Source organism: Mastigoproctus giganteus, chromosome 4, assembly GCF_048544385.1.
Source record: "Mastigoproctus giganteus isolate SK-2022 chromosome 4, ASM4854438v1, whole genome shotgun sequence".
Taxonomy (NCBI): domain Eukaryota; kingdom Metazoa; phylum Arthropoda; class Arachnida; order Uropygi; family Thelyphonidae; genus Mastigoproctus; species Mastigoproctus giganteus.
Window position 1 is genome coordinate 162,478,425 of NC_143578.1, and position 247,593 is coordinate 162,726,017.

General features: G+C 37.7%; 1 protein-coding gene across 3 annotated transcripts; it reads left to right on the top strand.

The window, feature by feature from the left end:
* Positions 1-19,001: 19,001 nt before the first annotated feature.
* On the top strand, positions 19,002-225,451 carry LOC150087149 (neural cell adhesion molecule 2-like). Of its 3 annotated transcripts, none has more exons than XM_090372985.1 (16): positions 19,002-19,270; positions 157,812-157,931; positions 166,716-166,766; positions 167,618-167,953; positions 176,157-176,267; positions 184,434-184,637; positions 187,705-188,001; positions 189,821-190,114; positions 191,408-191,695; positions 198,827-199,126; positions 200,239-200,364; positions 201,747-201,774; positions 206,057-206,199; positions 207,495-207,613; positions 215,332-215,541; positions 224,855-225,451. In XM_090372985.1, the coding sequence occupies exons 2-16, from the start codon at positions 157,862-157,864 to the stop codon at positions 224,903-224,905; spliced, it is 2,628 nt and encodes an 875-aa protein (XP_090229111.1). In that variant the 5' UTR covers positions 19,002-19,270; positions 157,812-157,861; the 3' UTR covers positions 224,906-225,451. The 3 variants fall into 3 exon arrangements, with proteins under 3 accessions (XP_090229111.1, XP_090229112.1, XP_090229113.1); XM_090372986.1 differs by having other exon boundaries at positions 200,242-200,364; XM_090372987.1 differs by lacking the exon at positions 224,855-225,451 and adding an exon at positions 224,034-224,121.
* Positions 225,452-247,593: the final 22,142 nt, after the last annotated feature.

Below are 247,593 nucleotides of genomic sequence, written 5' to 3' on the forward strand. Positions count from 1 at the left end.
TAGTTACCTCTTTGAGTAAATCCCACTTCAGCACACTGTGATCACTGCCACCTAGTGGTTCATTTATCTGCAGATTCTTAATGCATGAAGAATCACTGCTGATAATCAAATCAAGAGTATTACTCCCTCTAGTTGCCTCCCGAACATGCTGATGTAGAAAACAATCATCCAATAAATCCACAAAAGTCCTGCTAGTGTGTGAGTAACCAGCCCCCAAATTCCAGTCAATATCTGGGAAATTAAAATCTCCCATTATAAGACACTCTGATTTACTGGCCCACTCTATTTCCCTATACAGTTCCTTATTATACTCATAAGAGTCATTAGGCCTATAGCACACTCCTACTCTCAATTTTGATCTCCCAAAGTTTATGTCACACCAAACTGACTCCACACTGCACTGTCCAGCGATGTCGACTGGCTTCACTTCCTTGGTTTTTATGTGTTTCTTAACTAATAGCATAACCCCTCCTCCCTTCCTATCATGTCTATCCTTTCTGTAGACGTTGTACTCCCCAAATTGCAGTTCTGCATCCCTTATATCTGTGTGACACCACGTCTCTGATATCCCAACAATATCTGCCTTCGATGTTTTGAGCAATACCTCAAATTCATCAAATTTATTTACTAAACTCCTAGCATTGGTGTACACGCAAGTATACCTGCACCTGTTTCTATTCTTAGCTACCCTAACACAACCCATGTGTTTACTTGTACCGCAATGGCTCCCAGCAGTCTCTGAAATACCATGCATCTTGTTTTTCAGGCTTCTGCTCATTCTAATAGAAGCAGTGCAAGAATCTCTTTCACCTCTGCCAGTGGCTACTGTCAATCTATTGGTCTTTGTCTCCCCCCAAGCTAACAGTTTTCCGACCCATCTAACACTGCCTCGATAGCATCAGCAAATATTCTTGCACCCTTTCTATTTAAGTGTATCCCATCCCTATAGAAGCAGTCTCTCCTGTTAACAAGTACAGTCCAGGCTGAAAAAAATTCTACCCCTTGAGCCTTGCACAATCTTTCCAGGGCCGAATTGATCGACAAGGCTCTCATCATATACTCCCTCCTATCGTGTCTGGGCAGAATTGCAGACACTTTCAAATTCAACCCTAATTCTCGGCTTTTGTTCAACAGTGACCTGTACTTGTTAAGTAATTCTGCCGGTCTCCTACTCTTAATATTATTAGTGCCAACGTGTACAACTATATCACCTTTTGTGCCCTTAAAACATGATATTCGCTCTACAACGTCATCAACCTTTGCCCCTGGCAGACATACCCTGGTCCTGTTCCACCTATCCTTTTTACAAAGCATGTTCCCCGTTTCCCTGACAATAGAGTCGCCAACAACTACTAGTTCCTTCGGGACCAGCGCATTCTGCCTTAGGGGTTGTCTCTGTGTCACGCGATGCCCAAGTGCAAGCTCTGGCATTGATGTGGGCAGCTGAGAGCTTGATGGGCCCCTCAATTTAGTTTCTTCGAGGGCATCCACCCTGTCCTTCAAGCTCTCATATAGGCCCACAAGAACGCCGAGTTGTTGCCTGATATCGATACACTCCTTGCATCGCGCACGCACAAAGACATCCCCCATGGCAGTATCATGTCCCGTACCCGATTGCTCTGCAAACATCAAGCAAACAGCGCATTTTATAAGGCTGTGAGTCAGAGGACAACTGTCCCCCTCAGTTCTGCTCTGAGCCACAGCACTTCCATTAGCTTGAGCCTTTTGGTTTGCTGCTCTGGTCTGAGTCATGATTCTATTAATTTATTAATTAATTATGTTATGTTATTAATTATATTACGTTTGTAATCTAAGTCGTTATATGTATTTATTTAAACGTACAATTTAACTGCTAACGAAGTTCAACTAACGCTATCTAGTACGGTATCACAATGGCGGGAAAGTTAATAACGGTAGCGGTAGTTACGAACACGTGGAAACCCTTACCGATACTTTTACAAGGCCGAGTAAAGAATAAATACACCAAATTAATCAAAAAATCACAAAATAATGTTATACTACTAAATTTAAATCAAAAGTTTTAGAAAAACAATAATTTCAAATCAATAAATAAGAAAAATCCACTTAGCGGCTTTGAACACGACCGTCACTAGTAGCCTCGTCAGCAGACTCCCAAATAGATGGGAAGTAACTGTCATGGAATTCAAGAAAGGGGATTTCCTTTGGTCTGTATGGATTTTCTTTACTGACTGGACATGCGAGTTTGAATACTAAACTCTATAAACTAGGATAGTCTCCCACTCCATTATGGGCTCGACGAAGATGTTGATCACATTCTTGTGGATTGCCACCTATATAGCGACTTTAGAAATGAACTGCAGTTAACCACAGGCGTCTTTTCTAGTGATAATAAGGCACTGTTGATTTGAACCTCACATGATTTTAAGGCACTCAACTTATTCGCTATGGGTACTTTCCAGAGAAGAATGGAACTTAGATCGTCTCTTACAGCTGATTAACTAGTGATTGACATGTTGGATTCTGTTACATAGAAATGATTGATAGCGAGACGAAAATTTACTTGGTTGTTATGTCGTGTTATCAGGAAAACTTATTTCTTGACGCTTTAAAATTTCGCCTACATTGAAAACTTGTTTGGATAAAATGTGTTGATTGACTTGTATATAACGTATTCATTTCTTGGGATATGAAGTTCAGAGCTGTTCCTCCTGGAATTTTATTGGTGGAGTAGCTCACTGGATTAAATCTGATTAACTGAATAACAGGTTTAATCGAAGTTTGTGCGACACATCTAAAATCCAGTGCTGTGTCATTGTTGGACCTGTGACTGATGGACTCAGCACTAAACTCTACTCCGTATCATTGTTGGTTTGTTTCTGTATTTCTTCAAAAGGATGGACCAGGAAGAGGAAATTACCTTGCTAATTCTGGTCTGATATGGTACATCAACCTCCTTCATTCCCTCAAGAGGATGGGACCATGGAGCTAACTTTAACTTGCTGATCCTGACTGAAAGTGGTTGTAGGATGATTTTTTCCATGATTGCGGCTTGCTGAAGAAGATCTTAGAATGCTGCTATTGCTATGTCGGAATGGGATTTCTCAAGGAAAATTTCTCCTGAAAGATGTATATTTTTCCACTTCCTCATATGTCTTTAATCTATGTTCTTCTATAACTTCCGTTTCGTTGGCGTATCCATCTGTTTGATCCTTCACTTTTTCTATACTTTCCTTCCCTTCCCATTCCATACTATTCCCACTGTACCAATTTTCCTTTCACTTACTAAATTTGATCTATGCTGGGGTTTTACCCTGGTATGAATCAGCAAGATGATAGTAGATTCTGGCCACCTCCATGTGGCAGGAATGGGGGGTGGGACGTGGTGACCGGGTGTTGCCGCTTCCCACCTGCTAAGAGCGAGGTTACCGGCCGACAACATAATAACAGAACACATCATAACATTTACACACCCCATACGCTACATAGAAATGGCCGGTTTTGGCGTAAGCTTCAACACAAAAAGTACAATAGCGGCTAATGGGAGCAACCCTGGGGTCCGCAACAACAACTCATAAATATCCCATGTGAAAGCTGGTAGAAAACGCTGCAGGCTGCAAATCACAAAGAAGAACCTTAATAATCAAAAGACAAAAAAATATTGATTGAACATTATTACAAGACTTGTCATTGCTTCTCTTCAACCACTGTCGTAATCTCGAATAAAAACAATCTGCAAGATTGATTTGGTTTGGATTTTATTGGCGCATTAGCAACTAAGTCTATAATGCGCCAAGACCATAATCTGCAAGAAACACCTGGGGGTAATTGTTCAGTCAGATATGAAGTTCTCTGAGCAGACAGGCTGCCAGGACGGCTCATGGGATTTTGTCAATGATATACAGGAATTTTTCAAGCAGGGATAAGGAGGTGATTATCCCATTGTACAAGGCAATGATCAGGCCACGCCTTGAGCATTGCATACAGGTCTGGAGGCCTCATTTTAGGAAGGATGTAAAGTTGTTATAACGAGTACAGAGAAGGGCAACAAGATTGGCGAGGGAAACGAAGGAGTCCTCTTATCTAAAAAGGCTTAAATTCTGCAAATTGCAGCGTCTGGAGACTAACCACCTGCGAGGTAATCTGATTGAGGTGTTTAACGTTTTGGATGGTCTGAGCAAGCTCAATTGCTCATGGAATTCTTTCTCTCGCTCAGATTAAGCACACGAGAGGCATAAATTCAAATTGAGGCAGGACGGTTGTAGAACAGATGTGCGGAAGTTTGCCTTTAGCCAGCGAGTGGTTGATTGCTGGAATAAACTTCCATCTATTGTTGTGGAAGTTGATAGCTTAAACAGATTTTAGGAAAACCTAGACAAACTATTGGAGGGAATGGATAAATGGAATGGGAAGGTTTTTATTTGTGGCTGATGCCGTATAAAGCTTGCTTTCTTTTATCATTGGCCACTGCTACAGAATCATCGCATAAATTAATGAAACACTTTATCAGCAGCCAGTTAGCTACTTAAAATGTCTTGTTGATCAATTCTTACCACTTGGATTACTTATAAGATAAAATCTTGCAAAATGGGGAGGTATTTGCCGACAGCGTCACGTAATTACAATCCAAATAAACATCAAATATGAAATGACATAACCCGCTGTAGGCAATTGTAAGCTAATGAGAGATGACAAAATAAAGCTGAATGATAATTGATGTAGAATTTAATGCCAACGTGGACTTTATATACGGGCATAAAGTTTTTCTGAAATCTGCAGTCTACAAGAAACGTTTCTTTGTTTTAACAAACCTTAACATATTTGTCTGTAAAATACTCTTTAGGTTCCATTTCTCTAAACGTTTATGTGGATAAATTCTTTAGACTCAATAAAGTCGAAATTTCAAAATCACCATGCTTCGGAAGAGGCATAATTTCCAAAGTGCTATTACTCTCACCGTTGGAATGGCTTTTAATCTGTGCGCGCTGTTCAAAAATCTTAAACGAAATGTTCATTTTAGCAAAGAAAAGTATTATGGGCTTTAAGAAAAAATTTATTTTCTGTACTGTATCCGAACTTAATTGCCAGACCATTCAGTGTATCATGTTATCTTTTAACAGTTTATGACTGCAGTCATGAACGCGTTTGAGAGAGATAATTATGAACTGTATAATTAATACAAGTTTTATATTTCTTTTCGCGATCCAATTTTGAATAAAGATTGATCATTCTACATAATGAAACCCTAAATAGGCAAAGAAATAGAGGTAGAAACTTATACCACGTGAATATTAAGATAGCTTATTTAGCTATTAACTAAATCACTATACATTAAGGTAACGTTTCAGGAACCATGCGAGAATCCATTCTCAGACCATACATAGGCTGTTGCCAGCCTCCTGCTTGAAGAATATCTCAATTTCATTTCTTTTGTCTAAGAACTATGCTTTTGTGTAAAGTAAAAAGGTACTAAGATGACAAGAAATAACAAAGATAAGATCTTTATACAATATTTTAAAAGTAGATAACTAGTTTCAGAAAAATTTATATTTCTGTTCTCAATGCGCAAAAAAAAAGGAAAAAATCACCAGACAATTACAAAATTTACAGCTTTATACACACAGTCTTAAAAGTAATTAAATTAATTTCAGAAAGAATGAACGAACATTCTGAAGAGCAAGAGGTTTAAAAATAGATGTAATACGCATTATTTATTTAGGGCATATCAAACAACAAAATCTTGAATTTAAGAAAATAAAAGCATATACTTTTTATATTTAAAGGAAGTGCTTGAAAGCGAAGATAGGAATTTATTAAAATATGGATATAACCAATGAATAATGCGATTAAAGAGGAACATTTCAACTGGAATTAGATATGAAATATCTGAATTATGGAAACTGCAGAAACATAATAATGCATGCAAAAATAATGTAAGATGCAGACAGCCTTAGATTATTTATAAGGATATAATAACGAAAAGGAACAGACCGATACTTAAACTAGAAAGAAAAACCTAAAAAAAAAAATGTTAAATAGAGAAAAGCTTTTTCGTTATATCGGTGCTTCTTCCTCTTAAGAGGAAGAACTGCTATTTCCTCCTCTTCCGCCTTAAACAGCACTCTTAACAAATGTTCAAGAATAACACTGTACAGTTATAATTGTGTAATTTACCCTTATATCCCTTAGAAATTTCAACTGCAAATAGATATCAAATATCTGATGTGCACTGGAATACTATGGAAACTGCAGTAAACATAATCCATGCAAAAGTAACGTGAAATGCAGCCAGCCTTATATTATTTTTATATAAGGATATAATAACGAAAAAGGAACAGATCAATACTTAAACCAGAAGGAAAAACCAAAAAACAAATGTTAAATAATCCTCATTTATCCCAAACACTATTTTCAATCACATGTTTCTTTTGTATTAAAGATTTGTATTTTTCTTCCCTCATAAAACCTAAAAATAAAATAGCTTTGTCAATCTCCAAAGAATTATTATCCTCAATACACAAGTGTTTAAAACAAATCTAGTTTCTGACTGCTACTAACATCCGAATATTTTCTTGAGCTCCCCGAATACCTAAAGAAAATATTCTCCACTCATCCCTTTCTCGAGAGAAACTTTGATAGGAGAAAAAGACCGGTTAAAACTTCAATAAATTTTCTGCGAGCTGAAATGTTTTTCTACTTTAACTCGAGCAATTTAGAGTGCTCATATCATCTGTTGACTTTCTGTTCACAGGAGAAGCGACAGACACGATTTTTGAAATAATGTCATTGTCAAGGAGCTTCCGGTATACTGAATCAGTTTATTTCCTTCGGCCAACAAACCTGCGAATTCCAATATAATAAATGACGAAGTTTCTGAATCTAAACATCTAACATAACAACATCCACATAAGCTGCGAAATTACAGATAAAATTTGCTGTCTTGACTTCGTGTTCCGCAGTAATATGTGACGTTTTCTCCAACTTATATATTAACTTCCCTCAATGTATGTTTAATGAAAGACGTTCTTTTGTACACCAAACAACAGATAGGATCGCAAAAGCATATCCTGCTACGTAAAATAAACACTGACAACATTATAATAGATGTAAAATAGCACGCAATATACATATTAAAAACAGAGCAGCTTATTATCATCAAGGTAATAAATATTACCAATAAGGAGTTGAAAGTTATTCCTGGTAGGCCATGGAACTTCACGCCTATCTAGAATACGGGGCCATATTTACTCAAGTTGTTCCCCTTTGGATTTGTTTTCTGCTTTACCGGATATCGTTTAGGTTGAATAGTTTACCGGATATCGTTTAGTTGGTGCAAGGTTGAATAGCTGGTCAACTGACCAGCACACATCAATTTCCTATAAATCGGAAGAAATAAAGAGCGGGTCAGGTTTTCTCACGACACGTCCAAAAGTGTCAAGCCCCTGTGTGCTACCCTTTCTATAATGAAGCTGAAAAACGAGAATATTTCTTCATGATCTCTCCGAACTATACCAAACACATCTACGAAACGTGCTGATATTATGATGAAGAACTGGCCATAGCACTAGATGTAGGCTCTTCCATTGCTTACCAGATCTGCAACATCGGCACTGGTTAGGGCCGTCTTGTGGGTAAAATCTTCCTTCCCCAGAATCGTCTTATAATCTAGTTCAAAAACAATCTTTTCAAGCACGAGAATATTGAGCGTAATTGGATGACCAGATGATGCATTTCATGCGAGCCACAAAACTGGGTTATCTGACAACCCACTGCACGAAATGTCTTTCTTTCGATTTCACTTCCTGCTACAGTTTCATGAACAGGGGTGATTCACCTTTTCTTCTAAAGCATTTCTTAAAACAGTTTTATGGGAATGACGGTCTTGTAATAAATTCCAAGGCTTATATTATGATAATCCCTATCTAAGACCACTGTTCTAAAAAAAAAACTTTATGAGGTAGAATGACAAATTCATTATCTTGTTTAAAAGTGCCAATTTGGGGCCTGTTTATACCAGCGTCGAGAGGTCTTGTGTGATTCAATAAATTGGTTTCGGTAAACCTAGCTGTTACTTCTTTATCTCCTTTAGGAAGGTTGGGTCTTTAAATATTTACAATCCCCACACACAACAGAAATCACGTGACTCCAGTCGTATTCGTGGCAGTAATAGATTGGTATTATAAAGAACACTATGCTGAGATATTTCACTTGACCAAGATTGCCTTTGAAAAACTACTTGTATATTATTTATTTATTATTGGTATATTACTGCATATTACATATATTATTATTTATTTCTCATCTATAGACGATAAAAGATTATCCATTATGTGTTTGAAATATTTAGTTCGCCATACAGCCACTTTAAATAATTTCGCTATTGATTTATTCTCTTTAAAAAAAATTGAATTAAATTAGCTTTTTATTTAATAAAATAATTTTGGTAAATGATAAGTCAAGTACCATCTCAATTAACTTAGACTGAAGTAAATAAATTTAATCAAAAATAACTTAAAGTTTATACACCTTTTATATTAAACCACCAAAATTTAAGTTTACCTTAAAAATTATAATAAATACACTGTTGACAAAAAATTAAATCGTTAGGTTCAGTGTGCTTAAATATCCCACTGAAAATTTATAAAATTAGGTAGTTCCTTCCCCTGCTAATACATCATTTGGAACCCATTATTGACAAATCAAGGAAGGAAGGAAGGAAGGAAAGAAAGAAGGAAGCTTATAACAGCAATAGCCTACTAAGAATAGGGGAAAAATCCATCCATCTGTCCATCCCTTCTAATAATTTGTCTAACCCTTCCTTAAATTTATTCAAAGTATTATCCACTTCCAAACAACATCCGATGGAAGTTTCTTTCGACAATCAATCAATCAATCTTTGGCTAGAGGCAAATTTTCGTGCATATATCCTGCACCATCCTTCTTGAATTAAAATGTATATCCCATTTTCATTTATTGAATTTATCTCATTTTAAATTACGGATTCTTTTAAAACAAAAAATAATTTAGACAGGTTAAGCGATGTGTACTATAATAACTATAACAACAGATTACAAGATACTGATGGATCAGTGATAGCAATGTTATATGAGGAGTAGTACAGCATTTATTAGTGCGGTCTATAACGTGGATTTTTCCCTAAAAGAACGAATGTTATTTTGGAACATTATCTTGAGTGCAAGTCACTTCATAATACCATACCAACACATATTTAATAATAACTAACCAAACAGGCCTGCACCAAATAAGACGCATTCCTCGTAGAGCATGGAAAGAATATAAAAGGACTGAATATACATGAGCGACATGTACACTACCAGCACCATTCTGTGTAATTTAATTATGAACATGGAAGGAAGTGGATTCTGCTACCAATTTAAATAGTTAACTATAAAACTGAACAGGTTTTGGCGTTAGCCCACACATCTGCGGTTTTCATGACTAGCGGTTGCATGTTTAACTGCTGGAAATTACGCTACAATAGATTAGAAAGATAAGTAATCTTTTCAAAAGCACCAACGAAGGAATCCTGTTTATCGGGAAGGTCCAATAATAATAAAAAGAGGGCCATCCTGAGCACTAATTCCCATTTTTCCACTCTATCTTAGATCATCTACTTCTTTTTTTCTTTTTCATTTTAGCGCATTAATAAGAAAACAACTTGAAGCTCATTTCATTTTATCTTAACTCGATTTCAAGCCAGTAGGAGTAAAAAAATGACATTCCTAGTATTTCAATTATAGGAAAATGCCTCGGCTATGATTTGGAGGCTAATGAAAAACAACAAATAACATTCCTGCTAAGTATATCACTAAATTCGAAATACTTGTCTTCGTTTCTAATAGAGGAGTTAATTATTAGGTTTTTAACAGAAGAAAAAGAAGAGAAACATGTGAACGGATTTCATTCCTTCCATCTATCCGGCTTTGCAAGAGTACGCGCACACATTCCATTATTTTGGGTTGTGTAGTTTTGCTTATTCTTAATGAGGGCCGTCAAGAAAATATACGACACTGTACTTGCTGAGAGGATATATACGAAGCAGTTAAACTTCCGTGACAAACGAGCCCCGTGTCCTCTGCTACGGAGAGACACGCCAACCAGCTGTAACGGTTGTCATGTTAGGATACAAGGTGCGGTTTTGATGACTAGCGGTTGCATGTTTAACTTCTAGAAATTTCGCTACCACAGATGAGAAAGATAAGTAGACGTTTTCAAACGCACACCTCGAAAGGCGGTCACGTGACGAAATACACACTCCGTTAATTCTAGAGGTTACGAATTATCAACATTTTCCACTCTTACAGCCGAATGTAAGGATTCCTTAAAAAAAAAAAAAAAATTAACCACGAATACGCTTCGATTTCACCCGTAAATTACTTCAAAATTCATACTACGTCATGCGTGAAAATCTAACTCCATCCAAGCAAACTATTTCCTTTTGTGGTTTTGTTCATAAATATAGGAATCCACAGACTTACTCTTGTATCTTTTATAAAAGTAAATACATTTTATGTTTATACTTCAGGACTTCCACATGGTTAGAGGAGTTCACAAGAAATAGCCCCGTATTTGCTTTAAAAAATTCTAATCATCTAGTTGATATTTAGGATATAAACTATAGCGCTAAACCATAACATCACCTCCTCCTCCGAACTTCACTGTTGAGGCAATGAACTCCGCCTGACGTTCCTCGGGCATCCTCCACACTCGCCCATTTAATAGTAATACGGTGTAGCTAGATTAATCTCTCCACAGAACCCTTCACTGCGCCTAAGGAACAATTACAGCGTTCGTTACACGATATGAAGCGGGAGCGCTGATTGCAGTTAGTGGTGTTTGGCTTATGCACCGCCGCTGCTCTACCATGGAATCCGAGTATGTAGCGCTTTGCAAGTACTGCGTTTGTACAAACAATCTCTGTTGACCCTTTGTCGTTATTGTAGGGTTTTAAGAGCATCAGCGACTAAATTGCGTGTTCTGAAGTACTGTAAATACTATATATATAAAAATAGTAAATAAGTGAAAAAAATAAAATCTTTGGGATGCTCGTTGAAAAGGATGTATCCTGTACCATGTTCGTACAGATTAGTGTTCCTGGGGAAATTTGAATGTTGAGGGCTGAAAAACGCGAAGTAACTGGTGGATGGAGAACCATACTGCTCCGTCTGAAATCGGTTGTTTTGTTTTATAAAACATTGTTTTGTATGTACATACAAAATACATGTAAAACGACAATAAAATTATTAATATATTAGTGGTCAAATTGAAATACTCAAGCAATCCACAATGAAATACAGTTTTCATTCTGCGTGGCAAACACACACAAGTAAATGAAAACTTGCACCCACAACTTTTTATTATCAATAAAGCACATAGAACGGAGAGGGTTTGGGCTGACAATAGGAAAATTCATATGAAACGAAAAAAATATATATTCCAAGATATATATTTCTAAGAAAGTGCATCACCCTAGGAATTCCACATTTCTAACCCTTTTTGCGATGGTATGTTACATTAATGACTAGCATCACAAATAGAAATATAAACAAAAGATATTTATTAATAGTTAAGGCAAAGTTAAGTAATATTTGACAGGTGCTCTCAAAATATAACAAAATGAGCATTTGAAACCTTTATACAACAGTTTTGGCGAACACGACAATTATGGCTGAACCTTCCACTGCGCCTACAAGATACTGATGGATCAGTGAGATATTTTTAAACGGGGAGTCTAAGGTAGGTCCATTGTGATAGCGTGTATTATCAGAAGCCCTCAAATTTTCTTTAGTTTATCATTTTAAATGGAAAACAAAATGAAAAGTTCGCCAGGTGCAAACTAATACACTGGTTTGCAACACTATTTCTAAAGGTTACAACCACAAAACCTTTACTTAAGATACTCTTCACTGATGAGAGTAGATTCAGTCTCAGCAGCGATTCTGGACGTCAGCTAATCTGGCGAGAGGTTGGCACACGGTATCACCTCGCAAACATCACTGAAGGGGATCGATATGGCGGTCGAGGAGTTCTCGTCTGGGGAGGCGTTACCTTGGATGGACGTACACAACTCCAGATACTGGAAGGCGATACTGTAACTGGTGCACGCTACTGTACTGAGGTAATCCTTCCACATGTGCGTCTGTTCCGAGATGTCATTGGCACCGAGATGGTGTTTATGGATGATAACGCCACATCCCATCGCACTGCAGCTCTTGATATGCTTTTGGAAAGTGAGGACATTGTTCGTATAGACTGGCCTTCCCATTTCTGGCGATCTAAATCCCATCGAACACATATCGGACGCTCTGGGGAGACGCTAGCGGCACGTCCACACCCACCAGAAAATGTTCACCAGCTGAAGATGGCGCTGACAGAGGAACAGATGATGTTACCGCAAGAACTTATCAACAACATAAGTATGGACACGCGGTGCAAAGCCTGCACAGATATTAGGGGATGGCCATGTCTCCTACTGAGGACGACCTCTTCCTTTTGTTCCATCTTTGGCAGTAATGCATCTGTATCATGGCAGCCAGTGCTATGTTGTCATTTTTGAATAAAGTCCCTCTGTACCGTTTTGTATTCGTTGTTATATCGGTGTTGTTGCCTTCATCATTTCTGTACCTCAAGAGGTTCCTTTGGCATGCTTTTCCCATATCCAGGACACTCCTATGAGAAGCTACAGGTTAAAACCTGACTGGTCCTTAAATTTTGCACACAAGTGTGTTTAGTTGACAGCAGCACACCGCCGAGGCATTGACAAGATCAATTTCTGAAGATAAGCAACTGATAGTTCGTGGTTCCAAACACGAATTATGAAGTTCACGAAGGGTCTTTGGTTTCTTTCTGGTAACTGCAGATTCCACACGATGCCAACAGTTCTCAGCTGTTTCCTGGCCATCTAAGAGTTGTAATGGACCGTTCTTCCAACCATTTTTTCACTTGTAACAAATGTAAACATATTACTGTCGAACCTGTAATGCAGAAATGAAACTAAAGTAACTACAGAAGTGCCTACTTACACTTTTCGACCGATGACAAGGAGCAGAGTCGTTCTGAAAGATGCAGTTACTTGCAGGCAGGTTGAAATGGTCTCTAATGGTTGGCACCAATTTGCCTTCCAATATAGCCAGGTATCCGTTGGCATTTACGGAACCTTTTATAAACTGCAGGTATTACGAAATGAACCCCCATATCATTTGGCTGGTAGGGTTTGTTTGTTATTTGGTTTTTAGGAGCATTAGCAACTAAGGCCATATTGCTCCGGGGATATGCGGTGGTCATTCCCTGACCTTTCCGCATCCTCCGTATTTGGTGGTCACGGGCCCGCGTGTGCTATCACTGCTGCTCCTGCCCACCTGGCTACGGAAGGGCCCGGCTGGTAGGGAATTTCACTGTGGACACCATACACTCTGGATGGTATTCTTCAACAGGTCTATGGCGAATCGTTTGTCTTCCATCAGAGCCATGCAGGTTGAATTTATTTTCATCCGAGAAAAAAAAAATGACTTCCACTGCTCGGGGGTACATTTCACATTCTCCTTACATCAAATTAATTTTTCATTTTTTGTGTGAAGAGGAGCTTCTTGTTAGGACGACAAGTCCATTTTTGGAGAGGCGTCTTCTGACTGTTACTGCACTTTCTACCACTCCTGTATATTTTTCCCATTCTCTTTTCACCTCAGACGAAGAAGCTTTACGGTTTTTAAGGCATAAGCGCTTCAAAACGCCGTCCTGTTTTGGCGTAGAGACTCGTTTGCGTCCGGTTCCTTTTTCTTATCAGCAGAACCAGTATTCTTGAGTTTGGAAAGAAATCTACTCACTGTAGACTGATTATATGACACTCTACAAGCACAATATGATGGGAAGAACATCCTTCCTCACGTAAAGGAACAATAGCACTCTTTCTTCGTGGCGTTAACTGCACGTAACTCGCCATACTGAGTCAAGCAAGGAATGACTGCAACCCTTGCAGAGCGTGCTTATATAGCTGAAAGTAACAGCTGATTCAATATTACGTCATTACCGACGCCTATCAATCTTATCTGATGCAATCTGTAAGAAATATTGCCATATACTTACGTTATTCGGACGACAATTACAATTTTAAGGGGTGATGCACTTTCTTTGAACACCAGTGCACATGGAAGATATCAAAGAGGAGTATGATCGAGTCTGAAAGCTATGTTGGCCTCATACTGCTCTGCATCTTCAATTGGACGACTTAGGTCCGGCAATCTTGATGTTCTCTCTTAATTCTCTCGATATATCCCACTTCAAGTCTCTTGCACCATCTGAGCTCTATGAGAACACGCGGTGTTGTCCCTAATTAGGAAATTAGTAGGGTGGGCCTCCTAAAATGTCGCATACAGGGGTCATGAATGTGTTTTCAAATAGGTTCTATGGCAGAAATAAAGAGGATTGCAACAATTCACAGTAGGGCTAATCCCAAACCATCAACCATGAAAACTTTTCATACCTTCCCACAGTTTAAATACAACACTAATCATTAAGCCGATGATCATCAATGAAAAGCATGTTGGCGACATGTATCGTAATGGATTCTTAAATGGAGGTAAACGGGAAGCAGATCTCTTGGCATCACTCCTTTAACCTTTGCGGCATCCTTTCAGAGGACACAGTTCAAAAGACAACCCACATGATATCATCTCTTGATTCCACTTTGTTAATCAGCAAGATCTTTGGTTGAGATAACTCCTGGACTGTCTTGTCCTTCCCTACTGATAATGATTCCCGTCTCTTCACGTTGTTTCCAAAACGTCGACACCATCTTCCTCAACAGATTCAACAGTCTTTCCACTTCAGATCAGTCGTTCGCTATCTGGAATATTCTAAACAACGAATTCGCCATTTGTCGGTGAAATCATATGGCTGGTGTCCATATAGAGCGATGCCCCACCCAATTTGATGTACGGTGGATTGGGTGGGGCTTTTACTGGCTCCACTAATTTTCACCCTAAAACCCACGTAGGTTAATTTCAATTGGCTACTCTGCATTTCAAAGTAAGAGCAACCAACAGCACATTTTCATCTATTGTACTGCGATAATACGAGAAAAACAGTTTTTTGCTTCACGTGCCTAATTATAAAAGAAGATTCGAAGATGGTTATTTAAAGTTTCCACAAAATATCAAAAACGGAAAGAGAAAATTAAAGGTCGCATCGTAAATTGCCGGTGACATAAGTGGAAAGCAGCAGGTAATTCCCAACTGTGAAATAAGTGATGACAAAACGTGTTTCCAGGTCATCTTAAATCTCCATCCCTCCCACTTTTTCTTCAGTACAATGTACCATGACTGCTAGTTTAATATCTCAATTAGAGAAAAGTTCAGCTTTGGAAGATGAGACGAATCCATCCATTTATCTTTATATATATTGATAAATCATGTATATGTTGCTTAATGACTAAGCAAGTTTTCGGACATTGCCCATATGCTCTTTGACGTTAACTGAAAATGATTTTCCCTCATATATATTATTCATACTAAGGATTCCTACATGCCAGAAGAAATATGTTTCTCACTTCACTACGGCTGATTGTAAAACATGTCAGCGAGTTTTCTCGGATTACCAATTTATCAAAATTATCTCCGAATTAACTAAGCTATCTATACATTCTCTTCTATACTATCTATCTATTCTGTTACCTAAGGTTATCTATCCTCTTCCATTCAACAAATTACTACACCGAATTAATCCGTGTAAATCACGTTGCGTTGCTTCATTTCTGCTGCAACTTACGGGAAAGAATGTGATGCAGAGTTCTTTTTATTTTTATAGCACAGTTGAACTTCAAGAAATGTGTATAAAGACAGTGGGCATAAACAGACAGGTTCCAAGGGTTAAAATGATAACATTAGTCGTCTTCCAACTGATTTTGGAATTATCCACTGTGTCTAACATACACAAATACTTGTTTCTAAGTTCAGGTTGGTTGTTGTATGGGTCTGGCGAATTAGCGACTAAGACCGTATTAATCTATGTATACTGTCTGTAAATTGCGTGTGTTCTGTGGTCAATTTTCTGTTTGCTGGACGCAAAACTCCAATTTCCGGGAGAAAAACCATGCCACTCTCGCCTGAGACCGACTAACTCAGCCACGCTTTGACAAAGCCCGTTAAAAATTCCTCGCGTCATTCGAACTCAGGTCTTTTCTACCCGATGTGTTGAGAAATGGCGATCACCTTGTTTTATGAAGGTAGAACCAAATAAAATCAGTATTATTATCTACGTCCAATCTTCATCAAGATTGGACGTAGTCAAGTGATTAAATGCTGGAATACAGTAGTACACCCATTTGCGTCCACAATTAAAGAAATTTGCATTGATAATTTAGCATTTTTTTATGGTTAACTCATTAAAATCAATATTCCAAATAAAAATCATTCGCTGATGAGCAAGAAATTTCAGAGAAAGGGCAGTAAAAGTGTAAACCAATTACGTCATTTCGCTGTCAATGGTGTCAATTAAAATTAATGTAAAAGGAAGAATATAAACATAGGATATAAGCATTTTCCTCAATAACACGTTATTATCTTTTTATTTATACGCAAATAAAACAAAGAAAGGTTTGAAAAATATCCCAAACATCATATTCGCAACGTATGGCTTTGACTGTAAAAACAAGAGTAAATCAGTGAAAAGGCAAATTCAGAAGGCATCGTTGAAAATTGCAACAAATGCCCTGTTGATTTTGGCTCTGTAATATTTGAAGGAATACAAGCGTATCTTTATTGGAATAAAAGCGGAACATTTTTATATAGCCCATTATTGGACAATGGCAATGTAAACTCACGGTAATATCTGTGGCAGGATAGTTTTGAAAGACATTCCGTGAAGAAACAGAGAGGGGGGGGGGGGGGTAAGGCACGTTTACTGGCCTTAGGGCAGCACTCCACGGTAACTGCATGATTTCTTCAACAGCCGAGTACTGACATACATCAAAGTGACCCGAAAGATGTTAATAAAGTCTTTAGTTTTATTTAACAGCTTTCAAGATCTGTTTTATGCTAATATTATTTGTATTATGACATTAAAAGGTGAACGTTCTATAAAAATTATAAAGAAAAAAAGATTAATTTCACCTTTTTGTTTTCAATTTGTTCTTCTCTGGAATATTTGCTTTTCTTTTGAACAGAGAAAGAGAGAACATCTTTATTGCAACCAGATTTGAGTGTAACTGGATAAATGGTTAAATAGTGTTGCGCTTTCTCTTCGCGGCCAAAATGCCATTTACAAATAAGAGATATTAAATAATATCAGACATTAAAAAACAAAACAAGATGGCATTAAATGATACAGGAGATTTACATAAGACATTAAGGTGACGAGAACTGGCATTAAACAAATTATATTACAAAGATGGCGTACCATGAGATTTAGACAATTAAACTTAAATAACCAAATGACAACTGATACGTATACTGTACTATTGTCCTCACAGTTCATGGGAGAGAACAGCAAGAGCAGTGCCAGGCTCATTTCCCCGTTGTTCATTCGTTAATTCACAAGGATCTCCAAGATGAAGGGATGTGAAGAAAGAAGGCAAACTGTCTGGACCAACTTTGGGTATTCCTTACTGGGAACAACCGCATCAGTTTCACTTCTTATATCTGTTACGCAACTATATAACTCTCTTTAAAATTCTCATTTTGTAATAATCAGTTATATGAAAATTAAGTTCCTTAAGTTATGAATAATAAAATTTGGTTAGTTTCCTTATAATTAATCTTAAATAAAGAAATTTATATAATTTTCTTATAATTAACTGTTAATAAACGCAGATCTAACCGAACACCTTTTCTTTTTAAAAATGGTGTTATTAGGATGTAACCAGATTCGTTGGCATTTCTGATTATATTCTAACGTAGTTGTTATGAAATATATGAATTACTGCATTTATTAATTGGTTATGAATAGAACATATGAAATAATGCATTTCACTCAACATGTTAAGCGGATTATACTTTAACTTCAGAGTTCTGAAGGTCGGTTTCGATGTTTCCCAAGATTAAAAAAAAGTAGTTCCTTAGTTTTAAAACTCCATTACCACCGCGTGAAATCTCACTGGGTCGAAAAACCATGGAAAGGGTTCTTCCATTCATTGAGGCAGCGGAATCTTGGACCTTTCCACTCGCATTCACAAGTCGGTAACGACTACTGTCGCCCAAGTGGAAAAATCCCTTTCAGTGCCACAGTCTAAGATCGTTAGCGAAGACAACGGTTAAAGAACGGCGGGGAGGGCTGCAATCGTTTCGCTAGATGAGTTATGTGGGCGCACGCGCTTCATTTCAGGGAGCGCATCTTCCTTGGAAAATCAAACCGTAAGGTTCATAAAAATTTAAGAAATTAAGCTTGCCGAAATAGACTTCCTCTCAGAACGTTATAAGAAACTATTCGCTACTGTCTTAGCGCAAATCTTCAATAAACAAAATAATAATGTACGATTGGGTAAGAAACATTTTAAAATTTATCGAGGCAGTTCATTATTAACCTATGACCTTCAAAGATCACTACGCGGTTCGTTGTAACGCAACAAAGCACGCATTTCGATATCACGTTGATGAAATAAAATCGTTCTGCCCTCTCTCGATTCCATACTGAAGAAGGTCTGTTACAATCCTACAAAACGTTGTTCCATCTGAGAAATATATTTAGCGCAACTTGAACAATTACTTATGGTTGCAAGGATCAGCTGTTCGCAGAAAATATGATCTGGCCAGCTAAGTTTTCATCACTCTGCGCTGTGTTAGCCACAGTTTCCTCTCTCTACCCCGATCTGTGTTGTTTTTGTTCCATTTATCTTCCCTCTTGTTAATTTGAAACACTTTTGCTATTGAGCAAATAATCGCCGCACTTTTCCTCTCCCACCGATGCCAAAACGGCGTCAAGTAGTGACGCCATTGACGCGACTGTTCCGTGCGCCGTGCAGCGGTCAATAACGCAAGTAGCAGCTATCAGTCGGCGACTGCTCTCAAACAGACTGGAAACATTGACTTGGGTGACACGCGTCCGAAATTCGTGAGAATTCTGCGGTCATGTAAGTGCAGTAATCAGCTGTCCCGGATGTGCATGACAAATGGGATTATACGAAACAATAAGTGAGGTTATACAGGATAATAAGGTGCGGATATCTGCTAATATAGACCTTGGAACTGTGGCTTCTTATGCGTGCTTCTCCAAGAACCGAACGGACGTATCAAAAGCTGTCTCCTCTTCGAAGGAAGAAACCGCTGGCGTCCTATACTAGGTGCGTATTTAATGCTAAATCGAGATAACTTACCACGCATAAGCTTACATAAATTTTGCATATTTAATTACAGACGTGGCTCGAGTTGAGCGTTCGGCACTCGCTGACACAGAGACGCGGATAAAGGTCACCGAATGTGAAAGTTGGTAGAGCGAAGAATTGTTGCGTTTGTTAGAACACGATCACACTTTGTAATAATAATTAACCGAGTTCTTGCTTATGGAGCATCATTTATCTATCAGCATGTACGCGAGTTGTGGTGTATGAACATAAATGCTCTCGCAGATTTTTGTGTTTTAATTTGAATATTTTTTTGTAAATAAATCTAATGGAACACAGGACATATACAAATTCGATTATTGGTACCAGAAATGTATCGCATACACGTGTGAATTTAAGTACTGTATTGGGAAGAACGATCTTTCTCAGTACTGTCCACTCTGACTGATAAAATGCATTTCAAATTATGCATCCCGTATTGATTGTACGCGTGTACAACTTGTCATTAGGATGCATTTCTATCCCTTCAGGCTGTAGATTACCAACAGTGAACAATAGGTAGATGCAAATTTGCCATCACCTATTAGCATACAAAATGGACACGGTGATGACAATTTTTGATTTTGTATCTAAAAACATGGGAAATGTTTTCGAAAATAGAATTTTGGGACTCATTAAATGTGATTTCGTTAACTGCAACTTAACATACTTGTATGTAGTTAAGCTTCATTAATGAGCAGGCTGCATGTACGAATCCTATTAGGATATACTATTTTTGATGAAAAAAAATAAAGAAAAATGGCTGAAATGGGCGTTATGCTTGCTCCAACAAAACGAGTTTGGCAAATACAAATTCTTAATTATGCTCAGTATTTTAAATTAGTTTTTAACTTTGTCAGCATTATCTGCTGTGTTGTGAAGCCTTTTATTAATGAAATAGTGATGAGAATGTTTTCGGTTCGGTTTAACTGACTTTGAATATTAAATACGCGCATTACCGTGTCTGTGTTTTTTAAATCTCTTTTAGGTGGGTGTGTTGTCTGGTTCCATTTATTTTGAGGAGGAATTCGTCTTACTTATTACATCTCTGGGAATTCACGAGTATATGATCTGCAAGGCGGTCCCCTATACAGAATTCTTCGGATACTATTTCTGTTGGGCTATTTTTGGGATTCTAAATGGCGCAATCAATTATAGCAATCGGAAGGCTTCGATCATATCACGTGCAATGTGTTAGTGGACGAGAAAGGAGTCATTTACGTAAAGAAAAAAAATGTTCCGAAGGGTATTGGCCTGTGGTCTTTGAACTGAAAACTGTTATTTCGATAAGGGGTTGGTCTAACGCCACTGAAATATTTATTACATACGGGGGGAGCTATAGAAATGTAGCTTTGTTTTCTGGCTGTCTCAATTCCCATTCATGCTATGAGACGAGCATTCATATTACAACATTTATATCATAACATTAAAATTTTCGAGTCTTAGTGCGTCACAGCAAGCAGTTGCCTAGCAACGTAACACAAGATTGCCTATAGTTGCCCGAGGTCAAACGAAACGAAACGTAATGTGTGATTGTTGCTGTTCGGGGTGTTATTTTCATTAGTCCGACCCTTAACTACAAAAGAAATTTAAAAAAAAGGTTGATTAATGTGATGATGGTGTGCCCGATTCAGACAGTAAAAATATAAATTCATGATGGTTCTTACTATCAGAGAATTTTACGAAATTCTACATTTATATTTCTTCATTTATTTTTTTTTCTACGTACAAGTGAATATTAACTATAAACACATTGCTTAAACAAGTTTTCCATCTCTATTGTGTTCATTATATTTTTTATTAAATTTTCATGGACTTGAAATTAGGAGGCGCTGTTTAATACACAGAAATATAACCACTACTAATACCACTACTCTTTGAGTAGTGGTATTAAAAGGGGCTAGATGATCCAAGAAAGCAAACTTATTCTCCTTCTACATAAAACCATGCTGAGACCAATTTAGGATACTATTCTTGTCGAGAAGCTCTTAACTGACACTTCTGCAGTCAAAGAGAGTAATTCACGTATCAAATAATGATCTAATTAACATTACTAATGGTCGGATATACTCACCTGCCACCTTTTTCACTATAACTGGATGTATAGCATCAGACCCTAGTGTTTTACCCTATCAACCTCAATAGCTTTTCAAATAGCGCTTCTTTGACCTCATTATATCACTTATTCTATCACGTATGTAGTTTTGGCTTGCGCAGTTTCAAAGGTTATCTTCAATATAGCAAGTCTTCTACGTGGAAGAGCGATGGCTAGTCCTGTGAATGGTGTGGATTTTGTGCGAGTGGTATTGGATTACATTTTTGTGTTAGAGACCGGCCACTCCTCTGTCAGCGATCACTTGTTAAATACCCATCACCTGGCACCCATACGTAAGGCGAAGAGGTGGACCACTATGTGCTACTTCGAGGGGCGATCCCGCGGTCTAATCGATGCGAAGACGGGAGGTGAGTCCTTGCGCAAGAATGAAGAAAGTGAGGCGACTGGAATGAGAAATGATTAAATGATGGGGTTGGAAGGAGGAAGCAAAGTAGTTGCATTCTCTGGGGCTAGAAGGGGTAGTAAAGCCTTCAGATCCTACCGTTGAAAATCTTATCTTGACAAAGCAAGGTCTGAGACTAGAGAATTCCTTGGAAACTGTCTCTGTCTTACATGTTATGGTTCGCATCAAAAGATTTCTTAGGTAAGTTGGAAAATATAAAGCAGGTGCAAAGTCTTAGCCTCAACCACAGTTGCAAGATGGTGGCAAGTGACAGCAGTGAATCAGCGAAGCAGAGCAGAACTGTGTTGAAAATTTGATTTTTAGGCACACAAGCTACTTATACCATAATGGGTCATTGTGTATTATGTACAAATGTGTTCAAGGCCGATTCGCTTGTTGTGAAGGCTGAAAACCCCGGAATTACCGGGAACCCCTTCTCCCTCTTCCTAAAATTCCTCCAGTATGCGAAACCAATATCTCTCCAAACTAGTGACAAGTGACGAACCCACTCTACTATCACAGAGTAAACTTTGAGACTGAGGAACCAATAAAGCGTTGGTTCTTCCCCAGCGAAGTGGAAGTCCTAGATGAAGTTATTTGTAACTGAGAAATGGTTCCACGTGTTACATGTGGTTTGCCAGATGTCGTTAATTTATTCTTTCTGGGGGTTAACATTCGCAATAGTGGAGACGCCGAGAATGGTGGTTGTCATATTATTCTTGATAAGGTAGGGGAATCCGACAACAGCGGCTTGGAAACAGAATAGAAGTTCACCGGTTATGATCTGTAGGGTAGAGACGTGATGATTACTGCAGGAGAATAGGTCGTTGAGACTTATTCTGCTTTTTCGTGAACCAAGATATAATAGCTATATATTTCTCCGTTTTTTCTTTGATATGCTTGATGTAAGGCAGGCCATCCAACAGAATCGCCAAGTATTTGATAGTAATAGTAATGATTCTTAATAAAATGGCCATCTAGTCTGAGAGTAGAGAGCCCATTCCTGTTAAAGGTACCCTTAAGAACCAGTGTGGTGTTCCTGTCAGCGTAGTTTGTGCGTCTTGGTCCAATTTGCTAGTTTGTTGCACGGTTTTCAATTTCGGCGCATGAATTTCCCACCATAAGGTGGAACAGGTTAAGAAGAACTCTTTATTGCATACACAAGGGACACACCGTAAACAACACCCTGTTTAGTATATTAAGCTACACAACACACCACTGCATTTGCCCCCAGGGTATGAGAAAGAAGATGGATGAATATTATATAAAAAAAGAAAAACTTTACAGAAAATGTAAGAAAAAAGCACAGCATCAGTATAAAACGTAAGAAGAAACTATAAAACTAGAATGAAGCAATGAGTGAAAAGGATTTGAGCGGAAGAATTGCCTGTAGCTATTTAGCCGGCGTGGTGTGGGACGCAGACACTGGTCAGTTGGAGTTAAACCCCTGACCAGTGTGGGAATGAGCAGCAAACAGGCGCTCCAGCATAGGTATCCCTATGAATCTTCACGTCTACCACCTGGGTTGGTTGCTCTCTCATTCCCCCTCTCCCCTTCCCCCCAACTTGGATGGGGCCCTCGCCCCTTTCGCCTGGTGGGTAACCCCACTGCCGTTTATCAACTCCCACCCTAGAGCAGGATGGGCGTTCTGATCTGGGGTCCTCTTCTGTCCCCCTTTCACTCAAGCGGGCACCTTCACGACTTCCTCCCACTTTTACACTCTACCACTTCCTATCACCCCACTACCACCTTCTTACTTTCCTTTTTTTTCCACTGGGCTCTCCCCGCCTGTAGCTTTGGCTACCAGAGGGTTCTCCCTGCCAGTGCTTCATACTCCCTACTGCCTGGCCCACCTTCTCGTGGCGCTGGACGGTAAACTAGAGGTTTCTGTGCGAAAACACAAGCCCCTAGGGTAAGAGGCTGGATGAACAACATAACCCAACTAACCTACATAAATCTGACCATTACAGAGTTTTGTATTCATCACATTGCTTGACGCTGAGTTGGGGGGAGGAACCCTTGGAGCCGCATTAGAAATAACATTATACGTACACAATATTCTTCAAGACTACAAAGCCAGGGGTTTACATGAAAGGAAAACGCAACATAATAAATAAGGATGGAAAAAAAAAACAGTATTATTACTAATTATACAAATGTATGACTTAAGATTAAAGCACAAAAAATGACAAATTTACACATGAAAATATATATACACCAGCGAGTGCAAGCAGAATTATTTTCCTTAGAGAAGTCCTTTTACAGAGCAGGGCAGTCATCTGAGTAGGCGCAGAAAGGTTTGAACACTGGATCAATGGCAGTGATGGAGAGGTCCTCGGGAGCAGGTTCTAATACCTCGAGACGTGGGTCTGAGAAGGGAGGCGATGGAGTAAGTTCTGTCTATATTTGTTATCAACTGCGAACTTGTAGAGGTCGCCGTCTAATCAGTGTATCCACTGCAGCATTTGGAACCGACCAGATAACTTTAACCAGTTAGGAGTGGCCTAAAGGACTGGGATGGCTTAGGCTTGGGACCCTCCATTCCGCAGTCAGTCCAGAAGTTTGATTCGGAAATAATGCCAACCATCATTTTGAAAGCAAACACGAGTCTTCTCTCGTGAATGATGGCAGGAAGACGTCTGATGATGACAGCTGCCGCCATCTGGGTGGCCCTTGGAGCAGGGGAAGCCGAAATTTTCATATGGCCCACTCCAGCAACCAGAATTGAATTCGCCTGCGAAAATCCGTCTAAGATGCGTTGTGGCAATTGAGATCCAGACTTCTGCGCCATAGACAATGACCGGATATACACAGGTCTTTATGTATCTGCATCCCACAGCTTTGTCGTGGACATATGAAAGTTGTTGCTTAAGCATCCACCGAAGTCGGCAGACTTTGCAGGTGGTCTATGTGCGGAAAGGAGAGCTTTTGGTCAAAAATAACGCCCAGATCGGTATTTTATTGGACAGAAGAAATCGCGGATCCTCTTAAAATGGTTTGCAACATTGATGGGTTCCATTTAAGCGAGAATGTTAACTGTTTGGGCTTCTCAGGATTAATTTGAAGACCAAAACCGGAGAGGAAGGCCTCGAGGTTCTGAATTTTCTATAGTCAGCAGTCTCTCCAGGATTGATAGGAGTGAAAAGTTTTATATCATCAGCAAACGTGTTAATATCAGTTCAGCCAGTAACGAACGGTACAAAAACAGCCCAGAACAAGATACCAGACAGGACCCCGCCTTGTGAGACTCTAGCTGTAATAGTCTTGGGGTAGTGCAGATTGCCATCGCGAACAATAATAGACGATATGGCATCAAATTCGGCCTGGACATCAATATACGTAACGGCGATTTCCGAACCGTGCTCAAATGCCTTGAGGATCTTGGTAGTAGTGGTGGATCTTGACCAGGTAACATAGTAGATCTGTGGTAGCTGTTGTGGCATTATCTGGGTGGTTACCGTGGTTATCCGTGAAGGCAATTTGATGGACGAAATATCTGGTGAAGGAAAGATCTTGTATAAACACTGATCAAGAATGATGCTCCACGTGTTGCAGGCCTAGAACATTTCAATGAGTGTAGCATCCAGTAATTTCTTGGTATCTGGTCTGCTTCATGTTTTTACGTCATTTCAAGTATATCCTGAAGCAATTATAAAGTTCGGCAGAATAATCAGCTTTCTGAAGCGCTTAATAACCTGTGCCATCACATCAAGTTGGAGACGTCCTTGATCTTGATGAAGAGGCCAACTGGACTCACTGAGGATTCCAAATGCTGTGGCCATAGTCGTGATGCATCCATTTAAAACCAAACTAATGGTTAGATGAGATTGTTATAGTCTTTGAAGCGGCCACAGAGAAGACGTCAGTAGAATTTCCCCAATAAGGAACAGGAAGGCAATTCGGACGTTGGTGTCTAAATGGGGCTTTTTAGGATGTCTGAGTAGCAGCCGGATACTGGTTAGTTACCAAAATGAGGGGAACTCTCCCTCACGAAGACAAATCGTGTATAAGCAGACAAGAACAACAGAAGCAGATTCCTGTTTTTTTACCGCTTCAACCTCGATGAAGTACTGAACATTTTCCACTCCTTGTGCGTTTGATGGCAGGAGAACCTCCTACTTGGTGGTAGTTAATTGGTATCGGCTATTGTCTTGTTTTATTTTTAGGTCTTCAGACCAGCCTAACAATCTGCTGTCAGAGTCAAATACGCCTTTTTGGAACCCTATAAAGATGCAACTGTACGTGTGGTGATCTAGAAACATGGGAAGATGTCGTTTAATTGTTTGGAATATGCTGATTTACACTTGGGTTTACTGAATAATGTTGATAATATAACTCGTCTGGTGGATGGGAATTACATTACTTATTAAAACAAGAGAAACTTTATGGCCTTTGAAAATTTTGCAAATTCAGTTTTCGTGAGAAAGAATATTCTTTTGCAATTGGAAGAGTTAAGACTGAATAATGGGTGGACTGTACCCTTTTATTTACATGGAATAGTATGTTATTTTTTATACAGGAACAGAGAAATTTCTTTTCAGAAGTGGACAGGCCGTTGGTACTCTATTTCCTTCATGGGTGAAGGAAACGCAGTTGGCAAGAAGCCGTAGTTGTTTTTCATGGGTTTGATCCTGCAATAACACCTTCCAGCTTGGTTTTTCTGGTTAATATGAGTAACTTCTGTTATCTAGCAACTTCTGTTGATCTCTCTGGCTGCTAGTGGATGACGTTCTTTGAACTGTCGGATCCTCTTAAAATGGAGATTACCGGCGATGGTCAGTATCTAGGACATTGTGGATAGTGTCTCTTCTAGCTCATCTGTGGCAGTCTCTCTTCATCGGTTTATGTTGCAGTCTGCTCGTTATGCTGTAGCCGAGGGGATGACTATTCCACAGTATAGTTGATTCGTAATATGATAATTGAATTGATTAATGATATACTGTACAATTTTTCATGTGTATAAGAATATTGTTAATATTTGTATACTGTACCATGTCTATATGATGCCGGATTTGCCAGATTTTTTTCATTTATTGAGTAAAGCGGCTAGGGGCCGCTTTACTCAATAAATGAATGAATTTAACAACGATTTAACTCGGCTTCACTTCCTCCTTGGCACTAACGTGGTTTCAAAAGTAAAGATAGTTGCAAACATCTTTAATGCAACGCTCTCTTTACTTTTCTTGTTCGACTCTGCCTCCAATTCAGCTGGATTGTCGATATCACCGCAACTTTCATCTTGCAACAAATCTATTGAATTTAGTTTCGGATTCTTAGCACTCACATTTAAATAAAACTCCTTTTCCCTGTTCTTAGTTCTCTTTGCCACGATTTCTCATGCTCAGCTCTTGCGAGTCTTACCCCGTCAATAGTTTCATTACATATCCGCTTCTAGTTATCGTATAAAGCAATTTCATGCTTATTCTTTTGCTCATTGAAAAATTTCAGCTCTGCTGCCATCCATCTTGCCATCCTTTTTTATGGTATTTCTGAGCGAAACGAATGTTTGTGTCTTCCAAAATAAATCCGTTAAACACTTCCCAATCATGTATTAATATCAAGTCCGGTTAACAGAGATCAAAAAATACCCGAGCCCACTGTAGTCCCCTCCCTTCCTCTAGTTAAAGGCCTTACCATGACCCCTAACCACGAAATTTCCTTGGACGCTACCCATTTTATGACCTCATGATTGCTTCTCCTTATCAGTTCTTGAACTTTCATATTTTTGGAACTACTTGGATCACTGATGAGAGCCAGGTGAAGGATTAACCAATTTACAAGAGAAAAATCAAATTTGCCCATAATAATGCATTAGCTATTGCTTGTCCACTTCAACTGCCTAAAAATATTTTATCGTACTCTTCGGAATAGCCATTATCATCTTTCCTTTACCAATACTCATCTCACACCATACGAATTTAACATCTGCTTGAACTTGATTAGGTTCGGTGAATCGCCTTGTTGCTTTCGACAAGCAGGGTAACTTCTTTGTTTGAACACACTGTACTCAACCGTGATGAAAACCTCTATCCTCTATGTCGGTATAGTTCTATTTTTCAGTTTTACTTACAATATCAGCGGTAGTTGATCTGACCAGGACAAGTCCGCTCATTTTATTCACTACACTCTTAGCATTATTATACAGACAGGTTCGGTTTTATATTTCTCTTACACTTATTCATCAGTCTTTCTCTGATCATTGGTCTTCTCACGTATATGGAATACGAAGTATTGTAGACTTACTTTCGAGGAGGGAGGATGTGTAACTTTGCTTTATACTCTTAATCAAGTCTTACCAGACACTTGCCGACTTCCTCCTCCAATTAGTAGTTCCATGGACCCTTAAGGCTTCCTCTACAGCATCAAAAGCCTGTGCACCTCTCGAATTCAAGCGAATCCATCTTTACAAAACAAATCCTTCCTATTAACTAGAGCAGGCCAAGCTGAGAAAAATGCTCCGCTTCAATGCTCGCAGTCTCGAGTTAATCTATGACTTGCATCATTCATTCCCTATCCTATCTGTACAGGATTGCAGACACAATAACATTTTGACCTATACTGCGACATTGTGGCGAGACGCTCGAAGCAATGATTTTTTAAGACTAATGGTAGCTTATTTTGTTGCCATAGTGACTAATCCTTTTATTTGGATTTTATTAATAAAAAAAAAAAAAACCGAAAAGCAGCGAATGAAATTAAGAGAAATGAGATATAAAAAAAAAAAAAAAAAAAAAAAAAAAATCAATGAATAGGAACCTCTCTTCTCTCAAAATCCTGTTTTATATTTATAAAGATGGATTTCCTTGTATATACCCATTCAGTCTCGAGGGATAATTTTGGTATATCAATGATCTATTCTGTACAACTCGACTTTTTCTTGTTTTCGTGGTTAAAACAAAATAAACAGCGTAGCCTAACACACTGGACCGTATACGAAAGGTTAAGTTAATTATTTCAATGAATGGATTCTATTTATTTTCCACTCATTTCCTATGCGTGGAACTACGTGTGTTAAACTCTGTTTAAAAGCAAAAGGATTGGATATATATTTATAAATTCAAAAGTAAGCATTTTTTGCATTTACTATGGGAGAAAATAATTATGATAAGGATCTTGCACTCAATTTTTTTCCTGTAATTCGATGATCTGATATAAAACCATCGCCATGATTTGCCACTGCATCTTAGATCCATGAAGATTACTACTGATCCAATAGCCATCTACACTAGTGGCTATCTGAATCAGCCGGTTCCAAATGATCTTTTAAAGATCAGTAAATTGGAAGCACATTTTCATCCGATGGCAGAAAAACTCGTGAAATTTCGCTTTTTATCAAGCAAGAATAAATGCAGAGAAACTGATATCTGTGCTGATCCCTAATACAAAGGACTGTCTTGTTCGTGACGCAGGACTTAGACCGAAGCACTGAAATCTTCCGAGATAACTGGTGTACATACTGCTTCATCTACAAAAAACTACTCTCGTTTCTTAAACACAACAAGAAAAAAAAATCTGTTTATTGTCCGATATAAAATATACTAAATCTTTGTAAAAATAAAGTGCAATTATGTTTTGACCGTTCAGAAGAGTTGATCTCGTGCTCAGAAAACCCATAAATAGAGAGACATGTGTACCTATTTTCCACCAGATAACCAATAAAATAATCATGAGTCTCAAAGAAAGGAGAAATATATCTCACTTGTTCAGTGGACATACTAGGAAAATTATTAAATTCCTTACTACAAGGAAAAGAATATCTTGCATTAAAAGGAAGACAGCCGTAAAGGGGGCTGTTTTCGAAGATTAAAAACTGCATTATTTAGAACCCAAGTGAAACTTGAATAACAAGTTGTTTTTCGATCACATAGGAAAAAAAATTATACACAACTCGCTTCAAAATATAAAAACAGATAGTTTTTCAAGGAGTTAAAAGTACCTAATGATACCATGCATGATCATGAAACATTGGAATACATTGCTGGGATTAAGTAATGCTAACGCTCTGAAGTCAGCTTCGAGCACTACAAGAAGTGAGAATCAGAATACACAGAAATGATAAAATCCATATTTCTAATTAAAAAAAAAAACTTGAAAATGAAAAAAGAATTAATTAAACATGTAGATGAAAATACACCATAAAAATCGTAATATAAGCTGTGTATGTAAAACTCAAATTTGCGAGGATTTTTAATATTTAATTAAATTAAATTTTCGTTTGAAAACGTGCTGGATTTTACTGTCCACTATCCTGCTTCGATAATGCGAATATCAATTTAAAAATAACAGAAAGTAATTACGGAATACACAAATGCACACGCGCGCCATTAACCCCGGTCTACCCCCTTCTTTTTAAATAGTGCAAGGAATTAGCCCGATGCGTCCTGACATCAGTTTATTGAAAGATATGACTCCATAAACACAGGCAAATTACTCGTTTCATCTTAGTAACGATGACGTTACTGTAACTATAACTATGCTAATAGAACCGGCAACGAACCGATAAACTTCATATGCATTGGCTTGCAATGAAATGTACGAAAGAGATGTTCCAAAAGAATAATATACACCGATGAGCCAAAACATTATGACCAGCGAGTCGTTATGCAAATCGAAACAACTGCAGGTGAACTACGGCGCGTGCGCGGGTCGGGACAAGGTATGAAAAACACCTGATGCTGAGCTCTGTTAATCAGTGTTACTCTTGTTCTTCAGATGGGGGAAAGGCAGAGGACTTAAGCGAGTTTGACAAAGGCCATGGCCAGACGACTGGGTCAGAGCATATCCGAAACGGCACGGCTGGTGGAATGCTCACGGTCAGCCGTGGTTAGTACCTACCGAAAGTGTTCCGAGGAGGGGAAATCCACGAACCACCGAAGAGGTGTTGGACGACCATTGCTCATCGATGCTCGAGGTGAGCGAAAGCTCTCCCGGATGGTACGTGGCAACAGAAGGGCGACTGTGGAGCAACTCACCGGTAATTGGAATGCTGCTAATGGGAGTAATGTGTCACAACACACAGTACACCTACCTAACCATCATTGCTGACCAGGTACACCCTTTCATGGCAACGGTCTTCCCCTCTGGCGGAGCCGTCTTTCAGCAGGATAATGCGCCATACCACACCGCCCGGATTGTTCGAGACTGGTTCGCCGAACATGAGGAAGACTTCCGCGTATTTCCCTGGCCTCTAATTTCCCCAGACATCAATCCCATCGAGCATCTGTGGTTTGTGTTGGAAGAGCAACTTCCGATCTGTGTCATCTCAACCACGGACCTTACAGGAGTTAAAGGATCTGCTGGTTACCAGATACCACAAGACACATTTACAAATCTTGTAGCGTCCATGCCTCGCCGGGTACGTGCTGTATTTGGCTGCACGTGGAGAACTAAAATCATATTAGGTAGGTAGTCATAATGTTTTGACTCATCGGTATATTTATGCGCCTAAAACGCACAGATGTTATTTAAGATCACATTTATCATTTTTAATAGATTATAGAAATGTTACTAAACAGAAAAAAAAGGTGGCTCAACCTTCTCAACTTCCTGTACGTCTTGCCCTCTCTCCACATAATTAGTGTTCTCGAGCTGCCAACTGTTTTTCTCCTTAGTATAAACATCTAGGGTAAGCTTTAAAAAAAGTCACCGGTTTAGTTTTACAAGAACGATTCTGCTTCATTTTTCTTAAAGAAAGAACTCATTTTCGGTTGTTTTATTTGCTTTTCTTTCTCTTTGTTACAGGAAAAAAGCGATCAAACCATCCACTCATATTAAAAGCTTATTCATTCGCACTTTCATTAAAGTCTTCCTTTGCACGCAAAAGTAAACTCTGTGCCTTGACAATAATTATCCACATGCCAATAGGTATGTGTTGTACTGATACGCTCAACCCAGAAAGTTAAAAGTTTCCATTCTTACCAAACATTGCTTCTTGTTATCTTGGTGGCACCTACGGAACTAAAATTTTATGTAGAATTCTAAAGACCGCTGCGGTTTTTTTTTTTGGTTTTTTTCAAGCAGATCTCACCGAAGTTGGTGGAATGGATAAATAATGTTCATCGGCTTCAATCCCCACGAGTAATTTCTACAACTGAGGTAAAAGGTCATAACAATGTATAGTTTTAACAGTTGCGTATAAACTTCAATAGAAAATTTATATTAAATTTATTAATAATAACAAGAAATATATTAAAACGTATGAAGATATTTTAGCTTTGTTAAATTATTCTTGAAAATATTTAAACAATTAAAGTAATATATTAAAGTACCATTAAGGTTCCAGTGAAATTTAAGAAATTCTCAATATATACACAAATCAAACTGACTTAACTACAAAATCACCAAATGTGAGTTACTGAACCATGGTATGCAAGTAATGCCAGTATTTACTAACAGAACGTACCCCATACCATGATCCAGCCGCTTCAGTGGTGGACCCGAGACAGACTAGATGCACGACTTCATGAGGTTCACGCACACTTTCACTCCACCATTGGCGCAAAAAAAAAAAGTGTTAATCCGGAATCGAACCACACGTCTTTTTCCACTGTAATTTGGCAGGAGCGTACAAACCACTATGATGACGGCTATTTTTGTTTATTTAATATAGAGATACACAATTAAAAGAGTAAGAAAGGCATTAAGAAGGGCATTGTGCATCCCAATATTCCATCTACCAATTAGACCAGTCCTACAAAGAGCTAACCTGCCGATTCTCATGCACTCCATTTATTGGAAAATGTGGAAGCAGAAAGTGCTTGAAAGTGAAGCATCTCAAGATGAAGTTTACACGTCTGGAGGCATTGAGTCCAACTCTCAACTATTTTCACAACATGAATTCAACGATCCGGTAAGAGATTTAAATTTAGCATTAGTAGAGGAATATAATGCATGAAAGCAAGCTTATGTAGAGTCAGCCAGAAAAAAAAAAAAAACCCTTCCTTTTTCATCCATCCATTCACTCCAAAAGTTTGTCTAATTCAGCCTTGAATTTGTCAACGTCCACAACGACAGATGGCAGTTTGTCAGTTTGTTCCAGCAATCAACCACCCCACCCGCTGACCAAAGACAAATTTCCACAACTGTCTTTCCTCATTTTGAATTTATGCCCCCTCCCTCCCCAGGTGCGTAATCTGAGCAAAAGGAAGAATCCATCAGCATTGAGCTTGCTAAAACTATTTAAAAGCCATATTCACCTCGCAGGTGCCTAGTCTCCAGACGCTGCAATTTTCAGAACTGAAGCCTTTCTTGGTAAGAGCAACCCTTTGTTCCATTCACCAATCTCGTTGCCCTTCTCTGTACTCGTTCCAGCAGCTCTAAATCTTTCCTAAAATGAGGCCTCCAGACCTGTATACAATACTCAAGGTGTGACCCGACTATTGCCTTATACAAAAGGGGGTAATCATCTCCCTATCCCTGCTAGCAAAATTCCTATATATCATTGACAAAATCCCATGAGCTACTCTTGCAACCTGTCTGCACTGCTCAGAAAACTTCATATCTGACTGCACAATTACCCCTGTCTTTTTCCAGAAGGAAAAAGACCTGGGGATTATTGTGACCCCAGGACCTGGTAAAAATTTAACAAAGGAATCTGAAGAACTCTTTGGTTGCAGACTTCAGTCAAAAAATCTTCTAGCACATGGGACAGACACAGAGAAATACTTTTCTGAGAAAAATTCTATGGTTTTTTGCAATAACATAACTGACTTAATGAACTATTTAGGAATTGGTTACAATCCTGCACAGTGGAGACTCTTTATTGACTCATCAAAAAGGAATTTCAAAGGTGTGTTGCTCCACAGTGGATAATTTCATTTAAAATGCACAGTAGCTCACTCTGTACACTTGAAAGAGACATATGAGAACTTGAAGATGTTGTTATGGGTGTTTGATGGCGCATAAGCTGCTTTGGCTACAATGCGCCTAGAATTTGAAGAAGTTGTTGACAGATATTAAGTATGAAGAACATGGTGGGTTGGTCTGTGCTGACTGTAAAGTGACAGGCACGGTACTTGGACAGCAATCTGGCAACACAAAAATGCCCTACTTTTTGGTATGGGGCAGTCGGGCAAGGAGTAAACAACTGGAATGTCAAGGTTTGGCCGAAGAGGGATAGTTTGTTGCCTGGATCAAAGAACATAGTTCGTAAACCCCTGGTAGACCCAAAATTTGTCCTCCTTCCACATCAAATTGAGTTTGATAAAACAGATAGTGAAAGCATTACCTTAAGAAGGTCCCTGCTTAAACTATTTTTGTACTAAATTCCGATCGATCACTCAAGAAAAGCTAAATTCGCAAACTGATGAGGAATCAAGATTTTGAGAAAACTGTGAAGAAAAGACAAAAAGAGGAACGGATAACCTGCATATGTCTGTTGTTGGGAGCTTATTAGGGAATCTGGGCTGCAACATGTGTCAAGGTACGTTGTTTACACTTCCACATCGACTAATTCCCACAAAATCGTGAAATGTCAACATGATGGCTGACTATTTCTGGATACTGAAGAGGAACTTTAAAATACACTGCTCGACAAAATTAACAGAAAGAAATGCTTTTCGTGAATATTTTATTGTGAACAGTGTTACCAAAGGCGAATATTTGATATAATAGGCATCCTGGCATGCAAATTCCGAGTATACAATAGAAATCCATCTACCACCTTACAGAGCCACACATTATGCAAATTATTCATGTCTATAAAAACACGGGCTGCAACCATATAACTTCTTTCCCATTTTTTGCCTTGCTTAGTGTGATAACCACATCTCCTGTACTCAGAATGGCAAATCATTTTCGTTTAGATGACTTTTTGAGATGGCAGGCCGTTGGTCGACTTGAAGCCGGCAGTCGCAGGCGGCAGGTGTTGGCTTAATGTTTTATGCAGTGTCGTCTCGACCCTATGGAAGCAGTTTCAGGAAACAGGTGCCATTGCAAGAAGAGCTGGCCAAGGTCGCCCGAGGGCTACGTCAACTAGAACAAAGCGCTGTCTCGCTCTACAAGACGGAACCCTCTCATCAACTCAAGACAGACCCTCTTATCAACTGTCTCTTGAGGTTGCTGCAGCCACAGGTGAAAAGATTTCCAACCGGACTCTGTTCACAAGATTCAATTCTAGTGGACTCTATGCAAGGAAGCCAGACTAGAGAACTAGATAAATATGCTGGCACCCACCGATTTAGCACTGACTTCAGTGGGTGCAGGATCTGCCCCTTTTTGGGAAATTAAGTTAATACAGGCCCACCTCATCGTGCTGAGGATGGGTACCGTTTTGCTGCAGCCCGGTTAAGGTGGCACATACAAACCACATGCGATTTACATTTGGCCAAACTACAGCATTCTGTAAACTATATAATGATAACTGGCGGAGTTGAACTCTGTTCCAGGTGCCGCCGCTACACTGAACAGTTGCATGCATACACGTTTTTTTCTTTAGTCTTCGAGTGTTTTATTGTTATTTATGAATTTTTATGAGATGGTCGTATTATCAGGAGTTTCCCTGCTGAACTGGATAATTGTATAAAAAAGTGTTTGTATATATATGTATATTTTTATATATATTTATAAAACAAAATCCCATTAACCCCGAAACCATCGAAACTGGTGCCATGAACATACGACTCGGAGCCTGACAAATGGAGAGTTCTGTTCTCTGATGAGCCCCATTTTAACTTACACATTATAGACGTTATTCATCTGAAGACAACGAGGAATGCGGTAAAATCCCACCAACATCAGAGAAAGGGACACTTACGGTGGAAGCGGTGTTCTCGTGTGGGGAAGAATAATGATCAACGGCCACACCCCCTCTTCATGCGTTTGATAAGGGTACCGTAACTGCGAAGAGTTACCGAGAACAGATCCTCGAACGTTGTGTGCGACTTTTTAGAGCTGCAGATGGCCCAGATTTTCTTTCCACGCACGACAGTGCCTCTCATACAGAACTCAAATGTTGGAGGAATATCTTGAAACTGAAGACGTCCAACGACTGCCGCGGCCAGCACGATTGCCAGACAAATTCGATCGAACATGTGGGGTGAGCGAAGGTCTGCGTTGATGGAAGAATGGGATTTGTTGCTACTGAATCTTACAAATACCCTCTCATGGTTCACCGCTATCAGGCCTGTTTAGCCGTTGGAGGGATTATACCGTTCAGATCTCATGTGACCATATTTTCGAGCATCTTGTATAGAGTTGCGTAGTGGTGACCATTTTCATATATATGTCCCTTATACCTGTCCGACGCTTCATCGCAAGCCGTACGAGTTAGACCACGTTTTCTACGAGTTCTGTTAATTTTGTAGAGTAGTGTAGAAGGACCAGAAGAAAATCAAAGAAACGAAAAGTTCGTAGATCAATTTTTGAAATTAGAGGAGAGTATCTGGTGGACTTCATAACAGTTTTCAACATGTATTTAAACATTTCAATACATGTTCAAAACTAAATCCTTCCGTTGTTAAAATTAATTATTTACGCCACAATTAGAATTGTGGCTTACTAGAAATTAGAACTGGATTACTATTACAATACTCGTGAACCTCACGGGAGGGATAAAAAAAAAAAGAAGCCAATGAAAGCATATTTCTTCTTTCAAACCTCTTATGGCATTTAAATCATAAAAAGATGGCACGCTTTAAAACAGCAGATATATTTATGCTCTAAATATTAGCAATACCGATCTTACATATTTATATCCCCGCACTAAATATCATTATGTTACCTTGTCCTGTGAACGATGCTATTCACTGGCACCTTCATTGCACTCGAAGGCATATGATGATTTAAACGAGCAAAGTCCCAATATTCTGATAAGATCTCTGCATCACACGTTAACTAGATTCAATTTTTCTCTTCTAGATAAATTTTCTATTTATTAGAGCATATATTTGATTACTCGCGTTTGTACATGACTAATTTTGATAATCAAATACAGCAGTCGAATATTTTCACTAATTCAACGCTCCTTTTGAATTCGGATAAATTCATTATAAATAAGAAGCAGCGTGCCTTTCTATGTGCTAATACAAGTCGTTCCTCCTCATATAATACGCATGAGTGAAATGATACGCATCCCTCTGATTTGATTTGAAGATAGTAAACGGTTGTAGAACCCAAGTCATAACTATAAAGCTAACTATTATTTATGCAGCGTGAAAAGTTGGATGGTAGTCTGGTTTATACACAGCTCAGCCTGATAAAACTAATGCAACCGGTATACTAGCAACTATTGCAGTCTTTCAATGCACGCATGCATGTGTTATAGTCAGCTCAGATGCGCGTGTTTACATTATGTAAAGATTCTTCCACCAAGTTTCTTAATTACTAGAGTGAAACGACCGATCATGCAAGTTTTGGTTCAATATGCATGCACTTACACGTATTAAATGGTAGTTGTATTGAATTACTTCACAACCATTCCCTACAGTTTTAAATAATTATTAAAATCAAAATGGCGGATTATATACAGTGAGGTTCGTGTTTCGCAATATCCAAAAATGTCCCGTTTTCGTACAGCGAATTTCGATTAAGCACTTAGCTTAATACGTGGATAAACACTACACAGAAATCGTTCACGTGACTGAAAATTTTTACAAAAGTTCCTTCCTTAATTTAAGTAATATTTAAAATTAATGCATTCTTTAAAAATTGCTGCATTTAATGATTACATGTTGAATGACTTCCCCCTGATTTGGTGACCGTTAGATCTAGGGTAAGGCAGATGAGGCACGTGCCCTGGGCACCAAATTTGGAGGGCGCCATCTTTTAATTCCAATTTTTGCATTTTCCAAGGAGCGCCAGCAAGCAGTATGACGATACTTCGGTCATTATCTACTTAATAGTCTGTCTAAATACTTATTAATTAAATATATATATAATGTTCTACTCTGTAGTACATTTGTTGCCTTCAAATAAACTCCTATTCGATGAAATTGAAAGATAATAAAAAGCAGGAATTATATTTTAACTTCTTAAATTATTTATTAAGAAAATAAAAACATCCGAAATACCTCAAATAATGGAAATTAAACCGAGCAGATATATATGTCTGCTCGGTTTAATTTCCTATATACATAGATGTCAGCACTAGTACTTAAAAGAAAATTTACAGGAAAAAAGTATATTTCGAAAACCTTAATAACTGTTAAAGTGCTCGGCAGTTTAATTAGCATACAACCTTCAATTCTCCTTTATATGCAATTCTGTAAAACTCGAATTTATACATTTGAACATATATATAAATATTTTCTGGAAACGCAAAAGTTTGGCAAACGAATACACCATGTTTTTAACGGACCTTTAATATACGAAATGTCTACTTCATAAAAAGTAGATCATTCCCGATATTGGAATAAGAATTTCTAATTGTTTTTCTAATTATTACTAATATTTTGGAAACATGGCTTAAATTAAGTAAAATATACGACAGCTCATTAGATAATGGTCTGATTTTACCTTATTTAAAAAAATTGTCTCCTTTTTCATTTTCATGTTATCACAACAACAAACAGTGCAGTTGGGGCTAAACAATAATAGCGTTTCTTCAGAGTTAACTCCTTAGAGAACAAATGGAAAGTAAGTGGCGTAAAATTCGAAAGAGAATGTTTGCGATCCCACCTGCATTGTATTCAAGTCCTTTAGATGAGGTATTGTCTATTTGTCGAAGGTAAACTTAATCCTCTTTCTGGGTCGGTCTTTATTCTGCCTAATATAATCTGTTCCTGATACAAATCCTATATCCAAGTGGTGCCTTTCTTCTTGTTGTCCCTCCTGCTTAAGGAATCTAGCAACAAATTAGCATCTCAGCACGCGTTTCCATAGATACTCCCACTAAATGTGGAGTTTTACATGCAGATATTGGATTTTTTCCGTCGTACCTCACTGCAGCTTGCTAACATGTCTGTGAACTAAGAAACATGCCGGGATCCATTTGAAACTCCGCTGTAATTAGAAATTTACTTGCACAATGGCCGGTAGAATGCGATAATATATTCGAGGAAGTTCACCAATTCGTGGTGGGTGTCTTCGCAGGAGCGTTGTATTACGAAACGCTAGCAAAACTTTGTTTTCTTAATAATTTTTTTGGTCATTCAGTTTGTTAAAAAGTGAAATCAAGAGTATTCAGAGTAGGAGATAGAAAAGAATGCACTGAAATGAGAGTGGGATCATGAAAGGAGATTTATTTCAAACGTACACAGAAATAAACAGCTGAAATAACATTTTGCAACTTGAATTATTTGATACTTCTGTTTATCACTACTGTGGCCATCACGTGACGAACATTCCCAGCTGGTAAAAAAAGAAGTCTTAAATAATTTGCCTACATTAGAAGATGTATGGTGTATGTACAGTGATTACGGCAGTTCAGCAATCCCGATTATGTACAGAATGGGGCATTGCATTTTACATAAAATGCTTTTCAAACATATCATTTCTCTATTAGAGGTGCTAACTGTTATTTTCATTCAATATATAAATTTGATTTTGGTATTCTTTTCAAAAAATTCGAGAAGTCGTTAGAAGTCTGTGACATAGTATTGTTATTAAAACAAAGTTGGAATCGTACGTCTACCATTTTTGTTTTTTGTTTTTTTTTTTCAATAATCTGAAATAGTAATTTTCTGTATTATCTAAGTAATCCAATATCCGTATTGTCAAAATTAACTTGAAAAGTCATTTATTGAAATACAATAACAATATTCATAGGTAACTTTGAAAGCCAAGACAGATTTCATCAGAATTTATTCCCATGAAACATATCGACAGTCCGTGCGTTTGAATAACAATTTGGAATAAAATCTTTGGAAAGGTTTTTTCTGGCCTTTTTTTTTCCCATAATCAACCTTAAAATATCAATGGAATGAGTAAATAGCAAACGGTGACAAAAGACAGATTGGGTTGAGTTATTTTAGAATATAAGCATTTCCAACTTAGGTCATGTAATGCCAATATATCTTGCCCATAAACTGCGTGAAACTTGCGGTCCATTTGTCAGGATGAAAGTTTGGGGAGGGGGGGGGAGTTAGAATGCTAGTGGGTCAAATTCATCGAACAGTAATTCTAGCAAATTATCAAAGAAACTAGACTGACTGCCTTAGATTCTAACTTTAAATTTTATATGCATTTTTAAGAACATTAATTACAAATGATACTGGAGTCAAAATGAACTGTTATAAAATGTTTTGTGTTTTCAAATAAATCGACGGAATTATTGTAATATATTTCTCTGAATTCCATCAGGAATTAATCTATCACATATAAACCATCTCACATCTGGAATCGAATCCATATTCATTACTGGCAACAAAGAAATGGCAGTTAAAAACAGTTCATTATATCAATGCACGTTTACGCTCTTAGCGAAAACGAAGAATCATCAGATCCCTTAATAGTTGAAGTGGGATCTATTAATGAATTTACTGAATGAAGGGAAACAATCTTCTCATTATAATGCCGATTAATACCAACTCTAAGGATAGTTTACAGTCCCCATACCAAAATATTCTAAAAACATGCAAAAACTAGCATTAGCAGAAGTATATGATGCAAGAAAGCAAGCATATACAAAAAAAACCTTTCCATTTCACTGATCCATTCATTCCAAATGTTTGTCTACTTCTGCCTTGAATTTATTTAAGCTATCAACTTCCACAACGACAGATGGAAGTTTGTTCCAGCAATCAACCACCCCCTGGCTAACTGTAAATTTTCGCACATCGTTTCGACAAACTGCCTTTCGTCAATTTCAGTTTATGCCACCCTCAAGTTTGTAATCTGAGCAACACGAAGAATCCCATCAGCATTGAGTCTGCTCAAACTATTTAAGGCCTTATATACTCCAATTAGATCACCTTGCAGGTGCCTAGTTTCCGGATGCTGAAAACTGCAGAACGTAAGGCTTTCTTCGTAAGAGCACCCCCTTTGTCGCCCTTCTCTGTACTCGATCAAACAACTCTACATCCTTCCTAAAATGAGGCATCCAGATCGGTACGCAGTACTCAAGGCGTGGCCTTGACCATTGTCTTATACAAGAAAATAATCACCTCCCTGCTATAAACATTCATGTATATCATTGACAACACCCCATGACCTACTCTGGCAGTTTGCCTGCACTGCTCAGAACATTTCATATCTGACTTCACAATTACCCCCAAGTCTCTTTCATTCTCAACTACCCTGAGTTTAACACCACAGTGTTGGTACATTTCTCTGGGGTTGCTGCTATCCATATGCAGTACATTGCATTTGTCAAGGTTAAACTTCAGTTGCCACTTTTCAGCCCATCTGCCCAACTTTTCTAGATCCTCTTGCAGTAGCATACTGTCATTAACAACCCTGTATCATCTGCAAACTTCGACATTAAGCCTGATACACCTTCATCAACATCATTATTAAATACAGAACAGAACAATGGACCCAACACCGCACCCTGAGGAGTGCGGTGTTGAGCAGTGTTCATTGATTACCACTCTGTCTGCTCCCACTCAACCATCCTTTTATCCATTGTAGCAACTTACCCTTTAATGCCATACTGCTCCAATTTGTACTGTAGTCTTCCTTGTACAACAGTATCAAAAGCCTTCCTGAAATCCAAATATATATCAAAATTATTTTTAGCATCCAGTTCCTTTGTGACCACATCATAGTATCCAATCAAATTGGTCAGGGATGACTTCCCCTTAACAAACCCATGCTGTGTCTGAATCGATACTACTGTCTTGTCTAGATGATCCTGCAATGCTTCTTTAACCGGTGACTCCATTATTTTCCCCTGAACAGAAGTTAAACTAACAGGTGTGCATTTACTCGTGTCACCCTTCGACCCCCTTTGTGAATTGGAGATACATTTGCACATCTCCAGCCAGTGGGAACCTTTCCTGAATCCAACGATACTCTCATTATTATGGCTAAGGGTTTGATTTCTTCGTTTACCGCCTCCTTTAATATAACTGGATATATCCCGTCCACCCCGAGTGACTTTCTTATATTTAACTTCAACTGTTTCTCCTCCACTTTGCTCTCAGTTATTACAAAATCATTTAACTCCCTGTTAGAGTTCGATAAACATCCAGCCCTCTCTTCATTGAATAACTCCCATGTGTGAATGTAGATGCAAAATACTCATTTAATTTGGCAGCTGTCTGAGAATGATCATCTACAGTCAAGCCATCGATATCAAGAGGACCAATCTTATTGATCCCTGATAATTAGATCAAGAGTATTACTCCCTCTTGTTGTCTCTGGAACATGCTGCTGCAGAAAACAATCATCCAATAAATCCACAAAAGTCTTGTTAGTGTGCGAATGATCAACCTACAAGATCCAGTTAATATCTGGAATGTTAAAATCCCCCATTATAAGACACTATGATTTACTGGCCTGCTCCATTTCTCTGTATAATTGTTCATTGTATTCATCAGAGTCATTATAACACACACCTACCCTCATTTTTGCTTTCCCAGTGCTTATGTCACACAAAACTGACTCGACATTGCACTGTCCATCTATGTCAACTGGATGCACTTCCTTAGATTTTGTGTATAGCTTTATGTGTAACTTCTTGCAAAATATGTAAAAAACTTTTTGCAATAACTTCTATTCTAGGAAGCACTTGCCTCACCTCATTGCGCAGTACACACCAATAGAAGTAGTGTAGCTGATAACTGTGAGAAAGTTAACCAAGGAATGAAATCTTGCTCCTGGTGTATTCAAACTTTTTAAAGCTTATTTGGAAATTTCGAACATCAGTACACAGAGTAAGCTTATATACTGCCATCTAGTGAGATGTAGTAAAATTAAATTAGCAATTTATAACGCTGTATGCTTTGTTAAAGATCAGTGAGTAGTCGAAGATGTGGTGATGAACTCACATCAGTAGAGAAATTAGCATTAGCATTAGCATTAGCATTAGTAGAGGCATTTGATGCAAGAAAGCAAGCTTATGCAGCATCAGCCAAAAAAAAAAAAAAAAAAAAAAAAAAAGTAACATAAATAAATAAAAATAACCACTTCCACTTCACCCCTCTGTTCGTTCGAAATACCTGTCCAGCTGAGCCTTAAACTTATTTAGGCTATCAACTTCCACGACAAGGGATGGAAGTCTGTTCCACCCACCAACCACCCGCTGGCTAAAGGCAAATTTCCGCACATCTATCCTACATCTGTCTTTCCTCAATTTGAATTTATGCCCTCTCAGGTGATTTTTCTGAGCTAGAGGAAGAATCCCATCAGCATTGAGCATGCTCAAACCATTCAAGGCTTTGTACACCTCTATCAGATCACCCCGCTGGTGCCTAGTTTCCAGACACTGTAATTTGCAAAACTTAAGCCTTTCTTCGTAAGAGAACCCCTTTGTCCCATTCACCAATCTAGTTGCCCTTCTCTGTACTCGTTCCAGCAGCTCTACATCCTTCCTGAAATGAGGCCTCCAGGCCTGTATACAGTACTCTAGGTGTGGCCTGACCATTGCCTTATACAAGGGAATAATCACCTCCTTATCCCTGCTAGAAAAATTTCTATATATCATTGACAATACACCATGAGCTACTCTTGCAGCTCGTCTGCACTGCTCAGAGAACTTCATATCTGCCTGCACCACCACCCCCAGGTCCCTTTCATTCTCTACCACTGTCAGTGTAGTACCACAGAGTTGATACGTTGCTCTGGGGTTGCTGTTTCCCATATGTAGTACTTTACATTTGTCAATGTTAAACTTCATTTGCCACCTCGAAGCCCATCTGCTCAACCTTTCCAAATCCTGTTGCAGCAGCATAGTGTCAGTAGTGTCCTTGACAACCCTGCCAACCTTTGTATCGTCTGCAAACTTGGACATTAAGCCTGATATACCATCATCAATATCATTTATAAATACAGAAAACAATAAAGGCCCCAATACTGAACCCTGAGGGACTCCACTAATAACATTAGTCCACGATGAGCAGTGTCCATTGATTACCACTCTCTGTCTTCTCCCCCTCAACCACCCCTTTATCCATAGCAGCAACTTGCCTCCAATGCCACACTGCTCCAATTTGTGCAGCAGTCTTCCATGTGCAACAGTATCAAAAGCCTTTCTAAGATCCAAGTATATAATATCAAAGTTATTCCCTGCATCCAGTTCTTTTGTGACTGCATCATAGTATCCAATCAAATTGGTCAGGCAAGACTTCCCCTTAACAAAACCATGCTGTGTCCTAGCTATAACTGAAGTCTTGTCTAGATGATCCTGCAGTGCTTCTTTCACCAGTGCCTCCATTAATTTTCCGGGAACAGAAGTTAAACTCACAGGTCTATAATTACTTGTGTCAGCCTTTGATCCCCCTTTGTGAATTGGGGTCACATTTGCACATCTCCAGTCAATGGGTACCTCCCCTGAGTCCAAGGAAGCTCTCATAATTATGGCTAAGGGTTTGCTTACCTCCTTTGCTGCCTCCTTTAATATAACTGGATAGATCCCATCCACCCCAGGTGCCTTTCTTGTGTTTATCTTCAACAATTTCTCCTCCACTTTGCTCTCAGTTATTACAAGATTCTCTAGCTTACTGCTAGAGTTGAATACACCTCTGGCATTCCCCTCGCTGAATAACTCCTCATGTGTGAATGTCGATGCAAAATATTCATTTAGTTTGTTAGCTACCCGAGCAGGGTCATCAACAGTTGACCCATCGATCTCAAGTGGACCAATCTGATTCATCCCCTTCCTTCTAGAGTTTACATAAGTAAAGAACTCTTTGCTGTTTTTCTTCGCATCCCTTGCCAAGGATCTCTCGTAATCTGCCTTCGCCTGCCTAACCTCCTTTGTAACTTGGTTACAGATCAACTTGTATCTATCATAGGCATCCGTGTCACGTGTTAATTTGTATGTATCCCATGCATTTTTCTTCTCTGCCATATGCCTCATTAGTTCATCTGACAACCATTTAGGCCTAAACCTTGAACAATATTTCTTAGTTGGTATGTAAAGCCTAGTAGCTTCCACGATAAGTTCTTTGAATGCTTCCCATTTTGAATTTGCTGTTGGCAATATCATCAGTTGATCCCACTGTATAGAATTTAAATACTGTCTCAGTCCATTGTAGTCGCCTTTACGAAAGCAATACCCCTTCCCTTTACCCCTAATGGTAGTTACCTCTTTGAGTAACTCCCACTTCAGCACACTGTGATCACTGCCACCAAGTGGTTCATTTATCTGCAGATTCTGAATGCATGAAGAATCACTACTGATAATCAAATCAAGAGTATTACTCCCTCTAGTTGCCTCCCGAACATGCTGATGTAGAAAACAAATTTAGGAATTTTAGGAAATTTAGGAATAAAATATCTTGTACAGTACTATCAGATACAATATTCATTCAACAACTATAAACCAATGTTTATAACCGCTAGTGGAAAGTTTTTGTTTTTTATCGTATTAAAAAAAAAAGTGAACTAATATTTATTTAAACGAAAAGTTTACAACTTTGTTTTAAAAGTGATATAACTTTTCCAAAACAACAACTCTTGAAACTGTTTCTCATTTGTAAATAAACTTCAATATTTTTATCTCTCAAATCCCGGTATCAATAAATAATAGCGCAGAAGGCTCGCAGTTTGGATTTTCTTTCCTCGATTTCATATAATTAAAGGAATTGCGCTCCATCGAAAAGAGAAACTAGCTTGGAGTAACAAGAAATAAAACGAACGCATTCTATTATAAACTTAGTTCAAGAAAGTTAATTGAATTCAGCTATTGAAAAGTTGATAAGACATTTCAGTCCAACTGAAGACCGTATACACAATAAGACATACAATCGGAGATAATTTCGCTTGCTGAGACTCCCAGATCTTTTTCTGACAAAATTTAATTTATGCTTGAACTATTTTATTGAAATCTAACGTTTTATTAAGTCTACGTAACGTTTGTTAAAGAAATAAAATTCCTAAAATCTATTTACCGCGATGAATTACTCATCTCACCCCCTATTCCCGTTCAGCTGTCTGCTGAATATTTTATTTTATAAACTCGAACGTACGAGATCTATTTTGCCACACTCCTCTACACTTTCTTTGCTGATCTCTCCTACAAAGGAACATGCAGCGTCAGTTGAGCAGCTAAACTTCTCTGGCCGCACTCGTACTGTGTACACTACTGCTAGATTAACTACTCCATCCAGGTGAATTGTGAAATCCGTACTAGAACTAGTACAGCGCCACGTGCACTGATGCGTACTCTCGGATTACATTTTGCATCGGCTGTCCAGGAAAACGTTGACGTTAGAGGAACTTTCTGAGAGACAGAGATCAGTGATTATAAAATCAAAAAGAAAAATAGTAGTGTAGAAAAAGAAAGACAAATTCAGAATGAAGAAAAGATTGAAGAAAAGGGAGGGAGTTATAAAAAGGATATATTAATTTCAGTTTTTTTTTGTTTTTTTTTAATTATAACCGAGCCCAATATGTCCATGTATGAATCAGTGGGAATTGAACACCAAGCAGTCGATCAACAACTTTAATATTCAGTGCAATGCGAATTTATTAAAATTGCTGAAGGATCCTTTTTTCCAAACGGTGTACAATTATAATTACTATTTTCCACTTATTTTTTAAAAAAAACACGTAAATACATTGTTTAAAATCATTTGAATTAAATTAAAAAGACTGAAGATAATTTAAATCGCTCAGTAGGAAAATACAGATTGTCAAATTAAAATTGGAGTAGAATTTGATTTTTTTTTTACAAATCGAAGATTGAAAACAGACCTACCAGATTCTTCCACCTGGCTTAATTATTTGCGAACTAAATTGCTTTTTCACATGTAAATAAAATATATTTTAATTACTTAATTCTTCGGATGACAATTTTTGAATGATTTTACTGAGCACGAAAACTGAAATTTAAATCTTCTCTATGGAATACATTTTAAAAAATATATGCTATTGACTTAGAACTTCAGCAGATACCTGTAGACGAAAATGATGATTCAAATATTTACGGATAAATTTTATTTAACTGAAAAATAAATTTAGTCGCATAATTTTTATGTTTATGCGTTCGCTGGGCTGTTTCTTATTTCACTGCTCCTGATTTATTCCTAAATTTCTGAGTTTATAAATAACATTAACTACCTAACACTTCCTTTTGCTACTTTCTTCCATCATCAAAAATGTTCAGCATCGTTGCAAAGCTTTCTTTTGGAATTAGACTAACTTAGCCACATTATGAAGAAGGCACATAAAAATTCTTTTGTGGGGAGGAGCAATTCTACAAACTATGCTACCCACGAGGGCTCAAGAAACAAAGAAAAAAATAATACTGGTCATTTCAACACATGCCTCCCTTCCCAAAGTTCAGAACACATATCTCTTGGAAAATACTTTTCCAGTATAATATTCATAGAACTTACACTGCATATATTAGGGGCAACCAAATGCTTGAGCTCATCTTTGCAAACATCGCAGGATATACTGGTACAACACAAATCTCTACTACCAAATTAAAATCAGATCACAACCAACCGTAAGTTCGTCATCTTAAGGAAGCCCTTCACATCAATAAACAGAAATTAATTGCATTATCAAAATTCCTTAATAATGAGAAATGGTAGAGCTCTTAAAATTCTATCCCTGGGGTTGTTATTGTTATTAATTAGTTGTCAGGAGCATTAGAAACTAAGGCCATATTGCTCCGGGGATATGCGGTGGTCATTCCCTGACCTTTCCGCATCTTCCGTATTTGGTGGTCACGGGCTTGAACCCCGGTCTAATCAAAAAGCGTGTGCTACGCACTGCTGCCCCTGCTCACGGAGGCGCCTCTATCCCTGGGATACTCTGTAATAAAATGGCATACACATTTAACAAAGAAAACAGCATACAAACAGGCTACTATAATAACCACACCTGAATTAAATTTGCATTTCAAAAGTAAACAGAAAAGTCATAAATCAGCTGGTTAATCAATCTGCTATTCGACAAAAAATAAACTTCCTGCACCAAGACAACATATCCATCGAAGACAGCATACAACCGTAATCATCAACGCCTCCAATACTTATAATCAACACTTCCCTGTTGCACGTTATTAAGTGATGCATGAACCAAAGATACCTGCCTAGAATTGGGACAACCAACAAAACCACTCTCAGTCCTAAAACTAGACTCACATTTCAGCTAGAGACAATTATCTTCGCAGCATCTACAGCCACTTATTCACTCCCAACCTCATATCATATGCAGACGATTTAAAAATCTTTATCACTTCCAAATCTAGATATAATATTAAAAAAAATCAAACCTTCACTCTAACCATTAAGTGTGCAAATTGCGTATGCTTTCCAGAAGATATTCTCAAGAAAGGCACTCCAGGATCAAAAATGAGTCTCATAAATATCTGGGCGAAACCTCTGACAAGAATCTCTTTTTCCTACCACTATGCAGATGTGGCCAAATAACAAAAAATAATAAATAATAATAATAATAAATAAATAAAAATAACTGTACGCAATGTTGCAATAATCGCAAAACCCCACAGTGATGCATCTAATCTATTCTCAAGTACAGATCAGAAAAATGGTAAGGAGTCCCACAGACTCCCCAAATAGAGAAAATTCCTCTATCTTAAATACCTAATCCCCAGAGGGCTAAACTGACTGCAAATGAGAATATATATATTCACAACACTCAGGCAGAAAATGTACCAGAAACTCCAGTTCAAGCCCTTATATCTACTGTAAAGTATGCGAATATATCTCTCTCCTGTGCAAAATATTCTCAGAAGTGTCTGTTTCTCCCAGCCGTACAATTAACTAAATCTCCATCCAGGCAGAACACAAAAACCAGGCAGCTACGCAATCTTAACCTAACTCTGCACCTAAACTAATCAATCGTCACAAATTTGTGAGCCATTGGCTTGGCCACCTGATCCGAAACAGCTGAAAGCATCACCACTGGAAGTCCTGTCAAAGAAACGTTACCTTAATCGCAACTGCCAGCGTCAACCAACAACTGCAAGCCTACAGATTAACTTTCGTTTTTTAAACTATCTCAAATGTTAGCTAGACATGCAACTAAATTCTGTGTATAAAATATTGCCTTCAAATACAAGTAAGGTCCAGGTACCAAAGATCGTCTATTTATACAAAGTAGAAATTTTGTTACCTACCTCAGCTACAAGGGTGTGATGGACTTCCCTATTTCTGACAATAAATACTCTATTTATTTGAAATGTATATAAAACAAAATCGTTGAGTCGGTTCTGACTTCAATTCTCGATGCTTAATATTACAATCTTCAAAGATCGTTATTTATTTATTATTTTCTTTACTGTTTATTTCGAATATTCAGAATAAATAAGCAGAAAGCGAGCGAAATATGAAAAAGGGAAAGAAAATAAGGTAGTAGTTCTATTTCTTAGAAAGGAGTTTAAATAAATTACACTCTTTCGAACTTCAATAAAAGCATGCCATTAATGATGCAAAGAAACAGTGAAAGGGTAAATCATTACAAAACCCTTATTATGGTGATACGCTGATTTATTTTTCTTATGATTTATTAGCTACTTAGAAATAAAAGTCAATAAACCAGAAATCATGAAAATCCATATTACTTGTGCTGCATGATTTATTCTAAAAATCGGTGTATAAATCTATAAGCGGCTTTGTCTATTTATCTTTTAATAATAAAATTTGTTATTGTACCTCAGATATTAGCTAATGTGATTAACACGTCTATATATTAATTTTTCAAGCTTTTAATTGAAGAAATTATTTCAGAATGAATTTATTGCCTATAAGTATCTAAAACAAATTTAGTAACAGCTGCAATATTTGTAACAAATGATCTTTAAACAATTATTCTAGCACTTTCATTTTGTTGGTCGCATAAAATATCTGATAATTATGATATTAGGGCAAAATTCTTCGTTAATAAGCAAAATTGTTGTCAATTAGCTAATCAGGAAGTACCTTGTGTGGGTAAAAGAAAAAAATAATGAATTTATTTTCAATAAAAGCGAAACAAAGCTAAAATATATTATATTACAATCAACAAACTAAAAGTGTTAAACCTGGATTCAGGAGCCGGAGCTGCATGTTTATGACTGATTGAATAAATAGCAGAATCGAGATATTGACTCCCAGAAATGAAACATTTAGAGAATCGCCATTTCATGATAAATGTTCGTCAGAAATGCATGGTAGACAGTATTTGACGTAGAGGATATATGAAACCCCACAATCACAAGCAACACGAGTACAGGACGCAAACGTTCCGTGACCCGTTCTGGCAACGTATTAATAAAGCTGGAAACTGTTGGCTTTAATTTACCTGTAGAGTGCCTCCGGCTTATTTCGTGGCTTTGGGCAATGAGTCAATACGACAGCAATCACTGGCACTAGTCCAATAAGGTTTAGTTCAAGTCGTTAGCATGCTAACAGGAACTGTGACACTGTCACTGACAGCTTGAAGCATAACGGAATCATCATCACCACCTCTGTAGTCTTTAAAACTTTTGGAAAAGGTTAATTGGATTGCCGAATGAATTTATAGCTGATAATCTTGTAATAATTTCAGTATGAACGCCCTTGTCTCCTCTCGTATATATAATAAATACAAGAATCGTTATTTTTTCGATTTAGTCAAATAGGACCTGTTATAGTCGCTTAGATTTTCATGGACTCTAGAGTCCATGGGAATTAAACTTGCAATAAAAAACCTTCTCGAGCATACAATATTAAAATCTGCCTATATAGAAATAACCCCGTTTATCCGAAGGGTCTGACTGATTTGTTTTACGCACTAAACGAATGCGTACTTTATTCTATATACAGAAATGCGTTCCTTGATACTCCAATCTGCAATAAAACAATATAAAAACTACCTAATTTGTTTTTATTTCCAGAAATTATAAAATATTTAGATTACTTTTTCACTCGCCTTAACTCTATAACTTGTGCTAGAGAGCTGTTTTTATAGAACACGTAAAAAACAGTATTTTTCACATTTCTTAAAATAATAAGTCACCAAGACAGACACCATAAAACAAAACAAAGCCACTGATTGGATAATACCGGGTCCTTAATTGCGGGTTTGATATAAACTTTATTGAACTTAAAATATGATATATCGTTTTTATGCATCTAATATTGCTCATTTGTATGGCAAAAGCAATTAAGATGTGCGCACGCAGCCCAAAACAAATGGCGAGTACTTTAAAGGTAACTAAACCCACTTGAAAGAATATAAAACAAAAGAGGATTCGTACTCGTTCTTCTCAATCTTGATGGATGACTCGTGAAAAAGTCACAAAGATTGGGAAGTATACAGCAATTCAGCTTTTGTGTGTATGTGTGTTGTTGTTCGAGGTGGTGGGTGGTTACGTGCATCAACGAGTTAGACTATATTGCGCATGTTCTGTGTTAGATTCGCCTATTTTCTAGTTGAAACCAACTGGCCTTCTCTAATCGGACTCAAAATAGGTTCTGGCCAGGAAACCTACTAGGCCATAAAAATAGGTAGTGATCGAGAAATTCTTTTAATCACGCGGCCTTTGCTTTTATCCAGGAAAGGTCAAAGTTTGGAACTAAAATTTTAGCCCCAGGGTATTTGATCCGGCCCCCTCTGAGCATCCCTTGAATACTGAAATACTAGTTAGTGATTCAGCAGTTCATTAGCAGCGTTCATTGCCCAAATGACGAGTTGGGAATTTCTCTAAAATCATGTGCTCGTGCTTCAGTATACACAGAATATTTTTTTTTATGAAAACTGTTCAACATCAATCAAAATCCAACATATATTTTTAAAATTTATAACCCTTAATAATTTTAAGATTTAAGGGTGTCTTATATTAAGCATTACACGCTGAATCCAAAAAAGATAACGATTTTTGATCATCATATAGGGTCCTTCGTCCTTTGAAAATAATAACGCAATTTTATATAAAGTTAATATACAGTATAAAACCCTATACAAGTCCTGACGTTTCATAACATCAATAAAAGGCACAGAGAAAAATGGGACAAGAAAAAGATGTAGATCCTGGCGCAAGATGCGTAACAATACGATATGTATTATTACACCTCATGCGCCAATCAACCTGTCGGAAATATAACGCGACCAATTATCCCCCAAGTCAAGCACACAGCTATAAATTGATCCCTAACCTTGTTCGATTGAAATGGATAAAGAGTGAGATACGAAATTGGCAAAATGGATAAAGAACTGACTAAAGAGGTAGTTGACAAAACTTTAAAGAAAACCTCCATTACTACGAGCAGTGCACTTCACGCTCTATTCTGGTACAGAGGATTGAAGCAGCAGATTTTACAGCAGTGGCAGAACGTAATATGGAGTGATGAATGCTACACAATCCAAGATGGTCCGGATAAATGGTTCTCCTTCACATGAACTCATCTGGATGTTGCATATACTCAATGCGACAGAAGTAATCGATTTAAGAAACCAGGATTAACTCGAAATAGATCTCATAGCAAACATCATATAGAAATATATGTAAAGAAGTGAAGTGAATACAAAAATTAAAAAAAAAAAAAAAAAAAAACACTAAAAGGAAGGGATGGAAATAAAATTCCAACCTAAGAAGATTCGTGGTATTTGGAATACTGGAAGGTTTGAGATTGCGCAGAATGAACATAAAGATGAGAAATGATGGTTTCCTGACATGTTAAAGAAGGCTAAAAGGCACTCCAGTATGTTTTATGTCCTTTACATCCATTTATCCGTTTTTATATGGAATGTAATGGTGGAAAGAAGTCGTTTGTTAGGTACACACACCTGCATTTCAAAAACTGAACATAATTTCCTTTTTATGAAAAGGAAACCAAGCTATAAACCATATAACATTATCCATAAATTCTGTAAATGCCGAGTCAGCGACAAAATCTTTGTTTGCAAACCTCATTTCGTAACAACCGTACAGACAACTAACTTTTAATGAGAAATCCATAACCCAGTCAAACACTTCGGATTGTTAATAACTGTCCTACATCATGTTGTAGTCAATTGTAAACACTCCCACTGTTTCTGCCTCGGTAAACGTTCTTTAAAAATATCCTAATTGTTAATCAATATCAAATGCACCTCTAGAATTTTCATTAAGATAACTTTGTGCCTTTGTCACGGCAGGGAAGGTTTTTAAATTTTCTCTCAGAGGGCGTGTTTACTCTAGTTTAGTTCCTAATGGACTGGGTGATACGACGCACTTAATCTTGGGCATATTCAATTGAATTCAGCAGTCGCTGGGAAATGTCTGTTCCTAAAAGAAGTAAACTTTGATAATGGCAAGGGACTGCCTCCAGGCATTCACGGTATGGGCAGTAAACACAGGTTGGGTTGCAAAAGCTTTCTATCCAAATGCACTTTAAAAGTTGATTTCAATGCTGCGGTATTGCGATAGCAAAAAAACAAAAAAGTCGGTTCTTTTAAGATAAAATTTCTTATACGTTTTAATATTTCTAAAGAATTCTATAATTGTCTCTGCGTGTAGAAATAGTAACTACTTTAGTTAATTGAATCCTGAAAATTGCTTAAATGTTTTAAGGTCCGACAGCAACGAAAGAAAAGAGTAATATCAGATGGATACAATTTAGAGTTGACTGTGGTAGTGAGACATTTACCAGAGTTATTCCAGAAGTAATGCACAAAAGCGGTTAATTTAAATAACTAATATGCATTAAAAGCCTTTCAGTGCAGTCTCCTTCACGTCCAACGTTCGGGTAAGCTTTTGAATATCATTTAACTGTCTGCTGAAGCTGAGCTGCCTGACGCGTTGGACCATGGCTGCACTCAATGTTTCTAAAGACAGAAATCTGTCCACGCAACGATTCCTCGAGCTTGGGGAATACATCGTAATCGCAAGGATTCATATAAGGCTTATAGGGGAGGTGGTGTGAAGTAGTGCTTCCCACTTGTAATCGGTGAAGACAAGTTGTATGAAGCATGAGGATACCAGCTTCCAACATCTCTGGCCGCTACTCACAAATTTTCAGGCTCAATTTCTGACGAAGAAATGCTGCATAGTAATCTACTGATCTTCCAAGTGGCACATGATTAGAGGCAATAATGCCCTCATGATCGTAGGCCACGATGACCATTTGTTTCACCTTGTTGCCAGCGACATTTAGAATGGCATGGAGAAGATGGATGCTGATTGGGACAAGTTCGGGTTCAAAGTCACATGGTCATGTCTCATCAATGGCAACAAAGCGCTTTAAAAACTCTTCATCTTCTTGTCAGCAACGTGCCTAACTGCTTTGAAATTTCTTTACGCTTTGCTCGTCCTTCATCTGACAGCAAATGTGGCACTCATCACGCGATATATTTTTGTAACACCTCAGTTAAAATTTGTTGTACAAATGATTTTGATGTTACAGATTCATTAACTATTCCTTCACAGGTCAAACGTGTCTTCCTCCAAAATGGTGGTAATGACTGGCGATGTGTTGTCCCTAGATGTTCTCAGTGTTGCTCGCCTTCGACGCTGCTCTGACCTTGACGAAACGTTTGAGACCAAAGGGAAATTGCGCTACGATCTACTGTTGACTCACCACACATTTCAATAATTCATAAATTTGTGTCGGCGTTCGACCACGTAAAGCTTCAATTTTGATAAACGATCGTTGATCTGAAACTTAAATCTGACCTGGAGCAATATCACCATCCATTTTTAATTGCCTCTACTCAAACATTCAATATAGACACTGTTTCAAACACACCAATCTTGACATTAAACTTCGAATTGTTATCCTGGAAAATATCAGGAATATGGAGCACCTGCGCAGTGGTGATCTCATTGTTATTGAAGACCAGACTACCAGTAACAGATTTTATTTGATTTGATTTCACTGCATTAATTACTAACAGCGGTGTTGTTTAATATACTTCTTTTTTAAGGGGCAAACCAACAAAGTTTGTGATGATATTTATATATTTAATAAGGAATACTTGCTACTTTTTGAATAAATTTCTAGATACATTCGTTATTCAGTCAGTTTTTCTTCCTTTAGGGCATGATAATGTTGATATCTATAGTGTGCCATTTTACATATTTTTACGCATAAATGATTGTTTCGCTGTTAATCGCCGCATTGGATTAACTTCTATCAAATCTTGCGTGATTATCAAGAATATCGAGAGCATGGTGTTATCGTGTAACAGGAACCAGCGGACAGGATTATAGACATCTCTAACATAACTGCGTGCAAATGACTTTCAATACGCAAATGACATTGTAGAGGGAAGCGTCACGTGGATTAACTGTATCCTGAACCTATGTGCTCTGGCATGCGTGCAATGGACAGAATACTGGAATGTAATTGTGTCAAATCTTGCATATTGAGGTGCAGAATGAAATCAGATGATGAAAATAACACTTTATGACCTGAGGTATAAACTGTAATAATGCGTTTGCAGTTTATTAAAAATGTTAACACAATTTTAACTAAACACTTTAAACATTTCGTTCTTTAAATTGATCCTACTGAAGCCCATAAATCATTCTCCACTCTCCAAATAAAAATTAGCAAACAAGTCGAATAAACGTGAGTCTGGTGAGCAAAGCTTCAGGGAAATTAAAAATGAGTGGACAAGGGGGGCTTCCAACCAGCAGTTCGTATGCCACCAGCAGCTAATTTTGCCCTGCTTTTTTAAAAATATAGGCTATTCCATAATTAGTTACCTATGGCTGTTACTTTTCCAATTATCCTAAAAAGAATAGTTTCTAATTATTCTTTTAGGAATAATTAAGAATTCCTAAGAAATTCTTGACTAAAGATTGTAGGAAAATTAATTTAACTAATTAGCTTCTCGTTATAATATATCTGCCTAGAGAGCGTTTTTAAAATCGCTTCTTTCAGGTTGCTTTAAAATATACGTCAGCAACAGCACCCTCTGCTTCAAAGAAACGAAGAATATTCTGCGTTCAGTGAGAGGCGCTTTTTTTTTTTTGAAAGGACAAAGCAATTTTCCCTTGTCAATGTTCTTTCATCGTAAATATAAAATTTTAGGGGAAAAAAAGTACATTTTTCGTTTATATTCATAAATGAGGTTTAATATTAAACCTCAGGAGTCATTCAAAAACCGAGTAATTTCTGTCTGATGATTTATATTCTTTAAAGCGATCTGCTACTTAATTTTCGACCGGATGTATAACTAAGAATATTCGCGTTTTCATTTTATTCTGTGGCCACATGCGCAAAAAGGTTGGCAACTTAAACGGCAATAAATTAATTTATTGCCAGTGAAATAACTGAAATTTAAGTGCTTTTAATATAAATTAACGGCATAATTTTAACAAAATCGAGTAGCTTAGCATATTTCTCGAATTTTATCTGAAAAGTGAGAAATTATTCTCTACCAACTTCATCCACTCAAGAGAAGGTTCGAGAGATTGTAACAGCATACCCGATTACATCCATCCATCCCTAGCAAGCTCTCTTAGATGATGACACATGCCATACATGATTGCATCGCCCTACCGGCAGTATAAATGTAGTGTACATGCCACGAGTCAAGTTTTCTGTACTACTGAAACTGTTTTCACAATTAACATCACATTGGAAAAGTGTTGCTGCTGCGTTGAATGCAGAGGAACATTCTACGCATGAAATAACTAAAAGGATTCACTGTAATCAGTCAATAATGGCACGTTAAGGAAATTTTCAGAAAATGACAGTATAAACAGAAAGAAAATGGACGTCTACAGCGCAGGACGTATTTCTGGTCCATCTGTGTCCGAAACAGAAGATCCTCCTCCGCAGATCTCAAAACAGCATGGAAGGAGGATACAAGAGTAAAGACAAGCTGCTACAGTACGTAGACGCCTTTTCTCATACAGCACGTCGCCAAAATGAAAAGCTATTTTTGATGCAAAATATGAAAGCCCAGTTTGCCCGTTTAAAGTGGGGAAAAGGGCAGCCTAGTTGGTCTGAGGATCAGAGAAAATTGTTATTTTCTCTGATGAATCAAAATTCAAATTACATGATACGGATGGCCAGCAGACAGACAAACGAGAGGAGAAGAATTACATCCTGACTATGCAGTCAAACATTCTACATTTCACATAGAGCCTTGAATACTGAGGTGTTCAAGGACATTCTTGACACGCAATTACCGCCCACAATTAAAGATCACTATGGGGAGGTTGTCAGTTCCATTTTTCAGGACGACTCTGCTCCATATCATAGAACGAAAACCGTAACTACTTTTCATAAAATTAGCAAACGCTTTAAACATCTCACTCTTGCTTAAATTAATGTAATTTTTTCACTGTCTTTACTGTGCACAGGCGCAAAAATGGTTGAAGGTTAAATCAATTCGCACAATAATATAGCCTGGGAGCAGTCCCAACTTCACTCAATCTAGTTGAGTGAGGTTTTTGGGTATAATAAATGGGGTATTTTCATTAATATGAAAATACATTTTTCTTTTTGGAGTCGAAGCAACATGGTGAGCATTATTTGGGTCAAAGGCAGTCTGAATATCAAGGCATGTTATGGCCAATTCTATATTCTCTTCGAAAGCAGCCAGAATGTTGACAGTAATCGCCAGTAGGTTTGTGGAGGTCGACCATTCTCCAACAGTGGATTTCTTCTGACTTATTAGGCCTGATTCCCTTGTGATGGCAGACAACATAATTTTGACTGGAATCTTTAGTAAGCAAGATGTCTTAGCTATCGACTTGTAGTGACTGACCTCAACTAAGACGGCATTTGGGAATCGCTGGGTCAAGGTTTTCGGAAATTTGACAGTACAGTTTGTAAACACGCAGGAGTGGATTGGATAAAACTAAAGTGACACCAATGATGAAACGTTAGACGATGATTCTTTATTAGATATCTTGGACAGCTGATCGCGAGAATTCAACTGAGGAAAGCCATCAGCCAATTAAGAATTCCACAGCTAATGGGGCAGCAGGTTTTGTCACTAAATGAAACCTGCAACGTGATTTCAAAGTGTTACATCATGTACCTTACCTGCAACGTCAACTAATGGTGAAATTTCCAACGTCATAAGCCGTGGGTTTTGGTTGACTGATGGCCGCAATCGGTTGTTCGCTTTTGAATTTTAAGGTAGAGTTTCCTGTGAATGACGTGAAAGACGCCCTGTTCACTTAGCCAATGCAAAAAGATGCACCGACTGTTATCTTACAAAGTAGAAACAGTAAGTAAAAGGTTTAAAATTTCATTTAAGATGTTCCATTTTAAAATTAACCTAAACCACAGACATCTGCCTGTGCTCTGTTACAACTTTCTTAACATACCTTATTGGAGTAATTGTGGGCTGGTTCCGGAATATATATACAGGCGAAACGGGTGTCACATGTTTTGCCAATAAAAAGGTATCACAAATTGCCACTCCCTTGTATAAAACAGTGGAAAAACCACATCTTGAGTATTGTATATAAGGAAACCATATTTTAGGAAAGATAGAACAGGAAGAGAGAACCACAAATAACTCAGTCATGGATGCAAATTACCAATCTTACAAAGAAAGAAAAACTGTAAATTACAATGTCTATAAAGTAGGCATCTCCGTGGTGATCTGAAGAATTTAAAATGATTAAGTAAACTAAACACAGAGGGATGTGTGTGTTGTTCGAGATAATAGAAAACATACTCATGAGGATATCTTTTCCCTTTCTCGTGCAACATGAGCAGAAGACAGATTTAAATTAATAAAAAAAAATTGCAGATTAGACGTAAGAAACTATATCTCAAGGAATACGGAGTAAAATTCTGTCTCATCTTGGTACAGGAAAGTTCGTATAAATTTAGGCATGGATGGAATAAATATTTAAATGAACTAGAGAAAAGGAAATGTTGGTGTTTTTGTTTTTCTCCGAGGAAACCAAGGCTTGGAAGAGATAACATGCAATTGCCTGTAAACTGCGAGTATTTGATGGTTGTTTTTTTCTTTTCCTGTTTTTGCAGGATTAAAAATCTGGGTGTGTTAGGGAAAAAAAAAATCAGGCAGACCTCAACTGAAACCAACTAACTCAGCTCCGGTTATCTATTAAACAGAATACTGAGCCGTTTAATCAAAACGATGCCAATTTAACTAATTTAACTACTTTGGTAGATGGCTACGATTAAAACTGATGCATTTGCACTAACCTATACGTTAGTCATTCTACCTCATAGCATGAGGTCTTTGCCCTTAAATATTTCATAGTCTATATCTCTGCACACCATCGGGCATCTCTTATATTGTGAAGTTATACTTCATAACTGGGTTATCACTATTGCAATACCGGGATACCTGCCCACCCACCGAGAAGAAGCCAACAAGCTTTGAAACGGTGCCATCTGGGTGGAAGAATAAGTAACAGTAATTCTCTTCACTGGTGAAGTGTTACTTATTCGAGATAGTACAATATCAAGGCAACTCGTTGTGAAGGCATTCACAATATGAGATATAATCAAAACGATGCCAATTTAACTAATGTAACTACTTTGGTAGATGGCTACGACTAAAACTGATGTCTTTGCGCTAACCTTTAATTATGAAAATTAATCGAACTGTACGTTGCTCTGTTTGTGGGATGAAAGCAAAATAAAAATTCTACATCATGGACAAAAATTGGCAAATCCATCCCTACTGAAAAGCCTCATTGAGTCGTCATAATTGTAGTAATTTACTCGATTCTTGAATTATTGGCATAAATCAAGAGCTGTAACTTTGTACAGTAAATTCATTGAATTGGCCGTACAAAGTTACAGCTATCAAAGTGGGACGCGTGAAGATTTGTATAGCTGTAAAGAACCAAACGTACACTCAGAGAAAAATGGCTGCTGATGAAATGGTGAATCCATTTTCGCTTACTGTTCTTTCGTATGCGGAAGAAAGTGAGTTAAGCTTAATTTTGGATTGTCTTTCTTGTGCTATAATTACTTCTTATGTACTGGAAACGAATCAAGCCTTTAGTAAGCCATATTCATCACGCTAATCAAGTAACTAACTATCTGATCAGAATAAATTGACACGAACTTATCGTCTTTGATAACTGTTGGATAAACACAGCAACCGTTTAATTTTTCATTATTAGCAGCGTGCAGTTTGAATTTCAACTGATTAAATCTATAATGTGAAGCAACTAACTTCTCTCTCTTAGTATGAGAAAACTGGGACGATATTTATGAAACTGTAAACAGGGATCACAGAGTTCATCAAAGTTGGAAACTAAGACGTAGATATATTATTCCTTTGAAGAGAAATTTCAGTTCTGAACTTCTAGACAGAGTAAACTGAAGTAGAATATTCATCTTTAACGTTATAAACAGCATTGGCTATTACAATGGTTTATTTTCATGCATATATATAATATGTCACGAATATATGGGGACCACCCTAGCTCTCTACGATACTAGTTACTCAAAAGTTATGGGGGGGGGGGGGTAGTGCAGTAGCAGAGAGATATAAATGAATCTGCACAGAGTTCATTTACAATCGATATTCTAAGTTGAAATGAGCTCAGAAAATTTGAACCTCTGGCTACGAAAATTAATCAATCTCTAACTGAAGACACTTAGTAAGTTTCTGGACATTGTAAACTCACTCTGGCCATTTATTATCCATATATCATTCATCTTATGCCAAATGATTTCCTCCTACGATGACTCAAATGTTGGCTATAAACTACTGTAGGTAGACGAAATCTACTCTACAAATTAACAGAATCGAAAACATGGTTTAACTTGTGCACCGTGCGACGAAGCGGGACAAAAGTTGCTATGGTGGTGTACCATAGAACAAATGAAATGAGGAGCCAACGAAAAACTTCAGACATAAGGGACATTTATAGGGGTTGTATAAGAATTACCAAAAAAGTTCACATTACAGAAGTCGATAGAAGATGCTCGAAAATACGTCACATAACTTCAGTACAGCGTATGATCCCCTCCAACTGCTAAACAGTCTTGACAGCTGTGAACCATGCTCTATATAAGGGTGTCTGTAAGATTCTATGGCAAAAAAAAACCATTCTTACACCAGCACAGACCTTAGCTCAGCAAGTAACCGAGGATTTGGCTGTCGGCGTGTAATGCGACGCCCAAGGGCGTCCCACACATGTTTGATCGGATTTAAGTGTGCTGATCGTGCTGGCCAAGGCACTCGTTAGATACCTTCAGTTTCAAGATATAACCCCACCACTCGAGCTCTGTATGCAATGGCTTTAAAAGTGTTTTCTTTTCATACTCTTCGTGCATTAAAAGAAAATCTGGGCCAACAGCAACTCCTAAAAGTCGCACGTAGGGTTTGAGGAGCACTTCTCGGTACCTCTGCGCAACTTACAGTACCCCTGACAAAAAAATTAGGATGCGTGTGGCCGTTGATCATTATTCCGTCCAACAGGAGAACACCGCTGAACCGTCAGTGTCCCTTTTTGCAGAGATGGTACCGCATTCATCGTTATCTCCAGATGATGTAACGTCTAGAATCTGTTTGTAGGCTAAAACGGGACCCAGAAAACAGAACTGTATCCCTTCATCAAGGCTCAACGTCACATGTTCATGGCATCAATTTCGACGAGCTCTGCAGTGGTTTGGGGTTAATGGGATTCAAGGTACTTGTGTTTGTATGGCGATGTCCAGGATTTCCCCTATAACCGCTGATATGTTAATGGGATAGAAACCACTGGCTTCCTTGCGTAGATTCCACTTGAATTGGGCCTTCTTAACACAATTCGGTTGGAAATGTTTTAACCTGTGGCCACAGCAACCTCAAGAGACAGTTGATGACAGGATATCGTAGGGTTCCGTTTTGCTGTTTTGAGCCCGATAGAGGTCTGTTCTAGTTGACGTAGCCCTTGGGTGATCCTGGCTCGCTCTTCCTGCAATTGTTAGTCTCCTGAAACTGCTTCCATAGTGCCGAGAGGACACTGCGTGACATGTTAAGCGAACTTGCCACCTCCGCCTGCCGGGCTTCAAGTCGTCCAATGGCCCGCTATCTCAAAGAATCATCTAAACAACGATGATGACTTGCTGTCCTGAGTACTAGAAATGTGGCAAAAAACTAGAATGAAGTGATGTGGTCGCAACCCGTGTCTCTAGAGGTATGAACAATTTGCGGTTCTGTAAGGCGGTAGATCGATTTCATGCTAGGATACCTATTATAATAAATATTCGTTTTCGGTGACACTGTTCACAATGAAATATTCATGAAAAACATGGTGGCTCAAGGATTTTTACCAGTATCATCGAGGATACTTTCAGGACTCGAGGAAAGTATCAGTTAGGGGAGAGAAGGGTAATATAGTTCCGCAGTTATCTCATGATATAGGTCAAAGTAAAGATGACCCATAAAGATGACATCTTTACTTTGTACCATTATATTCTGGAATGGACAAATTGTACGATGTGTATCTCCCCAGCTTAGGGGATGCAGTCTGAGTGATGGAAGACGTGAAGCGGATCCACGATTCCTTCCGAATCCGACGTCAGGCCTTTGGCGCGTGCACGTTTGAAGGCTATTAGATCATCCGTGGTGGGATAACGACGAAATTTCCCCCAGCCCTGTTTTGAGCCTTTCTCGCTGCTGTACATTCTGCATTCCACCACAGCTTTGGAAGTTTTGCAGGAAAATTGTAGATTGGAATATTGTAGGTGTTTTTATTTTAGCCAGCAAGTTGTTTATTGATGAAACAGGTAGTCTTTCACAGGTAGTTGAGGCTGACGGTTTGAATAAATGCAATGATCAAGTCGATAGTTACCTATGTGAGGAGGGAAGCAAATAATTTGTATTTTATTATCTACTTTTCCCCGGTCAGTGCAGCAAAAGCCTGTGGCTTATTTGCACTACATGGATATTACTATTACGACACTTCATGCTGCTGGTGGTCTAGGTTTCTGCTTTCTAGAGGTTCTTTCATTCATCGGTTGCAACAATAAAGTTGTATTTTTTTGCCACGATTTGCATATTATCATCCAGAATCCAGATCCTCGATGTTAACAGATTGCACGCAAGTTGTGAAAAACAAGAAAGATCCTGTTGTTGAGAATTCTTTTTTACTTAAAAAACTTCTTTATGATGGGAGAAAAGTTGCGCAATTTTTCATATTTAGAATATAAAATTTTTAAATTATAAATGACGTTATTCGAAATGATTTTAAACAGCGTTAATCTGAAGCCTTCTGCGCACTATATTGCCAGAAAAAAAAAAGGATTAGGAACCGGGGATTTAGGAAAAATGAAACATCCGCTTTCCACGAACAGATATAAAAACAATCAAGATATAAGTTGATCTGCTGACTTCTATTGTGAACGCAAAAAGTAAACAAATCGACGCGTGGACCAAGGCATTAAGCTGAACATCAAATGAGGAGTCATCGTAGGATTTTAACGCTATTTCTTAATGTTGTTTTTTGTTTTTAATTCAGATGTTTCTTTCTGGAAGATCGTTTGTTACCAACGCAGCCAAGCATGAAAGGAGATAAACATTTGCAAGAGTTATCGTGGCCCGGACGGTACAAAGGCTACTTGCTTCAGATCCTCTATAACTTTTCACTTAGCGTTGGAACCAGCCAGTAACCGAGTCAGTCTCGAGCACGGTTTTTATATCCCGGAAATTCGGTAAACAGGCAAACTGACAACGAATAGACACAGTTTACACACACACAATACACTGGGGTCTCGTGGCCTCGGCTGTCTGGACGCCATGAGGCCTTATATCCAACCAGCACGTATTATTTGAAAAGACAGACCAATGATAAACCAACGAATGGCTGTATAAAAGGGATTAAGTGAAAAGTTAGCCTAATTAAAGGCGAAGAACTTCAAGCAATACTACAGCAGAACTACACGACTAATCAGATTAAGCGTGAAATAAAGTAGCTAAAATGATAGCGCACCAAGATGTGCAGAAGCTAATTAGGGCTTCTCTTTAAAAGAATTAAAGGAATAAAACGTATCATTGTGTTAGAAATTATAAGGCATCAACCGCGGTCCACTTTTGGAAAATGGGTCAAGAGGTTGACTTACACAAAATACGAGGTCATCCGTGTACATTAGGGAAGGTTCAGAGATTTTAAGACGCAAAAATTTATAACTTAAACATAAAAAAAGCGATCTCCTGTTTATTCTTTTATGTCAAGTAAGCAGAACTGCTGAGACGGCGCGGAAAGTTTATAAAACATCTTCTATAAAAACGTTTTCAATTTCGCACGTGGAGATTTTACTTTAAATTTGGAAATGGGCTATTGTTGTGTACAGAAAAATGTCAAAAAGCTAGACCCTGGAGATTTTAAACATCAGATTGTCGGTGGTTTATAACAGTCAATATCTTTTCCATATTAAGTATAACTACAAAGGATATTGAAAGCCACGGAGTTAGTTATTTGGAGTAGTTGGGGATTATAAATTCATTTGACACAAACGCAAAATGGAATAAAAATGCTAGTACGAGACGAAAATGATGGACAACTGCAATTACGTTTGTTTAGAAACAACTGGCGTAAGTCACACGCTTCACAATGAACCACAATCCATCTTTGTTTATATTTAGCGATGGTAACCAGCAATAGCAGACCAGCAATTTAACCTCTGGGCGAACTCTGCTGTAGCAGCGCAGTTTGATGAGCGAAGCGCAACTTAAAATCTGAAGGTTTCCCACATCATTTGATGATGGATCCTCTCACAAGCGTTGACAGCCAGTAAGGATCGTGGGACAAAGAGCTTGGTCGGCCTGCATTTTCCCATACGGGATTGAATTCTAATTCCAAATCTCCCTCCACAATTTCAGAGCCCTGGGATGCAGCTGATCCACCTTACTCCCGCTCTCAACTCCTGTATCTGCCTTAACAAACATATCCACGTGAATCTGTTCCTATTTCTGTTGCGGAGACTGCAAGGAAGCGATTTTGCCATTAAATATTTGAATTTCTGAGAGATATAAAGTAAACTGGGATTATTAACGCGCAGTTATGAATTTTATATATTATTCAATGAGAAGCTCTTAATTATTCGGTTTCGGTAACCGTACTGAGATTCAAAGAAGCTTTTCTGTTTCAAGTTTCTTTTCTGTTTTAAATGGCCTAAGCCAACCCTAGTCACACGAGAAGTGTAAGTTCTTCCAGTATGAGAATAACATTGTGGATTTCAGGATTTCGGTCATGCGGTCATGATGTTTTGTGACGTCAGGTCATGTCATTGTCAGGTTTTCTCATGCAGTTTGTCTGTTGTGTTCAAAGAGACGTTGATCTGCGCCATCACGCGACCCACTTCAAATCCAAACTGGAGAAAAACGAGTCAGACATAGCCGATGGTCAGAAGCGTGAATGGAGTATCTCACACACCCTTTGAGTGGATCGTGGTTCAAGTCGCATAACTGCTAAATACTGTTAACAATTGTATTTATAATTTATTGTCAACTCCTCTGAACTGGTGGAGTATAAACAAGTTAGTAATTGGTACTGATAAACTAACAACATGCATCAAAAATCCAGAACGTCTTAAAGATCTGAGAAGTTTTCAATTATATTTTCATAGTCCTGTTCAGTCAGTAAGTGCTAAGATTTTAAGTGAGGTGTTCTCTTAAATTAACTCTTTCGTTGTAATTACACTTAAAAAAAGATTCAACTCGGCAAGAAATTGTTTTCTAACCGTGTTCATAAAAACTATTTTGTTACTACTGGTCCTCATAATAGAGAAAAACGCCCCCAAACGTTGACAGCTGAGTTCTATCTCATCATTTGCAAGGCGTAACTTATTATTGAACTCATCTTTCTTTATTTCTTCTATTATTCAAGTATTCGATAGAACAGTACGCTCCATTTAGAATTTCTTTTGCTAAAAGTTCATGTGCTTTGCAATGTTGTTGCTCTTATTTCAAGAGAGGAACTCATGCGCATTTTTTTTAATTTATGCAGAGTTGTTAATTGCTGTGTATATAGCAAATTATGTACACAAAAGAAAGTCTCCTTGTTTGCTCTTGTCGCTTAAAGTGATTTAAATTTAAGTGAGGGTGACAGACGGTTGAGGAAAAATAGATAAGACAGTTAACTTGGCAAATACCTAAGTTCCCCTTTCACTGTTTTACATGCCCTTTCGGTGATCCCCTGAGAAATTAGATGGAACAATATTCACGAGATCTGCAAAAACAGATTCAACTGATAAATTTGTTTATCACATTTATGGCAATTCCAACACGAATGATTTTTAGAAATAATACTAGTATCGTGGATTATTTTGAGAGTGGAAAACAAGAAAATTTACTGGGTATCTATTGAAACACTAAAATATTTAACTACCAGTGCATTAACCAACAGCGAGAAGACAATAAGAACATTCTAATACTCATTCAGAGTTCGTAGATGCTTTTTGTTTGAGGCACATACTTTGATTTGGAAGAAAGAGGCGAAATTTCAGATGTACATCAGAACGGAAATGTTTGTAGTAAAGATGTGGAGCAGAAACAAAATGTCTGCGATAGAGAGCAGAATGATTTATTGAGAGAGTGGTCATTGATTACAGCTAAGCTGCTACTTGCTTTTCAGTAAACGAATTCGGGATGCTTTTAGGGCTCCAAATATGTGAGGGAAAACTAAGACTGATCAGGTCATAGGCAGTTGTTCAGAAGAATAAAAGAAATGGCAGCAGAGCAGAAATGGGAACTGTAGTTTTCACTATAATTTATGTCCTAACAGAAAGTTATTAGAAGAATCTTCGATGAGAAAACATTATCCTTAATGAAGGTAAGAATAATTGTAATTCTTTTTGCAAGAGCTCAAACTGGAGCGAGTTTTACAAGGATTAAAGTTGAATAAGTTGATATACTTACATATCAAAAACATTTAACAATTCACCTATAGAAATTATAATTAAGAAAAAGATTGAGAGAGTTAGAATGAACAATTCAGGATGAAAGGTATTTCATCCTCAGATTCCAGCATGGCTGGGTTTCCAAGTACCTAGGAGAAATGTGCACCATAATGTCCCAAATGGTGCTTGTCACTAGATGTGTCAAAGACAGGTGGATTCATCTGCGCTGCTGTCTACGATAGTACGACCTTTGGTGGTTTAGCCGAACCTTGAGTTACCCACCTAGGATCCTAAATCAATAGATTTTATTCAGATCTCGGCGGAGAAGTAGTAGCTGCAGAAACACGCTGCTGAAGAATATAGAATGAAAGAGTACAGTTTGATATAGCTAATGAGAAGTAGATTGGCCTCAGCTGCTTTGCCCAGTTAATGAAATAACAGAAAATGGTTTGGAAACTTTTGGCGAGACTCATCTACCATCGTAGGCTGTGAGTTTCTGTTTACAAAGACTATATAGGGAGTTGTCAGCATTTTTTCTAGGGTAGTGAGCAGTTGGAGTTTCAGGATGTCTGGTGACAACGACAACTTTCTTTAATTGGGAGGAAACTTTCGTTTATGGAAAATATCTACAATTATTTTATCAAAATTGGCGCACACACAGGTTGAGACGGGGAAGGGGCATTAAAAGACACCAGCTTACTCCATTTTGAAATTAAATCGGAATTCAGACACCCTTGGAAACTTTTGTGATAGCAACTTGTTGGGGTGGTTAAATTAAATGGGCTGTAGTGCCGTTTGGGTTTCAGGCGTCACCTTTCGCATTCATGCCGTAGTTTTCCGATTCCTGGATTAAAAGGATGGACGGCATCTATAATCAAACCCAATCAGATGACTGAAATGTGGAGCAACTACTTGAGTTTCATACCTTCATATATCACGAAGTGATGAATCTCCCTCTCCTCTTAACTTTTATCTTAAGGGACCGCTTCAATTTCGAACTGAGAAAAAGTAGTAACACCAAGCTTATCTGCTACTGAACCTTTCTAAACATTATCAACAGAACGTACAGTCTATTAGCAGCCGTTTTCCGCGGATCAGTTTTCATCTCCGAAATGTAAGGGATGTCAGATCTCCCCATGGGATAATGATGAGCACAGCCTCGAAACATGTCACTTGATAGAAGGAAGGGATAATGAAGAGAAATAGCCAGAAAATTTCGCTGGAGGCGACGTTTAGACTCTGGCGAGGAGGTATTTGGACATAAGCAAAGCCTGCAGTGACCGGAAAAGTAAAACTTTCAGCCTTACTTGACTCAACACAGTCTTCCATTTGGGAAACGAGGATGTCACACTTCGTAATGAAAATCAGCTACGACTACCAAAGAAGCTCGCAGTTTCCTCTAGGCGTGTGGCAGTTTCGCCTATTAGTTCACTACTGGGTGAACGATTTTCTTTAACCGATCAGAGATTTATAATATATTACGTGTACTTTTAGTTGCCTTTTTTTTTGTCTCTTCCTCTATATATTTTTACTACCTTGAGCTCAAATATTAAAAATAAGCAAAAAAACGCAAATAAATAAAAAAAATTTCATTAAATTATTACGAAATCAGCAAAACATTCATTTTAATGAATAGTGATCGCGCAAAAAAGACTGAACAAATTTAAATCTGGAATTCCACTTATGCAAAATGAGTTCACGAGCAATTACTTCCTGCTCAGTGAATGTGAAGCATATAGCCTTGGATATAAGGTGCTAGCCCACAAGCAACCAACCTCTAAAGCCATAGCAGAAGAATAGTAGAACTATATCAGAAGAAGAATAGTATATAGAAGATCCAGTCATGATATATAAGCACAGGAACGAAAGGATCGCCTACAACCAAGATGGTATGAAAGAAAACTTCTTTGATTTATGCAGAATATCCGCAGCTTGAAAATAAGCCTGTTCCTAGCAGAGTTTGATATCATCTGTCTTGTAGAAACATGATTAACGGATAGGAGCTGGATCGTATTCTATAAACATTTTCCACAAACGCATTGGGAATTTTAGGGACAGCAGGCGGGGTGGAGGTATTGGAATCATCTTTAATGATCGCTTACATCCAACCAGGATACGAAGAAGCCAACCGAACAACTTTGAAGCAACCCGTATGATGCTAAGGAGCACCTTTCACCAAATACAATGCTGCCCTGTATACATATCCCAGATCATAACGAAGATCAACACCTTGTTAGCAGAAAATTCAATACCAAAAATTGTGAGCGTGGTTGCGGCCGACTTCAACTTGCCACTGCCTAAGCATGAGGATACTCTGGTGGACCTTGAGACCACACTTGCCTTCACTAAAATAACACCAGCAACTACAGGTGTACAGGCGCAAGATTAAATTTTCTATAACCTTACATCAAACTTCTACCTAACGCTTTCCAATTCAGATCGGAACACTTACTAATTGTATGTCAACTATCGCTACAGATCATTTCCCTTGCGCTATCTGATGATAACCAAAAGTTTCCTTCTCCATTAAATATCTGAAGCGAGACATTTTATAGTGCCTAAACTGCTTTGACCGGGGACGTCTTCATTCAAGGTCGATAGAAGCTGCCATCTTGACTTGTCGGACCAGTTGAAGTTTACTGCTGTCTGCGGTGTGGCCAAAGAAGAAGTCAAGGGGTTGTAACAGGTCGAATCCAAATTTTAATAAGGAGACTAAGCTGGTTTCCACCAGGAAGCAGAAGGCTTACCGAAAATGTCAGAAATATAAACTTCCTTCAGTCCTTAACATCTATAAGAAAGAAAGAAATAAAGTGCTCCTTGTAAGCCCCATAACCAAGTTGTTCTAGATAGGATGAAGAGATCTAGGATTCCTTTTTTTCTATTTTTTTGTCCTCCGCTCCAGCCTCCTATCTAAACAAATATCTCGGATCAGAATATCGGATACTACGTTGGAAAAACAGAATGATATACAATCCTCCAAGAAAATATGTGCACCTCTCCCTGGAGCCCTCTGATAGCTGCAAAAAATATCCCCACTTTAGCACGGCTCATAACGGGGCGAAGAGTTCCCATAACTGTATCATCTTTAATCTCTGGACCAAAGATGGCGAGAAAAGATCATCCCGACTCTTGCCTCGGATAACTCTTAATTCTCTGAGAGTTTTATTTCTCACAATACCCTAGGAATAATCTTCAGCAAATTAAGATCCATCCAGATAAATTCTGCAAAGATACGCTTACAGAAAGAAAACCCTGGAGAACTGTATTCAGATGATGAATCTGTGAAGGACGCTTTCACCTGATCAACGAATGCCTGTCTACAAATAATAGTAATACTAAGAACTCTTTATTGCATATACAAGGTACACAACGGCCTTCACGGCTACAAGCCAGCTGATAGATAGGAGTAATTTAGTCTAACTTCAACCTTTTGTATTTAAGTGAACCTTTGTGTAAATTTCTCGTTTCGGGCCCGCGTGTACTCTAGATGTAACCCGAGGTACAACATGTAGTACCTTGCACCTCAGGTTGTAAATAACGCACCCTCCTGGCTATAGCCGTCCTGGAGTGATCGGCATTTCGTGGATAAATAAACAGATGATAATAATACTGCGTCGAGTAACGGGCCTTTAAAATCCTGCAGTCATCTACGGGAATTGAACCTATCCAAACGTGGATCAGAAAGCCTTTTTTTGTTTTTTTACAAAGTAAAAACGGCAGTTAGCTCTCAGAGTAAACCTACAGCCCCATTATGTTGTTATAGACAATTACTGAACTATGATATTTTCATCACAAGTGAACAAATCACTCGCGTGGAAAAAGGTCCGAGGTTCGATTCTCGCTCAGATCGGATGAATTAGCTATAAAAGCTCCTTCGTCAGGGTTGTATTTAATGGACCTGGAGCGGTTAGTATAAGTTTATCCCATCCCATGTACACGCACGAAATACTTGCAATTTACAGAGACGATATGCTGATGTCGCGCAGCCTTAGTTGCTTTACGAAACTTAACCCCAAGCTAAATTTATCCACAAAAAAGAATTGATGTGACACCATAAAAAAGCAGGTAAACAATCAGTTTGCCATCACTGCACTAGACAATTGAGATAGCGTAGCCCTTTTCACACCATTCTGCTGATGGTCACATTTGGTACAAAGAGGATATCGTGAGCCCCTGTAGACAGTCGTTTTGATTTCCGTCCCAAGATGGACAGTTTTACAGCGGGAGAAGGCACTTTAGTGAAAAGGCAATTTACAGATTTTGCAGTATTAGAGAAATAAGCGTTACATGAGTTGAGTTTAGTCAATGAATCTGAAAATGAGAAACGTTTGGTATTCGGCCAGGCTGATATAAGTTAGAACATGTTCTACTGTTAAAGCAGAAGAGTATATCGAACTATTCCGTTATTTTTGATTACCCTAACCTTCAGAAACATTGAACGTTTTTTTCGGTATTTTTAAGGTTAGAAAAACACCGAAAAATTGACTACTTGTCAGAGAAACGTTAGCTTCTCTCAAAAGTAGTTAATATTTCATTATCGACGAGATGCCAGGTATTGGGCTGTTATTAAATAAACAGTGCTCCTTAAATATAAAAGAATTCAATGGACTTGATTCTATATGAACATGTTTTTTCACTTGCCTGTAGCTCACTTTGTATTTTCCTAATATCTGATGCATTCATTCAGTTGGGTGATGAACTGGTGAATTATTGCTAGAAACAAGACACGACAGGACATCTCCTTGGGGAACGCTAGCATGTTAACCGAAGATGTACAGTCTAATTTGTTTTCAGGTGGATGGCAGGAGAAGAGGGTGAGAATCTTAGAAATTTCAACATGACCGCTATGTGCTAATATTCTACGCAAAAGGTTGATGCTGGATGAACTTTCCTGCCCTCGTCTTTAATATAACTTAGTTAAGCAATACTCCGAATATTTTCCTTATAGATCTGAAAGAAATATGTCGATCTGTTGGAACAGGTGCAGAGATAAGGAAGAAAATTGGAGAGGGGAACCAAAGGGTGTTCTTACCAGGAAAGGCTTCATTTTGCAAATTTCAGCATCTGGAGATTATGCACCTGTGATAAGAAATGATCGAGGTGGTTAAGGCGTTGAATGGATTGAGTAATGTATGCTGATGGAATCCTTCCTCAGACTACATACAAGGGGAACATAAATTTAAACTGAGGAAGGGTGGTTGCAGTTTGGATGTTTGAAATTTTCTTTCAGTTAGAACAGGGGGTCCCCAAACGTTTTTGGAGTCGCAACCCCTTGATGAAATCCTTTATACTTCATTAAATAAACATACACGCCAAGGAAGAGTATCAGGTGTGAAACTATAATGAACAATTCTCTCACCTGTAAATGGAAAGAGAAGAACGAGCAGAATTCACCATTTTTATCTGTTCGTGGCAAAGAAATATAACAGTGAATTTCTAATAACTTGAAAATTTTGAAATAATTTAATAAAAATATTTTTATTACTGACATCCTATTCGTTATCACTTCATTCAATATTTCTGCCAAAAGAATCAAATAAAAAGTTAGGGAAAAAAAAGAGCGCTACGTCTGAATCTTGATCACGTATACCGGAACTAAAATGAGACATATGACATGCTTTTATCCATTACATAATGGATAAAAGTTACCGTTATTCTGTAATTCTACTGTTGTTTATTCTTGTATTATCCTGATTTATAATGTCAGTTAGCCATTTGAGCAAAAGCCTAAATAACTTAATTTCGTATTTAAAAATTAATTAGTTTAATTATAGTTAATATCCTAAAATGAATTCCTGCTTTTAGAATAATGTACGCTTCATCCTTGCGGGTGGAAATATGAGCGTTAAGTCTTCCCCCCCCCACTTCCAATATTTCATCAGCGATGAAAGTTTAAGCCTAGTAGAGAAGTCTATCCTACAAATCTAATTATCACGTCCCAGATTCCATCATTCATTCTCGGTTTCCTCCTCCCCCCCAAACCCTTTAGAGATAACCCCATTCAAATAAAGAACGTATCAAAAATGAATATATAATTCCGAATGTATCTTATTCCACAAAAGCGGTCACCAGTGACGAGTTAATTACGAGTAATTAATACAAAACTCCATCCTCCGAGTAAGCTAATAATGCCATATTATACACTGAAACAATAACATAAGATTAATGACGATTGTGCACATCCTTCTTGGCAGAACAAAGATAAGCATATCAATTTCATCATATCTTAACTAGTATTTCTTGTTTGTAAATAAATAACATTAGGGTTATCACGTGTGGAGAGCCTTAACCTAAATCAAGGAAACCTTTCCTTCAATAACAGTTCATTATGTTTATGTTCAGTTATATTCAATCGGTGTCTAAATATCCAAAGTAGAAAAGAGTGCTAAAATGTTTCTAAAAATGTATCTTTAAAAATTGCTTGATATAAAATACTTTTATGCCAAATTTAATTTAATTTGGAATAATTACATTTTCACTAGTAGTTTTGGAAGCGGCCAAATTACACCTAATCATGTTTTATATACCAATGTTTTCTTATAATTATAGAAAATCAGCACTAACAGTGCAAATGATGTCGCATATATCTTTCCAAATACATTCCTGTTATGGGAACTAATCTAATTCTATTCACTCGCTGCAGAGCAATCATTTTGGTTAAATAAATGATGTAAGTTATCTCTCTGCCAAAAGTTTGCCTAACTTTAGAGACCGTTTAAATCCAGTCTGATTGAATTCAGTTCAGCCAGTGCCAATATAACAGTTTTGTTATGTAGCACCAGCCACACTATAAATGAAAGACTTAGCTATTCTGTGTTCTTTTTATTTCGGAAGGCAATTCTAGAGGTTCTAACACGCACGCACGTTACAGCTTGCAAATGACTCCGCAAATACAGATTCCGTTGTTACAGAGAGCAGAATGTTTGCGAACTGTAAATCACTATAGTAGTAAATTATTCTATCCGTATATAACTGCCAGAGTACACACTGAAACTTAAATAAATAAATTTCTCTTCACTATCTAACTTTTAGCAATGAAAAACCTAGATAATAAATTAAAGAGCAGAAAGTTCTTCGACTACATTAAAAGAATAGTTCATTCTTCCCACTTTCAATGATTATTTTATCTCTATCTGCATTCCTGGAAGAGTAAGTTATAAAAGAAATTAGTTTAATATCTCCGATTCGTACCGTTATCACCTAAGAAGTTTTCTGATTGGATCGCGAATCTTTCTTCCTACATATGAGAAGAGGAAATCCAAAAGGTCAACCTTTTTAACATTTCACCCCTTCACCGTCTTCCGCTCGCAGCCTAGTGTGACCTGAGAACAACAATATGGCGTCACGTTTTCCCTCACGGTATTCGTAACATCGGTGGAGTTCTATTCTCTCACTGCTCTATGGTAAAATCAATAGTCCCTTGAGTAAGCAGAATAGATTCTGAGGCCCGCTGACGTAGTGGTGAAAAATGGCCTTTGATATCATACTTCCATCGATCATAAAAGTTTGGAATTTATCAAACCCACCACCACTTTCCCTGATTACTAAGAGCATAGTTTCCCCTACAGGGAAATCATATCATATTTCTTGGCTACCGCTGTGATAAATGCACTCAATTGTGTTTCGCTCTTCTATCTCCAAAACAGTGTGCCAGAAGTTTGAGAGAATGTTTCCAAATATTTTGCACTTCGTCAACACGGAAGAGAAAATATAAAATTAGTTAGTAATCGACCGTTGCTTGCATATTCGGGAAGAAGAGTTGTTTATAGTGTGCTGGTTTAACCATTTAGCTCATTTCATAAGTTATTGTTCAGGTAACTTCGACCATCATTCTGCATTACGTTCTCATAAATTTATAACGTAGAAAAATATCACTGTGAGCTTGTCAAAGCCGAACTCCATCACAATACAGGTATCATCATACAATTTTTCAAAGTGGCGCTTCACATCATTACCAAAGGCACGCTTAACTACATATCTTTCACTCGCATTAAAATATATTACCCTGCCAAAATATCAGAACATCTTTTGAAAGAACATCTTCAGAAAATAGAACTAAAATAGTCTGGCTAGTTATTAATATTAATTTAGAAAACATACTTTACACGTAACTTCCGCTGTACCAACAGCTACAGCGGAAGTGACGTATAAAGCGTAAATAATTGAGGCTACTAATTACAAAAACTGCAGCAGTGGAAAAACAATTCCAAAAGGATGCTGGTAGTCGTAATCATCAATGCAACAACCCGAAAAATAAGAACATACCCTAAGAGCAGACTAAGGTCACCCAGAATTCCTGCGTACACCTAGTAGTAATCAAAGGATTAGAGTTACAAAAGCCGGATCAAGTTGTAACTATATTTTCTAATATTTTGGCAAGGAGGAGTAGAGTAGATATTAGTATTTTTAATAGCAAGATTATGGTCCATCAGAAGCCTAATTATATCCATTTTAATATAAAGTACACATTCTCCCCCCAGTTAATAATAGCAATGAAATACAGTAAATCATCTATTACAAGATTATAACCAAGACTTACTGGAGAAGTCCCTTCGCTTCTTAGAAGGCTAACTTTAAGTTTTTACTAAAGTTTTAACAACAGCCTTGGCACTGGAAGAGCTAAATAGTCGAAGGCAATCAACACGGGAAAGGTTTATAAGCCTGGAGATTTGAACAAATTGGTTAAGCCACAGGGAGAATTCTCGAGTACGGTTGATGGCATATGGGCTTTAGTACCGAAGTTGATGTTGGAGAGCGAGGATAAAAAAAAAGTCGAATGGAAGTGAGTGCAATTGAAAGAACAAACGTATTTGGAGATCAACGAAAGAAAGGTTCAACGAGTGCATAGTTTAGCTCGTAGTAATTTTCTATTACGAGGTAGAAAAAGTATCAGCTGAAAGAGTTTCGTTAAATACAAATAGTCGGTGTAGATACGAATTATCTGACAATGAGAAAATGGAATAAAAATAGGAAAATTATGGAATAAAAAAAGAATACAAAAAGCAAAATGATTAGGAATTTTCAATAATATGGATTGTTATTGTGGAAATCACTAATGATAGCCGTGTACGCCTAATAGAAAGACAACTTTCTCACACTCAAACTTCGAGCGAGTTTCAGTTTTTCTTCTTGCAATACGAAAACAGCTTGCTCAGACGAAAAGTGCATTACGTCTACCTTTCTATGCCTCCACAAACTGACTGAGCACGCATCAAGAAGCGACTGTTCAGAAATTGCGATAAGTCTGTCAACTAAAACTCCTGAATTCGACTGTTTCCTCAGATCAAACACGTGTGCTAAAGTTCACTTTTTCTGAGAAAAATTTGTATATTTATCAATACATACATACAACATATGCATTGCTAATTTTGTTAATATCTTTCTTCTTTCAAATAAAATAATAACAGGGTACAAGAATGCTAATTTTATCAAGGGTAAACAGAATTTTCTCTGGTGTAGTTTGTAAGTTCTAAGTTATTTAATAACAAAATAAAGAATTATCATGAATTTTCTTTTTAAAAATCTAAGTAATATTGTACAATGCACTGTATAAAAGTTTCCTTGTAAGACTGCAAATTAAACGATCATATTTAATATCGAATGTCACGCACAATATGTGAACTTCGTCTATGGGAATTAAAAGCTAAGCTAGATTATTAAATATTTTATGACTGATCCAAGGATTCTGGCTAACGAATAAAAAAAGTCAATTAAAATCTGCTGAGACCTAATTACGAAGTGACAATAAAGATGTTCAAAAAAAGGTGGGAAACTTCAATAAAAGGATAGTTTTAAGCGCAACAAGCGGTCGAGCCAAGAAAATGTCAGTCGTTTTTAAAAATATACTGTCTCACTTAATTAGCTGTAAACATCTGCTATTAATGCGAAGTGAGTGAAAATGCGCAGTAAATTTAGTCATCATTTTTATATATGAGAGTTTTATATGTACATTAAAGATGTAATAAGAGCCCAGTGCTCAGTCAGTTAAAAATTAATTATTTACGAAGGTACCAGGCACCTTTACCGAATGGAAACGGAAGTTATTTTTCTTAGACGTTTACTTAAGTGTCTCCGATGGTAAAGACTAAGTATCTTAAACTTAAATGGTTCAAGCAGAAATTATTAAAGGAAAAATGTTTAATTAAATTTAAATAAAGCAAGAAAAAAGACGACTGTCGATCTTCAGCGTCCACAGCCTCCGGTGTATTTAGCTCAACCCAAAAGAGCAAATATTTGACAACAGACAGTTGCTACGATTAGTAATTCTAAAAAATTTGAGATTTTGTGCTGAGCAAAAGGGATTAATTGTGGGTCAATTATCGTTTTCTTCACTATGACAATGTCTCTGCTCAAAACGCGCTTTCTGTGAAATAGTTTCACACCATAAACGGCATTACCCAGACTTTTGGTTGTTTACAAAAGTCACATTCCTTGAAGGACAAAAATTTGTAAAATCATTGAAGATAATCAAAAGAATGTGAAAACTCTGAACCAATTCTATTGCGGAGCAAATCATTCTGCGTTAAATCGGTAAACTGCTTGGGTTCTGTGGTCGAGTTGCTGGTTGCTGGAAAAAAATCCGAATTTCCAGCAGAAAAAAACCATGCTACCTCGCCTGAGACCGACTAACTCAACCACGTGGTGATAAAGGCTCATAAAAATTCCTCACTTCATTGATAGGATTCGAACTCAGGTCTCTTCCACCCAGTTTGGGGAGGATGGTAATTATACTAACTGCGCTACCCACGAGGGCCACCCTGGATTCGTTGTGGCATGGCATTACCCATTTACTCAATGAAGTATCAAAAGCGTGCCACACCGTTCTGCTCCATGTTGATCTCTACTCCGAATAGCTCACTGCATCCCATGTCACTGGTGCTCGAATGGATTGATATCTATGACTGGGGGAGACCCCGCAATACGCCAAATTCACTCTTTATTTTGTAAGATTCTGGCCTTGCGACAACAGTGCATTTTCCTATTGGAAGAACCCATTCGCAGATGAATGGGTTCTTCCATTAGGAAAACAATTTCCAGATAACGAGTGCCATCAAAATGTTACCCTACTGGTATCAAAGGAGCCCAATGTGCGCCACGAAAACCTCCCCACACGAGTACACCACCGTTATCATCCTGTACTGTTGACATTTAGTTGGATGGATCCATAAATTCTTGCCTGTTTTCAGCATGAAACAGCAAGAATCGGAATCTGTCAGGCCAGACAACTTCTTTTGTGATCCTCACTACCTAGTGTTGGAGTTCCTGAGCCCACTGTAACCGTACCTTATAGTTTTTTTGTTTTTGTTTTTAAAAGTGGAACCAGATTTGGTTGACGGCTGTGATACGCCATCATGAGAAGGAACGACGAGTTTTACGTTCTTCGATGCGCTTTGGTTACAATTAGCTTGTTATTTAACTGATAGTGTTTCTGTTATAAGTCTTGTCAGCCTCTGTTGGTCTATTGCATCAACGAGCAGTTTCCGACCACAGGATCGATGTCGAGTGGATGTTATTTGGATATTGGACCAAATGGACCAGTAGTAGCAACATCGCGTTCGAATAAATAATACCAGAGGAGCACTCCATAAAGTGTTCCCTCAGTGTATATTCATCATATAAGCGAAAGCTATTCAAAAAATTCTGCTTAATATGATTACAAGAGGATACAGATACATTTTCTTATAAATTACTATTAAGGAACGGCTTAAACCTGCATGATTAGCAATTTAAAATAGAACGTAACGGTAGTGGCTCAAGCGACCCACTCTTTCAACCCTTATAATTTTCCGTTATAATGGAAAATCAGTGGAGTACGTGTAATTCAATCTTTACGTGTAATTTGTGTATTATAAAAAGGGATAAAAGACTCGAAGTAAAAGAAAGGAATAAAGAATTTAAGTAAAGCACACAAATAAAACAAAGCTGCAATCGAAGACATAAAAACAGTCCTCGTTAAAATGTTCCGTACATGGCGGAACCTTTAACTTTCCTTTACTGCATAATGACGAGAGATTTTCGGAAATTTGGAATTCCCAAGACGTCTGTAGTAACAGGAGTACTGAAAAGAAGTCTAATATCGTCTTTGTAAGCAGCTCTGGGTAGTATTCAAGCATATGGTAATATGCTTGAAGACCACCTTGCTGGCCAGAATAACAGTACTCTCAATGCTGCCGGTACAGTAGATGCCTGCGTCGCTGTCAATAAAATCAAGTAAACAGGATTCTTAGACTCCGAGTGCTCACTATCGACGCCTTAATCTCCTTAGATGATTTCTATGTTGGATTCTCAACTCTTTCCGTTCTTCTCTGGAGTTATGCCAGACCGTACATCAGGTGACCTAACAAGGGCCGGCTTACCTGACATCCACTCACTCACTTTCCCCGCTTAGACAAGAGAAAGAAACATAGAACGTGAAGCTTCAATAATTCGACATTCTTATACTACAAATGATCTCTGGAAAAGGTTTAGTGCAAATAACAAACAATATGTTTAAACTTTATAAAGTAATCCAGTTAAAATTTTCTCCCCAGCGTCAGCTATTTCTTTCCTGTTCTCCCTACTAACTTTATGGAAAATATAATTCAGGTGAATTTCTGTCTGCAGTTGTGCGACTGACTATTATATTTTTAATTCCTCCCAAATACGCCATTACTTAGCCTCTATATTGTTTTCCTCTGCTGCCAACTTTTCCCTACTCTAAGAATACCTTCGTAAAATCCCACTTTAATCGACCTCAACGGAACCTTCCCCTAAAATCAATAAAAGACGCTTCACTTCCGGGGACGTCCCAAAAGAATCCTCCATGCCTTTAGTTTGTTCTTCATTCTGCAACCAATAACAATAATCACGTGCTTTTCTCAGCGTGTCAATCACCACCTGTCGATCTGAGCTTCCTAACCAGTAAAAGGTTTTTACAACAAAGACCTTGTCTACACGCTTCCTCCTCCAATTCATCATTCCTCTCCCTACTTTACCTCCCCCAACACCAGTCTATCTCTGTATGCACATCCACATCGTGCTAGGCCTTGCCATTTCCTAGTACAGCCACTGTCTGTTCTCGTAACTCAAATGTTAGTTCATTTGAGGAAGAATTGTATTTATCGTAACTTACGTAGTGTCTAGCGTGCTGTCTAGATAGAGAGCTCGAATAATTCCAGATGATCGGAACTGCTGTTTAATTAGAGAAAAATAATAAAACTTAACTAATTCCATCAATTTGCAAGAAAAACTTAAAGTTAAGTTTGTATATGTATATACAAACTAATGATCTTTAATGATGAAGACTTTGTGAGTCTTAAGATCTTAAATTTTCGTTTGATTTCCATAATAGGATATACACACCTAGTCGATATTTTGTTAAAGTTGTGTAAATTAGCAATAAGTAATGTTTAAACAAAATTTTTCTGGGACAATATTCAAGCTTAGAGGAACTTAAAATCTGCTAAATACATTATGTGAGAGTGAGAAACTTATATTATGATTAAGGTGGTAAAATATGACAAATGTTCAGACGCGCAAAAGTTAGTCAATCGGTTTTATACCGAAGTTAATCAAAATTGGTGAAATATTAGTGTCTATTATAATGATTCGTCTGATTCAATGAAAATGTATCTGTGTAATCGGTTATTAGGTAAGGTTCCATTGTGATAAAATAATGGTGGAAGCTCTGCAGATTATGCTGGAAATCAAGAGGTTTTGATGCGCATCGATTATCTATTTTATTATTTGATAACCAGTAAGGTTATAAATCCAAAGAGCCGGGTAGAAGGCATCCATTGAGCAGTATATGCAGTTGACCAACCGAATTATATTTTAGACTTCGCCTTGTGGTCGGAATATTAGGACCACGAAGCATTATCATGTGCTGATCGTCTTAAAAGGTGGTGATGATAGCAGCAGTAACGTGAAACTTCTGAATGTTGTGAACTAAAGTAAACAAAGATGGATTTAAACAAGTGATATTTAATTGGAAGGGAAGATTTAAATAAAGACATACAAAGAAAAGGAGCAATATTGCCTTGTACACAAATGTTTTCCCTATAAAATAAAATCTTTTACGTCACTGATCTTATTTGCATATTATCGTGTCCTCTCGATAGGAACAACCTCGATACTACACCTAAAAGAAAGTGTGCAGACAGTAACATTTAATTTGCAGAAATGAGAGATTCTAAAAGGTGTAGTATGCTTAAACTAGATTATGGTAGTTTCATACCTCTTACGTAGTATTAATGTAGAGCAAACAGTGATGAATAATGAGTGCAAAATATAGCTTATTTCTACTTGTACAGAAACGTTAAGTACGTACCTTATATTTAGTGTTTTTAAAAGACCATAAATCTTCTGGTTTATGGTCTAAATTAATCGAGTTCAACGTTTTTTTTACGATTGCTATCTCTCATATTTGTAAGTTAAAATCATCACTGGTTGCCATATTAGGTGATGCAACGATGGGCGCCACCTACCGAGCCTCTGATGAGAGGCAAATAACCAACGGAATAGCCATATGGGTGGCGGTATCTGCAAATAAACAGTAAATATACTTCTCGTTTCGGAGGTGCTGTTTATTTTTAGAGCAACATCGAGCAATAGCTTCACAATATTAAACAAAACTGCCGTAGCGAAAAAGAAATTTTAGTATTTTCTACTGCAAACGTTTGTCTGCAGTAGCATGTAAAGGACATGTAAATACCATACAAGTTACAGCAGTTCTTAAGCGATAAAGTTGAAGATTTATGCTCTAAAATAATCGAGAAAGCAGTCATTTTAATATAACAGAAACCGAGTTCAAGAAGTGAAATGCAACGGGAAGAGAACTGTTGAGAATAGCGAGTCGTTATAAGGAGCACCCTTGAAGTAAATGACGTTTGGGAAATTTAAGTATCTTATGCGAATATTTTGTGAACAGGGAATGCAGTGGCAATTCAGATCACAATAAAAGTAATTCCAGTCTCGTGCATTTTCCCGATTTTCAAATGAGATATGGTGTCAAACCTACATACTGAGAAGACAGCGAAATTGGTTTCTGAGCGAAGGAGATTGCAAGGAACAAGTAAAGAATGGACGCTCTATAACTAAAGAAGCAGTCATACTTTAGTGACAATTTTTAAATGGCTGATTCAAAGCAGCACCCGAATTAAAAAAGCGACTTAACAAAAATATGAAGTATGGTGAATAATAACAGGTACGTGGAAGATATAAATTCATGAAAAAAGTATTTTAACATAGTTTTAGTTCTCTCGTAAGTGGCGAGACACTGCCACTTAATTGAAATACATATACTTTCAAATAAACAGCACTCGGGTATTAAAAGTAGCATTCCCTTTCGGGGGACAATGTTTATTTGAAAATATTTCAATACGTAGTAACTAATCTTTAATAGGAAATTGCCTACTGAAGTGAAAACCAAAACTATGGAAAAAAAATAGTAAAAATAAACAGGACAATTCTGCTATTATACTTAAAATATATCAGAAGCAAAGCTTTCTTTCAGAAAAAAAAAAAATCTCTCAATAAGCCAAATTACGTTCCAACCGGCCTGAGTGCCTTAACACAATAATTGACTCTTTTTTTAAAGACTCTTAATTTAATTGCAGTATTTAATCAAAAAAGTGGGTTCTGTTAATTGATGGATGGATTTTAACCTGTAGAAAAGTACTTACTTAGAAGAGATGTGCAAACAGCTATCTTTTCCGTTGTCGTAGTAAGGTATATTAAAGGTGAACATAAAGCGAATTCTAACATTGAACTTTTATTTCTTTAGATTGCTATTAGCAACCAATGTAAATTTTTCGAGACGTAATATTTTAAGGCCTACAAAAGAAAGAAAGAGAGATAGAGAAAGGCCCTGGTGTTCACGCTTCATTAAAGCTCATTCCCTTCTAGAGAAAAAAAAACGAAGTGTGTCTGATGCCGATAAAAGTTGTAGTCCAACAATTACTGATGAGAAAGTATTCCAAACTTCAAAAAATTGCTTCAACATCAAGTTTAAACATTTTCAGCAGTGCTCAGAAAGTCGCTCGATGTCTCGAAATACCACCGAGAGTGGCTTTAGAAGTCCAGAGGGAAACTTTAAGATTACATTCTTTCAAAATAGATTGGACATATTTTACTAAAGTTTGTTTATAAAGATTATGGAAAAAACCCAGACCGGATTATCAATATGTTTCAAAGACATTTCTCACTATCAGTGCCCACAACCGTGTCATTTTGGACAAAGGAAAATCGCCCATGACTTTCCATCGCGATTTTTGAATGATGATCCGTATTTGCCTTTTATGTAGTAGTATAAAATACCCCAAACTGCTGCAGTAATTAGTAATGATGGGATGTTGTCAGGTATAGCTGTGATCAATTGGTGAACAAGGTATATTTGACTACTGAAGACGTCTTTTCAAGAATGAATTCTGCAATAATCTCACTGGCGCAGTTAAATATCAACTGCGAAGCCTCGATTTCAATCCCTGAGACTTAAAAATAAATAACTGCATGCTTTGTGTATGGGGGGAGCGTTTTTGCGGGTTCAGAAACTTCGGGTAAGGAGTGGTTCAGCAGACAGATGAATCTCTCCCTTAGATAATAACCGAGTTATCGTCCAGCTTGCTGTGGTCTTAAACTTTTCCAATGATATGCATATCGTGAAGAATATATCGTTACTAGATGCAGCAGCCTTAACATAAACATCTATCAACTGGCGATGAATTTCACAGCCGGTTTTACATTATTTGGTGCATAGAAACGGAAAATAACATCTTCCAGTCTACGATGATAGCTTCATCGCTGTTTATAAACATCTGGCACCAGAATTGGTCGAAATGCCACAGTGATGGCATGCATACACATAATCGACGCGTTATACAAGCCGTTAGTTCATTGTCTTTTCTGTAATGAAATGAAATTTATGGTGATCCAAGGATATATTACAATTTACAGTACTTTAACTTTCACGTGGGGGTTGAGAAGACAAAGATACTTGTTGACGCTGGACTCCAATTTTCGCAAAGTGTAATTGTCGTAAAATACATACGAAGTAAGGTTTCACGGAAGCCAAACAGAACGGAGAAATGAGGAAACTTAAGTTCGCTGAGTTTAGAGTTGAATTATAATAGATATTGACTACTTAAGACATGTTCAGAGTGGCTTGGAAGAAAGACAGAAACGGGATTTCAGAAGAACAGTATCCATGAAAATATCTGTAGAAAAGGCATGAAGAAGAATCTGAACGTCTGCGTGATTTAGAGTGGAGTCAGTTTTTAATATAAGAGATGGTTATTTTGGAAAGTTTAGAAGACCAAGAGAGGATTGAGGTTCACAAGACCAAACGCAGGAATAATTTTCCATGATAGGGCAGATCTGTTATCTGAACTAGTCAATAAGTGTTTAGGAGAAAAGCAAGACGTTGTTTTCGATGTGGAAGAAGTAATATTTGTGTGATTCTTATGCCAAGTGAGATCAGGAGGGTTATCCCAATTAATGATATCTATTCTTGTCCAGTTAACTGAGCGTTGTCGAAGAAAGCGCTGGAGTGGCCAATCTTTTTCGCGAGAAATGATATAGGACTGAGTTTTAGAGCGACGTTGGATTTCTACCTTACTTTAAAATGAGTTCAGATAAGTGCAATGTGATCATAACCGGAAGGGAGCAATTTGACACTTTTTTTTTAGGAACTGCCTAGATAAAGTAAATTCCCAAGCAGAATGTGAAAAAGCAGCACAAAACAGGAATGAACTGTGGTACAAATTTTAATGATAAGTACAGAAATGCTATCAAGACCCGGACTCTTCTCAGTACAGGACTGTTCAGGATTCTCTTAATCTCTTTCGGCAGGAAACTCACTGAATGAAATACATTTGGTATTGTGAGAGTAGATTTAAATTCATGGACACAAGAGTCACAGATTAAGATCTTTACCAATAGATTGGGTCCGGTGGCCTGTCTTGGGCCCTTTTGAAGCTATACCTTCGTATTGTAAGAAATAATATAGCCACGATACATATCATAACGTCACAGAAGAGACGAGATATCAGACCTTGGCTCTGGAGGCCAAACATGGTTATCCCTACTTCATCAAACCACCATTAAGTAAAATGGCATCTGGTATCACAGAGATCAAACGTTCCTTTGTGTGATGTGGACCACACTGCAACTTCTGTTGACTTTTGTTCGCATCTGAGCGTCAATTCCATTGCAGTGGCTTGTTAATCTAAAATGCTGGAGGGCCAATAAGTCCTCCAGCATTTTAGATTAGCAAGCGGAAGTCTAAACTATCAACACTAGAACAAAAAACCAGACGAGGCTGAGGTTTGTCGTTTAGTAAAATACAGACACTACTAAATAATTCTTTAAAAAGTTGCTTTTAAAAGAATTATTTAAGTGTCTGTATATGTGTCTTTAAAAAAAATAAAATTTTAATATTACTTACGTTAAAATAGAGATTTTAAGGCAGACAGTGTGAGGGGTTGTTTACAATAAGTGCCGAGGCAGCTAAAGCCATGAGGCATCAGTAAATCGCGCCTGTAAACTGTGCCATAACAACAGGGGGGAGGGGTTGTGCGCTTTATTATTTTTATCATTAATATTACGAAGCAAACTGGTCCTCACATTTCAAGTCCGTATGCGCGTGCGTGCACGCACATGTGCTACTTTGTTTTTTTTCCCCTTTAACATTTGCGACAGGGCTCTGTAATGCATCACTCCAAGTACTGTCAGATTGAACAACACAAGTTTTTTCTTCTCTTTTTTCCTATTCGCAATCAACTGACCCAGTATTCTTTTCTTTCACAATCACACACTTAAGTGTACTCTGCTACTAATTCAGTCATTTTTATTATTTTTATTGACGCCGTAGATCAAAAGAACCTTACTCCAGCAGAAACTTATTTTTTAAGGCGCTTTATTTTTTGGCGACGCAAACTGGGCTTTCTTGGCGCCGTTTCCTGTTCTTAAAATTTGATTTCATTTTTCGCCACTCCAAGTTCCTTTTCTTTTTTCATTTCGCAAAAATAATCTTCTCAAGGAAATCCTTGAATGTCTTAGCGCTGCAGAATTTTTATAGCATTAGGGAGAGTAGGATTGCAGCAACTGAACTTCAGCAATTCCTGCAGAAACTCTGAACAAAAGAAAACACTGAAGCTGTAGAATTTTCGTTCCTTTTTTTTTTTTTTCTTTTTTTTTTCTAAGGGATTACAAAGTGTCATTTTCAACTCTTAACTATGGTCCATTTATGCGCATGATTAAAAACTACTGCTTTTCTTACTGCGTGGAATTTCGAAACATAATAAATGATAAGTCCAAAAATGCAGTCTTCATTCGCTGATATCAGAATTCTATTTTAGTCGAGCCTTTATATCAACCCCCAAATACGTACTTTATTTCAATGATTAGCTTTCCTTGCAGCCAAAACACTTCATCTGATCCATTCATACAAAGAAAATCCCTTTCAGTGTCTCGAATAAACGGATTAAGGATGTTCAAAGGCTTTTCCAAGTTCAAAGCATTAAACTTTAATTCAACCTTAAAATTCAGTGGTTTCTTCGCTTATTGATAAAATATCTTGCATAAAAGATCCTTGCCGAAATCAGTGCTGAAACTGCATAGATATGAAGTTTCATGCAGAGAAAATTCCCTTTTGTGCGATGTCATTTTCAAGAGGAATAGATATAGATGAAAATTCCATACATTGAAAGTTGATCTCAGTATCTATATATTGAAGTGGCGTGGTACTCCGAGTCCGGGCCTCCCTTTCTTCTCTGCGCATTCATATTTGAAACATTGCATGTTTTTTTACACTCGTAAAACTATCTGATGACACTGCAGTAATCGCCGCCCTTCCCACACCGAGTGGAAAGGCAAGGTCCGAATTCCATCAATGACGTGAGGAAGTTTCATAGGATTTTTTTCACTCAGCGGCTGAATTAGTGATGGCAAGTGCGCTCCCGCAGAAAATTATGAACATAATACACGTGAGTGAATGAGGTAATTCTCCGTTGGCACTAATATGACAGGGGGTTTTTGTTGTTGATGACGCTGCAGGGATTCTTTTATTATTGTATATATTTTAAGTCTACCGCTTAGAATGAAATTGTAGTTCCTCGCAAACCTAAACTACAATAGATGGAAAATAGCTTGTATTCTACGTTGAATAGATTAATATAAATCTTGAACTGTCTTAAGAAGAATACTGGATCATCATTCTTCATTGAGGAACGATTCAAGTTCCTTGAGTGAAAGTGGAAGAAATCTGCACCAACTCACCTCTCCAGATATGCCCACAGTGGCTCAATGTTTAAGTCTGGTTGTTGTGCAGGACATGGATGATGCTTAACCTGAGTTTTATGCTCCACAAGCTGGACACATCTGGCTATGTGCATTGGAACATTATCACCTTCAAATGGCTTCATTTTTGGAAACAATGTTTGCACCATGAACGAACCTGACTTGGTGGGGTCATGTGGTCTGAAAAATTGTAATGTAAAATGTACGGTTATGAATCCGGGTAATTGTAATTCTGGAGTCACGTATACGCTATGGGAGCTGAAGTGGTACAAGACAGAAAAGTCTTAGATATTACGATTGAATCTAACATAAAAGTTCATATGCAATATAAACTGACAGCTAAGAAGGTACATTATATCCGAATAATGACGAGTGCAAAGCGATGCACGTATGAAGAACGGTTTCGAAGATGTGAACTGCAAAGTGTGACAACTAGACATAAGGGAAGATTGGATGGTGTGTATAAGGCGCTGAAGGGGGTTGAGTAAAATGAATGAGGAAGGACTGTTCTACCTTGTTGCGAGACAAGAACTGTAGGGAATAAATATAATATAATGAAGTTCAGCGCGTTGTGTGGCCAGAGCTTTGAAGAACAGTAGAATAAATTTCCAGCGAAAGTGACCGAGGCAGTGAGTCTGGCTAAGTTTAAAGCGAAATTGGATGGTTACGTCGTGGGAATGATAATAGTACGAATGTTTTATTTTTAGCTGATACAGAAAAAGCCCGCTTCCTTGCATCAATTTGGCATTACCAATACTAAACTGTCTTCCATTTCGTTTCATTACGTTTAATATACAACTGGTTTTTAAGAAATTTGAAATATGTTTGCACAAACATCCAATACATAATTCTCTTATTGGAAAGATTTACGGTTTCAAATTCAGACCGTCCCACTTTATTCTTTAAATAGTCCGTGAGAAGCGAATTTATAGTGTTAACGTAAATTTTATGCTAATTACCGCAGTTTTAGATGCCCTACACTGATTTATAGAAAATCGTCCTTTTTCTAGCTGCGTACAATTCACGAGTACTAATCTGCCGGCTTGATGACAGAAAACCAACAAAGTAACTATTTGAGGAGCGCAGTGCGTATAAGAGATAAAGAGCGAGAATAAAGGGCGTTGGAAAGATCCAAGAAGGGAAATTGCAATAGCGGAGAAAGGAAAATAAATAAGAAGTACCGCGCGTAAAAGATACAGAGAGAGAGGTATTACTATTATGGTAATTATCCTGTATCCCAACATTCTTGAGTTTAAGAAAGCACTTAAATATTCCGAAAGCTATTATTAGGGACTCTAACTGTAGTGGGCGTCACAGAAGCATTCCAAATTATAAATGGTATATATCATTTTCGGATGTGCTGCCATCTGTTGAGAAGTTTGTAAGAAAAAATAAGTTTATTATGCAAGAAACTTAGGGTAAATGATTGAGCGCAAGACTAGGAACTCGTCTTCACGTAAAGTTAAGGAAATTCTTTCCAGTTAGACGAATATGTAATAAATGATGGAATGAAGGTTTAAATATCGTGTTTTTAACAAATATCTTTGCTTGATATTAACACAGACTTTGTATATTTACCATAAAACAAATCCCCTTAAATTTAGCCGTATTAATACAGTGCCTTGACATTAAATGGTAAAAATCAGCAAGATATGGAAATATTTCATATCCAGTAATGAATTCGTAAACATTTCGGGGCGTATTTCGTCCATCAGTGAAAACCTCTTCTGGATTTATTTTTATATTATGCTTTTACAAGATTCGGAATCCCAAAACTGGCTACACTCATATATCGTTTATCCGTCAATGAAAACCGATATACAATATTTAAAAGTAAACGTTCTTGCAGTAGCGCTGAAAGGTTCTAAACGAGTGCTAGTCTTACCCAAAAATTTCATTTCCAGAGATGGTGAAAGCGTCGGAATTACCTTAAGAAATTTAACCCGGAACACGATCTTTTAAACAAATTTTCTTCACAATCAACCCTGTTTGTAAAGCGAACTGTTAAAGGAAGTTAAGCGTGTATTTACATTAAGTATTAAATTTTCAGTTGCAAAAAACAGCCTCTTGAACACAAGCACGACTTAGAAGAACATTTTATAAGAATTACACCAAATTAAACCAGTAATTTGAAGTTATTGCCTAACCAGTGGGTTAATTTATCTCGGTACTCATCCTTATACATCTTCTGAATCGGTGTGCATTGTACTCTTGAGCGTTTTAAGTTTCTCAACATACACGGCATCTCGGTATTTCTTCAGCGTAGTTGTAATATCCTTTGTTCAACCGAGATTAAGGCTTGCTCCAGCAATCTCATCATACAGAACTGTGGAATGTTCTCTAACGACTTAATGATTCACCCGACTTATTGATCGTTGCCTCGCAGAAAGAGGCGCAGATGAACGCCAGCGTTTTGTACTTAAAGACGTCTAACACGCGTAGGTCACCTCTCCCTCTTTGACAACACGCTTAAGTGATAATTTTCACGTCTCAAGATTTTTCTCCGATTTTTTCCCTCCAGTTGTTAGTTGATATGGTCGATTTCGAGTGGCTGAGAAAAGTGTTGTTCTTTCTCGCTCTATCTCTCGGATATCATTAAGTAAAAGTTGACGCCAGAGGGCACCACACTGCAGAAAATTTGACACGTTCAAATACATATAAAAATGAAAGCTTATCTGGAAAAAGCCGCTTACTTGACTCTTATTCTAATCCCACAAGGAAAACGCAATCGGTCGCACATATCAATTAGGAATCAAACACACAACTCCATTAAGCCAATATGGCATTTGCAACCTGTTAACTAATTGATTTGTTATTTCAAATGTTGGCAGAAGTTCAAGGCGCATTTTTCTTTCATTAGAACAGACAAAAAACATCACCACGCACTGTTAGAAGCGTTTAACGGAAATTAAAATCGATTATCTTCATACTGCATATAGGTATACTCTAAGCTAACTGCTATGACATGCAGCATAATGGACAAAATACCTCAGAAAGGTAAATAGCATAAAATATTAGATACACCATACGATAAAGTTAATGAGCAGTTCTTATATTCTGTCATGTTCTTTTATTGGCGCATTTAGAGGTTATAACTAAAAGCTTAAATTATATAACTAATGGGGAAAGGGAGAGAAATACAGAAACGAATAGCAGATAAAATAATAGAACAGAATTAATGTCCGAAAGAAGAAAAATAAAACACGCGTTGAATTATTATAAAACAATTGCGTATTGTGGGAACCGCTTTAATATAAAAGAGAAGAATCTTTTACAAAGAAACAAAAGGATAATGTACTTAAAATGAAGTGAGGGATGCTTTAGTATTTTTTGAAACTATACATAGTATTAAATATTTTACAATGTGGTAAATAAAACAAACTTATTCATTATTTTAGAAAATCAATTAAGTCATATTATTAATTTAAAATAAGCGAAAATCAAAGTTGGTTCGATTCGATTCTTATTTTTGAGACTAAAATATTGGGAAATATAACACACTGACACTGCCTTGCTGTATATCACAATTTTTGGAACTTTTTTTCCCCTTTTATGTGATTGCTTCTATACCAAGCTCTTCATCTACGTCCTTCTAGTTTCCAATCTATTTATTTCGTTTATACGAGAGAGAGATCCATGTTTAGACTGTCTTTCTTCCTTAGTTAATGTGAATACTGGCCATTCACCTTTCCAGTAACGATCCAATACTTCAGCGCTACGCAAATGTGAGCGGAAGGAGTTCTACTCTTTACTCCAATACAAAAAGAAAGCTTTGATTTTCGATAAATGACAGCACACCACTCATTCATTATCTCCGAAACCTTCCTGCTGCTGGCGCTGATGGTTATATACGAAAATTTTCGCTGAGTCCGAAGAAAAATGCAAATATCGGAATGCGTCAATTTCAGAACTTTAATTCAATGCAACCCGTACTTCGGAAATACATTTATGAAACTTGTGCCTTAGACAGATGGGATTTTTTTTATCCCACTTCTCTTCCGAAGGCACACGTACAGGTCTATATGAGAAATTGTCAAGTTAATGCAAAAAAAAAAAAAACAAAAATCCTGCAGAAATTCAATTCAAGTGCCGAATAAATCCTAACAAATCCAAATAAAAACTGATTTCAAATAAATTAAATCTAAAATATAAATTTAATAAGACTATACTTTATTTAATTTTATTAGGAAATTCTTCACTTATAATTGCATTATTTGACCTCCAATTTAGCTTTTTTAGAGATATTTTTGCTTCACATCAGGAAAATAGGGTGTACTTTAATCGTCATGTTGATAAAACTTTTAAAATCGCAAAAAAATGATGAGCTATTTTATAAAGGTGTGCATGACATTTTTATCTAATATAAATATTATGGATACAGTTTCGCAGGCACTAGAAAAACTAAATAAAAACTTTGAAATACAATATATTAATTAGATATGAAACCAAAGTTACCACATTCTGCGACTCCTCCATAAAGTTTTTTATACATTTTGGCACGTACCCAAATAAAAATCCATTTATATGAGATATGCCAGAAAAACACACACAACCGGAAATTTCTGAAATTAAATAAGAAAAAAAATTACAAACGCTGTCTTACCAAAAGTCACAAGGCATCCCCTTCTGACTTGAGACAAGTGAGTGAATTTTGGCCTATACAGGTGGGCAGTTAGCCCGGAATTGTTTCAAATGTGTAGACCGAACGATGAGCATTTAGAAAGGCCGAATAGTTTTAGAAAGGAATGATATTTGGATGCTACTGGGGAGGGGGAGAGTCTACACGTGGCGCTGCTCAGAATTAAATGTCCTCAGAACACATTTGACAAGTGATGAAGAAATAGTGGTCCAGTGGTGAAACTAAGCCTACGAAAAGGAAAGGTAGGAGTAAACTGCTCACTGATAGGCGCCGATGCGCCTTGAGATACCAAAGAATGAGTTTGGGGCGCAAACAGCTACAGGGAAACCTACAAGTGTGTTCATGACACGAAGAGAACTGCATGCTATGAATTTTAACGAAAAACTCAGTCCACAAGCCTTCGATAAAAACAACAAAAAAAACACCACTGATTGTCGTGGAGGAAGGCATGTTAAACCTGGAATGTAAATCGATTCAGTAATGCAAAGGATCACTTTATACATTTTTCCAATCTGATGAATGTGTGAGCACGGATGATGCCTGAAGAACGCTCATCTCAATTCTGAAGCTGGAAGGGGAAAGTATGAAGGTGTTTCTCGTGATATGGACTAGGTTCGCTGGTCCACGAAGGTGTCAAAGAGTTGGTACCTATAACCACTCTTTGACACCTTCTCCTACAACTGATCTCAACTCAACTGAACACCTTTCTACTAATTAAAAATTAATATGAAGTCTTCAAAGAAGAATTGCAACAAAAATTGGCCAACACTTCATTAAAATAAATACTTGTTTCGTCCATAAAAACAAATGTCCCGCGACTTTTGATAGGATTGTATACAATTCATTAAATTATTTTATGCGATTATAATGTTACTCCAATTTAAAATGTTTATAAACCATTATAAGCTTTGCAGAATTATTCGTGAATATAAGGCCGACAGTCCGATGCGCAGCGACTTATTGGAACGCATAATCGATAACTCAATGGAGACATCCGTCTAATCAACCTTTATATAAATTTTATACATAAAATTTATTATCTCTCAGCGCAATCATCTTGAAATACGTTTTACGCTTTTCTGTTAGAATGTAGTAATATTTACATCTGTTTAATGTACTGCAAATAACAATTTATAAAACATAAACAAACACAGTTCATGTATTAAATAAGACTTTGCAACAACTGATGGTAAATCGACATTTAATAATTAACTCAGTGAGCTGCACATATCCAAAGAAATCCTAAATACCGTATTTATCATGCGAAACAGCCAAAGCATCCCCAGTTTGATTAATGACCCAGGAAACACTTTTAACTCCATATTTTAAATATTCATTTGAAAGCTTCCAGCCAAAATCGAGGAACTATCTCGGCTGACGCAGAAGGTTCATTCTGCTGCGAATTACTTCCTCAAAAGAGTATTGTGTGGTTTCGCAATAGGCTGAACACCTAAAATGAAACAATATCCTATTATTATATAATAATTCACAGTCGCAGAGCCTCAGCATTCTATACAGAGGAGAGATTCGTTAAATCTTACTTGCGTGGTACATTCTGTTAAACACGAGTGGCCACTCACTAAAATATGATTCCACGCCATTCAGTGTTATAACATATTCGTTCTAACGAGCATATGTTAAACCAATTATTTTACTTCACAAAAAAGTAGAGATAGGAGTATGTACCGGAGAATCACGAGGCTTGTTTTGTTGTTACTGCGTTATTGAAGCCATTAGCAAAACATCAATCTTTATTCATCGATATTTCAGAAAAAGCTGGGACCATCGTGAGCCATTAAAATATGCAGAAACTTTAGTTATTTGCAAACACCTTGCAATAGTGTAACGACCTCTGCAGATTGTGTCAGCAGTTAGGAATTTTGTCAAGGGAATTGCTAAAGAATCAAAATCTGCTGAATGTAGCATATAACGAATTGCTCTATCAGAAATTACTTTCACCTCCCTTCGATTCTGTTCGTGTAATCTGTAAACTGGTCTACACAGTTTTTACCACAAACAAGAATTCTCTGTGGAATTTCTAAGCTCCGTGAAAATGGATGATCATTTCTAAGCCAGCACTTTCCTGATAGGTTAGGCTCACTTGGGACCTATAAACGATTACAGCTCTGTAATTCAAAGAAATCATAACAAACACTCGATTGAAAATTCCTTTTTTCGCGATCTAGAAGCGACTGCATGGAGTTGTCTTAAAACCGGGACCATTTCTTTGAGGGCCTATTTAGAAAATGAAAGCGGTACCTTGCTTGTTGCTTGGTTCCCTCAATGTCCCTCTCGGGAGGGAAATGCATGCAGCCCAATTGGACAAATCCATGTTATCCATTTATTACCTACGACCGGAGGTTGCTACAGTAGGTGCACACGTAATGCAACTTCATCCATTCATTTAAAACATATTCTTGTTTGTTTGTTTTTTTCAAATATGAAAGGCTAATTAGTTATGAACTAATTTAGCTGCAACTGGGTTATTTAGATTAACAAGATTAAACTAGAACTCTCTAAAGACTGGTGTAATTAGATGAAGTAGACTATAATGAAATCTCTAAGATGCAGGGATAGTCAATTAATGGCCGGCGTGTTTTAAATATAGTCACAAAATAATTTTATACAATGAATTTAACATAATGACTTCTTACTTATACTCAGACATAAAGCACACGTTAACGTTTGTAGGTTGTGTCAAAAGGGTGAAGTAGTAAATCGAACTGCTAACAAAATTTCAGTGATAAACTATTTCTCATCGAAGGTACCTATAATTATCTGTGAATTAGAATCTAGCTGCAAAGACTGCTGTGACTACGGATCCCTACCTTATTAAGTTTACATATTATATGATTGTCTAGAAATAGCTGCACAAAATTCAACAGAAATTAAGTTATTCACTACACAATTTAATGCAAATTAACCAGTCATCTCATTTAGTTGAATTACTCGCGATATTTGACGTTAACTGATTGTGTGTAATAAATTTAATATACTACTTCTGTTTATTAAATTTATTGGAATGAAACAAATTAACATTTGAAAAGAAAAGGAATTCTTATTTAATAATTAAATATTACTGAACCAATGAAATTAATAACTAATGAAATTCAAAAGTGAGATTAAATAAAATAGATTCTCATGGAATGTATGATTAGGAAAGGGGGAGAGATCCGATATTCACTACCTCATCTAACGACAGCTTTATTTACTGCCCCGATGTATCTAAAATGTCTGTAAATTGCATACGTTCACGAGCTGGCTTTGGACACGAAAATGAAAAAAAATTCTACACCGTGATCCTGACTGACAAGGCCATTAAAAATTGCGACCATGGAGGGAAATCAAACCAAAATATTTGCAAATGGCTTTCAATTACATTCTAATTGGAATGGTATTAGTCATATGGTACAAGGAAACCCTCGGCTTTTATTGCGCCTGCCAAAAATAAAATAAATGAAAACATTACGTCAAAGGTCAGATGGACTCTCTATCCATCTGACCTTTGAATTTTTCAAAGCTCTCAGCTAAACCGCCCATGGAGGCAACCTATTCCAGTAGAGCTCGCTGGTTAAAAGAAAATTTCCAACAACAATCCAGTCTAAACGCCTTTTTCCCCCGTAGTTTGAATTTATGGTCCCTAGTTCTAGAATCAATTACAACAGTGAAAATTTCGCTCTCATTCATTTTACAATTCCCTTTCAGAGCCTTACACACCGCACATCTCACAAAAAGATTCTCTTTTGCCGATCTCACCATGTGCATTTCCGCCTTTAGACCCTTTGAAAAGTCTTGATATCTCTTTTTTTCCGGTTCATGAACACTATTCTAAATGCAGCTTTACAATTGCCTTATACAGGGGGGACTATCATTCCCTATCTCTACAAGCAACAAATGTTCGACAAATGCAAAGTACTCCATATGGGTAGAAGTAACCCCAGAGAAACATACCAACTGTGTGGTAGAGGATGAAAGAGAGACCTGGGGGTAATTGTGCAGTCAGATATGAAGTTTTCGGAGAAGTGCAGACAGGCTGCCAGAGCAGGTCATAGGGTCTTCTTGTCAATGATATACAGGAATTTTGCTAGCAGGGATACGGAGGTGATTATCGCTTTGTATAAGGCAATGGTCAGGTCACGCCTTGAATACTGCGTACAGATCTGGAGGCCTTATTTTAGGTAGGATGTAGAGCTGCTAGAACGAGTACAGAGAAGGGCAAGATTGGTGAGCGGAACGAAGGGGTGCTCTTACCAAGAAAGACTTAAATTCTGCAAATTGCAGTGTCTGGAGGCTAGGCACCTGCGCGGTGATCCGATTGAGTTGTATAAGGCATTGAATGGGTTGAGCGGGCTCAGTGCCAATGGGATTCTTCCTCTTTCTCAGATTACAAATCTCCATCTGTCGTTGTGGAAGTTGATAGCTTAAATAACTTCAAGAAAGAACTGGACAAACTATTAGAGTGAATGGATTTTTTTTTTGGCTGATGCTGTATAAGTTTGATTTCTTGCATCATATGTGTCTACAAATGCTAAATCCTCGATAGGACACCAGGGACCTACCTTGGCACCTGTCTGCACTACACAGCAAATTTTATGTCTGACCGTTTCGTAACTCTCGAATTTATTTCTTCCGCTACTGCTTTTAATTCAATCCAACCAAGTATACAAGTTATTTTATGGTTTATATTCCCCATTTGTCTGCATTAAAATATACGTGCCACTTCTCTACCTGCCCTTGAAATCTATCTGAATCATCCAGAAGCGATAAGGTACTTGGTGCCGATGATTAACTACCCTCCTCCCGATCTTGACATTACATCCAATATCCCTAAGTCCATATCATTTAAGAAAATAAACAACAGCAATCCCAAAACGAATCCTTGGAGGCGCCTTACATTAGACAAATCTGAAGATTAATCATCGATTGCAGTCGTCTGCCTTGCATCTAAGGATCTTTCCCGATGAACTCACATATCCCAGCTTATATAGTAAAGCAAAGTACTTGCTTCATCTCATGAGAAGATGAATCAATTACTTTGCTAAAATCCACATAAACAATGTCAAAATTATTTTCTACATCAAGATCATGAATAACTCTGTCGTAATAGCTAACCAGATTGATTAGATACTTGTATTTATTTATCTATGTTTAATATATCTACATTAAACATGATCTTCCCTTTACAAAACCGCATTTTATTTCCTCCAGAATTCTATTTCTATTTAAATTACCCAGGATCATCACCTTCATTTTTTCCCTACTACTGACGTCAAACTACCCGGACCATAGTTACTCACTTCGCCCTTAGAACCGACTTTATGTACTGCTGAATATTATTATTATCAACCATATGGTGCAAGGAAGCCTGAGGCTTATGCTGCACCAGCCAAAAAAAAAAAAAAAAAATTTCTCAATTACTCCGAGCGAGAGAGAGAGAGAAGTAGAAGGGAATCAACAGGAAAAAGAAGAATGATGATATCCAGCTCAGGACCCTGGGTGTGCCAAGCTCATCTGCCTTATTCCTCTTATAACTTAAAATACCGTAGAATGAAGTCATGTATACCCGTTCGAGATTAAAATTTCTAAGTAGAAAACATTCTCAAAAGTAATTTCTCCATATATTAAGGTTTCATCTTTTTTTTTTTTCGACAGAAAGTTTATAATCATTGAGAAAGTGCTAATATTTCAATTAATTCCCATATCAGCACTTTCTCAAGAGCAAAAACACTAATTCAGATATCAGAATTCCTTTGGTATCAATAAATCTACCATACTCCTGATGAGTGCTTCAATCTGTTAATAAAATATTATTTTTATTTCTACAAGTATTTTTCCTTATCTATAATTATTGTAGTACTTCTTTTAGGTTTTCTGTGAAACTTATTGAGGAAATATTACTTAATGATACGCATTTTAATTTAAAATCCGCTTTAGCAGATTATTTAATGCACGTGTACTTTTTATGTTCGTTGTAAAGTATGAAGTAGCCACGTTCTTTAAATGTATTTTGCCGCATATATCAGGGTTTGCATAAAACATCCCTTATGATAATAATTTAATTTTAAACATGTTTAAAGTAATATACTTATTTTAAATAATCAACTTTAAATATCGTCTTTAAAAATTTCCATCCTCCTTTCCTGAAAAGATGTTTGAAAGCCAGATTATTAAAATCTGGCCTTTATTATTCTTTTTCTCGACATAAACAGTCTTGTAGATTGGCTTCGACTAAGACTTTATCGTACAAGTCACGATGTTTACCAATTTATAATCAGCTTACAGAATTCGATGATTGATGGTTGGAACGATAATATTTACACGTCGAGTTATAAAAGAAATTAATCTAGCACTAAAAAGTTTGAGTTAATATATATGGACGAAAAAGATTTTGCTTCATGCTCAGAAAGGACCTGAAAGAGAGGAGATATTATAGAAAATTAAAATAGCATTGGGAATGTTTTTTTCTTAGTGTGAAGTAAAGGAAATAAGACATAAATAAAAAACACAAATTATTTCAATATTCTACGTTGTGTACTTCACTTATGTTTCAATTTAACTTTTGCTTTGAGAGGGAAATTTAAGGAAACCTAGCATACCTAGTTATTTTTATCAGTCCTGTGCTTTTAGAAGTTCAACGGGTCCTGCTAGGCTTTTATCGATCATGAAAGGGAATATTCTGATCCTGTTAGACATTGGTTCCGCTACGGTACAGGCATAGAAATACCCTGCTTCTGTCCCAGTAGCTCAATCTACTACAAGTTTATTCTGGCCTATATAACTTCTTTTAAAAGATCATATGGCAATGCTTCTTTTATCAGGTTAGATAAGAAAAGCAAGATATTTCATACGTGGCCACTTCGATGAGCAGTCCAGCTGAGTGCATGTGTTGCATCTTATGTAGGATTGATTTTGAACGCTATATCCTCTGCAAATCTAATGCAAGTAATACATAAGTATCTTTAAACGTAAAGTCAGTTTACCTTCATGATATCATAAATCGTACAGTAGTCTACAGGCTCATAAAGCAAATAATGCCTCACCTGAGTTCTGTCATATTTTAATACTTGGTAGTGCTTCGGCCATGTAGTTGGCATAAAAATAAAAAATAAAAACAAAACAAAAAATAAACTCATTTTCAGGAACTGCTTCTTAATTATGGACTCTATAATTTCTAGATAAAAATAGTTTATAAGTAGACACAAAATCTAGATTTTGCCTTATTTATAAGAATTAGAATTACTCCTAGCAAGAGGGTTTTAATAGTCTACTGAATGATAGAAAAATAGTTTTTACTAAATACACCTTACAATGATTTACATCAGTCAGGTTTATCCAATAGTATGTGGAGAAGGAAAAAGTTTTTTAAACGTTACATACCTATTCTCAAAACTACTGTGAACAGCGAGGAGGGTTAATTTAATCAGTTTATTATGGTACGACCAATCCACAGGATATTCTTTGAGACCCCGGGGGGGGGATTTCTGGCGTTGTTTTTTAAGCATTATCGATGTACAATCTTTACTCTAGCTTATATATCGTAAAACGGTTTAATACATCTGAGCAGCACTGCTCCTTGCTTCATTTTAAGACTCTGGCTACCAACGGATGCAGAAACTTTCGTTTCTCTACACCTTCAGAATTTAAGATTTTATTAATACGGATTTGTTCAATGAAGCAATACTCCTGGTATTAAAGTTTGATCTCTTGAACGGCACTTCACATGACGAACAAACAGGTTAAAGGTGACAGGTGAGGTGGATTCTTTGCATGTCACAGATTTCTTTCTTTACGAAAATCTCGTGAAGCTCTGCTTTCTTGTCTCGAGACAGATTTCCTAGTCCGTGGCTTCCTCTCACCTCACAAGCCAGGAATACTAGCGACAAATCAGACGCGTTACGAACCGTCAACCACGGACGTAAGTCAGCGAGTCAGCGCTATACAACTGCACATCACTTCTCTCTCGCAATGCATTCAGCCGGCAGCTGGAAGTAGTAACCTGGTCAATGGAAGTAAATCATGCTTATCTCCTCTTGTTTTGCATGAAAAGAAAGCCGTTAGGAAGAGAACTTAGTGCTGCAAGACGTCCGGAAGCAATATCGTGAGTTTTACAACTCTTCTTCTGCAAGTTTATAAAAAGTTGCCCTGAAATTCTTAAAATGGCGGCGCAAATAAGTTTGCAAAGAGAAACCTTAAAACGAGCATTTATTAATGAATGCGCTGAATTCTAACTTCTGTTAATAAAAGTACATAATACCATTTTAGAAAAAACATTAATAGTTGCTGTTCGTCTTCTGAACTGGGATTTTATTAACACAGCAAAATTGTTTTGTGAATAAAAGAATTTTTTTAGTGCCTTTTTGTATTTATTACTGATTCATATTTGCTTTGTAATTACAACCTATGTTAGAAATTATTAAATGTTATATAGTAGTACTCGTAAGTGAAGAACAAAATGACTTTCTGCTTTAAAACTGGCTTTCATTGTATTCAACAGCAAATAACCTACGCATGCGCAGAGGAAAGTTCGTTTTGAAGTCCTCTCTGACCAAAGTTAAACAGTAGACTGGCATGCTTTTGTTAGCGTTTATTCTGAATGAGTATAAATGATTTATTTATTTTTTTATTCATCGTATAATGAAAAACTTGAAATTAAAACATTAAGCAACCTCTACTTGGTTTAAATATTGCTGAAAAATGTTGTTATAACGGAACAAAAAACACAAAAATAATAATAATTTTGGCACTACCAGATTGTATCACCAGGTGGCGCTACTAGCGTAAATCAAAATAACGAATACTTTGCAATGGACTACGATGGAAAATCACGCTTTCTCATTTGTAACAGCACTTTACAATTATTTTAAAGACTAAAAGGACTATTATCTGAACAAAGATTATCAAACCAAAGATTAATTATCTGAATACCTTTGCAGAACTATGATTTTTATACAGTTTAAATGTCAAAACAGCAGTACTCGTCAGGAAATATGCTGCACTGGTAACATCGAGTCTAAACATATATACAAGGATGGCGCCACCAGACATAAAACAATCTACAGAGGCAATTAGAATAAACAAAGCTTTCAGTAACACCGAACTCATTCGTTCAGTGCATTTCCCATATACAAGGAAACAGTTTAATCGTACCATGGAAACTAAGGCCATGGGGAATCGTATATTATGCACATAAATTTGGGCCTTTTATTATCTATTTCCTTCTTATCTGATTTGAACTTTTTTTTTCGGAATTTACGAGAAAATTACATTTTTATTTATAACTAATCTCTGTTTGCTGATGATTTACATCAGACTGAAACATCGATTTTCTTTATGAAAACCTAAAACATATTTATTCACATCAGACTTAATTTCTGTGGGTTAATTTTCAATAAATTCCACTGAAAGAAGATTGTTCCAGAATACGAAATCGGGGATAAATTCGGAAGCAGAAAAGTTGATTCTGTGAGTTTGAATTGGGACAGTAACTGGATGCTGACTAGTTGTGACACGAGTATGGACAGGATTGGTAGAGAGAGAGAGGAAATTATCGAAGCCAATTCAGAAGAATATTACCCATTGAAGTATCTACAAAAACACATGCAGCAGGAACAGACCTGTCGATGAGACAGAGACTGGAGAGACTTTGTAAGAGATGGGTCTTTAATGAACTATTACATATTAATTAACTTAACTGCTTCTGTCGAATGGAGTCGATGCCTGAGGGAAGAGTAAAGGGGACACCGCCCCAGATAAGGTATAAGGTATGTTAGTGTCTAACGGCTCCTGGGATTTCTCCCATCTCCGCGGGTGTACATTGTATCGGGGCCAGAGATTTGAAGTGTGTGGGGGTCATGTGCTGTATATTGTGTTGTGCCCTTTGTTCCTCCGGTCTATTAGCCGCCGAGCCCCTAGTGGGACCCGACGTTACCCCACCATGCCACGGGGAGGCTGACCGGGTGTACCACTGTAGCTAGAGTACTCTGGCGGGTCCTGCCACCTACTTTCCTGGGATTTCAGTGGCTAGGACCAGATTTGAGAATGAGATGATCGCTGTTTCTTGAGCAACGGTTGTAATTTTAACAGAGCGTAGGGTTGTTCGCTGATAACTTGTTCTAGGGCCAAATAGGTCGGGCAGTAATTTTGATGTTTTTAGATTTAGACCTGTGGGGAATGAGTGTGTGTGTATATATAAATATATGTATATACACACACACACACACACACACATATATATATAAACTAAATAAAAAAAAAAAAAAAAAAAAAAACGTTGTGCAAGAGAAAAGTAAGGGAGGAAGGCAGAAGACTGGAGGGTAGGAAACAGAAGAAAGGGGCCAAAAGGGAAGATGGCCCCTGATGACAGTGTGGCATGCCCAGTGCCTCACCAGAGAGAGGAGTGGGGTGGCGGGTGGACGAAAACCACCACCCCACAAAAAAAAAAAAAAAATCATTCTGTAAGAGAAAAATAGGGGGGGGGGAGTAAAAGAACGGATGGCAGGAAACAGAAGAAAGAAGCCGAAAAAAAAAATAAATAAAAAAAAAATAATAAAATAAAAAATGAGAGAGAGATATACTCCGCAAGTTCAGGGTAGGTACAGCTAGCACGGCCAGTCAGTTGGAGCCGACAACTTGCTGGAAATCCAGCAGTGTGAGTGCTGCTATGGTGGATGGGTCATGTTCAGTAAGGTCTAGTTCAGGTGCCGTCATTGGGGCTCCATTTGGTGAGTCTGTGTCGCATCCAGACTGAAGGCTGGTCCAGTAGTCCATCAGAACGAACAGTGGGGGTGGTCAAAACCGGGAGTTCAAGATTGATGGTCAAGTCCAGGGATCGATGCTAGGCCTCTTCTTGATGAAATGTGTCACATCTGGTCGAGAGAAGTTTGTCCAGAAATCAATGATGAGGAATTTGTCAAGGTATGTGCGGACCCTGTCTTTTATTGCACTGCTGGTCAAGTCTTGTGCAAGTTGGTCCAAGGCGTTAGCATCCATGGCTCAATGATGCGTAGCAACAATTGGCAGTCATGGTTGTTATGACCTATTGATTCGGATACTAAGGTGGTGGTAGTGCTTTCTGCCTGGTAAATAAGTCCATTGCAAATTGAGTCAGAGCTCGGTAAGTTTCTTCATTCTGTAGGGTGAGGTGTTCTTGATTTTGGTAGTTGAAGCGTAGTTTTGTTATTAGGATCCTCCTGAAGTCCTCGTAGATTTCACAGCTGTGGGCAAGGTGCTCCCACGTCTGATCCTCTCCACAGTGGCAGCGGGGTGAGTCTGAAATTCTGAAGTCATGTAGTTTTTTCTGGAAGGAGCCATGTCCAGTGAGGAGGTAGGTAGCATAGAGTCCTGGTGAAAACCAGACAGGTGTGAGGGGGTAGGAGGCCCTGACATCAGGGAGGAATCTTTTGGTGACAGCGCCTTTAGTTGATGCCTGCCATCTTTCTTGCCAGGTGTCTGTTAGATGTTCATTAAGTCTCTTCTTTTCAGCGTTTCTATTATTTGCTGGGTCAGTGGTGAAACCTGCACAAGTAACTGCTCTTCCTTTGGCTATTTGGTAGAGCAACCCATGACGAACAATCTCCAGGTCCAGTGGAAGAGATCCAGTGAGGACCTGGAGCGCATGGGTGCTGACAGTGCGACAGGCACGCGAGGACAGAAGGAGAAGAGAGCGCTGGATAGTTCCTAGGCGCGATCTGTTTACTACGGTATTGGCCTACTTGTACCAGACTCCAGAAGCATAGGTGATAACCGGGATGAAAACTGCCTTATAGAAGAGTGACAGCGTTCTCTTCTTTAAGCCCCAGTCCTTCCGGGCAACTCTTGAGACTTGGGCAGCATACTTCCTGATCTTAATCCTGAGTTGGTCTAGATAAGGAGTGAAAGAAAGGTTTTTGTCTAAGATCAAACCTAGATATTTAAGCTCTGTTTTTAGTTTTACTGTAACACCATTGACCTTGATTTGGGGTGGTCTTCTCAAATCAAGGGTGCCTTTTAGTAGGATCGAATTGGTTTTCTCTGGGGAGATCTTTAGGTTGTTATGCTCTGCCCAAGCTTGAAGGGTAGAGATGGCCTGGTTGGCAGCTGCTTCTAGTTGGGTTCTGTTATTGGCAGCAAAGAGCATGACCAGGTCATCTGCATAGGCCTGGGTTTGTACATTGTTGAGTTTGGTGTTCAGGAAATCATCCAGCACCAGATTCCAGAGGAGAGGCCCCAGGACAGATCCCTGAGGGCATCCCCTGAAGACTGGTCTGGAGACACTGCAGTGGGGAGCAGACACGACAACTCGCCGGTCCTGGAGATAGGTCTTGATGCATCTACACCGCCCCAGATGTGGAAACAATACTCAGTGGTGAAGGGGGGGGAGGATTTGAGATTTGTACAGAGTGAGTAGTTTAGAAGAAAAGTAACGCCGACAGCGAAAACCCAATTTTTTTGATGCAGAAAAAGCAATATTTGTGAAGTGCTTATGCCAATGGTTTCTACACTTTTTCGGCCACTGTCCTTTTGGTTCCTACTCCTAAGTTCATTCCCAGTGCCCCCTACCCTATAAAAAGCATTATTCAGACTAGCGGCTTACATGACTCACTAATTAAGATAATGACACAATAAAATCCATCAAATATGACGTTGTAAATGCAACGAGGAGCTTATAATTCCATCAAAAATCCAATCAAAATGAGTAGAGGAAATAGCTTTGAAAGCGATAGGAGCCACAAAACTTTTAACATGAACGAGGAAGGTGTTTCGCCCAAGGCTCGAGCCTGATCAATGGTAAATAAGCAATCAGCCCGCTCGGAAGAGTCCATCCTCCTCCTCCTCCTCCAGTACATTGCAGCTTGCCATCCCCTTTGCCAACCCATCATCATAGGTCACCGCTTTTTGGAGAAGGGAAAAGATCTATCAGTTTGGATATATATTTTTTCGGAAAATGCAGAAAAAACAATATAATACTAATGTGTATTATTCCCCTTCAGAAGAAAATAATGTATGTTATTTCCTTCGTCATAGAATGGAAGAGATTCTACCAAAAAATGAGAAAAGTCACCAAACAGCGCTACCAATAATAGCTTTTTCCAGTTAGGAGTGATTGAGTACACTTTAGTAGTTGTAATTTCCTTGTCGTATCGTACGCCATTCTACGTTATGTTTATCACGTATGTGAAGCTGTTTAGTGAATACGTGCCAACGACTCTGCATTTTCTTGAAATGAGCTAGTCAAAAGAACAAAGAATTTAGGTCAAATTATGTTTCGCTTGATAAAACAAGTTCAGAAACACATGACGTATTCCGAACAGCCTTTGAGGAAGATGTTTTATCAAAAGCACAAACGTTCAACTTGGATCGCTTCCACAAACAAATGATCAAGCGGCCATTTTAAAAAATAGGTGGTCTTCGAGAATTAGCCAGCTCATACCATTGTGTATCTAAAGCTTTTTGGACAAGAACTAAAATACATGGTCCTCAAACTTCCTTCCCCTCTCTCTCTCTCCGTACCATGCTCCATGCGACCTCTTGTTTCCAAAAATGAAACCGAAGCTGAAAGGAAAGAGATTTAATGACGTCTTTTGAATTCAGCAAACGTTGCAGAAGATAGTTGAAAGTACTGCAAATGTTGAATTTCAAAGGTGCTTTTCTACGACAGTATATTCGCTGGGATAAGTAAGATAATTAAGCTCTAAAGGAAGTACTTGAAAAGGACATGACACAAAATTAGTAAATAAACAAACCCTTCTTTTTAAATACAAGTACATTCTCATAACTATTGGTTAGCACCTCGAACTAAGTCTTCTCCTGACTCAGGGCCTGAGTATCATTAATTTTTTTGAACAATGATACTCGGTGGGGGTGGGTAGTATCAAAAACAATGATACTCGTCCATCATCTTCAACAAAAGGGCATTTAAATGTACCTGGACAATATGTTCCATTACTTTTCTGATATTAACCAAGCAAGATTTATTTTTAGCTATTTATTATTTTTTTTATTAGATATTTATTTTTTACTGTTCATACAAGGGCGAAATATATGAAAACTCGGACTATGTACATAATAAAGAATTCCTCATATATCTGTGAGAACTAAAAACCTTAAACATGTATACAGTAAACTCCAGCTTCAAATGACCTCAATTTAAAGGACTCCGGAAATAATGGACAGCGTCCACGGAACTTACTTCACCGAATAAGTACGACTATATTTACTTACCATCAGTTAACGTATTTTGAGAATCAAGCAGAATGCGTGGAGCCAGAATTTTCTTCACTATCACTTTTCATCAACCAGCTGAGCCTGTTAACGTTGTAAGAAGTCAACTTTAGTCAGAGTTTCCAGTGACACTACACGACAGAGTTCTAAGTTCTTCTACTACATGTGCAGTAAATGCAGCATTACAACATTTAATGTTTGATATAACTGATACATATGAATGGAGTTTGGTATTGCATATAAATATTGCACTTTGGAATCATCATAAGTCTATGAAGATTAACCACTCAATGTCTTAAGTCAGTTTAGTGTTTAATATCCCCCCCCCGGCTTGTATTTTCAGAAAAAAACTAAACACAGGCTTCCACAGCGGTAGATCCCACCATCAGAACAGAGTACCATGTTTTAAGCTATCAGTCCCTGTGCGTAGGAGATACGATTATTAGAAAGTGGCAAGTAATTTTTGGATACACTGCATTTTCAAACTCAACTATTAGTAGAATTAGAAACAAGTGTATTGATTTCATTTGTTCCTGCAAAAGCAGATGATCGTAAATCAATAAAAAAAATAATAATAAACATCGAGTTTAAAAATAAAATATTTAAATCAATATTTTATTTTTAAATTGACCCAAATGTACACTACTGTTTAAAAAAAAAAATCTTATCAAGAGACTAAATCGCAATTGAAGAGCAAAAATAGTTACATATTCAGTAACTCAGACGTCTAGACAGAGGAAATAGTCCACGCGACATTAAATGTTCTTTTATTCAAAATATCAAGCCTAACCCATTCGTAGTTTATAATCTTCCACCACAAATGTTAATGCCATCGCTTTATTAAAGCTTATCCTGGAAGTCTTATCATCGTTCCCCAAAAATGTCCTTTTTCCGTTACACGTTTCTATTTCGGAGCTCGGAATGTCATTTCTCATCAGGCCATCTCACGTTGACAAGTCAAGGTTAAATAAGTCAAATTACTTATATGATACAAGTATACTAGGCCACAAATGTTTCTTCTTAATTATGATATCAAGCTAAAGTAATTATGTCAATAAACGCACAGCCTTGGCTATTTCGGATAGGGAGCCAACAGTTTCAGTAACTCGAACGATAGAACAGAGTAGAATCATTCGAGATACGCAAATGACTCTAATGGATGTGTCCAATGTGCAGAACCGTGGATTTATCTCACTGATAATCTTGCTTAATACCGGTAAACATAGCTCGTTTCACAGCCTATAAATATCGCGCAGTAAATAACAGAAAATATTTTAAAGTTCGGCATCGCCCTTCCGAAACTATTCTTTTATTACATTTCTAATTTGTTATTTATCACCAATACAAAAATGAATAAATAAACAGTATTACAGCTGGCATTCTGCCAACTAAACAATGAAGCTGCTGCCACCTACCGTATTTTCATTTAATACTTGGTGAATGAAACAAAATTTATTTCATAAAACACCTGATACCACCTCGCTGAAGCCCAACTGCTAACCTTATGTTCAAACTCGTAAGAATATCTAGTGGATACGTTAATTCTATATATTAAATCAATTTTCGACACGAAGTGTAACTGTACATTTATCTAATACAAAAGTTCATTTTTACTTAATATCATTCGAAAGGTCTTGAAGGAACAGAATTTATATTAGCCTCAATGGATTCAATTTTTAAGTACGAAATTATGTAACCGAATGAGCATTTCTGCCGATGGAGTTTAAAAAGTTAACTGCTTCAGTAGTGTGGCAAAAAAACTTAATGAGAATTTTAAACAGTTCAGAGCAAATTTATTACTAAAAATGTATGTATAAAAAATGAGTTCTGTGTGAATACACCGTTTGTTGGCACTCGTCGTGGAATCCAGATGTTTTGGGTGAGGGAAGGAATTTGTTTTAATCTTTTTCACAAGAAAAATCTTGAAACAGTTATGAACTGAAGTTATTAAGATATAAAAGGGGAAGTTTATTACTGGGGATAGTCTACATTTAATAATTAACCATTGAATATTTTAATAACTTCTTGTCTTTTAATCCACCATGCCTGTGATTTAGATTCTTTTGAAAAATTTCTTCAGCAATTCATGGGAAAATAGTCACAGCCATCATCAAGCGGGGGGGGGGGGATCATTACCTAAATGCTTCAAGTGCCTTCGACAATAGTGAAATTAGTTTCAGTTTCATTTCATTTAAACGTTTTGCAACGTGGAATGCAGCTGTTAAAAATAGATATGCTGCTTAATTCCCAAGAAGGACATAAATCTAATTATTCGCAACTATAATTTTTCTGAAGATCAAAGTTATTACCCATATTCTTGAATACAACTTAATTTGGAATTTTCACACTTCATTAAATACTTTTGTTCAGGTTCCAATCGTTTCTAATTTGAAAATAGTTGGCATTTATTAGCAAATTTTGTCAATTAATCCTCAGCCAGTTATTCATACTTGAAAAATTAAAAGATATAAAATAAACTGAAATTATTAGCGAAAAGACTGCAAGGAGCATATTTTGAATGCTCTTATTTAGATGATCTCGTTTCTATATACGGAAAATGTATATGTACTACCCTCCAAAAAGTATGGGGGGTACCTCTGTCTTTATAGTCCACTGGACCTTCCCGAATAAACAAGTGACAGACCGGTATATAAAGCAAGCATATGAGCCACACAGTTATTCTCGTGATGGAAGCACGGAGACCAGAGCTGGAACAGGAAAGCTGACTCTATGTGACCATAGAATACTCGGAAGAGTGGTACGACAAACTCAGACAGATTTAAAACATTAACCAGAAGTTTAAGGCATCACAGGGGTTGAGGTCTGTACGAACAGACCTCAATCCCTGTGATGCCTTAAACTTCTGTCAATATTTCGCATAGTACGTGCGAAACTCCACAGCCTTTCACGGGAGAGCGGTAGTGTATAAGTAAACCATCACCGACAGCAGCCAGTGGCCTTCCATGGCGTAACGAACACTGCCAAGAGTGAAGTTCGGGAAAGGTGGTGTGGAGCGATTTTTCGTAGCATTGCCTAGGTCCTTTGCTGTACAGCGAACCATGGAGGCAGACAGGCTATCTTGGATGATTCCTACGTGTGCCAGTTCTTTGGTACAGAACCGCGTTTTCTTGTTTATTTCAACAGGATAATGCCTGGTGCTGTTGTAAAATGATTCATGAACTTGAACGTACAAAACTTAACGGCCGGAGCAGAGGCTAGAATTGAACACTTACGGGATGAACTCGAAAGTTGCGTGAATGCCAAACCACACCAAGTATGGAAAAACAAAATCGGATAGAATGAGTTGCGGCAGAAATTCGAAGCTGACTAAAAGAGACAGCCAGACATCGAAAAGGCTGTAGCCCGAAAACAAAACTACTGCCTTAAAAATAACTGGAGAACTTAATGTGAGTCTAGCAATCCGGTTTCTAGCAAAACAGTTCGGCGAGAACTTCACAAAGCTGAAATTTTTGGCACAGCAATTATTGCTAAGCCAATCGTTACTGATGGCAATGCTAGGAAGAGGGTGCAATGGTGTAAGGAGCACAAAACCTGAACACTTAGTGATTAAAACATATTATATTTTCAGATGAATCCTCATTCATACTTTTTCCAAAATTATGGAGAGAGTTTGTTTGGCGAACGCCAAAGCGCATCAATCCCGACTGCCTTGTGGCGACGTCAAACATGTAGGAATCAACAATGGTTTAGGAAGCAATATCTTGGTATTCTTTAGGTTCCAACATTGCTCTGAACGGGCGAATTACTGCTACCGATTACCTTGATATATTGAGTGACCAGGTTCATCCCACGGTGCAAACACTGTTTCCCACAAACGATGTCATTTTTCAAGATGATAATGCTCCAATACTCACAGCCCGACCTTAATTGAGGATCATAAAACTGAGTACAAGCATCTACTATGGCCTGCACAATCACCAAACTTAAACATTATTGTCCACTGTGGGCATATATGGAGAGAACAGTGAGAAGCAGATTTCCTCCATCTTCATCACTGAAAGTGCTTGAAACGTTCCTCCACGAAGAATGGTCCAATTTTCCTCTTAAGACAATTCAAGATTATTTGAGTCAATTCCAAGTACAATATAAACTGTTTTAAAAGAAAAGTGTAATCTAACACCATATTATTAATACACCTGTAACTCTTATCACATAGGTGTTTCCATTATTTTGGCCATCCTGTATGTGCTGAAGTGCTACATTTAAAACTAAATAAGCTGTATCTGTGGTTAATGAATTTTTGTGTTTAAATTCCGTACAGAGCATCAAATGGAATTCTGAGATATCACGTGTACACCGTAGAGAAGTTAAGCGAATTAAGCAGTTTTTGGATGTGTTGTTAGTTTCGGATAAACTTCTTTTGTTAGTGTGACTTCACAGGGTTCTTTAACTTAAGATGAGAGGGAAGTCATGTATGAATTTATTTTTTGCCTTAAACTTGGATAAATTAAACCAAACCTCCAATAGCGAACAACCTTGTACCACGTACTCCTAATTTCGACTCCTCCACCAGCAAAATGGCAGAGCAGTGCTGATAATAATAAATTTTGGCTGGTTGAGCTGGAAGAAACCCTCCTGTTTCGTTCTTCCAGTGTACTATCCAGTGGTCGGTCTACGATCTCTTTTGAAAACTGTATCCTTCAAATGTTGGGTAAATTGGGCACCATCCTGATGCTTTCCATATCCACGAAACACATCACTCATTCTACTTTACAGACCAGAGAAACAATCTAAAATGCGGAAGTTTTCTCTGGAGATGATGAAGAAGAAACTTTAAGAAGTTCCTTCTTCAACACCTTTTACCATACCTTGAGTAAAGACGAAAATCAAGAGAAAGGCAATTGATAATCGGTTAGCAATGGATCTTGTTAGCTTTATGCCCCTAAATGCGATGTCAGGCCTCATATAGCCGAGTGGTCAAGTACGCAAGTATCTGCTTTTCAGCTGACGTGGTTCGATTCCACGTGACCGTAAAATACGATTAAAGATAACATTCTTGTTAAAAACTAGTTGTAAACTTCTCTGACCTGTGTGTTCGTGAAGGGGTAAAGTGAAGTGTTTTTTTTTAAATATCTTCAAAGGCATTTCTGTTTTTCTAAGGTAGCATTTGTGCTGTAATTGACTTAGATTTGTTAGTTTTGTTAAGAAACAATCATTCCTGTATCTAAATAGATGTGGGAGGTTTAAAAATAAAACTCCAAAAATTGAATCTGCCCATTTCAAAGGTTTGAAATGGTTTACCAACGGTTAAACCTCAACTCGCATGATGGCTCTGTGTTGATAAATAGTCTGTAAAGTCAGTATATGCAATGTCACGTGTGGGGTATGTTGTGTTTCCTGAGTGATCAGCTCACGTATCCAGTGCTGCTAAATTTAGTTCACTCTAAGATCGAAATTTAAGACATTCTAAGCCAAGCTGAAGTCATTCAGCCTGCGATCCGAAGTTAATAACTAAATCTGCAGTATACCAACTCCCTAAACTAACAGATAATATATAAAGTATTCATTTCGAGTGGTCATTTTTATTTAGAAATGTAGAACTAATAGAGTAGGGATGTTTTTCAGGTGATTCATAAACTTATAAAATTGCACTCTTCACTAACTCACCATTATAAGAAATCTTGAAAAAGGAGCTGTATTTCTGAATACCATATATGTCTAACACGCACAGTGCCCGTAGATTTTAGAGTCATAAACATAGTGGAACGCAGCAATCTTGTCCACTCAAGCATATCCACTTCGCTAAATGTTGGAACACATTCAAATTCCGCTTAGAAATCTAAGGGATCTAGTTGAATGTTGATTCTGATCCATCAGCATCAAAATGGCAGCACTTTACAAAGTGCTGGATGCCACCTCACTCTTGTTAGATACATATTCAGAATTAGGAGCACTGACCCTACTCCCACTTCTGGAGCAAAGATACCATTATTTGAAGATACTGTCTTCTTGTCGCCTTGCTGGAGATCTAAATGCGCCATTCAAAGCAAACTACGCATATTAACACTCCCTGACGCTGTTTAGCATTCTCCCACAAATATAAGATATTCAGAAGGCTGTCTAGATTCATAGATGTGTATTTTTATTAAGACACTGCACGGAGATAAAATTTCTTTTAAAGAATGTAATGTGAACTGAGGTAAAGTTTGCGTCTTTTTACTGAAAAAACGTATTTCTGAAAAAAAAAACAAGATGTAAGGGAATGTTTTTATATTAGATTTCTTTTCTCAATGTGAAGATAAGCTAACCTCCGTCTCTTTGCATATTTTATCGTGATATGACCAAAAAAGAAGGGCTAGAAATGCCTTAAATTTTATATGATTGAATTTTACATTGTAGGATGGCAAAGGGAATACACGTTTGTGTTCTAAATTCAAGCCGTTCTATTTATGAGCTCTTTGGAAGACAACTCGTAAATAATGCCTTACTCTTTTCAAAGTGCACAACAGGTGATCTGATACCAAAATTTACTGTAAAAGATAAACCTTTGTTGTATATTTGTAACGTTCAATCTATTCCTAAATCAAAAGTAAAGTCACAGTCACAGCTCACACTTTCGACCAATTTTTAAGGCAATTTCGACAAATTTCAAGTGTGTGGGAGGAGGCACTTGCTCTTTTCTGAAAATACCTTCAACCAGCTGCGCTCTGTCAGCCATTAAGGAATCAGCGAACTCTTGCATCCCTAAAAGTCTAACCGGGTTCGAGGAATTTGTCTCTACACATCGCAGCATCCGCAAAACATTTTACTCTCTGGAAGATGCAGAACTCTGTACATGCTTTGGACATATACTTGCCATCTTCTTTGGATATTAATCACCTTCTATTATAAATGCTATTTTTATACGCGAACAATTTCTCATTATATTAGAAATTGTTCGGTGCTTTGAAATTAATGATTGGTATACGGAAACCTAAAGGGTTGTCTAGGAATTTAAGCTATTTAAAAAAACAAGAACTTATCTATAAATACCTTCTTTGATTTCGAAAAATCTCAAGAACAGATTTATATCGAAATAGCGGTTTTGAAAATTGTACCTAATCATTTTAAATCATTAAGAAGCCATTTCTATTTCCTTATGATACTCTTATTTAATAAACAAAATTCTCCGTTTGGTTTCGAACCTACCAAGAACATAAGTGTGCTTATGATTTAAATTGTCATAAGCCACGGGTGTCCAAAATGATGTCTACTGACCAAAAAACGAGGCCGACCTAGTCCCGTGGTGCAGCTGACAAAGTCCAGTATTCTCATCGGTTTGATCAAACTTGTTCAATGCCCAGCACTAGGCCTATAATGCACTTTTCTTTTGGCTACTTTCTGCATTGATGCAAAAAACCAATACTATACTTTTAATTTCCATGCTGCCCACACACGTATTTCTGCTCATTAGGCCCTTAAATTGGACGTCCATCCATGTTATTAGGCCGATTTTGCGCACAACGGCATTTCAGAATACCTGGTGCAAAACCTTTTGTTTTGTATTAAATAGCAAGTGAAGCAATTCACACACGCTAGTTTATATTGCTTTTTTATGATCTATTATCCAAAGTATTAAGTTTATTCTCACATTAATATCTGTCGCTGTAGATGCTACGTTGATATATCGATTTTTTTTTCTCAATGTTTGTGTAAACATAGACCTTATACCTCTCAACAGCGTAAAAATAAAAGCTAACCATTTTACTGATAATTAAGTAGTCGTAATACATTTTATCCACATATAGTTTTAATTAATATCAATTGATTCTAACAAAAACACGCAATGATGATACAATAATGATATTTTCCCTTTCTCTCCCGTTATAAAAAATAATAGAAGGGAGAAATCTTACAAAGTAATTTAACTTCGTAGTTCAGCATATCATATACGAGACTTAATGAATTTAATCACCTCAAGAAGAGCATTCTAAAACACGATTATTGGATCAGTAATGCAACTGTGTTGTGGTGGCACAAATATCGGTGCAGTTTGCACCGATACTTGTGCCACCTCCGATGTTAGTATTTGGAGTACACCTACTGCACGGGGTACCCACAATCGTACCTTCAGTAAAGTGGTTAACATCGCCTGCTTTTGCCAAACCATGAAGGCTTCACTTACAGGTGGGCGTATGCATATTTCTGGCTTTACTGATTTCTTTCTTCCTTTCAATTTGTTCATTTAAAATTAAGGTGAAATCTGGAAAAGAAAATTATATTCAAATTCCCATATTTTAAAAACAAAATCATTTTTCTTAAAAACTACCAGTTATTCTCTGCCTTTAAGAAGAATGGTAAAGTCAGAGACTGGTTTCAAATGTTCATAAGGGTTAAAATATGACTCGACTACTGCATGTTAGTATTTCCACTTCATCCCTACTACTGCTAACGACATCAAATTTTCATGCTATGAGCACTCCCAGAAAATTTGTCATTAAATATTCGCAAAACCACAGCTTGACAAATATTCTGCAATCTAGGAACAGCGTAGCTAAACTGCCTCCCCCACAAGCCATCTACTGAGATGGTGTCCATATTTCACTGGATGTTTGCGTCTCGTGAAGAAACCTGAAACATTTGTCACTCCTACTAATCCAGTCAAAATCTTGTGAATCATCCATCCCTGCTCTACCACAAGAAACTTGGAAAATTATAGTATGCCAGTTCTAATAGTACCACCAATTAGTTGGTTTGTTGTGTATTATGTCTTTTTCTTGTTCAAGAGACAACTGCTCAAGACCCAATGGAAGGGAGTATAAAGGTTTCATGCCTCCTTTCAGAATTCCTTGCACAAATACAGTCAAAATGATTTATTTTTTCCTTCAGAATACATATAGTGTCAAAATCAAGCTTGCCTACGTCTTAGACTTACTCTTAAGCACTCACAATACATTTTCGTAATTCTGGAAATTAGGTGTTGAGGTGACACGGAGTTCTCACTTCTTGTCTGCAACCTCTGATACTGTCATACCGGATTCGATTTCAAAGAATTATATACGGAATCCTGCAATTTTCCAGTTGTTGTCAATCTTTCTCGTGTGTCTCGCATCACCCATTTCAGAGGAGGTAGCCTCCAATTCGGTGGAATGGACCGCACGGACAACAAGCCACAGTCAAAACACTTTAGATTTCCCAGAGACCACAACTGCTCTTGGAAAATCTAAAGTTTAGTCTAGACCTATTGGTCTAGACTAAATTTTTCTCCCTCAGAAATGCTCAACAGGAATTTTCTTAACAGATTAATGTTCATTAGCAATAGGCACGACATACCGTTGGGATATAAAGGGAAAATAAATAAATAAATAAAATTCAAGTAATAAGTATGTATTAAGGAAAAAAACTATCGAGAATGCTGCAATATGAACGTTCTCCACTTAGCGCAAAAATATTGCTGGTTTTAAAAACAAAAAAAAAAAAAAAAAAAAAAAATTCAGGTACGCGTCTCAAAGACCATGTGAGAATTTTTTCAGTAGCCTATTCGTGGAAGATAACGTCTCTACGATGCTCATCACTGACACTGCTGTAGTTTTTCCTTACTACAACCGCTCTTCAATACTTTCTCAAGGACATCGAAGATTATCTCAGCAATTGAAACTCGATCGCTCTCTTTAAGTGCTCTTATTGATTTTTGTTACAAATTCATTCTTTCAAGAATCCGTAAATTTAAAGAAAAATTTGAGGAAAGCCTGTCAAAGTGGCTAGGTAGATTCAATGGCTTCAGATGTCTTCGAAAAAAAAAATTTACTTTCCTCTCCGACTTGTATCAGCTGATTATAATCTTTATTACGCTAAGTTTCAAAAGTTATATCGCAAATTATGATTTGACAGAATAATCTAGATTTCTTACATCGGAGAAAAGATATGCTTTTAGAACGTTTCTGTCAGATTATCTACCGATTCCCTGTGGTGGTGTTGCTGTGTCACATTATATAAGCTAAATAAATACCTACAAGTCGATAATGATGTTCTCGCAGGATTATTAAGAAAGAATCATTTAAAAATAGCATTCACTGACAATATGAATGGAAACAAAAAATATGGTATCTTGAAAGATCATCATTTTATAATCTAATATTTTTGGCCGCTGAAAATTTCCACTAAGATGAATAAATCACTTAATGATGAGCTCAAAGCAAAAGAATGCTATTTTATATCACTTCTTCGAGATGAAGTAGCTGAGGATGAAAGATTGCTTCCCTCCAACATTTTCACGAGAGAAGTATTGTAGAAAATCTGCTCAGATTTGTAGAAACAAATCTATAAGTAGAAGTGTAATTCACTGACTCACACATATTCATATTATTGAATAAATAAAATTTAGATTTAACTTTAAAATATTTCGAAATCGTTTAAATTTTTATTCGCAGCAATGGCTAAGAATTCTATTTAAAATAATTTTATTTAAAAATTCTCATTTATCAAATACACCTCTTTAGTTATTGTTAAATTAGTAATGAAATCACAACGATCACACTAAATCCTCGTGGAATTCAACTCCAAAGCCCGTTGAAATTTAACTATACTTGATTTTTTTGTTAAAGCAGCAGCTACACCAGATCTGGAAAAAAAAGAACTCAACAGACTTCCGACCGGATATCTTATTCAAGAGCACGAGCGCAATTTAATTGGGAAAAATCACGAGCAATAACAGCACACCTGGGCGCCCAACTTCAAAAAGGGAAAATCCCATACCGCTTCAGGTCCCATAGCTTTCCTAGTCAGCTGGACCCAACTCAATAATTAGCTCATATTACCAGATTCAATACGCGTACAGATCAACTAAACTCTCTTATGTCGCGACAATGAATTACAAGACATCATGCATTCCATCACCATCTCTACACACCAGCTGACAGCAACGATAAACTCCCTTCCAGCGACAGCAACCGCGGGGGCCGACAAAGTGCCACAATTCATGGTAAAATGCCTCAGTTCGTTTATCCTCCAACCGCTCAAGTCCATCTTCAACGGAATTCTAACAACAAGAAATTTTCCTAAAGCCTGGAATAGCTACCTTTTCAGACCACATCCAAAAGTTCGAAACCCCACTCTACCCAGGCACTTTCGGCCGATATCTAACTCCTCAACGCTCCTGAAAAAAATCTATGATGCCCACCTTAATGAATCAGATTCTTGGAGATAGGCCGCCAAAGGTCCACTACGCAATCCGAAACCGATCCACAGTGACGAACCTCCTTGTAACCACATGTAATATATTGTCCGCCTTTGAACAGCAAGAGGAACTCGCAACCACGTACCTGGATATTGAAGCTGCCTTTGACGCCATCAACGTGTCGGCGCTCCTCCGCTTACTGGAAGACCACTATCTAATCCAAGGTAATATCCTTTGGTTCACAGCATCACTCCTCTACGATAGGATACTACAAGTCGAGGCCTATGCACAATTGCACAAGAAGGCAATTTCTGCTGGTGTTCCGCAAGGAGGAGTCCTATCTGGCTTATTATTTACAGCCATCATTGCGCCTCTTGTCCATAACAATGAGAAAATCATCACGTATGCAGATGATATAAAAATTCTAACGCGTATTGCTTCCAACAATCACCTTGAAGCTACAGCAAGCATTAATGATAGTCTCATCAACGTCGCCTCTTACCTCAAACAATATGGACTCCCGACAAACCCACAAAAAACAAAACTAATGGTGTTCTGTCTCAGACCAACCCCTACAATAATAGCCCCAACACTCGATGGAACTGTAATATCTGCCACTCCTGCACATGCGGATTTGGGAATAGTATTTGACCCAAAACTCCGGTTTCCTGCTTATGTAGACAAGCTCACTTCCAGAACAGTCTCTCTCCGATGGCTAGCTAAACAACAACTAATTTATGTTAAGGAGCCACTTGTAATTAAGAAATTCATCAGAACAGTGGTCTACTCTCCACTCCTCTATGCTGCTGAAGTGCGGGCATCAGCAGCTACTACAACAAAGAAACCAATCCTCGCTGCAGATTCTGGCTACTTAAATGGGCTAACTGGAAAGCTTGTCTCCCACCACAGGACAGAACTACAGCCTTAGCTACCTCACTGGGGATGCAGCGACTGCCTGACATCATTGAAATACAACGACTGATAGCTACAGTTAAAATGATCACGGGTCAGATCTCAACACCGTCCATTTGGGATTCGTGTTACTGGCGAATACCCAGGCCAGAACTTCGGTGAACCCCGATGCTCTGCTCGAGGAATCGGAGGCTTCATATCTCAGACCGCTTCCTCCCAAACCAAATGCTACCGGAAGTACAGCACCTCGACGCTGACTTGCAGAGGTTTTGCAGCAATAAAACCTACAGGAAAGAAGTGTTAGCAGCTCGCTCCAATCCCAGAATCGCATGAGAACAAGTTCGTGCGCCCTCCACACCATCTGCCAAGCTCTCCTGTGCCATTCATATATATTATATATTTTTATTGTAAATAAAATTGTAAATAAGATATTTTTATTGTAAATTTTATTGTAAATATAACCGTACGATGTCACTTGTAAATATAGTTAATACTGTGTAATGTGAGGAAGTGTAAATGATATGTTTACATGTTACATTTTTAATTTTACAATGTGCATTATCCATCCTGATGTGAGCATTATCTATTCTAATGTACATTGTATTCGTTTAGTTGCAATGAAGATTTTCTCTCTCTCTCTCTCTAAAAGGATGTCGATACAATGCATTGAAATTCAGCGGGTTGTTTAATTGTTCAATTTACACAGGGATTTGCAGGAATAAAAATTACTAAACTAATTTACAGGAATAAGTCAGATAATTTAATGTGGTGCAGTGTTATTTCTTCAAATCAATCCATCCCATGTAACGTTAAAAGTAATTATCAAAAATAAACCTATATCTATCGATTAATGCCACTATCTGTCATTGAAGTTCTCTAATTACTACAACCCCAGAAATGTGACTTAAGTACACTTGTGCAAAATTTAAGGACCAGTCAGATTTTCACCTGTAGCTTCTCATAGGAGTGAATATGGGAAAAGCATACCAAAGGAACCTCGTGAGGTACAGATGTGATGAAGGAAACAATAGAAACAAAACGGTACAGAGGGACTTTATTCAAAAATGGCAACATAGCACTGGCTGCCATGATACAGATGCATCACTGCCAAAGATGGAACAAAGGGTGAGGTGGTCCTCAGTAGGAGCTATGGCCACCTCTAATGTCGATGCAGGCTTTGCACCGCCCGTCCATATTTAGAACAATGTTGATAAGTTGTTGCGGTAACATCGTCCATTCCTCTGTCAGCGCCATCTTCAGCTGGTGAACATTTTCTGGTGGGTGTGGACGTGCCGCTAGGCGTCTCCCCAAAGCGTCCCATATGTGTTCGATGGAATTTAGATCGCCAGAAACGGGCAGGCCAATCCATACAAACAATGTCCTCACTTTCCAAAAGCATATCAACAGCTGCAGTGCGATGGGGTGTGGCGTTATTATCCATAAATACGAACTCGGCGCCAATGGCACCTCTGAACAGACGCACATGGGGAAGGATTACCTCAGTAAAGTACCGCCTTTTAGTATCTGGAGTTGTGTACATCCATCCAAGATAACGCCTCCCCAGACGAGAACACTTCAACCGCCATATCGATCCCTTTCAGTGATGTTTCAGGGTGATACCGTGTGCCAAACTCTCGCCAGATTAGCTCACGTCCAGAATCGCTGCTGAGACTGAATCTACTCTCATCAGTAAAGAGTACCTTAAGTAAAGATTTTGTGGTTGTAACCTTTATAAATAGTGTTGGTCCTTAAGTTTTGCACACCAGTGTACTTCAGTTGAAAAATTTTACAGCGTACATCTGGAAACAAAATCTTGGTGAAACTTAATTTTCTCACTAAGGGAAAGGAAGTTACTCTATCAACTGATTTCTTTCGCGAAGCAGGTTTGCCAAGATGGTAAAGTATAATTTACAGCTGCCATAAAGCGCAATCTTCCATATTTCACGATAACCTGCAGAACTTAATCACGAAATTTTCTATAAGAAAACCAAACTTGTCTATTGATAGGGGTAGATGACGCAGTTGCGTGACCTTAGTGTTATTTATGTGTCATTAAGACCGTACAGACAATACGCCGGTCTACTTATCTTAAAAGAAACTGAGCGAATACTGCACATACAGGAGCGAGGAGGTAGAAGAATATGGTCCAATCTTCCACAGTCATTTCTCTGCAGACTGCATTTCATTCGAATGAGTGATTGTTATCCAAACGGGGTGACCCTGATTTCACTGATCGATTGTTAAATACCGTTCGTGATAAAACTGTCTACGCAAGTGTCGTGAATCGATTGAAGGGAATATTTTTAGAATCGTATACATTAAGGTTTTGCCATCCTGGCGTCGTAAGTGTGGAAAAACTATCCCATTAGAGCGCTTCAACTTCAGCTAACCTTTATAACTTTTGCTTTAATTAATTAAGATGACCTATGAGATAACAGTAAACTTATTTTGGGGACATCGATTCTTTGTTAATTCCAGTAATCGCAATTTTAATATAACTTTTATTAATAGAAATATTCTTTTCTGAAATACATTGAGATAAATTTCAAGAAAGAAAAAAGTGCACATAATTTGTTCTTACGTATATACACCTATTTTAAGTACGTTAATTTAATTTTTTTTTTTTTTCAATCCAAAAATCTGGGAGAATATAAAGGATAGTATTTAAATCTTGTAAACCCTCCATACTATTACCAACAAATAAAGTCCAGTTTAATATGGAATTTGTGGCTGAAACACTACTAACCTGTGTTATACAATCTTGAAGTAACACGAAATACAATAACGTCTTGAAGCACTTTAGTGAGAAAATTGCTCCATTATTTTTTAATAAATTTTTATCGATTTTTTTAAACAGTGAAGCGAGTTGTTTGGTGTGCTCAAGAGATTAAATTATAGAACTTATGCACAAGGGCCAGAGTAAGTGAGGAAAATGTGATTATAACAACACGTAAGTTAGCAATATTTTAGACTTTTTTTTTTTTTTTTTTTTTTGAAAGCGGTCGGTGCGTAATATTTTCAATAGAAGTCAAAAATCAATTATAATTTGAATAAAAGAATTACTTTGGCCTTCAGTAAAATGACTAGAATATAAAATCAAATTTCATCATACCATTAACTCTTCGGCTTTTATTTGTTATCGAATCAACAAGATAAAAAAAAAAGAAAGGCTTTTCATCCAAAAAATTAAATCAGTTTTTTTAATTTAAAAAACTGATTATTCTTGAAAAAGTCAATAAGTGATCGCCGAATAATGGACCTGTTTGAATTTTTCACTGAATTACTAATGAAACTGCTTTTTTTTCTATTATTATTATTTAAAGAGAATTTATTTAATTCTTTTTGAATGAAACCTAGGCATTTATCCTACCTTTGTATAAAATTCCAGTAACTACCAAAATGTGGCCAGAACAAAAGATGATGTTAAATTCTACACTCATGAAAGAATATTTATAATTTTATTTGTAAAAGAGAGAATGAATGCATCTTTTACAGACGCACATTTTCCAAGTTCAGCAGAGGTGATCGCGGGATCTTAAAATTTCAGAAAGAATACTTGGAAGTTGCAGTAATAATTTGAATCATATCCTACCAACTGCCGCATTACAATTAAATGGATAAAACTTCACTACACAATACAAAATGTTCTCTAATATACATGGGAAACAAAACGGAGCGAGGAAAGGTGCAGATTTCTTCTTAAATGGTATAATATTAGGTTGTCACGTAGTGGCGAACACGTCCACTCACCAGATGAACGAGTGGGCTACCAAAATTCAACTGCTAGAAATATGGTTTTCCAGTGGAAAGCAAAAAATAACTCTATTCATTCACCCAAAGCGAGATAGGACTAGATAACCCCCACAGTAGGTCGAAAATCGAAGTTTCGCCTTCTCTGAATCTTTTAATGGGCTAACTCCAGAGCAGCTGACAAAACTGGGATAAGTACAGTGACCAACAACCATCAGAAAAAATGTTTTGTAGATTAGGTTACCATGATCGCGTAGCTTCTCGTAAGCCGAAGATGTCTCCCAGAAATGCTTGCAATCGCCTATCCAAGCGCAGAAAACAGAAACATCGGATATTGCAGCAACGAAAGAACATGTACAGTTATGAATCATTCTATACAGTTCGGGCATCAGATAGACGCACCTGAAAGTACTCAAGAACGGCTTCGCTCAGATTGTACTGCACTAACAATGAAGGTGGTTGTGGTGGAATGGGTCTGTTTTGTGTGGTTTGGATTCAGTCCATTGGTTTTCATCCATGAAAGCAGCTGAACAGTGAAAAGACAGTTGTCATTCTGAACAACTCTGCCTTATCAGAGGTCAACTGACCATATCACAAAGCACGGTCAGTTGAACAGTGGTTTGAAGAGAATAATGTGCACTTGCTATTTCTTGCCCAAGGCCAATATCTGATCATTAACAATTTTGAGATATTAAGTAGCTAGCCTGAGATGTTTTCCACATCTGTGTCTTACCAGAATTCGGCATCAAATCAGTGGAATTAGCAAAGTGCTTCTTTGCTAATTCCACTGAGTTCCGTTGATGTCGGGTTCTCTCTTTCGACCCGTCTGAATTATTTTAATTTGCCTTTGTGTACTTAAAAAACAACCACGAAATGAAATTCGGCAGGAAAGGCAGTTGGATGAAACTTTAAAATTACCATTTCACCGATGACAACAAATCCATTAGATTTTTTGTCAATGGTATATTGCTGCATCTTGCTGGAAATATTTTTCTGCAAAAGATGCAGAAAAATGCTTTAATAACACTCTTCACTTATTCGAGATCATTACCATTCCCTTCAAAAAATAAATAAATAAAAACGGCCCAACTATGCAGTATATTTGGATACATTTGAATTTCTTTACTAATCACAGGCGATTTATTCTGCACTGATGAAATGCAATTTTGTTTGTTAACTTAGCTATTTCTATCGAAATGAGCCTCACCACATATTAATAGTGATGTTGTGAAATTTTATGATCTTCAAGAGATGCTTATCACTGTTCAAAAAAAAAAGTGTAACTCTTTCCATAGTCTGTAGTTTAAGTTCTGAACAATTTGAAGTCTAGAATTTGAAATTCTGGCAGATGATTATCCGCACACTTCCAACATTTGTCAATTTTGATCTTCTGATTTTTAAGACTGTTTATGTTGCTTTTGGGAGGAGGAATTCTTGGATCATCGAGTACTCTGTTATGCCTATTCTATGACAATATCTCTGATATTTTTGTTGTTGTATTATGTCTGTATAAGCGGAGTGTATTTTAAAAGGCCAATCTGCATGATGTGTAGTCTTTGAGTTACGGTTTGTATTGTGATGCATGCGGGCGCGCTTAAATACTGCAGATTTAAATTTGTAATACCGAATTAAACAAGATAGGAAACGCGGCACACATCTAATACTTAATCTAGCTATTATGCATCAAAACTCGTTTTCTCACGTTATTTTACTGCTAAATAAAACCGATTGTAAAAGGAATAAGGTCAAAAGCTTGTTTATTCTGAGTTATTCAAGTTCAAAGAGCTTTCCGAACAGAGGGGATTAAGCATATTATTATATAGATAAAGTTTTTGAGTAAATATTACAAGTCAGACTTAGATCTCCCTCAGGACAGCGAAAATAAATATTGTCTATAAAAAGGTTTTATAAAGTAAATAAATAACCATTTATTGCATTTTGCAGAAAACTCCGCACATTACATTGGCTAGAGGCAGATTGGCACAGTAGGATATGACATCCATCTACCGTATTAAGTAATGAATATGATTTATATTTTATTTTTACAAATTATGACAGTTGCTGTACACAGTACTATAACAGGAGTGCTGTATATAACGCAATGGTGTTATGTTAAGTTGTTAGTTATTCGGTTGAAGAAAGGTTATCGATTCCTTTTGTATCCTTGAGGAATATGTCGAAATAACTGCTGCTTGGGCTTTTTCATCTGACTGGAGTTTGATTCCTGTATATTTGAGAACTAATAAATCTCTGACAGTCAATTCTAAGAACATTTATGAGATCAACGGGTGCATTCGGAAACATTCTGTCCATTTTCTGGAGTCTGGAAAGGTTGGTGTTGAACTGTTGCTGATTTCTTGACTTCTCTTTGTTGGAAGCTGCTGTTATGTTGGCTATACTCTGTGCAGAAGTTATCAATTTGTCAAGGAGCATGACTCCAGACTCGATGCAGGTGGTAGATGACGTTCATCAACTGGTGAAATACTACCACTTTGCTTATCTTATTGGAGGCTTGAAGTGGTGAAATCCATGTTTAGTCTCTAGGGCAAAGTTTCCGGCACCCCCCCCCCCCCATACTTCTCCTTCAACCCATGCACGGTATAAGTACTATAGGTTTTGATACCTTTCGTGTTTGGGGTTTTCATTAAAAAAAAAAAAAAAAAAAAAAAACCATTCTAAAATGAAGTTTGTATCGAGCCATCTCTCAGAACATACTCCAGGACAAACGATTTTTTGGCAGTTACTTGGGGGAAGGGGAAACCAGATTTCGGAAGCATATTACAGTATAGGAAAAATGTATGACAGAACACAATTTATAATTTTTTTTTTTTTTTTTTTTTTTGATCGCTGCTGCTTCTTGCTTGATCAACCAATTTTTGGGCCATATTATGGTCTTTGAATTTCTGGGAAATATGCAAGTAGTAATTAAAAGAAAGGTTTGTCGACTGGTAGGTGTTTGTGGGCATCATCAGTAATTCAGTCTTCTGACTGATCAGTTCCTCTGATCAGCTGCCTCCACCTTTGTCTCTCCTGAGCCGTTTGTTTTAGTTCCTCAAAATTTCGAAGTTCTGCTTCATCCAGCACCGTCCAGATAAATGTATTTTTTTGGTCTTTCCCTTTGTGGAGATAGATGTTTAGAATTGAGAGATTTGAAAGAATAAGTTTTCTGAGCAGATTTGTTTGCCAATGATAGTGAGAGCGTATATTTGTATAGTGTCTAACTTTGCTAATATCATAAACTGGCCTATGAATTAATAAATAGCTTTAAGTCATCCACATATTTGGATTTGCTTGCGGGCGTGGTAGTAGACAAGGTGAAAATATAATGCTGGAGAGTAAACCTGCCAGAGGAATGCCTGTTATGGTTATGACGAAAATATCGTTGCAGCTATTGGGAAGGGAAGGTATCTGTGATTTAGGCTGCACTACAGATAGAAGATTACCACCGCGTCAATATGAAAATAATTTCTTCGTATCTTGACATGTTTCCTCTGATCTATGTTGTCGAAGCGCCTTTGATACCTAAATAAAATACATCGCATTGTGCCCTGCCTTGAAACCCAGTTTAGACGTTCAAAAGCGGCCTCCATTAACAATAATTACTCGTGTCTTTAGTTTGACAATAAAATATTTTGAATTCATTCAGAGATAACTGAGAATTGCTGATAAACGTTAGCAATCAGTGCTTTCGGCAATATTTCAAAAAAAATCCATATGCAAGGCAGTTCTTTAAAATCTTACCTGCGGGCATGCCAAGTTATGCTAAGTTGCTATAACTATAACATTTTTTTTTTGTTAATACATATTACTATTATTATTAGAAACGCCGCTTTCCGTGTGCCCACTTAGTCATATTATACACAAGCAAATTACTCAGTCATATTATATAAACTATTTTATGCGAAAAATAGTGACTACCGAGTACTAAATTTGGTAAAATTATAAATAACAAATCGAAATATTAGTTAGCAAACGTTCCATTAAGGTTACCATTTATTCATACTGTAATTTATCATATATGATAAATTACAGTTGCACCATTCGAACTAGCAACCATTTTAAATTGGAGCCGAGGTTAATAGGAGACAGACAACGGACGTTATAAGATGGAACGACACGTTTCTGCTGTTGTGTCATCAGCGAAAGGAAAAAACATGAGCGCGTGTTATTAATCATTAATACAACCTGGATTTGACCCAAGAACCATTTTCTAGTAAAACAGTTGACATATTTCTATAATATTAACATAAAATAGTGCATTAAGAAACAATTACAGTATACAAGTGCGTATTGGTAGATGCACTCAGTTTCATATTATTCAAAGGATTACAACACTCATTTTCAGAACAAAAATCAAATTTTAATGGATATTTCTACTCATTGGTATGATCGTATACCACATACACAAGATGTCAGATGATATAACAGAAAAATAAAAGGCAGATACAGACACTGAGCCATATTTTTAAGCGACCACTCACTCGTCCCACAAAAAATGGACTAATCACGATGATGTTCAGCCACTCGCTCTGCATCCTGGTGATCCTAAAAGAGGCGAACCTTTTATTTCTAGAGCAAATATACCTTAGAGAGCACGTGACTTCCTGCATATCTCAGAAACCTAAAATCTCATTAAGCAGCATTCAATGTGCATTTTGCAAGAATTCGAGACCGGACAAAGAGAAACACGTCCGAATAAGATAAATCTTATGAAAAATTAATGCAAAATTACACAACTTTAATGGGTATGTAGTTTCAAAGGCATCCATTAAGTTTAATGTCTTAAATTGAGAACTTGTTTCGCACACCTACTGGCACCTTTCATAATTCCGATTTAAATAAAGACTGGGTGATTATCTGGTTATCGATTTCTCCAGCACTCTGGAGTTACGAAATCTTAGGTACGGTGCGCTACTGATCATACGTTTGCATGCGTAAATAAGGCCTTTATTTATTGTTTGTTTCAAAAAATAATAAAAAAAACTATAAAATAATAATAAACATTTTACTGTGTGTCTGTTTATTCTTATTTTTGCAATTAAAAAACAAATGAATTGATAATTTCAGAAACCCGGTTACTGGAGTTTCAGCCTCCAACGGCTATTTACAAAAGTAGTGCGAATAGTGTTAGGGTCGACGCCACCTGTGGTTTCTCACATGTATGCCATATGTACGTTGTGAATAGTTACAGGTCTCCTGTAAATGCCAGAAAGGTGTTGTGTGTTGAATGTGTATTTTTGTGTTGGGTTCTGTTGTTGTTATTATTTGGTTTTTAGGAGCATTAGCAACTAAGGCCATATTGCTCCGGGGATATGTGGTCGTCATTCCCTGATCTTTCCGCATCCTCCGTATTTGGTGGTCACGGGCTCGAACCCCGGTCTAATCAAGAAGCGTGTGTTATGCACTGCTGCTCCTGCCCACTTGGCTACGGAGGCACCGTGGGTTCTGTTGTGTGTCCTGGAATTTTTGCCGCAGGGCTCCTAGTGGAACCCCACGTTGTCCGTACATACCACTAGGAGGTAGCCAGGCTGCTCATTTTTTTTCTGGCTAGTCTCCGTCAGAGTTGCTTGAGCTTCCTAAGCAGAGACCAAGTAAAAAAAAAAAATAAAATAAATAAATAAAAAATAAACAAGTAAATAACAAAAGAATAATAAATAAAAATTAAAATTAAAAAAAAAAAAAAATGATGGAGCAAGGTCCACCATGCAAAGGAAAGGGAAGATAGTCACACAGCAAAGGAGTCGGGTGTTCAATCCTACTCTGTCCCAAGACAGGGTTAGCAAATCCTACCCCAATAAGATGGGGGTTAGCAGATACATTCGGCAATGTACAGCCTTTGAACCATATGTATTAAGCTGGCTCAAGTCTGGGCATCATCATGGTTCCTTGTATGAGTAGACGGTAGGGTCTTCCGTCTTGAGAACAGATCTTGGGAAAATTTGGTGAACACATGATAGTACTGTTCTTCTGTAATGAGCAAGTGCATGTCCCTGTGGTATATCTTGGATCCTAGTGTAAAAATATGCTGCAAAGGTCGACACAGAGTGGGCAGAGGTACAGTAAATGGTTTCAATCCTCGATTTCTCCACAAAAAGCAATAGGGATTATCTATTATGGCCATGGAAGTCAATTTTTGATTGATCAAACTATGCCCAGTTATTAGATAAGCTGCGTAAAGACCTGGGGAGAACAGGGTGGAGCTTTGGGGAAAACAAGTGATTTTTTTTTATTTGGTAATGAGACCATTATCAGTGTCTGTCCATCTGGCCTGCCAGGTCTGTAGAAGCTTGGCGGCAATTAGCCTCTTCTCTGTCTTGAGGGTGTTGATGGTATACCCAAGAATAGAAGTAGGAAAACCCCTGAATAGGCAGTAATACAGTCCGCGACTCTGCTGAGCTTGAGACTCGAGTTGAACTTCTTAACAATTTGGTGAAGACGCAAACTGTGGCTGGGAGATTATATCCTAGATCTAAAACGTTTGCAAAGGCTGTTGAAGGTGGCTTGTCTGTGGTAGATGAACAGGTTTTGTTGAAATCAGCAGGGGATCGTGAGAGTACTCGCGGATTTGCTCGTGGAGTTTCTGAGTCTCGGTCTGATCCTAATAATATAGTTATTTTTCGTCCGGCCGAGGGTTCTGAGATTGATTCGAGTCAGACCGTAAAATCGACAGTAACTGAGGAGATTAAAAAAGAATATAAAAACATGAAAATTAAAAGTATTCGTCTTTTGCGTAATAAAGCAGTACTTTTGGAGACAACTTGCCAAGAAGATGCATGTAAGATAACTGAGAATTTAACTTTTAAACAAGCAGGATTGTCGGTTGAGAAACCAAAATTTACTAATCCAACTGTTTTAATTTACGGAGTTCCTAAGGATTTTACCAAACAGGACATTTTGGAGGATTTGTACTACAAAAACTTTCAGGACTACAATGTCACTCAGGGGGAGGTTAATCAAGAAGTTTCATTTCGGTTTAGTTCGGGCTCTGGAACTAATGTCGTTAACTGGATCATTGGATTCAGCCCACGTCTTTATAAATGGTTGTTTAAGAACAACAGAATCTTTTTGGGCTTTGGATCGCACCGATTTAGGAAGTTCACTGTGGTTAGCAAGTGTTTTCGTTGTCTTGGCTATGGCCACTCTTCGCAGAATTGTTCACACAAAACGGTATCATGTGGCCACTGTGCAAATAGTGGACATATTTTCAATGAATGTCCCAACAAGGACAGTTCCCCTAAGTGTATCAACTGTAAGAGAAGAGGTCGAGACCATGATCATTCAGTTCGAGATAATAAATGTCCAGAATATATCAGAGTTGTTGAGATGACAGACAGGAGAACATACAATGAATAATACAAACCTTATGATTGCCAATACAGGTTATTCTAATAATTACAAGTGTCTAAAAATTTTACAAATCAATGGACAGAGGTCTCGTGCTGTTGCTGATGAAATTAGGGTTGCCGCCTTTGAGGGCAATTATGATCTTGTGTGTATCCAGGAACCTTATTATACGGCACGGGTGGGAGGACATGATCACATAATAGCAGGTTATCCAACATCATGCAGAATAATTGCAGTTTCTGAAGTCCCTCCTAAGTCGGCTATTGTTGTAATAAACCAGGATATTGTATTCACTGCTATTTCTGGTTTATCTTCTGCCTGTGTTACGTGTGTCTCTGTGTCACTGATGAACTTCTCCTTTTGTTTGGTTTCGGCATACTGTTCTCCTGCGGAAAATTTCCAGATCTTATTGCATCACATAGATAGAATCTGCTCGAGGTATGCTGGGCGAGGATTGGTTTTGGCGGCTGACCTTAACGCTAAATCTCATTTTTGGTATAGTGGGGTTCTTGATGTTCGTGGGTCTCTTTTGGAGGATTTGATTTTGTTGTATAATCTGAGTGTCCAGAATTTACCAGGTAAGCCGTTTACCTTTTCTACCTGTAACGGCGAGTCGAACATTGATGTGACCATTGTTTCATCGGCTTATGAGGGACGGATTCTTCACTGGGATGTGAGCCCAGGTTTGGTGAACAGTGATCATAATGCTATTTCCTTCTATATTGCGCCAGAACCTGTGCAGGAGAAGTCTAGTATTGGGAATTTGAGAAGATTCTCAATGGAAAAAATGAAGTGGGATAAGTTTGGCAATTATCTCAAATCAATATACAGTGACCGTAACACATCTACTTTGAATAATTTTAATGCACAGGAATTTGTGGCCCATGTAGAGTATCACTTATATCAAGCAATGATACAGAGTACTACACGGAAGCAACTTAAAGTGACTCCAGTTCCTTGGTGGTCTCGGGAGTTGTCGACAAGACGATCTCAGGTGTTTAAAGCTAGGAAAGAGTTGCAGCGTAATAGGCATTTGTCGGACCGGGATCTACAGCAATTTCAGGATAACTATAAATCACTGCGTCGTGAGTACCACAAGGAAATTGCTCGAGCAAAAATTGATTGCTGGCAGAGTATGGTTCGGGAGGTAGGCAATTCGGATCCTTGGGGACTGATCTACAAGATCTCCCGAAACAAGCTTATGCACGGAGACATTTATAATACTGTTGTGTCTGAGGGAGAGGAGACTGATAATTGGTATGATACTGTGGAACAAATAATTAAGAATCTTTTCCCCGAGGATCAGACTGAATTGGATACGCAGGAACAATCCAGAATACGTATGGATAATGTCATGTACGAGGGCCCAGCGGAGGCAAGTCTTTTTTCCTTGTCAGAGCTTGAAGCTGCTATTGCTAAGTTAAGTGTTAAAAAATGCCCGGGTTTGGATTTGATTGAAAATAAAATGATAATTAAGTTCTTTGATAATTGTCCACAAATATTATTACAAATGTACAATAAATGCTTTCTCGAGATGACCTTCCCGAGATCCTGGAAGATAGCACTGCTCAAGATCCTTCACAAGCCTGGGAAACCTAAGGCTGATCCTCGGGCATATAGACCCATCTCTTTGTTGGCAAATCTTGGGAAATTATTTGAAAGACTGTTGGTCCCTCGAATCGTTGGAGGCTTAACGGAGGGTCACATGGTGTCGGATTCTCAGTTTGGCTTCAAAAAGGGTCATTCAACAGAGGAAGCAATTCTAGTATTAATTAACTACATAAATTCTTCTCCTGAGAAGTATGTACTGGCTGTTTTTGTTGATTTTGAAGGTGCTTTTGACTCTGTTTGGTGGGAGAGTGTGCTGGTGTCTCTGAGGGATTCTGGTTGTGATAGATATATTTATGGAGTTATCCGTTCTTACTTCAGTGATCGGCTTGTGAGAGTTTGTGCAAAACACCTTATGTTTGATAAGTATGTTAACAGGGGATGTCCACAGGGTTCTGTCCTTGGGCCGATATTCTGGAACTCGGTTCTTGATCAATGGCTAAACAGATTGCAGGTTCCTCAGTGTTTGCAGGTGGCTTATGCGGATGACTTGGTTCTGGGAGTTGCTGGGGATTCTAGAGCCATATTGGAGCTGAAAATTCAGGAAATTTTGAACAACCTCTCAGAGTGGGCTGTGTTGAACAAATTAAAGATCTCATCTAAGAAAACCAGGATGATGGTATTTAAAAAGCACTTTGATTACAAGCGCCCGCCCAGAGTACTGTTGAATGGAAGGCAGGTTCCTTTTGTGTCTAGTATTAAGCATTTGGGTTTGATTTTGGATGACCGGCTGGGTTTTCATCTGCACGTGTCACATTTGAGGGATAAACTAAAGAAATTTATTTCTTTCGTGATGCGTATTTCCAGGAAAGAGTGGGGTCTTAATAAACGCACGATGCTATTATACTACAAGACCATTTTCTTGCCGATTGTCGCATATGCTGCGGGAGTTTGGATGAATGCTGTGATCAAGGTCAAAATTAAAAATCAACTTATGTCGCTGCAGAGATCTATGTTGCTAGCATTGCTGTATGCTCCTCGGACTGTCTCGACGGTTGCACTGCAGGTGATCGCAGGTGCTCTTCCAGTTGATTTATATGTATTGTACCGTGGTATGTTATATGCTCTATTGACCTGACTGCCAACATTAAAGAGGAAAAAGTCAGAATTTGGAACTCCCTCATTGCCATGTGGAGGATTCGATGGAGCTCTTCTGCATTTGGCGAGACAACAAGAAGAATTATTCCAGCGGCGGATTTTGCTATGTCAAAGACAGTGTCTTCTTGGTTTTGTCCTACGATGTTTACAAGTTATATATTGACCGGACACGGATCTTTTCGTGACAAACTATTTTCAAAAGGATTGGAGCCTGATCCGTGGTGTTCCTGTGGTGATGCAGAAACTTGGACGCACGTGTTGTTTGTTTGTCCTTTTTATGGATCAGAGCGTCGTCGACTTTTCGACGAGGTTTCTCCCTTTACTGAGGATAACGTGGAGATCCTTTTACAAGATGCATCTAGCTTCCGGGCTCTGCAGAGATTTGCTGCCGCTGTGTTTGCCAGAAGAACAATCATAAGGAACTTTTCAGATCTAGAGTTGGCAGCATATGTGAATCATGCATGATTGCATCTGGGTTCGGGTGCTTCAGTCTGGGAAGCTATTTGTCCGGTCTGTGGCTCCTGAACATGTACCACTACGGTGGTTTTTTTTTTTTTTTTTTTTTTCCTTGGTTCTCGGGTTTTGGCGGCCTGAGACCAGGGATGTTGGCACCCAACAGTATTGCACTTCCTCTGTTGGGTGCAGGTTAGTGCCTTGCACTTCAGTATACAATAGTAGAGACAGGTCCGGCTCCACGTGCCCAGGGTCGGGCATCAGCCTACAGCTGAAGATATCAGCTGTTTCCTTATGGCAGAGTGACCTGACATAAACAACATACTAAGTTCATAAACATTTCTTTAATACAAGTTTAACCTTTCCTATACAAAATTTGACTATTTTTCTTTAGATATAATTAGTGTAATTTATATCTAAAAATGCTCTTGTTTTGAATATTCAATTTCTTAGCTATGTTTCAGGCCCACTTTACAGTTATCTGGTTTATTTAAAGAATTAGGTGGAGATGGGCATATGCCTGGGAACCACCCCGACACAGTATACACACACACACACAGTCCGCGACGGATGACCGGAGATAATCATGGCCACCGTTGTGTTCGGACGTACGATATATCGCTCCGTGATTTTTGTGTAAAAAATGTGTTTAAACTACAGTTTATGTTCTACAGTGTGTTCTCTCAAGAAGATATATAGTACAGGAGTCCCTTGGTGAGAAACTTTTTGCATTCTACCGGGTATTAAGTTAGATCCCAGCGTAATTTATCTGTTTCCTTTGTTGCCAGACTGCACTAGTCACCATGTGGCTGACGGCAGGGAAATAGAGAGCCGACCAATATAACGTGGCTGGCACGCTGGTATCTGGCCGTTGACTGGGGAGGTTGCCCTCATAGTGATTGCCGCCTGCGTTAACTTGTACAGAAACAACGTTCCAATATTTCTGGACTGTGTTTAAAGCAATATTATGAAGAAAATCGTGACTTTTGTGCTTCCCCCCCCCTTCCCATAAACTTTCCATGGTGACGCGTGAACTTCTTACTCGTGCGACACATTGAAATCGTGATGTCATCATCGTCTTCGGCGTTCCCCGAAAACACCACAGGGAACTAATCCCATCGCTCTGGGTGCACTTTAGCACTTGGCTATTCCCTCCCCCCACCACGTGACCAAGGGGAGAATTTAAATTTGCTATTAACAGTTGTAAGACACGTAATAAACCTACGGACTTGTAGTTAGCGTCCATCGACAGCTGTTGGAGCCCTACTTTCAACAAGCACGCCGAAAACCCGATAATCCGGAAAACCTCTTAAATCCGGTATACCAACAAAATGGAGAGAAAATCTGACAGAACTACCGTCGCTGCGGAACAAGATCAAAATAATGACTCGATATTGACAGAAAACCAAGAAGAGACGGAGAACCCCGGCTCAGGAGCCCCCCCGACCAAAGGAAAAAATTGGAAAATGACTGCTCCGAAATCAGAAAGGAAAACACGCTCGCAATCCGAGCAAAAGGAGACAAATGAAGTAGCTGCCACACAGAATGACATTACAGAGGACAAACGGGATGCCAATGACGCACCAAAAAATGCGGAATCTCCCCCCATGGACCCTACGCTGCCCGAAGGTTCTGTTCTGGACCAGATGCTGGTCCTCCGGGTGCAGCTCGAAAATAAGTTGAAAGAATCCTCTAGCAGAATAACCACTGCCCTCAGAGGAGAAATTGTGACCATCTGGACCAAGCTGGAAACAGTTCTACAGAAGGTCCACATAGAAGCAATAACAAATAAGGCCAAATTGGAGGCCTACATGGAATGTGGGGCAAAACAAATGCCACAGCGGGCACCCACTTACGCAGAAACGCTGAGGAAACCTACAAATGTACAGACCAAAAGTCAATCGGTCAAAAGAAAAACCCTTCTGCCCACACCCAACAGTGGTTGTACGACCAGTAGGGAATGAAAAATCCACCAGTGAGGAAATAAAGAAGAAAGTCACAGAGAACTTGAAAGAGGACTTCGGCGCTACTAGAATCAAAGCTATCCGAAAAACCAGGAACCCCGGAATAGTTATTGAAACGGCAACCAAAGAAGAAGCACAGCAGATAATAACAAACCCCAAGATCTTCACCCTAGGCCTTACCGCGGAGGCCCCCAAAAGAAAAGGGCCATCTGTAATCATTTTTGATATTGACCAGGATATGACATCTGAAAGTGTAAGGGAAGAGATATATAGGAAAAACCTCCTAAACCAATTACCTGACAAGGATGAAAAACAGCTGATTATACCCAAATACAGAACAAAATCTAGAAATAGTGGAAACTGCAACTGGGTGGTAGAGCTGGCCCCCGAAGCATGGCAGATCCTACGAATGCAAAACACCATATACATAGAGTGGAGCAGTCATAGATTTAGAGAACGTGTGGATGTACCAAGGTGCTTCCGATGCTGCAAGTACGGCCACACAACACACACCTGCACCCAAAAAGAAGCAACATGTGGCCACTGCTCTGAAATGGGCCACAATTACAGCAGCTGCCCGAAGAAAGAAAAAGATCCCATCTGCACCAACTGCAAATCCCTGAGGTTAGATCATGCCCATTCCACACGCGACACAAACTGCCCAACCTACCAGAAAGCTAAGAGTTCATACCAGTCACGAATCAATTATGGGGATACACCATAAGAAATTTAATAACGGAATCCTTGTGGTGCACCAAATAAACGCGCAGCGGGCCAGAGCAGTGGCCGACCAAGTACGGCAAAGCGCTGATGAGGCTAACGCAGATGTTATCCTGATACAGGAGCCATACACTCACACAGGGCAAGTCAGGGGCTATCCGCTCCGATATAAAATTGTACAATGCAACGAAGACACTCCAAGGGCAGCGGTGGTAGTACGGAACCCGGAGATAACCACGACAAAAATACCACAACTCTGCACGCCATGGGCAGCATGTGCCCATATTATTAGCTCTGTTGGCAGCCTGTATATGATCTCGCTGTACTGCAGACCCGGAATAGAAATAGATTTCGCTATCACTTACCTACAAACGGTGCAACAAACCCTAGCAGGACAAAGAGTCGTAATCGGCGCCGATGTAAACTGCCGCTCCCCTGTCTGGCACAGTACTACACCGGACCGACGAGGTACCAGGAATGGACAGAGGCTTGAGGAGTTCCTAGCAAATTCTATCTTCACCGTAAAGAATCAACCCTTCAATCTACCGACATACTGCAACACCCTATGGGAATCAACCATAGACATCACGCTAACCACAAGAAACATAGAAGCTCATGTGACCGATTGGACTGTGCAAAACGCCTGGACCACATCGGATCATCGCACAATCACCTTCAATATCAAGAGAACGATGCCAAGACCAACAAATGGCAAATACATGGCGAGCAGGTTCGCCATCAAAAAGGCAAACTGGGAGCTCTTTCGAGAACAATTGATCTGCAAAGCACAAGAGGAATTGACCGGATGGGAGAGTGACAGCATGGAAAACGTAGACAGGATGCAGGAGAAAGTCACCCACATTATAACCACTGCAGCGGAAATGGCAATGAAAAGGAAGACACCCTCCGTAGGAGCCATGCCGTGGTGGACCCCAGAGTTACAAAGACTGCGAAAGCAAGTTCAAATAAAGAGAAAAGAATACCAGAAGGCGCGGAGAACCTGGCCACCGGCAGAGGTAGCCTATCTAAGGAATCAATACCAACAGCTACGTAATGCCTACACTGAAAAAATAAAGAAAAATAAGAAAGCCTCCTGGGAGCGACTGGTCTCTGCGACAGGAAATGAGGACCCCTGGGGGGTTGTATACAAAATAACCACAAATAAGCTCCCCAGGGGGGAAATAACGACGGCAACAAAAACGCCCCAAGGATCCCTCACTAAAACATGGGATGATTCAATTAATAACATTCTTAATACAATCATTCTAGAACCCCCAGACAATCTCAGTGACAAGCAAGAAGAAATCTCCCAAGCGAACGAGGCATACACATCGCAACAAATGGAGCCGCCCTTCACCATGGAGGAGCTACAAAATGCTGCGTCACAGATGCGAAATAGGAAATGCCCGGGACCGGACCTCCTGGAGCCGGAGCTGATCAAAAAGGCTGTGGAACACATACCTGGCTTCCTGCTCAAACTTCTAAACTGCTGCCTGCAAGCGGGGAAATTTCCGACCTCCTGGAAAACCTCAAATCTGAAACTCATCCTGAAGAACCCTAACAAGCCACCGGAACAACCGGATTCCTACCGACCAATAGCTTTACTGACTACCCTGAGTAAACTATACGAAAGGCTGTTGCATAAAAGAATTATGAGCCACTACAAAGCTGCAAACCTAGAATCACCAAAACAGTATGGATTCAAACCGGGATTATCAACCATAGAAGCAGTCCAAAACCTTATATTCAAAGCAACCCAATGCGACAGGAAGTACTTCCTAGTCATTGCAGTGGACTTCGCAGGGGCGTTCGACACCCTGTGGTGGCCGAGCGTCCTCGGCCGGCTCCGTGAGGCAGCGCTCCCAACAAACCTCTACAAGTGTATAAAGGAATACCTAACTGATCGAAGAATTGAGGTGGTAACACCTTTTCGAAAAGTGGCTCGATGGGTCCGCAGGGGCTGCCCCCAGGGCTCGGTCCTGGGGCCGCTCATGTGGAACATTGTCTTTGACGACTTCCTGGCTCAGGACTTGGGCGAAGTGAGCTGCCAGGCCTTTGCTGACGATTTGGTCCTGATGGTGGAGGCGGACTCCAGATCGGGCCTGGAGACTCATGCAAACAAGGCAATACAGGTGTTACAGGATTGGGCAAAGCTACACATGTTGAAGATCTCACCCACGAAGACGAACTCTGTTCTACTGAAAGGAGTGCTCGACATTCACAGACCACCGCAAATAAAGATAGCAGGAGCAACCATCAAACTTGCAAAACAAATACGATACTTAGGGATTACAATCGACAGTAATTTATCCTTCACCCCTCACATCATCCACCTGAAAGAAAAACTAAGAAATTACGCAGCATTAATAGCAAGAGTCTCACGCAGGGACTGGGGATTAAATAGAAAAACCCTGTCCCTGTACTACAAAGCAATTTTCATCCCAGCCATTACCTACGGATCCCCGATATGGTACAAAAAAGCAGGGACAGCAGTAAATAGAAGACACCTGGACACAATCCAGCGTAGCGTTATGCTCATTATCTCTCGTGCATGCAGAACAGTGAGCACGCATGCCCTCCAAGTTTTGACAGGAGTCCTCCCACTGGACCTGGAGGTGACTGATGTACCACCTGTCTAAGGGAACACCCACTACAATCTATGGGCTCACCCTAGAACCAAACAACAACCGCAAAGCAGAGAAGCATAGAATCGTGGCTCACCTGCTACAGCTGTGGCAGGACAGATGGACAGCATCAAACAAAGGCGAAGTGACGAAGAGATTCGTACCACTGGTTGCCAAGACTTATCCAAAAGCCCCCCCGTGGTTTAACCCTGGGTTAAATGCAACCTACTTACTAACGGGCCATGGCCCATTCAAGGCAAAATTGAACATGCTGGGTATAACGGAGGAGCTAACTTGCACCTGTGGTGAGCCTGAAACATGGCATCATATAATGCACGACTGTGAGTGTTATGAGGAACACAGAAGCGTGCTAATAACTAAAATAAAGTACATACCGAAAAACAAAGAACACCATCTCTTGGACACAGAAGACGACTACGCGGCTTTCAGCAAATTTGCACGAGAAGTCTTCGACCGAAGAAGAACAGAAATTGCCATCCACAATGAATGAAAGTAAATTACATACTCGAAGAAAATCGACCACCCTACAAGACTGCAAAGAGCAAGAGGAAATCAAAATGAGCGTGGAAGAAGACAACCCCGACCAACGTGAGGCCACAAATGGGTCAAAGGACCCAACAGGACCCTACAAAGATCAAGGAAATAGCAAAGTGACAAGGAACCTGGTCAGACACAGCCACAGGAACTACCCGACGAAGATGAGTTTTGGCAAACAAACCAAGTGACAAAAAACCCGGACTGGACATAAATGCAGGAACTACTTGCAGTACGCCATATGGCGGTCTGAATAGGACACCCTAGTCCTATTCACCTTTAATTCCCAATCCCCAGGCAGGGGGAGACGGTTTCCTGTTCCCTCCCCTGCCACTCCCCGCTTTTCTACTCCTGGTGGGGCATGGGCCTGCCCCACTGCTTTTGGGGACACCTACTCTATTGTCCCCATACTTCTGGCTTTTCCCCCCAGTCTTTAGTCTCCCTCCCTTACTCTGTCTATACACCAGCGCATGTCCCACACAATGTTAAAAATTAAAATATGTCCAAATTCAAACCGCGCACGCAAAACTCTTTCGGTTTAAACCTTTCTCAGCGATTATTTTATTATTATATATATATATATATATATATATATATATATATATATATATATATATATATATATATATTTTTTTTTTTTTTTTTTAAGGCCCTAGCCACTGAAATCTCAGGAAACTAGGTGGCAGGGCCTGCCAGAGTAAAATATCAACTACTGGGTACCTGGTCTGCCTCCACGAGGCTAAGTGTGGACAACGTTGGGCCCCAGTAGGGGTCTAGCGGCTAAATGGCCAGAAGAACAACGATACACAACACTACACTTACAAAATCCATACACTTTTAAATCTCTGGCCTTTACAGTGAACTGTTACACCTACAATGAAAGCAACGCGGAGTTGGGGGAAACCCCCGGTGCCGCTAGACACGAATACACTTTACACTTAGTCCGCGACAGATTACTTCTAGATAGAGCGGAGGGATGCCCACAAGGACCTGGAGGACGGCAGAACTGACCATGCAACAGGCCCTGATGATAGTTAGTAGGATACGTCGCTGGACAGTTTTTAGCTTGCACTGGTTGCGAATCAATGCAGCTCGGTGAAACCAGACCCAGGAGCTACATGTAATGATTAGTAGAAAGATGGATTTGTAGAGTAACTTAAGCATGCAGCGGTTTAAACCCCAGACTGGTCCGAACAATGAGGGCTGTATAATTATCGACCTTGGTATGGAGATAAGAAAGATGCGGGAAAAAGGTGAGCTTGGAGTCCAAAATGATGCCCAGGTGTTTAACTTCTGTGACCAGTTTGATGGTAGTTCCTTGTATTTTAATCTGTGAAGGTCTTGTTGTCTGCAGGGATCCTTTAAGGAGGATGGACTGCGTTTTCTGTAAAGTAGTGCAAAACTGGCATTATTCCTATCAAATGTGTATAAAACGGACCCTTTAATCCAAAAATCAATGAAAAAGCAAAATGTTGTATTACCAAAGGCGAATTTTGGAGAAAAAAGGTTTTATTGCATATATCCGAATCATAAAATCACAAGTATTTACTAAACAAAATATCAGTGTAGTATGAATTCACTCGCTGTAAAACGAATGTCAAAAACTCGATATAGTCACATCTGTAATTTTCGATGTTATGACCTGAACTTAACCCTCTCTTTAAAGACTTCATCGTCTTCAGTGCCATCAAAGACGCTGCTGATTACGTATTTCTCAAAAGACTTAAGATAGGGAGAAGAGGTAGGGTTTTACTGATCTTTTTTCTTAGCAATAAAAGACAGGTTCTTGTAAGATAAGCGACAATTCCAGTAAGATGGCTAGACAACAGCAACACAGTCCCTAAAGAGTATACCTAATATACCTCGAACCATAAGACGTAAGGAACTTTTAGGTAAAATTTTCCAAGACAATAATTGTCTTATGGTCCGAAACATACGGTATCATTCTCTCTTAAGTCATTGTCTATTTATTCAATTTCTATTAATTCCAGTAAAATTTGAGAGGTCTGGTTTGTTTTTAAAACGACCGATTCAATTATCAAAACGTTTTGAATTTATAAGCATTCTACCATGCATGTGTCATGGAAGTGTAGAAGAATTCCTCATAAGGTGTAGCAACTATTAGTATGATTTTTAAAAAAAAAATTTACTTAAAATCCTAGGAAAGTTGTTCACTGTACTTTATTGTATCGTATTTTTATATTGTATTTTATAAGATTTTATATTTTAGTTTTTATAATTCAGAATACAAAGATATTTCTTTTCTCGAACCCTAAAGAAAGTTTTAGCATATTTATCCTCGTAACTGCTTTACCCCCTGGGCGCTACGTTAGAAAACCTTGGAAAAATTCCTCACATTGCAGTGATGATAAGAAAAGGAGGAAGTGACTGTATACAATCCTAAAACAGAAAAGCAAATAAAAAAAAAAATCCCGAGAGGATATAACCCACATCCTTTTAGCGGTGACAAGAAGTCATGTACTTCCAACGTGTGCCTAAAGAATAGCCTCTGGCAGTAAAAGGAAGCCATCGTAAAGGAAATGCAAACAGGGAACAGCAGTTTCTCGTGGATGTTCAGGTACACGCACTCTGAAGCCGTAATAAAACATTACATTTTTAAGAAAATATGGAAAATTTATAAAAAAAAAGTTCTTAATGAACGTAAAAGCCAAGAAATAAAGTGGCATCACACCTTTATCGACTGTTTCCTGATAAAAACAGCGCACATTTTAACGAACAAAAACATATGGAAGCTTACCAATAAAAATTTCCTTTCTTCCTAACTCTCTGAACACTGACTGAAACCGGATGGTCAATTTACCAGATATCGATCAGTGAAAGCTTATAAAAGACGATTTTCTGGAAAATCATTGTTCAGTGTTTAATTGAACATAGCTCTATCCAATAAACGGTGTTTCTCTGTATTGGATATTACGGGGGAAGAGAAGAAGAGGAAACATTAACCAGTGTAGCAGCAAACAAATAGCTGGAGAGAAGAAAAATCCTGATCAATAATAAACAATAAAAAAATAAGCTGTCTTTTTTATCTTATCCAGATAAGCGGAACATATTTCTGGCTAGATAGCATCATTTTTGCCAGCAACAACTAAAAAAAAAAAATAACAAAAAAAAAAGCATAAACAAAATAAACTTACTCCAATAGAAACTAACTCTAGCCAATTTTTAATTAATTTATTTAAAATAGCGATTAATTAAATTAAAAACACACCTCGGTGTGGCAACATTTTATTATTACTCTTGACCTTGACTTCATAAATGACTATTTATTCATCACATATTTAGGGGAAATGTCGCTGTACTTTTTGTTTTTAATAAAATACACAAAAAAAATGTTTATATTTTTAAATTATTATTATTACAACGGTTAGCTTCCACTGGTTACTGATATTTTTATAATGTTTTTTTTTTGAAAAAAAACTAGTATTGGCGCTAGTTAGTAGATAAATGGACAGCAGACAGATTGGATCAGGCATTCTCCATACTGTTTTAGTCCGTACAGAACAGCCCAAGTAAAAGAGAGTTAATTTTCTGTTTTCGGTGCTTTTATTTTTCAGTATGGCAACAAGAGGCTGAGAGTAAGCAAACCATTTACTATTCGAAGCATGAATTTGAACCTTAGAAGGTTACATAAAACGAGATAATCGATTTGGTGAGATATGCGGTCTTCCAAAATCTCCTGCACTGATCACAGTTCAAAACTAAGCTGAAAACCTACTCTTACCACATCACTCTCTTGGTACAGACATCTGAGGGGGAAGGGGGAGTTCACATTCCGTGATTTTCTCAGGAAGAAGGAATACTAATGAAGAAATAATTCAGGAGTAATTACTGTCTTATGAGTTCCAATATATATACTGTATATATATGAACAAGTGAGACTGTTCATCTATTCCTTCACTTTAAATTTCAGTAGCCCGAAACACCAAATGTCCTTGTAAGAGAACATTTGCGCTTCTTTACAATTACTTACTCAGTTCACTTAAAGGAAAGGAAATATTTTTAATGAAACAAAATATGCAGAACTCAAAATGGGTACTTTGTGGAGATTTAAATTCTCTGTATGTGTTTATCCAGCAATCAGATTACTTGAATTCCACGCTGAACACGAAATTTCGTTGGATCCAACGAAATTTCGTGTTCAACAGAAGCACCAATCACGTCCAATTCATAACAAATTAGGGTTAGTGAAACAATTTGTAAAGACTTAAGAAAAAGTAAATAAATTCCATATTTATCTGATGAACAAGACTAGATGTCACACTGTAAAGTTTTATGAAGAATAAACCTTATTTAATAATAAAAATATAAATATATTCTGGCGCCTTAAGTAAAAAATTCTCGCTTGTCCTGTTTCAAGAATAAAGAAGTTCATTTGGTCCTGATAAATTCCCATAGCAACTTTTGCTTTACAGTTCAAATTAGAATTAGGAATAAATCCCTATTTCCGTCTTGGACTTTAAAACCTTCTAGGCATTTCCTAATTCACAGACTCCTGAAATATCTTCAGATAGACAACGTAGCATGTCAAGTTACTGTCATTCCAGGTTTCGTCGATGTAAACAACAGATCTTCTTTCATTTCTTCTTCGTTTCATTCAGCGTAAGAGAGCTTTGTTCTCTGAAGTACGATGTCATTTCTTATCATTAAAACTTTTCTTCTGTTTTCAGATTTCTTCAACAAAATCTTATCTCGTGAACAATTTTTCAAGTTTCTCTTTGCCAATTAATATTTATTTTCCGATTTAATACTAGAATTAATTTAGGAATAGTTGGCTTTCTTTTATCATAAATATAAAAATACTGAAATTTTCGCCTTATGGCATCGCGATCTAAAATGATCCAGAGAATAAATCCTGTAAGCTTTTACAACGTTTTCTTTAGCGATAAGAGTTGGAGGACGTTTACCTTTTGCTTGACTTCGAATTATTCTGAAAATCACGTAGCTATGCTAGCAAGTCTTACCCTGGATATCTTCGGATTTTTCTTTTGATTTGTATTTTTCAATTTATAATTCCGATCACTTGTGTATAACCATGCGCATACTGTAACGACCGTGAGTTTAAATCGAGCTATAATGTGACTCCTACCAATACAGACATGGAATATTCCTGGTAAGTTGTCAGTGGTGGGACTACCTTAGGTGGGTGCGCAAAAAATTTACTTCAGACGCTCAATTTGAAGATTAATTAACACAACTGAAAAAGATGCGTGTTCAGAAATTATACAAACCTTTTAGGGTGCAAGAAAGATGGCAATTATCTTATGTTCAACAGTTTCCAAATAATTATAATGTAAGATAAGCTTGAAGGTTAATTTCTTGTACAGACGTTTCCAGGAGAACTTGGTTACCTCAGCAAGGAACAGAGCAAGTGATTCCACAAAGATATAAAGAAGATAAATATGATGGCAGAAAGCAGAGATGTCTGGCGAAATTCATAAAAGATTCAAGTTAGTTAATGTACGCAGTGCGTTATTTTTCAGGCACGTTAGCAAACAGTAATAATTCATGCTTCATAACAAAAAGAAGAAAAAAAAAAGCAGAAAGCAAGAACTTCTATGAGGGAATCGGATCCATTTCATTTCTGGGCATCCGCCATATTGCCCATTGATTCATCCAACTAGAACATAGCAACAAACCTACTGCTTCAGCTACAGCATACAGTACATGGTTAGCTATGTTATACGTAAGAAAAAAATATATATAATTCCAGGAATTCTATCAGTGCGATTTTAATTAAATTTGAGAACGCTTAAAGATCATTGTAAAAAAGCGAAACAATTTCATGGACATCCATCTACTGGGAATCGAGTTATCACACGAGAGACAAAAAAGAAATAACAATTGCCGAATTTCTATTTGCTCGACTTTAATGAAATTTGGGATGGCTGGACATCTTTTTAAACGTCTAAAATTTCATAAAAATACATTCACTAGCCCAGTTATTACAGGTGAACCAACGGACGGACGTGGCGAAGACAACAGGCGCATTATAAATAATGCTCAGACGCCTTAAAGCCATAAAAAATTTCATTTGAGACAAAACACCTTGAGTTATTTATATTTTTTCTTTTCAAAAAATTTGGTTAATCTGCATAATATCCTTTTTCATGAAGTTCTGCTCATTTTATTACAAAGTATTGAAATTATTTGGATTATAACTCGGAAATATCCTTTTACAAAAGGATATTTCCGAGTTAGAAAGGATATTTCTATATTGATTTGTATTTGTTCTGCAAACAAGGTGGAAACTTAACTAATTTAGTTTAGTTAGCAATTTGAAGGAACAAAATGAATGCAGCTAAAAACGAAGCATGGATTTGCTTTAAATCTTATACCGTTCGAATGATTGTTAGTTAGTTTGTTATTTGGATTTTTAGGAGCATTAGCAACTAAGGCCATATTGCTCCGGGGATATGCGGTGGTCATTCCCTGACCTTTCCGCATCCTCCGTATTTGGTGGTCACGGGCTCGAACCCCGGTCTAATCAAGAAGCGTGTGCTACGCACTGCTGCTCCTGCCCACCTGGCTACGGAGGCGCCCCGTTCGAATGAGAAACCGATTATATCCACTACTACAACACAGCAGTTTTGATAATAAATGGCATTATCTAGAGGGAGGAAAGACATTCCCATCAGTCAGCAAACAAGCCAGTAAAAATACAAGGTGTGGAAATAAAAATTCCCGGACTGGTGCACCTGCAGTCATGTTCGATAAGATGAAAATAAACGTAAGTATGTTGCAATTCAAACTTCCTCCAACAGATGGTGGTACATAGTTTGTCCAGTAGGCTGATAGGTTGCAAGTAACAACTAGTTTCATTATTGCCGTTAAAGTTCCGGGTCACGATCTTGCCAGAACAACGAACGAATATCAATTTTTGTTTGAAACCGAGAAAATCTGCAACCGAAACGTATGGAATTTTAAAAAAACTGGTTTATGGTGATGATGAAAATTTCGCCTTTGAAGCACAGTGTGCTTCAAAGGCGAAAGTGAGGATGTTTGTGATGACTCAAGAAGTGAGCGTCTATCAGCAACTCTCATTTTGAGTGGCTGATGGACCACCTCAAAATCAACACCAAAGCCCAAAAGGCTTCGTTTGCAGAAGTCCAGGATCAAGATGACAGGTGCTTCAACGATTATCAAAATACATTTACCAGGTGAGCTACAATTTTGAAAGAAAGACAGCTGGTTCTTGCATGCCAATGCTCCCAGTCGTTTAGTGCTTGTTGACGAGACATAGCATTGTACAGATCCATCCTACTCTCCCGATCTAGCACCAGTAGACTCTTTCCTCTAAGGTGAAAACTGCTCTCAAAGGAAAGACATTAAGATGTTGAGGGCACGAAGAAAACGTAAACGCCGAACTGAACATCATCTCTTTGGACACCTTCGTTTACTCTTTTCAGAAAGAATTAGAACGGTATAATAAGTGCATCGGTATAATAAGTGCATTAAATCAGGTGGTGATTAACTTTAACGATAAAACCATTTTTGAGTTTCTTCACTGTTCCTTTTATTGCACCATCCGGGTACTTCATTGCCATACCTTATATAACTTCAAAGACTAGATGCGCCAAAAGGTGTCTAAAATCAATTTAATGAAGAGTTATGATTTCTTTTTCCACTTATAGTAAATACGTAGATAAATGTATTTCTTGAAGCACTTTTACTATTTCGTTACGAAAATATAGAAACAAGTTCTGTGAATTCATCAATTTATTTATTACAGACAAAAAAAAATCTATTTAGCTTTAACTGCAGCAAAGAATTTAATAATTAGATTACGATAACTTCGTGTAAGGAACCCTATATTTTAATTGTGCCTTTTCACTTTACTGGTAAAATACATAAGGAAAACTAATTCCAAATATATATACGAATTGCTCTTTAAATCAAAATGTTTGCATTTCTGTTTAATTATAAAAGGTTTTAATTTATTAAGCTCATTATCATTCAACGCTATCCGGAAGGTTAACAATGGTTATTTTTAAATCCTTTTCGAAATATATAAAATGGAGCATTTTCGAAGTTCTTGTATGAAACAATTGTAACTTTAATTGTTTCCTGATATCGAAGCAAAAAGTGATTTAATGAAAAGCAGTCATATTTCACGAAGCAGAAAAAATAAATTATCTTTCATTTTCAGGCTGATTTAATTCACGTCATTTCTCCTTCCATCACTGTTCACATCGAACATTTGGGTATAAAATCGAGCTTTCACAGTCTTAAGAGATTCACTTGAAAGGTATTCTTCAAAATGCAATCTGATAGTCGAGAAATAAGAAATTCTCTGTTACAGCTGTGCGCAGGCAAAGATGGATCGTCAAATTTTTTGTGCAGTACAATCGAACTGTACTTTTAAACTAGCAGGAATATCTTTCATCCATAAATTTCTACGAACTAAAAAAAAAATCTATTCTGTCCATTTATATATTTGAATTCGATGCAGATTTAAAAACAGAAACGTGTTCCAAGTACAAGGGTTTAATTAAATAAAGCAGAAATGCAACAGAGACATAATTATTTGTTCAAGCAAATGCTAAAATAACAACTCTGAGGTGAAATGAAAGGAAATTAAACCAATTTCTATGAATAATGAATATTTTGATAATTTGTCTCAGAGATATTTCTAAATATTTCTCAGTTCGAAACCAGCCAATGACGAGAGGAATTTTCATGGGTCTTTTTCACAATTTGGCTAAGTTGGCCTAGGTAGCTTATGCGCCTAAAACCCTACAACAACAATCATCTTTCAGCTTTAAAATTAAAGATGATTGTTGCTCATGTGCCTAAAACCCTACAACAATCATCTTTCAGCTTTAAAATTAAAGATGATTGTTGCTCATGCGCCTAAAACCGTACAACAATCATCTTTAATTGTAAATGCCTTACCAGAAAAAGTTAAATATACAATGAGCAGTTCAATAAGTTTCGTTCCTCTTTAAACAAATCCATCCTTATGTAAATTATCTATAATGCTGCCCAAACATCGTTTTGCTTGATTTAGACAATTGTATTGACTCATTAATAATGGAATTAATTGGCTAATTCCTGTCCAGCTATATCTGCAAGAAATTAAGATGGTGGTTGCGACCCAAGAATTTCATATTATCCCCAAAATGCTGTTTGTGGATTTTTTAGTAGTACTGTGTGTGTGGGAATGGGGGGAGGGGTTCCCTGCGAAACATTCCCCCTACAGAAAGAACATCCCCTGAAAAAGTGTTTTTGTAGAGGAAGATGACCCTAAGGACAATCCTCCCCCTTCAGAAAATTTTTCGTTCCCCCACCATCAAATAATAAAAACTGTGGTTGCAATACATGTTTGCGTCCTTCTCCAGGTGATATTTCCTAAAACTATAAAGCAGATTGATTTACTTATATATCAATCCTTTATTACAAAACCAAACCGATAAAAAAGGAAATGCCCGACACACCAATGCCAGAAGTCTTTACAGATAAATATAAAAATAGTCAAAGATTCCACACTAAGAATATATACATAGGGCGCTAGCAATAAAAAATACGGGAATTTAAAAATATTACTTAGAAATCAGTAATAAAAATGACTATTTGAAATTCACAAGTGAACTGCATTTGTTTGATGAACTCCCTCCAGTGGAACATCTTACTTTACTGGAATATTCTAAGACCACAAGTTCCGCCTGAATAGAAAGCCGGACCTGCTCACCAGCCACGATAAAATTTAGTACATATGATTTATACGCGTGCACAGTAGTTTGTGAAAGCAACTAGATGATGACAAGCCGTACATTGAGTCAGATGGCACGCGCATAGTCAGAGGCCGAACAATAAATCCCAAGAAATTATTCGTCGTCGACTGCGAAAAAATACTATAGTAACCTGCGGTAGGCGAATATCGTTCCTTAATCAAAAACGTCGTAAAATATAACGTGTTAAACAAAAAATTGCTGTACATAAATAGTACTTTCAATTTATCATACGAGAGAGCGGTCAACAAATAGTTACCATGATCTAAAAATATCTGGAGTTAGCAAATTGTTATCAAGTATGCATATACTGTACTACTAAGTCTCATAAGTTAACGTTTATTTATTTCTTTTTCTAGGTCCATCGGTTACTGAACTAGGGCATTAATACAGAGGGTATCCGTTATAAAATTTCTTCATTTGTAAGGTATAGAAGCAAAATAAATCCATAAGGAGATGGAGGATGCATGTGGGGAAATTGTTGTTGTTGGATTTTAGGAGCATCGGCAACTAGGGCCATATTGCTCCGCGCATATTGTCTGAAATTGCATGTATTCTGAGGTCGATATTCTGTTTTCTGGACGAAAAATCAGAGTTTCCGGGAGAAAAACCACGCTACCCCTCGCCTGAGACCGACCAACTCAGTCGTGTTGTGAAAAAGGCCCATAAAAATTTCTCCTGTCATAAACAAGATTCCAACTCAGGACTTTTCCACCCGGTGGCTATGCGAGGAGGACTAATGACCTAAATAAATCCTACAGGCCAACAGCCTTGTTGCCAGTTATGGGCAAGGTACTGGAAAGTTGATTCTCTTACGCCTGGAAACATTGTCAGAATTGTCAGAAGCCAACCAAAACATTGTCAGAAGCCAACCTCCTTGTCCGACCGAAGGTCGGACAAGGAGGTTGGCTTCAAAATTGGTTGTTCGACCGAGGATGCAATGAATAAAATTATCGCAGCTATACCAAGGAAACCTATGATCCGAAATTCTGCTAGCCATCTCCATTGACTTTGCTGGAGCCTTCAATACTGTTTGGTGGCCGAGCATACTCAGGCTGGCTGAATACTTCAGAATTTATATAACAGCATCAAAGATTATCTTTAAAAATAGGAAAATGACAGTTACGACCAGATACTAGAGACTCACGCCAAGTGTTGTCCGTGGTTTTCCCCAGAGTTCAATTCCAAGTCCCTGTTTTTGGAACCTGGTGCTGAACGAATTTCTGGGAATGGACACTGGTGGGGCTAACAAGGTCGCTTTTGCAGACGATCTCGTCGTCCTCCTCAACTCAAATACCAGAGTTCAATTAGAAAACCAGGCAAATCAATGCCTGGTTTTCCAACTGAGCCCTGTAAATCCTGCAGGATTGGGCTAGAACTCACAAGCTGAAAATATTCAGCACAAGAGAAATCCAATATTACTTAAAGGTAAACTAGACATCAGAAAACCGTCACAGATAAAAATCGACTAAAACAATAACCCTAACTGCCGAACTAAAGTATCTAGAAGTTATTTTTGATTCAAATTAGCAATTTACTCCTATCTCACTTATGTTGGCAAAAAAGTCAGGAACTACGCCGGCATGATTGCTAAGATCAGCCGAGTAGACTGAGGTCTAAAAATGACTGGTACGTTGCCACTAGATCTTGAAGTTATCAGAAGAGGTCGAAATTACAGATTAAAGAGGAAATTCACAACCATCATTATAGGTTGAACTCGATATTGAAGCCAACATAAAACGATAGAGAAAAAGAATACATTCCTTACTCTATCACCAATGGCACTCCAGATGGGAAGAGTCGAACAAAGGGGAAGTTACTAGGCAGTTACTGCCACAGTAACTGTAATCTCCCCCAAACCACCTTCCTAGTTTGCCCGAGGTCTGTATACCACATTTTTGCTGACAAGGCACGGTTCCTTAAGTGTAAAGTTGTATCACTTGGGTCTAACCCAGGATCCAAAATGTACCTGTGGCGCTGAGGAGGATTGGGCTCATGTCCTTGATGACTGCTCCAGTTACCATCCCCACAGATTGCTCCTATAAACCCGTGGAGATAAGACATGCTACATGGCCTTCTCTGAGTTTGCTCGGAAAGTCTTTGAGACAAGGAAAAGTAACCATGCAAATACAACCTAAACTGCGACAACTCTCCCTAACCTGGACAAACATAACTGAATGTGATAATACCCAAAAGTGACAGGCCTGCTAGAATGTGTCTCCCACCCAGCGAATTCTTATATTAAAAAAAAAACTTAAATCTGTGATTTTGTCCAAGTTAATTACTATATGTCCAAGTAGTACTATATGTTTAGTTATAACATAAAAGCATAATCTGTGTAATTCAATTAGGTGTACTCTTATATACTGACTAGAATATTTGTGTGTGTGAGAGAGAGAGAGAGAGAGAGAGAGAGAGAGAGAGAGAGAGAGAGAGAGAGAGAGAATGTGTTTCAGAGTGAGTATGTTTATATGTGGGCATGTGTATGTACGTGCATGAGTTTCCTTGTGTGTAAGTATGTGCGCTGTCCGTGTGTGTAGATATGTGCGAGTTCAAATGAATGTGTGTGAGCGTTAACAGGTATTTATGTATGTTACTGTATGTGCCTGTTTTGTGCTGGGCAATGAGACCACTTAGTCTGCAAAAAAATCTCCGATAAAATGTGAGTGCTGGCCTATTCAGGGTACGGTACTGAGGGAGATAAATGACGAAAGAATGAGAATGTCCCACTAATATAATTCGTACCCTGAATATGTATAAAAGAATTAAGTTCCTTGCAGGTTAAGTTGTGAAAATGAATACCACGGTCACCTGTGGAAGCTAGGTGGTACTTGAATGATTGTATGTGAATGGCATCACTGTCTGGATGGTATATTTAGGTGGCATCTGCGTCCTGTCTCTGAATGATGACGAATGTAAGATGGCGAATCTATGAGAGAGCTGTACTTCCAGTCTGTCCCTAAATATGCTTAAAAATATCCATTATAAGGGTAAAAGGTCAAGACCAGGCAAACTAGCCTGTCCCAACTCTGCTTCCCCATCCCTATACCCAACTAGCCTAATGGAATCCTCTCCATCTTCTTTGGGGATGGCTTCATCTACATCTCCAATATCTTAATTCCCCTTTCTACACTGCTTTGCTCCTTACACTCTGACTTTACTTTTTTTCTTCGTTCAGGAAGCTCATAATGAGCTGCCTGGCTACCTCCCAGCGGCCAAATGAAAGAACCCAACACGATACTACGCATGGCATTTTTCTGGCATTTACAGTAGTATGAACTGTATTTTTTAACCGCGTATATATGGCGTAGATATCGAAACCACAGGCGGTGCCTAATCCTAACACTATACTATGTGGGGAGGACTGTGAAAAATTTGAAAAGACAGTTAAGTGTGAACAGTTATGCATGAATAGTCACACTTTCCACAATGGTAGGGTCAGTGCCTACCATTGTGGAACAGACAGTCCTGGAAGAAGGGCTTGACTATAATTTTTTAAGAAAATAGAGTGAATTAGCCATGGGTCTGTTTGCACCATAATGCAAGAGTTCCTGCACACGTCTAAGGTGGCAGCCCTGTGGGTTCCGCTACTGACACCTCCTCGAAAACTCTACAGTACAAAGTGTTCCACACAATTGTTGAAGCTTTGATACTAATCATGACTGACAGAGGGATATTTCGAATTGTGACCATGGTGAATGCTGCTAGGTGCATCATCCAGAATTAAAACATATGAGCGATCAATGGAAACGTTTGTCTCCCCCAAGCCTCAAAAAGCCAAGGTTCAGCTGTCTGCAAACAAGGTCATGATGTCCGTCTCTAAGGTATTATATTTAAAGATCAACTCCCAGAAGGCAACAGCATCACTAGGGAGTACTACAGAAACCTCCTTGGAGAGTCAAAAGCAGCTATTCAAGTTAAAAAGCAGCGGGAACTGCCCAAAAGTAGCCCACACTACCCCTACTCACAAGTCTTTCACAGTATACTTTGCAATCAAGTATAGAATTGAAAATCTGCAACACCCATCTTTTTCTCTTGATCAACCACCTTCAGACTTCTTCCCTAAACGGAAACCATCACGGTGCTGTAGATTTCAGACTGATGGATGAGGAGGAAATTAATGCAGTGGAAGGCAGGTTAAGTGAGGAGCTGTCTACAAGAAGCCTGAAAGAGCTTATCCACAGATAGAGAAGATATGCGACTCTAGAAAGTAGCTACATAGGGAAGGATGAAAATGCTGTCGATTGCTGATCATCGATCAACAATCCCAACAGACTTCAATCCTATGCCGAAAAGCCTAGTGTGCACTATATCTTAGGTTGTACTATGAACTTGAATCAGCCAACTTCCAGCTATTAATCTGGAAAAAGACTAGAGCAATGATGAATCTTAAACTGGGTCTTGAACTATTCAAATAAAGCCTTCCTCTGAATTGTATAGTTAGTGGTCATCCTCACATAACAGCGTGGGTGAGAAAAATCTTTATTTTTGCATATTTTACAACTACTGGAAGAGTAATTTAGGAAACAGGGAAAGAGAAAAAATATATAATTTAGACACTTAAAATATGTTCCAGTTTTTTTTTTCTGATGAATACAGTGGGCCATTACTTAGAAAGGGAGTACTATTTTAAGTTTAATTCACTTTTTTTCAGCGATGTACAGAAATAAATACACGGCGCCTAAAAAAAATCTTATTCTTAAAGAGAGAGAGAAAGAGATTTCATCCCAAACTTCATTAAGTTCATTTAAAAGTTAAGAAAGAAAGAAAAAGCGTTCCGGGTTGTAAATGAACAACGAAACGGCGGAAAAATTTCTGCAATAATTAAATCTTTCCGTAATTTTTATCTCTGAATCCCAAAAGAAAAATATTTCAAAAAATTTCAGAATATCCAAAGCAGGAAGTTTTAATGATCTTCTGTTCATTTTTCCATCTTCGTATCCCCTGCATTAAAATATTCAGTTTGAGTATTTTCTTTGTAAATTTGCAAGCAGGTTTATGTTTTAGACTCCCTGATGGTTCCCACATTTCATCCCCTCGTAAATTTTAGTCCTAGGTTTTTAAACGTAATGATAATAAAACTTTATGTATGCTTTTCAAGCTGCGGAAGACAAGATAAGGGAGTTGTGTTAAAATTCACGATATTCTAAACTAGTTCAGGTCATTAGCTCCGACCATCTCGCGTTGAGAGCAGACTCCGTTTTCGCATGCGAGATCAATAGTCCAGGCTCGTGCTCATTAAGGCATTTTTGTAAGTTCCTCAGTTGTTCAAAGTGCTTGCCACTGTTAAAGGCTCTGACAGAGTAAAGCGCTTTGTTTAGTTTTCTTCCGAATCCGTATTTTTCTCTTCCCCCCGACGACGATGGACCATATGTTGATAAAGTAAGGCCTCTTTAGGCACGAGTCTAATGGCTCTGTATAACGAGCACTCATGAAATTCGGGTTCTAGTGCAGATCTAGAAGTCATGTTCAAGTAGGAAATCACTTTTCATCACGAACAAAACGAATTGATTACGTTAAGTTTATTACACTTATTGATAAGCCAACAAAAAGAATTGCGTGAAGGTTACGTGGAGGATTAGGCAATCTGCAATATGTTAGGCTAATCGCAGTAAGGTGGAGCTACAAAGAGGACACGAAGCAAAATACAGATACAGTTCCAACTGAAACTGAGAGCAGCTATAACTAAGCTTAATTTATATAATAACGGATGTAAAATAATGCCTGGAGCGACATTATTTCATATACCTATGAGATCCAGTAATACAGTTAAATAAAAAATAAAATAATAAAATTTTGCGCCACTTCAATTAGTCAACAGATTTCTTTCTTCTTTTAAATCATTCAATAAAGCATCAGATGAATGAATTATAAATAACTGCAAAAATGTCGCGTACAACGAGCGAATACTGTACATTTTATAAAGCCAAAATATTATTCAATTTGAATATCAGCAAAGCAAACTAATATGACTTCCGGTATGCCCCGAAGTGGCAATTCGCTTGTCAAAGCCAGCATGAGACATGATAGTAATTGCTCGGTGTAAAAATTCTATTAACTTGTAATGCTAAAGGATACGCAATATGAAAGACGTCACTTCCGGTAATGAAAAAACGTCACTGCCGGTAATGAAGGACGTATGTATGGTCAACAAGTTAGTAACTAAAGCTCTAATACAAAATGGTCAGTTTTCAGAAAATAAATTAGAAGAGAAATACAAGATACAGTGATTGTAAGAACAAAGAAAGCTATATAAAAAGAAATAATGTTTGAATAAATATCTTGGGATGGATAAGGTGTAGCAATAATAATTAAAATATACTGCGGGACTGTGCCAATCGATATACACCAATCATATATTTCAGTAAACAGAATATTTCAGCCAACAGAGAATGAAAAACATTCGACACCGTTTTTTTTTTTTTTTTTTATATTTTTGAATGAGATGCCTAAAAACGAACACCATTTCAAATATTAGGTAACCTAACCTTCTTTTACGAACAAATGTTATTACGTATACCTATTTGTTAGTAAAGACATTAGCGGATAACCCTAATTTAAACGTATTATAAATAAAATAAGTTAAAATCTATTTCTTGGCGGCAGCCTGTTTTCTTAGTGGTAGGCATTAGAAATTAGACAACTGATTTCAGTCATATGCAACTGTTTCTGACCGTATCTATCAGTCATGATTAGTATCAACGAACGAGAAACACGCAACAGTTTGTCAACGAACCATCAGTAATATCATGTTGTAATTTTAATTAACATTGTCAAAGAAGCAGTTTAGGGAAGTATAAATTTTGGGCCGTTAAGCCAAAATACGCCAACTTTCAAAGAATTTCCATCTACTAATATGGATTACGGTAGCCAAAGGAATTGCAATTACCAAATAATGTCTTCAAGTTTTAGGATTACTATACGTAAAATGCCACGTACTGCTAAAACTGAGGGATAATCTCGAACGAAATATATTTCCTTAATGCAAGTCCAAATAGAAAATCCTTAATACAAACCAATACTGTACAAGCTACTCGTATCCCATAGTTAAGTTTCCAGTGCAACTGAACTTTGCACAGCCTCTTCTTTCTTCCATGGGAAGATTTCAACTATCTGATGAAAGGATCGACGAAATTGATCATTATCTACAATAGCGATTCAGCAATGTTTGGATCGGGGAGTTTCATCCAGAGGAAAATAATCACAGTTACACCGACTCCAAAATGTACCCCCCTGATAATGGTCCAAGGTGAACCCCCCCTGATAATAATGCTTTCATGCCACAGACCGGTGTCTGCAGGAGACCGGCTGTGGCATGAAATACAAAACAGGGTATGCGTTTTAATTCAACCCTTGGGGGAGTGAATTAAAAACAGCCAAGAGAGAAAAGGATTTCGGAGTTTGGGAATTAATCCAAGAAGATATTTTCTTTGTCCAGCGCGGACAGGAAAGGCCCATGGTGTCCTATCGATGATTTATCACACTGCTTATTGAATGGAGAGCTCATAATTCCATTGTATAAGGCAATTGTAAAACTGCATTTGGAATATTTGAATACTAACCCCTCTGGCTTGCACGCCGTACAAGGGACGATAGTAACTTGCAATCAGCTAAATAAATAAAAAAATACTCTGTCCAAGAATGCAGATTATGCCTATAATACAGCATCTAACTTCTTAAAAGGGTCCAAAGAGGGACAATCCGCCTAGTGAGATTAGCAAACAAAGTACACATGGGAAAAAGAGTTCGAATATGTGGACCACAGAGTTTGGTAACCAGGCGCCTTAGAGGATACCCGACTGAAATATATAAGGCTCTGAGAACGGACAGTAAAATGAATGAAGGCGAAATTTTCATGGTTATTTGTAATACTATAATCAGGAACCATAAATTAAATTATGAGGAAAAAGAGAATGATCGAACTAGACCAGTTTGTTATTGGAAAGAGTTGCCGACATCGGTAGTTAAGACCAACAGTAGATGGGTAACTACGGGAGGAAGGAACTGCTTCTTTTGTTGTTGTTGGTGCCAGAAAAAAACCTGGCTCGGATTTACTTGGGGGTTACTGCCAATAATTGTGTATGCGTGTGGCTTAATCGACATCCAAGGCCATAACACGTCACTATATTATGTCTCTAACTGCGTATATTCATTGGTCGATTTGCTGGATGAAAAACCCGAATTCCAGAAAGGGTAAACCATGAAACCCTCGCTCGAGATCGAATAATTCGATCACGTAGTTAAAAACGCCCATAAAAATTCTTCAGGGTATTGGATGAGATTCGAATAATTATCCACAAGTGACTCGGGTCATTTACTTATAACGGTAATTATTGCCCTCACGGGTAGCAAAGGTCCTGATATTACCAAGTTACCACTACTTTTTCCTCAATCCTGGTACAGACCTAAAATGATAAAAAAAAAAAAAATCATGTGCAACGCTAAATTGGGAGGTGCCGTTTTGTCGATAGCTTTCCCCTTGGACTACTCATTTTTATTAACAGGGTTATTCTAGAGATCATAAATAAACTCGTTCAGTTACACTATATTTATTTGTGCCATCGTATATAAAATAAAAAAGAAAGATGTTTGATTAAATTTATTTTTGTAAACTGATAAGGTTAGGAAAGTAATCGGTAAATTTTAGAAAAATAAACGAATTTCACTATTGAAATATTTTTAAAAATCGTCACATAAAGGAACACAGCAGCGATGCTCGTATAATGGCAACGCATGAATATAAAAATTTACAGAATTCCACTTTTTACATGTATTTTAAATTAAATCGCTTATGTATGTCAAACTAATTATGAAATACCCATAAAAGTATAATTTGGTGTCATATTGTGGTGAGACGATAAAAGAAAACAGATTTGTGCGCTGAAGGCTTGTCATTTATGGAGCTTCGGTAATTAAAACTATATTAACTTAGGAGAGCTAATTAGTCTTTTGCGGTCTTAAATTCATCAAATGCCGAAGACCCACTGAAGAATGCGAAATTTCCAGCCAAATAGATTTAAAGTGAAGATAACGTAATAGAAGAAAAACTTTTTATCTTAAGATGTTATGAATCCATCGAAGCCATAAAATCATATAAGTTGGTCACAGATTATGTTTAAATGAATGTGTGTTTGTGGAACTGGCAAAACTAAGATGAAAAGAAAAATTTTGAATTAGTATAAAAATGTTCTGTTTATACTCCACTACAATCAATCACTAGTTCAGAAGAATTTACAATTAATCATTTCAATAATCAATACAATCGCTAACCGTATTTAGCAATCACGCGAAGTTGAAACACGGTCCGCTGAAACGACCCACGTGGATGCTGTTGTTGTTATTTGGTTTTAGGAGCATCAGCGACTAAAGCGATATTGCTCCGTATATACTGTCTGTACATTGCGTGTGTTCTGTGGTCGATTTTGTTTGCTGGATGAAAAACCCTGCTGCTCTTGCCCTAGACCGACTAAATTAGCCACGTCGTGAAAAGGCCCATAAAAATTCCTCTTGTCATCGACGGGACTCGAACCCAGGTCTTTTCCACCCAGTGTGAAGAGGATGGCAATTTTACCAACTGTGCTACCCACGGGGGTCCATGTGTATGCGCGCTGCATCTTGCACTTAACCATTCTGCTAAGTCGGGCCATAAGACAAACTCTTTGTCTTAACCACTGAAGGTAATTTATTCCAATAATCAACAACATACCCCAAAGTAAACTCCATGAAATCCAGCCTTCTGTTACTCCCTAAGATTTTATATTTATGTCTCCTGGTTCTTGTCTCTCCGAGTGACCTTAAAATCAGTCTTATTGCTTCGGAACTTCAACTTGTGGTCCGGAAATATTCAGTCAATCTTTAAACTACAAAATAAATCGTTAAGGTGGAGCATGTTATCCATCCTACCATTAAAGAAAAAAACGTACCCCTAAACCCATTAATGACCTAATTAGACTTTTGTATTCCTTCCAGTAATGTCTTCAATTCCGTACACAAGCTGCTACTTAGAAAATTATCAAAGACAACTGATCCAATCCTGGATGGACTCGATATGTGGGTCGCATCTTGGTCAACAATAACCCCTCCGATCTTTTTAATGCTCAGCTACGGGGACTATTGTCATTACTTGGGAAGTTGGTTTCTCATACAGCAGATGCCAAAAACAGCTTAGGAATTAGACTGTTATTCTGAATGTGTTACTTATAAATAATCAACTTTTCAAACTAAGGAATTAATTGTGGTTAATGTGTCCTCATTGCAGGTCTCGTCATAAAACGCACCGAAGAAGGTCATCACTTCACGCCGTAATATATGGAGGCTGTGCTTTTAACTGGAATCTGCCTCGTCCGTCTCTATCTTTTGGTGCCAGTGACGCTAGTAGGTACGAATCTTTTATGTTGTTTTAAGTAAATTAAAAATCTCCTAAATACGATGTACGAAACTAAGAATGAAATTGTAAGTTTTCATGCTAAACTGAAGAGATGAAAGCCAAAAAGAAAATCTTGAATAGCTCTTAATCCACAAGTCTCAGTTAATTTAGATATTAACTCGAACTTGGGTTGCCATTACTAAGAATTCCTAGGATATTAATAATTTAAAATAAAGGAAGAGCTAATAGGAGTTGACCATGAGGGCCCAACAAGAAATGGCAGAGCAGTATTAAATGCCTATATTTTTTGAAAAGACAAATTATATTTTTCGCAGTTAGCGATTCGTCCTAGCATAAACATTTTGTAAGGAAGATGGAGTACACTAATGAACAGTGTTTTTATCATGTGATAAACACGCTGCTCGGAAAAGTTGCAAAAAAGGGCAGTTTGACTCTGTGATAGACAATTTTTCATCAGTTGGAATTGTCCGATGGACCAGCCAATGTGGAACGCTACCTTCCATTTCTGGGAGTAAACATGGAAGAACCATTTTCCCACCAAGATGGGTCAAGGACACACCAGTTCATTTCCTGAAATTAACATTTTAATGACAGGATCATCTCTAATCGATAATCTGGACCATATTTCTTGATCTGAATTCACTGTGATTATTTTCTGTGTGGATTCCTGAACGATAATGTCTCCAGGAATAATTTCCACATCGGTTATGAAATGAAAAGTGAAATCAGAGATGCTGTGGAGGGCATTGCTGAAAAAATAATAAATAGTTGCGGTTATAGTAAACTTCAATCGAATTCTGGGAAGGAACGGTCTTAAATTAACAACTTAATCGGTATCATTGAATAATTTCTTTCATATTTACGAGTACGAATTATAAAATGAGGCCCCAATAATGTATTTTAACTAGATATGGTATTAAAATGTATTTTTTGAATATTTTAGAATGCATATGACGAATCAGTTTAAAGCGGTCCGATTGGCTTCCTTTCAGGTGGGTGTGTTGCATAGATCTATACCCAATTTCTTATAGTTAAATGGAAGAATGAACAGAAACCTACAAAGAAATGGTTGTGAATGGTGAAGCAGCAATGCTTGCAAAAATATAAGCGGTGTCAAAAATTTAATGAACAGAGAAGCTACTTGAAAGAAGAACTGGTCGCTTACGAACATCACTTACTGCTGTTAATGTCGGTGAAGCTGAACGCATCATTGAAGAGAATCTACAGGCACTTATAAATGACATAAGGAGCAGTTTGAACTGCTTGATGATAGATTCATCACCTAGTACGACACTGTCCGATTGCCGTTGTGCAACTTACAGTAGATTGGTTGGAAAATAGACTACGTGGAACACTCTACAGCATACCCATACGGTTCAGATTTAGCACCTTCAGACTTCTTATTTTCTTTCCATAAACCACTGGCTAGGAAACGTTTTCTTAATAATCATGTTCCACCAAATCTGATCAAACGTTGGGATAAATGCATATTTATGGCGATATGTTGAGAAATAGGTTTCTCTAGAGGGTACATAATTTCTCTTCTGTATCTCAGTGTTTTAAATGAAATGTTGATGACTTGGCTTTTCAATTTGCCCTTGCACAGTCAATGATTATTCATTTCTACAAACATCTAAGCTGTTCCATTGTAAGCAACGAAAGATTAACAGTTACGATGAACATTTTAGTCCATGTGGGAATTCTGCTAACTGTTTTGCGTGTGAGGTGCCTCTGCTATCCAGTAATCATGCTGCAATTAAACAGCCAGAATAAATAAAGGAAAATATTTAAAAGAGAGCAAGAGATTTTCCTTTATTTGTTCTGGCTGTTTAATTACAGCATGATTGCAGGTAGCAGTATCAACCTCACGAATAAAATCCTGTTACTGTTTAGAAGCAAAATTACCACGTGGTCTAAAATGTTTGTTGTAATTGTGAAATCTTATTAATTTTATAACGTAATTGTTCGTATTCATTTTTATTTTTAAATTTTCGTTAACCGTTCTGCAGTTAGCAATACTTTTAATTTTTTACCAATACTGTTTGTTTGTACTGCATTAATATTACTTCAGCCATTCTGGAACACGTAACAAATTGGCACATCGCGCGACTCTAAAAACGGCACGTGAATGTTCGTTAAGAGAAAACAGTAATGGCATTTTGGCTCAAATTTCGAAAAATACTTAATAATTTAAGATAATTTAATTTTAAAATAATTTAAATCATTAAGAATGGCTGCTCAATTTTTCTTTATCCCCTTGAAGGAAGTTGATTTATCCTCCCCCTCCCAAAGGAAACAACATTTATAGTAACAGCATTCTTGTAGTTAGTGAATTCGTAAAACCCTTCAAAAAAAGGCAGAAATTCAAAATCAGCCAGCAAACAGACTTACACAGACATAACCCACAATAAAAGCATATATAATATAAATTAGCGCATTCTGACCAAAGTATTCAAACGCCCAAAACAACTAACCTCATAAAAATGTGATGGAAGGTTCTGATCAATTATAGTATACTGGTTTTGAAATTGGTGAATCATTAATCTCGCGCAGCTAAGTGTATTCATTAGTTCCTCGTAGTACTATAGCTATAGATTTTTAAACAAGTTTGTGAAATTAATCACCTAATTACGATTTGTTTATAAGTTATCTTATTCAAGATACTAGGTTTTAAGAAAATCCTCGCCCTACCAGAAATTAAATTTCGATGGATTTATTATAGTTATTGCATGATTAAAGACTGCTAAATATTGCCTATGTTTAGCCAAAGAAATAATTACACCAAATTGTCATTAATGGTAACATTCAGTATATCTTGTTGCCCTTCTCTGTACACGCTCGAGCAAATCTACATCCTTCCTAAAATGAGGCCTTCTTGAGTACTGCGTGCAGGTTGGAGGCCTCATTTTAGGAAGGATGTAGATTTGCTTGAGCGTGTACAGAGAAGGGCAACAAGATTGGTGAGGGGAATGAAAGGATCCTCTTACCAGGAGAGGCTTAAGTTCTGCAAATTGCAGCAGCTGGAGACTAGGCACTTGCGAGGTGATCTGATTGAGGTGTATAAGGCCTTAAATGGGTTGAGCACGCTGAATCCTGATGAGATTCTTCCACTTGTTCAGATTACGAACCTAAGGGGGCATAAATTGAAATTGAGGAAGGACAGATGTAGAACAGATGTGCGGAAATTTGCCTTTAGCCAGCGGGTGGTTAATTGCTGGAACAAACTTCCATCTGTCGTTGTGGAAGTTGATAGGTTAAATGAATTTAAGGAGGAATTGGACAAATATTTAGAGAGGATTGTTTTATATTTTTTTTTTTTTTTTTTGGCTGATGCTGCATAAGCTCATATGCTTGCTTTCTTGCACATGCTACTACTATATCAAAATTCGATACGCCGATTGATGTATTACGAAAAAATATATTGCGAAATAATAGTAATATTTCAAAATAAAAACACTTTGGTTTCATTATATATATCTGGACAGTATTTTAGATGACAAAGAACTAAATGACCAAATGACCTTCACAATTTCAGTTCGCTGTCCTTAATGATGTACTCAGTGCATTACAAAGCACTGATTTTTATGCGCAAACTATCGTCATGGTAGCAAACGTTGTCCAATGCTTCAACTATATACGTTATATAGATAGGCTATGTGGTATGTGTGAAAAGTAATAATTATCGTATCCCTATTGATCCGATTTTAATGAAATTTGGACTGGCTCGTCATGTTTTTTTAGAAAGACAAAATATAAAATTTCATGAAAATCCACCTACTGTACTATAATGGAGATGCCCGTCTGTCTCTTAAATTGTTTTTTTTACATGTAGCCAAGGCGCCATAAACAATCTGATGATGTGCTGCAAAAGACAGCAGAAAACGCCATTACAGAATTCCATGTCAGCATGCAAAGTTTCAGACGTGACTGCAACTAACTTTACTGCGAGCCACCAGCAAATGTAGGTGGCGTGACACGTCATGGATTGTGAGAGGATATTAATCAAAAACTAATCTGATGCAGTCAAAATGATTGACAACAAGTCCAGTTCTGTTCCTTAATTAAAGTTGTCCAACGGGTACAAGTTCCTAACACAAAGTACACTGAAATTATTAAAATCTTCTCCCAAAACCTCTCGTAAAGATTAATATCAAATAAAAAGGAAACGAGATAAAAAATAATAATAATAAAAAGGAAGTTAACAGGAAGAAACAGAATTAAAAAACAAGATCTAACATCCTAAGGAAGAAAAAAGTAGAGACGAAATTAAAAAGAAATCTTAATTTTAATTAAAGCAGCGCTTAGAAGAAATACGCTGTATTTTTTTTCTCCCTCGGAAGAAGCGAGAACTTTTTCTCCCCTTCAACTGAAAATTGCGATGTTGAACAAAATCAAAGCGGTGGCTTTATTAAGGACAACATAATTGCAATGACAGCAATTTCACTCGAATTCAGTTGAATTTAAAACTACATGTATAATATGATCGCTGATTTTTGCGGCTGACGCCATATTGGTTGACTTGTTTGACCTTTCGCAGCAATTCTCGCGAACAGACGATATGGATTTTATGAACTATAAACCAGTAATGCTAAGAAATTTTAATTAAAACTGATATTCGCTAACTGTGATTAGAATAATTATTTAGTAACGCTGTTATTTTGTAACTGTTCTTTAAACAGTTCTTTAACAGTTATTTTGTAACTGTTCTTTAAACAGTTACAAAATAACTGTTATTTCAAACAGTTCCATTATTATACTAGAATCAATCGTGCTATGGATTCTCAATTAAATATCATAATTTGTTAAGGATCTTACCTTACCAAATTATGAATTAAAACATCCATGTTGGAGCACAATAGCAATCTGAATAATACGTGGATCATTTTCAAAGTGAAAAAACTGTGTATTAGGCTTCTATTAAGAAAGGTAAAAGTTTGTTTCAAATGAAAGCGAAATCCTCGATATTCTGCACCGAAGAGATTTTTTATTTCCTTTTTTTTTCATTTTGATAACGCTGAATAAGAGAAAGTTTGAATGGCTTTTCAAAATGAGCATCTGAAGTGGCTCTGCTCTCTTTTTATCTGCTACCGTAAAGATGTCAGTATGAAAAAAACATGCAGCCAGATCATTCCATCTTTTCTTGGTTCGTTGACCGAGACCGTAACGGGAGAAAATGCGCGTCTGTATTTCTGGTGCGGTGGAAATATTGAGAATATTGGTCGGTAGAAACACACAGTGGAAATTCAGTCATAAAAATATGGCCCCACAACACAGCTGAATGCTTTCTCTTTCTCTGTCTCTCACATATGTCTGTCTGTCTATCTATTATATATATATATATATATATATATATATATATAAAATGCTGAAGCATCAACGAGAAGATGCGGATGGAATAGGATTGTTTCAAATGGCCTATTAAGTGCATTCTTTTGAGACATTATTAATTTTCTCGCTGGAAGTTATTTAGGGAATGATCCGGAAAAACTAGCCATTCAGTACCAGAGGGGTTTTGAACAGGACATTATGGACAAGTACCACTTTGCTCAGTATGGTGAGATAGGTGTGGGTTTCATTAGTAATAGAGAGCCAAAAGGTACGGACACAAATGGAACTGATAACCCTTGAGAGAGGCGATTACGATGCACATAATAATAATATGTAATTATTGCTTGGAGTGTGTTTCTATAGCGATACTGTATCCTAGGAGATCGTAATTTAAAAAAAAAAGATGTTAAATTATGTCTTTGCGTTACTTCTAGTTAACTTTCTATTGTTATTACTAAAATAAAAGCCATGGCACTTTGATGCCGGGATAATTTCATATGTTCTGTAATCAGTTTCGTAATGATTGCAGAACACTGATTAGTCAACGTTTGACCAAAGATTACAATAATGGATATAACAATGGCATTTAATCGCTGTCAAGGTTTGGTTTCTTTGATTTTCTTGCAGATCTTTATTTTTACAGTTCCTCTTCAGCACCCAGCAATAGCCAGCCATCATGTTAACATTCCATCTCCCCTTGTACCTCATCCCCTTGTCTTTAATGTCCTAGTAAAACCTCTCGACCTGTTCTTCACTAACACTTCCTAGATTTTCTGGGAAGTAGTCGATGTGGGAGTGTCAAAAAAGTACCGTAATATTCATGTTGCAACCCAGCTTCTTGAAATTTGCTAACGTATTTTCAACTATTTTCTTGTAGTCTGGATCCGTGTTGTTCCCTAAGAAGTTCTCAACAACAAACCTGAAACTAATCCATTCTTGTTTTTCTTTTATTACAGTTACCTCAAAATCTCGGTGCCTCATCAGTTGTCGAATTTATGTTTCTGAATTGGCTTCTCTTGGGTATTTGTTACAAAGGTAGTTAATGCAGGGACCTTCCTGAGTTAAAGCTTTTACAAACTGTTTAATTAAACTCAGTTTAATTGCAAAGGGTGGAAGGAGGACAGTTTTAGGGGTCTACCAGTGGTTTATGGACTATGATGCAGGCAACAAACTGCCCCCATGATTAATCGCCAAATCATGGCAATTGCAAACGCCTTCTTTTTACGATCTTTCCACAATCTCAATGCTTCAACACATTGTTTATCTTTGTCACCGAGTTTCACTCCAAAATAAGCAAAATATATTTTTTACAAATTCTGTAATATCTTGTCTTTGCTTGAGGATTAACTAACATAACTTCACAAATATGACCAAATAAGTTTAGATTGCTCAAACACTTGCATTATGACATTTTACTCGCTTTTCAACACAAGTTTGACACGATAACCTCAGAAATTAATTGAGCTCATACTGGTAAACATTGCCGCATGGAGCTCTTCAGAGTTGCTTTGTGCTGCTCATGAATATACTCATGAATTGTCAAACAATATTTTATGACTTCTATTCATTCTACAAGAACATTTCTCCTCAAGCTTCCATAGATTAATATTAAAGAAGAATGAATAATACTTTGTGCTTATACGTTTCTATAAACCTTACCCAAATACCCTATCTTATGCTAATGCCTAACAAAGTACTCAAATTACTTTAGCCTAATGTTATGCGTTTTTGCTAGCACAGTAATGCAAGTTATTCCTTGCGGCCTCCATAATGCAATCCTTGGTGATTATAGCCCATTTATGGAAGGCTTCTAGCGGTGTAAAATTAATTGTATACGAGATACGACTTCGTTGCAAGGTATTTTAACAACATGATCAAATTTCTTGTAACAACAATTACATTTTACAAGCCATTTTATGGGCAAATTGCAGTGAACCTGTGTGTAAACACCTTAATAACAGTTTACGATGAACTTAGGGTCGAAATTTAAGTGGCATAAGCATGGGTAATTGTCCTTCAGTTCTTTAGAACTGACAAATATTTTGTATAATCATAAATAGCCAGAATTATTGACCATAACTGTATCTTACGCCATTTGCCACTTCGATATATTTTTGATAATCAACAGAATAAAAGACGAGTCTTTTCAATGAGTAAATTGAACCCGCTGTACCTAAGGAATTAAAATATATATTAAGATTTTAAATTATGTCCCGTCTCCTTCAAGATAACTTTTAGATGGAAGCAGATGCGTTATTGGATTCCGTTACACGTCTCCATATACATATAAGCTCCATTACTTTGTGTTCTTGGACATCTTCGGAAAGTTCATAAAGTTTTTGTGTATTAAGGCGGTCGATCTTAAGACATTCGCATTGTCTTCGACAAAGTAACCGAGGGACAATAAGAAAAGTTTGTAACGAAATATTTTACGAATATCCCTGACCACATAAAAGGAGAAAACTAAGTAAATTCTTACAAAGAACCTGAAAAGAATTTCTAATAATCACAGGATGTGGAAAGTCATTACAAACTTGGCAAAGTCACACGTTTTAATATTGATGACGAAGTGTCGAAAGTGCTGACAAAGAATCGTACTTGGAATTTCCATTAGAAAGGAGGATATAAACAGTCTGTTGAAACATTTCTCGGTAAATAATGAACTGGCTGAGGAAACTTCGACTCCAATCTATTGTACAATGAACAGATAAATGACTTTCAGATAGGAATCGTGTCTGTGTTGGCAGTCTAGATGTAAACTCAGAGAACTGAAATTGACTATTGGGTAATGGTTTACTGATAAACTGTATTTGCAGCTTACTTTCCGCGACGATTGGTTTTCAATAGCTGAAATATGGGTGACAACATTGAATGGAATACCGATGTAAAAGTAAATAATGAAAGAGAAAAGAAAATCAAAATTCCATTCGCTAGATAAAAAATCAGTCATAAGCCACCCTCGGATCATTAACATGAATTATTTTAGATTACTGACAAAGAAGCCAAAGGCTGACCATTAATAAGCATAAATGACAACTTGCAAATGTTTTTGGAATTCTACATTTAAAAATGGACTTTAATTTCGTTTTCTTTCTTTCTGTATATAAATAACAGTATAAAATCTTTGGCTAAGGTGTATGTTATTTCATTTTTCTTAGTGTGTGGGAATTATATGTTTATTTTATTTTTTAATTTATTTAATTTCCACGTTAAGTTTATATAAATAAATTTAAGAAAGAACTGAATCATATTAGTGACTGTTAAGCTGATTTACCTTACTCTTTATTTAAAATTTAAGATTTAAATACAACAAAGTAAAGCTACAAATAATTAGCTGAAAAATTTTGCAGGATGAATAATTCGTTAAATGATATTTTAAGAAACCACTTTGATGTAATACATTGAAAATTAAGCCTTGTTTTAATATCTGTTGGTTTTATTTTTAAGGTTCTTTTGGGATAAAGTTGAGAACAGTCAATGTAGAGGACGACATCCAAGGTATGATTTATATTCATAATTTTCAAAGTCTTATAAGTAATAAGAAATTGCAAATAATTAAATAATACATTTAATGAGTTTAACAAACGTATTCATAGTCTTATTCTCATCAACAAACTTGTGTGGATATTAGGCTAATCAACCTACAAACTCAGAATAAAGGGCTTTTATTCTAAGTGAAAATTCAGTGTGGTTCGTGTCGTTACGCACTAGTTTTCCATTTGGGATGACCAAAGTGTTTTCGGTTCTAACTGTAGCGATAAAAGTCTGCTAAGTGCATGGTCTTCTACAAAATTAAATATACGAGGTCTTCATAGCAAGCTATTTCAACAACATTATCAAATTTCTTTTACCGCAATTACATTTATCATTGTTATGGACCAGCGTTGTCTCGAACTGTGCCACACGTGGCATGAAATTGATATGATCAATTTTGGAGATGGAACAAATTTAATTTATCATTACTTTCTACTGGCGTCCATCTCGAGCTTCGTGATGCGTGATTTGAAAGCGACTTCCGTTTTATTGAGAGTAAAGTTCATTTTTCATCGTTTTCTGATATCGCTCCTCGTGGATGTTCTCGTACATCCGCCAAAATGGATATCAATTTACGATGTAAGCATGTTTATTTAACAAAGACAATGGCAGAATTATTTTCTTATTTCTGCAGTCATGAATTAGAAATCTCTTCGATAATTCTTGCTACAAAGAAATTAATTTTTTTATTATTGATGACATGTTAACTCAGCTGGTATAAATTGCAGTTTCTGATTGCTTTGTTTTAAAAAAACATTCTTATTTTTTTTTCTTGATCCCTTTGCATAGCTAATATCGTTTTTTTTTTATTGCAGTTTTTCCTGAATATCAAGCGGTTGTTGGTGGAAAAGCTGAACTTCCTTGCAATATCACTCAACCCACTCATGAAGATAAAGTTTCGCTTATTTTATGGTACAAAGAAGACTCCAGAGCTCCAATCTATAGTGTAGATGCGAGAAACAGTCCATTAGAAAAGGCCAAACATTTTCCAGGAACAACGTTGGGATCCAGGGCTTTCTTTGAAACGATTCTGAAACCAACTGTACTGCGGGTAGAACCAATTCAAGAAAAAGACGCGGGGATATACAGATGTCGAGTGGATTATCGCTATGCCAGGACTCATATTAATAATATGATTCTTAGTGTTGTCGGTAAGTATTTTATGAGAAGTTTTAAAAACATAGATTTCTATTTTTCTTAACTGACATTTGTTTAAGCTGTTACTTTGTAATTTGTTTAGATTTATCAAGGTCGGTTTATACAAATAGTTAACGTGTCAAAAATTGAGTATCGGAAATGTTTTCTGAAGGGGTGAGCTAACTCGTTTGGCGGAATCTGGAGTGGTCCATGAACGCCACCAAACGTGGGTCAGTACAATGCTTATACTCAACCTATGGGATTTTTTTCTCCCATCAGTTAAGAGTTTTCTATTTAATAAAATTTCCTTATGGTTTCTATAACATATACGTAGCCCATATTAGTTCCCTGCTCTTTAAATAATTTTAGTATCCATTAATCAATTCTAGCAGGTAATCCTGGACAACCAATTTTTCTTAAGATGTTCACAGGTAATAAAAACTTGAGACCAAGATCCATCGGGTGCTTTACCACAAATTCATTATCGAGAGCGGGACCTGGAAAAATAAGACCAATTACTGTCAAACGCTATCTAAATGTACTTCTTTGGCCCATTGCTGCTTGTTCAATTACCCCTTCATTCATTACAGTCAGTGACAAGTTATAAATTAGCTTTGTGAATTGAGTACCAGGCACGTGGAAGAAAGGCAGTCCCACAGCACGGACTAATGCAAGATGTCTAAGCAAAAATGAGGCTACAACGGTGGCAATCGGTGAAATAAAATGAACTGTATCATGCTGCTACACGCCAGTTCCTTCTTGGTCCTTATTTGGCCAATTCCCCGGGCATTCGTTCGATGTGACCAGCTCCTGAGACCTGCTCCTCAAACACAATCTACAACGAGTGCTTTTCAGCTAAGACGTTAAAATTCGTATGTTCTTGGTTTCTAAAATAAATATGAACTTTCCATACAGAACTGTTCTTAATTATCTTGGAAACACTTCCACCTACATAGCGGCCGCGGGCCCCAGGGCGTTAGCTGAGTTTACAACTACTTATCATAGCTTGGATTACATTAATCATCGATATTCGTGGATAAGAAAGATAAAATCACCTTTGGATCAGTAAACAAATGCCATAATTCGTTATATTCTAAAGATATTATTAATGTGAGTTCTGCTGACAGTATATGTTCGCTTGTCAGTGTCATATTTTACGAAACTTTTTCTTCAGCCGCTGCTGCCATTGATCTTCTATTTCTTTTTATTTAGCTAATAAGGTTATCAGCAGATCCGTATCAAGGGTACAACGAAAGTAGCAATTGCTCCAAGCACAACCCGGGGCAAGGCACACTCGCGAAAATAAGATTTATGGGAGAGTGTCAACTCTCTATGACAAAAAGCAGAGGGAAGAAACAGGGCAGATACGAAGTGACGAAAAGAAGAAGAAAAAATATATTTCGGCATCGCGCCGCTCCTTGTCACTTACTTTTTCTTACACGCTGAACAAATGAGACAGTACGAAAATAAAATAAAAAAACACGAGTTGAAATACTGAAAATATTCGCACAAATTAACTTTAGGATCGAGCTACGCATGGGTAGAAAGGCTAATTTTACGCTACACACACCGAATCGGAATGACTGCTTCCTCCTCCCTCCCCTCAACAGGTACACTGCATCTAGTAATTGAAAGTCGCTAACGTCTTACGAATTGTCTCTAAAGATAGTCGTAAAATTTCAACAATTACCATTCCATATCACACAAGATGGAATACCCTCTTCAGGTCACAAGCAAATTAATCCGAACACGCATTACCCAAACAAGCAGGCCTATTTTCAGATTATATACAGATTACAAAGTAGTCGAAACTGTTAATTTCGCATACGTTGATTCCGTGTTTTCAATAATCCATTTTGGCAGAAAGCAATTCGATTATCACGTTAGATGCGAAGCGTTTTAATAGCCGAAATAATTTGTAATAAGTGAAAGCAGCTGCAAAGATATTCACGCGAGAAGAGTGTGACGCCTGATTTTTATGCGTCGCATTTCTTCCACAAGAGTGTGAAACACAATTATTTTTGTACAGAAAATATAAAACAAATCAATAATGTTTCTCATAAAAAAATACGAGTCTCCACTTCGTTTACGTCTGGCTATTTTGCATGGCGCCAGCCACGCACTAAATTTGTTTAGCGAGTTTGACTGATGGTGGAAGCAGATGTTAATGAAAAATGCCGGTTAAGCTAAAGCATTTTTAATTCATTTTTTTTTTAAATTCAATTGTTTGCGCCCATTAAAATGCAGTTAAAACAAATATATTTAGTAAATATCAACAGTATTACCTGGATTAATGTCTTCAGATACCCTCTGTTCTTTGGATTTCATCAGTGAAATGTTCCAAATAATCATTTAATCCACGTCATTTCTAAACACGGCACTTCATGTTTATTCACAACACATAAACCAAAACAAGCGCGCTTTGTTTCTCACAGTTTCTGCATTTTAAGTCAGCAGAGTTATACAAGAAATTAACTTTTAATAAACACTTCAGAAAATTTAAAATCCTCCCTCTCCAACACACATGAACAGCGAACATCCTTTCCTGAAAAAATTCCACACAAAATATAACTGCTGCTCCCCCTAGCATAAATGTTATTTTTGTTCCAAATAATATTCAAAAAATACATTTATATGTACAATATTATTCATCTTCCACATAATTAACCTCACCTTCGCCGGTTGGTTAAGGGGGCATTTTCAAGATTTTTAACAAGGTACGTAAGTCTGCGAAGATCAGTATCAGTATATCGCCTTGTTAAAGACACACACAATATACACCGATGAGCCAAAACATTATGACCAGCGAGTCGTTATGCAAATCGAAGCAACTGCAGGTGAACTACGGCGCATGAGCTGGTCGGAACACGGTATAAAAAACACCTGGTACTGAGGTCCGTTAATCAGTGTTACTCTTGGTCTTCAGATGGGAAAGGCAGCAGACTTAAGCGAATTTGACAAAGGCCAAATTGTAATGGCCAGACGACTGGGTCAGAGCATATCCGAAACGGCACGGCTGGTGGGATGCTCACGGTCAGCCGTGGTTAGTACCTACCGACAGTGGTCCGAGGAGGGGAACCCACGAACTGTCGGCGAGGTGTTGGACGACCATGGTTCATCGATGCTCGAGGTGAGCGAAAGCTCTCCCGGATGGTACGCGGCAACAGAATGGAGACTGTGGCGCAACTCGCAGATAATTGGAGTAAATTTTGCACCATGTGGACGGCCGGGTACGTGTGCGTTGTTTACCTGGGGAAGTGATGGTGCCTGGATTCACCATGGGACGAAACAAGGCGGTGTCATGCTTTGGGTGATGTTCTGCTGGGATACCCTGCGTCCAGTCACCCATGTGCCAGATACTCTGACGTCTAGCACTTAGCTAAACATCACTCGTCAAATACCAAGATCAAAGAATCAAATATACACAAACAACTAGATACCTAGGCGTCATGTTGGATGAAACGCTCAGCTTCCTCCCACACACGAAATACTTAAGAGAGAAGATCAAGACCTTCCTGATGGCCCTCAAGCTAAATCTAGAAGTACAATTCAGTAAGTACAGAATAAACAATTGAATATCCACGACTATTTATGACATCACTGTTGACCTGCAGGCTGAAAAGAAAACGGAAATAGCAAGAATAAGGAATGTGAGTAGAGAGAAATGGCAAAACACCTGGACAACCACCGAAAAAGGAGCAACAACAAGACAATACATCTCGAATGTGCAAGAGATAATCAAGAAGGAAAAATTATGGCTAGCGCCAGGCCTATATGCTTCCTTCCATTATAATGACGGGCCATGGAAGTATAAACACCAAATTTACACCAACTGGGCCTAACAGAGACACCACAATGTCACTGCGGCGAGCCTGAAACTGCTGACCATATACTCAACGAATGTCATTGTTACCAGGATCTAAGGCAGGAGCTCTCCTCCTTAGTAGACTCCACACCACCAGTTGACAGTCCTCCCGCTGGACTTGGAAATCATCAGATGCGCCCTGACATATAATATGGCAAAAGAAATACCGTGCACTATCCTAAACTTCGCGTTGGATCTCACCAACAACAGGAAGCTTGAAAAAAACAGATTGCTCGACCACCGCCGACAGGAATGGCAGGATCGGTGGACAGAATCCACTAAAGGAGAAATCACCAAGAAGTTCCTCCCTAGCGTAAACAGAGTCTTTCCAAAACTCCCGAGTTGGTTCCAACCAGGGCTCCACGTCACCTTTCTGCTCACAGGGCACGGGCCATTTAATGCAAAACTATTTAGCTTCCGAATCACTGAGGATCCCCGTTGCCTCTGTGGCCACGAGGAAACATGGCAACATCTCATGTATGACTGCGACCAGTATGAGGACCTGCGATGCAGGCTCACCACTGCTATCACATACTTCCCGCAGAACATGGAACAGCATCTTCTCGACTCGGAATAAGCATACAAAGCCCTTACCATTTTTGCACAGAAACTCTTTGCTAGAAGGCGAGCCCTTATAGCAAACCACCATGCACAGCACCCAGAAGTTGATGATGAATACCAAAACCAGGACTAGAGAAAACTGGAATACACAAGAAAACTGTACCCACAACTACGAACATGACCATCATTTAGCCTTATTCACGAGGGAACTGACAACCAGGAAGACCTACGTCTGAACCAGAGACAACCTGACACAGGACTTCATTCATGTATGACCCTGAGACTGGGATCTGACTCCTACATTGAAAAAGAACACCAAATAAGATCCAGTTCAGATCGCTTGGACCCCCCACGTGCTCATAACTGTCAATGCCTGATGGCGATATGTACCGGGCTCCCTTGCCTGGTACCTTTACTCCCTTTCCCCTGGTGGGGAGGAGGAGACAGTCTTGTCTCCTCTCCACCCCTGCCAACCCTGATTCTTCTCCTGGTGGGGCTTGGGCCTGCCTCACTGAAAAACCTGAGGTCGCCTTCTCTATCGTCCCCATACTTCTGTCTTTTCCCCCCAGCCTTCAGTCTCCCCCCCTACTCTACCTAATACGCCAGCGTATAACCCCACACAAACTGCAAAAACTTAACTTCGTCCAAATTAAACCGCATACACCTCAATTGGCTTTCTAATTCCAGCGCTCATCCCTACCGAGTCTTTTTTTTTTTTTTTAGGCCCTAGTCACTGAAATCTCAGGAAACTAGGTGGCAGGGCCTGCCAGAGTAAAACTTCATTCTGTGTACCTGGTCTGCCTCCACGAGGCCAAGTGTGGACAACGTTGGGCCTCAGTAGGGGTCCAGCGGCTAAACGGCCAGATGAATAACGATACACAACACTACACATATACAAAATCCACACACTTTTAAATCTCTGGCCTTCTCATTGAACTGCATCTACAATGAAAGCAACGCGGAGATGGGGGGAACCCCTGGTGCCGTTTGACATCAATACACTTTACACTTTACCACCAGTTGACAAGGTAAAGCTCACAAAAAGCGAGGACAATTTCAAGGCATTCAACACCTTCGCGACTAAGGCCTTTAAGAGACGAAAGGCCATTAGGAGAGAGGACAACCGGATTTGACAAGTAACTACCAACCTTGCACCTGACTGAAGACAACAAACTTTCCCTCTCTCTCTCTCTCTCTCTCTCTCTCTCTCTCTCTCTCTCTCTCTCTCTGTCTCTCACACACAACCCTGAGTGACAGATATTGTATCCTTACTAAAGCTCTCATCACTTTTTAGGGCGGTCCTATTCTTGGATTTGCCCCCTTTCTATCACTCTTCCTTACTTCCCCCTAAAATTGAGGGCCCCGTGAATCTTCAGGGACACTCAGCCAGATGACAATAGAACCCGGCACGCCTCCTTGTGGTAGGAGTTGGGGGGACGGACACCTCGTATCTCTGCCCTCCACGCGCTAAGTTGCCAATTAGAAAAAAAAAAAAAAAAAAAAAGTCCTATAAACAAGAAGACGTGAAGCAGCTAATGGGGGGAAACTCCAGGCTCCGCTCAGGCAATCCAAACACACGCACCTAAACATAACTACCAACTTTGACCCTGACTGAAGACAACAGACTTTCCTCCCACTCTCTCTCTCACCACCCTGAGTGAGAGATATTTTATCCTTACTAAAACTATCATCACTTCTTCTTAGGGCGGTCCTACTCTTGGATTTGCCCCTTTCTATCACTCTTTCTTACTTCCCCCTAAATTGAGTGTCCCTGAATCTCTCAGGGACACCCAGCCAGATGATAGTAGAACCCATCACGCCTCCTCGTGGCAGGAGTTGGAGGGCGGATACCTCGTGTCTCTTCTCCCCATTTTCTAAGTTGCCGGTTAGAAAGAAGAAAGAAGTCTTATAAACAAGAAGACATGAAGCGGCTTATGGGGAAAACTCCGGGCTCCGCTCAGGCAACCCAAACACACACACACCTACCTAAACATCATTGCTGACCAGGTACATCCTTTCATGGCAACGGTCTTCCCCTCTGGCGCCGTCTTTCAGCAGGATAATGCGCCCTGCCACACTGCCCGAGACTGCTTTGCGGAAATGAGGAAGACTTCCAGGAATTGCCCTATAAACAATTGCCCTGGCCTCCAAATTCCGCAGACATCAATCCCATCGAGTATCTGTGGTTTGTGTTGGAACAGCAACTCCGATCTGTAGCATCTCAACCACGGTCCTTACAGAAGTTAAAGGATCTGCTGGTTACGTGTTGGTACCAGATACCACAAGACACATTTACAAATCTTGTAGCATCCATGCCTCGCCGGGTATGAGCTGCTTTGGGGAGGATCAACATCATATTAGGTAGGTGGTCATAATGTTTTGGCTAATCGCTGTAAATCGATGTACGGAGGCAGTTTCTCTGTTTCACGGGATGAAAAACCTAAGTTTCCTTGTAGAGAAAAAAAAAATTCATGCAGTCCTCTTCAATCGATCTAAATTCAACTTCCACGGATCTGCTGGTACATGCGTCATTGTAAAGGCAAAAAAAAAAAAAAAAAAAAAAAGCCTCTTCTTGTCTTAGCCGAACTCTCACAGACCGATGGAAGAAAAAAGCGTGGAGATTCTTCAAGGTCACATATTAAGGAAACTATTTATCAATTTCCTCTATTAGTGTTTTTTTTGTGACGGTGCGGAAGCAAGATTACAATCGCTGAAGAAGAGAAAGAGAAAACAACCTTTAAACGTATGATTTTTAGATTCCATTAGTAATAAATGTATTTCAACTTTATACGGGGTGATTTAATTTCAAATATGTAAATGTATAATAGGTCGAAACTATGCTTTCCAACAGTTTAAAGGCTATTAATTTAAATTGTCTTTAAATTAATCAGGATCGCAAAGCTTCAGTGCAGAACAGAAAATTGTGATCGTGCTATTTATACAAGATCCTAGCATGAACCATATCTTCAAGCCACAGAACTTAAATCGAAGGCATTAACGTCTGAAAGTGAATATGGACTTTTCCATACTCCAGTAGTGAAAATTCGTACAGTTATCCTAAAATGATTACAATAAATAATAGGCCACATTTGTTGGAATCTTTAATAAGTCTAATTAAAATAAAATAGAAAAGTGATGTAATTTAAAAACAATTTCTAGTTGTGGACAATTGATGAACGATTGAAATTGGAATTCACAGAAACTCGATTTATTTTGCTCAATTATGGTTCCTCTTTATTTTCCTTTTATTTTTTGACCTGAATACTCAATAGAATGGAGAGCCGCCTCTTTTTCTCAAATAATGGGTAAGATTTTTATGTTCAGAATTTGTTAAAAAAAAAGTTTTTAAAATTCGGTCGCAGTTATGGAATTCGAAGTTGGAACTTCAGCTGCGGTTTAAACATTCTTCTGCTGATCCATGAAAGTGATTTGTTGTTTATGGGTTTTCTTCTGGTCACGTGTATTGTGTGATGATGGCAATGGAGCCTTTTATGGATTTCAATATATGTCAAGGTTATAAAAATGTATCGGTAGTTCTCTGGTGGATTTTATTAAGTTTCCTCGCATTAATTCAGTTCGAAATCTTTGCGTCTTTATTCTGTTCGCATTTTTTTCCCTCTACAATCTAATATCGCATAAATATTACACGGTATATATCTGCATATATTTAACAGTCTTATAATAATCCTATTATAGTAAAACCTAATTAGCAGATGGGATTTTCTTATTTATGAAATCTATATATTTGATATTTTATTTCTTACTTTACTAAGAAGTACTTTATTTCTTAGTTCCACCGAGAGAAATAGCAATACTGGACGAAGATGATCAAGAACTGTCTGGAGTTATAGGACCGTATGATGAGAGTAAAGACTTAAATCTCAAATGTGAAAGCTTAGGAGGTAAAAAGCAATTTATTTATATAAATATAAAATGCAATATTTAGATATCGAATACTTATTAAATATTTATATATTTCTTTAATTATGATCCACAGAAAGAATATTAAAAATGATATTCAGCGTAAATTAATAAACTACATTTTATTATTAAAGTTAAGGTTTAGTTTTATTCTTTATGTGCATTGATATGTTTATAAGCTAATGTAGAATTTGGTTCGAAAATGGGTATGCCTCAAATTTCTTGTACGTATGCAAAAGTACGCTAAAAAAGGGACAATTCAGTCGTAGACAGATTGGATACATTGTTTAGAATCAGACATATAAGGTCATGAGGTATCAGTATACCTGTAAAGTATATTTTCTGTGATCCGCTGCCCGTTTTTCGGGATGAAAAACCTGCGAGTGGAACTGTGCAGTTCTTATATGAGACTCCGCCTTATATGAAATTGTAAATTGGAAAAACTATCTTTACCCCCTTTTTCACTTAGTGCTAGAGTTAACCTAGGAGACGCGTATAGTTCATCCCCCCCCGTCATATGCAAACCAGTTAAAATTTAGGTACATGTATTTACAAATACTACACTGTGCTGCCACTTCATTAGGTACGCCTATCTAGTAGCATGTTGAACCTCCTTTAGCCTTCAAAACAGCCTGAATTCGTCTAGGCATGGATTGAACAAGATGCTGAAAATGTTGTGCAGGAATGGAGTACCATGCAGACATGAATGTGTCACGCAGTTCCTTGAGATTCGACGGAAGTGTTGGCCTGCAGCGAACAGCCCTTTCCAGCTCATCTCAAAGATGTTCAATAGGATTGAGATCCGAAGACTGAGCGGGCCACTACAGCAAAGAAAAGTCATTGTCATGTTCCTGGAACCATTCCATAGTGATTCGGGCTTTGTTCATCGGCGCATTATCCTGCTGGAAGTAACCATCTGACTGAGGATAAACTGTCAACATGAACGGATGCACTTGGTCAGCAACGATGTTTAGGTACGATGTGGCATTCAGACGTGAATCTATGGGTATCAATGGACCCAACGTGTGCCAAGAAAACATTCCCTACACCATAACACTGCTCCACCACCTTGCACAGTAGTCGTCAGACATGACGGGTCCATGGATTCGTGTTGTTTTCGCCAAATTCTGAGCCTTCCTTGAATGTGATGCACCAGGAACTTCGGCTCGTCAGACCAAGCAACTGTTTTCCAATCCTCGATAGTCCAGTGCTGATGTTGCTGTGCCCACAGGAGGCGTGCTCTCTTTTTCTTCATTGATGGCAAAGGTAGATGATGTGGCCGTCGGCTGTTGTAACCCATTTGCGACAAAGTGCGACTAGTCGTCCTTTGCGATATTTTGTTCTGAGCAACAAGATTGTATTCTGACGTGATGTGCGACATTGTGGCCAGTCTGTTTGCTTGCACAATTCTAGCCATCCTCCTCTGACCTCTCTCTCTCATCAACAAGCGATTTTATTCCACAGGAGTGCCGTTGAGAGGATGTTTTCTGTTCGTTGTACCATTCTCGATACACCCTTGAAACTGCGGTGCGTGATAAGTTCAGGAGAACTGCCATTTCAGAGATGCTTTGTCCAGCACGTGTTGCACCTACTACCATGCCACGTTCGAAGTCCGTTAGATCACTCCTTTTCTCCATTCTTGATACGGTTTGTGCGCTTAACCGATACTAGAAAGGTTGTTCTTCTGCATTTATACCCACAACTGTGGTCATGTGACTTGCAACGTTGTGGGACAAACCATTTGTGTGCACAGCAGGTTTGTACCTAATAAAGTGTCAGCACAGTGTATATACTAATGCTTTACTACCCAAGTTATTTCTGCATTTACTGCCAACAAAGCTTCCGAAAGCAGAAATCCAGATGCATCAATGGTTTTAGTAGTAACTTTCAGAGGATAGTAAGTACAAATTTTAAGTACATGTCTGTCTATAAATCGTGTTGTTTTATGAACGGAATTTAAGACTTCGGCTGCATCTTTGAAATACTATTGGTGGCATAAAAGTTGATACGAAATAAATAATTATGGAAAATATTGAATAAAAAATATTCAAACCAAGATCGATGTAAATGAAACTACTTTTGTTTCTAAAATGCCATTAGTTTATAATTCGTTGTTCAGGCCAGTTTTTTTATCGTTCTACAACGTGTACCACTAAACGCCTAATAAAATCTTTTAGCTAAACTTTGCGAATGAGAATCTCCAATTCTTCTAAATAGCTTGCCTGTTGACAACTTCCATTTAGAGAATTTCCATAAAAGAAACTACATGGTGTGAAATCGCAACCCCAGATTTCACCGCTTGGGATGAGAAGTTCCTTAGAACCAAGTCCTGATTTTACCGCATGGCCTAAACCATGCGGTGAAACAAGACGTCTGTAAGGAATTCACTAAATTACGAATTTTATGAAGCAATATGAAGGGGGCACCATTTTGTTTAAAATTCGTTTGTTATTTGAATCTTATTCTCCCAAATAATTGTACGAAGAACAAAATTTCGACGAATTTCCAGGATTCTGTGTGGATGGCGAAAGATGTCGAGTACAGTGAGGTCACTCAGTATCAAGCAAGCAATTTAAACCGACTTTGGCTCCATTAGATTATTATTTCTGGATTATAATTTTGAAAGACCAAATAATGCCACGTAACGCATCTGGATGGTAGTCCATATCTCTGATGCGTAAACGATATTGACTATTGCTTTTGGGATTTAACTGGTTAAAAGCTATAAAAATAAAATAAAATAAAACTGATAGCGATAAAATTTCGAAATGATAAAAAATAAATATATTTTTTTATCAGTTTTGGTATTGCTTTTAACCAGCTTTTTTAATTGATTTTAGATAAAAACTTTGCCTCAATGTTGGTGGATGCTTGCAAGAAATGCGTTCCAAGAAAACGCACAAAAGGCTGACAGAGGCCGATGGAATGAAGAAAGGTGTCTCTGAATCAAAAAAACAACAAATAACACTAGAGACATAATTAAATGAAATTAAGCATTGTGAAGCTGGAGAAAGTGTTGGCATAGAAAGGGTCGATTCTCTTCCAACAAAAGCAGTAATCATTTTCGAATAAAATTTTCACGAAAGTATAATTGCATTACCTACTGTTCCATTGGTCACACGAAAAAGTGGATTAATCACTAATACTGAAAGAAGAAGAAGAAGAAGAAGAGGACTGAGAAAAATCCTCTTTCTTCTGCATATGAAGGAACTTATCTCATTAACACCATGATCAATCTTATTTAAAATACTGCGTGTTTTATAATATCTTGCAAATTAAATCATTTTCACCATTACTTATCTTTTAGGAGAGTTGATAGCGTTACTGTCCTTGCCTTATTTGTCACCCTCTTGCGCTATAAATATGGATTACTCTTGCCTTCTATTCGACAACTGGGTCAGAATTTTTTGTGCATGTAAAGTGGAGACTGTATATTTCTTGTTTCTTTAGAGAAAACAAACAAACAAAAAGCACTTCTCGTTTGTATTTTTTCACTTGAAACACTTGCACTGGAGAGCCATTGGTAATGTAGCCGCACAGCTCAATGTTGGATCGTACTGCTTTTCACAAATTTTGGAGGTGGTTACCTGTGCCAGAGACTGATCTCAGTGGACTTGGTGTGGATAGACCTTGGGCAACAATCTTGAATGAAGCCAGATACCTTTCACTGTTGACACAAAAATAGACATTGGCAATGCCGTCTTGAGAGGGGTAAGCCCCTTGGTCGTCACAGGAACTTCTGTTTTCCGCTACCATAAGAATATGCACGAAGTAGCGTATAATCATGAACTTGGGCCTGGTACAACGTAAATTATTTATTTTTTACGTAACGCTCTCATTTTTCTCTTTTCCTTTTGGTTCTACATCATACCAACGAATGATATGCAGCAGTTTTTTTAGGCGCATCAGCGACTAAGGTTTTGTATATACGCTCTGTAAATCGCGTGTGTTCTGTGGTCGATTTTCTGTTTGCTGGGATGAAAAACCAGAGTTTCTGGAAGAAAAAACGATGCTACCCTCACCTGAGATCCACTGAGCCACGTTGTGGAAAAAATCCCCTCGTCGTCGACAGGACTGGAACTCAGGTCTTTTCCACCTCTGTGGCAGAACGGCGATTCTACAAACTGTGGACACAGTTGGACACGAATGATATGTGTGGACACAAGACTAATAGCGGTGTGTGTAGTTTATCGATAAGTCCAGCTTTTCTGTGTTGATTTAAATGAAAATTTAGGAGAAGGAATCTTCTCGATATCATTGAAAAAAATACCTGTGGAAGGGGGAAAATAGTGTTCTGGTTTGGATAAAACTTTTTTTGAGTGGGTCACTCGACTTGTATATTCTTTGAGGAAGGAGTACCTTGACTAAATAAGAAAAGTCATCGTGAACCTTATGAGATGCCATAAGTGATAATTTCATCAATGAATTCACCACCCTTTCCAACTTGAGAGCCCAGCGATGATTTTTTCCTATGATGTGAGGGATGAAAAAAAATTGCCAACAGTATTTTAGAAACAATCTCTACTCATATAACTATTTTTGGGACCACGAGTCGATAATAACAAATGGATTTCTCCTTGCTATAGTTCTATATTTTCCAAGTTTCGCAGTTGCTAAAGCGTGCTAGTCCTGCAGAATAAACTGAATTTATGCCGATAATTAGATTATCTATCTCTCTTCCAAGCTACAGCACAGGAAATGCTGCCCATTGGCGAGTGTCACATATCCAGAAATCGGTACATGACTGTCACCAGATCGGCACGGCGTCTTGTTGCTTGGTGCTCTATCAGTCACTTGTAAAATAAACCGTTCACATCTCATGCTAAGACAGACAGTGATTAGCACGTCAAATGTCTTTAATTAGCAAGATCAAAGAGCCCCGCATCTCAACGGGTTCGTCTGCACTGTTTCCCGGCAATCAAGTTTCAGAAGGTAAATTACTCATCGAAACAAATTCCCGGGCGAAATAAAGGTCTTCTCTGTTGTTGCTTTCTCCACATCTACCGGTTCCTTCCCCCTAATCAGTCGCAGGAATTGGGATACGTGAGATGAGAAAGTGGACCTCACGCCAGCTCCAGTCACTTCATTTGCCTCTCTTGAACAAGCTTACTCTTCGTAAACAGGACTTCAGATCGGCTTTACACTCAACATACCACATCCCCCAGTAATATCAACACGTCCTTACTTGGCAGTTTCCCTTTTAATGAGAACATATCGTTTATGTTATACAGTCACTCACAGTTAAGTGTTGGGGGAGGGGGGATGAGTTGACTTAACTTGGCTCGAAGTGAAATTTGAACCCAAGTCATCAGACTCCTAAACGTCTTGTTACTGAAGTTTTTTCTGTTGTTTATTTAAAAAGTAAAATTTTGGAGGAAGGTGGTGGTGGCGAGGGGCGGGGGGAGATCATCTAGTACAGCAAAACATTGAAAAGTGAAAAATCTAATCAAGTAGTTTCACCAATGAGGTGCTTTTACTGCCATCTGTTGATGAGAGAACATTTAAATAAAAATATGTACCCGTTTTAAGAGATAGTATAAAAAATATGATATACACTTTTTCTACTTACAGTACCATGAATTTATTTCTTTCCTGAACCGGAAGATGGGAAACACTATCCGTTACATCTCTGTATCCCATTAAGTCAGCAGAAAAGTCCGCGTGTCCCCTCTCCTCTTTCGCTAGTTATCTTATAAACATTTAAGAAACGTTTTAGGGATAATTGTCAGGGCCCAGCTTATCCCCTGTATATACTCAGCCTGGCTGGAGGTTCAGGAGATACCCTACTGATGTCTGACACGCTCACCAGGCTGAGGTAAGTAATGATAAGGAAAATCCTGGGTCCTTTACCCTCTCTGTAATGTGACTATTGCAAATCGCGCTCAGGATATGTGAATGTAGTTTTGCATACAATTTTTCACACCAGCAGGAACTACAAATATGACTTAGGTAAGCAACAGTGATTGGACTTCCGCAGTGGCACTTAGCTACAAAGCACTTTTCAAGTCAAGAGAGAACCGCAGAAGGGAGCGCAGTTGCAGCGTTTTGCTGTCAGTCACTGTTTTTGCCTGTGAAGTATCAATAATCAATGATCATTTAACCTACGAAGCACATTAACCTAATTGACCGTGATAATTTATGTCCCTCCTGTTTCAGTTACAGAACTAATAGACGAAATAATCAACTGGATGATTAGTGAACTTCATCACGTTGTTGAACATTTAATCTACGTGGATTTTAACCTTTCTCCCCATCTCGCCTACTTGCAAGCGAGACTAATTGAAAGCCTGGCATCGTTTAACATTAAAATTATCAAGATCAGCCTACCAGAGAAAATAATCAATTAGGCTGCATCCTCCTCTAGACGATGACCTCATCCTTTCCTCTAGAACATGTACCATTTCAATCCGATCACGAACCAATTACAATACCTCTCCATCTTCCTGCCCCAAGACTACAATATGCAAACGCGGTCCCAAACAAACATTATTACTTCTCTGAACCACTAGACATCACAAAATGTACGTAAGAAGGTATGGTAATCCCTTGGGAGGACTTACAGCAATGTGATGTTGCACTTGCGGTCGAGCTACGGATTCAGTGGTTAAAATACATAACTTAGCAGGCAGCTTCCAAATAAATTATTCTAATGTATCAACAACAAAATGGTCATCACTACTCAGTAAAAGCTTTAAAACGAAACAAGAACTACATGAGTAATGGATGAATTCTGGGTACGCTCAAATAGGATCAATTGCTCCAGAGCTCTGGCAAATTTCAATCGCCAAAAATCTACGGTAATAAAAGCGTACCTTGAGAAAACACTTATTAAAAGAGCTTGCGCATATACAAATCGATGCCTCGATTTTCTCCAGCAACTCGACCCTGCTGCATGGATGGAGTCCATCATAAGGACTCCATCCCTGCAGCAGGGATGGGGTCCATCATAAGGTTTAAGCCTTCAATTGTAGCACAGTTGATATAATTACAGTCTTCCCCACCGGGTGGAAAAGACCTTAATTTGAATACCGTCAGTGAGGCCAGGAATTTTTATGGGCCTTTTTTCACAATGTTGTATATATTTTTCCCCCATCCTCAGAAACTTTGGTTGGTTTTTCAGGCAATTCGATCACTGAATATACGTATTCCGATAGCAAAACACAATATACACGGGACAATATGGTCTGTCGATGATGCGCCTAAAACCCCACAAAGACAAGAAGATTTAACAATTCGATTCTGACCTCAACGTAGATATAACTGATAATGAGATAGTCACAGACAATTTGACAATAATACAGCTAACGAGATAAGTCATATTTAATCATAGATTCAATGAACACCATAAAACCTAAAGAATAACTGGTTCTTCGGTCTGTACCACCAACTTCTACAAGTGCGCTACTCTATTCCACGCAGATCCACAGCAACAAACCCCCTAATGACAATATTGAAGAAAAATCTGAGCTTATTATTGCATATATCTCCTATATTGAGGAAGCTATTGATAGTGTAGGTGTGCCTTCCCTTCTCACACTGCTAGATTGATTCTACAACATTAAAGGTGATGTGCAGTGTTTTCTCAAATCCTCATGAAAAACAGGTCAGATGGTGGATGGACCGCTCGATCAACGTCGAAAATATGCTGGAAAAAACATATGAAAGAGAGCAGAACTATTTTAATCCAGGATAAATCCAGGATTATATTTGACCAGCAACTGAAAGCTAGAAGGAGACGCCCAACTTAACCGAATAAACCAGTCAATGTCTTCAGAGATGGTGGTCGCACAATTACAATCTAACGCACACCTTTTGATACACACAGAAATTTCCACAGGATGCCATGTTGCCTACACCAAATATGTAATTCTGACAATAAACGCTAAAGAATAATGTATATGTAGTGAGTAGAATTACTCTTAAGTTTGCATATGACTAAATTTAATGAAGAATAATTCGAACAGGCGCTGACAATAGCCAGATAAAACTTTAGTCTCAATTATTCTAAGTATCTTCAGTCCGATACATCTCTGATAAACGAGACAGTACTATAGATTGGATAATATTACATAATAGCAGAATATAAGTTGTACAAGGAATTCATGTCTCTCTTTCTTCCCCCAAACCTCAAATTTCCACTCTAACAGGTATACCGCCGCCTTCGGTCACATGGTGGAAAGGTTCAACCTTAATAGATGACAGTTTCGAGGTGCTATCTGAAGGTATTGTTCGAAATGACCTTTTACTCTTGGAGCTCCAGAAGTCCGACTTAATGACTATAATCACCTGTCAGGCGTACAATAACAACGTCACTTTGCCTATCAGTTCTTCTGTGAAGATAGATATGAACCGTAAGTAGCATTTGAATAACAATAGACAGAATCATCAAAATCTTTTATCAATTTCGTATGGTTGTACATTTTGAATTACTGAAACTCATACGTTTCTATAGTAGGTGTAAATATAGTTATATTTAAACCTACAGTATCAGTTTGTTTTGTAAATTGTAGTTCTCGGATTATTTCTATTCAGAGAGAAAAAAGAATCCCCTTTTGCCTCGCACCATAATATATCACAATCAGAAAATAGCTGAAAGCGCCGGTATCCGTTTTTCATTCATCTAACAGCTTAACTCACACATTTCCGTGTTTGCACAATGGAGGACCCCTTGTCCACAGAGACCTAATTATTTATTGCACCTGTCTATAAAAGCACGCGACGTCATCCGAGACACGATGGATCGTTGATGCTTGGCTGTATGCGTGTTTAGTTAGGCTTAATAGAACTGTAGATAACGCGTACTTTTTTTTTCTTAAAGATATTAATTGCTTGTGTACATCCTACTACATTGTCATTTATTTATTTATTTTTTACCTCTAATGCAAGTGTAAAATATCGGCGTTCTTATATTTCAAAAATTTTCGAACTAATCTATTAAATCCTTTGAATTATAAAATAGCTAATGCTACTTGTCCTTATAGAAATTATATGGAATTACGAGGACTATCCTGTTCTTCCTCGTGCCCTATAGTTGGCACTATAGGGCACGAGGGTACCAACTATAGAGCATCTTGTGTGCCCTATAGTGCCAACTATAGGGTACACAATTTCCTAGACGTAAATTTCACTGTTACATGCGCTGCGACCATGAACCTCGGTCAGATCATAACACCTTCCCCATTTTCGCTCCAAAATTTACAGGTGGCACAACACACTTGTGTAGTAAGCTTTCGCCATCTTCTACAATCAAACACTGCCATCAGACTAGAAAATGTAACATGGCCGGCCAATCTGCTGGATGAGTAGAAACTCATCAACAGTTCAAGTTCGGTGTGCCTTGTTCCATGCCAATCGATGGTCTGCATTCGCAAGTTCCGTTAAAGTTCTTCCAAGATAGCCGTGATCATCGTTGTAGGTGATAAATATTAATATATATATTTGCATAATTCATGGTCACACACAGGTTCCCGTAATCAGAGAGCTAGCCCATGACTTTTGATAGGACAGTGTATTACTACTGCACTGAATTAATTCGAAATTCAGGAAAAATAAGAATTATTTCGCCTTAAAAATAAAGATTCGGTTATCTTATGTCCGCTCTCTTCTTCATATCAGCATATATCGTAACCAACACGATGCTAGAATATAGCTGAACTCGGAATTCTAAATTTATTACACTCTTATTTGTACAGAATCTCTGTTTGTTATTAATTAAATATAATAAAAATCCTCTGAATGTGAAAACAACTTTGGCGGCACCTACTAAATTTTTTGGACTGAAGTAAAACCGATTAGTAACGAAAATGCGAGACGGAAATGACGTTACTTCCTAAATGACGCTAACTCAGTCACTACCTAACGTTGATTCTGTAGAGTAAGTAGCCGGCGTAAGCATAAAACGTTACATCGTTCATAACTTCAGTTCGAGTTGTTCGATTTTAAAGGTTTAAAAGTTTTGATATTTGTCCAAGATGTTTTCACATAAAATAAAACATCTTTTGTGCGTACAAGATACACACGCGGTTTTTTATAAAGCGAACTTATAGCATAAGGTTGGATTTATCAGCCTATACTTGCACAAGCTACCATTTGAAATCCATCCAATTGGAAGACATAGAAAGACTTTAAAGCAAAATGAACTTATTTCATTAGAAATGCATTATTTCAACGAAATGCGTTGCGCATAAATAATCTTTAACAGAAATTTTTACAAGGTGTAAAACGTTTATATCCAATTAAACGAAAAGATCGAAAAAACATCAGAGTAGGATTTAATAAAATATTAATTATATATACGACACAAAGTTTTTATATTTAAACCTACTTAATCTTCAATTTTGATATTTAAACTATCTAGTTGATTTTAAAACGCCCATTGCTTAGTTGAGATTTCGAGTCTTGTTAAAGTACTATTACATTAAATCCAACTATCACAAACTCTTGCTACAAATCAATACCTTATTAATCATGAGTTCCTGTATTCGAAGATTAATAAGAATTATATTTAAATATGGTATTTATATTAGTGAATATTCGTAAGTATATAAATTGCTGATATGAAAGTTTATATGATTATATCCAGTTTCCAAGACGAAGTTCGCAGTTTTACTCGTTGTGTAAAACGCGATGCAATAATTTTTAGGGAACTATACGTGGGACAAAAGACATCAGTTTGGAATTCCGACAAACTGGCTACTGTCCAAATTACTTGGAGAAAATTACTTAATGATTGATTACCCTCAGCGAGAGAAAGCTTCCTGGAAACAGCGAGTTCCATCTACTTCAGACAGTGATACCAACCGATCGATTGCAATGCAAACTGTGTTTAGAAAAGTTTGAATTTATAACGGGAAAGAAACAGACAATAATTGCCCGACTAATTAATTGTAATGATCGCTGTCTTTTAATTAACAGCAAATACAGGCACTGTAAAAATCCAACAAGGCACGAAGTTTTCCAAAAATTCTAGTTTTTTAATGTCACATCGAATTAATGGCAGTCAGACGAAGAAAAGGGGGAAATATTAGATTATTTACTATAGATGGCGCTGACTCCGATTTTTTTTAAAGTTAATTTTACCGTTTCCTTTTTTGATTTCTATGATAGAATCATACCGTGCATCTCGGCCTCAACTTCCTCTTTAGTTTAAAGGAGAAATTTCAGACTGAACTCTTGCTTCTAATTGGATAAATATTATTTTAGTGATACGAAAATAATAGTGCCATTATCCTTTGCTACTGAGTTACATGTGACATTAAACAACCATTAGGAACTACGATAACAAGGAGCAGCTTTCGAAACAAAACCTCTTAATATCAAACTAAGATATCCAGATCGGATACTCGCGAGATAGATCTTATCAGTAAGTAAACAAACACTGCTGAAATGCATTTTTTTTTTTTTCTGATATCGTTTCAGTGAAGCCTGTTCATGTACGAATAACATCCCACAAACGTTCGTTTTCATCAGCGAGGAGGGCGGAGTTGGTGTGTCAGTCAAGCGGATCGAGACCACCTGCTCGAATTACTTGGTGGATGGCAGCCGACCAGTTACTTAATACTTCTGAAAGAATATCCTCCACTGGCAATCAAACAACTAGTGTTCTTAACTTCTGGCCCTCTGGTGAGGACAACGGGAAGTACTTATCTTGTCGGGCTACCAATCCTCGTCTGCCAGACAGCAGCATAGAAGATGGATGGATAGTGAACGTTTCTTGTAAGTACACCCACGCGAAACTTAGGGCACGTTTTGGACTGTTTACACTTTACTTGGTAATTAATTAAAATGGCTGGTAATTTCATCAGAAGCTGGCGATAACATGAGATGCTGTCTCGTAAATAACGGACAGATTACAAGGGAGTTTTAATGATGATTTAAGGCTACTCAGTCAATTGAATTTTAACCACGAATCCATAATGGATTCAAATAAATAAATAAAGGTCGTGGCCTATGTAGAAAAGTATGTTGGACTGCTGATAATGTCTATAGATGTCAGTGGTTCATAAATTACCAGTTGTGTGTGGCATAAACAAATTGCATTTCCTGAATGTTTCCTAATAGTAACTGTTGTTTAAAATATAGACACCGGTGTATTTTATTTTAAAGAGACGAATTAAAAGATTCAATTAAGATTTCATTCACAGGAATGCCGGAAGCGATGGCGTGAATGAAGCTGTCCAGCGAAGAACGTAATTTCATTGAACCTTTCTTTTATGAAATCCACTTCTGATGAAAAATAAGGTCACATTATCTTTTGATTTAAGTGTTGTGAGTTAAATGTCATCCCCTTTCTGGGGTTCTAAAATTACCTTTTCAATTTATTGCTTTGCTCACGACCGCCTATCCTCGACTTTGGCAACTTAACCCATCCTTTTTAGAGCACAGGCTGCTTATCACGTGAGTTGCTCATGACATTTGATGGTAGCAGCACGCTACAATAATGACTCCCGGCATAATACAGGAGCTGTCACTTGGTGAATAAGAGCACTGACAGAGAGTAACCTCACATAGCATTTTATTAATTTAACGATGAGACATCGGGGTTTGCAAAATTCAGCAGCCACATGTGACCTTCTTTTCAACACCCTTCAACATTCGTCACTTCTTTTTAGCCATTAAATTATTAAACCTCTCTCTATTAAAGTTATGTTACCTTCGCTGCAATTAGCAACTTATTGGACTACAGAGGTTGGGTTAGGTCAGGCTAACAATCCGAATGCAGTTATTAGCTGATGTACTAAAACTCGTGAGAATGATTTATTAAATAATCATTAATTTCTAATTTCCGGTTTATCCAACGGTTGACCACACACAGCAGTTTGCATTCTGATGCAAACTGCTGTGTGTGATGCCCATGGACTACTGCTGGAAAGAATTTAAGGTATCGGGTTAAAATGCAAAGTGCAATTTATGAAATCCAGACACATCAAGTTTCATATAATAAGCAGTTAAAATATTAATGAATTATTTCAAGTTTTTAATTAAAACAGTTCGGATATTGTATAGAATAATTGCATAATTCACAATTTGATAGTTTTACGTGGTGGTTTATGATCTGATGGTTTATATTTTATACTGAAATATAAATTTACATGATACAGTATAATAAAACGTAAGAGCGTATAAAATATACATAAAATAAAATAATATTAATATAACTAATGAAAATAGTTAATTTAATAAATAAATAAATAATAAATAGACAATAAATAAATAAACAAACAAATAAAAATATCAAATAAAATATAAATTGTTTTGAAAAATGTATATTTTTATTACATATATTGACTGTTCGTCACGTAATTGTAAAGTGTTTCACCAAAACACTTCGATGGCAACTTTTCTTTATTCTGTGGGTAAAACCATTAGTGCTATGTAGTAACTAATGTCAATGTCATATCGTATTCTGAATCAGCAAATAAAGTTTTCTTCCCATTACGACTATACTTAATAAAATAATATTTCACGCATAAAAGAATTTTTGTTTAGTTAATCAGACTAAGTTGATATGTTCTGTCTTTCCATTCTACTTCAGATATACCCAAGGTGTCCGTCAGCGCGAGGGCTTATCCAAAGCCCCAACAAACTATTAGCGAAGGAAATGACGTTTACTTTCTCTGCGATATTAAATCCAATCCATCGGCAAATGAAATTGGCTGGAAATTTGAAGCGAAGCCATTAATCCATAACCCTGGTCAAGGCATTATCATGAGCAATCAATCGCTCGTTATAAAGAATGTCCAGAGAGAGCACAGGGGACGCTATCAGTGTTGGGCATCCAATGTCGAAGGCAAAGGAGAAAGTGAAATGGCCTACTTGAGAATTAACTGTAAGTATAAAGAATTGTTCACTGTAGAAACTGGTTTCAATCTCACACGCATTTTTCATGACTTTAATTATGTTTTCGAAAGCCTCCAGATTTACCTCTTTAAGCCTGAGATGAACAAGAAATTGTTTAAAGGTACGGTTATTTCTTTCGAGTAAAAAAACATAAGTTTTATAGATATTGCCTATGAGATAATGTTCTTAATTTCAAATAGAACTTGAATTCCATCAATTTTTAACGTTTTAGATTCAAGGAGATTCTATTGGAAAAATGCAAATATTAATTATGATTACCATTTATTTATAATTGCATCTTCTAATTATAATCATAAACACTAAATGCATATAACCAATGTACTTGGACCTTCAAAAAATAGTGGCAACATAGTTATACTGCTCTATACATTGTTCACAGAGTAAGTGTAGTTGATAGTTTGCATTTTGGTCATTTTGATAACAGATTTGTTTAGATAAATTATAGACAATCCTTCAACTTAAATGAGCTTGCATTGTTCGGAACTTTCTCCATCGTTTAATCTGCGCACGATGTGGCCAATTTATGTAAACGCATATTCCATAAGAGGGTGTCCTTAGTTGAGTTATTAATGTAGAATTTATTTCAAAGCACGGTCGATATGAAATTAGGGATTCATCTGTAAACGAGATGTTGATGTCACGACCGCGCACCAAAAATTCTTTTAACGCATTTAAACGGTAATCTGTTTTAAAACACGTCTTCTAATTGGCTTCAACTTGTTCCAGCGGCTAATGGTAATTCTCGTTTCGCCATACGGTAAGTCCTATCTTAACGCGCGCGCACGAGAGAGAGAGATTAGTTTCTTAAAAGTATAGCGTACAGCGAAAACACGTTAAACGAATATCGTTTTCCCTTCTAAGAAATAATGGTGGGTCTTTTGTGCTTGAATAACATTAAAAAGGCTTTACCAAAACTTGGATCAGATCGATTAAGGATCAAATTTTGATTATGATGATATTATAATTCGGAAATTACATTAATCCTGCCCAACTGTTGTTTCTAATTGCAAAATTCATTTGCTGATTTGCGATTTTGTTTACCTAAATTGGAATTTTCTAACGTTTGTAGAATTTCTTAGTGAAAAATGATAATATTGGTATGAAAAATAGGCGTTAAAGTGGCGCCATCTATTGGTTCTCTAAACAACGTGCAAAGTGTTTTTTATTTATAGTGATAGATGTAATTTATAGTTTATAGATGTAACTGAAATGCATTACAATGTAAATTATTTACTGTTCTTGTTTGAATTTTGTATTGCAGACACCCCAGTGTGCCGACGTGGTCAAAAAATGGTTTATGGAGTTGCCAGGGAAGAAGCGGCGCGAGTTGATTGCGAGGTCGAAAGCGAACCAGATGAGGTCATGTTTCGGTGGGTATTTAATAACACCGGAGGTCAACACAGCATTCTGTCTTTCACGAGCGAAGGAACCCACAGCACTGCCACCTACATTCCTCGCACGCTGAATGATTTCGGGACTTTATTCTGCTGGGGGAAAAATATTGTGGGCGAACAGCAACGGCCCTGCGTATTCACCGTAATACCCGCAGGTAGGTCAAATGCGCGTCTCCTCACTTTTTTTTTTGTATCGCAACGGGTTTTGTGTGTGTGTGTGGCCGAATCAGTTTTCTTACAAAACTAACACAGCGAAATATAATTACGCAGAGCCGTGATAGATTATAACGTGCGCGTGCACATCATTAATGGAGTCGCCCAAAATGGAAATGATTATCCATTGTGAGTGATGAGGTTACTACCGATCATAAATTAGCTCTTGATTTATACGGAAATCTGTATGCGGAAGTGTACAGAAGAGATAACGGTGGCGTACACAGCACTTATTTTCTCAAGGACATCGGTGTACAAAAGAGGTGCAATGATACATTGTCAATTTTTCATATTAATTATTTTTGAATGTCCTGAAAATAAGTCACGAAAAGTTTTGATGACGTTTGTTGCAGAGTTTTAAGTATCGCGCTGGACTTCCGGTCACACTTCCGAGATGGACTTCCGAGATGAAATTGTGTAAAGTTGGATGCAACAGAACAGAAAAGAAATATAATAATTTCCTGTATTAGAAACAGAATTAATATTACACAACAATAACATTTTATTTATCGTGACTTTATTGGTTAAACAAAGCTAAGACCTCACGAAGGAACTATAAATAACTGGTTATTGCAGATAAAATGAAACCCGTTGCTCTTTCCTCCCGGGATTTTGAATTCAAAATCTTACTGGGTTTAAATATTACGAAGTCTACCTCAGAACTATATCTTTCTGCACACCAAACATCATAACGTTTTATGAAAGCGCCTTCAAATCAATTTTTCCGTCTGTTTTCACTGCACTAGTAATACTTTCGTTCCTTTTCGACTCATCTTCTTTTCTAAAAACGCATTAATTAAAGCATCAGAAAAATTGAAGGATGTCTCGGTGAGGTTTTAGGTCATCTTGAACGTAGCTTCCGCCTTCGTACTCATTACTTCGAAAATTTCCTCCCGCTACTGCCGGTACGTGTTTTATGGATGACCCCTTAAGAAGTAATTTTATATCTTTTGAACTTTGATATAACTTCCACAACATCATTAAATTTTCTTTTTAGTAGGCCGTTCTCCTAGCAGCCATAAATCTTTGGTTTTTCCTAAATTCTACGATGATGTTATCTCTGAAATTGAATGTAGTGGAGGCCAAGTAGTTAAGGATAATGATTTTTACTTCTAAGAAAGAGAAAGTTTTTAACGGTTCCTCGATATAGAGTGCAACTTGATTGCGCGCACACACACACACAACCATAACCGACAGTAGTAACACTTTTATTGCTTTTGCAATAAGCAAAAAATACACGGAACTGAAAATATCTTTCGCAGCAGGGTTGGGGGGGGGGCATCACTGAAGAACGAAAAGCCAGTCTTAAACTACTAAATAATTTTGATATTAAAATGAAGCAAATTTATCTGTTTATATCAGCTAAATGAGCACACTTCCCCAAACAAATAGGAAGTTATACGCAGCTACTTCCGGTCTCTTGAAGAGAAACAGTATTTGGTAATTTTAAAAACGCTTTAAACTACAAAAATGAGCAATATTAAATAATAACAGCAATATGAAGATATTCGTTTTGAAAATTCTAATTCGAATTTTATAGTTTGGTTAAGAAAGATATTCCAAAATAATTATTACTACGAATACAACAAATGTCTTTTGCACCAAAACAATTATATTGAAAAATCGCGACTATAAATTAATGGTGTTTTTCGTAGAGAATACTTCTATTTTAATAAATACTTTTTCTAAATTTTTTCCAGTTAGTTTCAAAATATGTAATTCAGTATAAACTATTAACTCCGGACATTTCACAACTGCTTATAATTAAACTACTTAAGCTCTCCTTTATTAGACGAAACTAAGTTAACTACACTCCTATTTGAATTTAATAGTTTAAGTACTAAGGTAACGAAAGCAGCAATAAGTAAATACGTATTACCCTTCGAGTTTACACTGCTGATTTATTCGTTTTTATGCTCGTATCGAGGAGTATCGTTGAAAAGGAACTTGAACAATCATTTGGAAGGGGGGGGAGGAACTACTACCTTTCATAAAAATTCAAAGGATCCGAGATCTTCAGGGCAATGGTCAATACATTCCGGCTATTCATGAGAAACGTTATCAACAACTTTGTGTCCGTTTGTTTATAAGAGATATTACGCCTCCTTGTATAAATGTTCTGCGTGACAAATTTACACATTTGATAATCCGCCTTCGGATAATCGATTATTGCCAAAGAGGCATTAATCGATTATTGCCAAAGAGGCATTAATCGATTATTGCCAAAGAGGCATTAGTCGCACTCTACCAGTCTGATGGCCGTTCCTGGGTGTGGGGAATTCCAAGGGAAACAGTTCCTTCCTGATTGTATCTTCCCAACAATGAAGTTTGGTGGGACTGCTTTTCATGGTTTGGCTTGGCCCATTAGTCGTTATCGACAAAACCATAAATGCTGTGCAATACCAGGACAACCTGGACAATTATGCACTTCCAACATCATGGCAATACTTTGGGGAAGGCCCATATCAGCATGTATCAGCAAGACAACGCGCCATGCCATACTGCTCGGGTCGTAACTACTACCTTTCATAAAAATTCAAAGGATCCGAGATCTTCAGGGCAATGGTCAATACATTCCGCCTATTCATGAGAAACGTTATCAACAACTTTGTGTCCGTTTGTTTATAGGAGATATTACGCCTCCTTGTATAAATGTTCTGCGTGACAAATTTACACATTTGATAATCCGCCTTCGGATAATCGATTATTGCCAAAGAGGCATTAGTCGATTAGGTTAGACGTGATCTTTCTCAAGTAATAAAGTACTGTAAATTATGAATGAATTCATACTTCATTTATTTTTAAACTTTGAACAAAGTAGCTTTATGTATAACCTGCCCTACCATTAATATCCGGACACCATTCCATGGATGGGGAAACGGGTCCTATGCATGCAACACGTAACAGAACCTGCTATAAATACGTACACTGGGCTTCGAACAGACAATTGCAAAAGTGGGCATGCAAGATGACACGTTCAACAGGAAGGATCACCTAGACGCTGATTAACATGGTGTAAGGAGCGCAAATCCTGGACTGTAGAGCAGTGGACAGACGAGTCGTGGTTCGCACTCTACCAGTCTGATGGCCGTTCCTGGGTGTGGGGAATTCCAAGGGAAACAGTTCCTTCCTGATTGTATCTTCCCAACAATGAAGTTTGGTGGGACTGCTTTTCATGGTTTGGCTTGGCCCATTAGTCGTTATCGACAAAACCATAAATGCTGTGCAATACCAGGACAACCTGGACAATTATGCACTTCCAACATCATGGCAATACTTTGGGGAAGGCCCATATCAGCATGTATCAGCAAGACAACACGCCATGCCATACTGCTCGGGTCGTAACAGAGTGGTTTGAGGACATGGGTGGGGAAAAGTTGGATTGGCCAGCCCAGAGTGCTGATCTCAACTCTATCGAGCATCTTTGGGATGTATTGGATCGTCGGGTACGTGCACGTCGAGATCGCTCAAAGAACAAGGTCGAACTGGTGGCTGCGTTAAAGGTCGAGTGGAGGAACATATCACGTGACATTTATAAAAAGCTGGTTGGAGTATTCCGCGAAGATTGAAGGCTGTCATAAAAGCAAAATGTTTCAGCACAAAATATTAAATGACACAATAAAAGCTCTCTTTTGGCTAAAGGCAGGTGTCCGGATATTAATTGTAGGGCAGTGTATATAAACTGTTGCTTAGGTTTACAAAACGAATAATTACGCCAATTTTCCACACGCTTCTGTATTCAGATACGCGTCTAAATGCAGATGTGTATGGTAAAAATAAAACAGAACCAGCATCTATTTTCAGCAATAGCTTCCTTGTCTTGTGATATTTTGTAGGCGCCCATTTAATTTTTTTAATTACATTTACTTTATTTATTTATTGTTATTTTTTTTATATTTGTTGTTGTTTGTTGACGTACACCCTACTGAAGTGACGGGCGGACACAAACTGCAACTGTCACTGCTATTTTCTGAAAATTCCAAATTCTAGGGTGTCTGAAGAGGTGAGTTAGCAGAGCATGAAGACGATACAAAATTTACATAAATGACAAACCTTTAATAAGCCTTATATAACAAAATTTACACTCATATATATATATAATACACACACAAATTCCAAATTTAAATTTACATATATAAGAACTATGATACAATAAAATTCATCTCCCACGCATCATCAACTATCCTTAAATATTCCTCATATGTATGCATAATCTATGTTTGTAACACAACCCTTTCTTTCCTTATTTATTCAAACTTAATATTTACAATATTTAAACTAAATATTCAAACCGTATAATTCTCATATTCAAACTTAATATTGAAATCGTAATAATTATTCGCATACTTTCTGTCCCATTCATGCATTTAATTCAGATAAAAATTATTTTCATTATCTTTTTACAAAGATATTTGTAAGAGTACACTCTTATAAGAGTGTACTCTTACAAATATAAGTACATTCTTATTTATAAGAGTACACTCTTATAAGAATGTACTATTTTGTAAGAGAAAATTGTAACAGTACACTCTTACAATTTCTTGCCACCATCAATATTGCCAGCATTCCAGGTCCCTCTGGATGCACCAGGTCTTGTGTAAAGTTACTCTATGGCAAACAATTTATCGACCAGAGTAAAGTGACAGAATGTCACGTAGTCTCAGCCATGTGTCACGTACTCGACAAGAAATTGTCCTATTAGGAGATAATAAGACCTCTGATCCCTTGTTGGGCGCTTATTCTTGACCTCCTGCTCTACCCACATTTACCATTTCATCAAAAACCTTAAATGAATTTTATGGACTTTGCTGAACTCTGTCCATTAGTCTTAGACAACGTTCATGAAATTTTCGTTTCCTATTATTATCATACAAATAAAATATTTTAAAATTACTGGTCAGATGCTGCCCATGAATACTGATGTTGCACAGCCCAGCTGAAATATGAGAAAGTGGCATTTTGTCTAAAAGCCACGAACCTATTTATCCTCTTAAAAAACCTCTAGTGAATTGCACCGAACAAGCATATTGGGAACTTTGTTGTATTATCAGGTGAAATATGCAGAATACTATTATTATTATTATTATTATTATAAGATTTTAGGAGCATCAGCAACTAAGGCCATATTGCTCAGTGTATAGTGCCTGTAAATTGCATGTGTTCTATTCTGGTCAATTTTCTGTTTTCTAGACGAAAAACCAGAGTTTCCGGGAGAAAAAAGCATGCTACCATCGCCTGAGACCCACTAACTCAGCCACGTTATGAAAAAGGTCCATAAAAATTCCTGATGTCATCGACGGGACTGGAACTCGGGTCTTTTCCACCCGGTGTTGGGAGGACGGCGATTCTGACAACTGTGCTACCCACAAAGGCTATGTAGAATATACACTAAGTGGCCACTTTATTAGGTACACCTACCCATTAAGTAATACGTGTAGGTACCCCCCCCCTTTAGCCCTCAGAACAGCCTGGATTCGCCGTGGCATGGATCAACGAAGTGTCGAAAGCGTGCCATTAAGGATGCCAAACCACACGGCATTCCTGTGGCAAAATTGCTTCACACAATCGCTGCAAATCGGCTGGTTTTAGATCCTTACTCCAAAGACCTCGCTCCACGTCATGCCACAAGTGCTCAATTGGATTGAGATCTGGTAAATGGAGAAACCACTGCAACTGAACTCACCCTCGTGGTCTTGGAGCAAGGGCTGTACAGTTCCGGCCTGGTGAATGGCCAAAATTGTACAGAACTGGTTTCGGATTTTCCTGTTGGAGAAAGCCATTCACAGATGGATATACACTGCAGAAATGAAGGGTTGCGTCTAGTGCGAAGCAATTTCCAAATTAAAATTTTAAGAAAAAAATATTCCAAATGTTTTTCCACTGGTGTCAAGGGATCCAATGTGTACTATGAAAACACCTCCCCTTACCATTACGCTCACCAACCTGCCCTTATACTTTTCGATATATTCTGGTCTTTCCATCATGGAACAGAAGGAGTTGGAATTAGTTAGAGACCGGGCAATATCAACACTAACTGGAGTGGAACCCGTGACAGGATTCAACGAGTTGTGTGTTCTGAAATGTCTCTTTGGCTACCACTGTTGTAGCCAAAGAAGCATTTAAGAGTTTCAGTTTAATCTGAGTGGCTGCGGCATTTTTTGTCAGCCTCTGTTGGCCTCTTGGATCAACGAGCTGTTTCCAACTTCAGGATCGCTTGGCTGAATGTTATTTGGTCATCTTTGATACATATGAGACGCAGTCGTACGCGGAAATCCCAACATGTTGCAGTTTCCGAGATAATGGTATATCTGGCATCCATCGACTAACAAGACACGTTCAAAGTTAATTAAATCTTGCCCTTTCTTGTGCTGAATTGATCATACTTACACACAGCATTCCTACTCACCTGCTTTATACTGCATGGTACGAATACATGATGCTGTTATTGACGATGGCCACAATTTCATGAAAAGGGCAGGTATACCTAATGGTAATTGCTATTATCATCTGTACCGTAGTTCAGCATGTGGGATTAAACACCTGCCCACTGTTTGGCAGTTCTGGAATTTGATTTGTACCATTGAAAGTTATAAACGCTTGAATTTTCTCCAGTATGTTGACTTTTAAGAAATCCAATCAAAAATTTTAGTACTTAAGGTTTCGAATAAGGCCTAGATTACCTTCAGACAAAAATCTAGGAATTCAATTTTTTTTCCTTCATCAGTTCCAATTTCAAGGTGGTTCCTCAAACCCCTCTGGGAAATTCTGGTTTTCTAAGTTGCAGTCTTTACCACCATACCATCATTTAAGTGTTTCTGAATCGCTCTGAGGAAGACCACTTACCTCTCCTTAGCTCAGTTATGTTCTATACCTCTCAAGAAAACCGAACTTGTTTCGCAGGTAGCAGACTGGTCTTTCGATAAGCAGATCCTGTTTTTCGTGGATCCGATAAACTTTCAACGAGTCTATAGGCTCCACGAATTTCAGTTTTAAAAATAACTCATAAGATATAAATTAGATCATTGAAATTTACTTTACAAAAACTTATGAAAATAACTTTTAATCTTTCCTAGGACCACCAGAGCCATTGAAGAATTGTACAGTAACCAACGCGACCTTTGACACTTTTACGATAGACTGCGAAGCGGGATATGATGGTGGACTTCAACAGCGTTTTCAGCTAGAAATTTACAACTCTGCTCAGGAATACCTTCAGGTGAATTTGACATCGAAAAAATCTCCGTCGTTTTTCGTGTCTGACCTTCCATCCGGTACTGACTACATCCTGGTTATCTATGCCGCTAATGCTAAAGGTCGAAGTAGTTCAACTGTAATCAAAGCTCAAACACTGGAGGACCCAAGGAAAGAAGCAGGTAAGATTCATACCATTAGTGATAAAAAGTTAAGAAAGATCTCTGGAGAAGTACTGGAATGCGGACCGTGAATTGCCCATCTCTACTCTAGAACACTGGTGTGCAACCTTTGGGTTGCGAACCCATTTGGGGTCTGGATAGCCTTTCTTTGGGTCATTTAAATATTATAAATAGTTTCAACGTTTTAATTTTCACAAAAACAAATACACTGAAGAAGGATTGGGGTCGCATAAAAGATTGTTTTCGCGTTAATCGACGAGATTATAATGTGCGCTACATTTCAGGTGTATTATACTTTATTTACAATTCTGCATTAAAACTTAATTTGTCTAAGAATTTCGTTTTTCATACAAATTTCATGGAAAATAGAATTTTTCCGAGTTTAATGAAATTTGGGGTGGCTCGACAAATCTTTTATGTGAACCAAATATAAAATTTCACCAAAATCTGCCCACTGGGGTCGAGTTGTGACATGTGGACAGACGGACGGACATGGTGAAGACAGTAGGCGCTTATGCATATACGCTAACGCGAGTAAAAATCATAGTTTTGTATTTTTAATAATAATATTCTTGTATTTTGCTACCGTTTTTTAAATGACATTGAAAAATATATTTTAAATGTTTATCCTTTGGTCTTCCATCGTCAATGTGCGATTGTATTTTCACGATTAATGATATGCAACAGCTTTTAAAAATGGGTCGCATTTTCAAAAAAAATTAAGATTTTTTTAGATAATTAAAAGATAAAAAAAAAGAAAGTAATAACCTTCGAAATATGCATAGGATGCTTTGTTGGGATTGGCATAAAAAAGAGCTCTCTAAATAAAGCATCCTATGGTCCATCTATTTCTTTTCTTCAACTGCCAGTATTTCTGTTCGAAGGCTAAACAAATTATATTTCCACCATTTCATAACCTGATCTGTAATTCTACCTTTTACTGTTCATGATATAAGAAAAAAAAGATGCAGGAAAAATGCGAAGCGATTCTTTAGTCAATTCTGATATTTAATCCCTTTTTATCTCAAGGAAATTTTTTAAAAAAATTGTAATTATTTTATCTTTAACTGTTTGATTAATTAAGAAAGATAATGAAGTGTATTTTTTTCCAGAAGGCTTTACATCAGAATCGGTTAACATAATGTTGGGAGTTATGATTGGGATTGTTGCTGCTTTGGTTTTCATAGCTGGAATTGCTGTTTTTGTTATACGAATGAGAGCAGAAGATAATCAGCCAGGTAAATGATAAAACTTTTACTGCTTTATGCCATTTTGAACAATTTTTTTTGTATTATTCTTTGGACTAATACAGTTTTATATTAACTGATATAATTTTAGAAACAGTATGTTGTCAATCACTTAACTTCTAGGCGTTTACATTGATAATAGATGAGATTAACGAAAATGAGCTTTTATAATTTATACCATTTATATTAAATGGTATAAACAGTAATACCATTTAAAAAAAAATGGTATTACTGTATTTACTCTCAGAATTATCCATTTTTTTCTGGAAGTGTGTGTCCAAAACTTGGATGAAAGAATTACGTAAGAAATCGAGCTCTGGATGAAAATATGGAGCTATTAAATATATCACTATTTCATGATATCATATTGAAGAAATGTCATCAGCTCTTAAAAGGATGCAAATATTCACGTTAAATGCACCCTCTTACCGTTTTATTTTACCAACATCTGTTATTTTTGTGGCTAATTCGTGATAGGTCAATGCTTGCTGAAAGCGAGACATCCTTTCAGCCCAGCTATTCTGCACGCCATTACCAATAATGCTCACGAGCACCATTCGTAGTGTGCACATGAATTACCAGGCTTTTCAGTTGTGCTACTAAGCTGGAAATCAACGTTTAATTTAATATTCAATCACAAATGCGTCTTAATAGGATACACACTAACTCCATTCAATAAAGCCTTAGCCCCAGCGAAGTTCAGGGCCCATTTCAAAGTGGGTTTAGCAGCGTCAATCCCTGCAAGCAAGATTCCATTTTCATATTTTATTTTATTTTTATTAATAACAAGATACACAACTGCTATAAATTACTATATATAGTAACCTTATGTTTAAGTAAGACTAAATGCAACTGGGCATAATATTTTTAAGAGTTATAATTATCTATATAATATACATGTAAAAATGAGATATAGTTGAAATGATGCCCTTTACACTACTATCCTAGTTTTTTCCTTTAAGAGTTGTCTATGGTGTTTTTACACCTATATTATATAGTAACCTTATATATAGTAATTTTTGTTAAGTAATAATATACATTAACAACTTTTTATTTCAAAAATCATGTATTACATTAGTCAGAAAATATGCCAGTAAATACGGTATTGTATCTAATTTCTGATTAGAAATTAGACTGTCTCTCATCGTTAGAATAGCGACTATTTAAAAGAATAAATTATACTCTCGCTAATATAACAGCGGACATTAGAGCAATTTGATTTATATAAATAATTTTGTGTCTCGAGCAAGTTTTTCTGCTTAGAAAAAGTTTCTAGAAATAGTTTGTAAATTTTGTACGTAATTGTACACGAGCTGACTGCTCGTGCTCCATAAACGTAAAGTGTTTAATAAAATACATTTTTTTTCGTGCAGGTTCTACAGAAGAAGCAGCCAGAGAGAAGTAAGTGAACGTTGTGTTATTGTATCAAAAGAAATTATTTAAATTCTGTGTTGCCACTGACCTAAGCTAGAAATTGTTTATTGTACTCAATGGAGTGCCCGAAGCAAACCTGATTCTTTATTATGAACTCCATTTCTGTTTGTATTCCTTTCTGCACAATCAACAATCGCAAATAAGAGAAGTGTCAGCTGATGTCTAATTGGATCATTCGTTATTCCATCGTTTTTGATTTATGTTCGCCTTCAGTGGCTACAGTGCTTCCACACAATACTGAATAGGCCACTGCTTTGTGTTTTATTCGTTATTTGCCCTGGAAAAAGTAAACAGAGAAAAATCTAAGCAATAAATATTGTTCTGATTAAGTTCGTGTGTTTGCGCTCTTTCACGCTGTGTCACTTGTAGTTTATGGTAATTTAACATGGCGGGCGCATGCGTGGTCGTTAGCCATTTCATTTGCTTCTCGGAATTCTGAATGTCACTAATTAGTAACAATTGTGAAATGGCCTCGAATGCATTTACTCCGACACCTTCATCCCATGTATTACGGGCATAAAGTTGGCAGACTTGCGTCGTAATTTATGTCATGCCGTTGTCAAGGCAATGCGGGGTCATTATCTGAGTAAACATTGCTGTGAGAAATAACCTGAGTCTACCTAGTGGATGGGTTAGCCGATCGCATTACGCACATTCTCTGTGGCGACGCATTAGTGGCAGAAAAAGGCTCAAAAATGAGGCTCGTGTCCGGTTGTAAATCATTTGCAATGAGTATCCTTGTGTGTATGATTGGTTTCTGTAATTGTGTTTCCCGGATGATGGCAAACAAAAAGGAGAGCTAAACTATGTCCATTTTTGTGTCTGAATTCTTTACAGATGTTTTCATTCCTCCTTTTCTACCACCCCAACAACACAGAGTTATCCAACTTACGGTTTTCACAAATAAAATGGATTTTAAGACTAAAATCCCAATCCAGCTACAACTGTCATTTGATATTTTTCAATCATGCATATAATACGGCTAAGGAAGACTCTATTGGACAGGTGGAGTCGCTTATAGATCAGAAAGTACTCGATTGTCAAGATTGATTCTGTTGCACATGGAAAACTGCTGTACAAATTGGAGAGGTATGGCATTAAGGGTAAGTCGCTACAATGGACAAAAGGATGGTTGAGTGGGAGACGACACAGAGTGGTAATCAATGGACACTGCTCTTCGTGGACAATGTTATTAGTGGAGTTCCCCAGGGTTCGGTGTTGGCCCCATTGTTGTTTTGTATATTTATCAATAATATTGATGAAAGGATATCAGGTTTAATGTCCAAGTTTGCAGATGATACAAAGGTTGGCAGGGTTGTTAACGACAGTAAAGACAGTATGCTACTCCAACTGGATCTAGATAAGTTGGGAAGATGGGCTGAGAAGTGGCAACTGAAGTTTGATATTGACAAATGCAAAGTACTGCATATAAGTAGCAATAACCGAAGAGAAACGTACCAACTGTGTGGTACTACACTCAGAGAAATGTAAAGTGAAAAAGACCTGGGGGTAATTGTGCAGTCAAATATGAAGTTCGCTGAGCAGTGCAGACGGGCTGCCAGGGCAGGTCATAGAGTCTTGTCAATGATATGTAGGAATTTTGCCAGCAGGGACAGGGATGTGATTATCCCGTTATACAAGGCAATGGTCAGGTTACACCTAGAGTACTGTGTTCAAGTCTGGAGGCCTCATTTTAGGAAGGATGTAGAATTGCTAGAACGAGTACAGAGAAGGGCAGCAAGATTGGTGAGGGGAACAAAAGGGTGCTCTTACCAAGAAAGGCTTAAGTTCTGCAAATTGCAGCGCCTGGAGAGTAGGTACCTGCGAGGTGATCTGATTGAGGTGTATAAAGCCTTGAATGGGTTGAACACGCTGAATTCTGATGGGATTCTTCATCTTGCTCAGATTAAGAACCTGAGGGGGCATAGATTCAAATTGAGCAAAGACAGTTGTAGAATATATGATGTGCGGAAATTTGCCTTTAGCCAGCGGGTAGTTGATTTGTGGAACAGATTTCCATCTTTTGTTGCGCAAGTTGATAGCCTAAATAAATTAAGGTTGAACTGGGCAGGCATTTAGAACGAAAGGAGGGGTTGAAATGGGAGGTTTTTTTTTTTTTTTTGGCTGATGCTGCATAAGCCTGCTTTCTTGCATCGCATGCCTCTACTAATGCTAATTTACACGACAGATGATTCACGTAAGAAGCTGAAACTGTGGACGGTACCTACGAAAATCAGTTTGGGACTGGAAATGTAATTCCTTTTCCCACTTAATGGCAGAAATCCACACATTCTTCGCTTCATCTTCATTTAAATATGATTCTCTGTCATTCTTCTTCGTAGTTAATCCTTAAAGTGCAGAGTAAATATATTGCCGTATCATCTTAGACACTTGATAATGTCGCAGATCCTGGGAAACACACACATACCGCTGGTCTTTCTGAACCTGGTACACGTAATGGCCGCGAGAGAAGTTTGGCGTGTTCATTAAATCAATATTTAATGGCAGCAGTACTTAATGACACCAACCAGGGAAAGAGGTTCAAGAAATGAATCCCAGATATGATTAATGAGACTAGCAACTAACCTTTGACAAGCTTTCAGCTGCATCCACATTAAGTTTCAGTGAGGTAAAGGTGCTCATTGTTCACTCGCCTGTTTGTCATTGCCTTAGAACTGCAGCATTAAGTAAGCATCCCTTACCGAAACTCTAATACGACAAGAAAATCCATACTGCAGATTTATAGAGTGACGTCAGCGCTGACGTCACCCCAAATACTGTGAACCTCTTCATTATGACCATATTGTTTTGATGTTAAAATATCCATGAGAACCTCAAGGGGCACGGCAAAATTGTAATATCGAGGACTCTGAATACAACATCTGCAGGTTGGTGTTTGGTTATGGGGGGGGGGGTCAAGTTGTACGCAGTATATAGGTGCAACGACTAAGTCATAATTGTACAGGAGCTCAATGTAATTCTAGTGTCAGAAGTTCTGAGAACGGAGTATAAAAGACAGTACAAGGTTAATTTTTTTAACGTATTCACTCTCAAGTTCAATACACTTATTGTAATTTAATTTGCAAAGAGTTTAATCCTTCAAAAAATCAGGTTGGGCTTCAAACCAGGATTCTACAGTGTTTCACCTTGAAAATGAGTTCCATAACTAATGAGTTCCACAACAAATAGTCACTTGAGGACAAATCTGAATTGAACGGGAGTGATTTAATTGTTCAAATCCCTATTTACGAATTTTAACCAAGGCATGCCGGGCTTTGTGCACGGCAAAAGAAACAAAACCCAATGACACAACTTTCCTCTTCTTTTTTCCCCCGAATTGCAGCTTTTAATTTTGGCATAAGGTAAATGGAATATTCCCTGTTATTGTGGTTTAAGATTCAAGGTAATAAATTAACAACAATCCTTTTGTGTCCCAGAAAACTGAGACTAACACTTTTCTAACTCATGATTGGGTTCGAAACGTTTTCAGGGTTGGTGATCCCATCTACTTTCATTAATTTCTTTCTAATTTGTATTCAGGATCATAAATATATAGCCAGGTTTCTTGACCAGTCACCAAACGGGATAAAAAAAATCTATCTTGATCAGCAAGGAATAATTTTTAATTCTCTTTTGAATACTCAATATTCTGATGTTTCTCATGAAGGAAAAGGTTTCTGGGACTCCATCTTGTCTTTGTGAATGTCCAAAGTTTTTTTTACATTCCCAACTGCTCATGTAATATTAATATTCTTCCATAGGAAATGTTAAGTACCCTTTCAAACACTTTGATTCTTCTATTTTCTAATTTTTTTCTTTCAACGATGACAATTGTTTCAAAACTGATTGCTTAAGATGGCCGACCAGATCTTGGATCATCCTCTTTCCTGGGATCAACTGACTTCCGTCCTCTTTCTCTTTTGAACTCTGCTGACCATCTTGCAACAGTATGATAATTGAGATACTTCTCCAAAAACTAGTCCTCTCATGGATTTCTTTAGCATTTCTGTCCTCTTTCGTCACCTGCCTGCGACGCCTGAAAACTGTGAATATAGGAGGTAACTGACAAACTAAAAATTGAGAGTCAAAAAGACTTATAATTCATTCTGAGATGCTGCAAAACAAATTATTTTTATAAATAAACAATACATGCGTTTTAATGAACAGACATTTGAATTAAAATTATTAAATGTTAATATTCTCAAAAAATATGGCTAAATTTCTTGATTCAAACACGCTTTATCTTTAGAGAAGAAATCTTACAAAAGAAAGACCTCGTAGAACACGGAGACTTCGATGGAAAAGACCCTGATGTGATTCCGTCCCAGAATATTTATTGCTGCAAGACGGAACAAGGGGTTATTATGCCAAATATGGTCTATCCTAGAAATGGTAAGTGTCCGCAAAACAGCTACTCTTTCATAACATGATAGCTTTAAGTATAACACCTTGTTCTCGAGCAATAGGTGAATAGAAGTGTTGTTGTTAATGGCATCAAATGCTGGTGGTTAAAATAGGTTATATTTAGTGGTCAAATTCTGTAAGTTATGTTTGCATTGTAGAAGATAAAATGGTACAAGATCACTGGGTCATTATTAAATGAATAAAAGGAGTTTATAAAGTTGAAGCAAGCGCCTTAAAGAAAACACTTTTCTAATTCCGATAAGGTATTGACAGAAGTCAGATAAAAAGACCATTTGTTCGATTCTCATCAAAGGAGAGAATCCTACTCCCCAAGCAGAATTGAGTTAGTCAGTCTAGGGAAGAGGAGGTGTAAACTCCTCCTCCTCCTAATTGGAACGCAGTCCATTTATAGAAAATTGCACATCTCTTCTTGGATGCAACAGAAGTGGAGCCTAGCCACTTAATACATAGGAAACGTAACCAGTCCATACAAAATATAGAATATAAACAGCAATGTGGTATAATTCATATTAACAAGGCCGCTTTTGAATTTTATATGATCCACCACTAACGCTCCGTTAATTACAAATAAATGAGCCTAAATGCCCAATTAATATATAAATAAATTAATACACGGACTAAATTAGCAATAAAACGTACAATAAACAACGATAAACATTGTAAATTAAACCCAAACCAGCCATACGATCCACATATCTAATCAATGATGTCTCACCTACTCACAGGACTTAAAACTTTTTCCAAGATTTTATATTTATTATTTATAATAATAAACTATAATTATGTTCTTTAATTCGATAGATAAATAACTTTAGAAAAATAAAACCTTTGCAATCAGCAACTACCTGTGCGCAATGTATCGTATTACTATTACCAGACATTATGTAGTTCCAAGTTCTGTCTTCCCATAATTATTTTATAAATCTACTGTCTTACGCAGTAATAGAGAAAGTTTCTCAGTTAAACAGTAGCAGCGCAAAAGTGCAACTTAAGTAAATATTATTGCTGTATTTCATTTGCAAAATTATTGAAAGAGCGCTTAGCAACAGTAACTAACACGAACCTGCAGTTGACATCACTAATTTTAATGTGAATGAACAAACGTCCCTTCATTTCCATTGCAGTTACCTTAGATTTTTTTTCTTTCTCTTCCTCTATTTTTTTTTATCGTAAGAAAATAATCATATAGATTTTTTGCTGCAGAGGAGAAGCAAGAAATTGTTTTGGTCATTAGAGTAACAGAAAAACTATTTCGATTGCAGTGGAGTATCTGAGTGAGCAAGAGGAGATCCAGTTCTCAACGGACAGAGAGTCGTCAATGCATAAAAGAAATCCTCTTTACGATCCGAACTTTACAGGAAGTCTAGAAAGAGCAATAAAAGTAAGTGGAAATCAATAAAATTCTACTTCTAATGTCCGTGAAATAGTTTTAATGATGAATTATCTATCTCTTTGATTTAAAGTTCGCAATATGTTTTTACAATCGAAAAAACTGTTTTGAATGTGAAGTTCTACTATATACCATATGGAATAAACAATATGGCAGTTAAAAACCAACTTTTAAGCATATATCACAAAAAAACCCGTTAAATACAGTGAGGAACGCGCTATAGAGTAAATAAAATAAACTACCAACCAGTTACACCACTTGTTAAGTTACTTTAAACAATAACTTGAAAGGAAATGATTTGTTCTCTCAAATTGTTTTGTTTTTTGCTATACGTGGAGTTGTGTTACAGATAAGCTAACGAATGGAGCAAACTCCAGTATAGGCGAGGTTAGAGTTATGAGATAGATGAAATTTATTCTGTTGCGCTGGATAGCACCTGCCACTCAAGACATTCCTCGTATTCCCTCGATGGGATGGAAAGGTTACAGTACAATTCAAGAATGCCAACATAAAAATAAATCTCCATTATCGGACTTCACTTAGAGATTACAACTGAAAGTAGGGTTAACAGCAAACGGCACAGTAAAGCGAAAGACAAGTAATTAAGTTGTCGTTATTGTTTTTGGGGGTTTTGGCACAAGGGCCTCTTGGGCCATATGATCAAAGACAATTATACAAATTTATGCGTTTCAAATAGTTAAAGAGTCTTCGAAATTTTCATCGTTGCCAAGATTATGCGATAAGTTAAGGGTTTCTGAAAGTTGGATAGGGAGCCAAAGCTGGATTTTTGGATAGTTGATTGTTGGGGACATTCAAAAAGAATGCCCCGAACTGCGACTGTCAAAAGAAACACTGAGGAGGATTCTCTCCCATAAGCAAATGCAGATGAGTTGGATGGGAAAAACTGATTCCGAGTTCTTGACAGAATCATGTCTCACCTCCTCCTCCTCCTGATACTAGATGCTCCCAGCTGTGGCTATTTTTTTTTTATTTGTTATTTTTTTTTTTTTTTGAGTTTGGCAGAGTGAGACCATTGTTTCCTACATATTGTTTTGATAATAGTTTGTAGTCAGTGCAGGACACTTTCAGTTGACAGGAAGATCCAATGTCGGGATGTATAGCAGCGCCATCCGCACGTTCATTAGCTGGGATGCCGACATGACTGAGGATCGAGCAGAAGGTAACTTTCTAGTTGGCTGTTTAATAGTGACATAATTTAGATCGGATCGCTTTAAGAATGGGATGAGAGGGAGAAAAAAGCAGGTTGAATGGCAGTGATTGCACTTAAGGAGTCTGCATATAACAGAGATTGCTTTATATACTGATTGTTTATGTTATCTATAGCTAGTTTTACTGCGAACAATTCTGTGGTATAGATACTGCATTCAATAGGAAGAGACATAGCTACTGAAAAGATGGAAGAAAGTGCTGCAGCACCTATAGCTAGATCTGTTTTGGAGCGTCAATATAGATATGTGCTTTCACTGAGTTTTTCAAGGAATGTGTTTTATATAGCTGCTGAAAATTGGTGTTTGCTAGGGAGGATTTCCCCTATCTTATAAAGAAATTGTCACAAAGATGAGAATTAGGTACATGTAAGTTTGCGAGTGGCAACATCTTGGAATATATTCTGGAAGTTGATGTCCCTACTGAGCATGAGCCCTTGCAATCGAAGCCCTGCGGGGCTGTTTTCATTAGGTTTATTGTGGCATAGCATGGGATATTGAGGGTCAAACAGAGACTGTCAGCTAGGACTGGATGGAATACCTTTCATCTTTGCTGCATAATTACAAAATAAGGATTTTCTCTTGAGATGTAGATTGAGATGTTCATTTGCCTCAATATAAAGGCTGTAGAAAGGAGATGTTCTGAGGGTTCCCACAGCTATCCTAAGGGTATTACGTTGGTTGGAGTTCAGATGTAATAGAGAATTTTTCTTAGCGGAGTCGTAGACAGGTGATCCATAATCCAAGCGTGACCTTATTAAGGTTCTATAGAGATGTAGGAGGGAGCTATTAGCACCCCAGGACATAGCGGAGACGGCTCTTTAGATGTTCAGTGTTTTTAGGCAAGCGGTCCGAGAGTAGCAAAATTAAGTTTATTCTCTAAATATAATCCCAATACAGTAGACGGAAATCGTTGGTAACAGAAAACAGGCTGTTTTTTAAATATATTTCTGGATCCCTGTGAATATCTCTGTGAATGAAATCCAATAAAGACTCCACCTTATATACCTAATTGCCATAAATATCTTCCCAAAGGGTAAAACGCGTAATTAATGGAAATAAGAGAAATCATGCAAATGGAAATCATGACAACCAAACATACATTTTATTGCATTTCCGTGTACAAACTGAAATTACAAGTTAATGTAATAGTATTATGTACTGTCAGCAAAATAAGTCCTCAATATTTTGTTGTTCTTCCTCGAGCTGCAATTATAGCCTTGTAACGATCTGGCATAGAGTTAATCAACTTCTGCATATACGGTTGCCCAATTTCGTGGTACCACACCCTTAAATACTCTCCTGCAGCTGAACCTTACTTGTTGGCTTCTTCTGAGCAATTTTAGACGACATTATGTAGCAATTTTAGACAACAATTTACAATTGGGCTGAAATCTGACTTTTGCCGAACCAGTCCAACACTGTAATGCCAGCATTTCTGAGGTATGACTGCACCTTAAGGGAGAAAAACGAGGAAAACATTGGTGTGCGACAAGAATACAAACTCATCATTAAATCTAAATAGCACAAAACTTACCAATTTTGCTGTGTGGAAAGGTGCTGAGTCCTGTTGAAAAATGCAGTTTTGGACGTCAGTGTGGTGATCCCTAATAACGGGTTTCAGGCACTCCTCCAAGATAGCAGTGTAGGTTTCTGCATTCACCCTTCCGGTAATAAACTTAATTCGCCCCACCCCTTTGCTTGTTATGCATCCCCCAGACCATCTGACTGGCGGGGGAACTTTACAATTAGTGGTATGCAGTCAGGATGGTATGCCTCCTATTTTCTCTTCTGACATATCGCTTCCCATCCGAGCCATGCAGTTGAATTTTGATTGGTCAGATAAGATGACGGTGTCCCATTGCTCTTTTGCCCATGAAACATGCGTTTTAGCCCAGGAAAGTCGCTTCTTCGTTATTTTTTGGGTCAACAAGGGCTTCTTGGGCCGATAGGCATGCAGACCACATTCCGAAAGCTGTCTTTGGATAGTTCATGCATTTGTTTCAACACCAGAGGCCATCCCAAAATCCAGTTTTAGTACAGGAGCATTAGCATGGCGATTACGAAGGCATAGCCGTTTTAAATATCGATCTTGGGAAGGCGTAGTCGCTCTCTTACGGCCCGACCCAGGTCTTCTCTTCACATCACACTTTAATATCAGCACCCGGGATACTGTTAACTGGTGGCAGCCTATTTTATCAGCGATCGCACTAGTAGAAAGTCCTTCCTGGGTCAGAGTAACAGCTACACTTATTTTTCTTGGTGTAAACTGAACATATGGAGCCATGCTTACACCTCCGCAAAACAGGATACTAATGAGCGTGTACCCTTCCAACGCTGTATTTATAGAAACGGCTGATGTAATACCTTGTAGTTATTGTCTGATGCAATACCTTTGCTTTGCGACAAACAAAATGACTGTAATCAAACAATATCTTATACGTTTCACTACAAATGTTACTTTTTTAAAGTGATGCAGTTTTTTGTCCGCCACTGTAGTTTGCGTTTTTAACAAAAATGAATTGCAGTGTATTTCGTTTCTAGTAGGAAATAACTATTCCGTAGTGCCCATGATTCTATTTTATCTATGGAAATTTGAAATTTCCTTTCAGTGGTATTCACAGTTTGGGATTCACAGAGAAAATGAGGTCGTCAGCAAGCATGTACGATTCTACTGTATTGGGTAAATCCCGTGTCATGTTGCACTGAAAATGGAACCCTGCGGCACACTCTCCTCTTGGTCAACTGATTTGGATAAATTGTTCATATATCTAATTCGAAACGTTCGAACGGATAAATTGTTCATATATCTAATTCGAAACGTTTTGTGGCGTAGGAAGTTTTGTATAAATTGGGATAACTGACCTCTCAAGCCGAAAGAATGAAGATCTAATCAAGATCTTCATTTTTTTCGCTCTCAAGCCAAAAAAATGAACATTAGATTAGATTAGATTAGATCTTCTTCTTGATTAGATCTTAATTCTTTCGGCTAGGCGGCGGTTTAGCCATCCAATTTCTGCCTTCTGCTCTGAAATCACCCAAACAAGAGTACACCATATCGCCAGGTGGTATCGAAGGCTTTCTCGATATTGAAATTGATCATAACCAGACGTTGTCCCATTATGAGGGCATAATGGGACAACGTTGTCCCATTATGAGGTTTGCTTCTGCTTTTATCATCATAACTACCGTGGTCCGATTGTTTTGAAACGCATACTGGTTACTGTTTAGCAAGTTTTTAGTTTCCAGGAGGCAAGTTAGCCGCCTGCCAACCATTTTTTCCACGATTTGCCTAAATATCTAGTCAGAGAAATCGGCCTGTAGTTATGTGGAAAGGTACGATCCTTTCCTGGCTTCCGGAAAGCTAGAACACTTCAGTGATGGCAGGAGTTTGGGTAAATATTTTCTGAAAATATTCGATTGTAATATTTTTAAAAATGTGTTTTTTGTTCTGTTGTTTAAGCATTATGTAGTAGATCCCATCTGGACCAGCAGCGCTACTGGATATTTTATTGAGAGACCCTAAAAGTTCCATTAATGTGAATGGCTGGTTGTATGGGTGTAAAATTATGGTAGAAAAATTGATCTTATGCTGTTCTGCAGATTTTTAATAAGCTAAAAGATTGGGTTATAGGTGGATACTGCCAATATACTGGCAAATGATTCAGTTAAGGCATTTGCTATTTCTCCCGGAGAGGACAACTCTTTCCCAGTTTAGTATTGAAGCTGGGGACTGCATATATTTGCCATTTAGTGTTTGTATTTTCCTGCAGATGAGTCAAGGACACGGACGAGTCTGATGTCCGTGTCCTCGTTTATATTTGAGGTAAAACCAATCAGGCATCTTTTTTTTTTGCTTTTCTTCTTTTTTGGAGGAACTTGCATATTAGTCTTTTAAAATTAATTAGGCTACTAGTTGTGGGGAATTTGAGAAACAAATCCCAATCTCTACTTTGTTTCTGTTCAGCGTGATTCCACCAGTAATTACTGTGTTTGCGATTCCCGGCATAGATTTTGGTATTGGATCCATGACAATATCTGTGGGCTAAGATTTGACTATTTCATCATCAAACTGGACGTGAGAGCAGATTCATTCCAATGTGCCCTACGAAATTTCCAATTGGAGCGACGCAGTGAGTTTACCCGTGTTTGGAGCTTGCAGAGAATCGGTAGGTGATTACTATTTAGTGGGTTATCAAGCACAGACCACTCCGTATTGGTATGTATGGAGGGAGGGAGATCAGATTGAAAGATCAAGAAGCGATTCTATTAATTTACCTCCTTGTCAATTGTTGGAGTTCCTCACACCGGATAATGAGCATTGAAGTCGCCGCGTAAGCAGAACGGAGTTAACAGCTGGTCTATTAGTTCTAGGCATCTGAGGTAAACGAGAAATTAGGAGGAATATATATATGCTACTGTAAGAGTGATACCAATTACAGTGCGCACTGCCGCTACTTCAAAAGGAATCTGAGAGCAACATGCGTGGATGGAACATCGTTTCTAACAAAAACCAACACCCCTCCACGAGCTGGCGAATCAGTACTCTTATCTCATCTGAAGATAGTGTAAACTTTAATGGTAGGACATACTTGCGAATTTAAATAAGTTTCCTGTAGGCATATGCCTGCTGGTTCATATCGATGGATAAGGTCATGTAAATCGTCTTTTTATATTACGAAATCCTCTACAATTTCATTGATTCTTTCCACTTTGTTTCAGGCTAGCTTTTTTTGTAGCTTGCTTGTGTCTATCTACCTTCTTTTTGTCTTTCTTAAGAAAGAAAGGATGTGTCATGGCCATCTCATCGGCCGCATGAAGCTGTAAAATACCGTAATCCGATTTATTCTGTTCATCAAGATCCATTTATCCATTGTGATGGTTGAAAGCGGTGATTGCAGTTTCATGGTTTCTGTTATTTTTCGTTTTGCTATTGATAACTGGGATATTGCTGGCTTTTTCAGTTGTTTCTTTGTTTTTTTTTTTGTTGCAGAGGACATTATTTGGATGTGGAGAGCAAGGAACGTGCTCAATTGGTGATAAATATGAAGGAACAATACCTATCTGTTTGAATACCATACATACGCTTTGGCTCTGTTTTGATTATTTGTCTTCTTGCCTCTGAGTATGTGAGACTTTATTCTCCACTTTATATTTCTGGATTTTTTCCCTTGTTTTCATAGTTCACATATTCTGGATAATGCCAGATGTTACCCTTACAATTTGGACAATGAAGATTGATAGCAGTGCAATCAGATTTCATGGTAAAAAAAATCCCCATCCGCAGACTGGATTCGCTTTACTGATTTGCGAATTGCAGCAGACTCAATGCATTTCTGCGCAAGGAATGGAGATAATTTACGTAGTGGCTGGTCTGATAGAGAATGAAGAATGCTAGTATCTCCTTTTGAAGAGTTATTTTCAACCAATTGGGTCGAGAAAAGTCATATTCTTTATCATTTTTCTCTAGGCTTGAGCTCGATGGCTCTAATGATGGAAACATAGTGTTATCCATCTTTGCTCCTTTCAGCCCTGGAAGAGTGAATTTATTCTCCCAGATTACCGGTTCCGCCACGAGAAGGCAGGAGCAGTGCCGCTAGAGTGAGCAAGCAGTATAAAAGTAAGGATAGTTTAGGTTAGTCAGTTTAAAAGGAAAAAAGAAAGGTGGTTTTCCTTTCTGTAACTTACAAGTTCGTTATACTAAATTTACTATTACTTAACAGAAACTTAAGAAAACTTTTACAACTGAACAAAACTGCCTGCTATGAGAAAACGCACTAGAAATCAATGAGAACTGCTTGATCACTATAACGCTTGGCACCCGGGGCCAAGTAATTAAGCTCACATCTCATATCTCACAAATAAAATTAGATATTTTTAAAATACGAGAAGAAGAATGTCGATCTTTTAAATGATAAATATGTTTACAACTAATTGAAATAGTTACTTTAGGCATAAACGTTTACTACAGTAAAATGTAATTATGATGAGCAAGAGTTTAGCCAAATATTACAACACATTAGAAATACTACAAAAAAGAACTATCAAAATCAATTACTCGAACAACAGCTAAAATTTAAAGCAAATTAAATTCAACAATCTAATTCCATACATAAACAAATAAGGTTTTACACTCGTTTCGTAGTTTTACCTTCCCACTGCTAAAACATCATATTTTTAAACTTTCATAATGTTTAATGCTGGAGAAATGCGCTCTTTCTTTTGAAGAACTTTTTATTATTCAGAATTAGACATGCATTTTTTTATTATTGAGATCATTTATGTTTTATTATTCAGAATTAGACATGTATTTATATAACTTTTGTTTTCTTATTTTGGATGTTGGAATATGTCCCAGAAATCTTTTTGCCCATTCTTTTAAAAACACCCAATAGATATAATCTTAAACATCTGCACGAATTCGTATTTCTTCTCCCAGAGAGAATAATACATCTTGTAATAGTTCTCTGTATTCTCTTTCAGCACCGCCAGCAATACTATGACGACTACTGCTCATCGCAAACTTCGTTAGCACCTTCAACTGCGCAGTTCGACACACCCCCGGTCCCCTTCGCAAACATAGAACAAGTTCGAATAAACGAACATCCCTTAAGTTCAACAGGAGAGTTAGAAGAGGAAAGAAAAGGATACAGTGGCTCCCCAACCACAAATTCAATCTACTATTCCAATAAGGTAACATGCGATTTTATTTTATTTTTAGAGTACACAGTGCTTAGCATTATTCGCTGATGTGTAATTGCTCACTTTTTAGCTATTCAGTGTTAAATAATTCTAGTTAAGTGGTACTTTGATTTCATCTCCAATTTATGTCATTCAATTGTTTATTAATGCTTTACACGTAAATGTATCACACAAATTACTTATAAAGTTTCGTCGGCTGCACATCAACGCCCTCTCACTTACTGTATTCAAAGAAATTCTGTAAACGTTATTATTTACAAATTATTATTTATTTAATATATAAGTATTAATATTCATATAATTATTAATAAATTAATAAGTGTAATGATAAATATAAATTAATTATCGCGAAGCGACAATTAGTATTTAAGTATTTTAAATTTCGGAGAAAAAATTTTGAATTTGTGAATTCAATATTAAGCAGCTAATGGTTTAGTGGCTGCATTTTGTAAGTGTTGGTGGTAATGCGTAACTACAATCATTTTTGGAATCTTCATTATGATATTAAAACTTTTAATAATGATGACATTTAAACTATGGTTGTAGTATTTTAGTAATTGCGTAATCTAGATTTATGTTATTAACTATAGCATGGCTATTATGGCATTATAATGAAATAGAAAGCGATGCAAAATGAATGCACATGTGGAGAGTCAATTAGTTGAACGATTCAGGCAATGTTTGATATTTGCAAATTTGTGGCTATGCATTACCCCCCTACGCAAAAAATATAGAAGAGGCATGATCTATAATAATACTCAGCACGCAGGACCGTGCAAAAGGGAGGTTCGCCGGATGTAATTCAGCAGGGCCTGACACAAAGGTGTGGTCTCCAAACCGTTTCTTAAATGGCATAACAGTTCTAATAAAAGAAAGGACTCAAAACCAACCATGCACTCGAGCTGCCGAACACCACTACACGGTACGCAGGCTAGGGGTTAACACTGCAAAAATCGTAAAGACATGAATAAATAAGTAATATAATTATAAGTAAATTTGATATGCCCCTTACAAGGTCAAAGTGGTTGTATAATTGACAATCAAATTACACATCAGTGTAGTTGGATTGTCAATTATAACTATTGAAACCACATTAGTGCCGAAAGGGAGAGAACAGTGAAGTTAAGATGAAACTAAGTGACAAAATGTTATCAGAGACGCGCCTAAAGGTGACGGTGAATGCATCCAACCATTAATAATGTTAATGAGATCATTAGATTCGGGGATTGTTTCTTTGGACTGGAGAAGTGCCAGTGTCTTCAATCCATAAGGGAAGGAGCTATCCAATCCATAAGCTAAAAAAGTGATGGACAGTTATTGACCAGCATGTTCGACTTTTGTGGTTAAAAACGAAATACAGGACCACCTACAAGAATAGTATTCTAAATGGGTCTCAGCATTGTTTCATGAAGGAGAGATCTTGCCTAAAAATCTGCTAAATGACTATGACCAGGTTATCAAGCAGTTGGATGCGAGTAACCATCCGTAGCCAGGTGGGAAGGAGTAGCAGTGCGTAGCACACGCTTCTTGATTAGACCGGGGTTCGAGCCCGTCACCACCAAATACGGAGGATGCGGAAAGGTCAGGGAATGGCCACCGCATATCCCGGAGCAATATGGCCTTAGTTGCTAATGCTCCTAAAAACCAAACAACAAAAACAACAGCGAAAACCCATGATTTTAGTAAGGCTTTGATAATGTTCCTCGTGAGAGGCTATTGTATAAATTAGAGCAAGTCGGGATAACAGAGAAGATCCCATCCTTCGTCTAGCCCCTAATAATATTAGATGTTGGTTGAGGAGAGCAGAGAGGGTAGTCATATTCTTCAAAGTGGACTGGTGTAGCAAGCGGATCCCTCAGTGATCAGTGCTTGGAATTCTCTTGTTTATTATCTTACAAAATGATGACGCTGACAAAGTTATCTGACAAATTAAAACTACGAGGATGACTAATGATTGAAACTAGGGTATGCTACTTCAAAAGAATTTGGACTGATTGCAAGAATCTTATGAAAAATGGCAGCTAAAGTTTAATACTGTTAAATGCAAAAAAATGCACCTGCTGAACAGAAAACTCAGGAGTGGTTAACAGGTTAGGGAGAGAGGAAGAGAAGGACTTGAGGACTATCACATATAAAGACATGGAGTTCAACATGCAGTGCAAGCAGCAAGAAGGGCAATATGGTTTTCTATCGATGATTTATCGGAAGTGTATGAGACTCTAAGCAGGAGCAGTAAAATGAATGAGGGAGGAATATTCTCAATGGTGATACAATTATAACACTTTAAAAATAGCAGTTGACTAATTATGAAGATTACCTTCGGGCAGCGTGTTGTGAAACGTTGGAATATGCTTCTTGCGAGTAGAGAGTTTGGCAAACTTAAGGAAGGATGGGATAGGCAATTTTTGATGATGGGAATGATCAGAGAGAGTTTTTTTTTCTTGCAGATGCAAAATAAGTTCACGCTTCCTTGCATTATACCATTTTAATACCAATACCAAATATTTATAAAATAGCAGATAATTTTCTGCCATCAGATGATGTTTATTTTGTACAAATCCAAACTGCAATTGACTAGTTATCATATAAATTCATACTAACTAATGGCATTAATTCACACTGTTTAAGCCTGCTACAAGCAGTTACATACTTCCATACAGTAATGACATTAGTATAAACTAAAAGTAGTTTCCAATGACGATCATATCAGCTGTAAAGAACAGGGTTTTAGAGACAGTTTTATCATTGAAATATGATGCACGTCTTGTGAGGCTCTTTTATCGACACAGATTTGTTTGTTTGTTGTTGGGTTTTATTGGCGCATTAATATCGACACAGAGCAGTGCAGCTAAAGCATTATGGGAATATCGGCATGTTAACTCACTATTCCAAGAAACAGATTCTGCAATTAGAAGTATAAATGCCAGATTAAATTTGAAACCGCAGGTTGTTTAGCGGTGTTGCCCGGGTAACTTCATAAATCAACAAATGACAATGTTGTTTGCCAATGTTGCTTTAGCAGCAACGGAGCAGCTGATGCAAGACCACAAAGAAGGAGCCGTGCATAAAACATTCCAAAGTAGTTTGAATGTTCCAAGAAAGATTAGGTTAGGTGTGTATGAAGAACCAAAGCGACTAAAGCTATGAGGCGTCAGTATATATTATGTCCGTAATTGAATGTATTCTTCGGCCTCTGGACGGAAAATCTGAGTTCACTAGAGTAAAAACCATAGAGTCATCGCCTGAAACCGACCAACTCATCCACTTTGTGAAACAAGCTCATAAAAACTTTCTCGCACCATTCACAGGGTTGATTCGGACTCAGGCGTTTTTTATGAGTGGAATGTTGGTGATTATAAGCACTTCGCTACTGATGACTGCCTGTCAAGGGGTTAGGTGAGGGGGAGAGAGAGTGCTAGATATTTTGAAACAGTTTTCGGTGCTATCCATTCATAATCATCCGTCCTCGTCAGCTGATATCAGATCCTGTTGAAGGTAATTTTATCATTCTTATAGAATCTGATATCAGATCCTTTAAGAAAATTTGTGAATAGGACCTCAGATATGTTCTGGAACTGGAGGAACCAAAGTCCTCCAGTTCCAGAACAAGTCGTATCTGAGATTACTTGGTGCATGAACCGCTTTGGTTACCGCATTATGTGATTATGTTACGTGTTCATGTGGTCTTTATCTTGTAGTACTCGTCATCTGAAAACAAAGAGATTTGTTTTTTCTGCAATTGACTCTCATTCATGCAATCCCTCAACTTCTTTGATTTGGCTATATAAGTATCTGACGAATATCGTGATTTTCGTGATATTAATTGCATGATATCGCTTCTATATGGTATGTCAACACATCTTGCCAAAATGATGCAACTGGTTGTTGCTTCTGTTTACAATCTTATTCTCCGTAAGCATTGTGGTTTCGTCACTTGTCACTGGTTTGGAAATGTATAGGTTCGATTCCCCATTGACGACTGGAGGAATTTTTAAACTCGTCTTCACTACAAGCTGTAGTTAACGGATCTCAGGTGGAGAAAGTAGGATTTTTCCCTTTGAGTTATTTTGAGTTTTTCAACCCGCATAACAATATTATTAAATCCTTTATTGTGTATTTCAGTGTTTACAAAGCCTGTGGGTAAGAAAACAATGCAATAGTATCCATCACAGCCCCAATAGTTGTGGCCAGGAATTAACACAAATAATTAAACATCATATAACAAAGGCGTGATATAAAGTTAAAGGATGATACTTAAAAAGGATGGTATAATATACAGAGCATTTAACATTTACTGAATTCCTGTAGTACCTTCAGCAGTGAGGTGGCTAGTTATTGACAGCAGAAAGCATCAGTGCGGTGGTAAGAGGAAGGATAACAGTTTATGGATGAGCTTCACGGCTGAGTCCATCGAGGATCCTTTTTCGATACCTTGGCTCTTTGGAAGATCTGGCGAAATCACAATTAACTTGTTGGATCAGGCTCAACAACTGAGCCAGGATAAACCTGTCTGTGATATGCAGTCAGGGTTTACTCTGACACAGGGATGGGTAGCCCTTAAGCAACAGATGGGGTTCCTCCAGTGGCAGCGATCCCACACCTGGGACCTCTGCAACTGCTTCTGTCTCACATGTGTAATAGATACTGCTTTGCATTCTTTTCAACTTCTGTATTCTTGCTGTGATGAGATCAAGGTGAGTAGTGAATGTGCGAGCTTTCAGTCAAGAACAACTCCAAAACAATATGCAAATCGGGCCCCGAACATACACTTTGTACAGGCATAATACAGAATGCGGCAATGTGGCTTTAGTCGCTGATGGGCACTTAAAACAACACGTACATGAATGGGCAGAGTTTAGTTTGGATGAACTATGTTTGTTCAAAATTCGACCTCTACTCTCTACCTTTAATTTCTCGACGCCAGCGGCTAAATCATTAAATGTTATTAATAATCAAACTTTTATGATATTGTCGTGGAGTGTAATAGCAGAATCTTCTTACAGCTAAAGACCTACCATGCAATAAGCACATTGACTTCCAAAATTAAAGGAAAACACCATATTTCAAGATTAATTTTTGCAATAAAGTTTAAACACCAGACTAGTAGAAGAAGGGTGTGCTGTCTGAAGCTCTTACGAGCCTGTTGGTAAATTTTGGACGGTGTTATTGTTAGTCATGTGTGATGGGTAGTTGGTCAACCAGTTGTTAATTATAAAGCGAATCCACTGTTACGTAGCGAGCCCACTATTTATCGATTGGCAACACTCCGCTGCCTGAGTATGACGACCAAGGGCAACGATCTCATTTAAAGATCGTCATCTGACATTAGCAGCTCGACGGCGTAAGAGAGTAATACCCTGTCGGCTATGGTATAGCCAAAAGGAATCCTGGTATCCATTTTAAGAACACAGGGGATTGATTATGATAAGCTGTTATGGTTGAAACTGTTTCCTGAATCTCCTTTATTTATCCTAACCTAAACTACAACAAAAAAAAGTTCGCTCAGAGCAAAGGCCACGTATCTCGTTTACTGCAACGATGGAAATCAGTAATACTTATCAATTAGTTCGTCTTTAAGCTTCATTGCTGCTTCGCACATGGTCGAATCGCTAAAGCGAAGAAAACGTAAGAGGAAGGGCTTACCATGTACGTCTTTTACTTTCACGGATGAAAATACTCTTTCTAACAGAGCTCTGTTAGAAAGACAAACTTTTTCTAACAGAGCGTGGGTTGGGTAGAAGGTTGGCAAGACCATGCTATAGTAGAAACAACTAAGGCCATCAGGTGCCAGTATATAGTGTCTATGCGTGTAATCTCTGGTTGATTTATGCGATTTGCTGATGATAAACCAACGTTTTCAGGAGGGAAAATCCATTTACCCCCCTTAGTGCGAGACAAACTAACTCGCCCAATGTCTGAAACTTCAATAAACATTTCTCCTATAGAGATAAGATTCCAACACAGACCTTTTTTTTTTCACGATGTAGAAGAACAGCTAGCATAATTACTGAGTCAGCTGCAAGAATCCCTGGAAAATACAATGAGACCCCAGAATTACCAGATTGCTAACAAAGTTCAAGAAACAGGTTATGCATAAAGGAAAGTCTAAATTTACAGGCAAAAGTCTTTCACTTCCACTCAGGCTTGCTCTTTGCATGAATCTGTGTCTTATAAAACTTTAAGACAAACTAAAGACAACAATAAAAAAATTTCGAGACATCTGTAAAAGTTAGAACAGTTTTTTGATGATTGTATGTATGTAGTGGAACTAAAAGTCATTCAAATCTTGTGGCATTGGATTTGGATTACATAATTTCTGTAATATTATGCACAATACGTTACACGGTGAAAAAATGAGTAGTTAGAGCGGAGATATCCGTTCCAAAATTTCATATCATAAAATATGATTCATTCTAGGTCAAAGTACTGGCCATTTCACGCTTGAAATGCCGATATTATTACTCTCAGAAACTATTGACATGTGATGGCAAACGCAGATAAATCTACGACAAAAAAGGGAAATTATAGAACAAAAATTCCAAACATTTTTTCTTTCACAACCCCGGAATCCAGTTCGCACCATATGAAACCCCGAAAATCATACTGACGCTTAATGATATAACAAAATTAAACACTATTATATGAATTGCTGAAAATCTAAAATACCATTTTTCGTTTAATAATAAACTTACTTCTGATTTTAGTATATTTATATTAGTAAGGCAAATGGTGTAAAGAAGCAGATTTCTTTTTATGCGCACGTATACAATAAACAATAATAATAAATAATAACAAAATATCTGTCCGTACAATTCCCGTTCCCACAAGGGAATTTTAACCTTGCCTTAATGATAATGATGTCCTTCTCCCTACTAGCAAAGGCCCTATAAATCGTGTGTAGAATACCATACTCCTCCCACTCCCCTTCCCTCAGCTTTGGAAACAAGTAAAAAACTGGAGAACCAAGAGCTGGACTTCACACGGGATGGGGTGAAATCTCTAAGTTAGATTCTTGCTACAGCTTGATCAAGCCTTGTGATAAAAGTATGTTTCCATGCACTATCTATGCACCTTGCTTTACCAGGTCTGAATGCTTCTTTCTCTGTTCGCTGTCTGACATTATGGAATCCGATGAATACAAAGAATACCCCGAAGTATAAGCAACATCCTGAATTGAAATAGCAAGTTTTAATTCAGGTTCAAATCGTAGTAGCCATACAATTGCTCCAGAGCAAAAGGAAACATTTCCTCTTTTTCATCTCGATAACAACAAAAGAAATTCACCGAGGTTGTCTTTTCTCATATTCAGACAGACAGAGGGGTCGATTCCGTACGGCTGATTTGTATAGTTCATATATGATAATAGTGTGGGCAAGAAGGCATTCCACCTTGGCTTGTATCACTCTGATCTCTTAGTTCCCGAGTAACTTATTCTTTTGTGACACTTTAAAAGGTCTCACTCTGCAATCTGAAGTGGATGATTATGGGAATTAACTGTGCTGGTTTACCATCAAGAAGATTTTTATGAATCTTTCACCATGACGATGTCTCTTATTCCTACTAATTTCGGGGTGCAATACCGCCTTAGGAGAACATCATATTTTCAATACATTTCTGGATGAGAAAGGGAGAGAATTTATTTAATGCCTCTCATAAGGGAATGCAGGATGAGAAAGGGACAGACTGTAGTTTGAAGTTCACTTTTTTGCAATGTAAGATCGAAATTTTTACTTAATTGTCTGGCTGGGATAAAAAGATTCTTGAGTCGATAATTAATGGAGTTTATAGCTGCTCTTTTCAGCTGTGGAAGAGCTGATTTCTTTTCCCAGATTACTGACCTCGCTGAGAGGCGGCAGCAATACAAATGACTGATCTCTATGTACTATAGATATTCCTTAAAAACTCTAAATAACAGAATTTTAATTAAAACCAGAAGCTCTATCCATAGTAGGAATCGCGTGGTTACTTGAATTCTTTGGCACATGAGAGTCAACACATTTTGAATTTCATAGTCTATCTACAAATACGTATCTACAAATTCACGGTGTGTCATTTACTATTCTTCGAGAAATATATATAAATTATGAAAATATGGATAAAAGAGTAGCGTACAAGATGTACAAGAACTGAGTGAAAAATATGTATAGAGAACAAAACGAAACGGCGCACGCAAAGCTGCAGTAGCTTGTTGCCACAATTTAATTGATTATAATTGTTCTGTTTTTGCTTTTCGAAATTTAATTAATATTCACGATCGCTACACTTCCGTTCTCTTACTCTTTAGTTTTACATATCTTTAGATTTTTTTCTTTGTTACTATTACTTTGTGTATATACATATATAAAGCAATTTTGAAATATATTTATATTCTTATATTTACATTTGCTTCCTGTAACTTTTGTCTTCACGTATTTTTTGGACTGATTTTTCGCTTTTTGCAAATGTCCCTTCTGTTTCCTGATAAATATCCTGAATTCTTCTAGATTGGTGAGAGCTAAGTGAAGTTCGAAGTTTGTTTCTGCTGAGAGCCTAGTAGCTTCCCTGGAGAGAGTTAAGATGGTCTTGATCATGGGCGCCGGCAGCATGGTGCAAGGTGGTGCTAGTGCACCACCTTTGGATTTCAAAGTAATACACAATTTTTAATATTTTCATTAATTTATTGAAACATTAAAACAATACAAATTCTACAAAAAAATTCTACACGAAACGTTGGCTCGGCTGTACACGTATATCACTCAAACTTGACTTAATATTGCATGCATTCGAAAATTTGGTGAACAAAAAATGTATTCCCACATGCACCACCTTGCAAAATATCCTGCCGGAGCCCATGGTCTCGATGTTGGGAGTATCGATCTTAACCGATTAATGACTGAATTTTAGTGTCCTTGTGTTATAGCCTGTAATTCTCTCACGATGGAACAGTTGAGTTATGGCTTCCTAAACATGAATTCGCTCATTGGATCTGTCTATTTATTCCTTAGTTGTTCAATATATAAGTTCAGTTGAAAAAATCCAGAGAACATTTTCATTAGCATACATTTAATACAATTTCTAAAGGCATTCGTTAAAGAGGCTATTTTAATCCATAAAGCCTGGAACCTCGAAATACCTCTATTTAAACTATATACAGACATTATTTGTGCCTCTATTACGGGGAAATTATGTTCTTAACAAATCCATTTAAATAAAAATCTTATCACTTGTATTATTTGCACATTTTGGTTTAAAATATTATTATCTAAAATGTATTCTTCACGGTGGTCTGCTAACTTGGTCTTTATATGAATTCTTTATATTTCAGGACAATTACACTCCTCCGAGAGGAAAGCGTACCTTTACTACACCAGTGTGAGGGAGCCCTTACTGCGTGTCCTCCTCTAGGGACAATGAAGTGTTCCATCTGTTTATAATTCGATGAACTGAAGCGCCAGTTTTAAAAACCTAAAGGTGGTGACGTGAATCAGTTTTAATCTTTCGAAGTTATCTTACAGATACATTTAATGCCTCAGAGGGAAGGACTTTTATAGATGGGTGAAATCTGAAGGAATTCTTACAAACCTGTAATTTGTGCCTTTCCAGAAAAGAAATCGAAAAAAAATGGTTTTTTCTTTAAGTTTCCACCCAAAGACTGGAAAATATAAAATTCCCATCACGGCATAGTAGTCAATACAGCTGAGCTTAAACAAATGTAAAAGAAAACTGACGAAAACGAACCATCAGAATCCAAACTGAAGGTGCACCGTCTAGGAGGAAAATACATACGATAGCCTTGGAACATCAGTTTAGAATGATGATATGTTAATAAGCTTGTATAGTACAATATGTCCTAACTGTTTCCAGATAACGCGGACAGTAGACTTTCTTAATATTCAAAGTCACAGCATCAGCATTTGGATACTCCGGGAAAAAAATAAAAATAATAAAATAAAAAATAAAAAAAAAACTCACTTTGTTCGAAATGATTTTGTTACGTGTTAATGAATGTATTTGTGTCAAGTCGACTTCTTGGAAAATAAAGCAGTTTATATTTTTAGAGGTCGTCCCTTTATTTAAAATAAGATAAACAAATAAAATTCTAAAAATGTATTTAATAAAGACATATGCTAATATTTACATCCTTCGAAATCATAACTTGGAACATAATTTGGCATTGTAGATTATTTTGCTTTATATTTGACATTAGAGGTAGATTTGGAGTTATGGAGGTTCTTTTAATTGTAGAATATTTATGATTAAAATAGAAGTCTGGAGGTCTAAAACTCTAGTTTCTTATAAGTTTTTCATAGTCCAGATTTTCCCGAAAACACCTTAAGCACAGTCATAAAATGTTTCTGGGAATTCGTCTTTTACAGCTCCCCTGGGCATAGTTTTTCATCCAGAAGCTGACGTAATTAGAGCACCCAAAGCAAGTAGTTGAGCAAGGATTACAATGTTTCTTTCTGAGAACCCATAGCGAGGAAATTTATGACAGGGTTGGTGACAGATGCACAGGAAAATTGGATACTTCGTGTTTCAGTTTGTTAAAAACACGTTTCTGAACTGAAAGCTGTTGTTTTATTTGCTTTACTTGGGATTGGAAATTCAATTATATATTCCTGAGGAGTGACAAATTTTAGAGAGCCAATCTTAAATACAGATTTATAGGATGAAAGGAAAAGAAAAGGATTTGAAAACAATCTTGCCTTTTTCCCTGTGGACGCAACTGTTGTTGTTGTTGTTGTTATAGTAGGGTTTAGGAGCATCAGCGGCTAAGGCCATATTACTCCTTATATGCTGTCTGCAAGTTGCACGTGTTCTGTGATCGATTTTCTGTTTGCTAGACGAAAAACCCGAGTTTCCAGGAGAAAAAATCATACTACTCTCGTCTAAGACCAATTAACTCAGCCAGGTTGTGAAAAATGCCCATAATTTCTCACGTCATCGACGGGACTCCAATTATTTCTGTATGGATCGAAATAACCTTATCTGAGCAGATTTGCTTGCATTGTTGGTTAAGTTGAGATTTTCAGGTCTCTAAAGTTATTAATCATTTGTGTATTGTACTTATGATTAATTCTTTGAATATCATTGCTGGTTTTTAAATTATACAGCTCGTGAAAAGTATTCTTCCTAATAAACTATAATGGCAAGAGAAATATAGAGCAAGATTTTAGTAGAAAAATCTCGCCGGATAGTCAAAGGAACACGTAGAAAAAATGAAATGAGTAGATTAGTGATATTTCTAAGTTTTTGTAAATGGCAACTAGAAAATTTTGATTATACTGATGAGAAGTCGAGATTAAAGAGGCAAGCATCTTGGAAAATACTAGTGGGCGTTCTGCCACATTAGGCTCTGAAGCCTATTGAATCCTTTCAAGAGAATCTTCTTGCAATGAACTCGAATACGGGTGGATGAAGGAAATCCATATAGTCAATAATACTGTGTGGTAGTTTATGCAGAAACGCCATGTCCAAGTAAAGGACATGCACGCGCGTGCATCACAACCCTATTACCCATTAACACATCTAATATCATTTTTCTGGTATTTTTAGATCTGAAGATATAGATGGAAAAAATGACAGCCATTTCCAGAAAAGGTGTATGACGGAGCTTCTGTTCAAGTCGGGTGATCAGTAGTCCATACCAATCCATCGAAAACTCCTGTCAGTCTATACGGATCAGACAATTCATCGAAGTAATATCTAGATGTGATTCCAACGGTTTTGAGAAGATGATTTCAACATCAAGGACAAACCAAGACCCAAGAGGAAGACCAACGTCTGTCACAAACATTGAAAACGAAGAACTCGTTGACCAGCTCATTCGAAATGAAAGGTGCATACCCACTAGACAAGCAATGGATGCTGCGAAAATGTCAAAGAGAAGTGTTTTGACCATCAATCAATAGACTAGGGTACAGAATAATCTGCCCTCGGGTAGGTACCTAAGCTGCTCACACGAGAGATGATGGCTGCGAGGAAAGAGATCTGTAAGGATCTTCAGGAGAGGTTTGGTGCTGGCGGTCCTTAGTGCTTAAAAAGGGGTTGTCACATGTGATGAAACATAGCCCTTCCATTGTCACCCACAAATCAAACGACAATCTATGAAATGGGCACACCCGACATCGCTTGTAAACTAAAAAGCCAAAACTTTCCAAATCATCAATAAAACTTGTGGCTACCATCTTCTTCTGGGATAAAAATGGCATCATTTTATCGATTTCTTGGAAAGTAGAAGAACCACCAAGAAAAAAAGATACTGCTTGTCCCTGGAAAAGCTTAATCGAGTTCTGAAAATCAAAAGGCGTGAAGTGAATCGGGAGGACATCGTTTAACGCAAGATAACGCACTGCTACACACAGCACAGATGACACTGTCAAAGATCGCTCAGCTGGGATGGAGCATAATGGCTCACCTGCTCTATGGCCCTGACCTCACCCCAGGAGATTTTGTTTTTTGTTTCGTAGTCTGAAAGCATACCCGTACTTGCGTGGTAAAGTGTTTGAGAGTGGTATGAAACTCATTTCTGACATTAAACATTGTTGTAAGCGTCAGCCTCCTAATTTTTATCAAAGTGTATTCACTGCCTGGAAAGAACGCTGGAGAAAATGCAGTGAGTGTGGTGGTTCTTACATTTAATGATATTTTCATAAAGTTTAAAGATTGTATTTTATGTCTCTAAAGTATGGTTCCAATTATCTCAGATAATAACGATGTCACAGCTTATAGTGGAAAATCTTCGATTCTTGGCTTTTACTTATTGATCTGCCCTTGTATTTTTATTCCTGCAGAAGCAAACGCGAGATACCAGAATTTGCAGAGACCCGAACCAGAGAGCTTATGTAAATATGATATTATTAAGTAAACAAAGGATACGTAATGTATTAGTTATCGAAATGAATTATGGGAATGTTAAAAGTGTGATCACTGATTTTAAAGAATTAATCTTTTTTTGTATATTTAATAATAACAGTTAAATTTTCACCGATTTTGATTTCGCACGTTTCTCGTGCTTAGCGAATGTCACAAATTTCCTAAAAACACGTAATATATTTTGTGTTTCTCTAAAATAAGATGTGAAAATGTGTAACAAAAGTAAGCGTATGGAATTAACAGGAGGATGATTGATTATTGCGTGGTTTACCCACGAAAGAGAGTAGCAGCAACAAAAATGAATATTTATTTTTCCGCATAATCTCCTCTAATGTAAATACACTTTTTATAGCGATCTTTCATCATTCCTGTCCCTTGTTTGCAGAAGCTCGCATCTTCGGTCTTCAAACAGAGTTTAACAGCTCTAATGACATCTTATATCTCTCGAATTTCACGTAATTTTTTCATTAATCTGAACAAACAGAAGTATGAGATTATAAAAGTGAAATAATTCAAAACCGCGACCGGTGACTGTGGTCAGAAAAAAGTTTAATGTTTCACTTAACTTTTTTCGATTATTCTGAAAAAAAAAAAAAAAAAAGGAAAATATTTTCCCTTAAAATTTTACAAACACATTTAAATGAGGTATTTAATGTTAATAACTGTATAACAGGCAGGAGATCTGCACTGCCCTACCATTAACATCCGGACACCTGCCTTTAGACAAAAACAGAGCTTTTATTGCGTCATTTTAAATTTTGTGCTGAAACATTTTGCTTTTATGACAGCCTTCAATCTTCGCGGCATACTCTCAACCAGCTTTTTATAAATGTCAGGTGATATGTTCCTCCACTCGGTCTTTAACGCTGCCAGCAGTTCGGCCTTCTTTGGGAGATCTCGTCGTTCGCGTACCCGACGATCCAATACATCCCAAAGATGCTCGACTAGATTCAGATCAACACTTTGGGCTATTCAATCCAACTTTTCCATGCTGATGTCTTCAAACCACTCTGTTACGACCCAAGCAGTATGGCATGGCACGTTGTCTTGCTGATACATGTCTTCTCCGAAGTATTGCCATAACGTTGAAAGTGCATAATTGTCCAAGATGTCCTGGTTATTGCACAGCATTCATTGTTTTGTCGATAACGACTAATGGACCCGTGCCAAACCATGAAAGGAGCCATTCAATTCAAACCATTCAATCCAACCTTTCCATGCTCATGTCTTCAAACCACTCTGTTACGACCCAAGCAGTATGGCATGGCACGTTGTCTTGCTGATACATGTCTTCTCTGAAGTATTGCCGTAACGTTGAAAGTGCATAATTGTCCAGGATGTCCTGGTTATTACACAACATTCATTGTTTTGTCGATAACGACTAATGGACCCGTGCCAAACCATGAAAGGAGCCCAGTACCATGACGCTGCCTGCACCAGACTTTATTGTTGGGAGGATATAATCAGGAAGGAACTGTTCCCCTAGCATTCGCCACACCCAGGAACGGCCATCGGACTGGTAGAGTGCGAACCTCGACTTGTCTGTCCACAGGACTGTTTTCCACTGCTCTACAGTCCAGGATTCGCGCTCCTTATACCATGTTAATCGTCGTCTAGCATTTGTTGAGGTAATTCTGTTGAACGTCATCTTGCCTGCCCACTTTTGCAAATGTCTGTTCGAAGCCCAGGGTGCATATTTGTAGCAAGTTCTGTGATGTGTTGCATGCACAGCACCTGTTTCCCCATCCATGGAGGGTATCCAGATATTAATGGTAGGGCAGTGTACATTCACATCTAGCCTTCGATCTTATCAGTCACCATTATATAACAGATTCTAACTTTGTGCGGAAATAAGTAACGCTGAAAAGGTATATAGAACTAATACGAAAATTATCGCGGCGTTTCAAACCTCTTACCAAATCTTTGTGGTTTAAATATAGACAGTAAAACGTCATACATTTATGAGCTGAGCAATTAGTTTCAGCTCAGATCGCTGGAAGAATCCTTCCAGCGATCTGAGCAGGTAGCATAGTGGTATCGCCACTGTCCTCCTCACACCGGGTGGAAGGCCTGGGTTCGAATCCCGTCGATGAGGCGAGGAACTTTAATGGGCTTTTTTCACTCCGTGGCTGAGTTAGTCGGTCTCAGACGTAGATAGCAAGGTTTTTTTCCCCAGTAACTGGGGTTTTTTCGTCCAGCAAAACAGGGAAATCGATCAGAGAACACACGCAGTTTACAGACACAAATACAGGTTTATATAAGAAACTACGGGCGACCTTAATATAATAATTTGAATACTCTTCCAGTCCAATTAATGTTTATCTACTGTTTATAAAGTTTTAGCGCATATTTTACACAACAACAGGGTAAAAATATATCCAAGACTGGGGATCCCAGGCTCCATTTTGAACTTCTTAAAACGAACAAATAACAGAACTCCTCAAAACATTTTAATTTGCTAACAATGATTTATAATTTGCAAACATTATAAAATAATTGTGACCTACTGAAGGAAAGTTACCGTTCAATCCTGTTCCTTCAGTTAGGGAAAGTAGTGAATATTAGTGTTGGTTCTGTGCGCACCACAATGCACAAAAACATTGAAAATTCATGCAACATTGTCCGAATGCTTTAGAAGTCAGGGAAATGTGTCCAGGTGTCAGAAGCTTGCAATAAAAACATCACAGCTCCTCGTCACTATTGAAGGACTGTATCATGCCTTATATGTATACAATATACTGACGTCTCATGGACTTAGTTGCCCTGGCGCTTAAACACACACTTGACCGTGGTTTCACTTCGAGAGGCACTCAAACATTCTTCCTACAGTCTGGATCACTTTCACACTTTAGCTCCTTTAAATGCAACATCCTCTCACGGACGATATGAAAGAATACAGCACGTGGTGGTTTAAAGAACAGTTGTCTAAATTCTATGAGAGGGGTAGCAGATTTGCGTGAGCAACTGAGGCAGATGTTTCTAAATTCCTAAGGCGCTTTTGTTTTGCATAATCTTTTACAATGCAAATGGAGTTATACGCGTTGTTTCATTTAAAGAACCCTTACAGGTTCTTTAAATGAAACTGCCTAAAACATGCACTTTACTTTGCTCTGAAAGCGAAAAGATTTCTCCAGTTAACCACGCATATACGTTCTAAAAAGTAAATAAAGTAATGCCCACACGTGGAAGAATTTTGAATATATTTAAGGCAGTGAATTTCTCCACTAAACAAACGAAGAATTTTGTCTAATCATAAACAGCATACCTTTATGAGTTATTATTATTATCATCACAAACATAAAGGTCAAAATATTTCTTATTTGTCGGTATAAACATAAAAAAAGATTTTCTACCAGCCAAGATGAAACATGTCTATTCTGTATATTCTGCATTCTAGTGGGTTGTAATTCTCATTTTACGCGAACGCAGTAAGAAGAGAAATTTATTGCCTAACATCCCTCGTTTCAAGTTACCTATTTTGTATTTTTATTCAAGTTAGCTTTGTCAAGTTAGTGAAGACTTTTACAAACTTATTTTCTCAGATCTGCCTGTAAAGTCGATACGCAAACGCATTCAGCCATAATAACCAGAAGTGAATGATGTTATCCAATTTCCATATTTATTCTTTATTTTTTCACGAAATATATTCATTGGAATCTATCTCAGAAAAAGCGCATTCTTAGGAAGCAAATGGTGCAAATTTGGCACTCAGACGGTTTTACGATTCTAATCCCGAAATTCTATTCCGAGTAAATGGAGAATTTAAGCATGAGAGGACAATATAAAGAGTCTCCAGTCACCTCTACTCGTAAGAGAAAGTATTTAAAATAACAGTAGAAATGTCGTTTCTACAAATGCAATTTGTTTATTTCTTTGTGGCCTTTCCACTAAGAGAAAATTCTATTATAATATTAATTGTTAATGTTAAAAATCTTAATGGATTAATCTACCTTAGGTACTGTTTAATTTAGAATGAGGAGATTTGCAACTGCATGATTTTGTAACAATTCTACAGAATGTTTTCAGAGGATCACCAAAGCAATAATTATTCAATTTGAATATTGTTACTTTGAAACGTTGATCGCTCAGCTCATTGTGGCAATGGCTGATTCAGAATTCACAATTTTTTCTTTATTTTTGTCCTTTTAAAAGGAAAATTGTCAAAAATTATTGTTATGGAACAGCAGAGCAACAGACGAGTACTAAAGCATCAGAATAGAAGTCTTTCTTTTATCAGAACTTCACATTAAACTATGACCAGTGGAACAATCTCTCAAAGCTTATTGAAAGTGCAGCCTTCCACAAAAAAAAGCGTAATATATCGAAAATTGTCTGAAGTGAACGGTGATCTTTTCATTTATTCACAAATTAAGCAGATGCTGGTATCTAAAGAATTCAAATACAAAATGACTGCTATTGGAAAGAATGCATAGGGTTCTTTTTTTGTTGGATTTTAGGCACATGAGTGACTTCGACCATATTGCGTCATTGCTATGTTGGGCGTGGGTTCATGGGCTGGTTTGCATTTTATTGGCTAACTATAGTATTGCTTCAAGATATCTTTGGAAATTCCTCCAGTCTTTGAGGGACTTCAAGCGAGTTGACTGGGCGAAATAGCTATACTTTTGTGGAAGACGCGTAGTAGGAATAATGGGGTTGTGGTACATAAGTACTAAAGCATATAAATACGCTACTCGTATTGATATGCATTTGTGAGACTTTTTCAAACCAAACCTGCACGTTGTTGTCTGCAAATTGCATGAGCTGCGGGGAGCAAAAAACCATGCGTCCTCGCCTGAGGCTCACTAACTCAGCCACTGTGAAAAGGCCCATAAAAATTCCTCCCGTCATCAATGGGATTCGAACTCATGTCTTCCCAGCCTGTATGGGGAGGACGGCGATACTACCAACTGTGGTACCCACGAGGGCCAAATCTGCATGACACGAGGGACATTTTCATCAGTACAATCAAGACAAGAGGCATCAAGGAAAGTGAGATGCACGAAAGGTGATTACATAGATATAAATGTTTAGTTCGAGGTGATCACAAAAGAAAAAAAATAAAAATTGGGTTGTTTATTTTTGACCAAATTAACCTAATTTATCTTCCTTGAAAATTTGTGGTTTGTTTTGGAATGATTTTGGACTTCATTGTGTTAAAGGTTGAAATTTGATAAATGATAATAAACAGGGGTTGCATGCCAAGTTGATCATATTCAATATTTATGCATAACAAGTTGTTTATTTTTGTAAATACCGTGGGTGCGGTGGGAAACTGCTGTTGTGGTCATAATTAGCATATCTAAAACAATAAAGAAACACCAGCAATAACGTTGTCTAGAACAGTTCTAAACCTTTCAACATTTTTCGCTGATTGGACCGAGAAGTTTGAACTGATTCTTAAGTTATTTTCTATTTTTCATAATAATCTGTAATAAGCTAAGATATGCAATTTTCCATGCAATAATGAAATTCATTAAATTAATTCACAATAAAATCAATTGATTAAATTGACAATTATTTATGTATGATTGTACAAATATCTGGGTATATCAATTTAAGTAGTTGAGTTTTATTATTTTGAAAAACAGAATATTATTTTAATACTAAAAGAATGAGAAAAAAACAGGACATTTAATTTTATTTGAGAACGATCGGGAAAACGAACGTTTGAGAATTTAAACGGGCTGTTAAGGTCAATAAACGTTCGTGTACTGTTTGACAGGAAGGGATGGCTCAAGGAGTGCGACTCTTGCATTTGAAATGAGATAGGGTATAGTACAAAAAAGCAAATTGTAATAGACGTAGATACAGTTTCATACGATGAAATTTCGGCATTACTCATTTTAACCCCAGGGGCTCACATCTGGTGAATATGGGCTTGGCACACCAAGGGTAATGAGCTGGAGATCGTCATTCTTCTCTTTCTTGGTGATTCCCTTCTGATTCTTGTTCTCTCTCTCTCTCACACACACACACACACACACACACACACAAAGAGTAATTCAGAAATTGTTTTTTGGTTGGTGCAGCATAAACCCTAGACTTCCTTGCACCTATGCTAATAATAATAATAACACACCAGAGTTGGGAGAATATTCCTTTTCACAGCGAATGAGAGTATCTTTCTTATGTTAATCAAACAACAAGGAACTGCGTAGTAAAATTTTAATTAGAAATAAACAAATGAACGAAAACTATAAAACGAATGTTTTGATCAGTAATTTTTTTTGAATAGTTCAAGTGTCTAATATTCAAAATATTATTTTTTGAGCAAAACTTAACGTAGCATTTTAAAATATATAATTGGATAATCTCAAGAAACAAACATGGATATTTAGTACAACGTAAAGTACATATTTACATATCGTAACACTGTCATTCTTAACCGTAGCGAATGAAATGGATATCATTGGCAGTTCGGTATAGTACTGATCAATCCACAGTACTGGAAAAGGAATATTCCATTTTCCTTAGTGAAAATGGAATATTCCTTCTCTGTTATTCACAACATACTCCGAAAATTCTACAACGAATTCTTTTAATAATCAGATAATTTTTCCAAATAATTTTTATAGGCATATAGAAAAATGGTGAAAGGCATATTTCGGGATGAAACATGGCGGCCATGAAATTGGTTTGAAAAATGATTAACAACTTAATCCATTCTAATGTCAGTAGAATAGTAGCAGAATCTGAATCTAAATAAGCGTCATCATATTTCCAACATTTCAGATGTCATGGAGACTGAAAATACAGGGTTCGGGTGGATGATTTAATGCAATAGTCCATTCACCAAACGACAGAAGGAATGTTCCCTTTTATACCAGATGAAATTACTGCCTTAAATATCCAAGCAGGGGCCTTGTCAAAACTTTCAGACGCTGGATGAAAACAAGAAAATGATGGCCATGTCCTCTCAAAATATGGAAAAGTCTGTGTACATTTTTTTTTTTTTGTCCTTCCCTCCCTCCTGAAATATGGGAGTCCCTATTCGTTTTGCAACCCCCCTAAAGTTAGTGCATGAATGCAGCCACTAGACAGCTTACCATAAACATATTTCAACTGATTCACTCATTCTTTCCGAGGTTAACTTGAGATCCCACTTTGCAAAGAACTATAATTGATTTTTTTTTTTTTTTAAGTTTTGCAGTTGTTTTTTGATCCCGCGACTCTTTACTCCATTGGTCTCGCTTCTATAAATTATTATAAGATAAGGTACATACTTCCCGAACGTTAATACTACCTTTTACATTGTAAACTCTGGTCTGACCCTCCCTCCCCGATATTTTCCACTTCTTCGTTACAAGAAAACGTGTTTCACAGACTAAATTGGCTTATAACAAACGATAACAGCCGAGTCCAAAACCCTTGAAATCAGAAGTTGTCAATTAGCTATTCCATAATAATACAACTACAAGCGAGTTAGCAAAACAGTTAATACGACTCACCTGGGTGTGGAAGGGTGTAGCAAAAGCAACAGTTGCAGAATTGGACCTGCAGTTGGGAACGACGAAGTTCTCATATAACACCAGAAAATATTCTAATAACAGCTTGTTTAATAAAGTTACATATGAAGGACATAACCGGGTACTTTGTAGAGGACCAAAGATCTAGATAAATTGTTGAATCAGTAGACTAGTTACATTATTAATGCTGTAAGTACCAGCTTAAAAAGTAATGAACAAGAAAATTTAATGAATCCAACAAAAGTACTGTTTCTCTACTTCGTATCAAATTAAGATTAATGAAGCACTCTGTAAAGCTTTAAACAAGCACTACAATTCCTTTAAATATCTTTGCAATGAATATCCAGTATCAGATATAATATTCAAAGAAAGGAATTTTCGTTAGGCCACAAATAAGAAAGTTAACTTCATCCACGCAGTTTGATAGCACAGTTGAAAAGAGGCATGGCTCCAAAATGTTTTTCACAACTTAAAGAAGAAAAAGGGTGCTTATTAAGTATCGTTGAAAGTATGCTCAATAAGTTCCAAAAATCAGATTTAAATAACCTGACAGCTTTTCTTGCACTTCCACAGGCATTATTCCTGGAAATCTTTATTCCATTAGGGAGGTACTGGATGATTCCACCGAGACATATAAAGGTGATTCTAGGGAAGGTTGATGTTTTATAAGATTACTGCTGTCTTCGAAAAGAGATGACGGGAATAATGATAAAATAAAAACCCATAAAAGGTTCATATGAGACCTTCTGAGAATCTCCAGAAACAATCACTTTAGTATCGACCTTCTAAATTGTTTTATTACAAAAGAATGCACACATTGCTATTTAGATTAAACTATTCTGCTAAAGTTATTTATAAACCATCACATTTGTTAAACACGAAGGATCATTGCTGTACCTGGGAATAAGGTGGACTTACAACTTATTACCTTTTTCCCCAAATGATGGCATCGATCCTTCGTGGAACGCTTCGATCAGGTCCTTATAATAGGTAGTAGGAATCTACATCTATTCCCCCCCCCTCAATGAGCACAACGTTTAGCAATAGAAGATGGTCATACTGGCCACACCCTGATTCAGCCTTCTAATTAACTAATGCAAACTACTGCATATCTGTAGCAGTAACCTAAGAGAAACGTATCAACTGTATAGTACTACAATCAGTGAGGTGGAGCATGAAAAAGACCTAGGGGTAATTGTGCAGTCAGATATGAAGTTTTCTGAGCAGTGCAGACAGGTGCCAGAGTAGGTCATGGAGTTTTCTCAATGATATATAGGAATTTTGCTAGTAGACAAGGAGGTGATTATCCCTTTGTATAAGGCAATGGTCAGGCCACAACTTTATTACTGCATACAGGTCTGGAGACCTCATTTTAGGAAGGATGTAGAGTTGCTAGAACGAGTACAGAGAAGGGCCACAAGATTGATGAGAGGAAGAAAGGGATGCTCTTACCAAGAGAGGCTTAAATTCTGCAAGTTGCAGCAGCTGGAGACTAGGCACCTGCAAGGTGATCTATTTGAGGTGTATAAGGCTTTGAATGGCTTGAGCAGGCTCAATGCTGATGGCATACTTCCGTTTGCTCAGATTAAGAACCTGAATGGGCATAGATTCAAATTGAGGAAAGACAGTTCTTTGGGTGAAATGGGAAGGTTTTTTTTTTTTTTTTCTGATGCTGTTTAAGTAATGTTTCATGCATCATATGCCTCAACTAATGTTATTCATTTCAAGTATTCAATCAAATTCAATTCAAGAGCACGGGCTCGACGGGCGAGTTCACTTCGTTTTTCTTAAACTTTGTTTTCATACTGTTTACAGTATGGGATCGAACATTGTGTTAGAACATAAAGGGGGTCATTTCGTTTTAACTGCCAATATGGGCATCAAAATTTGCTTTAGAAGTCAGTGTATGATTTGTTACTGTTCAATTCTGGGCAATACAACCAAGTCACGATCTAAACCATATGCAGTGTGTATTCATTAACCCGTTGGAGCCCACATACGGCGAAAAGTAAGCAGTCAGCTCTTCACCACCCTACTTAATCCTAGCCTGAAGGAACATTCCTTGGTGAGTAAGTACAGTACTCTGCTTTTACTTTGTCAGCAACCTTGCCATATCTCTCCCTGTAGTGTTTAATGAATTTTGGGTGCAATGCCGTCGAAAAATATGCAACCCTGCTCGAGCTGCGAAAAACTTTCCGACTGCCTAATAAAATGTTCATCATTATCATGCCAGCTTCTTTTTTGCAATTTTTGTAGTGGCATTAAAGATCTAAAACGGACTGCGCAACTTAGGAAATCAAAATGGAGATGTGCACTCTGCCGCAAGCAAAATAGAGATTCGTCAGATACAACTGACATTTTGGCTGCTCCCTTAGCGCACTTGCCTCCCTCCCTCTAGAATGCTCAATGTTGTTAATGAAGTCACCACACATAACAATTCCACTCTCAGTGAACCGGCTACGAACAACAAGCTTTTCCCTGGGGTTACTAATAATTATTCTCAAACGGAATCACAGGCCAAAGTTAGCTGCGGTTTTTGCGGGTGTAACACCGAGAAACTTGAAACTATTGTAGGCATTCTAAGAAAACTGTATTCAGAAAATAGCTCGCTAAGGGAACGTCTGAGCCAGCTTGAAGATTATCAACGAAAGTTCTTGAACGTACTACAAGGTCTCTTGCCCGTGAACACTAGGCTCCCTTGTTCTGGCCCACTGGAACGCCCATCTCCCACACCTGAGTCATCGCTACTACCCGAAACGGATATAGTTACACTCTCTAAAGACAGCGCCTATAGTGCCATGCTAAAATCAACGAAACGAAACTCTGCCATTGCAGGCATGAATGGAGTACAGCAAAGCCAGATGCCCGGACCTCAACCGACGCAAGCATCCCCACGCCAACGGTATTCCAGAAACAAAAAAACCACCTCGATTGGCACGAGAGTAGTTAACACTAGCCTCAGAATACGAGATAGCCAAGCCACCAGCAATACTCATGCAAATATCTTCATTAGCAGGCTAGATCCGTTGACAAAAGTGGAAGAAATTCAGGCACTGTTGATGGAACTAGGCATACCCGGTAAGCCTTTCAAAATCAATACCAAGCATCCGTCTTATGCTTCCTTTAGGATTCAGATTGATGGGCCTAATTACCAACAATACCTCAATGCCGAATACTGGCCCAGAGGTCTGTTGGTAATGCCATACTATGGGACACCAAAGACCAAGAACCTATCAAGCCCGAACCCCATTCCACATAGCTACCTGTCTTCTCTAGCGGAGTCTCCCAAATTATATCCGAGAATGGATGCAACTTATGGATGTCTAACGGGGAGATGACGAGGGAACATCGGGCAGATCGCATTCCAGTTAGAATATCCAGTAAGAGGGCACATTGAATGCGACATCAAATGCGACGAGATTTCAGATCATTATGTGAAAAGCAAATACTGTTCCAAGAGTAATCTCATCATAGTACAACCTTCTGGCGAGGTAAAATTTCAATGTTTCCTACAAAACATCAGGAATGTCAAAAACAAACTAGATGGCCTACTTGATTTGCTTTCCTGCTCAGAGTACGACTTCGTCATTCTGATTGAAACCTGGCTCAGAGATGAAATGGAAATTGCTGCCTTCACCTCAAATCTTGGCTATCACACGCTGGCTGCTAATAGAATTGGGAGACGAGGTGGCGGTGTAGCAATCTGTCAAAGGAGTTCACTCCCCCTGTTTAAGGCATTCACTTATCCAGGAGATGACATAGAAGCTGTTCTTGGAATCTACCGAATTGCTGGTTTGTCGATCTGTGGTGTGTGCCGTTTATTTACCTCCACCAATTTCTGAGGATTCTGTCCTTAATCTGACAGCATGGCTGTCATTCACAATCAACCATCGGCAAAAGCTCATCATCCTCGGAGACTTTAACCTTCCACTGCCAGCCACCAAGAAGCTCCTAGATACTCTGTCATTGAACATGTCGTAAATGGGCATTGGTCTTATTCATGTTCCTCCCTCACACGGCGATGCCACCCTGCAGCGCATCTTCTCAAACTGTTTAGTAAAGGAAACCCTGACCATAACTGAGAACTTCCTCCCGTCCGATCATGTTCCGATTGCTGCGATAATATCTCTGCAGGCACCTAAAGATGAACGTACACAAGTACAAACTACAAACACTGTCAGGAGAGTATACAATCCAAAATACATCACATTGGAAAAGTTACTACCCTTTTCCAACTTTACCCATGGAACATACTGGCTGAGCTTAACATAAATGAGGCTGCCTACTGGCTTTCGAGATGGATGGAATTCATTGCAAGGTCTGCAATGTCCAAAACTTGCATCCTTAGTCCCCACTCAAAGCCATGGTGGAATGACCTCCTGAACAAGGCCTTTAGAAAAAAAAAGGCAGCCCATGCCTCTTACAAGACAGGGGAAAACGTGTGTGGTCCACTAGTCATACTTGCACCCCTCTATCTTTAGATGTAAAGGAATGGTGTGAGCATGTGCTGCGTTTTAAGCGAGATCACCGTGTGTCCGAAGTATATCCTTGGAACGAAGCGTTTAACATTTCTTCACCTACTAGTAATACAGAAATTTCCGAAGAACAACTAATAAAAATAATAAATTCACTACTTGACAAATTCACCATAGGAATTGACGCAATACCTCTTTTTAGTCTAAAAATTGCTTCTTATTTCATCAGCAAATAGCTCACTCAACTCTACAACAAAGTTCTCAAATTTGCACAGGTGCCTGCAAGCTGGTTATTATACAGAGTCGTGGCAGTTCCGAAAAAGCCTCATGCGAAAAGACCGGCTGACTTCAGGCCAATATCAATTGCTTCTCCCTTCCTGAAATGCCTCGAGAAGTGCATCTATAATGATGTAGCACTCGCAATCTTTGCGCATAGGCCAGAACACACCCATTATGCCATGCCTAATAGATCTACTGTAACCTGCCTACAGTCATTATCACAGAAAATACTTCACGCCTGGAATGACAACGAAGATCTTCACACCATTTTTCTGGACATGAAATCTGCTTTCGACTCAGTCCAAATAACACCCCTTCTTGCCTTACTTGAGAGATTCTACGGGATATCCGGAAATATGCTCGAGATCCTCAATAATTTGCTATCTAGGAGAATGCTTCACTTCAAAGGCGATGGCATTACAGTCACTAAAAGCGTCGTAGTAGGTAGGGATCACACAAGGTGATTGTCTCTCAGCCTTGTAATTTGCAGCAATATTCGTTCCACTAATGGATCAAATTCCAGCTTTCCTATCTTATGCTGATTATATTGTTTGCTACTTGCCATGCAAACGCCATGTTGGTGATTCACAAGAAAGACAAACCGCGTTTGAATCTGTAAACAGCTACCTAAATACATTTTATAAGTATGCTAAATTTTTTGGCCTGTCAGTCAATCCAGAGAAGTCAAACTATCTCATCTTTACACCAAGTCGGATGACTTCTACTGATACTGCATCTTCTCTACTTCCAGAATTGGCAGGAAATGTCCTGACTCCCACAGACAGTGTCAAATTCCTAGGAGTGATCCTTGATGCCAACCTCACCTATAAAAAACAAATCCAAGCTCAGTATTCCAAAGCCCTGAGAGCGTTCTGGGGAATGAAAATTGATCTGTGCAAAACGCACAATAAGCAAATAATCAAGAAATACCTTGCAACTTACTTCTGTAGTGTACTCTCCTATGCCGTGGAAGTTTGGTCGGCGGCACCACCCACCAGCCTCAGGAAACTATGGGGCCTCGAATTCTGGGTGCTGAAGTGGGCCAACGTGTGGTCGCACCAGATCTACACATCTAAATCTACTCTCTGCTGCAACCTGCAATATACGCCCATAGTCCACAGCGCCCATGTGCTAAAAATAAAGTCATTCCTTCATCTGTACTCAGCTAAGCAGGATCACATCAACATCTGGAACACGGTTGGTTGGCTTTTGCCAGGCAGACATCTCTGTAGTATTCCCTCCTTGTGCTCAAGGCTCCAGCGGTTACAGAATTTCAAGAGACACTTCTCTAATGTGACTCTGGACACTCTCAACTCGCTCGACATCGACCTGTGGTCTATAGACAAGGCATATCGCGATGGCATCTTGTCCCATCTTGCTGTTTGTAAAGTACATTTATGTAGGTGCCGATCTTAGACGATGTGATTTCATGTTCTCCTCAACTTGTAGTCCTTTTTCGCTGTAATTACTACTACATTTTTACATTCTGATTATCATTTTTGCTTTGATCTATTAATTATTATTTAGTTATTATTATTTTTTTATTTTTTATAAAACAAAACAAAATCACTTGCATAAACAACAAATTGTAAGATTCCTCTGGCTTTCTGTGTAAGGAATCACTATTGTATAAAATTCATGTTAATAAAGAATCTTATTATTATTATTATATCATGATCGCACCATGGACACATACTGTGCAACAGTTGATATTTCTCCACAAGCCAGGATTAACCACATCCAAATTGGCTCTTTGCTCTGAAGACTACATAATGCTACTTTTTGCTTCATAGGACCTATTTTTGTGTTTACTTGTAAATAGTTGTTCATTTATTTAACACAACTATTTACAAGTACTGTATATATACATAACCGGTATTCATTTACACATGATCTATTTATTTTCTCGTTTAAGCTGTTAATACATACTGTCATTTCCATAAATTTTCTCTCCAATGAAATCAAAATCTCCTCTCACAACTGCAATCGCTAAACTAATTCTATCCTAATCATGTGTTCGTATTTCTCTTAATCAGCAATAGCAGTTTTCATAACGGCAATCCATAAATCGATTTAATACTAATCAATTCCTTAAATTTATTTCAATCAGCAATATCAATTCTCTTTACAACTTCAGTCAATAAACTAACTCAATACTAAACATTTTCCTTACATTTCTTGCAATTTCTTCAACATTACTCTAAAATTATCTACAATTTTATCTAAGCACCCTTTTCAATACCATGCAGTAAGCAACAGTTCAGAGGGCTTAGGTTCCTTCTCTTTCAGGGTGGGGTTTCTTTCTGCAGATTCCTTCCATGCAACACGGTGAAGTCTCTCTTCTTAGCTGAAGTCTGTCGTAAAGCTCTTCCAGTACTGTCTTATTTTAGAGAAAATAAGGCACTACTGGAAGATAGTACAGTACAGTCTTATTCTGAAGAAAATTACTACAGCAGTACTTTCTGGCTGCCTTGTTACTCAGTTTCTGGATCAGCTTCTATTACAGGAACATGCCCAATGACAGATAAGTTAAACTTTTGAACTTTAGCTAATAATATTACTGTATAAGGAGAAACTAGACAAGACAGGTACATTTTATCTTACTATTCTCAATATTTTCTCTTGTTAATATTGAGAATAGTAAGAATAGCACGTTACTAAAATAGCCTCTATAGAGCACAGCAGAACTCTTCAGGCATAACTAGGGTTGGTGGCACCCATGGCAATAAAAAAAAATTTGCACCCTTTGAAATCTGTTCTTTTGGAATTTTTTAACCATAAAAAGGTATTCCCAATAAGTTTACCATTTCGTTATTTGCATAGCTCTCTAATTCCCATATTTAACGCTCAAAGGACTCTGCTACTTTCTACTGTTCCGGAGCTTTTAATTTGAACCTACTTCCACACCTCACCATACTATTATTTTCAATATTCCTTAAGCACCCTATTCACATTAATTCATGCCAGGCCTATTCACATTAATAAAAATATTTCTGTAATGATGTTTTCTTTATTCCTTAAGTGCTTTTCTTCCACATTATTCTAAGAGAAATATATTTGTAAGACTTTGTCTTACAGTTCAAACATGTGCTGCTGCATAGGATGTCTATTTTCCAACACATCAGAAAATTCTGAAAACAGTGACCTGCTGATTGCAGATAATCCTACCTTCAAAGAGGTTAGCATGAGATAACTCCTACCCCCTGGGATGGGATTTGCAGTTACCACACCTTCTCTGCAAAGCTTGTTGCCAGCTGAGAATCCTACCTTGGTTGAAGTTACTATGAAAGAAAATCCTACTGTGGTCAGGATTTCAGCAAATCCATCACCAACGACTCGGTGCCGGTAGAGGATCGTACCTCAGAGGCTAGTATTGAAAAGCATAACATCCCACACCTCAGTCAGTGTCAGCAGATGGATAGCCTTCCCAATTGGGGTGTGCTTCAGCTGGGTAGAGTGCCCCTTCTGGAATACAGCCAGTTCATACTCAGTGGAAGCTATGTAGAAGTTTTCTTCTATGAGGAAAAGATGTTCAGCGTTTTGTGAATTTTCCTGAATATTGGTGTCTAGTCTGGTCTGGTAGTCATCATATTGGGGACAATGGTATATGTATTCAAAGTTCTCTTCATTGCCATGCATCTACTCACTTCCTAGCATTGAGACTTGCTTATTCACACAAGTGACTATCAGCTTACTGTTATTCTTCAGCTGAGAGGTAATTTATCAATTTAACATTTATAAATTTAATTTAGTTACTTAATTAAGAGTATTGTGATGAATGTGATTGATTGATTGATAAATGACCTCTCAGCTGAAGAATAACAGTAAGCTGAGAGTGTGTGTTTGATAAACATGTTAAAAATATATTAAACCAAACGAAAAAACCAAATTGGCTTCATTAAACGGCATAGATTTCAAGATCCTTCGTTCTCTGTGCTCCTATTCAAAACAACTGTATTCTCTATACTGGATTTTGATTCTCCTGTATGGAACCCACACTATGCACACTTGATAAAGCAAATAGAATCGTTGTAGATGAAACCTATATTGAAATTGGCTTGTTCAAGACAGGTGAGCAATGGCTGTCTGGATTTCTCACATGCTGGTTCTGTGAAATTCCATCTACAGTGGTAGATGCTGCATGACAGTTTAAGATGAAGGCATAATGTTACCAGTGGCTGATATTGGAAGGTTGTTAATATGGTAGGCCACTGCTTGTGGATTCTGTCTCAGTTCAGGGAGGTTCACATAGGCTCACAGCTGGGACTTGACTGATTGTAGCATTAGGAAGATGAGGTTCATCTGTAAAGCGATCAACTCCTGAGTACTTGATTGGCTAGCTGGTTCATTAGGATGATACCAAGTCAGAATTTCTGGCTCAACAGACTAGGTGGTAAATTGATGGTAGGAGTTGCTGTCAGCTGGTTTGAAAGGCTCAAGTTTTGCCCATCTGCTTCTCAGTGTTAAAAAAGTTTAAGAGTATATGCCAGTTAATCTGTTAACATGGATCATAATTTGCTCTGTATCTCATCTACAAAAGAATTATCAACTCTTAAGGGATTTTTGGCAGTGTCCTCCTGCATAGATACTATGGCAGTTAGCAGTATTTTTGGCAAAGTATGAGTAATATCAGTTTGGATTGCAGCATTGATAGTGATCTGGTACACCAGTTTATTGTTAGCAAGAGGCAAGAGACATTTTGTGATGGGTTTTGAGATGTAATTACCTAAACTTCAGATTTCACTGGTATTTTGTTAGTGATTGCCATGAATGCTACACCACTGTTGTAAACATTATCTGTAAGAACACTTGATTCAATGTTGCATCTGATGCCAACCTTCTGAGAAAATAGTTGATTATTAGCCATGATATTTAGCTCAATATTTTTATGTGTATTACTTTTGGCTGGCTTTCTTGATGGCATTTTCTCAGTCTTTGCAGCTGTTTCAGGGATATTGCTAAGAGGTCAGTGTCAGTCTTTGGATTAAGTGCTATTTAATGTATGACACTTGCAAGTATGCTATAACACAGTACAGGCTTTGGTTCTGCATGTTGGAGAAATATAGAATTTAAGGACTATCACTCATGAAGGATGGAACAGATAGTTTGCTATAGTTTTCTAAGAGTTCTACAGTACCAACTGCTGGTGGAATTGGCTTATCATTGTTTAGTAGCACTCTCAGGTTCTGTTTCATCACTGATGATAAAGTTATAACCAACACTAACATCCTTGTCAGAAGATAAAAATAACTGCGCTAATTTATAGCAAAATGTACATTCAACGGTAGTGAAAATCCAAATAAAGTCATAATCTGTTGCATTCATAAGATTATACTGAGGTACTTTCAGTGAAATCATTTAAATGTATAAGAACATAGCTGTGGCTTTGATCTACACTGTAAAAGGCAAGTGCATACTGAGTCTACACATACCTGGGGGGATTAAGTACTTAGGATAATTCCTTGGGAGGGGGGGGTGATTAGCAATTAACTGCAGTAAATAACAGCTATGCAGTGGGACATTTTGTTATTCATTCAAATTGTTCACATAGAAATACAGTCAGTCCTCGCATAGCACGATAGTTGTGTTCCTAGAAACCCTCATGCAATGCAAAATTGTGCAATATAAACAACAAGCCCTATGGGAAAAATAGGGTTAGGTGCCGACCATCCAAGATTTAACACACATTTGTAACCGAAACATTACCAAATACAATAAATAATCGTAATAAAATACATAAGTATTTTATTACGACTATTACGTAATAAAATATTGCTAATGCTGTTGCTTCTATCATAAGCAAAATTGATTTTTTGTTTGATTTTCTATTCAAACAGATGACAGCCATTCCATCTCTTCCAATTCTTTGTGTCTTAATCTAATGGATTTTAATTACACTTTGAGTTGTTCCTGCTATGAAAGTTGTTTTTATTTTCTCTGCATTCTTTGTAATTCTCGGCGTTGCTTCATTTAGGTCTGTAGCACGTGCAACATCACGTGGTCTTTCCTTTCGCTCAAAGTGTTTCACAATTTCATATTTTTTCCCTATCGACAGAGGCGGACTGGCCATAAGCCTTACCGGGGAAACCCTGGTGGGCCAGAGACCGATGTGATTTTGGCCATAAACCATAGTATGAGGCCACTATAAATTTTCCTGGGTAAGAATTTGACTCAGTCCGCCTGTTTATCGATATGCTTTCCTTTTTCTCTGAATCTATAGTGTCTTCCAGTACGCTTCCTTTTCACACCTTTTAAGTATTTTACTCATTTTTCCATCCAGGTGCCATCACTACCCCTATGTATATCATAATCAACCGGGTAAACGATGCACATGTACCCGGCCATCCACATGGTGCAATAGGAAACGTGATTCATCAGATCAGACTATCTTCTTCCAATCACTCAAGGTCCAGTTTCAATGCTCCTGTGCCCATTGTAGGCACTGTCACCGGTGAACCGCGGTTAGCATGGGCACTTGAGTGGTCTGGCTATGGAACTCCATTTTTAGCAGGGTTCGATGTACTGTGTGTTGTGACACATTACTCCTGTCACCAGCATTCCAATTACTGGTGAGTTGTGCCACAGCTGCCTTTCTTTTGCCATGGACCATCTAGGAGAGCCTTCATTCACCTCGGGCATTGGCAAGCCATGGTCGTCCAACACCTCGCTGGTGGTTCGTGGGTTTACCCTTCTCGGACTTTTGGTAAGTACTAACCATGGCTGATCATGAGCATCCCACCAGCCATTCTGTTTTCAGATATGCTCTGACCCAGTCGTCTCGCCATTACAATTTGGCCTTTGTCAAGCTCACTATCAGGTGTTCTTTATACTGTTTTCCGACTCGCACCATAGTTCACCTGCAGTTGCTTCAATTTGCATAACGACTTGCTAGTCAATGTTTTGGCTCATCGGTGTATATAAGGAGGTATAAATTTAAGTTGAGGATGGATGGTTGATTGTTGGAA

Coding starts and splice junctions, on each gene's coding strand:
- LOC150087149 (XM_090372985.1), top strand. CDS start 157,862: ATGGAGGCTGTGCTTTTAACTGGAATCTGCCTCGTCCGTCTCTATCTT. Junction 176,268..184,433: donor CAAATGTGAAAGCTTAGGAG/GTAAAAAGCAAT, acceptor CCACTCTAACAG/GTATACCGCCGCCTTCGGTC. Junction 190,115..191,407: donor GGCCTACTTGAGAATTAACT/GTAAGTATAAAG, acceptor TTTGTATTGCAG/ACACCCCAGTGTGCCGACGT.